Source organism: Podarcis erhardii (assembly GCF_964252035.2).
Source record: "Podarcis erhardii genome assembly, chromosome: 16".
NCBI lineage: Eukaryota > Metazoa > Chordata > Lepidosauria > Squamata > Lacertidae > Podarcis > Podarcis erhardii.
The window spans coordinates 23,848,595-24,108,321 of NC_138514.1; the positions used below are offsets into that span (position 1 = coordinate 23,848,595).

At 44.4% G+C, this 259,727-nt stretch overlaps 4 protein-coding genes and 3 long non-coding RNA genes across 21 annotated transcripts; 3 read left to right on the plus strand and 4 right to left on the minus strand.

Annotated features, from left to right (window-relative positions):
• Positions 1-3,427: 3,427 nt before the first annotated feature.
• ZBTB44 (zinc finger and BTB domain containing 44) lies at positions 3,428-37,143 on the plus strand. Of its 5 annotated transcripts, none has more exons than XM_081843118.1 (6): positions 3,428-3,643; positions 20,102-21,168; positions 26,680-26,764; positions 28,113-28,276; positions 29,239-29,539; positions 31,694-37,143. In XM_081843118.1, exons 2-6 carry the CDS (start codon positions 20,151-20,153, stop codon positions 31,974-31,976), a joined length of 1,851 nt encoding a protein of 616 aa, XP_081699244.1. In that variant the 5' UTR covers positions 3,428-3,643; positions 20,102-20,150; the 3' UTR covers positions 31,977-37,143. The 5 variants fall into 5 exon arrangements, with proteins under 5 accessions (XP_081699244.1, XP_081699247.1, XP_081699243.1 ...); XM_081843121.1 differs by lacking the exon at positions 3,428-3,643 and adding an exon at positions 5,940-6,449 and having other exon boundaries at positions 29,239-29,322; positions 31,694-31,837; XM_081843117.1 differs by lacking the exon at positions 3,428-3,643 and adding an exon at positions 5,941-6,449.
• Positions 37,144-79,297: 42,154 nt separating this feature from the next.
• Positions 79,298-115,115, minus strand: ST14 (ST14 transmembrane serine protease matriptase). 2 transcript variants are annotated; one of them, XM_081843092.1, is made up of 19 exons: positions 114,586-115,115; positions 99,914-100,073; positions 97,972-98,099; positions 96,498-96,568; positions 95,715-95,875; positions 94,118-94,153; positions 93,326-93,563; positions 92,048-92,187; positions 90,816-90,913; positions 89,335-89,444; positions 87,864-87,994; positions 87,359-87,463; positions 86,025-86,132; positions 85,747-85,860; positions 84,326-84,448; positions 83,282-83,465; positions 81,503-81,777; positions 80,383-80,522; positions 79,298-79,607 (listed from the first exon to the last, which is right to left on the minus strand). In XM_081843092.1, the coding sequence occupies exons 1-19, from the start codon at positions 114,694-114,696 to the stop codon at positions 79,446-79,448; spliced, it is 2,595 nt and encodes an 864-aa protein (XP_081699218.1). In that variant the 5' UTR covers positions 114,697-115,115; the 3' UTR covers positions 79,298-79,445. The 2 variants fall into 2 exon arrangements, with proteins under 2 accessions (XP_081699218.1, XP_081699219.1); XM_081843093.1 differs by lacking the exon at positions 114,586-115,115 and adding an exon at positions 102,844-102,982.
• Positions 115,116-115,329: 214 nt separating this feature from the next.
• LOC309331827 lies at positions 115,330-117,792 on the plus strand. Its single transcript, XR_014151993.1, has 2 exons — positions 115,330-115,502; positions 116,162-117,792. It is a non-coding gene; the product is annotated as an uncharacterized lncRNA (long non-coding RNA).
• A 3,644-nt stretch (positions 117,793-121,436) lies between these two features.
• NFRKB (nuclear factor related to kappaB binding protein) lies at positions 121,437-147,614 on the minus strand. Of its 4 annotated transcripts, none has more exons than XM_081843064.1 (28): positions 147,460-147,583; positions 145,133-145,276; positions 144,432-144,532; positions 143,589-143,744; positions 142,335-142,536; positions 141,629-141,756; positions 140,639-140,813; positions 139,567-139,668; positions 138,689-138,762; positions 137,426-137,510; positions 136,346-136,547; positions 135,336-135,444; positions 134,771-134,897; positions 133,694-133,759; positions 132,820-132,899; positions 132,692-132,735; positions 131,732-131,789; positions 130,497-130,671; positions 128,718-128,824; positions 128,087-128,210; positions 127,286-127,365; positions 126,589-126,809; positions 125,908-126,196; positions 125,231-125,500; positions 124,048-124,836; positions 123,610-123,716; positions 122,722-122,857; positions 121,437-122,379 (listed from the first exon to the last, which is right to left on the minus strand). In XM_081843064.1, the coding sequence occupies exons 4-28, from the start codon at positions 143,721-143,723 to the stop codon at positions 122,257-122,259; spliced, it is 4,008 nt and encodes a 1,335-aa protein (XP_081699190.1). In that variant the 5' UTR covers positions 143,724-143,744; positions 144,432-144,532; positions 145,133-145,276; positions 147,460-147,583; the 3' UTR covers positions 121,437-122,256. The 4 variants fall into 4 exon arrangements, with proteins under 4 accessions (XP_081699190.1, XP_081699187.1, XP_081699188.1 ...); XM_081843061.1 differs by having other exon boundaries at positions 131,732-131,792; XM_081843062.1 differs by lacking the exon at positions 145,133-145,276 and having other exon boundaries at positions 131,732-131,792; positions 147,460-147,614.
• An 86-nt stretch (positions 147,615-147,700) lies between these two features.
• Positions 147,701-153,576, plus strand: LOC309331160. The gene is made up of 3 exons (XR_014151737.1): positions 147,701-147,830; positions 152,155-152,341; positions 153,474-153,576. It is a non-coding gene; the product is annotated as an uncharacterized lncRNA (long non-coding RNA).
• Positions 153,432-229,864, minus strand: PRDM10 (PR/SET domain 10). 5 transcript variants are annotated; one of them, XM_081843069.1, is made up of 23 exons: positions 229,446-229,583; positions 206,936-207,118; positions 205,308-205,472; positions 203,041-203,100; positions 197,153-197,305; positions 193,650-193,887; positions 192,041-192,282; positions 190,820-191,023; positions 188,203-188,275; positions 186,858-186,975; positions 185,522-185,651; positions 184,321-184,545; positions 173,044-173,391; positions 168,760-168,915; positions 167,201-167,380; positions 163,862-163,972; positions 162,399-162,599; positions 161,475-161,621; positions 159,974-160,123; positions 157,640-157,780; positions 156,500-156,668; positions 155,568-155,680; positions 153,432-154,535 (listed from the first exon to the last, which is right to left on the minus strand). In XM_081843069.1, the coding sequence occupies exons 2-23, from the start codon at positions 207,026-207,028 to the stop codon at positions 154,323-154,325; spliced, it is 3,630 nt and encodes a 1,209-aa protein (XP_081699195.1). In that variant the 5' UTR covers positions 207,029-207,118; positions 229,446-229,583; the 3' UTR covers positions 153,432-154,322. The 5 variants fall into 5 exon arrangements, with proteins under 5 accessions (XP_081699195.1, XP_081699196.1, XP_081699197.1 ...); XM_081843070.1 differs by lacking the exon at positions 229,446-229,583 and adding an exon at positions 209,202-209,569; XM_081843071.1 differs by lacking the exon at positions 197,153-197,305 and having other exon boundaries at positions 229,582-229,864.
• A 15,086-nt stretch (positions 229,865-244,950) lies between these two features.
• Positions 244,951-250,552, minus strand: LOC309331662. 3 transcript variants are annotated; one of them, XR_014151934.1, is made up of 4 exons: positions 250,473-250,552; positions 249,103-249,213; positions 248,559-248,683; positions 247,198-247,630 (listed from the first exon to the last, which is right to left on the minus strand). It is a non-coding gene; the product is annotated as an uncharacterized lncRNA (long non-coding RNA). The 3 variants fall into 3 exon arrangements; XR_014151933.1 differs by lacking the exons at positions 247,198-247,630; positions 250,473-250,552 and adding an exon at positions 244,951-245,572 and having other exon boundaries at positions 249,103-249,360; XR_014151935.1 differs by lacking the exon at positions 250,473-250,552 and having other exon boundaries at positions 249,103-249,360.
• Positions 250,553-259,727: the final 9,175 nt, after the last annotated feature.

Here is a 259,727-nt window from a genome sequence, read left to right on the forward strand (position 1 = left end):
AATTAACAGGCTTCGGCAACGGTTCGACCCAGGCAGCTGGGTTCCAAGACTTGGGAAGGAGAGAACTTGCTGTCAATCCAAGTGGGCCAGTAAAAGATACATAGTCAAAAACAGGTAAGGGTTGAGTTCCATGGCAACAACGGAGCATCACAAAGATCAGGAGTATCATCCCACTCAGAAAGGAGTGGTCAAGATCCAAGGCAGCAACCAGGGAAAGAGAGCAGGAGCTTAAGCAGTGTCTTCATACCAAGAGGGCTAGGGAGCAAGCTCTAAAGCTAGAGCCACACAAAATTTGGTAGATATGGAACTCAGTCTTCCAAACTTATGGTGGAAAGAGAGCAACAGCTGTGCAGGAAACAAGTATCAGAGCCTGAGCACTAGAAGCCCCATCTCAATATAACCCCCACCCTGTTATCTACATGAATTCATATTGCAAAAGAGGATCATGCAGCTGACACAGAACCTGTTGTGGCTGCTTTTAAAATCTTGCATCTGTTTTTACCCTCACTTGACAATAAGAATTATCTTACGTTCCAGCTGAAGTGGTTGCTTGATTATTCTGCTACGCTGTTCTCCAATCTACCCAGTGATTTTTTTCTAAGTCAAAGCAACCATGGATCCCTGTTGCAAAGTGGATGTTCTCATACACTAGTCATGTGAATTGGCTCTCACTATAGGAGCTTTAGGTACATCTGTCTACGAGGAAACGGGACACATAAATGACTACATAGAACAAACACTGCAATGTCAACTGCCTCTTTCTGCCGAATCTGTGCAGAATGGAATCCACATACATAGTCAACTATTGACTTCACTCCGAAGCAGCTGCCAAAATCTCAGCAAATGAAACAGTACTGGATGAGAAAACAGAACTGGGAATGCAAGTTGAGAAATGTAACAGAAATGAGTGGGGCAGTTCACAGAACTGGCAGATCCTTCTCAACGGCACTGAATCAATGGGCTAGTGAAATCGACTTGGCATCATTCAAAGAGCTGTCACCATGGGCTGAGTTAATCCAGCTGCCGGCCCAACACACATGTGCATACAGAAACAAAATCAGCTTCCTAGAGGAGTGGAACATGTCCCTTGAAACTAAAACATCTCCCTTCTAGGAGAGGCAGATTTGAAATGGGGAAGATGCTGGCTTTGACCTTTATGGCCTACCTTTATGGCCTAGGACCAACATACCTTGGAGACCACCTGTTCCCATATGAACTCACTCCCTCAAAAACCTATTATAATTCTGCTATATATTCCTTCATTATGGGAAGCTGGAAGGTGCAGTAAACAGCAGCACCTTCACAGCTTTGGCACCATAATTAGGGAGCTTATATTTGATCTTAGCACTATGGTGCTTAGCGTGTATAGATAAAAATATACTTATCTTAGTGCTTAGATTGAAAATAACTAACCTTGATCTAATTCCATATGATGTTAGATGTTAGACAGGTGGGTGTTGTTGGTCCAGAATGGCCTTGCAGGCCAAATTCCGAGATCTGCTAGGAGGTTCTCCACTACTGGACCATAGGGCTATCTTAAAGAGATGATTTTGGGGTTGCTAACTTGGCTTTTGACTGTTTGACTTCAGCTTTTAGTATTTTTGCTGCAGTAATTTAATCTGCTGTAAAATTAGTATTAGTTTTATTATTTTTATTGATTACATAAGCTGTCATGAACACATAGCTTTAAAGAATAAATTGAGCTTTAAAGAATAAATTAAGGCTACAGTCTCTGACCATAAAATACTAGGCATAAATCCTACTGAACTCAGTGGAATTTTTTATGGGTAAACATCCTTAGGCAGGCTAGCACATGAATTCTCCACATTTTTACTCCTATGCCTCTTTTACTTGGTTAAGATTTTTACAGAAATTGAATTTTTGAAGTTGGCTCTTTAATAAATCTCTCTTGGCATTCCTAGCAAAAAATGAACTAGAGACCAGTACTTTCTAAGTGATGATCTGGCTTGGTAGCAGAGGCATAACATGTGGCTCATCAAGCCAGCCGTGACATCATCTTCTCAGTAGACTGGACATGAGGAAGCTAAGCAAAATTTTTGAATTTTAAAGACCAGCTTGTAGCTATCTTAGGGTGCAATCCAAAACCAAGAACCACCAGGATGAGAGGAGGTTGGAACAAGCTGAGCCTGAGTTCAGGTGGGACTGCACTAGCTTAAGTGCCACATCCTAGCTCAGCCAAAGGCAACCTAGGTTGAGGTAAGTCTCAAAAAGGGGAAATGGGAAGGGAAGTCGTACTCCTATTCCAAACTGTCTTTTACATTGTAAATCTGCACGTAAAGACTGTCTTGCTTTAACTGATTATACAAAACCATTCTGTAAGCCTTTGGTATTGAACTGTGGGGTACAAATGCCCTAAATAAATAGACAGGGCTTTCTTCCAGTCGGAACTCAGTTCCGGCACCTCTCAGGTGGGCGCCATTGCCTTTATAAAAGAACAAGGGAGGCATTCATGGTGAGTTCCGGCCCCTTTTTCTAGAAAAATAACATTGAATAAAGACATGAACTTCTTTCAACATAAAGGAAAGCACACAAGGTAATCACATTGACCTAAATCCCAGTGACTTAAATTTCAATGGGATTTACTGCTCTATATTTACACTTTTCTTAGGGACGCATGTGGCACTGTGGGTTAAACCACAGAGCCTAGGACTTGCCAATGAGAAGGCTGGCGGTTCGAATCCCCGCGATGGGGTGAGCTCCCATTGCTCGGCCCCTGCTCCTGCCAACCTAGCAGTTCGAAAGCACGTCAAAGTGCAAGTAGATAAATAGGTACTGCTCCGGTGGGAAGGTAAACAGTGTTTCCATGTGCTGCTCTGGTTCACCAGAAGCGGCTTAGTCATGCATTTGGAACTGGTACAAATTGGACACAAGAGCAGATTTATCAGTAAAGTTGGGACTTACACAAATGAAGCTATAAAAATTTCCTATGAGGGAAATTAGAAATAGATTTTGCTTGCCAGAATTTAACTAAATATCAATATGTAAATCAATAGCCACAGACACTCGTGTATATTACTAAATCTGTTCCATGTTCGACAAGTACACTTTTATATACACCTTGTACTTTCTCTATCATGGAAGATTTTAGTTTCTCCTGGTCTTTGCTTCTGTTACTTTAACCACAATCACTTATAGTCTAGACTACCATGTTGTGGTGGTGAGAAGGAAGATTGGTCAAGGGAGATCATTTTTCATAGAAGAGCCTTTGAACAACATTACCTGACAACCGCTCTATAATCAGATTTTATTTGGATTGTGAATAAAAAAATTGTGTTCATAAGGAATGTGGCGAAGCACATGCGTCCGCAACTGGAATGTTCTACTTTGACAACTGTGGACAGAATGGACATGTCCAATGGTTCTGAGGCAGTTGGTCATAATGGGGAGCTGGTTTATGATGGGATCTAACAAAGAGCAGTCGACCACTAGCAGGACAAGGAACTTCTGGAAGTGTGTGACTGCCTCTTCTGAATGTTAGAAAACACTGGCCAGGCAAGTTAGGAATTGTGGCAAGTGAACTTTATAAGGCTTAATACTTACAGAAAGAGGTAACAAAATCAAGAGAATTAAAAGGCCAGGAGCCCTCTCAAAGAAAAACAAATAAGTCAGAAAAAAAATATTGGTAAGTCATTTATTTACTTTCCTCTCCCTTCAAAACAGACCTGTAATGTTTGCATAATGCACAGCTAAAAGTTGTGGTGCCCAAATTATGGTGATGGCAACCAGTTTAGATGGCTTTAAACACTTGGACATCTTGAAATGGGCAGAAGCTGTGCCGTTCTGTTTCCTAAAGAGTTAATAACTCTTGTTACTTTATTTAAATTAATTGCTATCACTGAACTGAATTGCTATTTAACTGATTTATTGTAAGTTTTTTATAAGTATATACTGTAGTATTGCTTTGAGGTTTTAGTCTACATTGGTGTTGTACAATTATGTTACTGGCATGCGTTATATATTTTTTCTCCAGAGGCATGGCCAGATTAGCCTTTACAACAAAAACAGCAAAAAGTCTTGCCAAATCTTGGAAACCAATGTATTTATTATGGCATAAGCATTTGTGGATCAGGGGCTATGTCAGCAGATACATGTGTGAAGAGATAAATAAATGTATATAAAAACCTTTAGAATTCATAAAGAAAAAGGAGCTGAACATAATTCATCTCTCCATCACAAACTGACACAAATTCTTTCTTCTTTTAAATCACAATTCATTTCCAAAAACTCCTGAAATTGCACCCAATATTATGTGGTTGGACAAGCTCCTGACCCTTTCAAAACTTGAATGCATTATGAAGTATGTTACGTTTCAATAAACCCATTATCTGTCTGCTTACATTCTTCAACTCTTCACACTGTTGTTAATCATATCTACCCAACTGATCTCAGATTTTTAGCAGTCCATCTAACATCAAAATGAAGCATTATTTCTTCGTTGTGCTTTGGTTTTACATGCATCTGTTGCCGTCGTGGTGGGTTTTGATCTTATGTATTTATTCTTGTACTGTGGTTAGAAAATCCTCTCCCCGCCCCCATGTTTCCAAACATAATTCCTCTTCTGAGTTGACATGCTCAGGATTGCAGTTAAACAGATATTTATTATTTATATGTTGTTTATGTTTAGGGTGAAGGGTGGTTAACAAAAAATAATAATAAAGAATAAATAATGTGAGTTTTAATTTGTTTTCTATTATTATTTTATCTTTTTAACTTTCAAGTTATTTTTGTTAATTGTTCAGTGACAAATTTATTGTTATATCTTTTCTTTAAACTCCTTTGACAGTGTTTACAATCAGCCAGTGGGACCAGTTTACCTGCAAGATCACCTTGCCCTACATGTGCCACATAAATACCCGGTCCACATTTGTAACGTCTTACAAATGCAGAACTCAATTGTTTAACGTGGCAGGGCCTACACTTTGGAACTCCCTGCATATTGAGATTAAGCAGGCGCCTTCACTATACTCTTTTTTTGTGTGTGAGCCTGCTAAAAATATTCCTCTTTAGGCAAGCCTACCCAGATGCTTAGGAAGTTGAAGTAATTTTATTCTGTTTTGTATCCTTTAAAACAATGTGGCATTTTTTTCTTGATTTTACCGTTTTGTCTTTCGTAAACAGTTTTGGGGTTTTCTACAATCTAACGGTGTATAAATTTTATGAAGTAATAATAAATCACAAAGCTTATGAAACAAACAAACAAACCATTTGAGGGTTTATAACCACGATCTCCACCCCAAAAACCCTCCTAAAGACTTGCCTACTCTGGGTTACCCAACGTGTATTGGGGGTTCCTTGTTAAATAAATTTTGAATTAGGATTGTCAACCTGCCATCCTCTCTTCCCTCCCCGGGCTTCGCCGTGAAACCCTGAAGTTGGCCCCGCCGTTCCCAATGCAGTTTACCCCCCTCCCTACCGAGATCAAAAGGATTTTAGGCTCGCAGTGATTTGAAATCACCTCAGAGCGAAGCTTTAAGAGAGAGGCAGAAGAGCCTCCTATTACCACAGCCGAGGAGCGCTGTGGTAGAACTTAAAAATAAAATATATATAAATACATAAAATAATTACACCGCAAACATTTCTCAGGGGATACGCCGAAAGATAAGCTTTATAGCGGCTCCCCCTCAGGAGGCCCGGTATTCGCGGCTCGCCCCCGCCGCGCGAAACACGGAGCGCGCGCCCCAGCTCGCTGTGCGCGCCGACGCGACGCCAGACGCTTTTCCCTCCGCCGCCTCCCCCCTCCCCAACCTGCAGTTTTGGCCCCGCCCTCTCCGACCACCGCTCGTGGCCCCGCCCACTGCTCTCCGCCAACCCTCCCTCCCGCTTCACAACAGCCGCCGCCACCGCGTTGCATTGTGGGACACAAACAAAGTGCCCGGCTAGGCTAGGCTGGCTGGCTGGCGTGGAGGGAGGGAGGCAGGAGGGCGGGAGGAGGAGGAGGAGGAGAGCTGTTCGAGCGCCTGGGCCCCGCGCGCGCGCCAGCCGCCCAGCCAGCGCGTGAGTGGCCCCGCGACGCCGCCGCCTCTAAGATTAAACCCCCCTCCCCTCCGCCGCTTCACCCCCGGCCATCTGAGAGCGCCTGCGTAAGGGCGCGCGGGCCTCGCTTGCTCTCCCCCCTCCCCCTCCCGTTTTATTATTTTGACGCCCGCAGCGCGAGCCCAGAAGAACCAACGGCTGAGGGGGCTAGTGGCGGCGACGGTGGCCGCCATGGCCCAGCGCGGGCCTAGACGCGAGCCCAGATAAGGGGGGGGGGCGGAGGAGGCGCCGCCGCCGCCGCCTCTGGGCCCGGGGAGGGGTACGGAAAAGAAAAGCTCGGCCTCTCACACATATATTTATATATACAGAAAGTCGTATATATTTATATATATATATATATCTACATATATACACACACCGACTGGGCCAGGAGGAGAGGGCCTCGCCAATTGCAGGTAATGGGGACTTAAAAGAGGTTGGTGGGGGTCTGTGGGTAGGTTTGGGATTCGGAAGGAGGAGGAGGGGCGGGTGGAGGGAAACACAGAAGCAAGCCTCGCCCCCTCGTTGCACTTGCCCCGCCCCTTCTTTAACCCCCACCCGCGCGCTCTGTGACCCTCCTTGGCTGGTACCCCTCGGCATCCCCCTGTCCCCGCTCGCCTCCTTCCTGCGTGAGATTTTCCCGCCCTGTCGCTTTCCCTCTGCTGTTTGCGATTTATTTACTTGGGTTTTAGGTAAGGGGAAGGCCCCCCCTTCCCCGCCAGAATGTAATGGGAAACAAAAAGAAAGGAGCCACGTGGGGGGGGGTTGGATAAGGGGGATAAGCAAATTTGGATACATTCATGTATTGCATGGTTGCACACAAACACAGCCTATAAGTATGACTGCTTCACCAGCATTTATTCACCTGTTTACTATTATTATTATTATTATTATTATTATTATTATTATTATTATTATTAAAAATGCATACAAGCTTCTTCCATGCCAATCATTCCCAACAATAACAATAAGTCTACTCACCATTTCCTAAAACGAGGCATCTGCTCAATTCATTCCTGATAGTGGCTTTGTCTTTCTCTTGCTCCCCCTTAGTTCCTTACCCATTAACTGTTGAATAGACCAGCCTTGCTCAACCTGGTGCTCTCCAGTTGTAGTTGGATTTCTGATCCCGTCAGCCCTGGCCAGCATCGCCAATGGTCAAGGATGATGGGAATTGGAGTCCAGTAACATCTGGAAGGCAACAGGTTAGGGAAGGCTGTAATAGACTGTCTTGGCATTGCTTTAGGTTTTTATCTATTTTAAATATCATTGTCAATTCCCTGAGGTTTGCCTTGCTGTCTGTCATTTATCCACCCTGCTTTCCTTTCTCAGATTTTACAGTGGTAGCAGTCCATAGATTAGCCATCCTTTCCTTGTGTCACCCCTTAACAGATTTCCCATTGGGCCCTATTGCACTTACGCTTCTATTTTTAAAAGTTGATCTTATGCCTCTTTCTACCTCTCATCTTTTCTTAATGGCTAATTTTATTTACACTGTGATGTAGATCACATTTGCTAATCCACAACATAGGCATCTGTCACCTGTTGACAATGTAAGACTTTTAAAAATACATTTTCTGTTCTTAAAACCTCACTCTTTGTGCAGCAATTCTTACATAATTCCTTCAAACTCCATTTCCTTTACATATTGACTTCTATCACTTTCCTTAAATATGCCACAGTGCCCAGCAGATCTTTAGGCAGACATTTTGGGGTAATGGAAGGTTACAGAATATAAGGGAAAGGCAACATAAGATTTTTTTTAAATTGGGACACTGGAAGCTAATAGAAGATTTTCACTTACTTATTTAGTAGAATAGTGACTGGACAGACATTTGTTTAAAAACAAGCAAGTAAAAGCCCAGAAGATTCTAGGAAATATCTAATCTGTTGCTCCTGTACAATCATTTCCTATGTAACTCTCCACCTCATTCCCTTCAAGTTACTTCTTTCCCTGTCTTTTCTTAACACCATCTCAATTCTCTCCTTCATCAACATTACTCTATTAAGCTATTAAGGTATAGCTTTGTTTCCCTTTTTTCTCTCTTTGTACAAACTGGGACATCTCACTACAGAAAGTTGATTGTTATTATTTTGGTCAGTGACTGTTTGTTGTAAGGTGTTTAATTTTTGCATGTACCTCTAGATAAACTACCATAGGCCTGCTGACAGTATTGAACTTGTGTAGAGATAGCTTGGAATCAAATCCCAACTCTGACTGGGGATGGTCTTGGATGAGATTCTGTTTCTGCTCACCTGTAGTCTGCTTTACAAGATTATTGTGAGAAAGTAAGGATTCTAATCTATGCAGCATTATCCTTTGTGAAGTTAGGCATGTGGATTCTCATTAAAATCAGTAGGTATAAGGTAGGTATAAGGCATTGGATTTTAGCCTTGATTTATCAGAGGAGGGTGACCAACATAATAAAGGAACAGTTGAAGGAGTTGGGTATGTTTAACCTGGAGAAGAGAAGACTGAGGAGATATAGGACAGCCACCTTCAAATATCTAAAGGGCTGTCACATGGAAGATGGAGAAAGCTTGGTGTTTTTTTCCTGTTTCAGATGGTAGGACCTGAACCAATGCATTCAAGTTACAAGAAAAGAGATCCTGACAAAACATCAGGAATAATTTTCTGACAGTAAGAGCTTTTTGACAGTGGAACAGACTGCCTTGGAAGGTAGTGGACACTCCTTCATTGGAGATTTTAAGCAAAGGAGAGATGGCCATCTGTCATGGGTGCTTTAGTTCCTGCATTGCAGGGGGTTAGACTAGTTTGGCTGATTGAAGTAAAATCTGAATTTATTTCACCAGATGCTAACAAGCCCACATTAGAACCATTATTGTGTTTAAATGATCTTTCATCCAAGGAGAAAGCACAGGTGGACTAAGAAATGGTGTACAGTGGTACTTCCAGTTGTGGACAGGATCCGTTCCAGAGGTCCGGCCGTATCCTGAAGTTTCTGCAACCAGAGGCACTGCTTCTGCGCATGTGCATGGCATGTAGAGCACTTCTGTGCATGTGCAAGCGACGAAACCTAGAAGAATACTTCCGGGTTTGCTGCTTTCGCAACCCAAAGTTTACGTAAACCAAGGGTCTACTGTATAGGCTTTTCTTCCTAAAGATGACTGCAAATATGACTGGCCACATTGTGGTAATTGATAAAAAATAGGGGCTTGCTTTCTCCTCTGTAGTTTACACCTTTGCCAGTGAACACATTTTGTTGCCCAGTACCAAATTGGTAATTCACAAGGAAAGAAATGTGCATGTGCGGTTTTTGTTACTTCAGGTAATAAGATAATGGAGCCTACATTCTGGAGAAATCTGCTGGTAAACAGGAAAAAGTTTTGACCATAGTGTTGCAGGTTAAAAGTTCAAATCATGCTTATTCTCAGGGTTTCCCTATGTCTAGGCTTGCCTCCAGGTTGGGAAAGGTATAGAATGCTCAACTTGCTCAAGGTAGCATATGTGTTTACATGTAACATTGTATGGATAAGCCTCTGTGTGCTTGAGTGATTTTGTACCTCCACTCACCCTCTTCATCCTCCCACATGCCTAGGATGGTTTACCACAAACTGCAGTTAGTTAAGCAAGCCAGTTTTATCATTCATTATTTGAAGGAGGTTGTCTAGCAACTAACCAGTGCTTGTTGTAAACCACAGTTCCCAATTTGTGTGCAGTGCTAAGCCAAATTAACTTGGTAGAAGCCCTCCTCCCAGCCACGTGTGAGGAGAAGGGCTCAAGCTCAAGCTTGGCTCAAATTTGTAAAGGCTTGTCCTCATAGCACTCAACTATGGTTTAGCATTATGTGCATATTGGGCCAGCTGTGAGCATTTGATATGACTGCTTAACATTCTGGGGCACATTTGCATCAGGAAATGTCCTAATGAGAGATAAATTTCAAGGTTGGAGCTAAAGTGGGAAAAGGTTACCGTAATCCACACCTGACTTTGTTTCACAAACCAAATATTTCTCTTCCTATATGCCTGTTCATTTGTGTTCTTCCTCCAAGAAGGAAGCAGGGGTGATATTCTTGGTCTCACAACAAACCTGTGCAGTAAGTTGGACTGAGAGATGGAAATTAGATACTGGCAGCTCAATGAGTTTCACAGTTAACAAGTATTTAATTCAAGATAAGAAACTCAGATGCCATTGTTTATTTTCAAACCACTACATCACACTGGCTTAAAATTATCATGGAAGCAAGGGAAATAGTGTACAGTGGTGCCCTGCAAGATAAATGCCTCGCAAGACGGAAAACCCGCTAGACGAAAGGGTTTTCCGTTTTGGAATTTCCAAAACGTTTTCGAATTTCCCTATGGGCTTGCTTCGCAAGACGAAAATGTCTTGCGAGTTCCTGCGGGGGTTTTTCCCTTTCCCCCCCCTTTTCCTAAGCCCTAAGCCGCTGATCCGCTGATAAGCCGCTTATCAGGTGATCCGCTAAAAGCCGCTAAACCGCTAATAGCGCTAATCCGCTAAGCTGTCAATGGGCTTGCTTCGCAAGACGAAAAAAACGCTATAAGAAGAGCCTCATGGAACGGATTAATTTCGTCTTGCGAAGCACCACTGTACATAGTGTAGTGGCTATAGAGATGAGTTACAAATCAGGAGGTCCCTGGTTCATTTATACCCTCTGCCATGAAATGGTTAGGTGGCATAAATGCATAGATTCAGTCCTCCCATCTGTAATATCGAGAGGGAGAATATATTGATCTACCTTGCAGGGTTGTTGTAAAAACTAGATAATGCATGTGAAGCATTTTGAACAATTAAAAGGGCTATACAAATCTACTGGTGGCATAACTCTGAAGCTTATCGTGGTAGAAACAATTCAGGTAGTAGTAGTATTTTGGGATGCATGCCTTGTTAGTTGGTAGTCTTGTGCATTCGTATTCAAAATTATTCTAGAAGTTCTTAGATTGAAAGAAAAGTAAGTAAATAGTGCTCTTTGTTCATAATGGTTCTAATTAATAGTTCCATAGATCAACTTTGTGATCAATGCAGTTAACCCACTGATTAGCAGCTAATAACTTATTTCTGGTGAAACTCTAAGGCACTTAGTTCTCTAAGATTTGGGATAAAATATGATGGCATTACTGTTTGCTTTTATGTAGATAGTGCAGGTTATATAAAAGTAAGCTTCTGTCCCTTTTCTATACAGTAGCCCATCCATATAGTACTGCTACAAAAAGTAGAAAGGCACCTGTACCAAACTGAAGTGGACAGCTCTCTTCTGCTTATCTTGCTGTGGCTTTGTGCGGCAGGCCTGTTGTCTGTGCCAAACAGTTCCCAAAGCAGACAGGTGTGTAAAACTGCAAACCTCAGAATGTTTACCAGGAGTCCCACTGGCCTTGGTAAGAATAACCTTTTCCTAAACGCATTTACCTGAAAGTAGGTTTCCATGTGATGAAATTAGAGCAGGTACTGCTTGAGCAGAAATAGGCAGCTTGCTCAGCTATTTAAAGTGGACCCAATCTGCTTATTTCAGGTATTAATCTAATTTGAATATGAAAGCTATTATTCTCAGCAACAAGCTACAGTTGGTAGAGGTGTTTCTTTTAATCATTCAGTTGTTCCCATTAAATAGCAGCATCCCAGTTGGTTTTTGCAAAACCTCAACATAGTGCACTAAAATCAGTTCAGTGTCTAGCAGCCAGCAATTATAGCACAGGTTTTCAGACTGTTCTGCAGCTACAGAAGGAAGAAGAGCAAGTGAAAGGGATTTGGGAGCTCATGCCAAGTTGATTGTCCTCGTTTGAAGTATCATATCACATTTGAAGGCTTTTATAATTTGACATTCAAGAAACTTTTGTTTGAGATGGTAACATGAAGTAAAGGTAAAGGTAAAGGTACCCCTGCCCGTACGGGCCAGTCTTGACAGACTCTAGGGTTGTGCGCTCATCTCACTCTATAGGCCAGCGAGCCAGCACAGCACATGGAACGCAGTTTACCTTCCCGCTGGTAAGCGGTCCCTATTTATCTACTTGCACCCGGGGGTGCTTTCGAACTGCTAGGTTGGCAGGCGCTGGGACCGAACAACGGGAGCGCACCCCGCCGTAGGGATTCGAACCGCCAACCATGCAATCGGCAAGTCCTAGGCGCTGAGGTTTTACCCATGAAGTAGCTGCCATATTAATGATCAAATGAAATTTACCAGCCTGTTGTCCTTCAAAACAAGTTACCCAATTTTGGATCTTATAAGATGCTTCTCCCTATACTACCCTCCACCCCTAGGTTAGAGTTAGACAAAAGCTGGATCTAGTTTTTGGAAAGTTAAATATCTAGCCTGCTTTAGTCATTCTGTTTGGGTGAAATAACAAAGGTTTTATGTTCAGTCGTGTATATTATGAGCCTTGCAAATAACTTCACAAAAGTTACTAGCCTACAAAAAGCCACGCTATTGATGTACTGTACCTTAATATGAGCCACATTTTTTGAAGGAATCTAATCTTAAACTTTATAATACATAGGTTTATTCTGGGTTTGCAAAGTTAAGAGAAAAGTTCCATAGTGGGAGGAGGGCATGTGGGGCCTTTTCACCATAATAAACTTCAAATAAACTTACTTTGCATAGGAGGCCACAGTTACCTGGATGCCTTCTGCAGATTCTAATTGACAAAAAACAAAACAGTAATTATTTTTGTGCAAACTGGCAGTTATATGCAGTAAAATGTATGACTTCACAGATGAACATCTTACCTTCTCTTCCCTTGTTCCATTTAATTTGAACCAGGGTTTTCTACCATTGAGACCAGAAGTTATTTGCAGTGCTAGAGCTTAGCCCATGTACATTGAAGTAATACGTTGATGTCTCTGAGCATTAGTAAACTGTCTTTTTCTTCTATGGTTCTTCTTCCCCCACTGCCATTCTGTGCTTTACCATAAGCAGTCTTGCACAGTCCTCAGATAAGTTACATGCAAAAGCAGTTTCCAGGCTATTTCTTTTAAGGCGTCTGCAACAAATGCAAATAGCTAATTAAAACTTACTTGTCACCTTTCCCTATGGCTCAGGGCAACAAAAGGTAAATAGATGGAAGAGCTCCTTCCAGAGACAAATACACACCCAAAACTGCAGCCAAATCTGCCAACTCAGTCATTATCTTCATTTGCCAGGTCTTGATTCACACATAAAAAACAAACACAGCAGAGCAACACATCTGAACTCAGCAGTTTTTCTAAGACAGTCTAGTTATGTTGCTGTGTCCATCAGTTCTGCAGTAGTAGGGGGACAAAACTTGGGGGGGGGGTCCTGTAAAGATACTGTTTTGTTCAGACAATTGACTAAAAATTGACTTGATTTAGAAAGGGTGAGGACAATGCCAGGTACTTGTCTTGTTTAAACTTGAGCAAGATTCCTGAACGTCATTTCCTTTCACAGAAGTGGCTTACATAAGTTGAATGGATGGGTTAACTAATGCATACACACCTTGAACATCTGAGCACAGAAGCACAAAAACAGGTAACAGTGGGAAGCTGCAAGGGAGAAAAACCACTTTTGGGAAGGTAACTTTTCAGAGGCACAAATAAGAAAAGTGAAAAGTTTTGGGGGAAAATTAAAAGCTTCATAAGAAAAATTGAGTCAAACAACTGCTGCAGTTTACAGGTCAATAGATAATTTTAGAGGCTGGACTTAATGGTCTCACTAGGGGAGATGGAGATCCTTATATGTTGCTCCACTTGTGAAGAAGACAAGTGATATATTCATTCTCTCCTATTGTAAATCCATGCTTTACAACTATTTCTTGATTTCTGATATGTTAGCTCAAAAACAAAACTCATACTTGCCAAGCTTGTGTGTTTGTTTTTATTTTTTTAAAAAAATTCTATAGAGCATGAGTTTTCATTTTAAACTCGCTTAAATCGTAACACCATCTAGAGTAGACCAATAGTCGCAAACTTTTTCAGACTCAAGAGCTGCCTTTAACCCAAATGTGCATTTGGGGATCCATTTCTTAGTCTTCTACCAGCAGTACTGGTAGAATAAAATGAGCATCTGTAACCTTCCCATGCTTGGCTGGCTACCTCCTGAGTATAAACATATTATAGAAATAATATGATAGGAAGTTTGGCAACCAGCATCAGTCCTGGTGGGGCACAGGTTCTAACATGGGGGTCGTCCCCCAAAATTTTTCTGGTCGTTTTCCTTCTTCCCCCCTCCCCCCAGCTGTTGCACCCTAGACTTTGACCTCGGGTTCCAGCCATAGCTGCATGATAACAGAGCTACTGCGAAATTACTACCCAAGTAATCCACTTGAAATGAAAATGCATGCTGTCTTTATGTATTTCATACAGGAGTGAATCTGGGCGTCTGCCACACATATTGTTTCTGCAATATAGTAGCAAGGTTACACTGATAACAGCCTCTTACTCTTCTCACTTGCATTAAATTTCTGCATTAAGTAAAAAATGAATGTTTGAAAATACAGTTGTGGAACATACTTTTAAAAAGTTGGAGCTTGTCTCAGTTGAAGCAACCCTTCAGTTTTCTAACGTCTGTGAAGCTTAAAGTGAAAGCTCACAGTTGAAAGGTGCAGATCTTTCAGTCACAGGTTTTCAAATAAATCAAATAAATGGAATCAAATAAATGCAAATGAAGGATAGCTAACTTTACCATTACTACCAGACTTGCTACTGAATAAGTATGCTCATATTCTATTGAGCTCAATTGGGGCTTACTTCCAGGTAAGCAAGCATAGGATTGCCGCTTCTCATGATACTGTTGAAGAGTTAAGTGTTTTTATAAGGTTTAATTGAATATCCTAATGTATTGGTGCTGTTTAACCTACTTACATTTAGGGGTATTTATTTTGGAACTTGTCTTTGAAAATGAACTGGTTCTATTTGCAGCCTGAAGAGGTAAACAGGATTCTTGGAGAGGTACAGCCATCGACTTACATGCTTGAGCCTTGCCCTTCTTGCATAATAGCAGCTAGCAATAGGGGATAGACTGCCTGGGTTCAGGAAAACGTTGTCGTAAGAGGAAGTGCTTATGCCTGCTTTGAAGGAGGCAGTTGGGACAACTGCTCCTCTAAGAATTATAACAGCTCTGGACCCCAAGGGGTATAACACTGTCAGCCCATCACAAATAATCCCCTTTGGGGGTAAAGTGCTTGAGTGAGTGAAGACTGTCTCTTGGATGAAACTGATCTTCTGGTCCAGGAGTGTGGAACCTAATTCAGCTTTATGACCATAGTCCCTTGTGATGCAACTTTCTGAAGTGTAGCAAAGGTGGATGCAGTCAGACACCACTCTCAATCTGACAACCAAGAGTTATTGCCACAAATCAAGGACATATTCTAGCCAGGCAAAAGCACTAGAGGAGGACCAGTGAATGAGTGGGAGAGTGTGGCTTGGGCAGAGTTCTGAGCACTGGGTAGACAGGGCTGAGGTTCCACACCCCTGTTCTAGGCCCATTTCAGTATGATTTCAGGCCTGGTTTTGATATGGAAACTGCTTTTGTCACTTAATGGATGACTTAAACTGCAAGATAGGGAGAGTGTGACCATATTGATTCTTCTCAACGTCTTAGCAGCTTTTTATACCATCAACCATGGTATCTTCCTGGACTGACTAGGCAGGGCAGGAGCATAGTGATGTAGTATTCCAATCCAATCTGCATGGCTTGTACCAAAGGTCTTGCAAGTTGCCACTTATCCACCATGTTATTTAACACCTTTTTGAAACCAGTGTGAGAGGGGTTTGCAGTTAGGTGTCTTCAGTATGCTGATGTCTGTGTTTCCTAAGTTGGTCTAAATCAGGTGGGGCAGTAGAAAGAAGAGAGCTGATTCATCTGGTTATAGTAATCAACTAGGCGAGAGCAAATAAAGGCAATAACTTCCTTGCTGTATCAGATCAAAGGCACATCTTGTCCAGTATTTTCCCAGTGGCCAATCAGCCCCCTCAGAGAAGCACAAAATTGGGACATGAATGAGCACCCTAGCTTTCACTTGTTGTTCCCCAGCACCTGGTATTTAGAGGAATATTGCCTCTCTGTTGTAGAGGTAAAACATAATAGCCATGGCTAGTCATGAGTTTATCTAACCCTCTTTTAAAGCCATCCAAGTTTGTGAGTATCACCACATCTTGTAGGAGCAAATTCCCAAGTTAAACTGTACAGTGTGTGAAAATGGGATGGCCTCAGGTTCTAGTACTGTATGAGAGAGAGAACCTTCTTGCTATTTACTTTTTCTACATCATGCATAATTTTATACCCTGCTATCATGTGTCCCCACAACCACCAACTCAATTTCCCCCCCCCCAAGCTTTAAAGCTTCAGACATTCTGACAGTTCCTCATAAGAGAGTAGCATATTTTGTTTTCCCTGCTCTGCATCTTTTCCAACTCTGTAATTTTTTTTTAGGTGTGGAGGCCAGAAGTGTACACAGTATTCCAAATGGGGGTGCATAGATTTGTATAAAGGCATTTTTAAAATTCCTTTCTTAATGATCCCCTTTTTGAAATTCACCCTTTTCACATCAACCACATGTAAGACAACTGATAGTAATAGTAGTAGTAGTAATGATAATGATAATAAATTACAATAAGACAAAGGCTCTGGGGCTGGGCAGCTCCCTTATTTGAGAAAGAACTCTGAAAATCAGATTCACAGCTTAGAAGTACTCCTTGATCAAGCCTTTTCAGGTTTGCTTTAGGGTCCTTGTGGTGGCACAGTGCTTTCTAGCAGCTGAGGCTGGTACTTCAGCTGTGACCTCTCCTGGACAGGGATTTTGGGGAGATGCTGATCCACACTAGTGACATCAATTTAAGCCACTATAATGTGTTAGGCAGAACTGCCCTTTGAGACTCTTAATAAGATACAGTTATTTCAGAATAGAGGAGCAGAATTTAGCTGAGACGATCCATTGGGAACATATTACTAGTTCTGAGAAACGTATGCTACTTGTTTGTTCTCATGTTCAATTCAGGATGCTAGTGTTAATCCTTTAAAGCACTTCATGGCATGAAACCCAGGTACCATACAGACCAGTATTGAAAGAAGGTTCTACTTTACTGGATATTGAAGTTTATTGCTATGTTGTTTTAATTGTGTTATTTGTTACATTGGTTTTAATTGTTTTGTTTTGTTTCCATTGTAAACTGTCTTGGGATAATTATTTGAAGAGCAATATCCACATGCCTTAAATAAAGTAAATCCTTCTAACTTCTGTAGGACATTGTGCAGGGTTGCATATAAGCTACCAGGAGCTATTGAGCTTTATTTTGGATAGCACAGTGTTGGAAAGTTCATACTTATAAGTTATCTTTCAGATAAGACTGTCTTAAGAAGTTGACCTGAGATGCCCATTCCAGTATAAGGAGCCTGTTGTGCTATATTTAGAATTCCATGAGTATTATTGAAAGCAGCAAGATTTGAAAAACGGTTGTAGCCTCATCTCTTGTGATTTGTTCACTTGGTCTAGAAATACTACTGGAGTGATAGCCATCTTGTCGTGCTAAAGTTTCTGAAGAGTAGTTAGATGCAACTATCATAATCATCCTGCCAAGTTGCAGTGAGTGGGCAGGATTATTCTTTTCTGCTAGGTTAGAGTCTAAAAGCTGTGGTTAATTAAAGAGCCAAGGATGTGGACCTCCAGTTGGATTTGCAAGTTTCTGACATGGGATTAAGGCAGAAAGTCAAAGGTTGAATATACTTCAGTAGGGTTAAAGGCTCTGCTTACTAGCGCGTTCAAGTGCTGTGCACCTCAGCATTTATATATTAAAACCACTAGCCTCACAGGAGTGTACCAATATCCCACAAAATCATTACCAGTCTATAGTAATTAGATGCCTTAAACTTAACACGACTTAATAGATTACGGCAAGAAAGTTGGGAAGGGAAGATTGGGTTACTATTTAGGCTAAGAATGATGAGAAGACCCATCATGTTGGAAGAATAAAGAAAAGCCATTGGCCACATGCAGCCACTCAGGTGTACTAGGGCTAGTTTGATTAAATTGCTGTTGAGGTTTAAAGCCACTGCAGCATCATTCCCATGACTACAGGTGCATTTCAGACCCTGATTTGTGCCAGGGTATGTGTGTGTTGGACTGGGCAGAGATTTCCCTTGGGCCAGTCCTGCTAGACACTGCAGAGTGCTATCAGTGTCACTCCGCCAGTGTGGAGCTCCCGGTACACCTGTCAAATGGGCAGATTGGTAGAAGTGCTTCCAGTGGGTTCCCAGGTAGCAGAAACCCCTAAAATGAGGAATTCAGAGGAGTCCAGGACCCATTGTATCCCCATCCGGCATTGGGCCTAATAGGGAAATTAGAAGGAAGGATTTTTTAAAGATCAGTTTGATGGGAAGTTTTGCTTTTGCACATGACTCTGGCAAACCGCTCTAAGCTGAAGCGTTCCTTCCTCACCCACCCTAGAATGTTTAGTTCACATTGAGTTCATGAAACATCGTACCCTGACCTGTTCTCAGTGCATGGTTAACCACATCTACAGAATGTGATAGTTATGTTATTTTAAGTCTTGCTATATCAATCACTAGTAATAGTTTAATAAGGAGGTTTTCATACCTGTCCAATTCTGTGTTCCCTTTCCCAACCTTTAATCTATTGATGATTAATGCCTATATGCAACCCTTGCATTATATTTGTGTTAACCAATAAGCAACAAGCACATATGTGGCAATGCTGTAATATTCAATAAAAGGGACTCCCCGAGACATGCTCGAGAGATGCCTCCCATATGACACTTGTCATTCGTCTGTCGTTTATTTCAACCCAACATCAGTTTATAATCAGTAATATTTTGGACTTATTGAAGTCGATTTTATGTTGGCTAATAGATATTCAGAACCTTTGTCTTCTTGCAGACTGTTTCATTCAAAAGATGTGTTGTGCTCAATTCTTTTTTTCTAAATGGGGCACAATTTCATTCTAAATCCATGTATAGCCAATCTAGTAGGTATTTGCCTTGTTATATTGTTAGCGTTTCCTTCATAATTTTCAGCTATTGAAGTAGATGAACCATGTGATCTCCATAATGCTAGTCAGTTGATTTTGTGCTCCAGAAGACAAATTATTTTCTCTTGAAGTAATTTGCAATATGATGAGTGAGAAAGCAGGAACAAGACAGGAAAATGAGGTCAAAATTGGCTGTTTTTCAACAGAGTGATGAGTAATTTACCAGGACAACTAAACTGCTACTAAAATGAAGTTTTAGTTGTTATCCTGTAAAATGCATGGTAGATGCCAGCCTTCCTTAAACATGCATGATCTTTTATTTCCTTCCATAACTTTATACTTTTAGCCACACTGGTGCTAGTCTTGCATTTAGATGCAGATTTTTGCTTTGTTGATACAGTAATTAATCTTTTTTTAAAAAAAACCTGCAATGATAATGCAATTCTATGCTTTACTTAGAAGTAAACCCTTTTGTGTTCAGGTGGGTTTAAGCCCAGGAAAATGTACATTTTATTGCAACCTGAGTCACCAAACAAATCCTTGTCTGTCACACTCTTATGAGCTAAACTATCATAGATCCTGATACCTTGGTGCTCCTTTTGCCCTGTCCAGCTCCTATTCCAACCCTAACCCAATTATAAGTGAATGACCAAAATGAAACTTCTCAGTTTTTCAGAACTTGCTGTTAAGAACAATCCTTACTCTGTACTGCCAAAGTTAATGGCCCAGCTGGATGTACAACTAAACCATAGGCTTCTTTTCAATAAACTTCAGTAACCTCAGCCTATGGATTCCAGTTGCCTTCTTGCAACCACACCCAAGAAAAGAATGGGGAGCACTTGAACCTGAAGCTCAGGCAGGCTTGTTTCCATAACATATTAAACTATGGTCAGTAATTTATCCTCTCTCAACCAACAGTAATGTAGAATTTCAGCCTCATACTGTCATTTGGGGTGGGCAGCAAACTAGAAGAATAGTTTCTCCTTTGTAGCAGCATAGAAATAAATTACTGACTGGGGCATTCTTACGGAGTTGGACTTGAATACATACCGGTAGTGATGGCAGATTTTCTGATGAATTCCCAAGCACTGAACTTTTTTCATAGTAACTGTGAGACAGTATTAATTTCACAGTTGACTTTTTATTTATTTTCTAGGCACATTTTGATCTCTTGCATTGTGGATCCTAGCAAACATCGGAGGAAAATGGGCGTCAAAACATTTACCCACAATTCCCCTGCACACAGCCAGGAGATGCTTGGGAAGCTTAACATGCTGCGTAATGACGGACACTTCTGTGACATCACCATTCGTGTCCAAGACAAAATCTTCAGAGCACACAAGGTGGTACTGGCTGCCTGCAGTGACTTCTTCCGTTCCAAGTTGGTTGGCCAAGCAGAGGATGACGGCAAAAGTGTACTTGACCTGCATCACGTGACAGTGACTGGGTTCATGCCTCTTCTGGAATATGCATACACAGCAACATTGTCTATTAACACAGAAAATATTATTGATGTCTTGGCTGCGGCCAGCTATATGCAAATGTTCAGTGTTGCTAGCACGTGTTCCGAGTTCATGAAGTCGAGCATTTTGTGGAACACTCCTAGTAGCCAGCAAGAAAAGGTGCTAGATACAGGACAGGAAAACAGTGCAAATTGCAACTTTACCTCTCGAGATGGCAGCCTTTCTCCAGTTTCCTCTGAATGCAGTGTGGTGGAAAGAACCATTCCTGTTTGCAGAGAGTCACGACGGAAACGTAAAAGCTACATAGTCATGTCACCAGAAAGTCCACTTAAATGTAGCACTCAGACAAACTCACCACAGGTTCTGAATCCTTCAGCTTCCTATGCAGAGTCTAGAAGTCACCCTGTAGACTCTTCTTTAGCTTTTCCTTGGACTTTCCCTTTTGGAATCGACCGAAGACTTCAGTCAGAGAAGGTGAAGCAAGTAGAAAATTCTCGGACTCTAGAAGTGCCTGGTCCATCTGAAGCAGCTAGAAGAATTGCTGATTATGTGACTTGTGAGAGCACAAAGGCCAGCTCACCTCTGGTCATTGAAGAAGATGTGCGTGTTAAAGTGGAAAGGTTAAGCGACGAGGAAGTCCATGAGGAAGTATCGCAGCCTGTCAGTGCATCCCAAAGTTCTCTGAGTGATCAACAGACAGTTCCAGGAAGCGAACAAGTTCAGGAGGACCTCTTGATCAGCCCACAGTCATCATCTATAGGTACAATCACTCTACATGTTTTGTTGTGGTTTTATTGGATATTGTTGGATACTGTGTATAAAGGCTTCACCTTGTTATGTAAATATTTCAAATAATAGAGTGACACTTTTTTTCAAACAAGCTCTATAGGCTTTTCTATAAATGCTATCTAATAGCGCTGATTGCTTTTCATTGCTCCTCAACCATTTTGTTTGGTCTAAATAGTGTGAAGTGCCTTTGATGGGCTTTGCAACTCAATGTTGAATCTTCTGTCTTGCAACCTAAACATCTCATTTATAGTTTGATTCTAAGCACATTTACCCTGAAGTAAATCCTTTTTGTGGGAATTTTTTATCCTCTAGAAAAGTGGGATAAAAATAAACCAGAGTGGACTCAACTAGAAGTAAATCCCATTGAGTTCTATGGGTCTTACACCCTAGGAAGTGTGCTTATGATTATGGCCTGAGGGGTGGGGGGTGACTAGTCTCTCTGACTTGATCCTTTCAGGGAGGAAATGTGTGAGCCGTCCAGTCATGCTACCTCAGCTGCATTGTTGCTTTAAGGAAGCAGGAACAGTTTTCCAGTGGCACATGCCTCAACATATTTCTGTTGCTATTTTTGCATCATGCTTTGAATAGCTCTTATGTTGACATTCTATATTGGTAGCATTTCTGCTCAAATTAAATTGCTTCACCTACTAGAGCTTTTGCAGACTTTAGCAGTTGTGAATCTTCTTTGAATTGAAGGCACACAAATGTGAATGTGTTATTCATTATCTTGCTAGACGCTTTATAACTAATCTGCCAGAAATGTGAGAATGTGGTTTATAAATTAATGGGGGAGACAGTGTTCTTTCTCCCTTGGCAGCTTTCCTTTAGCAAGAAGTTGGTTCACTTGACTGATGTAATCTGACCCATGCCCTTAAACACATGGAAGTGGGAGTTCAGGGAAGAAGTTGCCAGTGACATGCGATCAGTTATGAAAAATCATTACATGGAAAGCGTGGAATATAGTTTATGGCATCATTTAAAGGAAAACAGAAGCTTCAGCAGACAAAAAAAACCCCCACCTGAAATCAGCATCAAGGGGAAACAGCAACTTGCCAGCCTAAAAGATCTGTGATCTGATCTAAAACTCTGCAGGTGCTCTGGATACATATAAGCCCACAAGGGTACCAGCATCTAAAGGGTTTCTCCTGTCTGGTGTCACAGGCAGTTCTTCATGTCCCCAGAATCTGTCCCACATTGAAATGAATGGGGAAGTCCTTGTTGATGCTGGAACTCCATTGGCACAGCAAGTAGCTGCTATAGCAGATGATCAAACTTTATTCAGTTTTCTTGGGAATTTGTAGGCATAATTCCATACATTTGGGTGGGGGGAGGCAATACTAGCCATGGCCACTTCAAAAATCAACATGTATCTAACTTAAGGTATGGCATGAGGCATACTTGTTTGCCTCATCTGTTTCAGTGATGGACTGTATATCAGGTGCGTACTTGAGTTTTGTTTGTTATAGTTTATTCCTGCATTGGGGGCCCCCCGCGGTAATGTCTGCTTTGTGACTTCTCTTCTTCAATTGCTCCTTTTTTCTTACCAGTCCTGTAAAATGGGATTTCAAGAAGATGCTGGTTGTCTGGGGCACTGTTCAAGGTTCAGGCCCTCAGGATTTTCTTCTGACGTTCTTCAGAACAGGCTCCTTGCTGGCTGCCGTTAGTAACTACACAAGGCACCAGCAAACAGAGTGTTCTGTGCAGGGTGGCTATCTTTGGAGTCCTTGAAGATGAGGGGTGCAGTCCACTAGGAGGTTCACTATCTCCTATGAAATAAATACTGTTTAAGCATCTTGCATAACTTCATTTCGGTGGGTTTCTTGCTCAAGAAGTAGATTGCATTTTGATGATTCTTGCTTGACTGCACTGCTCTCTGTTCCTTACTTGAGCTTCCCCACTTCTAAAATAAAGATCATCAAAGAGAGGCAGGCAGCAGTCCTAAGAGAGCACATGTCTCTGAAGCTTCTCTGGTTAATCTATTTACTCATCCATAATCCACATCATGCATTGTGGTTTACTGGGGGTAAAGGGCATACAGAAATTATATTTGTCAAATATTTTCAGTAAAATATCATTTAAAAACACAATTTTAGAGTAGCACTGTGTCACTAAACTAAAAGTTTAAGCGTACGATCATTTCCTTTTTTGGCTGGGATATTATTGCATGCTTGGCACAGAAGTAACTAGATGCCTTCTGTGACGGTGCAACGGTACTTTTTCCCCTGGCGCCGTTGGGCCCGCCCTCACTTAAATATAGTGCACCCACCTGACAGAACACCCAGTTCCACAAATTAATACAAACTACCCCAGATTATCTTGTGGACTTGTGTGAGGGAAAACTTAATAATTTGGAGTCTCAGGCATGATTTGACCAAAGAAACAAGAAAGATTTTATTTAACAAAGGAAGTTTATGACACAAAGTGGGTAAAACATAAGAAACTTCAGATTGTAATGTTATTTCACTTCAGTTCTTTCTCAGTTGTTGCACAGCTGTTGCCGCTTAATACTTTGGTTCTTAAACAAGGTGGTACTTCCTGTCAGTTACACACCCCTTTGACAACCCTACTCCAAGGTACTCCAAGTAATAGACCCAAGGCATCACCACACCCCTCTTAACTGGTTTGGGAGTCTTCTCTTTTTGTAGAAGAATCTCTCCCCTCCTAACCTAAGTGAGACCTAAGAAGACTGTATCTTTCCAGCTTCTACTTCTCCTGGCTCAGTCTCAGCCTCCCAGTTAATTCCTGGCTTATTACTCTTACAGGACACCACACACTGTCCTTCACACTAAGTGCAGATACTCTTTCCTCTAGCCTTTGATATATTCCTCAGAGTGGATGTTTCTACCCAGAACCAACTCACTCTCCTCTCCTCTCCCTCCCTATCTCCCAACCTCTATCCCAGCCTCCAAACTGTCTCTCCAAAACCTCTGCTTTTCAGCTCCCTCTCCTGGAACCCCGGCCAATCGGAAGCTGCCATTCATTAACCATTTGGTGGCAGGGAAAAAAGAAAAAGAAAACACTTGGTGAACCAACCTGCCCAGCAAAATCAAACTTTTCCGTCACACCTTCCTGACCAGCATTTGCAGGCACATTCATATAAATCCATATCTTACATCTTTTCTGGTCACTACTGCACGCCACAGTTGTTCTGTAAAAACCAATAGATGCCAATATTATTTTGCCTGCCTTGGGGAAAGAGCAAGAAGCACTCAATTTATTATGATTAGAATATTTATACAAAATAACTGGTAGTGAGTAAAATGGCCTTGAAGCTTTAAACACAGCTGATACAGTGTTACAGAATGGGAAAGATAATTGGTTTAATGCAAAACAAAACATAAGCCACCCCAGCCCACTTTGCCTTGGCCATAAGCTTAATTAATAGTATTGAGATAGCAGAGGAAGGCCAAAGGTTGAGGAATTACCTTTATATTGAGGTTTGAGGCAGACATTTAGAGACCCAGCTGAACAGTTAGTATTTTTCATAGCTGGTTTATAGGAAGGAAGACAATATGAGGAAAGATTTTGCAGAGTTCAGAGAAAAGGAGAAGGAAACAATATTGGGGACCTAATTTCCTGATCCATTTAAGTAGATCTGGGTGCATAATCAGACTTAACACAGACATATCCCTCACTAGATTGAGAATAGTAGACATAATTCTGCTATGTATCAAAGTGAAGATACAGTCTTATCTGCCCTGTATCGTTTTGGACGACATGAACATTTTATTCTGTATTTGAATGTTAATCCCCATCCACATTATTGTGCAACTTACTGCATATGTATATTTTATTTGCATGTGATTAGAGCTGGAAGGGGGCCATTGGCAGCATCTGCCAGATTTTTCACTTATAATTGTGAAGATGACTACAGAGATAATCTGTGTTGCCTAATAGTTTCAATTTTGTTTAATAAATGGATTTAAAAATCAAGCAAATGTCTACATACACGCAGACATTTTCAATATATAAAGTACATACTGTACAGTGGACCCTCCGGATATGAACTTAATTCGTCCCGGGGGTCTGTACTTACCCCGAAAAGTCTGCATCCGGAGGCACCACTTCTGCACATGCGCTCGGCACAATAGAGCGCTACTGCACATGCGCACATGACAAAACCCAAAAGTATAAACTTCTGGGTTTGCCGAGTTCGTAACTCGAAATAACGTTACCCGAAGGTGACGTGACCTGAGGTACCACTGTGTAATTAACATTTATGTTGTTTTTATTTGTTTATGCCTGCAGCCTGGAGCTTACTCTATGAATCTGCTGTTTTATATAATCACAATCTGAATAAGTTGTTAAAACTATGCTAACTATATGAGTGTACAAAGCCATTGTTTTTATTTTCTTAACAAGTTACAATTCTTAACATAATTAAACAATAGATCTTCACTTAGGGATCTTGTACAATTTAAATGGCTTTGTAGACTTAAGTGCTGACTAAGAAATAAGCCCCACAGAGTTTGATGGGCCTTCCTGGTATTTTTAGGATCACAGCCTCAGATTAATAATGAGCCAGCCAGGAGCTGACGCTTTAAGAATGGTGAACAAGGTCTGGCCAAGAAAAGTAGGCATACACAATTTATCAACCTCAGTAATCAATGTCTAAGCATCGTCTTTCCAAAGCCACACTTGCTGTCAACAGTGATGTTCTCCAAGAAGTGTTTTCCGTAAAAGAACATTAAATTACATAATTTCTAATACGATTTAATAAAATTGCTGTTCCTTTTTTCTGTTTTGAATATTTATGATATGCTACAATTATGATTTGGGAGATACAAAGAATTAAATGTAGACTGAGTAAAAAAAGTATTTGCCTCTGTGCATAGTAGTGTTCTAAACTTACTGCATAGAAAACAGGTCATTGTGTTTAGGTTGCTTGGGAGCGTATTGTGCACACAACAAATCATGTTTGGGGGGCCACAGAAGAGGGAGCTTGTGAGAAAAATATGTGGACTTCAGAGACTACTTTTTAGTTGGGCACTTGGTCTTTGCATCTTTCTGCATGCATTGCACCATTTAACATGTCAGTTTGATATCCCTCTCAAGGTATTTTCTACTTAAATATGAGTTGATAGATTAATTTACAGCTAAATAAAAAGTATAATTTTTTTATTTTTCAGAAAAATACTTTTAACTTGCTTTCATTTTGGACCTACTTATAGAAAGAGAGTAAGATAGAAAGCTTAATACAAGTCCAACCATATCAGTACCTAGGGCAAATAAAAATAACAGAACATGGATAGGTAGTTCCCAGACCCATGGGCCCTAAATCAAACAGATTGTGATTTTAGTCGGTTATTTTGAGACACACATTCTTATTATTGAACTATTTATTAAGCCATCCTTGCAATCATTGGCTTTTGAAATGTGTAATCAAAGTAGTAAAGTTCTTACGGAGCTGATTATATATCTTGGTACATACATGCTTCTATTAAACTGAAGATTAATGTGTGTTGTTTCTTTAACTGCCTAGGTTCAATAGATGAAGGGGTCACTGAGGGATTGCCAACACTCCAGAGTACCTCTGGTGGTAACGTTCATGCAGATGATGATGACCGGTACGTACACACACAGAGTGAGAAGTGTTCTGCAGGGCCTAGGATGCTGTGAGACTGCACACATGTAGGCAATTTCTGTGCAGAGTAAGATACAGTTCATATCTAATGGATCACATGATTTAGAAAGGCTGTAAATGTTAGTGCTTGATTATGTGCTGAAATGGTTCTGAGGTTGAGATTTTAACTAAAGAATAGAGGAGGGGCATTGTTATTATTTATTGTATTAGTAGTAGTAGTAGTAGTAGTAGTAGTAGTAGTAGTATCCTGCCTCTTCTCCAGACTGGGACATAAGGCAGCTTACAGAATTTAAAACAACACAGATAAAATACAAAAAGCTAAAAACATATAAAAGATAATTGTTAAAAAGTTATTAAACTATAATAGAATTAAAGCCATGTTAAAAAAAAAAACAAATTTATTAAAATACAGATAATAAAAACAGCACGGCACTGTTAAAAGCCTTTCCTTTAAGAAGTTTCCAAAAGGCTTCCAGAATAAAACAGCCAGTGTGGTCGTAGTTTTGGACCCAGAAGGTCAAATTTCTTTTAGTCAGAAAGCTTGCTGGGTACCCTTGGATCAGTCACCAATTTTCAGCCTAACCTTGTTACACCACGGAGGAAAGGTGATTGAATACCAAAGTCATAACCAATTGCATGTACTAAATACCATTATCATTGTATCAACAGTTCTTATGCCAGTCTTCAACCTTGGTTGAGGCTGGCAGGAAAACCTTGAGCTGGGGTATGGGGAAGGAGTGTGCAGTCTCAGAACTATCAGTCTCTTATTGTATAATCGTCTGCTTTTGGTTTTATTTGGTAGTTTATTTTATTTTGTACTGCATTGATTCTATATAAAATCAGTGGCTACAAATTCATAAATAATTTTAACAGCATGGTGAGGTAAGTCACTGCTGTTGTGACTTGTACAAGGCCACCCGAGCAATTCAGATGAGAGGTGGGATTTAAGCCTGGTTCTCGGTCCAGACACTGCAGCTGCACTCTTGATTTTACTAGCCCATCACAAATGTAACCAGTTTTCTGAAAGGCTTACTTTAGCAATGATTCAGTTGCAAATTCACTGTGACAGTATTTTAATGCAAATTATTCATTTTCATGCATTGACTACCAGCATGCTGTTCATCAGTTTCCATAAGAATTCCACTGCAGCCAAAACAGTCTTTTAGGAAATTGAGGGATTTAATACAGTTTAGCAGAATGAACTTCAGTTTTGCTTCTGAATTTGTTGTTGAGGTTTCGTTGTTGTTATTATAGACATTCATTTTGCGTTTAGGTATTTCACATTTTTCTCCTTGATCTCCCTCTAAAAGAGTGATTGCTTGCCTCTTCAGATTGGAGAATGTCCAGTATCCTTACCAGCTCTATATTGCTCCTTCAACCAGTAGCACAGAGAGACCCAGCCCAAATGGCCCTGATAGACCTTTTCAGTGTCCCACCTGTGGTGTTCGATTCACCCGTATTCAGAACTTAAAACAGCACATGCTCATCCACTCAGGTAAGGACCTTCCACATTGTGCTTCTGAAATGCATTGTTTGATCACAACCCGCATGTGACTTGAAGAGCATGCAACATCTTTTTTCACTCAGCAGCCATATCCTTGCTGGTGCTGGCCCTTGAAAATATTATTAATATTAATAATAATAAATAATAACAATAGCTAGGCTAACATTCTTCCACATTGGAGCCTTATCGCTAGGAGTTCAAAGCCTTCCTAGGAAAAATAAATTAAAATGATGCACAGAGATGCTTTCATAAGGGTTTGGAGCTGTGTAAAACAATAAAACTGAACAACACAATCCTCTGCATGTCTACTCAGAAGTTCCATTGCGTGGGGTTCAATTAAGTTGTTGAGTGCGCAGAACAAGGTCTGCTTATGCAACAGGACTTCTCCCATGTCCTCCCGTGCCCCTTAAATCTACTCTAGGGTTCATGGAACAGGTTTAGGAGCTATGCAGAGGGGAGAAGTGATCGGAACTTGTCCCCTCTGCACATACCACACATGGAGTTCAGTAGGACTAGCTCCTAGCTGGTGTGCATAGGATTGCAACTTCAGAGTGCATTTTCAGTCAACCTGTATAATCAAGAGCAGAGAGGAAAGACTGCTTAGTCTTAACATCTGTCTACCATGAGGAGAAGAGTGCAAAGAATGTTGCACTGTGGCCGACCGAAAGCATTCTTGCAAGCATAACAAAATTACCAAGCATGTGATGCAGGCATTATTGCTCCAACACTGTACATCAGATTTAAGTTATATATCCTGCAGCTGATTGATATCTAATTGAAAAATTCATATTCCCAGCTTTTTGAAAAACCACTGCTATTACTTCCAGCCTTTGAAGCTTCAGAAAGCAGTTTCCGTGTTAATAGGTAGAGCTTCTGCCCTTACAGAATGGAATTTGCCCCTCATTGGCTTAAGTTGGGGAGAATCAATTTCCTTCTTCTCTATCTTCCCACAGGCATTAAACCATTTCAGTGTGACCGTTGTGGGAAAAAGTTCACCCGGGCTTATTCGCTAAAGATGCATCGCCTGAAGCACGAAGGTAAACGCTGTTTCCGGTGCCAGATATGTAGTGCCACTTTCACTTCCTTCGGGGAATATAAACACCACATGCGGGTTTCCCGGCACATTATCCGCAAGCCTCGGATTTACGAGTGCAAAACATGTGGCGCCATGTTCACCAACTCTGGAAATTTAATCGTTCATCTGAGGAGTCTGAACCATGAAGCGTCAGAGCTAGCAAACTACTTCCAGAGCAGGTGAGGTGCACCGCAAAAAACCTATCAGGGAAACATGCCTTTTTTTTATTCCTGAACCATCTCTTCCTGTGTTTGGGGCAGCCTGTAGTATCTTTTTCCACCGGGTTGCCAGTTTATTGCAATCCGGTGGGCTACTGCATCCTTGTCACCAATAATCTCTATTCTGCTTTTGGGGTTGTAAAAAACTGTATATATTCTATATATCACATAATCAGGGCAGGATGTTGCCTTTAGACTGCCTCACATTAATATTCCCTTCTGTTTACTGACCAGGAGTATCCATAAGGAGGTTAGCAGTGTTGAATAGGGTATTCCCATCTTCTTGCCTTTGTTTTCATAACTGCTTTAACAGCTGCATCCAAATGTGGCTGATCTGGTTTGCAATGTCTAGTTATGTTTCAATACTACTTTTTGACGGGGAATTAATTTCAGCTGACATGAAATGGATAGCCGCCCCAGTTTCAGAAAGGAAGGGCACCAACCAAAGTTGATTACGCCGGACATTCAGCAAATACTTAAATAAATCTCCTATTGAAAATAATTGAATTGATATGGCTTTATATTGACTGGCTTGTACTTGGTAGGGCACCCTTTAAAACCTACCACACAGAAATGTTTATTACAACCCTTTATTCTTTACTACTAATATCAGTTTTCTCTAATATGTAATTGACCACAAAACAGTAAACTTAAGGAACCTTTTGTTTCAAAACTTTTTTTTTTATGTAAGTCATTTTGGTTTTTGATTTTGTCACAGATCAAAATGCTGGTATGTATTTTTGTTTAACTTTTGTTTTCTCAGAGCCTTTTTATGATTAATTTTCTTGGGTAGCAGATACATTTCAGTGTCTCTTTAAGTTTCCCACTCCCACTTCAAAAAAATTGAATTGTCCAAACCTCTGAATATTATTTTTAAATTTTGAAATCCTAGTCCAACAAAAATATTTTTCATTGGGTTTCACCCATTAAGGTTTATCCACACTTACCTTTTGCCCTGCTCTTTTCAGGCAGAAGCCTGTGCTATAATGTTTTGTTTTGTTTTGTTTTGTTTGCCCTGAGCTTTCCCCATGAAAACCTGCTCTTTAAAGCTGAATCGGAGCAAATGTCAATTCAGGTTTTCTGCAGATTTTCAGGGCTTTGAAAAGCGAGTTTTCATGGGAACAACTCCAGAGTAAAAATAGGGTGCTCAGACATGGAACAGAGGAAAATTAAGTGTGGATAGGTCCTGACTTTGCAATACAAGACCACCCAGTGTCATGGGAGAGTAAAACAATCAGGTTGAGAACTGAGGGTTTCATGCCCACCATGGTTTTTTCCCTGGCAAAATTCTCCACAACCACCATTTCCCCACGCTGCAGGTTCCCCCAGAGTAGAGGCAGCTAGTGTGGTGCCCTCCAGATGTTATGGTTTACAACTCCCATCATCCTCAACTCATGGCCATTGGCCCCAGAGCAGCTAGCTTAGTATGGGGCTATCTCTGCCAGGGGCAAGGGTGGGGTGAATACGATTCATAGGCCTGATACTTGTTTTGTTTTCTATATTATTTTATTTAGGTCTGCTTCCTTACTGGTTCCTCTTTTTTCAAAGCAGACAAACACTAAATCTTTTCCCATCTTTTTCGGGCATGATTGCACTTTGATTGTACTGTGTGTTTTTCATATGTCTTGATGGGTGGCCAGGTTTGAACCTATGCCCAGATAACAAAATTACCACCGGGGAGTGGGGCGTGGAATACACAATAGACCTTCTGCTGTAGTTTTGCATGATATCACTGCAATTTGGGGGCAGTTCACAAGTTTCAGCTTAAATGCAGAAAGCTTGTGGGACTGCTGCATGTTGGAATTCTCCATGCTAGCACAGACATTTGAAAAGAAAGCTTTGTGGTAGCATGAAGACAATAACCATGCTAGAGTCACGGGACAAGCTGCTCTAAAGGAGTGACATAGCATGTTATATAACACAGGTGTCACACAGCACCTTTGAAAGGCATGAGAGCCATAAAATAGAGATTTAGTTCTTAATGGCAGCTTTTCCTGAGGCCATGCTGTGAAGTTAGCTTAATCGTTGCCTTACGACATGCTGTAGCTAGCACAAGCATGTTGAATGTTTCACTAACAAGTAACTGTCTCTCTTAACCTTTGACCTCCCTTCTAGTGATTTCCTAGTACCGGACTACTTAAACCAAGAACAGGAAGAGACCCTTGGCCAGTATGAGCTAGGAGAGCATGGATTTGAAAGCAGCTCCTCTGTCCAAATGCCTGTCATTTCACAGGTTTCATCAACTCAGAATTGTGAAAGCACTTTCCCCTTGGGGCCTCTGGGTGGGTTGGCAGAAAAGGAAGAAGACATGCCAGAGCAGCCAAAGACGACTGCAAGTGCCGACGTGAGCCGGGATGACCCCCCGAAACCAGGGCTCTCGTCTATCACTATTGAATAAGTCCGCAGTTTGGTTTCATTTTTGTCTTTTTGGAAAGTGCCTGTGTTTGGTCTTGTACATTTTAATTTAATTTTCAGAAAAGGGGGGGCAAGAATGTACCCCTTTTTAATTTTGTAAGCTATGCTGTTAAAACCATAAACTGCAAAAGATATTACACTATTCTTCACAGCCAAACGCGCACTTCTGTGGAAACATTTTAAGACTGAAATGCACAGTAAGGTTCTATCAGAACATCACATGCACTTCTAAAGGAAAGCTAAGCACACTCAAACTACATTTGTGGTTTCTCATTCTGCAGTTTAGACCTAATTGTTAATGGATTGCTTCGCTCACCCCATTTTTGCAGGATTTCTGGTGCAGGAAGAAAAATTAATAGTGCTTAAAATGATGAGTTTTGAGTACACACGCGCACACATACACACAAAAAACAAGTATGGAAGAGAAAAATTTGCCTGCATTGGTAGACCTTCATGTATTGTTTAGAAAGAATAATTTCGGTCTGTGCTTTTCTTTAAGGCATGCTTACTATACTGTTTCTAAAGCTTACAAGACCTCTGTTTTTAGAAGCGGATGATTGATTGGCTTTGGCAAAGCAAAGGGGAACATGCCTAGGTATGCTCACCTCTGACATGCCACTCCTTTTTAGAAACTGTTCATGCAGATGGCCTTATCTGGATTTCATTCTCCGAAGTGGTACATAAAAAAACTCTGTAGTCAAGAAGTCCTAGTATTAAACACCATGGAGTAGTATGAATATATGACAAGGAGAGAGTTTACAAAAGGCAAAAGAGCTTTTGTGCATTAATGTACTCTTTTGCAGTTACACATCTATGTATGCACTTCGGTTTTATTATACTGTTTTTAGATAATGCAAGCAATTTATTTTCTTTTAGAGGCCAAGTTTCTAACCCAACAGGGGTTGTTTACAGAAGGCCTATTAGCAATGATAAAATCTTCCTGTTTTAAAACATTTTTATACCCTTGCCAAGCTGGTTTCATAAAAGCCATTACTCTGGCTACATACACAGAGCCAGCAAGCAATAATCAGAAAGACTTGCCATTTCATTTCTCCCTGCAAAGTTTATAAAAGGTTGTAAACACATGATAGGGCATTTTCAGGCCGGCAGTTTTTGGGGTTTTTGCCAACATCTTCTGTTGTTGGTAAGGCTTGGAAATTTAATTTGGACTACATTTTTTAATCTGTCTTTCTCATTTGTTTGGTTTTGAGCATCCTGACACATCGAAGCTTCACAATTCACCAAATGTTTTTTTAAAGTGAATTTATCTGAGGGAGGTACCAATGAAATGAATTTCACATTATCATCAAACTAAGAATATTTTTTTTTAAGTGGGGGGCTGATAGGGAAAAAAATAATTGAGTCACTGCAGAGGTTAATTAGCAGGGCTGATACTTTATGCAGCAATAGTTGGAAATCATAGTTTTGAAGAAATTTGATGTTCTACTAATACAAAAAACTAAGGAGGCATCTCTTTGTACAAGTGTTCTGTTAATTAGATTTAGGTTTTTCTTCCCATGATTTTCAAATAGAATAAAAAATCACACTTCCACTATTTTCAGCAAAAGACGCCCCCTCTGAGGCTCTGTCCCTCTTCTCAGGTTGAACCTGTATGAAGTTTGACGGTTCCATCATATAACAAAAATCAACAAAAGAGAATTGTTTGTACCGCAGTTTTAATTAGTCCTCTGGATGCATTGGACTGTCCATTTATTTTATCCCATAAATGCAGGATGAAACTGACTTGAAGTAGCAAATTCCAATAGGGAAATGTTTTGTTTTGTCTTATCACAAATCATATTAAGGCAACGAGTCTAAATGATGCAGGAAGCACATCGGTTGCATGCAAATTCATTACCTGGCAGACCATCCATCAGGTGTGCTTTGCAGTTGTTTAACCTCTTTTCCAGAGGATGGAGGGGTGTCTGCCTACACAGTACATCTTATCTCTATAAGGTCAGTTATGAGTCATAATTCGCAAGTGCAAATTGCACATTTGATATGTGCAAATGTAGAGCAGGTGATCTACATTTAGGAGGTGTGAAACTTCATATCAGAAGTAATACTAAGGAAAACACTAAATGAAGAAATTCATAAAAAGTGTGTTCAACCTCAAGTTTATTCTTTCATAAGTAAAATTGAGCATAGTTACTGTTTATGTGAATTACGGGCTACTGTGTTGTGTCACAGTACAAAAAACCCATACCTTGTTGTATTTATTCAGTATTTTTAAATCCCAGCCCAGTAAAGGATCAGTTGAAAGTTCTGTCTTCCACAGAAAGAAACATTTTTGTAATACATAAATGTTTCCTGGTGAAGGAATACCCCCCTCTCCACTGAGCTACCTATCTGTGAAAAAAAGTCCTTGTTTTTGTACCTTGACATTTGGAAATCTTAACTTGCTGAGTCAGATGTCTGTTAGAAGCATTTAAAATGAAATCGCGTAGGTGAATTTGGGGTCTTAACCATGTTGAACTTGAAAACATAACCCCACTTATTTAAATTAAACTTTACTTCCAATTAAAGTGTGCCTAGTTTAAATAAGCTATATGCATAGCATATTTTATTCGGGGGTTGCAAACAGTCAGCCCCATGGGGTATTTATAGGCTTCTTGAAAGTTTGGCCAGTGCTGTGGAGAAATAATTTCCTCCTGCAGCACCAGTCTCTTTACCCAAGAGTGACTGGTCTTCATCTATCCATCCCAACCTGGGCTCTCAAAGAGAATGACTCCAGGTTGCTGCCACAGTCTTCTATTTCAAAGAGCTTCAGTGAACTAATCTAAAAGCCACCAGCTGGATGTACAACCCTTCTTAAGGCTTAATAACCTTTGCCCATCCCTGTTTTAAATCCCACTGAGCTTGTGTCTTTTCCATCTTTTCCAAGGCATCATCATAAGAATTGCACTGGGGGAGCTCAATGATGTTTCCAACCCAAGATAATAAAATTGAGTTTCTTTGGTGATGCTTTTGTAGTGTTGGGATTTACAGTTAACCATCCCAAGTTATTCCAGCAGTCGTTCAGTGAGACCTACACATTTGATGTAGCACTCAAAGAATCTGGATATACTGTACAGCCTTTCCATGATTTGTGTGTGAGAGAGATTGTTATCCAGAGGAAAAGTGTCTGTTATCACACACAGAATTTGGAAAGGGCGCAGGTGGGAGTTAGGATCTACACCTGACAATTTCCTCATCTCTCAGAAGTTGCACACTAGTGAGGCTGGTTTCAATGTGCCAACAGGTGAAACCCACAAACACCTATGAAGAGGGTATGTGTACGTGGGAAATGAGACCATGTTCCCCCAAAGTGCAACATGGAACGTCAGTTTCATATAGCAAACCTCTTGTCACCAGCTTAGGGCTAATTTTGCCTTTTATGCATCTTTTGGAAGACCGTTCAGCCTCTTCTCAGACTGACCAATTTTTTTGCTCCCCATTCTAACACAGAACATGGTATCTGTGTCCTTAGTTCTAGTTTTGGCACTTATCCTTAGTCTGAAAAGTGTAAATGTGAAAAAGTGTTGTTTTTAAGCAACCAGTGCCAGTGTAGCAAAATATATGAATATATATATATATTATATTTTATAAAATGAAAGTCCCTAGGCCCCAGTTCCCAAAAGAGATTAAAACTGTATTTTTTTAACAGTGCATTTGCAAATTTTAAAATAGTGGCTTTGGTCAGATTTTTTGGGGGGAGGGATTGTTACTAATTTTTCTTCACCAGCCTTAAGGTAGAAGATGGCAGAGGGTTAGATCCTGTTCCTCTGCCTTTTTCTTAAAAGTCTGCAGAACGTAGTGCACCAGGAATGGTTTGGATGAGGATCACTATAACAGAGGCAATTTTTGCTCCTAAGTTGCCTTTCTGCAGAAAATAAAGGCTTGCTTTTCTTATCCCAGAAACAAACAGAACAAACAAACAGTCCTTGCCCTATGTTTCTTTAGGAACAAGTGTTTCCTGCTTGGATTCAGGGGTATACTCTGCCATTCAAGGCTTTTGGGGGTCACATTTGGCTGGGAAGCGGAGTAATATTAGAAATAAATAAATACTAGAGCTCATCATAGAATAAAAGCTGGTAATTTTAAAAGAAATGATGCAAATATTTTTAAATGCAAGATAACTGGTTTTAAAGCTCTGTGGTGTGTTGTTGTTTTTATTTTAATTTCTCTGTGTGGTATCAAGAGTACTTCAGCGGGTCTCGTGAATCTCTCCCAGGGGCCTGGCCACCTCGATGATGCTCTCCAGCAGCACTCTTGTGACCTCCTTTCAGGACGGGGTTAGAGAGACCTCAGAAGGGTGGTGCGGTTTGGTTTGGTTTGGTTTCGGCTGCCCGCATGCTGACAGCTTTATTCTGACTTCCACCCCACCCCCCAATGGAAGCTGGAGAGTGCTTCCAGGCCCCACCTTTGCAGTGCTGTCTTGTCTCTGGGCCTTTGTAGAATCCTTAAAGGGAAGGGAGTAAAGATGGATCTGGGAATGTGAACTGAACTCTCAAGGGGCTCCCCAGCCACTGTGTGTGTGACTCCCTCCCCTTTCTAACTGTGCCAGTCTTCAGTCACCAGCTGCCCATCTCATACAGCTTTTCTCATCCGTGCCGACCACAGCTAGGCTACTTGGCATGTTTATTGAACTTAATGGAGGAAAAAAAATGTTTTTTGGGTTTGGTTTTATTTTTAATGTTGAAATACACTTTGCATTTTATATACTATATCTGGCTATTAGTATTTTTCAGGAACCCATAGTTCTTGGTGGCTATATATATATTTTTGTGACTTTTTGTAAACTAAAGTGCCGTTTCACTGTTACAATCATTTTTAGAGTTCTTGTAATCAATGTGAATATCATGGTTTTTTCAAAATCTGTTCTGAGCCTGTAGTGTTCGCTTTTGTGATTCTCTGTGTGATGTATATATTCTGTATAGTTACCTTGTACTGAAATATTAGCTTGTTTGATATAAGAAGAATATGTATTGGGTACCTTTTTTGCTAGCCTGGTTGTTTAATCTTTAAAAAAAAGTTCAAAAACAAAAAAAAACTCCAGACTGGTCCCATTAATAAGTCAAAATTGAGAGGGAAGAAAAACTAGTTTTGAGTGTCTTTGGATAGAAACATGATAAGATTTTTCATTAAAATATTAATGTTTTATGGAGTAAGCACCTACTTTTGTGTTGTTATTTCTCCATGTCTGTGTGCATGTGATTTTCAGACACCAGGCGGGATCCAAAGGGCACATTGGCCTTATCGTTTATAAGGGAAATGCTTCCCATGCTCATGAGGAACTTTCTGCGCACATGGATGAAGGCCAACTTGCAGTCCCGTAGACTAAGTGCTGTAATAGAGAGACTGTCTGGAATGTAAACTACCATCCTAGCTGTGCAAGCTTTCAGGGTGAACAGGAGGTGAAATCATATAGCTAAGGCCTATTTTAAGAACCAAAGTGAGTCATTCTGCTGTACTGGGTTTCATGCATCCTACGCTATCTATGACCTGATACCCTTGCAAACGGGTTTGCAGCCAATAGAACACAATATGTTGTGCTCAGTTCCTGGACTAGATGGGCCCCTGGCCTGATCCAGCAGGACTCTTAAGTTCTTAAATCAACTTGTTGGAGCAAACATATAGCCCTCTGCAAGGTTTCTGTCCTTTGGGCTGAAATCTTGCATTCTCACCAGGGTTGAAAGGCTCCACGCAGTCAGGTGTCATTGGCATTTAAGAGACTGCGCCTAGTGACTAGCTTCTGGTTTGCTAAAGAAGGCTGGCAAACAACCTTTAATTGTTGAAGGACCCTCTTCTGTATGATCCAGTGCAGTTAGGTGTGAAAACCATTAGTTTCACTACGTATGCAAGAAAGTGCTACAGATGAGTTGTCAGGCACTTATTTTAAACTTAGTGCAACTTGACTTATCATTTTCTCAAGTGATGGTTTGCTAACCAGGAGAGAGAGGGACTAGTTCCCGTCCCTTTCTCAGTTCTTATCCCAGCTGGCTCCCATCAAAGGGAGCTGCTGGAGAGTTTACCAGAAGTGTGTTGGACTGTAGTTTTTGGGGTTTTTTAATAGCTTGAGATTTAGTTATGCATTTGGCAAGTCTCAAAGTGGAAGTTGCTCAACATATTAGAAATCTGGACGGGAGCTGAGCATGTGTGAGAGCTCTTTGTAAGATCCTGTGGGTTACCCCATGAGACTGGTAAAAGCTGGGGGAACTTTTTCAGCCCAAGGGTTACGTTCCTATCTGGGGGGAGGGGGTCACATGCCAGTGGTGGGTGGGGCCAGAGGAAAAGTGGGAGGGGCAAAGAGATTAACTTTGTACAGTGGACTAGTTTGTACACACTACTTAATTCCATCCAGACATGCAAGAGGCATTGGAGTTCAAGGGCACATCTCAGCAAGGCAAAAACACTCAAGGAAGGTGCAATGGCAGACCAATGGGGGTGTGGCAGAGGGAGGATGCTGAGGGCCAGATAGGGGAACCTGGAGAGCTACATTTGCCTTTCCTTGGCTAGGGAAACATCTGTAGGTAATGGAATTGTGAGTGCTCCTAGGGGATAAGATGCTGTGGAAGATACATGCATCACCTTTTTCACTAGGATGAGCACACACTTCAGCCAATAGGCTTTCAAATGACAGATCTGGTTCCCCCCTACTTTGGGAAAGAAATTTGGTTTTTCGGTTCAGGTTCAGTTGGGAGTCAAAACAGCTTTAAAATAAAAGCAGACCTTCCTACTCAAGAGCCGTCCATACTGGTTTAACTTGGCAGCGGACAGCCTTACATGTTACTGCTTCTGCATCTGAGAAATAGTGTTGTGTTCTACAACCATGTAGGGTGTTTTCCCCCTCGTAGGACATATTGGAAAGCCAAAATCCACAGCAAGAAAACAAACCCTAAAGTCCAAGCTGGATTTTTGAGTTCTGCTTCTCCTAACCTTCCATTTTTTGAAGGATCCATTTAAAGCTATGCTTACAACAGTGTAAACAAGCTCATGTGTTATGTAAGAAAATCTAGGCGTGGGGGAGTCGCCATTGCATAATGGGCAACAGAGTATTTTTAAAAGAGCGTCTTCCAAGCATAGACCCCCATCTCCTTCCCCAATTCTGGGGACTTTCCCCCCCTTTACGTAACGTTGGCAAGCTACAGATTTATTTCAGGGCTGACGTGACAGAAATTATAAACAACTTACATAAACACCAGTTGATTGATTTGAAATTAGTACAGTTAAAAGAGCACATGGGGGGGTTATGAAGAACCAGTTAACTTTTAAAAGAGTGCTTTAAGGTTGACATTTTCCTCCACAAATTCACAAAAGGCTGAAGGGTTGTGTCAAATAAATGTTCTAAAGGGGAGGGGGGTTAAATCCCTATGGGGACGTTCAGAAGCAAATTCATGTTTATGCTATACTTCGGAAAAGCCCAGTGGCGTGATTTAAGAGTTTAAACTTATTTTGGATCTGGTTTCCTTTGAAAACACTAGGAGAATCTTAAATGTTCTTCAGGAGAGGGGAGTGTTTGTCAGAGATGATACTCTTCTTCCCATGAGACAGCCATTTGTGGGACTGAGCACTAGGACTGCGTACATTTGGGGTGGTTTCAAGGGACGCGGGTGGCGCTGTGGGTTAAACCACAGAGCCAAGGACTTGCCGATCAAAAGGTTGGCGGTTCGAATCCCCGCAATGGGGTGAGCTCCCGTTGCTCGGTCCCAGCTCCTGCCAACCTAGCAGTTCAAAAGCACATCAAAGTGCAAGTAGATAAATAGGTACCGCTCCGGCGGGAAGGTAAACAGCGTTTCCGTCCGCTGCTCTGGTTCGCCAGAAGTGGCTTAGTCATGCTGGCCACATGACCCAGAAGCTGTACGCTGGCTCCCTCGGCCAGGGGTACCTTTACCTTTACCTTTACAAGGGTTAGCATTGTTGCAGTTTGTTATTTATTGATTTACTCATTACATTTATATACCACCTTTTCTTCCAAGGAGCTCAAGATGGTGTTCCCCTTCTCCCCAGCCGATCATCACAACAACCCTGTGAGGTAGGTTAGGGTGCCCCAAGGATCACCCACCAAGTGGGTATCTGCACCCTGGTCTCTTCCAGGTCAAAGTCCAACACTCTCTTAACCACTACACCATTCTGGCTGGAATCGGAGAATTGTAGAGTTGGAAGGGACCTTGAAGCAACCCCTGATATTTCCCAACAAATGCATTACAAAACAGTAATGAAGCGCCTTCAGATACATGTATTGCCACCTCTCCCTTTCCCTGCCCATGGGTGCCTTGTATTGATGTGATGACCTGTGGCTTTTAGCAAATAAATTTGACAGACGGACAGGTGTTGCTACAGAAAAGCCCACATATGGGAAGTGGGCCGAGTTGTCTGCCTGCCTTAGTCTTTGAGTTGGGGCCTGGATTTCATCTTTTGAGCCAGTTTTGCTGCTACTGCAATTTGCTGGAACGCTGCTTCCTAAACTACAGGCACTCGGGTTGCCAAATGGCTAGATAAAGCAGCCCATCTTACATGCAGAGCTGTTGTGTGTGCAGAAATTGGCAGGTGGGTCTATCCCCCGGCGTGAACATGAGCACCATCAGCTGCTAAAATTGCCACTGTCTGTTAAAAGATAGCCATGGGGGCCAGGTTAAAATTTGGCCGCTCCAGCTGATACCTACAGCTCCAGTTAATTTTTCATTGTCTCCACAGTATTTTGCATGTTAAGTTCTGCCAGTGAGTCAACTGCCCCACTTTGCATACTCCTCCCCCTGCCCTCTTTGCTTGGCCTATGAGAAACTAACGTTGCCATACGTCCGGGAAAACCCGGACATGTCCTCTTGGGGGGACAACATGCCCATCCAGGCAGATATTTGCATTTTAAAAGACTTGGGTGGCTCGGGCTGCTCTGCACGCTGTGTCTGGTTGCGGCGCTCATCTCGCTTTATTGGCCGAGGGAGCCGGTGTACAGCTTCTGGGTCATGTGGCCAGCATGACTAAGCCACTTCTGGCGAACCAGAGCAGCACACGGAAACGCCATTTACCTTCCTGCCGGAGCAGTACCTATTTATCTACTTGCACTTTGACGTGCTTTCGAACTGCTGGGTTGGCAGGAGCCAGGACCGAGCAAAGGGAGCTCGCACCGTCATGGGGATTTGAACCGCCGACTTTCTGATCAGCAAGCCCTAGGCTCTGTGGTTTAACCCACAGCGCCACCCGCGTCCCTTATATCACACATACAACACATATAAATCGCTTTTGCTTTACCAATCTAGCTGAGTCCCTGTTAAGTTACCCTTGACATGTGTGTATCTCGTGAAATCAAGGCTCAAGATTTAGTAGCTGGCTTCTTTCGTCTATAACCAAGCTTCAGGATATTGTCAGTCATCCCAATTCATTTGTTAGAAACCATTGGTTGGTGCAAAAGTGCAAACACTATAGATGTACATTTTTGCATAGGTAGTCCCCAGTACACAGCACCCATGACATTTTGTAGGAACCATTGGGCTGCTAAGGAAAGCATAGAGACCTTACATTTAGTGTGTGTATCCCCATCCGCTAGAAAATTAACATTCCCCCCCCCTTTACTATTCAAGAAGGAAACTCTGAAAAGCTCCTTTGAGAATTCTATCCCTGGGATAGTTACACAGGGAGCAATGTAATACATAAAGAACAATGTTTTCCACCTCTCCCTGACCATGCATACTTGTATAATAATTTCCATCTAAATGTGGGCACAGTTTGGAATCTCAAGAGCTGTAAGTGCCTTCCTTAACACATCAACTGGCAATTATAATAATAAAAGTAAAAAGAACTTAAGAAGAGACTGCTGGATCAAGCCAGTAGCTCAGCTAATGCAGCTTCCTTTTCTCACAATGACCAGCCAACCAGATCCCTGTGGGAAACTTGAGTTCAGCAGCCCTCTGGCCACCTGCAACTCCCATCAACTTGTAGTCAGAGGCATACTGCCTCCACCAGTGTAGGTGGAAAACCATCACAGAACTTCACAAAATAATAAAACTGAAAATTGCAAAATATGGAGAGGACATCTAGCTAAGGAAAAGTCCCACAATTTAATACATTGCTTTGCGACTCTACTGGCTCATGTTTTAAAGGTGCAATTAAAGAGGCATTTTACAATCAAAATGGGGGGGGGGGAGATTATATCAGAATACATAGTTTTCCAGTCCTTTCCCAATCAATCCTAGCCCCCTCCTTACTTCAAAAAAGAATCATAATAACAAGGAAGATTTTTTACATTTGTTGTAATGTGTTTTTGTATATTATTTTCAATTTTTATAACATATGCATTTAGACGCGCTCTGTACTCTGATAGATGTACTTTGGTACGCATTACTTGGCTGGAGAACTGCGCTGCAAAATTCAGAGAGGTGCAAATTTCGAAAGGAGGAGGCCTGGCTTTCCCTTTGCATATTCTTTCTGAAAGTGCAAAGTAGGTACCTTTGTTTTTAAATGCGAACTGGGTCAAAAGTCTGCCCCATCCCTAATCTAGATTTTCAGAAGCAAAACCAAAAAAAGAAAACAGGTTTGCTTAAAATATATGTATCTCTCTCACACAAACTCCTGGCTCTTAATCTGCAGCTAGCTCTGTCGTCTTCTTCCTCAGCCTGCCCTGGGCATGGATGAGTTTGTTCTGTTCTGAGACAGCAAAGCAGGCAAAGCCACACGTAAATCATAATGGGGTTATCTCCCCCCCCCCCACCTTCCCTGGACGGCTTTCTCCCTCCGCCACAATTTTTAATAACAGTTTACTATTCTGTGAGTGCATATAAAGCACATGCCCTGTTCATCTAGCCAAGGAGTTTGAAAGCCTGTCAGCAAGAGCAACCATCAGACCCGAGTGGCTGATTTATGCAAGCAGAGATACTTGTGCCAAGTCCTAGCCACATAATGGTTTCGATTCTGCACACACACACACACCCTTCCAATAACTTGGCAAACCTTCCGCAATCACCTTCGTCCAAACTTTTGCCTTTTATAGCCTTTGAACAACACTTCTTAATTCTCTCCCTGTCTCACTCTCTCTCAAAATGCATAAGGTAATAACAATATTACCCAACTATTTCCTGCTTCTTATCTCAGCTGTTTGCAGTTGGGATTTAGTTTGAGAAACATACAGCCTGGAACACACACGTTTGCAAGACCCATGTTCCCAATTCATGCTTAAACATGGGAAGTGTGCTGGGCCTGGGGGTAACCTGTGCAATGCAGTCCAGGATCGGTCCAGAATTCGAAGGTTCCACTAGGAGTCAGTCCAACCGGGCCAAGGCAGGACACGAGGCAGGAAACCAGGCAAGGCAAGGACAGGTACAGGCTCTCAGGCAGGATCTAGCATACAGCAATGTTGCTCCTGCAACCTGGGGTGGGGTCCGACAGCCTTTTATCTTTGTCGGGGTAGCAGCCGGTCCTCATCCCCCGGCGAGTCACCTCCCTGTTTCGCCCAAAGGTGAACACTCCTCCTGTGAGTACTCAGGTCTCTCCTTCTCTCAGACCTTAGTCTCTGCAGCTCGGGAGACGTCGGTGGGTTACTAGACCCAGGGGCCGCCTCAGCCTCCCCTGACCCAACCAGTAGTGGAGCAGCTGTAAGTGATGGTCCAGCTGAAGGCAACGAGGTAAACCCCGCATCTGGAGCTAGGGCAAGCTCAGGCCCCTGACTCGGCCCAGCTGCTGTTTGTTGCAGGGGAACCTGTGCAGACTGGTACTCTTCAGGATCAGGCCCCAGACTTGGTTCAGGTGATGCCTGAGGCAAAGGATCTGGTGCAGACTGAGTCTCCTCTGGTTCCGAGTCTGAGCTCAAGTCCCAGGCCATCACAGGAAGCCAGTTTTGCATCACAAATCCATTGCAGGGGGTTGGACTAGATGACATATTGGGACACACACACACAGAGAGAGAGAGAGAGAGAGACAGACAGACAGACAGACAGACAGACATTTACTATAGGTAATGCACAGGAACAGAGACAGATGTGACAGTGTCAGATCAACTCCCAAAGCTTTGCATTTACAGCTCCTGCCTTTGTTGTGGCTTTACTTAAGTCTGTTGGCTTGTTTTGCATTTCTATCCCGTCTTTTCCTCCAAGGAGCTCGAGGTGGTATACATTGTTCTCTCCCTACCTATTTCATCATCACAGTGAGGTAGGTTAGGCTGAGAGGCATTGGCTGGTCTAGGGTCACCCAGGCTGGATGGGGGTTCAAACCCTTGTCTTTCAGGTCCTATTAACCATGTGCATTGTCTGACGTACTTTAAGGCAGCAATTTGCTTGTGTGATCTAATTATTACAGCCTTTGGAAAGAGCTCCTCCTCCAGGCTTTGCAACTGGGAGCCAGGATAGACCCCTGCCCCTGCCTGAGTTCCTTGCTCTTCAGAGTATTCAGGCTACAGTGGTGGCTGGTGCTGATCGAGGGGCAGGATGCAAGGCAGGGAGCCCGACAGTAGGGGGCGCCAGAGTCAATGATCAGGCAGAGCCAACTATCTTTGTCCCCCATCCCACTGAGTTCTAAAAAGGACAACAAGGAAACAGGCAGTGTCCTCATCCTGGAACAGTTAAATGTGGAGAGGTAGGCAGATGGGGGCTGGACAACGGGCAGGTTGAGCTTGGTGGGAGAGTGACCCATTTGCCTTAAAAGATAAGCTTCCACTAGGACTAGGGATTGAAAACCTCATTCCTGGGGGCCCAAAGAAAGGAATGCATCCCTCTGGCTGAAAAGGGTTCCTCATCCCTAGACTAGATGGTCCTCCCAACTCTATGATAGTTTCTGCCAACTCTATTGTGATTCTGTGACTTAGGACCAAAGGACAAAGGCATCATTAGGGACCAATTCATAGTCCCCTCCCCAACTGCTAGCAGTTGCAGGGGTGTCATTTTCACTGGGAACCCAGAAAGAGAGCAGGGCATTTTAACCCTTTCCTTGGCACCAACAGGAGCTTTCCCCCACATGTCATATGAGTGGAGGAGGAAGGAAGAAACTCTTGATATTGGCAAGGCTGAATTTTCACCACCACACACACAATGCAACACAACACACACAGTCACCCAGTCTCTCAGACTTGCACACATTCTCAGACACAGACACTCTCTCACACACAAGCTCCTAGATTTATGCTTGTTGTCCAAGTGGAAAAACAGCTGGGGCGGGTTAATCAAATACAGCAGAAGATTTAAAGCAAAATCCTGGAAGGCAGCGTCTGGTGGTGGTGGTAGCAAGCGAAAACTCTTCCAAACATGAGGGCCTCCGTGGCTCTGCTCCAGAGCAAGAAGATTTGCACCTGGCCATGATAAACATCAGCCAGAGATGCAGACTGGGCAATCCTGAGAGCCATTCCAGGCAGAAACTAAACCAAAAAACCCAAAACAAAACTGCGGGGCAGGATGCACAGGGTTTGAAAAACGTCAACATCTCAAAGCGATACGCACTGACCCCACATATCTGTGGCCAAATGCTAGAAAGGGCTTTGAGGCATTTCTGGATATTGCTGGCCAAAAGAGTCAATTAACCTCCACATGGCCTCCGTCAGATTTAGGGCTACTGCACTCAGTCAGCCAGGGGTGGCCCAATATATTTTGCTGCCTGAGGCAAAGGGTAAAACGCTCCCTCCCACATTCCACCAGCCAGAATGACAACACATAGGCTACACACATAGTATTCTCTTAAAGCACCTTGGAAGTGTGTGCGCGTGCCTCCAAAGAATTCTGGGCAGTGTAGTTTGCTCAGGGTTGTTGAGAATTGTAAGTATCTGATGGCTAGACTCGAGTTCCCAGAATTCTTTGAGGAAAAGAACATGCTCTGAAGGTGCTTTGAAAGTATCCTTCCTTCAGCACTGGGAGCCAGTGTGGTGTAGTGGTTAAGAGTGGTAGTCTTGTAATCTGGGAAACTGGGTTTGATTCCCCGCTCCTCCACATGCAGCTGCTGGGTGACCTTGGGCCAGTCACACTTCTTTGAAGTCTCTCAGCCCCACTCACCTCACAGAGTGTTTGTTGTGGGGGAGGAAGGAAAAGGAGAATGTTAGCCGCTTTAAGACTCCTTAAAGGGAGTGAAAGGCGGGATATCAAATCCAAACTCTTCTTCTTCTCTTCTTCTTCAGCACAACATCCACCACACCTGAGGGCAGTGAACTAACTTGCTCTGTCCCCCAACACCTCGCCACCACCCAGCCTCTGCCACCTGAGGCATCCACCTCACTCTGTCTAATGTGTAGGGCCAACTCTGCTGCCACCGTTTGTTCTTGTTGATCACTCCTCTACCAAGTTCTCTTGTAGGGAAGCTCACGCCCCAAAGAAGCACCTTCAAAGAACCAATGAGCAAGTAGACAGTGCAGTCTACTGCTCCTCCTTCCTCTCCACCACTGATGCCTGGGCCAGAGCGAGGGGCAAGTGAGCAAGCACAAAGAGCAGGTGAGAGAGCTCTTGCTGGTGGCTCCCCTGCTGGGGTGTAGGCCATCAGCAGATGCCCACCATTCCAAACCTTGATGGTACCCTTAGTTGGGAGCTGGAGGCCAGCCATTATCTGGAAACCTCCAGGTTCCCCAGCCTTGGCTTCAACACCAGCAGGCAGCCAAAGCCCATTGTTCCAACCTCAGGTCTCCAGACAGACAGTCCTCTAAGATGTTTAACAGAACTCTTTGCTCTAGTCTCGTCTTGACTATTTTGCAGGAGTTTATCCAAGTGCATACTGGAAATTTAGGTTTGCGCAATTAAAATTTATCAGTGCACTCTGGTAAAATAAATTTGCTAGATTGGGTCTCCTTTCTCTCTTTCTATACACACATGTGCACGGGGGGGGGGGGCAGATCTGTTAAGGCTGGTGGGGCACAGGCCCACTAGTCTCATTCTGCCCTCAGCTGGCCCCCACCTGCCTGCCTTCTTAATTACAGTGGTACCTCGGGTTAAAACACCTCGGATTACAAACACTTCAGGTTACAAACTCCGCTAACCCGGAAGTAGTACCTCGGGTTAAGAACTTTACCTCAGGATGAGAACAGAAATCATGCAGCGGTGGCACGGCGGCAGCAGGAGGCCCATTAGCTAAAGTGGTACCTCAGATTAAGAATGGTTTCAGGTTAAGAACGGAATTAAGTTCGTAACCAGAGGTACCCAAAGGGTCGTTGAGTCCAACTGCCTGTGATGCAGGAAACACAACTCAACTTATCAAAGAGCATTGGTCCACCTGCACCTTTCTTACGATGTCCTCCCACCAACCCCACCTCTGGAGGGCGAAGGGGTGCTGCTTTAGTCTGGGAGTTTTTGTTCCGCCTCTTTGTCAGGAGATGAGCACTGGCAGGCATGTGCTGAAATGTACTCTCCATGGCTATTAAAACCATCTGCTCCTTCCAGATGTTTGGTCCTCTGTTTGTTCAAAATCCCTGGACAGCAGCCTCTGCTTTGGATAAATTGGACACTAGATGGTCTGGGGAAGACAGGAGGAGAGGGAAGCGAAGTGGAAGGGGGGCAACTTCATCTGCTACAACCCCAGTCAGCAGCTATTTTTTCTTTAAATATATAGGGCCCATGTTTTTCAACATAGCAAGACTTGGAGGGTCCTCAGGAGAGCCAAAGGACGCTCTCGCTTTCCTGCAACATGAACAGCACCAGACAGTTTGGCAGAGCCTTTCCTTGAAGGCACCTCAGCCTCTTGCCACCATTGGCTTCTGCCTCTTGGATGGTGTGCAAGAGTGAGCAGCTGGTGTTCCCAAGGGGAGAGACGCATGAGAGAGAGAGAGAGAGAGAGAGAGAGAGAGAGAGAGAGAGAGAGAGAGAGAGATATGTCAGTGAGCATATTGTTGATAAACAGACTTATTCCTCTCCAGGATCCAGTGGCGATTGGCGCCCATTGGGAGTAGAGGGGCGGAAGGCTGGGAGGCCAACAGTAGGTGGCGCCAGAGCCAAAGACAGACAGAGCCAGCTAATTCTAGTTTCGTCCCCCACCCTCCTCCCTGCTCAGTGGTCCAAGGGCAAGTGTCTGAGACCATGGAGGAGGCAGCTGACAGGGAAGGCCACTTCCTGGACTGGTTGTGAATAAGAAGGCAGGCAGGCAGGCAGGCAGGCTTTTCCTTAGGATGTCCCTACTTTCATCCAATAAATGTTGGAAGGTATGGAGTTACGCGACACCCGAGCCAAGGTGATAAGTAACTATACAGCTTTTAGAAGACATCTGGAGGCAGCCCTGTATAGGGAAATTTTAAAAAATGTTTTATTTTGTTTCTATATCTGTTGAAAGCTGCCTAGAGTGGCTGGAGCAACCCAGTCAGATGGGTGAGGTATAATAATAATTATTATTATTATTACAGAATAGGACTGTATTTTTATCAGAGAAATATTGGATTTTATCAGAGAAATATTGGAGGGTATATGAGCAACTGGTTAGACTAGGTGACCTGCTGGTTCAGGTGTCTAAGTAGTAGATCCAGCCCCAAGCCGGTGGGCTGCAAGCAGCGGGGGGGGGGGGATGCAATAATCCCGGAATAACTGGGCTGCCATCCTTTTTCCCTCCCACATTCCCAGTGTGAGAACAGCCTGCCTCTGCCAAAGCCACTCGCCCACCCAACAGAGCTTGATTGGGAAGAGGCGTTTCTGTTGTCAGTGTTTAAACACTATGTTCCTTCAGCCGGCAATTCTGTTTTCCAGGCCTTCTTCCCCCACAATAAACAATGGGTAGACGGAGTGTGGTCCAGAGGAAAATGTGACTCGGGATCCTGGCCATGTGCTTCCCCCAATACCCAATGATAACCATATGCAGGTTGTCTTGGACCTCCAATTCCCAGGCGGGAGAAGGATTTGCAAAGGGGCAGGAAGGGGCAGAGCAGGGTAGACATTGTCTGAAACCGACTCTATGTGCACATGTGTGTTGGAACACACGTCTGTGCATGCACCAAAAATGCCACCCTGATCTCAAGTCAACACAACCACAATGTTATTGAATCACACCAAGCTAAACAGGATTGAAGAAGCCTGACTCACTCTTTCTTTCTTTCTTTCTTTCTTTCTTTCTTTCTTTCTTTCTTTCATATCAAGCTGCAATCCATCAGCTCACTGCTGTTTACTCTGTATCCCACACTGCCACAATTACATCATGCCAGCAGGGAGTTTGGTTCCAAGCACACAATTCTAGCATCGTGTGAATCTCGGGGTTTCAATGCAACCATTAGTTTAAAAGGCAAGTTTCTAGACCTTATGGAGGGGCTTTCCTTGAAGGAATGTCAGAAGTCAGGAGAGGTTTGAACAGAACAGAGGCAGGGATTTCCTCTAAGGAGCTCTGGCCAGAGCCTATGATCTCACTCTTGCCACAATATCTCCTAGGACATAGATTAGACTGAGTGGCAATGGTCCCACCAGGCCACCCTGAGGAAGGATCTGAATCCAGAACTCTCCAGTCTAAAGGCTAAACTAGACAGCATCATGGATGCTTTCTGGCTGGTGTTGTGCTGTAGAGCAAGACTGACCCTCCAGACAGTGATATTGTGGAAAAACTGGTGAGACATAACAGAACAATGTGTGGGTTGTCTAGCAGAAATTTACAACCAATGCACCATTATTGCATCAATGGCATGTTGAAGGATAAGTCACCAAAACAACCAGTCTGGAGGGGTCCTTATGTCCTCTTCCACCAACCTGCTGGTAGGGAAGGCAGTAGCAGCAGCAGACTGAGTTTCTGTGATTATGGAGGAGGCAGATTCTCTTTCCCACCACCACAGCCAGCACAGACACCCAGGCTACTAGACTCTTAGTAGGCTGGTAATTTATATTTGTATATTTTTTTGCAGGTCAGCAACCTTTGTTGCTCCAGCCATTGCACGCTGTCCACTCGTCCTTCCAACATGTATCACCAAACTGATCGTGAAACCCCAGATGGATCTAGACACATCAAAAAAGGGTTCCAGGAAAACTTCAAAGTGGGGAATCACATTGGTGAAAGACAGCGCTATCTGGTGTCACAGTGTCATAACGCATATAAAACACTTTTTTATTATTAATGTAGCTGAGTCCCCTGAACAGTCCCCAACTTTATTGCACGCCTTTTAATCCTTTCAAAGGCGATTGGAGGTCTGGCCTTTCTAGAACTTGCAATTTGAATGGCTGGTCGCACATGCCTTCATTTCAAAGTTCACAAAAGGCAACAAAGAGGAAAGGTCACTCTACCCCCAAGCCCTCTTCCTAGTTTTATAAGCGTTAAAATGTACAAGCTGGCAAAAGTTGATTTTAAAAGGCACAAAACCCAACAGCTGAACACCAGCTTACTCAGGCACCAGGCCATAAGGACTTGGCAAAGGCCCATCTGTGTTTGAGAAACCAACGTCCTCTGCGTAGATGAAAGGCCCCGAGGAAGGATTTTTCTCTTCTTTTTTTCAGGCCAAACGCAAGCCAACTTGGTGATTTCATCGCCAGGGCAGGCTGTGTCAAGCTGGCGGGAGTCAAAGACGCAGGAAATCAGCCTTGGACCCCGTTCAGAAGAGGAAGGAAGCGTGGCAGCACATACCCAGAATGCAAAGCAAAACAGGAAAGGGTGCCTTCTGGCAGAGCAAAGCTTGGACACCTTTCCTTTCAAGAGATTAAGCTGTCTTGAGTCTCAGATAACACACCTTAATCCCCCCTTAATCTGAAAAAGCAATTTTATCCCTGTGTTTCTAAATGCAGCCAAGGGACAACTGCGTCCTAGGACACATGACTCACCCCAAACATGGCGGCTGTTTTGTTTTCTCACAGGCAAGACGGCGGCTCCCTGCTCACAGCCAAGATGCTTGCACCACACCTGCCACCCATCAACCCACACTGAGGTCATTGGTGCAGGTGTGCAAATGGAGAGGTTCTGTCAGTGGCAAAATAGTGTGAGGAGGGACAGGCCAGCTGTCACTGTACTGATCCCTTGGGGATTTCTTGGCCGAATATACTGTACATAGACTGGGCTCTCTGCTGTGGTCACCAACAAAGACAAAGATGTGCATAAAACGTTCATACATTTTATGTCCCATGCACATTGGTATCCTATTTGGCAGGTAATAAAATGTCTGACAGACGCAATATCAACAAGTGAAGCTTTTCCTCACAGTTATAGTTTCATGCTACAAATTACTTACTCTGTTTTAATATCTCCCTGCCACATCACTGTTAAGGGCACAAGAGCCCTGCTCTTCTCCAACGTCAACCCCAAACCATGCAAAGAACTCAAGTTTCATGAGTTGTGCCAATGTAGATCTTTCACCTGGTGGTCTTAGGCTAGCAGTACTACAGTCAGTGCAAGACCAGTCTTCGTATTTCAGATGAAGGGGTGTCAAAATGGAGTTAAGAGTTACAGCCGTTCTGTTCAAGTGCTCATGTTTGGATGACATGGCTTACTTTAAAACAAAAACTGAAAGCTAAGAGTCTGAGGCCCCTGCTGGCCTAGTACAAATGGGGCCACTGGACCTGCCCCCAAAGCAACCCTGTTGCCCCTTTGAGCAAATTCATCCCCATCCCAGCTTCTTCTATGTCATAAGGGAGGGAGGAGGGAGGAGGCGCTGAGTTTCTTGAGCTCCCCCTGATTGTTGCCCATATTCGCACATTGTACCAAACACTGGTACAAGCTGTGTCTCCACACGTGCAGGAATTCTCTTGGGCCGTCCTCAGAGAGGAGTGTTTTTCATGGGACAGTGTTGATAGCTTCAGGATTTGGAGCACCTAACCTTTTCCTCGTAGAGCAAAACAGTTGGCTAGTTCAGCCGGGTCATACTTAAACAAAACCTCCTGCTCCTTTACTTCCTGGAAAAGAGTGTGGGATTCCCCTCACAAAACACGTGGGAAGGTTGGGAAATGAATGCCAAAGGTGAGTAATCCTACCAGGAGCAATTAAAGCAGGAAGACAAAAGGAGGAAGAATTTGGGGTGAAGAGAGCTGGAGTTTGAAGAAATGGCATGCTTTGCCTTCCCAAGCAAAAAGTTCCAGGCTACAACTTTATTTAAAATACATTGGGGAAACCGTCCATTAAATGATCGGCACGCAGATGATCAACCCGGGTCCATGAAGAGAAAACTTTGTCTTCTAACATCAGTGGTGAGAAATCTTTTGCAACCTATAGGCCACAGACCTTTCCTGCTTTGCATACAGAAGGTCCTGGGTTCAATATTCGACATCTCCAGGAAGCCCTAGAAGAGACTCTAGCTGAAAGCCTGGAGACTTGCTACCAGTCAGTGTCGACAATACTGAGCTAGACGGCCCAGTGGTTTGGCACTCTGTTTAAGGTAGGTTCCTATGTTCCTGAGAAGCACCCTTTGCTTTTGGAGAACATAGGACAATCCTCAAGAAGCATCCTTCCTCCGAGATGAAGCCTGCCACCTGCAGGTCTTATAAGGACTTAAAATAATAAGAGCAAAGCCCATCCGAAAGGGGCCCAAAATGCACGGTGAGGCCCAGCCTGCTGCTTGAGAAACATAGTGCCACTCGACACTGGGGTATACTTCCAGTTCAGGTCAATACCAGATTCTGCCATTGGAGGGTGTCCTAGGAGGGGAATAAAGGAAATCTCTCCTACCTCACTGAATTTTTGCCATCAATTTCAGGGGAAAGCTGAAACTCTTATTTCCTAAACCACCTTCTGCAAGATCTGCTTTCCATTCACTAAGAAGCCCCGTGGAAGGGAAGACTTGTCCGGCAAAATGGAGTTCAACTGCAATCCGTGGGGAAGAGGTTCTGTTCCTCCGTGGAATCCAAGTCCTCCTACCCAGGTTGCTCTGGGGATGGAACAACTCAGCCACTTCCTTTAACCTTTGTTTTCCTTGGCGTTTCAGTCGGCCCCGTGTGGGACATCTGGCGCGGAGTTTATATGACAGTTTGCTTTGGCCTTGGACTGAGTTTGGCTCACTCCGTGTTTAAATAGGATTACATGAACTGAACAGTCACCTTCCTTCTATTTTTATTTTCGGGGGTAACGCTTCAAATTAAGGCCTCCACATATGCATTTAATAGATTCACCAACACATTCATTACATGTTAAATAAATATCAGCTGAAGAAATGAAAACCCCTTCGCCGAGGATTAACCAACATATAATCCAGGGGATCCAAAGGCAGCTGCTAAACCTCAATAAAACCTTAATGCCGTAATCGTGCATTTTATTAAGGTAATAACTGCCCTATTTTGTGATGATAACTTGACTCAAGACTGGTTCACACAAGAGAACAACCCCTGCACAATCTTTCCTTCCCCTGATACAGGAATTGTGTGGGTCGTAGAAATGTGCCTTATAAGATGTCAGACTTTCTGACTCTTTGGCCTATTATTGTCCACTCTGGCAGGCAGGGAGACTTCCAGATTGCCACCCTTCCCTGGTAGGATTTGGTCTCATACCTGCAAATGCTTTTATTTATATATGTTTACAGCCCACCCTTCACTCTAAGGTCCCAGAACAGCTTACAACAATTACAGTGGTACCTCTGGATGAGAACGGGATCTGTTCCGGAGCCCTGTTCACATCCAGAAGCGAACGCAACCCGCGTCTGCATGTGCGCGGGTCGCGATTTGGCACTTCCACACATGCGCGTGATGTCATTTTGACCGTCTGTGCATGCGCGAGCAGCGAAACCCGGAGGTAACACGCTCCGTTACTTCCGGGTCGCCGCAGCACACAACCCGAAAATACTTATCCCGAAGCTACTTCAACCCGAGGTATGGCTGTAAATGCAATGTGAAAAACAGTTTTAAACAACTTACAATCACGAAAACAAAGCGGATACTTTAAAATACACACCTCAATTGCCACCAAAAGCCAGGGCAAAGAGGTGTGTCTTCAGCATCCTCCGGAACACTTAAAGGTGCTCAAGTAAAACACAGAGCTGTTTCCTCCCTCCTCCATGTGACAGCCTTTGAGATATCAGTCTCCTCTTTTCCAGGCTAAACATACTCAGCTCCTTCAACTGTTCCTCATAAGGCCTGGTTTCCAGAACCTTAATCGTTTTAGTTGCCCTCCTCTGCACATGTTCCAGCTTGCCAAAATCCTTCTTGAATTGTGGTGCCCAGGATTGGATACTGGACTCCAGGTGTGGTCTGGTCACGTGAAGTGAGCATCACCACAGGTAACAGGCTGGGGGGAGAGAACTTGCAATGGAAACAGGAACTGAGGGTACTGCCTTATACCAAGTCAGGCCATTGGTCCATTGAGTGCAGTATTGCCCACACTGACTGGCAGCAGCTCTACGAGGCTTCGGGCAGGGGATTGAACCCAGGATGTTCCTCACGCAAAGCAGATGCTCTGCCCTTTAGCTGCAGCCCTTCGTGTTTCCTGCAGCATCTCTGTGTGATGGGTAATTCTGCCCGAGATGGGCCACGTCTCACAGAAATGTTTGAACAGGCAGGCCACACCAGAGATAACAAAGGAAGCGGTGAGGCCAGCCAACAGCCTTTCCCTCCCTCAGGCTAGGCACTGGTCCTGCCAAGGACAGGCATGTGCCAGCTAAGGATCTTCTGGTGAGGCAAGAGGCCTCTTCAGCCTTCCTTGCCCTGCAGGCACAGTCAGGGGAAGAGAGGAACAAGGGTTTACAGAGGGCAGAGCGGGACCGGCCTCCATATGCTCCCTCACAAAGAGGGCGAAGCGTGAACTAGGATAGCCAGAATGACCAAGGGGTTGAAGAAAGTCCTGCAAGCACTGGGGGATTTTCAGTTTAGAGGAAAGGTGAGCAATGGGAGACATGATTAGAAGTGCACAGAATTATGCCTGGTGCAGAGAGAGTGGCCCAGGAGAATCGTCTCTCTCTGTCTCTCGCCACTAGAATTGGGCAACTTCTAATGGTGTGTGGTTTGGGAGCTGCACGGCCAGGGGGAAAACAATGCTGTCCAGGGTTGTAAAGACTGCGGAGAGAATAATTGGGTGCACTCTTCCCACCTTAGATCAAATCTATGCTGTCAGGTGCCATAAGAAAGCTGCAGAGATAGCGCAGGATAGTACACACCCCAGAAATGATCTCTTTCAGCTTCTGCCTTCTGGGAGAAGGTACAGGGTTATAAAGACCAGGACTCGCTGCCTGAGAAACAGTTTTCTACCCAAATGCAATTCTGGTTTTAAACACAGTATAAGGAGTCTCTGTATTATATTGTATTTTAAAATGGGGTTTCAGAGTTTTTAGGGGTTTTTGAATGTCTTATGTAGATTTTTCAATTTCATTGTTCTATATGGGACAATGACAATAATCAATCAATCAATCAATCTTTATTACAGTCCAGAGACCCAGCAAATCATTACAAATCAATACACAATTCATACAGCCTACCTCCAGGTTAATCAAGCATTTTGTTTAGATTATAGGGCTCATTTGTTCTTGCAACCACCGATAAAAACTTTGCCACTGCTAACGTTCTAGCATTTGTCCGGTCTTCCAGTAGGAACCTGACATAGTGAGCCTCTGATTTTCCCGGGAAAGATACCAGCAAGGGTAGTATCAGTTCAGCCCTGGCCTGCTCATATTTTGCACAATGCAACAAAATATGCTTTATGCAATCAATGTCTTGAGCACACGAGCAAAGTCTGTCCTGGTAGGGAACTCCTCTCAACCTGCCATCCAACATTGCAGAGGGAAAGACATTTAGTCTGGCTTTGGTGAAAAGCCTTCGGTAGTTTGGTACTGTCAGGTTTTTGATGTAAGATGTTAACTTAAAGACATACCTATATTGAACTCCTACTGCCAGCGGACTACAGACTGCATGTGATCGAGATTGCAAGTCACTGTGTGCATTATTCCATAATCTTTGCTTTAAAATATTTTGGGCACCTTCATAACCCAGGTAATACAGTTGGGGGGGAGACAGACCAATAGAGGTGGCTTTTTTAGCCATGGTTTTCTGCCATTTGCTGACAAATTCCTCATTGGTCAGGTGTTGGTACAAGCCCTTCCCTAAATTAAACACTGAAATCCTGAGCCAATGTTTTAGGGCAGCCCACCACGCTTTAGTTGAAATTGGGCATTCACCAGCTTCTAACAGAAATACGGAGTTGGGGACGCAGTTAGGTACCTCTAGCAGCGATCGTAGAAATTTTGCCTGGAAGCCATCTAGCTTTGGCAGGTCCCCATTATGCCAGACATTTGCTGCATACAGAAGTTGGGAAATGGGCTTTGCGTTGAAAGCCCTTAAGGCTGCTGGAACGTATTTGCCGCCCTTTGTGAAGAAGAATCTAAGTATGGCTAGCTTTGTAATCTCCGCCTTTTGAAGGGAGGTTTGCCAATGGTGCTTCCAAGATCAATGACAATGACAATAAAGATATTGTATCGTAATGAAGCTGGATGTCCAGGACAGGCAAAGGAGAGTCCTCCTTCACACAGCGCAGATTTAAACTATGGCACTCGCTTGGACAAGAGGCAGCAATGGCCACCACCTTGGATGCCTTTAAAGGAGGATTAGACAAATTCATGGGGGGAAACAAGGCCGTCAGTGGCTACTGAGCCTTATGGCTCAGCCCCCTTTGCTGGAAATCACAGGTGGGGAGAGCTCTGTTGCACCCAGGTGCTGCTTTGGGGCTTCTCATTGGGGCACCTGACTGAGGACAGGATAGGTGAAAGTTAAGGCATGTTATCTGATACACCAACCACCTTAATCCTTGAAAAGACAGGTGTCCAACCTCCAGAGTTTTTGATAGCCTTTTAAGACATATATTTTCACTCAGGCATTTGGGAGAGAGCAATGGGTTTAGTTCAGACATACTGCTTCTCCCTTTTCTTGTACTTTGAATACAGTGGTACCTTGGGTTACAGACGCTTCAGGTTACAGACACTTCAGGTTACAGACTCCGCTAACCCAGAAATAGTAACTCAGGTTGAGAACTTTACCTCAGGATGAGAACGGAAATTGTGCGGCGGCAGCAGGAGGCCCCATTAGCTAAAGGAGTACCTCAGGTTAAGAACAGTTTCAGGTTAAGAACAGACCTCCAGAATGAATTAACTTCTTAACCCGAGGTACCACTGTATGGCTAAAAATAATGGTTGAGGTTTCAAGTGGGGTTTCTTTTTTAGCCAAACGTACCGTTTTCACAGAATTTTGCTTTATAAACTGCCCTGAAATCACAGTTTTAAAAAACAAAACAAGCAAGCATCCAAGCAAAGAAAGAAAGAAACGGTGTGAATTCAAGTGGCGAGTTCAAGCCAGGTTCAATCCACAAGTGACAGCGTTGAGCCCTGATGAGTTGTAACTCACCACCATCAGCAGGGATGGCTATTCTGACCGGAGGTCACCAAGGACAACGGGGCTGATTTCCATAGAAATGGTTTCTGCAACAAACGACCTCACCTTGCCTCTTCCCTCTTCCATTGCACCGTTGTTTCCTATGTTCCCCGTTGCTTTCCTGAGTTTAATTTTAGATGCGCCGATGGGTGAACTTCTCCTCACATCCCTTGGGGAGATTATGCCACACTTTAATCAATCTTCCCATTAAGGGTTCTCCTCTCCACCCTCTCCCCTTTGATTCAGCCTCAATTTTTCCGTTGAGGGTTTGTTTTTTTTTATCTTCCACCTCATGCTAGCCTAGATAAAGGCCACTTTTCTTAGTAACATTGCACTTCGTCTATTTGCTCATTTCTGCAGCCTTTTGGGCCTAAACTAATCTCTCTGCTGCTTCCATTCTATGTAGAGCAGGTTTTTGTTCTGGTGCAAGAGATCATTCATAAATAAGAGCCCCCCAATTGCAATCTGAAGATGTACAGCCCAAGAAGTCTACCATCTCAGAAAGAACTGGGCAATTATTTTCTGCTAGGGTAAGGTAAAGGTAAAGGGACCCCTGACCATTAGGTCCAGATGTGACCGTCTCTGGGGTTGCGGCGCTCATCTCGCTTTATTGGCCGAGGGAGCCGGTGTATAGCTTCCTGGTCATGTGGCCAGCATGACTAAGCCGCTTCTGGCGAACCAGAGCAGCGCACAGAAATGCTGTTTACCTTCCCGCCAGAGCGGTATCTATTTATCTACTTGCACTGTGACATGCTTTCGAACTGCTAGGTTGGCAGGAGCAGGGACCGAGCAACGGGAGCTCACCCCGTTGCGGGGATTTGAACCGCCGACCTTCTGATCAGCAAGTCCTAGGCTCTGTGGTTTAACCCACAGCGCCACCCGCGTCCCTTCTCTGCTAGGGTATGTACCTGTTAAAACATGTATATCCCACCTCATAAACCAAGGCAGCTAAATGCTCCTATAAAAACATTAACTAAAAAAAAAAGCATAAAACAGCTGATCAGCAACAGTATTATAATCCAACACTATTAAATTCCTGCTATAATAAAAGAATGCATAGCCACTAACAGAGGATGTGGTGATGTTGGGTGAGGCCTGACTTTACCACAGTATATCCATATTTGCAGACATTGCTCACACACATTGCAAAACAATTTCCCCTAATTAAGTAATATTTTTACATTGTTTATGCTAATATATGCATCTTTATGCCCACTTTGCCCCGTTATTCTGCATTTTTGTACACATTACTTGGCTGGAGAACTGTTCTGCAAAATTCCAAGAAATGCAAATTTCATTGGCTGGCTTTGTTTCAGTTTGAATATTGTTTCAGAAAGTGCAAATCAGGTGCATTTGCCTTTCAACACAAAATGAATTGCATTTCTCTTCCCCCACCACCAAATTCTCCTCCACACAAAATAACAACAAGAAGTATCTTATTTCCCACAGAAAAGCAGGTGCCAGGAAGGAGGGTTCCAGCCTAGCAACACATCTCCCCTGTTTTCTGTCTGCAGAGATTTTTTTAGCTTTAATATGAGGAAAAAGCAAATTATGTGATTCTTCCCACCCCCAAACACACACACCTGCTGCCTGGTATTGCCCAGAGGCAGGCTAGCCTGCAGCTGTCAGGTGAAATGAGGGCTCCAAATTGCATTCTCCATTGTTGCCCTATAGCAACAGGGCAGAAATTCAATTCAGCTTGCTCTCAGAAGTGAACCTACCTAACGAACAGCGCTATTTTACTAGCAAAAAAAGAGGTGCCAGAACTCACCATGAACACCTCCCTTGTTCTCTGATAATGACAATGGCTCCCACCTGAGAGGTGCTGGAACTGAGTTCCGGAGATTTCCGGCTGTAAAAAAAGCCCTGCTAATGACCACTTTGTGTAGTGATGTAGAAGAACCGAAACAGAGCCATTCTTTGAAATTCACACTTCTCTGAATTTTGCAAAGCAGTTCTCCAGCCAAGTGATGAAAATATTATTTTAAGGGGGGGGGGCCATTGCAGAAAGAAAGAAAGAAAGAAAGAAAGAAAGAAAGAAAGAAAGAAAGAAAGAAAGTGTATGTGAGGCAAAATTGCATACAAAAATCTGTATATTAGGAAAATAATCTGGTGAATTTTCATGAGAACTTTAAAAAAAAACTGATAAGGAAATGAGAAGTGAACAGAAAAGATAAGAAAGTGAGAGAAACTTAAATGGACAGATTTCCCCATTCCTCCAGCACGTTGGAGACACCTTTGTACAGAGAACAGCCAGCGATGCAGCACCCTCTAGACTAGAGCCACACAGTGAAGTGAAACATTTCTGTTTCCAGGGATGGCTTCCATGCTGGGAGACACTTGAGAAATCTCGTTGTTTTTCTCAATGAAATAAGGGGTGAGCAGGGAGGCATGTGAGGAATTTAACAGGCTTCTGCCGAAAACATGCAACCCAGGCCAAGAGAGATGTCACGGCAGAAGCATCCGTCTGCTTTAACGGCAATTGCGGTCTCCCTTGGGGGGTTGCAAAAGTTTGGCCGGAGCTTCCAGCCAGCCAAAGGCCTCTGTTTTATCTGTCCGGTCCCCTCCGTTATTGCTATAGAGAATTAGATAAATGTGTCTGCAGCAGCTGAGAAGAATTTTTTTTTGTTTCGAAAACAGACGCTTCCACACGCCAGGGTACAATTGTTCAATTAGTGTGCTTTAATTTATTTTTTAGCAGTGGCTCAACTATATGGGCGAAGGGGAAATGATTTTTAGAGGGGGGGAGAAAGAGAGAGAGAGAAAAAAATGGGACGGATTCACAGTTCTGCCATTTGTGATCGTTCATTTGATGGTACAACAGTGAGCCAAAACAATATTTCATATTTATTTAGCAACTCCTTCTAGAGGTAACTTTGATGAAACGATGATTGCAATGTTGAGCGGAGATTCTCTGAAACACAATGCTATTCAGGTTCACAGAATCATAGTATTGTAGAGTTGGAAGTGACCCCACAGTCATCTAGTCTGACCCCCTGCAATGCAGGAATCGCAGTCAAAGAATCCCTGACAGATGGCCATCCAATCTCTGTTTAAAACCTTCCAGCGAAGGACTACCACCTTCCACAGTAGTCTGTTTCTACTGTCAGTTTACACATTTAGTTGCCAGTCAGGGCTTCCCTCAGGGAAGTGTAGTTTGACAAGGGTGCCGAGAGGGGGCTCCCATTTACCTCAGAAAACTACAATTCCACGAGTGGCTTCACAATCGACCCTCCTTCCCAGGAACTCTGGGAATTGTAGCTCTCTGAGGGGAATAAGAGGCCCTTCTCTCAGCCTTGCCACCCTCACAGGCACGCCTGGTGGGGACACGGGAGAGGGCCTTCTCGGTGGCTGCTCCCAGACTTTGCAACTCCCTCCCTAGAGATGTCCGACTGGCTCCCTCCTTATTGTCCTTCAAATGGCAGGTGAATACCTTCTCATTCCAAAAGGCTTTAGAGAACTGAATGTTTTTAATGAAAGGGCTAGTGCCGTGATGTTTTTATTGTAATTATTTGTATGTTTTTAAGAGCTCTGACAGATGGAGTTTTAATTCCCTTGTTTAATTATTTAATGTTTAATTATTATTTTCCCTGTGCTTTTTAGCTGTTCTTATTTTATCTGTAAGCTGCCGAAAGTTCCTGTCAGCGAAAAAGGCAGGGAATAAATTAGTAGTAGTAGTAGTAGTAGTAGTAGTAGTAGTAGTAGTATTACAGTGGTACCTCGGGTTAAGAACTTAATTCGTTCTGGAGGTCCGTTCTTAACCTGAAACTGTTCTTAACCTGAAGCACCACTTTAGCTAATTGGGCCTCCCGCTGCCACCGGAGCACGATTTCTGTTCTCATCCTGAAGCAAAGTTCTTAACCCGAGGTAATATTTCCGGGTTAGTGGAGTCTGTAACCTGAAGTGTATGTAACCTGAAGCATATGTAACCCAAGGTACCACTGTATTATTATTATTATTATTATTATTATTATTATTATTATTATTATTATCAACTCTCAGCACCCTTGACAAATTACACTTCCCAGGAGGGGGAATCCAGACTATTTAAAGTGGTAGGATACTGTGCAGATAGGACCCAAACGTCACCTTGTCCTGTAACGCTACCAACTCTGGCCTGGATCCTCATTCAGCTGGTTGTGGCACAGTCCTAGCTGCTCCTCAGCTGCCTATCCCAGCCAGCTTGCAGATCGAACGGCAGCCAATGGGCAGATCTGCTGGAACCTCATGGAACTCCCTAGGGAGACCATTCCCACACTCTGAGCATTTGGCCTAGTTTGAAGGATGCAGCCCAACCCTCCTTTCAAATGTGTCAAAAAGCAGACAGGACCCACTTGGTTAACACACCATTTGCACACACAGGGCAACAGGCCAGCTGTTCTCATCTGTTCTCCACCGTCTGGCAAGAGCCAGAGATTTTTTTAGTGTTTCTTTCTTCACCAGCCCTTCCCCATTGTTATTCTCAGACATCACCGCCTTACTGAAATATTTTGGTTTCTCATTTTTCCAGTCTTCAGGGGAGTTCAGTTCAGTTCCCCACATGTCTGCATCAGTTTAATAATAATAATAATAATAATAATAATAATAATAATAATGCTATCGTTTGTACTCCGTCCATCTGTCCGAGTTGCCCCAGCCGCTCTGGGTAGCTTCCAGCATATACAAAAACATAATAAAACAATAAACTTTAAAAGCTTCCTTACTATACAGGGCTGCCTTCAGATGTCTTCTGGAGGTTGCATAGTTACTTATCTCCTTGACATCTGATGGGCAATGGCTTCTCCAAACAATAAAGTATTCAAGGGGTGCCTGAATGAGAGGGGGAGGGCTCCTGCCGCACCCCTGCAGGTAGGAAGTTCCGCTGGGCAGAAATTACCAGCCCTATCAGCTCCGGCCAAGAGTCTAGAACAGAGGTCAGCAACCTAAGGCCCATGGGCCAAACGTGCCCCATGGGGGTTGTTTAACCAGCCCATGGACCCCCGCCGCCCGCTCAGAGACCCCCGCTGCCCGCTCGGTCGGCTCCCGTGCACCGCACTAAACTGGCACGGAGCAGAGTGGTGACCGCCTTCCTCGACGCTGGCTGGCTTCCCATTGGCTGCAGGAAACTTCTTTCATGCCATGCATAATTTTCTAAGCTTCCGTCACGCTGCCTCTTACTCAGAAGTCCCAAACGCTGCAACCTTTGCTTGTAGGATAATCTCTCCACCCACCCCCTGACATGCATCCTGACCCCGATTTCAAAACTGCTCTCACAACTCTCCGCATTGTGGTCCTTTGAATCTTGCAGCTGCCTCTGATCAGGCCAAGGCATCTGCTATTTACCACTCACACTCCCTTAAAGTCATCCATCTTTCTGGCCTGCATGCAGACCATCCTATTAGAACTGGAAAAGACAATCAGGACGGAAAACGCTTGGGTCATTTGGCCCAACACCCCTACTCTTCCACTGCCATTGATTTGTTCCTTGATTCTGGATTTTCCTGTGCTCTGTCCAGTTTTAAGTTACTTAAACTATGAGGTTTCTGTCCTTCCTTTCTGAAGGACAGTTCTGTTCCCTGACAGAGTTTATGCTCCAATGGCCAACTCATTGCTCCCGAGTTGTTTTAGAAAGTTGGTAGATTCGGGATTCGTTTATCTAGAAATGAGACCATTACAAAACAAAGGTTTGAGAGAATGAAGTTAACTAATGTGCCCACTCACTTACTTAAGTCTGTAAAACTGGCATTTTTTATTTTTTATTTTATTTTATTTTATTTTTACAAATACCACATGTTTGTTTCACACTTACAAGAAATTGATCCATTAGTGTGGCAGCACCTACACATCGAGTACTTTAAAAGAAAAGAAAAAGTACCCCTCTTAGAGTGATTTTGCACGGGTGGGGGCAGAGCCTGCTTCACAAAATCTAGCGATTGGAGGAAGCGTTTGATTTTTGCCTCGATCCATTATGCAATGCAAAACACAGCTGCCCTTTGAAAGCTGCGCCTCTCTGATTTTTGCAAGTGAGTTTTCCAACCAAACTCCATGTACACAAACTAGTCTATTGGGGGAAATGAGCAAAGAACAACAGCACCCTGCATATGCCAGCGAATATAAGGTATGAAAATTTGCTTGCAAAAAAAAAAAAGTGCATTGGTCAAAATTACATACACAAATGTGCTTCTTAGGAGAAATTTGCCCTTAAAATGCTGACAATTTTTCATGAGCATTTAAAAAAACAAAAATGACCGCTCACCCCCTCCCAAGAGGTGGATGGAGTTTGCCTTACCTGGCTAGGTGCCACTCACCTTGCTGCAGGGTGGCCGTCGCCCCGTCCCCATCTTTGCAGGACAATGGGCTGCCGGTTGGGGGTGGGGTGAGGGCCAGGTAAAGAGCTGGTGCTCTTCTGCCCATTCTCACTTTGTTGGTTTGGGGGCCTTGGTCAGTATTCTATAGTCTATTTTTGAGATGGGGGGGTAACATCCTTGTGCACCCCCACACAGCGGCATTTGCAGGGCCCATTAAAGGGTTGATTGTGGGAGTCATTGGCACTAGAGTGACGGCAAGTAGGTCAAACTCCAAGTTTTGGTGAGGTGGGAGGGCACGCTGTATAAGTGCACGCTTTACAGTCCCCTCCCACTGCACCTGACTGCCCTGTGCATCCTCAGTCCCTGTTGGATGGAGAGGGAAACCTTCCAAGGCCTAATCCTACACCTGAAATTCAATAAAGTTGTGGCCTAATTTAAACCTATACATTGTTGTCATGTCTCATTTCGGGGGGGGGGTAAGTTATGGAGACAGGCTTTAGCACGTGGGCTCGCAAACCTAACTTGCAGATTGATGCAGAGATGTAGAGAACTGAATGTAAGATTGCAAAAATTAGACGTTGACATAGTCAGTCGTCCCTACTTTATACAGAGTGGTGCCACTGCACATAAAACGTGGTGTGCATCTCGGGTGATCCCACCCCTCCACGATGCAAAATCCTCAGCCAGCTCGTGCCATTGCCACTGCGTCACCAACTAGGACCCTTCGCCATCTCCACTCTGACCCTGTGCACCCTTTCCTGTGCTGCTTTACCTTACCCAAAGAGGATCCTCTCCAGGGCAAAAGTGGGTGGAGGAATTGATGCAAATTTTACCTGTTACATTAGCCTAGCTTCTATACACATCTCTCTATCCTCTGTCCAAGCGAGCAAGAAATCCAAGAGGTGTGCATATATAAATGAGACACAAGGGAAAGGATTCCTCTGAAAGCCAGGGCTTGTTCAATCTAGAGCATCAGGTCCTCCGATTGCCCTTCTGCTCCTGTGTGGCATTATACACACACTCCAAAAACGCCACTGAGACAGGAGGGAGAGAGACTGCTCTGGCCGCCCAAGAGATCCTGAAAAAGACCACTGACCTTTTGCACCACTGTGAGTTTATAGAGAGATACCAGCCTCTCAACAGCATCAGTATAAATAGGCTGCCTTCTAAATCGGACTCTATCAACTGTTTCTACCTTGGCACATGCTTAATCCCACTGTACATACTGTCAACAGCACCCCCCGCCTTCCCGTAATCAACATATCGCTCCTGCCACTACCAGGGACGTCAATAGCGGTATAGTTCAAGCCTGGGTTGTGAATTCAAGCCCATTTATTCCCTCCAAGATTCGAAAACAATCTGAGCCACTGGGACGACAGCCTCGGGCCTCGATTGTTCCCACCTGTCAGCAGGAAGAGGAGGAGAAGAGCAGTGCGGGAATGGGAGGGAGAAGGAAGGTGGAAAGACAGCCAGACAGGAATGTGAAGGAGGGGAGTCTCCATCCTTGACAGAAGTAGCTCGTAACCTCATCTCGCGTGATCGAGGAATGTTGGGCTTGCAGAGTTCATGCTTGGGCAAGAGGCCAGGAGTAGACGGTTGCACAAGAGATATGCAATGGAAAGAAAGAAAGAAAGAAAGAAAGAAAGAAAGAAAGAAAGAAAGAAAGAAAGAAAGAATCTTTAATCACCTCCAGAGTCTAGACTGTCAATATTTGTGGGAGGGAGTGCAAAATTAAAGAGCAGTGTCACCCTAACACAACAAATCCACTCCCCCCCCCATTTGCAGTTAGGAAAGCGATGGGGAAATACACCGAAAAATGTGGGGTGAAGAAATTATTAATCGGAATACATATAAACAGAGCACAAGGAAATCAGGATGGATGTAGGATGTGGGATGAATGCTCATTAACACACAACCACCCCGCAAACAAATCTGAACAAATGCGGAAAAAAGACCTGGACGTAGTTTGACTTCTGGATAAGCTTTGTGCAACTGAATCATGGTGAATACTCAATAAACAGGTTGTCTGGAGGAGCCCAAGCTGAAGTCATTTGGAAGTTCGGGCTATCATCTCCTCAGGAGAGGAGCAAATTCATATACTGTATGCATATATATATTCCTATAGACATAGAAGTGTAAGGCTGTCATCACACTGCAATTTATGTGGTTGCCCACAGGTCCACATGCCAACTGCAGAATGGCGAACAGCAGGCAGGCGATCTGAGGGCAAACAGGCGAGGGGGTGGGCGAAGTATAAAGGAAGAGGAGTTGGTCAGGTTTGGGGAAAGGGTAGAAGCAGCTGGCGAGCAATGAGCAGTAATGGCAGATAGACAGATAGATGATAGATAGATGATAGATAGATAGATAGATAGATAGATAGATAGATAGATAGATGATAGATAGATGATAGATAGATAGATAGATAGATAGATAGATAGATAGATAGATATAGATAGATAGAGATAGATAGATAGATATAGATAGATAGATAGATGATAGATAGATAGATAGATAGATAGATAGATAGATAGATGATAGATAGATGATAGATAGATAGATATAGATAGATAGATAGATAGATAGATAGATAGATAGATAGATAATTGATAGATAGATAGATAGATGATAGATAGATAGATAGATAGATAGATAGATAGATAGATGATAGATAGATAGATAGATAGATAGATAGATAGATAGATAGATAGATAGATATAGATAGATGATAGATAGATAGATAGATAGATAGATAGATAGATGATAGATAGATAGATGATAGATGATAGATAGATAGATAGATAGATAGATAGATAGATAGATAGATAGATAGATAGATAGATATAGATAGATGATAGATAGATAGATAGATGATAGAGATAGATGATAGATGATAGACAGATTGCTAAGCCAGTAACCATGCACACAAGCACCTTCAGCAGCCACCCTCTCTGTCTTCAGCGAATCTTGCAAGCTTGAAACGCTGCCCTATTTTGGAATTTTGGAAGTCAAAGGGAGCTGCTGAAACTGGCAGCTGCAGCTTTGCCTGACCATTCTGCTCTGAGGGGCGGAATGGGATTTATTTCAGATATTATTTATTTCAGGTATTCTATTATCTGTTCCCTGTGCAGCTGCCCAGCGATCTCTTGATTGTGCCGTGGCTCACATGCCCATGTAAGGGAGCGAGAAGGAGAGGAGGCTGGAGACTCCTTGCGCATTCCACCTCCACAGGCTCCCCAGACCTCAGGTCGGAGTGCACCCAAGGGAGCCTTTCTCTCTCCTGGAATACATCTTCCCAGAAGGCAGCAGTGGGGGGGGGGAGGGCTGGGAGGGACCTGGGCCCTGTTCCCCTGCTTGTGAACTTTCACAAGATAAACAAGCCCGGAGGTGGGCAGGTCTTGAGTAGGGCTGGGGGAGAGATTCAATTCCATTTGCATTTAAAAGGTGAGCCTATCCAATTTGCACTTTCTGGAATAATACAACGACTGAAGCACAGCCAGCCTTTGAAATTCACACCCCTCCGAATTTCGCAAAGCAGGTTCTCCAACCACTGTTTACAAAAGCAGATAGATGGAGGAAAGCATGAAAGAAAGTGAAAATGTGAGTGTAAAATAACATACGAAACAGCATTATATCAGAGTTCTTTGCATGTAAAAATGTGTACATTGTTAGAATTCAGATGACCGCCCACTTTTTAAAACTGTTTTTAAAATAAATGAAGGTTGTGGATATGTTTAGCTTGGAAGTAAGGAGTTGGAAAGGTGACATGAGAATTGTCTTCAGATATCTCAAGGGCTGTCATGTGAAAGATGGAAGAAGGTTGTTTTCTCCTGCTCCGGACGGTTGGATCCAAACCAACAAATACAAATTACAACAAAGGAGATTCCGACTAAACATTAGGAATAACTTTTTGACAGTAAGAGCTGTTCAACAGTGGAACTGACTGCCTCGGAAGATGGTGGACTCTCCTCCTTTGGAGGTTTTTAAGCAGAGGTTTTGAATGGCCGTTTGTCGGGAATTCTTTAGCTGTATTTCAGGGGGGTTGGACTAGATGGCCCTTGGGGAGCCCTTTCCAATTCTACGATTCTAACACATGAAGGTAAAGAGGATTCATTGGGCCATGTAAATTAGTCTTTTCCCAGAGCCACCAACACTCTCTGTGCCTCTATATACATCTATTGTCCTGTTATGAATCTTTCTGATTTACAGGAAGCCTTGGAACAGACTAGAAGAAACACTTCCCCCAAAGCGATCCAAATGACCTTGTTATTGTTGTTGTTCTTTAAAAAAACACTATTTCTCAAAATAGCTCATTTCAAAAGAAGAATGTTTAGGGGATTCTTCTGGTGAAAATATTTCAGACTTCCTAGTGCAGAGTTCCAGAACTTTTCGTTATGCCGTGTTTTTGACTAGGAGAGGAACGGAGTACATGGACCCCTGCCATCCCAACCCCAAATCAACCCCAAATGGATTGCAGGAGATGGCAAGAAACACACACACACACACACACATACACACACACACACACACACACACACAGGGCCTCTGGCGCAATGACACACAATGACTCAAATAGCGTCGAGTACCCAACATGTGACTTTGCATTTGGAAGCAATTTGCAGTGACCTGGGAAATGGAGACAGGAGTCTGGAATCCTGGAATGGGATTGTCCTTTCCTGGATAAACTGAGAAATCAGTTCTCTAGAATCCCTCCCACTCCTGCATCAAAATATGGAAATGTGCATTTGTTGCCACAGTGAAGGTGTCAGTCTTTTGGCACTAATGTGTGTGTGTGCGTGCGCGTCGCAAGGCTCATTAGGTTGCACCCAGTCCTAGCCCTACTCAGAGTAGACCCCCTCACTTAGATCCATTGATTTCAGTGGGTCTGCTCTATGCAGAAGTTATCTGGCCATGACCCCTCTGTGGTTTTGGAATGTAGATTCACTCCCCCCAGGAAGCAGAGATGACCACCAACTTGGATGGCTTTTTGAAAAGGACTAGATGAATTTTTGGAGGAGAGGGCTATTCAGGAGCGGATTTGGGGCTATCAAATTTCAGCAGCGCCCAGTGTGAGGCCAAAATTCACCCAACCCCTGCCTCTTGCTTTCTGTTCTTCTCAATTCACTACGTCATAGTTGCAATGCCCTGCAGCACCCGCTAAGGCTCAGTGCCCAGTGTGGGGGAATGTTCACACTGCCCTAAATCCACCTCAGGGGCTAGCAATGGCTACTAGCCAGTCAGAGGCAGCAATGCTCTTGAATACCAGTTGCTGGAAACCGCAAAAGAGGAGAGGGCTCTCGCCACTGCCTCGCCTCCTACTTTGCAGGGAAATCCCTCCAGCCACCACATGTTCTGAACTGTGCCAGGGGTCCAGCATGCTCCTGGGAGGCCCCTAATTTAATTTGTTGAAGTTTGACCCTACAGGCCACTAATAAGCCTGCTTGGTTTGGGGGAATGGAAGCATGAGCAGTAATAGGCAGGCTAACCCTTTTTGCTCCAGATGTTCTGCAGCTGGAAGACAGGAGACCATCATCACCTATCAAAGGGTGACATCTAGTGGTGCCCGGAGGGTGCTGGACCATTTTATACGTGCCACTGGTTGCACTAAACAGAGGCGTCTGCTTCTTGCAATATTCATTAGCTTTTGCAAAAAGTGAGTTGCAAAACTTGGGTCTACAAGTGAGTAGCAATTATCAGCCTGCTAAGTATTTAGCAATATGGTTGCACCTTGGTTTTCGAACAGCTTAGTTCTCAAACGTTTTGGCTCCTGAACGCCGCAAACTATTCCAGTTTGCAAACTATTTTTGGAAGCCAAACGTCCCACGGCTACCAATTGGCTGAAGGAGATTCCTGCAGCCAATCAGAAGCCACGCTTTGGTTTCCGAACGTTTTGGAAGTCAAACGGACTTCCAGAATGGATTCCATTCAACTTCCAAAGTACGACTGTATTACATATTCCTAGATACAGGAGAGGATTTGTAATAGCTAGGCCCAATGCTATGCCATCAGTACTTGAGAGTTTATGCTTTTGAAAGGGAATCAGCCAAACCATTAGCTCATGTTCTTTTATACTGTAGGTTTTATATGGTTATAAGATCCCATTTATCTGCCCAGTGCTCTCTCTACACTTGGAGAACTCAGATGAACTCTGCAGTATGTCTCAATTTTAATGGCAGACTCTAACTTTAAGATTACTGAAAATAGTGCTGAGCCCTTCACTGTAGCCACCAAAACAAGGCCACAATTTTAAATGGAAAATGAGTTCCAGGTAGTGGTGGGGAATAAATTCAATTCAGTTTGCATCTAAAGGCAGATTCACACTTCTGGAAACAATGCACACAGCCATCCTTTGAAATTCACACTTCTCTGAATTTTGCAATGCAGCCCTCCAGCCAAGGAATGGTGCAAACATGCATATCCTAGCATGCTTTTTTAAAATGTACACGTAAGCTAAAATAAGGTACAGAAATGCATTTTATAGTTGGGGAAACCACTGTGCAAAAACATGCACGTTGAGCAAAATTGCGGGGAAAAGGTGTACAGTGGTACCTCGGGTTAAGTACTTAATTCGTTCCGGAGGTCCGTTCTTAACCTGAAACTGTTCTTAACCTGAAGCACCACTTTAACTAATGGGGCCTCCTGCTGCTGCTGCACCACTGGAGCACAATTTCTGTTCTCATCCTGAAGCAAATTTCTTAACCCGAGGTACTATTTCTGGGTTAGCGGTGTCTGTAACCTGAAGCGTATGTAACCCGAGGTACCACTGTACCTATAATGGAGAAATTCAGCGAAAATCCTGATGAGGACTTCTTTAAAAAACAAAAACCATTTGTTAACTGATGTGGAGATGCAGAGAACTGAACTTAAGGTTGGAAAAAAGAGAAACAGAGAAATTGGGAGAGTCCCCCATCCCTAGTTCCAAGTCAAAAGTGTCTATTAACATTTGTTTATTATTATTGCCAATGGATTTCGTTATACTCTTATTTTAAAACAGGGCTATTCTGTAAGAGAGGGAATTGATACATCTACTTGGGGCAATGTGTGTGTGTGTGTGTGATTTGTGATATTAGAAGCAGCTTATGATAATACACAGACCCTGCTTGTTTGACACAAGTACCAGCACAGACCCCCACCTGTAATCTCCTGGCTCTCCAGAGGCAGAGACTAATCTTTAGATTTAATGTTTGTCTGTTGCTGAAATCCCACTCTTGGCATAGCAAACCCCTTCGCCAACACGCTGCACACAGGCTGATTCGCAGACCAAGGGCTATATGGCCAAGGGGGTGCGGGGGGAGACATTCTTTTCTCCTCAACGGAGCTGCAGGACGAAGAGTCTGCAGGATATGTGGGATAAACAACAATTCCCAGGCCTGGATTTCAGCTCTGTCCCAAGAGAACCTGGGTATATTTCATTGCCTTGAGCCAGACCAGGGCTTCTGGGGTCCTCTCTGCATTCATTAGCTTGCCTTGACTATGGAGCGCTTGCATGTTTGCAGAGCATTCTGGGACATTTCCCAGAATGCATTTGGCATTCATGGGGGGCACTGCCCTGTTGTGTTCCTGCACCTATCTGAACTTGGAACTGGATTTGCAAGTTATCATTTTCTCCAATAATAACACAAAATACAAAGACTATGTCTGGGCCCACATATCCCAGTGTCCAGCATGAAGCAACAGGTCGCTGGTGTGCTGGTTTTGAAAATCTGTTTGAGGAACACTAAATGGGTGACGAATCTACTCCTGGTGACCAGTCTTAGTGGTGGTGAGCTGTGGTTCCTTCAGGGAAGATTTGTGTGGAATGGAAGGGAGTCTGGAGTCTCATTTATCAGAGCGAATGAACTGGGAGTTTGAGCTTTAAAAGAATCTGAAGGGGAGGCAAGCATATTTTTGTTTCCCAAGGACCTACAAAAACCTGGTGCCAGCTCTGCACATTTCTGTATGTAAATATATAGATTTAATTTCATTTAAACCCCACTTTTTTCTCCTCTAAGGACCAACAACAACCCTGCAAGGTAGTTGAGACTGAGAGGCAGTGATGGGCCCAAAGTCACACCCAGTGAGAGATTCGTGGTCAAGTGAGTGTTTCAACTTTGGTCTCTCTAGTCTGCCACTAACCACTGACCCACACAAGGAAAGGGCCTTGTTAAGCCATTAAGTTCTGTCCAAACATACCTTACTGCACCACAGTTGAGTGGTGTTCCCCCCTCCCAAATAGCCCTAGAGGCCCTCCAGAATCTTTTTTTCTTGCACATTCATTATTATTAGTACTTATGATATTATCTGGGCAGAGACTATCCCGATTTCAACACTGTCTGCATCTGCAAAGCTTTCAGGGCTGATACGTAGCTCCATTTCCAATCTGTGCAGGTCTTGTAATTTCCTGTGGAAAGCTGTGTTTTTCTTACTACAAAGTTTCCAGGGTATTTTTGTGTGTGCCCCTCCAGACACCAATAAAACGGTAACACCAGAGAAGCATCACACAGCAACGGAAAAAGGAAATTATATGTGGACGTCCCAGTACAAAACCATCACTAATGTGCTATTATTGCATCCACGACCCGTTGCAGAATAATACGTACACCTGCCCCCTGCAAAAATAAAATACAAAGCCCCAGTCTGGAAGGGCCTGTCTCAAGCACAGTCTCGCATAAACAACTTGGGGGTTTCTGAGCATCCAACCTGCTCTCTCACCCGCGTGACCCCACTGTCAGGACTGTTTCTTGGTCACACTAGAATGTGATGGAATGCAGGGACTGGCTTTCATGTATGTGACTCATGATTCAAGACCTGAATTTCCCTTCTGGACTGTCAGTTATGCTTAAGGTCTGTTTTCCTGGCAGCATCTGCTACCCTTTGCTAATTCTCAACCCCTTCCAAGCATCTAGAGCTTGCTTTAAGTGAGAAGGGGATGTTTCAGGTGGTGAAAAAGCAAGCTTGGCAGTGAAAGGAATAAATCTCCAGTTGCCTTTAAGGGCTTCTCCGTGTTTACAGCTTCCTCTCAGGGACAGCAAGGTACTCACTGAAACCTTAATGGCCTTCGCCGTGACGCTCCAGAGGCCAGCGGCTCTGAAGATTGCGCGGTTAACCTTGCAAAATCCCAGAAAGCGATGCAATTTAAGACCCGGCGTAACATAGGAAAATGGATAGAGTAAATCAGAGCAGCTCACTCTATCAAAGATGTGTCAATGTGTGATTATCTACGGGGGCAGCACATTCATACCCACATCGTAGAACCTCCAGCATAGGGCTTTTTTATTTATTTATTTTTTTGGCAATAGAAGTTGCAGGTTCCTGCAATGCTTCTGGGAACATCCAGTTTCAAAGTTGAAAGATACAGCTTCTAGGAAACAGAACTGCACGCATGGAGGCCAAATGCAGCCCTCCAGTCCTCTCTCTGTGGCCCTCAGAATGCTGCCCAGGCCACACCCCACAAGGGCTCCTCTTTGCGCCCCAAGAATTTGTGCCTGGCTGGATTGCGTGCCTGAACACTGAGAATGCCTCCTGCTTATTTGAATGGACACTAAAGAGCAGCATGTGAGCGCATGTGGAAACTACTATTAATTATTACTAATTAAATTTATAAGTAGCTTATTTGCAACTCAGGCAACTTGCAAGTAAAAGCAAACACATACCGTATTTTTCACTCTATAAGACGCACCAGACCATAAGACGCACCTAGTTTTTGCAGGAGGAAAACACGAAAAAGAAAATATTCTGAATCCCAGAAGCCAGAACAGCAAGAGGAATCGCTGCGCAGCGATCTCTCTTGCTGTTCTGGCTTCACCGAAAGCAAGGCAAAGCCTCTTCAGGGCAGCAGGAGGAAGGCTCCCCCTACCCTGAAGAGGCTTCGTGCAGCTATCCTAGAAGCCAGAACAGCAAGAGGGATCGCTGCGCAGCGACCCCTCTTGCTGTTCTGACTTCTGGGATAGCTGTGCGAAGCCTGCATTCGCTCCAGAAGATGCACACACATTTCCCCTTACTTTTTAGGAGGGAAAAGTGTGTCTTATAGAGCGAAAAATACGGTACATAAATTAAAATGGCATAAGAGAGAACCAGTATGTTATGCAAAGGTAGAATTTACATGTGTTACTCTGCGTGTTTTTACCTCTGCCCTCGCCTGCCACTGGGCACATGTTCTCTGGAATGTTGCCCAGAAGGGAATTTGGCCCCCTAGGCTGCAAAAAACCTTCCCCACACCTGCTTTATGGTCAGGATAGCTCCAGCTTTCAGCCTGGGTGCAAGGCACACCAGCACTTGGCTGTCTTAAGCAAAATTGCCTCCAAGGGCTAAGCAGCTCCAATAATCCTTCCTAGCAGTGGCAGGAACTCCATTACTCCAAGCCAATTAAAGGGGATGGATTGCATTTGGATTTGTCTACATTTAATTGCTGCTGCATCAGATTTGTGGGACCTTGGCGGGTGGACCGCGGGGGGAGAGGGGGTGTTGTTAAAACTTTACCTAAGATTAGCTTGATTCTCTTGTGCCAATCATAAGATCCGCTGCTTTCTTTTCGGGGACCGAGGGGATGGGGGAAAGACCCGAGGAGGGGAAGCCTGCAAGTCACGAAGGGAGAGATTAAGGCAGCAGCTCTCGCGGCCTCGTTCCAAGCAGGTTAAGGAGGAAGAAATTAGGGAGAATTTCCACCAGGGGTGGGGGAACCACTGCTGCTTATATTAGAGTAACATTGGCTACCAGCCATTCCATCAATGGGACAAATAGGAATCAGGTGCAGTCCATCAGCTTTGCTGGATTTCCAGTCCCATCAGGCACTCCTGCCCCTGAATTGTGCCAGCTGGTCATTATAAAAAAACAACTGCTTAGAAATTGGTGCCTGAGTTTTGGTTTTTCCTCTTCCCTCCCTATCCCCCTTTCCCTTTGTGTCTCTTTTTAAAGACTGTAATCCAGCGCACACAGGGGCTGCCTTGTTTTAAACTGATTATACGCAAGCCACTCCTGGAGCCTTTTTGCCTGGAGAGCAGGGTACAAAAAAATGCTCTGTTTTTGGTCATCCACCCCCATTAATTTCAGTCCGTTTTGTTCCCGACTTGTCTCTCTGGGGTAATTTGAAGGGTGCCTTTTAAGATTACAAAGTACCGTATTTTTCGCTCTGTAAGACGCACCAGACCACAAGATGCACCTAGTTTTTGGAGGAGGAAAACAAGAAAAAAAATATTCTGAATCTCAGAAGCCAGAACAGCAAGAGGGATCGTTGTGCAGTGAAAGCAGCAATCCCTCTTGCTGTTCTGGCTTCTGGGATAGCTGCGCAGCCTGCATTCGCTCCATAAGACGCACACACATTTCCCCTTACTTTTTAGGAGGGAAAAAGTGAGTCTTATAGGGCAAAAGAAAAATGGTAGCTTGGTGTCCTTTTCGAGCTTCCTGCCTCTGGTCCTCTTAAAATGTGTACCTGTGTGCGGGGAGGGTCATGCATGCATCTTTTGAGAACATGGCTCTAAACTGATGCACCTGAACCTTAAAGCACAACACAATCCACAGCCTTCCATTTCAAACACAACCCACAGCCCTCCATTTCACCTGCTGCAGCAACCATGGCTCGTTTTGTACTCTGCATAATCAGAACACAACACAACAATGATTTTCTAGCATTTTCCAATTCTCTCGTACACAGGACCTGGTTTTTAAACCACTGGGAACTGTAGCTCTGGGAGAGGAATAGGGGCCTCCTAATTACTCTATGCACCTTTACCTGCACTAAAATTCCCAGGAGTCTTCTGTTTAAAGTGGCAGACTACTGCTTTATATCTGCCTCTATTCTTCCCTCCCCACCCCTTAAATGTTTTTCACATCTAGCCAGCTAAAGAGCTTTGAGGGTCTTAAAAAGCTCATTCATTTGCTTGTGACATTTTACTTGGGCCCTAATAAAGTTTTTAGTGTATTTCCCCTTTGGAGCATCGCTCTAGTGAAGACTGAACACAGGTACCTGATATTTTTCTCCATTTGCAGCGGCAGTGAGCGTGTCATCTTCCAGGCGCTGCTGAACTACACCTCCCTGGCCATTGGTCCATGCTGGCTGGGTCTGCTGGGACTACCACAGCAGCATCTGGAAAGTTGTAGGTTCTCCACCTGTCAGGGACCAGGCCTGACACCACCACCTGCTAATTCACAGGGCAGCTCAGCTAACTCCATGATGGGTCTCTCATGCAGAAACAGTTTGCTTGAATCCTTATTATATCCTTATTATAACAAGCTGTGGTGGTTTTCTAGATTTGTGCAAGACCACAGCGCCATCTGCTGGAGGGGGAAGCACCAGCAGCATATATTATTGCTTTTCCCCCTTAACATTTAATCACTACTCTTGTACAGTGGTACCTTGGGTTACATACGCTTCAGGTTACAGACTTCGCTAACCCAGAAATAGTACCTCAGGTTAAGAACTTTGCTTCAGGATGAGAACAGAAATCGTGCTCCGGCGGTGCGGTAGTAGCGGGAGGCCCCATTAGCTAAAGTGGTGCTTCAAGTTAAGAACAGTTTAAGGTTAAGAACGGACCTCCGGAACAAATTAAGTACTTAACCTGAGGTACTACTGTATGATCATAAAAATAGCCTGCTGGATCAGGCCAAATCCCCACCTGGTCCAGCACTCCGTCCTCACAGTGACAACCAGCATGGTCAACAAATATAGGTCCCTAAATTATATCATGGGGCTGATGTAAATGACCTTTGAGTTTTCTCTCCCACCTCTCTGATTCCCATTCTCACACCAATGAAGTTCTGCTTTTAAAAAAAGGAAAGGAAAGGACAACGTATTGAGATCATTTTTGTTACAAACAGTTCAGGACGTTTCGATGTTATCAAACGAGACTAACATTCTGTACAAAAAAATCGGTTTTAATGCAGATTAAAAATCACCAGACGTAACAATCTCAATTCAGACCTTCAACAGCAAAAATGGGTGTCACGGTTTCCATTTAGATTTATTTACAGTGTTATTTTCTTTTTAAAAGGTACAATATATACATAAACAACAGAAAGTTGAAAGTCAACTCATTTAAAAATAATTTTGCAACATTTTCTTTTAAAAAAATAAAAAAGATAAATTACTCGGGGGGGGGGGGTCCCCTTATCTGTCCCTTCTTGTGGCTTCATTTTGCAAAAATGGAAATCACCGGCACATTTCCTAGATTATTAAATACCCTTTTGAAAATGCAAATAGACACTTTTCCTGTTTTAGAAAACTACTTCTTTTTTGTTCCCTGCTTATTTTTTTCACATCTATAAACTAGACCAACAACAGGGGAAATAGAAGATATCTGGAGCAAGTGTAGCAGAGCTTCATAAAGAAAACATTTTATCGTTATAAAAACAAAACGAAAACGCAATTAGGCACAAAAAACAGGAAATCTGCCTAGGGAGTCTAGAGAAAGAGGGTCTCTCCCTTTAGTGTCCTCCATATTCCCCTCCCTGTATCCATCTCTACTTTGGTGTGCTTATTACCCAAGGCCCCACCTGCCCCATACATTCAAGGAACTATGTACCACTTTAAACAGCCATGGCTTCTTCCCCATAAAAACTGGGAACTGCCATTTATTCAGGGGGCGGAGCTGTTATTCCCCAAGGGATGTCGTTCTGGAGGGAGAACAGGGGGTCTCCAAACAGCTTGCTGCCCCCTTAACAAACTACAGCTCCCAGGATTCTTTGCGGGGAGCCAGCATCCTTTGCTCCATGCTGCCGCTACATAATCAGGGGTTCCACCATGTTAAAAGGTGTCCTCTGCATTCCTATACAGCACCCACAGACAGAAAAAGGGACCCCCTATAGTCACCCACCACTGACACCGAAAACAGAAACAAAACTTCAGCATCACATGCCGAGACCCATACATTAAACAAGGATATACAATTAAGGCACATATTGGCAATGCCAATCTGACCCGTAACGGGCCAGAAAAATCTCATTCATGCACACATACAAATGGGTTCTCTCTCTCACTTTTGCACACACGCTATGGCTCTACCGACATCTACCCTATTTTAAAAGGAAAACAGAGCAGGAGGGTGAACTAAAAAGTGGAGCCAGTATCTCCCCCCCCCCCCTTTACAAAACCCAGACCCAGAATGTTCTCCTAAGGCAGAGGTGGAGAAGGGATGTCTCTCTGGGGTGCTGATGGATCAACTCCCATCATCCCTGACCACTGGCCCTGCTGGGGCTGAGTTGGAGTCCTTCAACAACATCTGGGAGGCCACAGCTTCTGCACAAAACTATAGTATCTGAGTGTATTACACCAGCTGGATCCTTGAGAATAACCCAGTGGAGGGAGACAACAAGTCCCAGAAGGCCATTCTTGGGATCCAGCAGTGCAGGATCAGGACACCTGGAAGTTCCTGCATGTTGTTTTGTTCTTCCCGCCTAGTTTAGAATCCTCCTTGCTCAAGGGGAGATACAGGATTCTGAGACACAGCTACAATGCCCCTCGGTTCTTAAAAAAGCCTGTATCTTCAATATTGAGGTCTGAGAATCCTTTCTATTCGCTCTCAACACCTGTACCCTCAGCTGGAACACAGATGTCTTTAACCTTTGCAAAAGCAACTACTTTGCAAGAGAGGATTCCCCTTATGATATTTTCAGAGCTATCGCTGCCCAAGAGAGTGAAATACTGAAGCCGCTTAGGTATGCACAGGCCGCAGGTGTTCCAACTGGTCTTCTGTAGGAGCCCAACAGCCTCATCTTTCCTTTTAGGCTTTCCACGTCAAAGTCATCAGTACAGGTTTAGACAAGGTAGAAGTCAAGGCGGTGTCAGCTACATAAACTTGCAAGGAGAAGCAACAGTATTGCAGGATGTTGGGAAAATATAGTACTGACCCGAAGATATACACCTTTTAACTAGCCCATGGGCAGAGACATCTGCAGCCAGAGCCATTATCCCAGGTGAGGAAAGAGGCACAATGAGCTCAAGGAAGGGAGGCAGGGAATGAAGTCTAAGGTGTGCCCCAGGTACGCAAAGTTTAATGGGGCGGATGCTGGATAACCTAACCCTAATCCTAACCCCCTAAACACATTTTATGGGACCTGTGATGGAGCTTCAGGGGCTGAAGGCAGCCTGCCTGGATAGACAACCTGCTGCAACAAGGGAATTAAAACTTGGCAGATTGGAAAGGGCTGGGTGGAGGCAAGAGCACCCGTTTATAACCCAGTTACCTTTATAACTGCAGAACTTTGCAGTTAACTCTGCATTTAATGATGTAATATCAAGCACACCTTTTCGGGGGAGGTGACACAATACCAAGATGAAATAGCAGATTTGATCCTATTATCCAAGGCATTTCCATCAATATTAATATCTCTGTGTGTTTGCAGTCTGGGAAAAGAACACAGAAGACAGGCAACTTCTCCGATCTATGAGCTGCTTTGAAAAACAAACAACGTTCTGGGAACTATCCTATTCACATGGGGAATCCTGGGGGGGTTTTGGGAAGGGAGGGGGAGAAGAGAAAATAGAAGACGTCACACATGCTACAGCAGACCAGATGAGTCCTAAAAACACAGAACGATGCGTCATTTCATCCTCTCTCTCTCACTCTCTCTCTCTCTCTCTCTCTCACACACACACACACACAAACACACAAAAGTGGCCACTTGGTGTTCACTTAAGGTTACTTGGCCCTCATGCTGCCAACTAGTGGTCATTTAGGGGTACTGCACCTACCGGGCCCCTGCCTCAGGCAGCCTGCGCAGGAGGTACCAGCTCCCTTGCAGATTTAAAGCAGGTTCACATTGAACATATTTCAGAAAGTCTCTGGAGACAGAGAGCATGAGCAGCAGAGGGGCGCTCTCAAAGGGGCAACTGTCCATCCAATCGGCCACATACAATGAATCCAGGAGTGTCGCTGGTTTCATTTTTGGAGGGGGAAAAACCGAGAAGGAATTAGAGGAGCGAACAAGATTTGCAGAACCCCCTTCCTATCACAGGGGAATGTCTTCAGCTGCAAGCTTGATAGACCCAGAGACAGAAGAAGGGAGAGTCGTATGAACCGTCCCAGTCGCCGCAGCCACCTACACGCCGGTTTGCTCTTTGATCCAGGCCCGCAGCGCCGAAACACGAGTGTACATTCCCGGCTTGTTCCTCTGGGCACAGCCTTCCCCCCAGCTGACCACGCCAGCCAGGAACAATGTGTTGTTGGCCTCCAAGCTGACCAGTGGCCCACCGGAATCTCCCTGCAAAGAGACAAGAGCACACATGCTCAGAAAGAGGATCTGTTTTCGTGACTCTTTGTCCACCAGCCCAAGGAGCCGTTTCATTCTCAGGAGAGACCAGCATTTGCACCAAATGGCCTCCCTGGTGCACTGTGGTTCTGGTGGGGTTCCTGTGCCCTTCAGCTGGGTTTGGGCACCTCTAAGGGAAGAAGCTGGGATTGCAAGGCGAGGCAATGATGCCGGAGCGTCACCGCGAACAGCAGAGCCTGTGGGCTGCAGACAACCAAGTTCTACTCAAGAGTAGATGCACTGATATCACAGTGCAGTTCTTCTTATTAAGAAGAGTTCGGATTTGGATTTGATATCACTACCCTAAGGAGTCTCAAAGCAGCTAACATTCTCCTTTGCCTTTCTCCCCCACAACAAACACTCTGTGAGGTGAGTGGGGCTGAGAGACTTCAGCGAAGTGTGACTAGCCCAAGGTCACCCAGTAGCTGCATGTGGAGGAGCGGAGACGCGAACCCCGTTCACCAGATTACGAGTCTATCGCTCTTAACCACTATACCACACTGGCTAGCTAATATGTTGCCAGTGCAGCACACTGCATGTTTTGTGTTGCCTGTTTTTAAGCTTTTCTGGTTTTATACGATGCTGCATTTTGTTTCGTCGAGTCGCCTTGAGACTTTTCACTGCAACCCCCCTCAATTAGTTAATGAAGTAAGTAAGAAGTCGGCAGGGCTGTATTCTGAGCTCTCCACAGCCATGGCCCACCTTTCTCCCTGCGGACAATTCCTACCTGACAGGCATCTTTCCCGCCTGTGAGGACCCCGACACACATCATGCGGTCCGTCACGTCATTGGGCACCATCAGGGACCTGCACACGGTCTGGTTGATCACACGGATTTCGAGCTTCTGCAAGATGCTGGCACCGTTGCCTGCAGAGGACCACAGAGGAGTTGCATGGGAGTAGGGATACAGTTTATTCAGGATGCTCTTTTAAGCATTTAAAAAATAAAACCAGCCCTGCTAAGCGTGCAATGGATTCTCCGATTACAAGTCACCCAGATGCACAACCCCCACAAAAACTCTTAAACGCCTTAAGAGATGCCATTGGTTCCTGCCCTCTAGTTGCATCAGGGTAGAAGCTGCTGCTTCCTTTTAATGTAAAATGTTGCCTACGATAACTTTTACATCCTCTGGAGAAACTTTATAAGATTATACAAACAATGAGGCATACGGCGGAATGGTGCCTATGGTCTCCAGCAGGGTCTCCCAAACGTGGGTCTCCAGCTGTTTTTGGACTACAACTCCCATCATCCCTAGCTAGCAAAGACCAGTGGTCAGAGATGATGGGAACTGTAGTCCGAAAACAGCTGCAAACCCAAGTTTGGGGGGGGAACTCTGGTCCACAGCATAGTTTGGCGTGCATGAAACACATATTTTAATTAGCATTTGGTTCTTCTTTCCTCCTGTCTTTACATAAACCCTGCAAGACCAGTACTGCTGCTGACACAATATATATTTTCATTAGTGGACAACAGTCCAAGCGACGGAGGTTATTGTTTTGTGCTTGTTAAGATTGTCCTTTTTATATATATATATAACATTTTATTGCAAGACAACTTACATAAGAAATAAAAAAGAAAAAGAACAATTAGGACAGACAGACAACAGATTGTCATGATTTTAGCATATGCACTCTTGATAAAGTCCTGTGGTGGATTAAGAGAAGACTCTCTCGTTTTATCTTTGTGATATATATTTTAAATGTTGCCTCCTTCCACCAAACTGCAGATCTGCCCTTGTTTTACTCCCCTCGTCACTGCCTCTGAGTCGGAATCACAGAACTGTGGGCACCAAAAGTCGTCCAGACCAAAGGCCTACAACGCCCCCTTCACATCCCCACCCAACTCACCTGATTCTTGAGTGGCTCCCCATCCCGTCACCCACAGGGATTTGCCAACGGGGAAGTCATGGGTGACATCAGGCAGGCAGATAGGCTGGATGTATTTGTTGAATTCGACCGGGCTGGACAGCTCTGCCACAGCAATGTCGTTGTCGTAGCTGGCGTCATTGAAGTACGGGTGGCGGATGACCCTCTTCAGGCCCCGCTGCTGAACGTTGCTGTTGCCCCTGTCCCCCTGGTCAAGAAGCCCCATGTAGGCTGTTATCGTCCTGTGGTCCAAATGCCTGCGGAGGAATTGGCAGGTAAGAAGATCAGGGGATGCTCTGTTCTTTTAGAGGGGGTAACCATTGCACCATGCACCCTGCGGCACTCACGTTTGTGTTACACCCTCGACTCCCAAGGAAAGTCGTTTTGGGACAGCTGCCCATGCCTCCCCCAAATGTGCCCACTGGCCCAAAAAGGCAAGCAGTGCTAAAACTCATCTAAAGAATCCCTAGCACAGGGGTCAGCAAACTTTTTCAGCAGGGGGCCAGTCCACTGTCCCACAAACCTTGTGGGGGGTCGGATTATATTTTGAAGTGTGTGTGGGGGGGGGGGAATCAACAAATTCCTATGGCCCACAAATAACCTAGAGATGCATTTTAAATAAAAGGGCACTCATGTAAAAACACGCTGATTCCCGGACTGTCCACGGGCTGGATTTTGAAGGCGATTGGGCCGGATCCGGCCCCTGGGTCTTAGTTTGCCTACCTATGCCCTAGCATCTCATCTATGTATGGCCTTTTGGTAATTACTACAATGCCAATGGTAAAAAGTATAGTCAGTCTGGTAAAGCACAATCTCATCTACCACGCCATTAAGTTGTGCGACTTCAACTATACACGGCTGGTTGAAGTCGCAGAAATTTGACCCAAGGAAGGCGGAGAGCTTAGAACCTCTATCTATGCTGGGTCTGCTTGGGTTGCCAAGTGCGAAAAGAGCTTAGAAGCTCTTCGCCTTGCTTGCTGGACGAGGTCCCCTCGGAACAGGGATTCTTGGTGTGCTGAGAATTCTCTCTCCCCCTCTATCCATTGCAGGGGAGGGGTGTGTGGCTCCAATTATTTGGGTATACATGATTTCGTATCTATGCTGAACCCTTCGAACCGAAGCCCTGCATGAGATGCATCCATGATGCATTGCAGAAGAAGCTTTGTCTTAAGAGAATGGTAGCTTTCCAAAATTATTTGCGAAGCCCACGATGGAGGGGAAACTGGAACCAGACAATCTCTTGGGTCACAGTTTGTTCTGGTTCAGGCGTGCCAGCTCCTAGGGTGCAGGTGTCTTCAGCCTCCTCAGTATGCGCTAGCAGGAGGCTGGGCCCCCTTGATGTGGAAGGGGCAGAGGATGTGGGGCAGTATGCTTCAGTGGCTGGCTCCTCCTGAGCGCGAGAGAGGAAGTTGCACTGAGCTCCACGTTCCGCCTCCTCCCAGCATCAGGAGAGCAACATGTGCATGACGTCACACATGCGCAACATGCACCAGGTGCATGACGTCATGTGATTGCGACATGTGTCACACTCATAATGGCACATGTGCCTCAATGCACGCTGGCCCCCCCTCGATCTTGGGCGCAAGACAGCTCCTGTTCTGGTTTATGCGAAATTAAAACAGCAGCATCCCCATGCGCCACTGGACTCAATGCACTCCCAGCACGCTGCGAGATGGACCCAGAAGCCTCACCCTCAGGTTCAAGCATATATGCAGAACATAAGCCAGTCCATTACTGGAGAAATCCTAGATTTCTACCCACCTCCTCCAGTCATCCTGGAAGCAATGCGCTGCAGAGACCACCCAATTCTGAGATATCAAGGAGGCTCCGCAGAAGTGACCGGTGTCCTTGGTGTGGAAGCTGACCTGCCACGGCCACTCACCCTCATCGGAGTCCTCCCCACCGATAATCCGGGACTGCTTGCTGTAGAAGCGCTTGCCGCAGTCTGGAAGGAGCAAGAGTCAGAACACCAACGCATGAGTAAATTTGCCCTCCTGCGATCCCCAAGCAACATCACACATCACTCCTGCTTCTAGACCCTTACAGACGGCTTCTAAACCCCCTTCCAAGTGCTGCTGAACTAAAACTCCCAGCATCCCTGCTCACTGGCCACACTGGCTGGAAGTTGTAACCCAGCAATATCCAGAAGGCCACAGGTTTCCCAGCCCTGCCTCCAAATGCTTCTGCAAAATTAACTGGCAGCTAGAGAGGGGTGTCATTGCAGGCATTTGCAAAACAGGCGAAATAGGCTTGTAGTAGGAACGCTTAGCCTTTATATACTGCCTGAACCCTTGAAAGGGTTTCACATGCATTATCATACTGTTACAACAACCCTAGAAGCAGCCTATTGTTGCTCCTGAAGGAGCATCTTCACCCCCAACATTTAGCCCGGACACTGAGGTCCAACTCCAAGGGCCTTCTGGCAGTTCCCTCATTGCAAGAAGTGAGGTTACAGAGAACCAGACAGAGGGCTTTCTCGGTAGTGGAATGCCTTCCCATCTGAAGTCAAGGAAATAAACAACTACCTGACTTTTAGAAGACATCTGAAGGCAGCCCTGTTTAGGGAAGTTTTTAATGTTTGAATGTTTTTAATATTCTGTTGGGAGTTGCCCAGAGTTGCTGGGAAAACCCAACCAGATGGGCAGGGTATAAATAGTAAATTATTGTTCTTGTTCTCTTTTACGTTTGTGACGTGAGTGACATTTCGGTCAAGTGCTCTTGGGCTGCTGACCCTCTGCTAGCCGTGCAAGAGTGCATCTCAGGTCATCGGCTTCCCAAAAGGTGACAGCTAGAACCATAACTCACTGCAATTGTCCTCGTCCGAGTTATCACTGCAGTCCTTATTCCCATCGCATTCCGGGTTCTTCTTGCTCAAGCACTGGTTATTGCGGCACTTGTAGGTGTACGTTTTGCAGGAGACGGTGTCCACTGCAAGCAAACCACAGGCAAGGAGGCTCAGCGCCAGGAAACATTTAGCACAGCAGCATTCCCTATGCTAAGCACACAGAAATCCATGTCCATAGAGGATCTTGCTTGCGCTCAGTAAGAATCTCCCTGCTGGGGAAATTCAGAGCAGAGCAGAGAGGGACTCCAGGACCGCTGCAGATCCTGTCCCTGGAAACCATCATCCTCGTGGGGAAAGGCTGTCTGCTGCTATGCATGTCTCTATTGCTATTCGTTTCACAAAATTTATGCAACGCTCGACTGTTTTGTTTTTAAACACCCTCAAAGCGATTTACAAAACAAAAACAAAAAAAGGACAGAAAAACTTACAGCCCTAGTTTGCAACATACAAACATTGAAATGCTAAAACAGATTATGCCAACTTTATAAGCATATCTGGGTAGACTTGTTTAAACAAGAATGTTTTTAGCAAGCACCGGAAAGAGCACAGTGAAGGAACCCGCTTGATATCAATAGGCAGGGAGTTCCAAGGGTAAGTGCTGCCCCCTACACAGCTAAGGCACTGAGATTTCAGGAAACCAGAACAAATACTGGGACATTGGTGTGTGGGGGGGTTGTCTATCTGTCTCCCCTGCTGCCAATGAAACCTCCTTCTCAAATTGCAGGAAGGCTGTGCTCTGCTTCTGGATTCTAAAACCAGACCTGAACTATTCAAGTGCACAAAGTGAGTTCCCCCCAGTTTTCTGGTTATTTCCTTTCATTTATTTACTAACTTTTCCTCTGAGGGATTCAAGGTGGCATACACAGTTCTTTCCCCCTCCGTGTTGTATTCCCACAACAACGCTGGGAGGTAGGTTAGGCTGAGAGATGCTGAATGGCCCACGGTCACACTCAGGGAGTTTCATGGCCAAGTGGGGGAGATTTGAAGCCTGCTCCCTCCCAGGCCGTAGCCTGACACTCCAACCATTACCCCACGGCGGTGCCATCCCTAGCAACTGACTGCAAGTCCCGTTCTGAGGGCCTTGGCGTAGCAGGGGTTGCCGGTGCCCCCTGAGACTGGCAGGGTGCAAGGCAAAGAAGCCAACAGTAGGGGAGGCAGCAGAGCTGATGGTGGGCAGAGCCAACTAATTTGGGTTTTGTCTCCCTCCTTCTCCTCCTTGCCAAGTTCTACAAGAGCAAGAGTGAAGCTGACAGGCAGGGACTCGCACCCTGGACTGGCTGGGAGAAGGCAGGCATCTGGGAGCTGGCAGAGGGCAGACAGGGCAACAGACCCACCCAACCCAATGATTTCTTATGGGTCCCCATTGTGCTAAGAATCGTACCACGGCCACAGCTCCCCTCGTCACTGCCGTCGCCGCAGTCATCCTTGCCGTCGCATTTCTTGCTCTCTGGGATGCAGTTGCCATTGCTGCACCGGATGTTATTTGCCGGACATTCTGCCCAACGGAAAGAGAAGCCACAGGTCAAAATTGCAAAAAAGAAGAAGCAAAAAGGCACCCACACAGAGCCCTGGCACAGCAGAGGCAGCGGGAGGGGACAGCCCGCCCCCCCCAGCCCCACATCGCTTTGACCAAGACCCCCTTTCCCAGTCCACACTCACTGCACTCGGCCTCATCGCTGCCGTCCCCGCAGTCGTCCATGCCGTCGCAGAACCACAATTTCGGCTTGCAATAACCGTTCCGGCATCTGAACTGCTTCTCGGTGCAAGCTGGGAGGAAGGAGGCAGAGAAGCAGTTAAGAGAGGCAGCGCAACCTGGTGACTTACAGAGCAACAGGGCCCCACAGAGCGTCAGATACGGGATGGCTGAAGTAGAGTTTGGGAGAACCCAACGCTTGCACAAAGAGGCACAAAGATTCTGACCTGGAATCTGCGAGTCATGAAGGGAAGCGTGCAAAAAGCAGGAAAAATACACTGGTGCTGGTCCAGTGCTTGTCCTACTCAGAGTAGTCCCATTGAAATCAATGAGCATGAGTAGTTATTTTATGTCTGGTTTTTTGTTTTGTTTTTACAATAATCTATAATTGCATATGGACTATGTAGATTGTCCTCACATCCTGTTTTGCAGAATTTTGTATAGCTTGCTTTTAAAAAGAAAACTTTCTTTTAATCCATTGACTTCAGTGGGTCTACTCTGAGCAGGACCAGCATTGGAGACAACCCTCTTGGGGTTTTTTCCTCAACAGGCACACGTTTCTGGAGCCTTTTAATTTATTTATCACATATTTATCCCACCTTTTCCTCCAAGGAGATCGAGGTGGTGTACATGGTTCCTCCCCACATTTAATTCCCCACAAATGAACTTGTGAGGATGGTTAGGCTGAGAGGCAGTGACAGGCACAGCAAGATCACACTCAGTGAGCTTCATGGCTGAGTGAAGATTCAAACCCTGGTCTCCCAGGTCCCAGATGAAAGGCAGTGCCCTCTCTATGCTCTTTCTATGGCAGATCAGGACTTGCCCTTCAGCGAAGCTATGCCATTCATCTTTTGTGCCAAAAGGTCTGGAAACTACCCTTCGCCACAGCAGCTGCGTTTGGTGCTGGCCACAGAATTCACCACCCAGAGAATCATGGCTTTAATTTGTGTTTTTTTAAAAGCAAGTTTCTAGACCATATGATGGCAAACATATGCATCAAAGGATGTAGAAGACATTGCCTGCCAAAACCTCCTAGACCGGAGGGTAGGTTGGGGTGTGGAAATTGGGATTTCCAGGAGTTTTATACAGGAACATATAGTTTTTTTGGCACTCCCAACAGCTCATCTTTGGAACGGTTTTGCAAACCGTATGAGGCATAGTCAAATTTGCACACTTTCACTTGGTGGCAGAAACCAGATCTGCTATAATGCAAGATCAAGGCACAAAACATACGTAGCCCCGTTCCATATCCACATTTCCAAATTCTCTCAAGGGAGCTGAGCAGAGGAGAAGGACTCACTGCAGTTTTTCTCGTCGCTGGCATCCGTGCAATCGTTGTAGCCATCGCAGCGCAGGGTCTTGGCAATACAGCGGCCGGTGTTGCAGGCGAATTTGCCTGGACAGGCTGCAAGTCAGAAATTGGGGTGAGGGGAGAGAGGAGAGGTACGTTAAGTCTTGCAAACAGTGCAGAGTACCGATTCCCTGCCTCCTTTTTCAATGGGGTGTTTTCAGTCTGCCCCACTGTAAGTCTTTTTCCCCTGGGAAAAGTCTCTTCCCCTTGCAACTGCTAAGGCCGCCCTTGGATGCAAGAGGCCAGAAAAGGAGTATCAGAAATTACTTCTGAAGGTGCAAAGGGAATGCGGTCAAAAACATTTCTTTTCTCCTTCCTCCAAGCTGTGCACCAGGCGATGAACCTCTTCCATGCCCTCCTTCATCGTTTAAAAGGTCCAAATGCTTTAAGTCTCTCCGACCCATCCGACCCACTCCCAGCACCTCACCCCCAACCTCACAGCATTCCCACTTACGGTCGTTGGATTGGTAGGACATGAACTCTGCCGAAAAGCCGCTGTCTACCAATGAAAGATCCGAATGGAAACGGACGGAAATCTTGTTGGTTTTGCTCAATATTACAAATTGCTTCTTCTCACCGCAGTACCTGAAGGGATCACACAGAGGCAGGGAGCCAATGAGAGGAGAGACAGTCCTTTTTTTAAGACAACATCATTCCAAACACAGACACTGAGGTGGACAGGGGTTTCCCCATTCCTCCCCACCGTAAGAGAGCAAGCCCATTGCACAATGCAGTATATACAAAACTACTCCTGCCCAGTGACTGAATTGCTGCACTAAGGAGCTCGTTTCCCTGAACAGTGTGGGAACCTAAGGCTCTCTCCAGAACCTCCTTGTCCCATCTGAGCCTGCCTGTGCATTGAGCTCAGCCTCAGATGCTCTGCTCTCCACCCTGTCACCATTAGAGGTTCAATGGAGAGCATAGCAAACGGGAGCTTTTTAGTGGTAGCACCACAGTCAGGTTTTCTGAAAACCTATTTGTATATATGCGTTTGCCAACTCTCACTATGACTCCCATAATCTCTGACAGCTATGCTGTCTGGGGCTTTTAAAATGAAAACAGTGCTCTTTATGTTAAACAATTTGCCGTTTTAAGCTGTTTTAATACAGTGCTTGCCATTCCTCTTTAAAACTGTACATTTTGTTTTGTTTTGTTTTTCTAATTATTTTTATTAAACACTTTCTTGGGTTACAAAAGCACACACAGCGTCTCTGCTTTCAGTTCTTAAGAGTCCGTTTTGGAACTGGTGTCTTTAATGCCCATTTATTTCAGAGCTGCAGTACTCTGCAGGTATTTTCCAATTTAAGGCTGCAAACCCGGTCCAGCCCCACTGCCAGCAGCAGCAGCAGCTGGCGAGAGATGTGCCACTACAGCATCCCCGGGGATGCCAAGGCCATGTGGAGGAGCGGTGCCCCTGAGCTACGCTGACTTTGACCCTGCCCTGGCCCAGGATGGGACCCTGATGCCTTTGGGCAGGGAGCCAGGTCTCTTTCCTGCCAACATTCACATTCCAGCTCCTTCTAAGAAATCACAGCCTCAGTGGGTTGGGGGTCCCCAGATCCAATAGTTAGCTCTAACTTTAAAAAAACCAAAAACACTTGAGCTTATTTATAACATAACCAAGTAGAACAACAGGTGCCAAATAAAACAAAAGCAGAAACCAGACCTAAGCACATCAGAACAAATTTCCATACCAAAACCCAATGTGATAAATTAATACAATAAACTGCAAATTGGGTTTACATTATCCTTTTTTTCCCACCCCAAAATATTATATAAAGGCTCCGTTTCTCCATAAAGCCATCGCCTTGTTGTCTGCCCTCTCTATTTCTCACCATCTGTGTAAACCTAGCCAGGCAGACCACATCCCAGATTTTAGTTTCACCCCTTCTTTCACACCCAGTTTTGGCACTTAGCTCTCTTACTTGACGTTGTTGACTTCCACATAGTCTTTGGGGCAGGAATTGAGTGGGATGCCAGGCTCCGCAAGAAAGAAGTTGTTGAAGCGTACTTTCGCTCTCTTCTCCGTGGGGACCTGAGGACAAGATGTGGGTGGTGGGAAAAGAGATGAGGGACTCAGCTACACCCAGTCAACTATGTCATTGTAACTGCATTACAAACATGTGACACCAGAGGGCGCTGTAGAGCAGCCCACATCAACTATGGGATTTTTCATTGAGTTTTAGAACGCATTTTTTTCTTTCTATTTTAACTTTACAAAGTTGTTGTTGTACTTCACCAGATCTTAACCTATTACAGTATTTGTAAGAACGGATTCTAAATATCGTTGAATTTGTCCATGGCAAGTCTGCGTTATTATGCAAGTTCTTGATATGTTGCGAGTTTATATAAGTCTTTGATCCAATTGTAGAAGGGAGCCTCAACCTCGCCCCTCCAGATGTTTTTGGCCTACAACTCCCATGATCCCTAGCTAGCAGGACCAGTGGTGAGCGATGATGGGAATTATAGTCTCAAAACATCTGGAGGGCCTGGTTTAGGGCTTTAAAGTCAGCACCAACACTTTGAATTGTGCTGGGAAACATACCTCCAAGCTACAGTGGTGCCCCGCAAGACGAATGCCTCGCAAGACGGAAAACCCGCTAGACGAAAGGGTTTTCCGTTTTGGAGGTGCTTCGCAAAACGAATTTCCTATGGGCTTGCTTCGCAAGACGCAAATGTCTTGCAAGTTCCTGCGAGTTTTTTTCCCCTCCCCCCCCTTTTTCTAAGCCGCTAAGCCGCTTATCTGCTTATCCGCTAAGCCGATAAGCCGCTAATAGCGCTAATAGCGCTAATCCGATAAGCCGTCAATGGGCTTGCTTCGCAAGACGAAAAAACCGCTAGATTAAGAGACTCGCGGAACGGATTCTTTTCGTCTTGCGAGGCACCACTGTACTTTGGTAACAGAGCATCAGATTAAAAAGAACAACCACCACCATGTATCTTTCTTGGGAGCAACCAAAGCCTAAGAGCAGCCTGACAGACCAGGACAATGGTGCACAAACTCCTCTTGTTTCCCCACAGCAGCCAACCTGAGCACATGCTTTGAAAACTGGAAGCCAGTAATACAGAAACAAGTGCTAACATGGCGTGGAATTCCACTGTATTTCCGAAAGTGGCTTTTACGTCGTATGGGAGCTCAAATATAACACGGAAATCAACAGTAAGTGAAACGTTGGGGTAATAGAATGGGCTGCCCATGGGAATGCAGCCGTCTTCTGTTTGTTAAATTGTTTTGGGTGGTTTTCAAAATTTATTGATACGGCGTGCAAACTGCTTTCTTCCCCCAACACACGCACACACACATGCACACACAGCGGCGTGTTGCAATATGCTTTGGCCCCAGCTCACTGTGCAAAGGCAGCAGTTAAACTAAGTCAGGTCCAAGTAAGAAAGGAGCCGCTCTTACCACTATATTCCAGACACAATCCATACCAGGAGGATAGTGGGCTGGGTAATAAGGAGAGGAGAAGGTTCCGGATATTGCCGTCAAATCTGCGCCACAATCTAGAATAAGCGGGATGGAAGCAAACAAAGGAAGTGAGCCCTACTTCTGAAGCTGCAAGGACAAGCCGACAGGAAGAGAGACGTGGGCAGAATGTCCTTAATGAGGGTAAGCCGGTCTCCGGAGGTACCAGACGGACTCTGAGGCCTGGATAGGACTCAGGAGACCAATTACGCCTCACCTGTTCACATCTGTCCTCTGACTCAGCCCCATGTGCATCTCTTGTTAGAAGGCATCGTTAGAGCAGCAGCAAGAGGGATGCTATTTATTGCCCAAGACAAAAAAAGGGGAAATTATGCCCCAGCTTCCCTCTTACGAAAGGATGGATTACCCACAAGATGATTTTCGGCCGTAGATGCTTTTTAACCCAACCTTCTCCTCTATAACTCAATCTTCCATAATCAGGCATGGGGAGCCTCAGGCCGCAGGGGCAGAATGTGGCCCCTTCAGGCTTCTGCATCCGGCCCCCTGAAGTTTCCCCAGGTCAAACCCCTCACTGCCCCTGCACACACCAGGAGTTTTCACCTGGCAGGACTGTGCCCTCAGAGCGTGACTCTTGCGCAAGGGCAGAGAGATGTGGGAGCACAGAAACTAGCCTACTGTACAAAGGTAAAATTCGCATTCATTGCTCTGCCTGCTTTTGCCTCTAGACCCTCCCACCAACAGCATGCGGCGCTTGGTAAGTTTCCCAGAAGGGAATGTGGCCCTTGGGTTAGAAATAGACTATATATGTTCGTGAATGTAAGTGGCCTTTGCTTTTTAGCAGGGATTCCTGCATTGCAGGGGGTTGGACAAGTTTGTTGTTGTTTAGTCGTTGTGTCTGACTCTTCATGACCCCATGGCCAGAGCACGCCAGGCACTTCTGTCTTCCACTGCCTCCTGCAGTGGACTAGTTCAGTGTTTCCCAAACTTAGGTCTCCGGCTGTTTTGGGACTACAGTTCCCATCATCCCTGACTACTAGTCTTGCTAGCTAGGGATGATGGAAGTTGTAGTCCCAAAACAGCTGGAGACCCAAGTTTGGGAAACACTGAACTAGAGGATCCTTAAGGTTCCTTCCAACTCTACAATGTTATGAATGAATGGACAGACAGACAGACAGACAGACAGACAAGAAGTGGCTGCCAAGGGCTCTTACTTTTTTTCTTTGGCATCTGGAAGAACTCTGCCTTGAACCCGGGATACCGCTCTGTGGCATCTGTGATCAGCATGACCAGGAGAACATTTGTAGAGGAGACAAAGGTCAGGTTGTAGGATGGTCCATAGCTGCCACACAGCCTGGGAGGGAGGAAAACACCAGGTGGTGGGTGAGGGGAAGAGAAAAGAGAGTCTACCACCCAACAGCCACTCTTTGCAGCTGCTCCTCTTCCTCCATATTGGAAGTGGGCTTAAGAACCACAAAGTTCATTCGGGAGATGGGCAACGAGAGCTACGGCTGCTCCCAATGAATCCAAAGCCCACCACAATACCATATCCTTGTGACTGGCCCCTCCACCTCTTGACACTGGATCTGGGGGGCACCAGGAAAAAGCTGCTCTTTAGCATTGCAACCATTTGCATTTTAACTATTAGAAGGATGCCGCGTAAAAAACCCCAAAGATGTTAATGTTAGCTGATTTTAATCGAGCCATTGGCACATTGCATTGTAATTTGTTTGCAAGGAGAAAGGAAAACTCTGATCCTAAACCTCCACTGCCTTGCGGGACATCTTCAGAATAATAGTAATAAATAGTAATAAATAATAATAATAATACCCTTGCTGGTACCTTTCCTGGGAAAATCAGAGGCTCACTATGTCAGGTTCCTACTGGAAGACTGGACAAACACTAGAACATTAGCAGTGGCGAAGTTTTTATCGGTGGTTGCAAGAACCAATGATCCCTATCTTTAAGTCTGAACAAAATGCTTGTTTAACCTGGAGGTAGGCTGTCTGAATTGTGCATTGCTTTGTAACGATTTGTTGGGTCTCTGGACCGTAATAAAGATTTATTGATTTATACCCTGCCCACCTGGCCGGGCCTCCCCAACCACTGGGCGGCTTCCAACATGATATTAAAAACACAATAAAAGATCAAACATTAAAACTTCCCTAAGCAGGGCTGCCTTCAGAGGATAAGGCCCAAGAGTGAACCCTATACAACTCCAGAGTGGAGTCGCTAAGATGGTTGTACCCTTCCTTCAGGCATTTCCTGCAGCCAAGCTGGTGCCAGGCTGGTACTGCTCTGCTTTTGAACCTTGTACCTTCTCTGCACCTGAGCTATGGCCCTTCTCTCTGTACCGCAAAGAGCCTTTCAAACTTAAAAGCGGCCAGCAAGAGCAGAAGCTGAGCCCACCGTCTCCTTCCAGGCATGCCACGAATGCTTGCTGCCCCTGCACTTCAGAGGATTCATTCAACGGGGAAGGGCAGCCGACTTACTTTACCAGCGCGTGGGCTTCGACGGGGCTCAGCGTGTCGTACACCTTGACAAAGTCGTTCCCCACGTTGCAGGGCTCCAAGTCAAACGTCGTGAAGGTCAGGCTGATGACGGAATCGGCGTCGGCTCTCAGGACCCAGAGGCATCGCGCATTGGACGGGTAGGCGCTGTTTGGGAACCCGGGCGTGGTGAAGCTGGTGACCACGCCCTCTTTCGCATGCAAGGCATAGCTGCAGCTGTCTGAGAAGGTGGGGAGAGAGGGAGGTAGGAGGAGGAGGAGGAGGGGGTCTCAATAGGGAGAATGCAAAAGCAATGAAGGACCAGGCGGTCCATTTCAAACAAAGTCCCAAGAAAGAGTCCAACAGGGCTGGATACTAAATTGAGGCCAAATGCTTTTGGTGTCCCCCCCTTCCCAATTTTTGCTTGCTAAATAAACCAGGTTGGGTGGGCAAGGAAGAATAGGTAAGAGTTGGTCGTGCAAGGCTGAAGTCTGTCCAGCTCTGTTGCACCTCTAAAACCCCCAAATGTCAAAAACAAGGCATTAAGAAGCAGCTTCTCTGTCTCCAAAGCAAATTCATCTTAGGAAGCTTCGCTTGAGGAAACCAACCCAGCCACAAAACTGATTTGGACTCTGCAGGGGCTGTTCTGAGTGGGTTGCCCTTCATAACTTAGCAGAGCCTTGTTCCCCAGACTCGGACGCTCCTGTCTCTCCCAGACGGAGAGGAGGAACAGGCCCCCTTGTACAGACGACCCAATGAGTCTTGTATGGCTACAAAACCAATCACAGTACTTACTGTCCCGTTTTGCCTTAATGATATCTGGATCAGAAGCTAGGAGTTAAAGAGAGAGAGAGAGAATACATTAATTGTGCAGGCCCCGTTGTAGGGGGAACCCAGCCAGTCTGCATTCCCTGGAGACACAAAGGTTGGCTCATCTCTCCCCCTACTTTGATGGACTCCAATGCAAGGATCCTTTGTGAGAATGTAGAAGTGGATGAGTCACCATGACTCAGCCAAAAAGATGTATTTCATTTCATTGTCGTGGATTTCCCTCCCCAAAAATCCACCCAACACCGCAGTCTGTACTGCACACCCATAAATAAACTTCTGAAGTACGAATGAAGTAACATTCTTATAGTTCCTCGGTTAGCAAGTTTTGCTGCAGGAACATTTTTAATTAGGATGGTTTTGGCAGGGGGCAGGGAGATATTACCATCAGAATCGGAGCACAGGGTGGGGGGGCAGTGGGGGTAGGGGAGGCAATCATTACATTCCTTATTCTGAAGAGAAAATTCAAATGCCTTCTGGACCTTTAATATGCCAGCCCCAGGCCTCTCTCCCCCACCGGAACCCCTCATTATAAGGGTGCAATATTTAAATTTACTCATTTCATAAAATGTATACGCTGCTTGATTGTTAAAAAACAACAACTCCTCCTTGAAGGGGTTTACAGCAAAAGATAAAACAATAACATTATCAATAAGAAAAGTGAGTTAAAATAAAAATTAAAACTAAAAACAGATTAAAACTCATATCAACTTTCTTAACATGTGGGTAGGCTTGTCTAAAGAAGAACGTTTTTAGCAGACGCCAGAAAGAGGACTGCAAAGGCACCTGCCTGGATCAACAGGCAGGGAGTTCCAAAGTGCGAGTGCCACCACACAGAAAGAATGAGTTCTTACAAACATGGAACAGGTATTATGGGGCACCTATAATAGTGTAGCCTTTAAACAAAACAACATTTTTGAAACAAAAGAAAAGCCTTTGTGTCTTACCCTAAATAAAAGAAACCTCTTAAAGTTCCCTGATAAAGCTCTGAAATGCACAAGCACCTCGGCCGTTTTGTACCTGACCATTGACCAAATCTGTCAGAAGCCCCAATAAACCCTTGCCCTGAGTCCTAACTTTTTGCAGATGTTGAGCAGTTAGGAAAAGTTTGGAGAACCGATCTTTTAAAAGGGAAAGTTCTCCAAACTGTTCCTAACCATTCAGCAACTGCAGAATGTTAGGACTTAGGGCATGGGTGAATTGGGCCTTCCGAATGGCTGAGTCCCCAACCCATAACAGCCCAAGGACTCAGCTACATTAGTCAAAATACAGCGTTATAAATGCGTTATAACACTGTGACACCAGATGGCGGTGTAGAGCTGAAATGACCTTTTCAATTGTGAGCTTTACAGTGGTTTTTAGCAGATCATTTTCAGAGCGTTTGTTTGATAGCCGTGCAGATCTAGCCCTAGTCAGCCACTATGTCTTCCCCACACATATTTGGCTCTCATTTTCCAAAGCCAAATAGGCAGCTGAAATTTCCTATGGAATGAAACACTCAGGTTCTCACAACCAAGGCTGATGTGACTGAACAGGAGGTGGGGAGAAGAGAAGAGAGACTTACGGAAAGCGACGACCGTCTCAACTCGCATTTCATAGCTCCCCCTCTGTTTCATCCCCGCCTCATTTGAAGCCTGGATGTTGGCCATGGCCCTGTCAAGCGCTTCCACATTGTGTTTAGGGACACTGAACTCTGACCAGTAGTAGGCTATAATGCTGCCCTCGCTGCTCGGAGAGGAGGAAAAAGAGGCAGATTAGGAATCTGGACCAAACCATCAGGGTTGCAAAGAAAATCACAGAATTGTAGAGTTGGAAGGGACCCAAAGGGTTGCAGAAAGCCTTGGCCAACCCTGACTGCCCCAATCACTATAATCCAGAGCTTTCCAAACTGTGCGTCACGACACGTCAGTGTGTCTGCTGCAGTGTGTAAGTGTGTCACGCAAACGCTCCCCACGCTCCTCCCAGGGCTGGAAAGGGGTTAGTTTGACCTCCGGTTTGCTAGGAAAACTGAATCACTATGTCACGAAATGATGCATGTCCGAAAGGTTTGGAAAGCTCTGCTATAATCTATTGTGAATATTGGTTTCCCTAAGGCCTGGATCTCTCAAACAAACTAGCAGGACAACAGAGGCCATGTTGCAAAGGAGTCTCATTTAAGGGGTTTTTGCCCCATTACTGTGGCAAACCCATGTTCGGAAGAGCAAGTATGAGTTTGCGTATCTCGTTGTTTGCAGACACTGTGTTTTCCACACAGCTGGGGTTTTTTCCTGCCTTATTAGAAATTATTTTAAATGACATTTTAAACAACAATTCTGAGCCGTTTTTCTTAAACTTGGTCATTACCCACCTGAACGCGACGATCTGAGTTTCCTTGTGAAAAGGACTGACATCCTGATTATTTTTATAGATGTTTATAAGCTAAAGATGAGAAAAAAAGGTTATAGTTTAGTGTAAATAAAGGAATAGGTAGATGACTAGCAAATTCAGAGGTCAGTAGGGAACCACACTTTCTGGCTATAACCGTTTTGTCACCGTGGTCAGATTCTATAGGCCAACCAAATACAGGTTATAGCTCAGAACAAACAAAAACGGACAGGTCTCAAAAACGTATCATAGCACGTATGATTAAAACATTATAAAACACTTCACAGATATACATAAATGGAGGGAAATGGCGGGAAACTCCAGATGCAAGACTCTAGGGTTTTCCTGAGTTGCGAGGTTTTTAGCGCAAACTTCGCTGTGTCAAACGTAACTGGTTTGTTTGAGCTAGATAGCAGGTAATTGATTCTATTGATGTCACTAAAGCTGGCAATCAACTTAAGGGGTTTCTTTAAGTATTTAGCCCTCGGAATTTCATATACAGTACAACATATAATGAATAGTGTCCTCAACTGACAGACATACACAGCTGCAGAGGCGCTGTTCTCGGGGTGTTTTTATATTGTCCTTCCAGGAAGTTGCTTTGGGCTGCAAGTTGAGCTTGTCTCTAGGAATCCAAGGGTCATCATCTCAGCGGATTCCAAAACGTGGAATCCACTGATTGGAAAAGCATATGGGGGGGGGAGTGGCTTTATTACATTTAAGTAATAAGAGCATTTAAGTCAATTGAGCTTCTCTTGGGTAAGTCTCACAGTAAAACAGTTCAAGTGAGAAAGCATCAAACCAGAACCATCTTTGGGTTTGAAAGGATGTATACAGAAGTAAGATTTAAGGTTGAAAAGAGGGAGGGTGGGGTTCACCTTGCTTGAGCCCAGAAGCATGCAAACCCTGCAGCCCTCCAAACATTGTAAAACTACAACTCCTCGGCCCCTGGCCATGCTGGGTGGGGCTGATGGGAGCTGGCGTCATTTAGTTCAGTCCTGTGTCTCCAGCCCAACACACCAGAGACGCCCATGCAGATGGGCGGGGTATAAATAATAAATATTATTACAGTGTGCCTCGCAAGACGAAAAGAATCCCTTCCGCAAGTCTCTTCGTCTAGCGGTTTTTTCGTCTTGCGAAGCAAGCCCATTGACGGCTTAGCGGATTAGCGCTATTAGCGGTTTAGCGGCTTTTAGCGGCTTATCAGCTTAGCGGATAAGCGGCTTAGAAAAAGGGGGAGGAGGGGGGAAAACCCGCAGGAACTCGCAAGACATTTTCGTCTTGCGAAGCAAGCCCATAGGAAATTCGTTTTGCGAAGCACCTCCAAAACGGAAAACTCTTTCGTCTAGCGAGTTTTCCGTCTTGCGAGGCATTCGTCTTGCGGGGCACCACTGTATTATGCTACACAATCAATGACACTTCACCAAGTTCGCCCTATGAGTTCAGGAGCTGCTTACCATTTTCTTCACCTCCCTGGCCAAGTCAGCGAATTCAGGGGAGTTGGAATTCTCGTAAGCATCGATGAAGTTGCGCCCCACGAGTCTCAGGTGGCCATTGTAGACTTTCTGCACAGGGGCATTCCTGTCTAAGAGAAGCCATATTGCGGGTGAAAGATAAGAACAGTGTTTAATGGAGCCTGCTCTACACCTATAGGTCTAGAGGTGCCTGGAACAAATGGGCTCCAGTTATTATTATTTTTATTTGGACAGTTCTGCCCCAGTCCAATTGCTCCAAATCCAGAGAAGCCTTTATTTCCTGGGTGCCCATTAACAGAACCAAGCAACCTTCCATCAAGCTTTAGAAAATAAGCAACACACTCCTTTGACTTCCGTTCTTGCAGCTCTGCAATCTGGTTTTCAAGGAGGCATTTTCAACACATACTATCCGGCAGGTTTTGTGAGTGGTTCCCAATATATAGAGATCTGCACTCAGGGTTCTACGTTTTTATTATCATTCTTCCCCAAAGATCCCACTGGATCAAGTTCACCCCTTTTGGTGAATTGATTAAACCATGGGATTTCAAATAAATGTGCAATTAATTGGTACTGTTTTTAATTTCAATGCGCTATTCTCCTTTTTAGTGGGTCATGCAAACCACTACAGTCGTACCTTGGATCCTGAACGCCTTGTGAGTCAAACGTTTTGGCTCCCGAACGCCGCAAACCAGGAAGTGACTGTTCCAGTTTGTGAACGTTTTTTGGAACCCAAATGTCCGACGCAGCTTCCGATTGGCTAAAGGAGCTTCCTGCAGCCAATCGGAAGCCGTGCCTTGGTTTCCAAACATTTTGGAAGTCGAGCGGTCTTCCGGAACGGATTCTGTTCGACTTCCAAGGTATCACTGTATTCTGAATCATGCTTTTGATAGGGTAGAGTAGAGGGCATTGGGGATGAATTTCTGAAACCCAGGGGGCAGGGCCCTGGAAAAGGTTGGGAAACACTAATCTAAAGTGTAAGCTCCTTGGGGCGAAGACCACTATTAGCTTATGCACATTGCTGGTGCTTATGAATAATAAAATCAATAGTCTTCTTCAAGTTGTGGTGTGTTTAGCATCTTGGTTATACAACTTCTGCCACATGCAGCCAACAGTTATTTAATTTTGTGCAACACACACACACGCCTGGTGATTGAATCTACATTCTTCTGTTTTGGCTGGTATGGTTTTACTTGTTTTTACAACTGTAATTGTTTTTAGAACTAACTATATATCAGATAGACAATGGACGTATAAACCTGAATCCCACTCTGAAGGGTTGGGGAAAACTCCATAGCAGGCTTGGGGGTCTGGGGGGCACACAAGGGGGTGGAAGTTCCACAGCATGAGCAGTTGTCATTCCGCTCACGCAGTGATTCGGCTGGATTTTAAGTTTAAATTGGCTTAGTCAGCAGCTCAATAAACTAAAGCTTTGGCCAACTGATCCACCAAGGGAAATGTTTTAATTGGTGGGGTTGCCTATTGAGGACAGATGATATTCCCAGCCTGCTCCAATGTGTCCTTGTAACAGAGAATAAAAATTTTAAAGGTGGCAAAAAACTTTATTTATTGAACTGCGGTTTCTCCCCTGCTTCTTCCAATATCTTTAAAAGGCAGGAGGTTTTCATAACTGATGGTTTTTACAAGGAAAGGGCTTTTAATAGCACTGCACTGGTTTGTTTTTTTATTATGACCTGTATTTCAGTAGATTAGTTTTTTATATTGTTTTGATTCTATCAGCGTCAAATTTTTTTTTTTCCTTAATGATGATCTTTTATATGTTTTTAGCTTTCTGCATTTTAGCTGTCTTGCTTAATTTGTGTAAGCCTGCCTTGAATCCCAGTCTGGGCAGAAAGGCGAGATCTAAATAATCATAATCATAATACCATGCGGCAACCCCACAATTTGCAAACTGGGGCTCACTTACATCTAAAGTGCCAAACCAGGAACCCAGCAAGCAGGGAGAGGAGGAGGCAGACCAGGACGATGGTTATTGCCGCTATGCAGCGCTTGGGACCCCTCTTCTCCACCTTCTTGGCGTTCATGGTGGGGAGGAACTCCAACCCTTCTTCCAGGCCATTCATATCCTAGGGCAAAGCAAACACAGAATCAGGCTGCCATCCCAACAAGGCGCCCATGTACTCCTCCCTCCTGCAGATCCCCAACCCCAATGACAGGGCCGACCCAAGATATTTTGCTGCTGAAACAGGGGAGCTCAGCCAATGACAGTCATACCTCGGGTTAAATATGCTTCAGGTTGAGCGTTTTCAGGTTACACTCTGCGGCGACCAGGAAGTAACAGAATACTTCTGGGTTTTGCTGCTTGCGCATGCACAGACGCTCAAAATGATGTCACATGCATGCACAGAAGCGGCAAATTGTGACCCGCAGACGCGGGTTGCGTTCGCTTCAGGATGCGAACGGGGCTCTGGAATGGATCCCGTTCGCATCCAGAGGTACCACTGTATTACTGTTTATTGAATTTATGAATCACTCTACATGCAAGGAATACCCAAGGGAATCTGTTTCCGCAGCTGAGGAAAGAAAGCCCACAAGCACCTCTTTAAAAAACAGAAATTGAACAGCCAATGCAGCTCTCTTTTCACAGCGCCCCCAAATTAGCCGTGTTGGAGTCAGCTGCCTCACCATGCCCAATGGGAGGATTGGCCCTCTCCCAGAGTGTGGATTCTGTTCCGTGGATCAGCGTGACAATATTGGAGCGCTCTGCTCTACACTGTCTTGTGGCATCAGGCTAAAAGGTCTCTCCCCAAATCCAGAGCCATCCAGTTGTTTTGAACCGCAGCTCCCAGGAGATCCAGACAAAACATCTGGAGGTTGAGGAGAGGGCCGGGGACTAGTCGAAATTCCTTTTCCTAGCATGAGTCTTGAGGCTCCCAAGCAAGACAAGAAGGCAACAAAAGTGCCTTGAAGTGGGGCAGGGAGGAAACCATAAGGTATACAGCCCTTGCCCAGGGGAGTTCCATTTTTTTTAATTGAATTTGATTCGATTCATGAATCGTTGTCCACAGAATTCCTAGGAGACATGTCAGAGTAAAGAACTGTAAAAGAACAATTACATCTAGCTACCATACAAACAGTGACAAATCTATTTTCCTTTCATTCCCCTCCCCCCCAATAATTAAAACAAGAAATAGAAAACGATGTAAGACAGCACCCGTCACATCAAATGGCAGGGTGTTCCGCAGGTTATTCATGCACTGCTTGAAAAATGACTTCCTCCCTTTTGTCTGCCCTAAAGCTAAAGCCAGCCCTCAAACCGGCTGAAGTTCTAGCTTTACAACAGAGGGAAGGCAGATAAAGAGGGAGTAATGCCACCTCTGTATAGTGAATAGGAAGCTGAAAAACAGTCCAATTTTTTGATATGCATTAGAAATAACCGAGGTTGTTCCATTAGAGTGCTCAGTCTGCTATCAGCCAAGCTTTACCTGCCTGCCTTTTTTACAACCAGCCCGAGGGAGGGGACACTTTTCAGGGATCACTATTAGAAAACTAGAAACCGCTAGCCCCTATTCCTTTCACAGACCTAAGTCCCCGGAAAGAGGGATTGATTGTTCAACCACACTGGCTGGAATGTGTCCCTAAACTTCTGGCTTGTGCCAGAAAAAAATGCGTGTGATAGAGAAGTCGTCAGCCCACAGCACAAAAGGCAAAATGCACACCAATTGCTTCACCCATTTTTGCCTCTGGCCCTGCCATGTGGCCCCCAAGAGGTTCCCAGAAGGGAATGTGGCCCTCAAGCTTCAAAGACCATCCCACCCCATGCCTGTTGCAAAGGGGAGGAGGACAGAGAGAGACCCCACATCCATTTGTCCAAGGCCACATTAAACTCGAGAGAAATAAGCAAAAACTGAACTGGGGGCTTGCCAATTCTTCATTCCTCCCTTAGGCTATACAGTGGTACCTCGGGTTACAGACGCTTCAGGTTACAGACTCTGCTATCCCAGAAATATTACCTCGGGTTAAGAACTTTACCTCAGGATGAGAACAGAAATCGTGCTCCGGCAGCGCAGCGGCAGCAGGAGGCCCCATTAGCTAAAGTGGTGCTTCAGGTTAAGAACAGTTTCAGGTTGAGAACGGACCTCCAGAACGAATTAAGTTCTTAACCTGAGGTACCACTGTACCAGCTTAAAAAGCAGCAACTCTACAGGAAAACAGCCGTCAAATGAGGAGAGGGGGGAAGCCACTTCCCTTTCACCTCTACAACCCTGAAACTGTGAACGAAGGATCTGCTCCCAGAAGGCACAAACAGACACACTCATCCCCAGAAAGTGCGGCGGAACAAAACGTGTTGCTCACACACTTTCTGCAAGAGTTTCGGGGACTTCCGTGTTCCTTTCTGGGCTGCCCATCCCTGCTCAGGCAGCACCTGCGGAGCAGAACCAAGCCAGGCCGGCTCAGCCAGGCCACGCCTCACTCGTGGTTTGCGCTTTTGGCGTCCACAGCTCCAAGGTGACAGACTTCCGCCTGTGAAGTCAGCAACTTTCAGCTGACTGGAAAAGATCAGAGTGTCTCTCTCCCCCCCCCCCCTTTTGCCCGGTACACTTTCTTAGAAGTAAGACACAACCCTACATTCTCATTTCTAAGAACATCCAAAGAGCCTGCTGGAACAAGTCCATGGCCCATCTAGTCCAGCACCCCTGCTCTCACAGAGGCCAAACCAGATGCCTCCAGGGGAAACGCACAAGCAGAATTCGAACCCAAGAGCCTTCTCCCCTCCTCTGCCTGTGGTTCCAGCATTCAGAGTTATTTACTGCCTCTGGCCTTGGAGGCACAGCATAGCTCTCATGGCAGGTTCCCATTTCTCTCTATCCTTTTAAATCCATTCTCAAATCCCACCTTTTTCCTCTGAGGACTCGGATTCGAACGTCTTAATCCTCACTCGGAGCTGTGTGACTGAGCCGAAGGACTAGAAACGTGGCTCACATCCGCCTCTCGGCACCCTGGTCTCTCCCCACCACCGCCTGTTCTTTCAGAACGTAGTGCCTTAGTGAACCGAGACCTCTGCTGCTCACGCAAAACCAAAACATTCAGCGCCGGATGAGCAAGAATGGCAGCCAGGCCTTGCACAATGACTTTATTTTCGGCTGCTCTGTTTGTCCGCAGCTTGTGACCGACGGACTTGAATACAAGGCAAGACGCCAGAGTTCTGCAGCCGTGGCCTACAGGAAATGGTTGATTTTCAAGTCAATCTGCGGCCCACCAGATGCTTCACCGTACTGTTTTTATTGTAATCATCTGTACGCTTTTAATCAATCATTTATAGTTAGATATCATTCTAGTTCTATAAAGGTATTGTTGTTGTTCTCCTATGTTTTTAACTGTTTCTATTTGATCCGTAAGCCGCCTCAAGTCCCTGAAAAAGACAGGCTATAAATAATAATAATGTGGTTGGACTCCCCCAGCAGCCCAAGGCAGCATGATCAGTCGCTGGGGGTGGTGTGGGTTGTGGTTCAAAAGCATACGGAGGGCCGTGTGTTTCTTCCACCGCCAAGAAACCAGAGGAGGAAGCATGCAGGAATCAAGGAGGAACTGGGCATCCAAACCACAGCTGAGTAACTGTCCTTTGTGGCAAAGCCATTCCGAGCACAGAACCGCTCTTGGGACCCACTGAAAGGGGAGAGCAGCCTTCCCCTCTCCACACACACCTGGTGCCCTCCAGATGTTTTGTAGTGCATCGCCCATCATCCCAGCTGTGCTGCCTGAAGCTGATGGGAAATGCGGTCCACAACAGCTGGAAGGAACCAGGTTGGGGAAAGTTGCAGGAGAGCATACTAGAACTCTCGGTTTGCTTTGTTGTTTATATACTTGAGCCTAATTTTTTTTACTTATCTTGCAATATTGAATTTATTCAGTTTCTGCCAAATGGTTGACTTTTGAATTTACCAACATCGTTTGTTTCGCCTTCACTACATTGTACAAAAAATCCTGGAAGCACAGCCAATTATTATTTTTAATTATTTATTGAAAGCACTACCGGTTGGTTTTGGCTTAGAGAGAATATAACCCACCTGGGAACCATCACAACTTATATGTGGGGGAAGACAATACTGTACTTGGCTAGGTGCATCAATGGACTCATTCGGTGTAAGGCATCTTCCTGTCGGAAGGAAAGCAGAAGGGAAACAGGCCCTGGCCTCTGCTCTGAGTCCACTGGGAGACTATATCCCCTGCCTAAATCAAAGTGTCAGGGAAGAGCTTTGCATGAAGTAAAGTCCCAGGTTCAATCCCTGACAACTGCAGGTGGTGCTGGGATAAAAAGCCTGCCTGAAATCCCGGCTGGCTGCTGCCAATCAGAGCAGACAACACTAAGCTAGATGGGGACAGAGGGTTTAATTTGGCATAAGGCAGCTGCCTCTTCTCCTCTTTCACTGCCTCTAATCATTAACTCAGGGCACACTTCCTTCTCCAAGAGAGAGAGAGAGTCCTCTCACGTCGCTGTTGCGTAAGTCTGGTTTCATTCAACCCTGTTTGTTACTTATCCCTTTGATGACTCAGACCTCTAATGAAACACAGAGGAAATATGTCCAAGTTAGGCCATATGTGAAGTAGTTGGTCAGCGAGAGCCATTCCAGACAAGCTTAGAGGCTTAGCCAGAAGAGAGAGACTGCCCTTTCCTTCTTCCAAGCTGCTCCCAGGATCTGATTCAGTGACACCAAAGGCCAACTGAAGGTCTCCAGCCATAGAGAGTCATCCAGCCGATATTGCTTGAATTAGAACAGGGTCTCCCAAACCTTCCCCGCCCCCCCATGGACCACTTGAAAATGACTGGAGGTCTACACACACACACACACGTAAAACAAATGTAAATGTAAATGTATGTGTTTTATATGTTAATAAATAAATAAATGAAAATCATTAATAATAATGAAAACAACTGGAGGTCTTGACAGACCACTAAATTGGTTTCCTGCCAGCTGTAGTGATTGCAACGTGCTGCGCTAGGTGCAGCAAGATTTTAAATTGTGTAGCCGCGTCTTTTGTTCTTTATGCTGCACGACAATTTGCATTCCGAAGAATTCAAACTGTAATACAATGAAATGCAATGTAAGAAATAAAAGATGCAATGAGAAGACCGTTAAAAATCATTAGGAACATTGAATAAGACGGGCGAGCTGTCTCCCGTACTCAGCCACAAATGCACAGACAGGGATAGCTCGCTCGGCAGAGCATGAGGCTCTTAATCTCAGGGTTTTGAGTTTGAGCCCCACGTTGGGCAAATAAGATTCCTGCGATGCAGGGGGTTGGACTAGATGATCCCAACAATTCTAGGATTTTATGTCAAGGGCTAAGTGAATGAAGCTCACAGGCCACTCGTGGTCCACAGACAACAGTTTCGGATCCTCTAGCTTAGAAAAAAGCATGAGAGTAGCTCAGTGGTGTAACACCTGTTGTCAGAGCCCGAGGCCACAACCCCCCTGGTACCCCGCCATGCTACGCCCCTTAGGTGGCCGCCCACGCTAGCCAGAATGGCAACTCAGTACCTAGAGGGGTGAGAGTCAAAATAATCAACATGGTGCCTTGGCAGATGTTGATGAACTACAACTCCCATCAGCCCCAGCCAATGGTCAGGGACGATGGGAGATGCAGGCCAACCATACCTGGAGGGAACCATTTTGGCTATCCCTGCTCTCATTTCTCTAGGTCCTGGGATAGAGCAAAGGCTCTTTAATTCTGACTTTTCAGATCGTTTGAATGTTGCAAAAGGGGTGGAAGACCCTGCTTTGCAACTTGCCTTGTCACTGTGGCTAGTATTATCCCCTCTCGCATCCTCCTGCTCAGCTAGGTGCTGATGGGGAGCCAATAAGCAGGACTCTGAGAGCAACAGCCCTCTCTCACTCAGCAACTGGTATTCAGAAGCAACCTGCCTCCAATTCTGGATACTATGTTCAACCAGCATGACTAAGCAGCCACTGGTCGCCTTATTCGTCTTAAGCCCTTTTCAAAGCTGCCTGAGTTGGTGACCATCGCCACATTGTGCAGTACAGTGGTACCTCGGATTACATACGCTTCAGGTTAGAGACTCCGCTAACCCAGAAATAGTGCTTCAGGTTAAGAACTTTGCTTCAGGATGAGAACAGAAATTGTGCTCCAGTGGCGTGGCAGCAGCAGGAGGCCCCTTTAGCTAAAGTGGTGCTTCAAGTTAAGAACCGTTTCAGGTTAAGTACAGACCTCCGGAATGAATTAAGTACTTAACCCGAGGTACCACTGTAGCTAATTTGATAATTTGACTATGTGCTGAATAAGTATTTTCTCTTGCCTGTTCTGAATATCTCACCATTCAGCTTCAATGAATGACCATGAGTAGAAAGGGAGAAAAACTTTCTATTTGCTTTTTTTTTTTCCTGGGGAGGAAGAGGCCAGAGGAGGAAGGAGCCAAAGAATTTAGGAGATTCCAACTACAGTCAGAGAGGGGTGAAGGGGACAGATCATCTGCATAACATGTTCGGGCTAGACTAGTCCTTCTCAAGCAAACTGAGGAGTAAAGTTTGCTCAACTCCTTCCTAAAGGGGAAAAGGGAAACGGCACAAGCAGAAGTCAGTTTCTGATCTATCCAGCGTGTGACTGTGCCAGCCTCTTTGCAGGCATCACAAACCAAGGGGCAGGGGGTGTCGCAATCGATATACACACCATGAGGAATGCTGACATCACTGTTTCTATATGCAGTCAGCAAGTTTATTTCGAGTATTATGACAATCATAAAGGAGTCCCTGCCCTTGGGATGACAATCTAAAAAGGCATGACACAAAAGGAAAAGGAGTTAGGAGGAACAGAGCAAGTTCAGAGAAACGAAAGTCTGTCCATCACCTTTTCATAGAAATCCCCATGGCAGCATTGGGTTATCATGCCAGGAATTTGGAGTTTGGGGCAGGGGCGGCGGGGGGAGGAGAACAGGGGACAGAAAGAGAGTCAAAAATGCCAGCTGTCCAGTTCAAATCTCACTGCAGGTTTATGACCTGCCATGTTGTTTTTATTCTGGTTTTGCATTGCTCTGTTTTTATTCCATGCTAAAATGGACAGCTTAGTCAGCAGATAATGAGGCTCTTAATCTCAGGGTTGTGAGTTCAAGCTCCACATTGGGCAAAAGATTCCTGCATTGCAGGGGGTTGGACTAGATGGACTAGATGACCTACGTGGTCCCTTCCATCTCTTACGATTCTAATATTTTTAACCTTTACTGGAATCTGTCAACAGAGATTCGGTTATTATTGGGCAGTAAAGAAGTGAAGTTCTGGAAATTGAATAAATAAATTGATTACTGTCAGACTCTGCACCACCCAACCTGCAATACAAAGAGTGCAATCTTGATCGATCATAAACCTGGTTTGTTGTAAAGATTAACCAAAATAATCCTACTTCAGGGACTGTGCCAGCAGCAAAAGGCTTGTTGTACTCTGGACCAGGAAGTCCTCACCTCCAAGACGAGCTCATCAGGCCTGCAGCCCGCAGCTCCCTATGTACACTTACCTGGGAGTAAGCCCCACTGAGCGTAGCGAGGCTTACTTTCTAAGTAAACATGTATAGAACTGCATTGTCAGAGAAGCTGTGTTAGTCTCAGAGCCCTCTCCCTGTAGCCATAAAACACTGATCTGCCTGGTTTATTCCAAGGATTGTTGAAATTGATTTTGGTTTTAAAAAATGAATGCATTTGTACTGTTCAGCCAAAAGGGTTCCCAGATTGGATAACAAATATAAAGACAGAGAGGAAAAGCAAACAGGCAGGTTCTGAGTCAGAATTCCTACAAACTAGGCTTTTTTTCTGAAAAAAAATGTTTAGGGGTACTCTCATTTTCCTACTCATATTGAAATACTGCCCCTCAATGAGGCCGAACTTATATTCACAAAATGTTTAGGCGCAGGCATGGCCAAACTCGGCCCTCCAGCTGCTTTGGGACTACAACTCCCATCATCCCTAGCTAACAGGACCAGTGGTCAGGGGTGATGGGAAGTGTAGTCCCAAAACAGCTGGAGGGCCAAGTTTGGCCATCCCTGATAGGGGGTATGTATACCCCTGCGTCCCCCCAGAAAAAAAGCACTGCCTACAACCAACCAGCTAGGGTGGTAGTAGTTCAAGCGGAGGAGAAGCCATAAAGGAGCTAATATTTCTATAGGACCAATGTAGTGGCCCTGCTCCCTTTCTCTCCCTCTGCTCTGTAGCCTGATGGGAAGGATGGGAGCAGCCTGGTGGAGCTGTTATCTCATGGGAGCATGCACATTCGTTCTAGATAAGGGCAATCAGACCTTAGAGACAGGTGCCTATGAATAAAGTCCTTCCTCCAATTCTTTGCTGCACTTAGCGTGTGGGTTTGCCCACTCTCGACACCCAGCTAGATGAGCAGAGTATAAATAATAAAATTATTATTACTATTATTTTTCATTTTCATTTTTTTTTTCCTTAAAAAAAATATCCTCTATTTTCTTTAAAGGAACAAGACTAAACCAAACACAGAATTAGTTTTATAGCAGCTTTCCAACCACTGCACCCAAAGCAAGTTGGGGGGGGGGGGAACAATCCCTTGTTCCACCAAATGCTCCTTAAATCTTCCGACTATGTCACAAGCGATGTCTGCTAGTGACAGGTTACGAAGGGCTATGGTCCAATTTTGAAACAGGAAGCACCCAAAGATTTATGGTCAGTGGATCAGGGCCATTTCACACTTTACATAGCAAATAACCCAGGTTTACCACTGCAAGTACACTCAATAGGAAGTCAGGGGCCAGTCCTGGCTCTCTGGAAAGCATGCAAATCAACTCATGGCTTTTTAAACACCCATTTGTCACATTCACACATTATATTTGATGGTGTACACTTTAACGCAACAACACATTAAAAGATGTCCAGGCACCAACAGGAGATTTTTATCCTAACCAGTATTTAATGCATATTATTATTATTACTCAACCCAAACCCAGTGAGATTATATATATACTGTATATTTGTAAATAAAGGGTTAAAGAGCCCCAAACAAACCTGATGGCAATCCATATCCATCTTCTGCAAACAAACAATCCTCCCCGCCCCCCTACTTTGCAGCAGAGTCTGTTTACATTCTGGGTGTGCAAGTTACAATGCGGAACTAAGCAAAGGCCAGCCTCCCTTCCCCATGGCAGACAAGATGAGGCAGGTCAGGGAGGAACAAAAAGAACACCATCAATGCTCTCCATCTATGCATCTGAAAGCTCTTCCCTTCCAGGGAAGCGCTGTGTTTTTGGAAAGTGTGTAGGAGGTCAAAGGACTCTGCAGAATGTGCTGTAAGAGTGTGCGGGGAGATCTGGAGGGCTGTGTGCTGCACGCAGAGCGATCTTAAACCCAGCCAGATGGGTGGGGTATAAATAAGAAGTTGTTGTTGTTGTTGTTGTTGCTGCTGCTGCTGCTGCTGCTGCTGCTGCTGCTGTTGTTGTTGTTGTTGTTGTTCTTCTTCTTCTTCTTCTTCTTCTTCTTCTTCTCCTCCTCCTCCTCCTCCTCCTCCTCCTCCTCTCCGGAAATCCCACTTAGTCCAATGAGGTTTACTTCCAGGTAGCCGGGCATGGGGCTACAGCTGTAAATAATGTGTTTCCACTGGCCACAAAGTGCCTGGTTAGACTGCTGCCTAAGGTCTCCATTGATTAGGTGATCACCAACATGCTGCTGGTTTGCAGACACAGCTCTGCATTTGCAACACAAGCCCAGTAATAATACTGGCCTTCCTTACATGGTGGCTGTACGAATTTCTGAGAAGACAAGACGCTCCGTAGTATTGTAAAGGTATTTTGCATTTAACTAACAACCACAGCCATGACGCCACTTTGGCCAGCCGACTGCCTGTTCTTTCAGCTTTGAAAAAGGAAGAGTTTGTGCAGCTGGGTCACAGCCCTGCCCAGGATGAGAACCAGAATCTCTGGCCTGAGCATGATATTCACTGGGTAGCCTCATCTAAGCCTAGGCTACCTCCCATGATTGTTGAGAAGACGAGGAGGGCAATCTGTATTTATTTAATTATTGCATTTATATCTCACCTTTCCTCCAAGGAGCTCAAGGTGGCATACATATATCTCTTCCTCTCAATTTTATCCTCACCACGCCCCCTGGTGAGATAGGTCAGGCTAAGAGTGGGTGGGTGGCCCAAGTTCATCCAGTGAGCTTTTTGGTTGAGTGGGGATTCGAACCCTGCACTCAGAGGTCCTAGTCCAGATCTCTAACCACTACACCACACTGGCTCCTATGTATATAGGTTGTGTATCTTGGAAGAAGGGAAGGATATAAAGGTGAATAATTAACAACACAGGGCAATGTAAAAAAAAAACACAGAAGGAAAGTGCTTCAAGTTATTTGCCACTGGGTGTGTTTTTTTTTGGGGGGGGAGAGATGTTCACTCAGGCAAGTGGCAAAGCACTGTGTGGCTATTTTAAAAGACTTCTTCTTTGTTACTGCTCATTTGCAATAACTAAGCAATTTTGAAATGTAAAGGCAGAGTAAAAAAAAAGAAAAAATCTTTTAAAACATTAAAATAAGGGTGGTAAACATGGGAAGAGGTGAAATCTGTCCTTTTCTGTTCCATGACACATTTCTTCCTCCCAAAGACTTCTGGGAACTGTAGCTTGTTAAAAGTGCTGGGAACTGTAGCTCTGCAGGGGGCAAATCACAGTCCCCAGGATTCTTGAAGTGGGCATATTTTAAATGTATGATGCATATGCAACCTTGGCCTGTTTTTAACCCCATAATTCTGTTCTGTTTTCACCATGATCTACCAATCTAAAATGCCCCTCAAAATATGTGTTTTGATACTTTAGGATGGATAGCCAATCCCAATCCTTACCCCATTCAGAAGTGAGCGAATCAGGTAATTTCTGCACACGTATTTGCAAAGATCAAATCCCTTGAGCATCACTAGGTCAAGTAAAGCTGAGATCTTACTGAGATGCTGTTGAAAACTAAAATTCCCTGCCGGCTTTCATAAGGGAAGGGGAATTTTGTATGAACCCAGTTTGTAAAAAAGAAAGTGTCAACATCCCTAGTCATTAAGCTGAAGGATCTACATCACTGCTTCTTCAGTGACTCACCATCACAGAGCACAAACTGGAGAGTGGGTGAAAGAGAGGCAGAGAGATCTCTCTCAATATTCTGAAGCCTGAAGAATATTTTTACCAAGTTTTTCTTTTTCCTTTTTAAAAATCGACTGGCCACAACACCAGGAAATTCATCAGGTGACTTCAGCAAAATCTCAAGCTGAATTTATTCATCATGTTATAATATAAATTGTGCTGTAGAGATGAGACCCTTCCTGGTTTTATGCTGGAATGCAGAACAACATTTTGAGTTGCATTTAATGTTACATTTTTTTAAAAAAAGAACAGAACCTAATTCCAAGTTTATAATGAAAGCGGAGTCAGGAATGAGACAGGAAATAAGATCAAAGCAAAGGAACAGCTTCTAGCCTCTTCCTAAAGTATGGGGGGAAGTAGCATGGGAAATAAGTTTGTATTCCTATTGGACGAAGGGCTACAGCTAAGGGGGAGGGGAAGTGTAGCTCAGTGGTAGAGGATCTGCCCTGCATGCAGAAGCCCCCCCCCCCCAGTTCAATCCCCAGCATCTACAGTTAAGGCTGGGAAAAGACTCCCTTGCCTGAAACCCTGGTGGGCTACTGCCAGTCAGTGCAGACACTACTGAGCTAGATTAACCACTGGTCTGACTCAGTATAAAGCCACTTCATACATTTCATATGCAATCCTAAACCTGCTTGCCTGGCAGTAAGCTTCATTGAGCTCAGCAAGGCTTACATCTGAGTAAAACACAGTTAGGATTGTGCAATAAGGCTGCACACTTATCTAGGAGCAAGCCCCCTAGAATGCTGTAGGGTTTACTACTGCGTGAATATGACGCGGGTGGCGCTGTGGTCTAAACCACTGAGCCTAGGGCTTGCTAATCGGAAGGTCGGTGGTTCGAATCCCTGCGACGGGGTGAGCTCCTGATGCTTGGTCCCAGCTTCTGCCAACCTAGCAGTTCGAAAGCACGTCAAAGTGCAAGTAGATAAATAGGTACTGCTCCGGCGGGAAGGTAAACAGCGTTTCCGTGCACTGCTCTGGTTCACCAGAAGCGGCTTGGTCATGCTGGCCACATGACACGGAAAAACTGTCTGCTGACAAATGTCGGCTCCCTCGGCCAGTAAAGCGAGATGAGCGCCTCAACCCCAGAGTCGTTCGCGACTGGACTTAACTGTCAGGGGTCCTTTACCTTTAAATATGCATAGCATTTGATTGTAGGTTATGCCAAAACAGCAAGCCATTGACACAAGTTTGCTTCAGGTACACAATTCATTCAGGCCACAGGGATTGACTTTATTTGGAGAGGTGTGTCGCTTGCTTTTAAGAAAGAAGAAACAGAGATTATGTACCCTCAGCTGCTGCAGTCCTCTGGGATGCTTTTATGCAGTGCAGTGGAGGGGAGGTTTGCCAACAGCAATAGGAGTTTTGAGGAAGGGAGAGGAGAAAGGAAACCAGAGGCATCCAGTGAGGCTTCTGCAAAGATGATCTGTTCCCCCCCACTGTTCGGGGGGGGGGGATCCAGTGTAAAGGGATATTGATCGTGGTGATGCCAAGATGGCAGCTCCCCATTTTTGAAAGGTATCTTCCATGCTGCTGTTGCTGCTGCCACCACCTCCCACCATTAGGTTGGGCAGCTGCCATTTTGAGTTCACCCAGCAGCCCCTCACAGGTGTTAAGATCAGCAGATGGCAGTTTCTGCTCGGTATTTTCTCAGGCATCAGAAATTGGGGGGGGGGCATTATTTATAGTTGCCCCTGCACTTTGCAATCTCCTCCCTAAAGATACAACCCTTTCTTCTGGCCTTGACACGGTGTATATATAAGGACCTACCCATGTATATTGACTGCAATTTGTTTTAATCACTTTTAAGACTGTATGTTTAAATAGTTGAAACCGGGCCTGGGACTGTGCAATGAAGAGAAGGAAGAATATAATCTATGATGATGATGATGATGATGATAGAATTGCAAGGTTGTAAGGGATTTCCAAAGGTCATGTATTCCGACTCCTTGCAATGCAGGAACCACAGCTAAATAATAATATGTATGTGGATTTTCTCCAATGTAGCTTCTCTCCATGGCACTGTGGGAAATTTTAAATGGTGGTTTATCAACCCAGTCGTTGTCCCCAGGAAAGCCTGAAAGGTGGGGGACCTTACGTAAGATGGCATCCAGAAGTGGGCGCTTTTACTGAGCTCCACCCCCTGAAAGAAAAAACCCACCTGGAACTGGCCCTGCATGCTTGTCTTGCAGTTCTAAGCTAGGAGAGATATGAGCTTCCACATTTATCATCCACAATAATCTTTAAAAGGGATCAAACGGAAAGAGTACATTTCATCTCCTCCAGATCATCGCAGCACATTTTAAGAGCAAGGTTGAATGGAGCCAAGTTCAAGTTTTAATTTTAAAAAATTACACATTTAAAAACAGGATTGGCTTTAATTAAGGAAAGCCCACACTCTTCCCACATAATAGAGAGGCCTCCACAGACCTCACCCACGGAGAGGCAGCAGCTACCCAGCCGGTGTCCTCAGTTCACTGGCTCAACTGGAAAGTCTACTTGAGTAAGAACAGCCAGGCCTCTGACCTTAACAAGAGACGGTGAATTAACCCTTTTCGGCACTACACAAAAGAGCATAACAGGAAAGAAATCCGCGGCAGAGACCTTGACTTTTAATCTACAGCACCTACACTTTAAAGCCGCCGTGAAACACTGACCAAGAAAGGAGGACAATCTGCTTTTGACACTCCACTAAAATGGAATCCAAGGCTGAGCACACAGCCTCTGACGTCAAGTTTTGCCTTTCAAAATCTCCAGCACAAAAACAAAACACCTCTTTGCATTTGGGGAAATTTGGCCACTCAACATGGGGAAACCCAAGATGGTCCACTGCCAAACTGCTTATTTCAAAACAAGATGTCAGGTACCAGGATGAGCTCAAAGTGTGGCACCTCAGCATCTTTTGCAAGGCCATAGAATGGCTTTCTTTCTTCATCATAAAAGTTGTTCTGCCCTTTCCCTGGCCACCAAAAGCCAGCTGGGATGAACACAATTGCCTTACTCTAATCCAGAACATGAGGCTTTAACAGTTCTTGGAGAGAGATGATTTCAAGGCTGAGGGACAGACACAGAAATGGCCGGTCCCTTCCAGCTGACTCCTGGAGCCATGCAGGCTCAAGGCAGTTCATCCTCCGAACTTGATACAAGCCTAGCCCTCAAGGAGGAATCTTTCTTTTCTTCCCTTCTAGTGAAACGCTGCCATCCTAACACACACGCGCGCACACACCTCCTCGCAAGTAAGCCCCACTGAAACACGCGCGCCTTAAACCCGAGTTTAAGGGCCCCGATCCTGACCCGGTCATTAACTTTTAAACGTCCTCATTTTTCATGATACAGCTTGGGGGAAAGGTAAGAACAGCAGCAAAGAGACTGCCTACCAAAGACTCCCGTCCCGGACAATTTTCTGGGAATGATCCACAAGATCTGGAAAGGGAGCACAGACGATCCACTCCAATCTCTCGCCCGCCCCCTCCCGAAAACTCCCAAACAAGCACTTACCTCCAATTTATTGCTGTACTTTAGGCCTGAAACATACGCCTTCGATGTAGCCCCGGAAGGTGGGTGATAAATGTTCATTTTTCCTTCGCTGGGAAGCCGGTAATCCTTCATATTTAATTTTCCCCCGCTTTATTCTCTCTTTTTTACAGAAAGTTTATGATGAAGTGCGATGGAGGGGGGGGGCGGGGAGGGAGAAGAGAGCGAGAGGAAAGCAAGGCAGGAAAAGTTTCCAGAGAATCCCCACTTTGGAGATGTCCAAAGCAATTCCTGGCTAGATCAGGGAAACAGAAAAGAAGAATCACGGCGGGAAGGGGGGGGGGGGCTTTAGCCAGAAGCCATGGCCGGAGCAATCCTCGTCAGCGAGTCGAAAGCAGCGAGCAACTTTCTTGGAAACGAGAAGGCGTCGTGTTCTTCTTCCTCCCTTGCAGCCTCGAGGGCGACTCCTTCTCCCCTGAGAGCTGGGCTTTCCTCCCGGGCGCTGGGCGACTCGCTTCCCCTCCTCCTCCTCCTCCTCCTCCTGTGCCGCTCTGCAACTTCCTTGTGGGGCGCCCCTTCCGCCCCAGGTAGCCAGTTTCAAGGGTGGGGCCGCAGGGAGAGCGCGCACTCGCTCGCACGCGCGCTCCAGGTTTACCTGGGCCTCTTGGCCCCGCCTTCCCAGCAGGTGAACCGAGCAGGAAGTCAGTGTCTCTCTCTCTCTCTCTCTCTCTCTCTCCCCCGCCCCCCGTTTCTCTCAGCATCCTGGCGGGGCAGGCGATTGGTTGGCGACGTGAGGAAGAGCACCTGTTTGGCATGCAGAAGGCTCCGGGTTCAAGCCCCCAAGCAGCATCTCCATTCCCCGCCTGGAACTGTGGAGAGGCGCTGCCAGCCAGTGTAGGCAACCGAGATGGACCAGTGGGGTCTGGCGCAGGGTAAAGCAGGTATGCTCGGAAGAGAGCCCGTTTTACAACTTGGGGCTAACAGTGGCAGGCCTGCTGCCTGATCCTGCGCAGGAGAGCCAATGCCGGATTTAAGTATAAGCTAAACAAGCTATAGCTTAGGGCCCCAGTCTCTTGGGGGCCCCCAAAAAATTTAAGGGTGGGGGAAACTGGATGTACATTTCCAAAATATAAGATAAAAAACAAATAAAATAAAATAAACCTACATACAGCAACCATGTTTTGTGTTGTGTAGGCTCCTAAGATGTAAGTAATGGGCCCCACATATAGCATATATTCAACACAAAAACAGTGACAATTTGTTGTTGACAAAGGACATCTGGACATATAAAGGGCCCCATTACATTCAGTACCTTAGGGCCTCATCAAACCTAAATACGGCCCTGAGGGGAGCTTTTCTGGATCAGAGCAAAGGTCCTACTGCTGCAGTTCAGTAACTCTGCGAGGAGACAAGGGAGCTTCCTAACAGCTCTCAGTTCCCAGGATGCTTTGGGGGAAGCCATGACTGTTTAAAGCGCTTTAAATATATAGTGCAGATGGGGACAGTTTCTTCCGGCTGTGCTCACACCAGCAGCTAAATAGGTTTTGTTCCTGAACTTGGCTGTGATAAAGGCTGACCAATGTATCTTGCTGCCTTTCAGGGCTTTTGCAAACTACAGTTTCCCAGGATTCTTTGGGGGAAGCCATGACTGTTCAAAGTGGTATGAAACTGCTTTAGATGTATATAGTGCAGATGTGGCTTATGTGGCACGCACTTCAGAATAAAGGCCCCGCGTTCTCAGTGCAGATCTCACTGTTGATGGGACCAACCCCACAGCCCACCTACGACCGTGTGCCTCTTGCAAAGAGTAATTCTCCAACAGTGTCAAAATCCCAGTGGGATCTTAGCAAGGCAGTGTGCTAGCCAGCAAGCTGGCTTCAGGTTCAAAGAGCACACGAAAGAGTGAATCATTGGGAGCGGCAGCCCCAAACAACAACAATCAAGAATTACCTACCCTGCACAGTGAGAATGCGCAACAAAGAAATGTGTTACAGAGCAAAAGAGCATGGTCCCAAAAAAGCCAAAGCTGTTGAAGAGCTGGCACTCCGGAAAAGGTAGCAGTTGCTACAGGAGACAGGTGTTTGTCCCATTTCCTTTTAGGTGTTCAGTATTTATGCATTAATATATTCAGGAGGTCTCTGGTACACTGCTAGGCCCAGTTCATTCCTTCTCCAACCTCCATAACAGCTAGGAGACGCAGGAAAATTTGCACAAAGTGCTGTCAAAGGCATCCAGTTCCTGCTCCCTGCTATATATAATGGTTTTGCTTATGTGCACAGCAGAGTGGGATGACTGAGAGTGGCCATTTTCACCTGTAGAGCCTGTTAACCTCCACTGTGTTTTATAAATATTAAGTGGAAATGCTGTTTTGGGGTGGCACAAATGGAAGTGTCGCTCACTAGCAGTGAAAGTCAATCACAAGCCAAATTAGTGAGTCAGATTTTTTTAAATTGTCTGAAGTCAACAGCCATCACAAGGGCCAAGTTATCTTAGTTCACCCACGTATCGTTCTCGTTAACCATATCTGAATTAATAAAGTCCCACCCCCACAGCAAACAGTGATATATAAACAGCTGAAGCTAAGACAAAGTGGCCAGTTCTGATCTCTGCCATGCAAACACACAGCAGATAAATTTAGATAAGCCTCTATAGATTCTCTCAGCCTCCCTTCTGCAATACTGAAGAAAAAATAAAATCTGGCCTGGCTTCCAGAATGGTTGTGCAGATCACTGAAACCATGGGAAGTTCTTTGAACACTTGAAATATTCTCTATCAGATGCTGGATACTATTAACAGCATGTGATTGCGGCTGCATTTCAGGTTTACAAGGTCTTCCTTGCGTTTTGGTTCCTTTTCACTAGGAAACCGAGGTCACTGGACCATCTTGGCTGAGAGTCCTGGAAGAGCTGCTCTCTGCATTGCAAACATTTCCCACCTGGCCTGGGAGGGCAGGGCCCTGACTCCAGCTACAAAAGCTGAGGCTGCTGAACAGAATCCTGGGATGGGGTATTGTTTAGGGGCGGGCAGGTTGTTGCTATTAATTTCTTGGATCTTTATTTGGCACTTACGATTTATGTAGAAAATTTTCAATTTGGTTGCATACTTTTTGATGTTTATTTTCTATGACTGCTTTATGTTTGTAGTTATGTAATTTTTTATGCTGTAAAGCCATCTTGTACATGGTTTTAAGTTTGGAAAGGCAGCATACAAATAAAATTGATGATGATGGATGATGATGATGATGGATAATAATACCAGAGCCAGGTAGCAAATAATGACTAGATGTTAAAGTCGAATGCGTGACGATGGCTCAGGGATGGAGTCAATTACCAGTTGCATGCCTGAGCCATGCACTGGAGCGACCTGCATGTATGCGAGTACAGATGTACCCAATACAAAAGCACCTGGGGCAGAGCAATTCAAACCCCCAATCCACCATGCTGGGTAGGGCTTAAATAGAGCCAAGGCACCCAGCTCTGCCAGCTTCCGCCATCAAAGTCTCACTAGGCTTGTCCATACTGCAGAAGGGCAGGCAGAAGCTTCCACAGGCATCAGTCCAATTGGCAGTAGCCAGCAGAATCAGGTCAGCACAGAATCCACTGGATTCTGTGAATGTCCCACTGCAATAAGGTGACAGCAACCATCCTGACTCAGGCCTCTTCACTGTGACAGCCTAGAAGCTGGCAATGCTCAGGGGCAGTTATCCTGCTCCGTCTACTGGCATGTGCCTGGGTATGCCTAGCTACTGCTGGCCAGGGGTTGGAGTTATACCCCAGAACAGGCTACACAAAGACTTGGCTAACGGTAACCGAACAATATTCCTCTCAATGGTGAGGAACACCAAGACTAAGAAACAAGCAATTAGCAGAGGAATTAAAGGAGAGGAGGGAGTTTAACAGAGGTGTTGGGGACAGCTTGTATTTCAAGCTTTAACCCTTAGAAGTTTAAGGAAATGATGGCGGGATGCCTAATAGAAGGCTGCACTCGCCCGCTATGCAGCTGCGTGAGGTTTAAAATCAGCTTTAGGGGCCTGTGTCCTGTTTCTGTACGAAATCAAAGGAGCAGAGAAAGAGGAAAAGAAAGCCTGCTTTGGAGATGGGCAATGGGAATTAAATGAAGGAAAAGGGCAGTAAAAAAAAAACTAGCAAGTCAGAAGCTGCAAGACTACACAAGCCACAAACTGTGGGAGGAGACAGGAAGGAGCGAGACATCTAACCATAAGCAAGTGTGCAAGGTGGTTCCTAGAAGCTAAACCATTGAAAACCTCTGCAGATGGGGCTGCAAAACTCTCCCCCCACACATCCCATTCCACAATCAGGTAGGTAGCCGTGTTGGTCTGACGCAGTCGAAATATGTTAAAAAATAAAAAAAATTGTCCAGTAGCACCTTAGAGACCAACTAAGCTTTTGTGTGCATGCACACTTCTTCATGCACACAAAAACTTATACCAAGAATAAACTTAGTTGGTCTCTAAGGTGCTACTGGACAATTTTTTTTATTTTTTAATATATTTCAATCCCATTCCACAAGGCCACTTACTTGCAATATTTTCACCCCACTTTTCCACTTCAGCCTCAATGCAGCTTAAATATTAAGGGCTGTATCCAACTAAGTCCCATCTAGAGTAGACACATGGGAATTAATATATTAGTCATGTCAAGGGTCTACCCTGAGTAGGATTAGCACTGGATGCAACCCCCATTGTAATATGTGTGTCCTTGCAAGTAACCAGCTAGGCAGTATACAGGGTTCAATCGGGGGCCTGGTCCAGTCAAGTATTGTAGCCTGAAATACATCATGGAAAGAAGCGATTCCAGTCTCATTCTGCACCTCAACCACCAGATTTCTCTTCCAAGCAACTGGACAGAAGTGCTTTCTGATATTATGCATACACCGTGTGGCAAAGAAAGTTGCAGCCTTCAACAGATCTCACATGACTGACTTACGTATGGGACATTTATGAGGAAATGCTTATATGCACTGCTTTGGCAAGAGAGGAGAAATACATACACACTTGGAAGCCACGGGTGAGGTGGGTGGGTGAAAGCATAGAAAAAACTGAGGCGGGGGAATTTACATGGAAGGGTACCAGGAAACGGGAAAGATTTTGTATTTCCCCATAATATAAAAAGGAACATCAATGTTGTAGAGAGGTGATCATATTATCAAGAGAAGCAATTGTGAAGGCTCCAAAGCAGGCATACACAGAGGAAGTTAATTTTGGTTTCAAACAAGAAAGCAATTCAGTTTTCATCAATGTAATCTAGAAATAAAGGCCTCTTCCCACACTATTATTTATTCAGCATATATAAAGTAAGAAGTTTGTAGTACCGCACTGAAAGTGGGGAAAACTCAAAAATTCTCTCCGTCAGTGCCCTCCAAACAATAGTTACCTTTTATTCACGAAAGCAGTTTTCCAGTAATCAATGTTCTGGACTAGACTACCAAGTTCTCTGCACGGGACCGCCTTCAAAGAGTCTCTAGGAACATTCTATTGGTCCAGACTGCAGCAGCTGGGCTTTGGGCAGGTGCTTATCCTTGGTAGCAGAGCTCCCTTTCTACATCCACTGCATGGACTTCCAGTCCATTTCCATCAAGGTGCTAGTGATTTACCTTTGCAGCCCTACAGGACTTAGGTCCAGGATATATGGAGGACTATCCCCTGCCCACCTCCTCAGATTTGCAAGAGAGGCTCTTCTCCAAATCCTGAAGGTGAGCAGCTGGAAAGTGGAGAAGGCCTGCTCCTTGGCAACTCCTAGAACCCTGCCTCTTGGGAGGTACAGAGTTGACACTTTCTCTTTTAGTTTTCTGCCACCTGCTGGAAGACAGTTTTCATCCCAAGAAGCATTTACCTTATTGGGCTGATGGAAGTTTTACTGCACTGATCCACTTCTAATTTTACCTGCCAACTGTTCTCTGTTTGATTTATTTTTTTTAAGTTACCCACAGCACTTAAGAACAGTGGAAAGGTAGGGGTATAAATGCACCTGACAAATAAATGTGGGTTTAAAAAGACAGCAAAAAACCACAGAGGAAAGGACTAAGTTTGTCCACTTTTGCTTTAGGCAGTTGGACTGGAAGAGATAGGCCAAGTTAAATGCCCAGTCAGGTTCCAGTGAAAAATATCCTTTAGTTAACCAGGAAATCAGGGTCAATTCAAACACACACAATTTCAGCCTCTACTGGCCAAAACTTCCCTCTGTCAAGTCCCAAAGTAGCTGTGCCATGTCACTTCAAGACAGAACACTCCTGAACTAGACAACAATCAGTACTTTGCAATCCTGGAAACTGAGTAAAGTAACTTACAGCATTCTATCGTTACACTGCTTTTTCGTAAAACAGGAGGAGGAAATAGTAAGTCACATGTGAGCAGCAGTCGGCACAGTCTCTTCTTTGATTCTGAATGTAGCAGATGCTGTTAATCAAGAGGGCTATAAACTTAGCTGGCCTTAAAAACAATAAATGGCAGGTGTTTGTCAAATTTATCGGGGGGGGGCGGACACCCAAGAGTAGCTACCTCAACAACTGAAAGGCCTTACCAAATAACGGGTTTAATCTCCTTTAATATTATTCTGTATTTTGCCCCCGTTGTCTCAAAATGATCGTTTTGTGCATGAATAGCAGCCCTGGAATCTTGCCTCTACTTTGTTCTAATAAGAACAATTTGCTCACTTTTAAAAAGGGAAAAACTGAAACTGACAATCTGTTTATTATTCCAATGCTGTAGAGATAGCATATAAAAAGTATGTGCATATGTGTGGGTGTGTTGAGCAATAATTTTCCCCCCGTTAGTGTGTAAATGTTCCTAATTGGATAAAATGCATTTTGATAAGAGATTCAGTTAACAATAGACAAGACAATAGTAATAATCTACATCAGTAAAATGAATTTATATGAACAGAGCTTGGTACACGGTGTCAAGCTTTCTTTAGCTTTTCATTCCAAAAGGTGACTACCCCATCCCATAAAGTCCAAGGTGTTAAGCTTCTCCAGGGGAGGGGTTTGCTTTTGGCTCTTTTTCACAACCAGTTTAGAATACCCTCTTCTCTTTCTCTCTAGGCCTTCTTCCGAGTATCTCACATAATGTTGAGCATTTCACATAAGGTCAATTTTATAACACCTTATATAAATGCTTAGTTTGATGAGGATAAAACAGTATAGGTGAAGTTTATGCACAGAGAGGGAAGGAAAGTTGCCAAGAAACTCTTCGTTTTTTTAAAAAACTGAATGAGATTATCAAATAAACAGGTGAAAGCTTAGGCACCAAATATTAAAAATCCAGCATCAGAACGTCCATAAGAACCACCCTGGAAATGATAAAACTGAGGTCCGGCGCAATATAACTTGTCCATTTCTTCTAAGACCTTCTTGCCTTAATTTAGCAGGTTTCTTTGAAACTTACATTCTGTTAGGTTGAAAATTAAAAGAGACCAGCCTTTCTGAGAGGATGGCTGGGTCCAGCAACTTAACATGAAGGTGTTAAGGTTATTAAAATGCAGCACTCCAGGAGGCTTGTGTTAGGGGTTCAGCTTATTCTAACAGAAACCAAACGACGGGCATTTCCCACAAATGCTTCCAAAATATCAGGAACCAACTTGTGGGTAAGTAGAGTCTGACTCTAGCAAGCCCTAGTTGGATGGAAAAAGAATAAGAGGGCTGGAGTAACTCTTGCAAAATTACAGCTTGCTGTTGAATTTACTGATCTGGTGGCTGTTTTGGAGACGGCGCTGCTGTCACGACAACAGTGGAGACTGCTTTTGTAGAGCCAGACACTGTTCCCTGCTGGAGATGGGAGGCTGGGAGTGTCTGAATTCGCACCTGTGCAAAACGGCATGCAGAAGGAAAGAAAATACATTTAATCATTCAGTTCAGCCTCTGCCACGTTGCAGAAACATAAATACTACTGGGAACTGAACTGTAATCAAGCAAAGCCCTCCACTCCCATCTTGCCCTTGTCTTCAAGTTACCAGTTCCAATGTTTCAGCAAGTGTATTCGCAGGACCCACACACACCCCACACCAAATTTCAGCTGCTTACTGGAATTTCAAAAATGAAAAATAATCAGAACATTTGTGTGGTACAATGATGTTGGGACGGTGCCATGTCAAGGCAAAGTCCTGATGCAACAGAGATAAGGGGGAAATGAGATACGGGCCTTACCTGTGTGGCCTGGCCTTGTTGCTGCAGCTGTTGTAGCTGCTGTGCGGTCAGGAAGCTCACTGGCTTGTTCCCAGCAATCAGTTTCGTCCCAGCTGGCATGGTGGTGAGAATGATGTTTCTACCCAGTCCGCTGATACTATTGGAAGAAACCCATTAAGAAGTTAGTGGTGACACAGTGTGCTGAGTGCTGAGGCGCCTCTTGCATAATAGCAGAACTTAGAAAGTGTGTTTATACCACATTGGCCTTTCAGTACTGGTCAGAACCACCCTCAGGCTCTGAATATGCTACAAGAATGTGTCTAAACGCAATCCTGAGCTCAGGATTAACCACCAGCTGCACTTTTTACCCTTCCCCTTCCATGGGGTGGCTGCAGAATATCTGCACAATTCCATGCTGCTTTAGAGGGGAACTGCCTAATGAGTAGGAAAAGCAACCAAGCCTTTTTTTGAGCTTTTAAAAGGGCAGCTTGAATTTGTGTAAAAAACCAGCAGGGGCAGATTTTCCATGCTTAGAAACGAAATGCTCCCACCTGCCAACATCTGTAAACCAAGCAACTGTAAAAGCCACAGCTAAAAGGGCAGGCTGAAAAGTTGGCAACCCCAGAAGATGGGTATGTGAAGTATCCAAATTGAAACACCACCAACACTGGTAAAGTCATCTGACACTAGTTGGATTTGTGAAGCAAGACTCAGTAGTGTCCATTAGCACTTCCTACAGGCAGAATTTGTTTGACTCATTTTCTGTGACTAAGAGGAAATTTGCAAATTTGAGTGCTTTCAAGTCCTTTTGGCTAGGCCTTCCATTAATCTAATTGTGATCTGCAATAGTGGCTCATCATACACAAATGCAGTCCTGAAGATTGAACAGAATCCTCCTATGTTACTCACTTGGCCCCAAGGTTGCCTTTGATAATGGGGGTCGTCATTACACTCTTGCCTTTCACAGGCTGGCTTATGACGGAGAGGGGCACTGTGATACGGGCAGGCAGCTTCCCCTGGGAAAAAAAGCATCAGACACAGAAATTATAGAGGTTTAGCAACCATCTCTCTGCCACACAGTTACCAAGAAAGGGGGGGAAAGGCCCTCCCCCAAATTAAAGTTTTCAGGATGCTGAGGGATTCCCAGAACACATACACAGTTGTTGCTAATGGCATTCAATGCTCTTCCATAAGTCAAAGCCGACTTAAGACAGACAAGGTGGCATCCCCACTTAGAAACGGATGCTTGTCAATCAAGCTTATCCTACCAAAAAACAACATGGATCAAAGAATTGTAGTGTTGGAAGGGACCCAAAGGGTTATATATCCCCTCCAGGGATGACTTACTGCCTGGGAGGTGGAGACGACTGTGGTGCTCACTGGAACCTGTCGCATAGTTGTGGTCCCTGTTCCTATTGTTATGGGCGTCCCTGCCCCCCCTGACACAACAGCAACCGCCTTGGACACAGAAGCAGTCATGGTTGGCAGAGAAACAGCAGAGGTGTGGACTGTGCCAGGGACGCTCACAGACGAGGCAGCAGTCATTTGCTTGGCATGAGTGGCCACTGTAATGGTCTGCCCAGCTTTTGGTGGCATCACCCCCATCCCCTGCACAATCCTTATCGTGGCAGCTGGCTTGGCTTCAGTGGATGCCACCGTAGTGATGGCCTTGCCCTTCTGATCTGCCACAGTCATGCCCAGAGCAGGCATCAGCCGGAACGCAGAGCCAGTGGACTCCACAGTCTTCAAGTCAGGAGTAACTTTGACCACTGTGGGCCCAGCTGGGCCCGGTGAGGCAGAGGTGGGCGTGCTGGTCTTGGCGGGAGAGTCAGAAGACTGGATGGGGCTGGAAGTCACACGCAGAGTGGCCGAGATGCCCTTGCCGGCAGAAGTGTTGCCAGTGGCTGCAGCAGTGAAGAGGTCTTGCGTCAGTTTGACAGTGGTGACTTGGGACTTGGCCAAGGTGGCCATCATGTCAGGAGTAATGCGGAGAACTGTCTGTCCCTTTGCATCAGTGGTGATCGAGGAGGGAGGCAGGCGCAGAACGTCCTTGCCTTGGATGCGGAAGTTGGAGGCGGTAAGCGGGATGCTGCTCCCAGGCTGGCTTTTCATCCCTAGCTGTCCGGTAATAGCCACCTGTAAGGAAAAATGTATTGTGCTGAATATCTCTCTTGCAGACAGACACATACCATTTCTGCGGCAGAATGCTATACAGCACTGGGTGCATGGATGAATGCCAAGCTCCATTAAAGAGAAACAAGGCACGCCAAACTAAGCTTACTAGGAAAGGGCAAGATTTTCAGCAGGTGCTCACATGCCCATGTATATTTTGCCAGCCACAGCATTTTGGGAAGGGACCCGTTGGTATTTTATAAGCACAAAGTCATTGTGCTCAGCTTGTCAGCTTCTCAAGGGCATCTGGCTGGCCACAGCTGGAGTCAGAACACTGAACTCACTGGACTCAAATCCGATCAGCATAGGCTGGCTTTTATACTCCAAAACCATTTCTCAGTATGGTACAGCTCCTCACCTGTTTGATGATATTTTGGCCAGCTACGTTCTGGAGGACTGTGGTGGATGAAGAGGAGGAAGTCGAGGAGGAGGAGGATGACGACGACAGAGACACAGAGGAGGAGTTGGGGGCAGAGCTGCCTGGAGAACTGGTCACTGGCTTTGGGGCAGGGCTGAGGGCTGCCGAGATCCCTGTCCCAGCAACACTGACTGGTCCTGTGACAGAAACTGCTGGCCTTTGCACCTGGACTGGGCTGGTCTGAGCTTTCACCGTGACAGCGTTGACAGCCTAGGAACAAGAAAAAGTAGATGTCGTCAAGGTGGTTGTCTTTTTGCCTATTCAGTGCAACACCCTTCTATTCAGTTTCATGATGCCCTAACATTATTAGAAATCCCGAAGCAACAGTCCTCACCCTTGAAGAATTAACTACTGGGGATACTCTTTCCAAACGCTTCTCTTCCAAATGCCCTTTAAAACCTATTTTATTCAGGAATGCTCTCTCTTCCAATCACGCTCTCTCTGTACACTTGCATGGCTTTCCTTCAGTTCTAAACCACCCCTGGGATTTACTTGCTTGCAAAAAGTATGTGTCTTAAGAGATGACCATAGGCCATAATTCACATAATTCAGATGACAATTGGGGAAGAAGACTGCTAATCCTTACTTCTGGCTAACTCCACAGAGATATCCCTCACCTGAGGCAGTGCTTTGGTTTGTGCAGAAGTGGAAGGGGCATGGACCTGAGGAACAGGTGCTGGTGGGGGCTGTTGCTGCTGCTGGATCACTGGTGGGGCTGGCTGAGACACAGGTGGGTGGCTGGACTGTGTTGTAACCACTCGAACCTGTGGGAGTCCTGAGGAAGATGTATGGCTGGCCACACGAGGAGGGGGGGTTTGCTGAGGCCCAGTTTGTGCTTGGGTACTCTGTGCCGTGGAGAGCAAAGTCCCCAGCTGCGGCATGGTGGGAGAAGACACCAGAAGGATGCTGTGAATAAGTTGAAAAGAGTAAGTTGATTAACTTAAAAGCACAAGTTTGTTCTAGAACAGGCCAGCAATCAGCAAAGTTTTCACTATTTTGCTTTAAGCTGCCAAAATCAATCAAGGATTTAAAACGTGTATTGACAGGTAATAATTTTAGCTGCAACCAAACAATAAATAGCTCACTGAACAGATAATTCATTGCAAGACTACATAAACAGATTTTTACAACTGATTAGCAATATCTATGTGATTTTCACCTTCCCTGCCCCACTCAGGCAAGTAATCCAAGTTGAATGGTTTTACTAATATAGTCTTCCTTTTTTGTACCACTTGGGGAAGGTTCACTTGCGGAAGATTCTGCTTAGGGTTTTTTGCAAAGACAGGGAAAGGATTTACCTTTGGTTGGGTTTAGCTTGCTCTGATGCAACGTTTGGCAGACTCTTGTTAACCACGGAGACTGGCGGTGGTGAGATGGGCATTGCTGGCAGCGGAGGGGCAGTGGGTGTCACTGGAGTCACAGGGGTTGGTGGCATGCTGGAATCACTAAGGCTCAGCTGGCTAGGCTCAGAGGTGCCACTAGCAGCCACTTTCACTGAACTCTCCTTGCTACTGGACTTCTGCAAAGGCAACAAAATAGTGGGCATCAACGGGGGTAGGATGGGGTGGAAATGCACTAAGCCCAGACAACCCTGTGCAAGTGGGAAGAGGGCTGTTTAGGGATAGACCAGAGCTTTCCTAGAGTCTATTGGTGATATTACCGTATTTTTCACTCTATAGGATGCACCTTGTTTTAGAGGGGGAGAACAAGAAAAAAAAAATCTCCCCCTCTCTGCTCAGTGCCCCTTCAGCGAAGCAGCAGGAGAAACAGAGCCCCTTCCATTTCTCCTCCTGCTTTGCTGAAGGGGCACTGCGAAGTTCTCCCTCTCTGCTGAAGCCAGGAGAGTCTTGCTCTCCCGGCTTCAGCAAAAGGAACCCGAAGCCTTTGGAGCGCAGCGCGAGGTCCCGCTGCACTCCAAAGGCTTCAGGGATAACCACCTGAAACAGTTGACAGTCTAAAAATCTGTGCCCCATGTATTTACATTGAGCAACTTACTATCTTTGCAGGAGGTTTAGACTTCTGCTGAAGGGCTTTTCTAGCTTTAGCTGCAGCCGCCTGAGCCTGATGAATCAGCTCTGCAAGGAAGAATAAGGAAGGGTTCTCAAACAGATGCTAAGAGTGAGACTGCCCACCTACGTAGCCAGCTTCTCTTTTTCCTTGAAGTACACTTCTTCTTCTTCCAAGAATTCCTACTCTGTGATCAATAGAAAACATACCAAACTAGATAATTTGACAGACAGGAAGAAGCAGGTCTTACATGAAATGCATGTTTATGACATTTTCTGTAAATGTGTCCCCTGAAGGAGGCTTTTATGCCTTTCAATTTGAATGATGAATAGGAGAAAGTGATTGCTGTTTGGTCAGGAACAAGAGGCAAATTACATGTTCCACCTCCATAATGGCAAAATTTACAGTAAACAGGACAGAACTTGTTTATATCTCATTTTTACTAGTTGGCAAGGATTTTACTTAAATACACCTTTAGGGGGAAAATACGTACTAAAATTGGATATGTATCTCTCTGTGTGTATATGTGGGTACCCTAAAGCATGAACAACACCCTATATCCTTGAACAATCAGGTTAGCCCAAGCAACAAATGTGGGGATATAGGATCCTTCTCCAGGACTGGGAGTTGGAGCTACACCTCACCCCCACCCTGTTCCTGAATTTGTAGAATGCTGTGAGTTTTTGAAATGGGATTTTAAAAATTCAGCACCAGTTTTCTTCTGGCAAGGCCACCTCTATCCAGTATATTGCAATCTGGTTGCTGTAAGGCCCTCCAGCGAACACCCACCAAACTCCTCTTCGCTCCTGTCTCGATGTAGGTATATCCATAGCTTACGTCCAATATCATATTTCACACAGGGATCCTTCTCATAATGCAATCGATCCAGTGCACCACTCACCACAGTGTTAACCTGAGAACAGAATTCACAATTAAAAGGAGGATGCAAAACTGATCAGCTCAGAATCATCATAGCAAATATGTTTTGCACATGCAGGAAGGAAGAAAGGGGGCATGACAATTAGAAGCAAAATGGATGTCTAAAATAGCCCCATACTGAGATGGTAAATCGTCTGAGAAACATACATCAAGCCCTCAGTCTATCTAGATCAAAACAGGCCTCCACTCGTTACCATGTATAGCTTACTTGAGTGTTGTAGTTCTACAACAAAGATGACAGCACCTGCAAGGTGGAGTGTATTATACACATCACTACCCAAAACTGTTGTTTCAGTGTTTAGATTTCATTACAAAACTGCACTGCCAACTCCATAAGTTGGTCTACAGCTTTATCACTCTCGTAAGCTATGGAATTGTAGACCTTAAAAATCAATCACAAGGTGCTTCTCCATTCAATAGGAGCAATTCTCATCAGAGAGGAACGCTGAAAAGAAAATGCCTCTGTGCTCTCCCAATTTACCTGAGCACTGGTGACATCAGGAGCGAGGAATTGAGAGTCTTTAAGCAGCTCACAAATCTCAGCACGAGTTCCCTCTCCATTAGGAAGACGGGCAGCAGCATCCCTAACTGAGACAGCAAAAAAGATCAAAGCATTGTGAAGACCTCAACTGACACAAAGACTGAAGTAACACTTGAACCATTCACGTTCCACTCACTGTGTGGGTTCCTAACTTTAACTTAAGGCTTTATACCAATTGGACACTTGCTCTGGATAGCAGTCCCACACCCTGAAGAAATAATCAAGGTCATTGGCTACTTATCACATAGAAAAGCAGATGGATTTAAGAATAAATCTGGGCTTCCTTGCTGCTCATCTTCTGCCAGTGTTCTTATTTCATCTTGGGCTACAGCCCCAAACCCTGCAATATAGCTCTCTACCAGAACAATAAGAATGTCTCCTGTTTCTGTTTCTCTTCCCCTCTCTTTCTTCCACATATTATTTATTATTATTATTATTATTATTATTATTATTATTATTATTATTATTAACCCACCCATCTGGCTGGTTTTCCCCAACCACTCTGTGCGGCTTACAGTACATATAAAAACATAGTAAAACATCAGACATTAAAAACTTCCTGATATAGGGCTGCCTTCAGAGGTATTCTAAAAGTTGTGTAGTTCTTTATCTCCTTGACATCTGATGGGAGGGCACACACACTGTGTGTAATCGTTCCCTCAAACAGACTGAAAGGTTTCTGCCTATTTTAAGCAAGTTTAACAAACTTTTCTTACTTGCAGGCTTTCCAAGGACATGCTTACTCCACACCACAGGTTGTTCCTCCCTCTGTTCCCTTCTTGTGTTATGCTGTAACTTGGTCCCTTGTTAATCCTGGCTACAGAAATTCCTCATGGACTGTGCTTCCTACATGGAACAACCAGGCTGAATCCCTGGCATCTCCCATTCCAAAAAGGCAGCAGGAGAGGGGACAGGCCTCCAAGAAGCCACTGGCATTCAAAGTAGGCAATACCAGGTTACAGGGACAAATGTTCTGACCTGGTATAAGGGAGCTTCGTATCTTCAGCTTTTTCACTGCAATCTTTTTCTCTAAACCGTGAAGCGGCATGCAGTGGCAGAACATAAGAGCCCTGCTGGATCAGACCAAAGACCTATCTAGCATTCTGTTCTCAGTGTCCAGATGCCTATGAGAAGCACAGAGCAACACATGAGTGCAACAATATCCTTCTGCAAGCACCTGGCAGTCAGAGGCATCTCGCCCAATACTAGGGATATATATATAGTCATCGTGATTAGCACCCACTGAACATGGTGGCTATGTCTTAATTACCTCCAGTATCAAAGGCAACAGGCCTTTGTATACCAGTTGCCAGGGATCAGAGTGCTATTACCTGTCTTGATCACTATTGCCAGCAGCGGCCACAAAGGTCTTGGGTGGAAGTCTTCCTAGTCCTACTTCCAAGGGTCTTTTAAATGGAAACACCATTAATTGAACCTGGGACCTTCCTTTATTTAGGATAGTTTTTTCCCCTCGTCAGTGTCTAATTCTCAAGGTGACTAACATAACAGTTTATCATTGTGAACAATTAAAGCATGACCCCGCTGCACTGCTGTTTCCTCTCTTCTTACAATCTATTGTCACTGCGAACCTAAAAGAGACTGTAATGTGTTGAAATCTCTCTCTCTCTCTCTCTCTCTCTCACACACACACACACACACACACACACACAGAGAGAGAGAGAGAGAGAGAGAGAGAGGAATGAATGAATGTCAACTTACCAAGAGACAAGATGGTGACATATGCAGGCCTGTCTGATCGCAACAGAGAATGTTCTCGGGCTTTGTTCAGAGAAGTTTCCTTGTCAAACACACCCTTCACAGGGCCGACCACCGACTCAAAGCCATGCATGCGGAAGGTGAAGGCCTTGTGGGGCTGGCTGTACCTGTAACGTTCCTGCACATGTCAGAGAAAGAGAAGTGCTCAGATGAGCAAGAGATTGAAAGGGCAAAAGAACAGAGCAGGTTTCTAGATAAGCATCTATGGCTAACACGTAATGTGAACTGAGTTAATAACGAATGCTTAGGGGAAGGCAAAGATTAGGAAGGGCAACTGCTTATATTTCAGTCATGTATACTGAGGAGCATATAGGCAGCAAACCTCTTTATACTAAGCATTAATCCCTTAGTCTCGAGTATCTCTCAGTTTTGCATTTTCAAAGATTAATGCTGGTGAGATATAATACTGATAATATTGGTAAAGACAAATGGAGGAGAAATGTGTATATCTTTCAGCCCAATTATTATTATCCCCCCTCCCAAGCCTCCACATCTCTAGTTACAGGCCAGTATTATCTAATGTCTACATAAGAGGTTATAAAGCCCAACAGCTCATGTGGAATCTCTTATTGCTGCAAAGATCAGGGCTTAGCCTACAGTAAAGAACAAGACTCAGCTAGGTGATATAACGTAGCCAGCACATACAATGCAACTACTGGGACATTAGTATTTGACACCTTAATGCTACGAAGCAAAGCAATGTACATAAGAACATAAAAACAATCTGTGTGTGTTTTTAGGGTTCTCTAAATGTTTATATGCTTTTCTGCTAGCTAATTTTTAAGCACCCTCTTGTCAAATGGTGTGCTGGTTCCTTTTTTTTGAACATTTAAGAAGACACGTTGAAAAAAGGAGAGAAAGTGAAATGAAATAAAGTTATTTGTCATTAGGAATTTCTGTTTCTTCTGACTGTTACTGATGCAGGTGAATATTTTAGTCAAAAAATGGACTACTTAAGCTGAAAAGCAAAATATGTATAAATTGGAAGGCAGGCATTTTAAATGATTTTATAGGTTTAAATGTTTTCCACCCACCCCGTTGTATCTTTGTAAACTACTTAGAGACTGTTGCAGTTAAGCAGTGTATCAATTGTTTAGATAAATAATAAAATAAAACATCCCCATCCGATCCTGGCAAAGCATAGGCAATGCATAGGACAAAATGTGCGTCATCCTCACCTGTTCCTGGAAAACACGTTTCTCTTCCCCAGTGCTAGGCCGGACTACATAGTCAGTCCTTCTGAAACAAACAACAGCATGAGGTTGGAGTGCATACATCCACCTTCCCCAACATGGTTCACTCCAAACCTGATCAGAACCCTTCAGAGTCAGATCCCCAAACCAACTAAAAAGACGGTTGTGAGGGAGAAAGGGGAAGGAAGGAAAATTGTATCCAGAAGGTATATACTTTTGAGTGTTGGCACTGTCCAAGTAACAGAAGAAGAAAAAGAGAATCTAGCAACCTGGATTACCTCACAAGTTCTGCTAGAGAATTTTTGCGGCACTTCTTTTAAAAATTACCATTCTAGGATTTACTTTTTGTCATTATAAGACAAAAAGTCATGATGCAAGGAGCAGCATGTTATTCAAACCTGAGCAAGATAAAATGTAATGTAGAAAGGAGATTAATACCTCTTGGCAAGTATGCATTCATTTGCTGCTAAATGCTGAAATTCTTTTGGTGAAAGCTTTTAAAAGCAAAGTACAGCTAGCTACTCTATGCAGCAGTTAATATTTGGAAGTAAAAGGCAGCCCAACACTGAAATTATAGGGAGAATATATGGGAAGAGTGTAATTTGTCCAATGCACACTCAGTATTCCTGCCAACTTCCTCCTGCTTCTGGCATTATCAGTGCAAGCCAAGATTTTACAGTCAGAAATAAACTAAGACAGATGCAAGAGAAAGGAGCAGAATCCAGCTCATTTCTCAATATTTATTGACTGGAAAAATGAACCACACTTCAGAACAATGTAATTCACACATTTGAGTAACAGTTAATGTTGAGCTTTCTTTTTAGACAACTTGTTTGTTTCACATTAACTGATGTAATAATCTTTGCAATAAAATTCAAAATAGGAAAAAATAAGTGTAACCCTAACTAACACTTGAGCAGATTTCTGAACTGAATATATACTTACACTCGGGGATTAGGTGTGGTGGCATCTGAGCTGTCTTCATTGTCCTACCAATGAAAGAAAGATTTTTGTCAGCACATTGGACAAGCCAGCTGGGATGCTGCCACATTCCTACAAATATCCTCTCTCACCTTGAAGAAGATTTGGTCTTTTGTCTCCAGCCAGAGCTGGAAGAGCGCTGCCAGCTCCTTCTCATGGTCTTGTGAAGAGCCTAAGGTGAGAACCGAAAAAGAGGAAAGGAGAGTTGTTACTAACTGCTGATATCTGTGCTACAGTAGTGGTACTAAAGATGACGTAGGGTGCACCCACCTTAGCCAGGGCCTTTATGCAAAAGGACATGAAGCAAAGGCCTTTCAATGCATTCCCTCTTGCAATGTTCCAATTGTGACAGGGGGGCATAGTGTGACTCACATGCTGTGCTGCATCCCGGTTACCTTCCACTTATTGGAGGGCTGAATGTCTGAAGCACAGAGCTTGCTTGACTCCTGGAAGCCCCCTGTACTGCACAGTCCTATACTGTACAGGGAGCCTCCACCAGCAGAACTGATATCCCAGCATAGACATAACTCCAGTGCACTGAGGCAGCCAGGAGCACAGTGGAGTGGTCAGCAAGTGTGTCTTCGCTCTCCCTTGTCATACAATTGGAATTGGGATTGCACTGATACATCTCAAAGAAGTCTCTCAGTCCTTGAAGCTGATTTAAAGCCTCGGCTGTGACCGAAAAGGAGGTGTAAAAATAGGGAAAGCAACATTTATTTGCCTCTTAGTAGACAACTGGGATGATAACATAATGCAAGATCCATGCAAGAGAAGTTTTTTAAACACACACACACACTATGATTTTACATAGTCAAAAGTCTACTATACACATAGGACTATACAGCTATAAAGGTAGTAATAGAGGATGAAGCAGAAAATGTTCAGCCAAATGGAAGCTAAATGCCTCAAAAGAACAGCATGCAACACTTATTAACAGGAGGGGACAGAGAAGCAAAGTTACTTTACCTATCAGTTTCCACTGCTGAGTTTTCTCTTTGAATTCAACAAATGGAGAAAAACTGGAAGGAGCATCTGTAATAAAAGATACCGTAATATTTCATATGCTTAGACATTACTGGGATACCCTTTGTCTCTAATTGTCTCCTGTAGGATGGGATAGTCAACTGTTGGCTATTGGTACACCTTATTCTAAAGTATGAGACAGTTTCAGTGGAATCAGTTTGTTCATTAGTGCTGGTGATAAACACCACCAGAAGGCTCTGGGCAGCTAGGTACCTAGAACTCTGTCACATCCATCCATGAGGTGTCTGCATTCCCCTCTGCAGAAGCAGTCAGGGCGTGGGAGAGCAAATGCTCTTGTGCAAAGCTTTGTACAAGGGTTTGAATGAAATCATCACCTCTGGATTTCAGTTCACTTTACTTATGCAGTGCTCTTTTGCTAAGATGGAAATAGCCCTTCCATGTACAGAAGTGGCTGGGCATATCTGAACCCAAGCTATCGTCTCCAAGAGCCACCTTGCCATGACAGTACAAAGGATGTGGGGCTGCAATCAATGTAGTCACTGTGCAAGTGGAACAACTTTCACTTGTGCAATGGAACTTGCCCCTCTCCTTCGCCCATGCACCCACACAATCTGTTCTGAGGGCTCCCCATACCATTTGGAGCTGGTGGTGGGAAGGAATTCTGTTGTGCAAGCAGAACTCATTCCGTTCAAGCAATTACTTCACTGGATTCAACTCAAAGATACAACAGGTTGCTGGCTATCTTTGCTTACTAAGCAGTTTTGAATTAAGTTTTTCAGGAACAGAATCAGATGTTGCCTCAAGGTTAAAGGGAACAAATTTGGAAGATAACAATTTGGATATCAAGAAATGTATCCCTTCTGCAAAAAATTATCATTTCACATCAAGTGGCTACCATCATAAATAAGGAGAACAGGAAGAAAGGGCTGGATCTAAGCCATCTATGACACAATGCAATTTTATAAGCAATAGCTGTTCACAGGCCATGACAGATAGCCAACTTACTTCATTCTTGGCACAGCTCAAGAAGAAAAAACCCTGGAAAAAAGTGGGACTTACCTCTGCTGTCACCTGTGAGATACTGCAGTGCAGGCAAAACGAGTTCTGACCAGTTGGGGGCGAAGGAGAACCAACTATTTAATGTGCTGGCAGGGGAAGACTGCCAATCCATGACTTTATCCTCAAGCTGAGCAAAAGAAGGGAGGGATGGTGATAATGAGAAATACTAGTGAAATCCCAAACCATCTTGGAAATCACAACTGAGACAGAAATACTTTAATCAATAAATATAAATAAAGCACTTTCAAATCAAAGCACAGCAGATGGAATCAAAAAGACTGCAAATCCACAGAAATGAACTATCTAATGATGGTTGAAAACCATAGTTTTGGAAGGATCTCTTGGTGGGGACAAAAGGAAGGACAACAAATACAAAAAAGAAACAACAGATTGTTTTAACAAATGAATAGGCACCAGTCTAAACACTCTTAGGTTAAACGTGTCAACTTAGAAGTAAGGCCCACTGAATTTGATGGCACTTACTCCCACTTAAGTGTATAAATAGGGTTACATCCTAATCCACCCAACTCCCAACTCAAGAAAGATGTCCAGGAAAAACTCTTACCACTGAGAGACTAGCAGGGCCTTCTAGAAGCAGAATCTCCAGAAGCAGAGAAAAGAAGCTGAAGGATATTTCATTTACTCCAAGACACGGCTTGATATCTTCAAGAGGCCTTTGAGAGAAGATGAATTGGCTTTAACTGAATTGGCTTAACTGAATTTTGAGAATGAGGAGGCTTAGCATATCTACCTGTTTCTTTCTTTGTATTCAAAGTACTTTCATGTACAATATTTCAGCAATCTTACAAACAAACCAGTAAGACAAGAGTGGGGAACCTGTGGCCTGCCTCCAGATGTTGCTGAACTCCCATCATCCCGGACCACTGGCCATGGTGTCTGGAGCTGATGGGAGTTGGAGTCCAACAACATTTGGAGGGCCACAGGTTCTCCACGCCTGCTGTAAGAGATAGTAATACTGACCTATTTTCATGAAACAATTTTTTAAAGGGGAGGTTTAAAGCCAATATGATATGAAGTTGAAAAGCTTAAGGTTATCTAATGTATTTACAGCTTAGGCAAATTATGACTGTCTCATGCATGCACAGTCAAAATGATGTCACACGCATGCGCGGAAGCAGCGAATCACGACCCGCGCACGCGCAGATTGCATTCGCTTCTGGATTCGAACAGGGCTCTGGAACGGATCCCGTTCATATCCAGAGGTACCACTGTATTTTCAAATTACACTCTCTCTCCTACCATCTTTCATGTGCCAGTGTGCCCTGCAGGCTGACTTTAAATTACATTGCTGCATTACTGCACACCATGCATTTTATTTTCAACCACTATGCAACACAGAATGTAGACAGACACCTTATTCATACTTGCAGTTTATATGGGCTGTATTAACTATGCTGCATCACTTCTACAAGGACAAAAAAAGCTTCTTTGTGCTGAACTTTTCTATTTTGATTCATTCCAGTGTGACTAGAACTGGCTTCGTTGTAAATATGCCTCATTATGCAATTCATGGACCACATCCATTGTGTGCATTCTCTTCTGGAAGGAACTTACTCTTCTTTAACAGATGAGAGAGATGGGGGATCCCAGATAGGTGGGATGGGGGATGGATTCTGAGACATTGAAGGCATCCCTTCAGTGTTGCCAAGGGACTCAGAGAAATCCTCTGCTTCTGATTTAATCACTTTTAGCTTCTTCTTCTTCTTCTCTTCCTTTTCCTTCACTTTCTTTTTAAGGACAGCAAGGTCAAACAAAGCTTCAGTTTAAAAAGAGAGGAAGGATTTGTAAGTTGCACATTACAAATTAAGCAGGGTGTCAAATATCAGCCAAGAGGTACAGTTGCCCAGACTTTAGCTTATGGAAGAATGCAGAAGTGCAAGTGTGACCGCCTCTTCCGCCATGTCAGAGTAACAAAAAACTCTCAGTGCAAAAGATGTAATACCCCATTTTACAAGTTACAGCTGCTGACACTGTTTCAAGAGCTGCTGCTAAAGGAATTCAGAAATGGTTTGGTCACATTACAGGAAATAGCTAAAAAGCAAACTAGGCACACGGTTTTAAAAACATATACCTCTGTGAATCACAGCCAATATCATTTATAATCAGAGCATTTCTTGCATGAATTGAAATGAAATAGAACCCAGTTGTAGGATGTGGCAGGCAATTAACCAAAAGAGTAAATACGATCAAGCCAACCCAATATTCTTCGCATTTACATAAATACAAACATAGTATTTTGATTCCTAGACACATTTTCAAGAGATGTACAAGCAAGCCTCCTTTTGAAACAAAAATGAGATATGCAGAGCTCAAAAAAGGGACCCCAAGGGTCATCTAATTCAATCCCCTGCAATGCAGGAATAATATTTCAACCAAATTTATTTTGTCTGAGAAATGGTTGCTTAAAAGCAAAGGGCACCCCCAACATGGAAAGCATCATGTTATTGTGGACCCTTCCTGATTATCACCAAGTGACACTGCAAATCTTGCCACATTTTATTTGCTTATAGTTTTAGCTCCCATTGGTAGTAAAACCTGAACGATACAGTAACAGATGTTCATCTGCTAACAACTCCAGCTAAAGAAAATAGTAAAAATGCAGTCATGTAGCAGCCTTGAACTTGATTCACATACCTGCCAAGGATCCCTTCCTACCAGCATTCACACGTGTCATGATATCATTCAGAGTCAGATCCCCAGTCATGAGGTCAGGATGGCTCTAAACAAGACAAAGAGACATTCAACAAGGAGAACGGCAACCATAAAGCAAAACTGGAGAATGAAAGACACCTGTTGAGACTGAACTATCATACATTGCTTTTTCTGTTGTTTGCCAATAAAAAATATTATTTATAACAGATATACCTAGAGAAAATCTCCACTTAAAACTACAGTTCAAGCAAAATTGAACACAAGCACCTCCCCACTCGTGTGCGACCACTGAAACGTGCATTGTTTTTGGTGTCGAAAGGGGGCAGGGTGGGCCAGAACAGACCTGCACACATCCCACTGATGTGCACAGCGATCCAGAATGGAACCCAAACATAAGCAGAGATTCCCCTGTACTCAGAAATCACAACACCAAGTGTTTTGGGCTATAATCCCGAACTCTCTTCAGTGGGAGTAAGCCTCATTTAATGAAACTTACTTCTAAGTAAACATGCTTAGGCTTGTGCGACATCATATTTAAACCAGGGATGGGGAAGCTTTGGCCCCCCCAGATGTTGTTGAATTACAACTCCTTAATCTTCCTTGACCACTGGCCATATTGGTTGGGGCTGATGGGAACTGGATTCCAACAACAACTGGTGTGCCACAGGTTCCCCACCCCTTGCTTAAACTTTCAGTCTTGCTTTCTGTATGGCAGAATAAAAACCAAATTACACCGTCATGCAGCTAAGGTACATCATTCCAGCAGGTTCCAAATTGTCTCAAGTATCCCAAGCCCTGTCCAGGATATAGGCTGGATTCCCAACTTGCCACTACAACCTCTTCCACCTGAGCGCCCCAAACTTAACCTACAAATGAAAAGCAGCTGAAATCTCAACAGAATCCTTTTGCTCCCATACTGTACTGAGTCTGCAGTGTAAGATCAGCTTGCAAATATTACTGTGGCTGCAGGGGAAAGAGGATCAAATTTTCTCTCAAGCTCCCTGGACTTTGTTTTATAAAACTGAAAATCTGTTTCTCATGACGTATTCATGCTGTGATCCAATGCACACTTACCTGGGAGTAAGCCCCACTACACACAGTGGAATGTACTTCCAAGTAAACATGTTTTAGGATAGGACTGCTAGCAAGGAAGGAGGAAGGCCTTATTCTCTAGGGCCCTTGCTGCAGAAAGAGGCATTAGCAAAAGAGTACTAAGAAGTAGTGGCCTCCTTATGGTTTGCTTACAGGTTGGCGCTTGCGTTTTTCATGATGTTTTTTCAGTATCATCTTCAGGTCATTCTCACCAAACTCCAGTTTATCTAGGGGAAAACGAAGTCAATACTATCAAAAGTCTGCTGTAAATCTATTTACATGACACATTTAACTGAAATGCTTCCATCTTCAACAAGCTTTAGGTGCTTACAACCAATTTTTCTTAATTGACTATAAATTCCTACTAGTTACAACCTATGGCTTGCGAAATCTACTACTATAAGATCGAGGGGAAAAACAGGGTCTTATACTTTTTCTTTCAAAGCAAAAAGCCTTTATAAATCAGCATCTCACATTAGACCGCCATAAATCTAATTTAAAACACATTTTATTTTGTAAAACAAAGTCATTTTCACTTGGTGGCATAATGCAGATAAATGGTTAATTAAGAAGATATAAAACGAGCCTTGACACTTCAAAAAAAAAACATGTCAGTGTGCATTAATATAGTGGCAGCTACTACATGAAAAATGCTAACACATTTGTGTATTGTTGGCAATATATGTTAATACATGTCAATCAGTTATAACAGTACAATTTTAATTGTATTTTAGTATTGTTTAATGTATTTTATATGTACCTCTTTTGTTGCTCTCTTTATTGTTTGTGTATGTGAATGGCCTGACTGGCTAACAAGCAATAAACCTGGCTGGAAAACTAGGTTGGATCATGGATTGAGAGCAATAATGCCCAACACAGGAGGAAAAGAAAATGGCCTTTAACAGTCTTTAAAAATTGGAAGGAGGTGGTCTCTAAATTCTAAAACAAAGGAGGAAAATCCTGTGAGAAAACATCTTTTTAATGTATAAAGTTTTCAAAATGAGTCAGACTGAGATACCACTTGAGCTTACCTGCTGTTTTCATGTCTTGGGTTGATAATGTGGGGATTACTCTGAGAGGAACAGTGGGGCTTGGGCAATGGGCTGGAGAATTTGGAATCCAGGAGCTCAGATCTGAAATGCAACACAATAGTGAGGTTTCTACAGGGATAGTAGCAGAACAGAAGCAACAAACCTGAGCACAAGGCTCATTTCTCTAGGCAGCAGATGCACTCATACATCCAAGTTATTTAGTAATTTTGCTTTTTCAATCAACTGAGTTGGAAAAGTATGGCTCTATTTGAAAGGCTATAGAAAGGGGAAGTACTGTTAATCAGGATATTTTCCTAATTGTAGCTCTAAAACTTATAAAGCCAGCCATGATGTTTTAGTATTTTAGTATGTTAATCTGACTTAGAAAAATATTTAGGTTTATTAGAAAGCACCCAAAATAAAGAGCTCTGTGAGCACAATTTTAGTTAAGGGATAGTAAAAATGTTGAGAAAGGCAAACTGGAAATAAGATCTGCTCACTTCTCAAGCAGAACAGGGTTTAAGAAGAGGGCACCAGAGGAGAATCAAGAGGAGGACTACATTGATAGAAAAGATCACCCAGAAGATACACACATACTTAGAAGGACATTAGTCCTACAGATGTTAAAAAGTACTATTAGCCTAATCTTAAACATAAATATGCTTAGAGCATGAAGTTTTCCCTGTATCAGCAAATGCACATTCAGCCTAGCATTTATAAACCATCTTCCATTAAAGTCATGCTACAGTATTATATGGTACAAATAAAAATATCCATGACATTGCACCATTTTTATAGGGACACATGTCCTTATAAACCCACTGTTAAGGGCATAGTAACAGTCTCTTGGATCAAGCCAATGGCCCATCTAGTCCGGCATCCTGTTCTCACAGTGGCCAACAAGATTCCTGTGGGAAACCAGCGAGCAGAACATAAGCACTCTCCCCTCCCATGGTTCCCATCATCACTGATTTCCATGTTCAGGTTTTCAGATGATACAGCATTAAGGACTTCTCCATCCACACTTCACTTAAGAAGCTTTTGTTTATTCTAAAGAATACCCTGCCATTACCTTCTTCATCTGAGGATAAGGTGGTGTCTCCACATTCCTCTTTCACTTCCCTGAGGATTTTCAGGAACCGTCGATGTGTTCGCCGGTCCCGTTCCTCAGCAGCATAAGCAGCTGCTGAGTATTTCCTCTTCAGGGCTAGATCTGGACCACCTTTCCTAGCAAGCTCCAACAGATGCTGAAACAGACATATGCATAGCAACATACTGAATTCCATCTAAGCTCCTGTGACTTACAAGAAACATATACATTAATTTTGTAACATTTAAACAAAAGCCCATCATGTAAGTCACCATGACAGCCAAGTGGATGGGGAAAGATACACATCTTCTTAATGAGTAATATGCAATGACGGAGGAGTTCTAATACTCAGGGACCAAAATCAAAGCCTTAGGAACCAACATGACTTCATTTAGGCACTGGTCCCTGCACAATATATGCCACTACAAAGGCTGGGATCCAAAAAGCTAATAATTGTATGCAGAAAGGAGTGAACATTCCCAAAAGGTTTAAGCAAATCAAAACTTTTAAAAGGAGACTCCCATGCTGCATCATAAACGGCTTTCAGAAGTCCCTTTATTTTCTAATATTATTTACTTTGGTATGTGACATAGGGGAGGGGTCACTGCTCAGACTTAGAACACATGGTTTGCATGCACATGCTTTAACTCCTGGCAGCACCTCCAATGAAATGGTCTCAGAGTGCTCTGTACCCCAGACAGCTGCCACCAAAGGAAACCACGCCAAGCTAGATGGCAGAATGACCGTATGCATTAAATGCAGCTTCTATGTTCATAGCTACAATAGCGCTCTTTAAGAAACCCTCAAGCATACAGACCCCTTAAGCGCCAAGAGCTAGTTTCATAGTTCTTCAAATCCCAGCCTTGTGTGAAGACGCCTGGGCAACCAAATGAGAGATTTCTCCAGTCTTAGCGACAAATACTGCACTAAATCTTATATTCTACGGAACATTTAGTTTATTCAAATGCTTACATTCCGGGAGGAAAGGATCTGTTTCAGCAACCGGTAGAAGTACTGCTGTTGGGAACTGAGGTAGCGCTTGTACTGAGACTTGAAGCAAAGCTGTCGATACTTCACCACTTCAGGATTGAAGTGTCCATCTGTAACAAGAACATGTACCATGGTTACTGCTGTTTTGGTGTCCTGCTGCCTGAAAGTTTTTTTCATTTTTTACCCAAAAGCTGCCACTTGTCAGATCTCAAGAGAAGGAAGGCACTTACCCCACCAAAAAACCCCGGTTATGCAATAATCATGTGTATTGGGGTAGAGTAGAAGGCACTTTACTAAGGATCAAGAAGAAATTGAATATCTAACTTTTACCCTGTCAATGGGACCCTGACCACATAGAAAGGGGAACTGGGATAATGCAAATTGCTGATGCTGGACTTACAAATGACTAATTTCAACACACACAAGGAAAGAAGGAAATGGGATAGACTTCCCCTTCCTTTCCCTTCTCCTCGCCCCCTCAAACTGCAGGACAGGACAGAGATTGGATGAGACACAGAGTGCAAATGTATTGCATATGGGAGCACTTACAAATGTGCAGCACTACAACACATACAGCAGCACATAATTAGGGGGGAAAAGTGACTTCCACTTTCAGGACCTACAACTTGTCACCTTACATGGCAAAGTCAAGAAGCCAGGTTAAAATACAGACAATTCTGCCACTGACCGCGGAAGAGTTTCTGGGCAATGTGCAGGGGGTTTCCAAACCGAAAATTCTCTCCACTGAACAGGGACAGGATAAGATTATTCTGATGTTCAGTGTTGCTTTCTGGGAAGTGAGGCAAAAACTTTTTCAGGTGTTCTCGTTGCGAATCCGTCAGCACTTCCTGCCATGTTGAAAGACTGACAACTTCAAAAAAGATTTCAGGCTACAGAAGGGTGGGGGGAGAGGGAGAGAAATATGAATGAAATAAAATCCTTCAAATGTGATCCAAAAATTCCACTTTTGAGAAATGCAACAGTATCATATAAAGCTCCTCAATTTTGTATTTATACAAAAAAAAAGAACAAAATGAAAATTGTTGTGGACTAATAAGATAAACTAAGAAAACCTGTTCTTTAGCAGGAAAAGCTGTTAAGTTACAGTATGTTCCATTAAACTCTGTTGAAAGACTCTGAGGAGTTTATAGACCCAATGGCGTAGTTTGCACATCAAGGTTAGCTGTGTATAATGACTTACTGTGAACAGGCAGCATCTTATGCATGCTGCACAATTCACTCATGCTTCATTGAAGCTTGGCTTGTCATTAGATCTGAACCTAAGATCTATGATTCTCCTGAACAAACTATGATGAACAAGCATTGTTTGCTTGGGAGAAAATACCATGATCCCAGGTATAGATATAATGATAATCCATGTTTCATAACTTGTTGCTCCTCCTTGCTGCAAGGAAGGAACTAAGCAGGCAGCGATAAGGTAGCATGCCTGGACACTAACATGTCACTCAATCACTGTTATGTCCAGGGTCAGGAACCTTGGCCCTCTAAATGTTGTTGCACGCCAACCACCATCAGCCCCAGCCAACACAACCAATGGTCAAGGATGATGAGAACTGAGATGCGCAATTAACTTTGGCTTATCAGGACATGCAAATTGGGTTACTTAATGGTTTTTTTACAGACAATGAAAGCAAAGAAACATTATTTGGGTTTCCTTTACTAAGTCTTCACAATTGCTATATACACAAGGACTGGATGCTGCCCAAGTAACAAAACCCTGCTGCCTCTCTCATGCCCTACTTGCGAGCTTTTCAGAGGTATCTGTTTCTGAAGCTGTTCCTGTCTAATTTAGTTATCAAATGTTTGCTGAGATGCCACCACTTTTGAATTATTCCTCCAAAAGATAGTAATGGTTCCTTCTCAGATCACACTGTTGTTTTACACTATATGGAAGAAAAAAGGTTACTCCAGTTCTACTTACATCTTCCAAGAGATCTTCTGGCAAGCTAATTCGAATGGATCCCAGCATGCAATCCTCCATAATCTGTGTGCCATTTCCTTCTCCAGATGGCCCCAACTCTAATGGGTCGGTGAGCATGTGATCCAAAGAATCCATTGTTCATGCCCTAATGAAACTCTAGAACAAAAAGAAACTTACTGTAACCAAGAAGCTATTTTCACAATTCCACTATAAGCAGATTTAATATTAAACAAAGTATATTTAATTATTATTACAGACCAAATCAGTTGACACTTATTTTAAAATCATGTTTGTGTGTGTAGCTCTTACTGCTCTTAGAAAATAAAAGCCCAGTTTAACACTTCACACTTTAAAACATACTGTTCTACTACAGTATAGTATAGTTTGTTCTCTGTCCCTCTCTACAAAAGCTCTTGCAAAAAAAGCTCATATGTGCTTACCAGGAAGCAGAAAAAGAAGCCTTGCTGAATTCCTCAGGATTTGTGTGTGGTGGAAGGAAAGTAAAAACATAATAGACAAAGTGTGAACTGCTGCCAGAGAATGCCTGGTCAACAGGAGGTCTTTCTTAGTTACAGGTAACCATGGGAGATGTGTTTTTTGCAAGCCTGTTCTATGATTGAGTAAATAAAAGGTGTAACTATTTGTTATAGAACAGCTTCTAAAGAATTACGTCTATGCATACAGAACAATTTCAGTGTCACAACAACAACATTTAACCGAAATAATAAAAATACATTACTATTTGGCAAAAGAATGTAATTCATGTTCGAAAATAATTATAGTGCCATGTCTTGAGGAATTACTAAAAAGGAAAGTTCATTACTTGCAACTGGTGATATTTACCTTTTATTTGAAGAACACACAGCTTCTCCAGCTAGGGACTTGGAACATCAGTTACAGAGGATGGAAGCAGACATATAGCTGCCATCTGAAATATATTGGTCCTGAGAAAAAGATTTATTCTCAAATGAACAAGAGTCACATTTAAAACAGTGTATTTTATTAATTGAATACTGCCAAACCAAACAAATTTCCACTGAGTGGTGGGGTTTTTTAGTGCTCCGTTACACAAACAATTTATCAAAATGAGTACACCTCACTTATCTTTTGATAGAAATTCAAACAATAAAAAATGAAGTCTCTCTCTTCACCAATGTTTTGAAGAAAAAAGGGAGGGGGAACCAGAAGTTTATCTGCTATGCCAGCAATAAAAATTGCAACACACTTCTAGTCAAACAGAGAATTTGCACTTGAGCCCCAGAAGAACATTTGGTTGCCCACATTGCTGGGGTTCTTGTTGCCATTTGGCTAGTCTTGGGTTAACATTGGTCAGTCTAGGTTAACGTTCATTAACTTGGGAACCCAATGAGAACAACAAGGCATTCAGTTTCTGTGTTTCAGTGGTCATGCATCTTTCTACTTTTATTAGGAAGAGTCACTGGCTCTATCTAAACCATGGTTCACTCAACAAATCAAGAATTATCTCATAGTCAAGCACATAACCTACAGCTCATTTCACTAGCTTGTTTTCCAGCTGTTCTTACCTCTTGCAGCTTGGTAAGCATTGCAGTGGCAAAACAAACCAAGATTCAATAAAGCTGTTTGCTTCACACATGACACCAAATGATGGTTAAAACAAGCCACAGTTCATAAAGCACCAACAAATCTTGGTTTCAAATTGTGGTTTGCTGCGAAAAGCAAAGCATGGCTAGTTTGACCAGTCTGCATATTTTGGGAATGATTTCATCAGGAAAGCGGCACACAAATAAACAGAGGATTACGATGAGCAACATACAATATAATCAAATTAGGTAAAGGTAAAGGAACCCCTGACCATAAGGTCCAGTCGTGGCCAACTCTGGGGTTGCGGCGCTCATCTCGCTTTATTGGCCGAGGGAGCCGGCATACAGCTCTGGCGAACCAGAGCAGGGCACTGAAACACCGTTTACCTTCCTGCCACAACAGTAGCTATTTATCTACTTGCACTTTGAGGTGCTTTCGAACTGCTAGGTTGGCAGGAGATAATCAAATTAAACAAGTGATAATTCATAAGGCCCCACAATAAAATACAAAAATAAAATACAGAAAAGCAAAAATAATGCATCTCCAAAATCCAATTTTAAGCATTGCAATCTTCTAATATAATATGCTGCCAAGTTACTAAGGAACAGATTTTAAGAGTTATGTTTAGCACAAATACTTATAAGAACTGTACATGGTAAATTTCTGGTAATTTATTTATTACATTTATGTACCACCTTCTCCTTCAATGAGCTCGAGATTGTGTGCATGGTTCTCCCCCTTCCCATTTTATGCTCACAAAATCCCTGTGTGCTACATTAGGCTGAGAGACAGTAACAGGACCAAGGTCACTCAATGAACTGCATGGCCAAGTGGAGATTCAAACCCTAGGCTCCCATGTCCTAGTCCAACACTCTAAACGTCATACAATCTGGGGTGGAAATTTTTTCAGAGTTGTATTTCTCCAAATAATGCTTTCCACTTCTTAAGTTCATTAGTAACAATGAATGGAGCTTTGTTTATTTAATACAAATAAAACAGACATGCTAAATTAGATCACTCTTCAAAACATTCCAAAATGTTCTGATGAAAAAATTACCCCAATTTTGCCACAATTTTTGTCTGGAAAACAGTCGCCACTGCAAATTTCATCTTAGAAGAGGCATTCCCTCCTTCATGGGAGAGAGAACTGGGGATTGCCACTTCTAAGATGATGCTAGGAAGATCTACGTGCATGCATCGTACAAGGCACCCCACTTCCACTGATTCTACGGTAACCCTTCCACCAGCAGTTGAAGACTGCTTTATTCTGGCAGGCTCTTGGGAACAGACTGTTTTTAAAGGAAAGGGCTTTTAGTAGTACTGTTTTGACAATCTGCATTTTAATATATAAAAAAATAAAAAATTGTCCAGTAGCACCTTAGAGACCAACTTTCACGTGCATTTTAACAGACTTTGTTTTATATTGTTTTAATTCTCCTATAGTTTAACCACTTTTGAACCGTTACCTTTAATGCATTTTTAGCTTTCCGTATTTCACCTGCCCTGCTTTAATTTGTGTAAACCAACTTGAGCCCTGGTCTAGGAAAAAGACAGGCTATAAATAATAACAATAATCCTTCATCTATGTTATAACCCTATCCTGTTTTGGAAGGTCATCTGACTCTCATAGGAGCAGCTTTTGGGAGCTGCATGGCTGGACAGTGAGATGCGTACACCCCAATTTTGCACGAATAGATGTGTCTTCAGCCAGCGCAAAAATAATAATAAAACCCCCATATATAATAATAATAATAATAATAATAATAATAATAATAATAAACCCCCTAAAACACATGCTTCTTCACCCATCCACCCACCCACCTTTGGGAGAATTTCCCTCATGATACAAGATTAGCCTGTCAACTACACTGTTAATCCATTCCCACTGCCAACAATTTGATGAAGCAACAGCCTTTATTGTCTGCAAAGCCAGGTTAGGCTGTGCACCTTAGCAGAGGAAGCCCCCTGCCCCCGAGGAACTTACACTCTTAAAAAAGGCGAGGAGGGGAGGCGAGGGGAGGGCCCACGAGCAAAGACAGTTCCCCCCCCCCATGCACCTCATTCTTGCCCCCCACAAACCCGCCTCCCTATCCTGCCCCTACTTTCCCCACATCCCCCCCAGGTATATCTATTCGCGCCCCCTCCCCAAAGTTCTCAATGCCCCCCTCAAACTTTGACCCACAGGAGACCTTCAGCACCACACGCGCCTGCCCCGTTTTGTTACCTCAGAGGCCTCTCAGGTGAGTAAGAGGATCCGGCCCCTCCGCGTTCCAAACAGACGCGCCCCCCCCCCCGAACCCCCGCTCACCTGCACCCGGCTCAGGCATTCCGTTTCCAGGTCGAGGTGGTGGTAGTGGTGGTTGAGAGCGCATGCGCCGACGCACGCGAGGCCTCCCTTTCCAGGCGCGCGCGCCGTGGGCGCGCCCAAGCTTGATCCTTCCCTGCCTCCCGCGGAAGGAAGGAAAGGAACGTCGCGCATGCGCGCCTCCTCCTCCTCCTCTTCCTCCTCCTCCTCTAGACAGGCGAAAGCGCGCAGCCGCACTCGTCGTCGTATTCTTCGCATGCGCGGCGGCTGTACGGTGCGCCTCGTGTTCCCCGTTTGTGTCTCCAGCGGCTGGAATGATTGAGAGCCCACTGATTGATTGGCAGCAGGGGGCTATTTCTGGGTCAGCGTGTCAGGTTGCAGCATATATGATCTATTTGGCTATTTTATTTCGAGCATTTCTTTTAGAGCATGTCGAATTCTTAGTGCATTTATGATTTTAATTTTTGTTTTAAACAGTTGTTTTTAGTGTTTTAACTGATAAATTTATTATTTTATTGTAAACCAGTTTGAGGTTTCTGTTTTTACAGTCAATTTTATACGCTTATGAAAATATTTACACACACAGTGCTTTTTTTCTGAGGTACGCATACCCCTAAACATTTTGTGAATCTTTATACTTTTGTTCATTTACTATATTTATCCTGATTTGAACTATAAAATGGTGATTTTCTTGAGTCAAAATGAGAGTACCCCTAAACATTTTTTTTTGGTGGGGAGCACACTGCTCTTCAGCCTAAAAGGCTCCCAGAGTGGCTGACATCAATTAGAACAAAATGGTCCTGGGGGGTGGAATCAAACTCAGATGCTAGTTCTTCAGCAGTTCTAAAAATGACTAGTTTGCATAGTTCAGAGGCAGAAGGTGTCTGTTGGAATGAGCCTTGCTTCCCATCTCCCCCACTGCGGCAGGCTGGTGGGATGGCTGCTGCCAGGTGACAGTTGAAGGAAAGGAGGCCTGATGGAGCTGGCCAGCCAGTCCTATGATGGGAAGTCTGATGAGCACCTTGCAGAGGGGTTTAGTCAAGTGCTGCTGGTCTTAACAGCAAAAGCAGCTTGTAGCACCTTGAAGTCGGGCTCCAGTCTGAAAGCTGATGGCTGTTCTATGTAATGAATTTGTTAACATGCTACAAGGCTCTTTGGAGCTTGATGAGGCTTCCTTCTGAGTAAGGGCATACAACAGCAGCCTCAACCCAAGATGCGCACATATTTAGAAGTAAGGCTTTTTTCTCCATCTGGGTAGCTGGTACAGTGGTACCTCGGGTTACATACGCTTCAGGTTACAGACTCCGCTAACCCAGAAATAGTACCTCGGGTTAAGAACTTTGCTTCAGGATGAGAACAGAAATCGTGCTCCGACGGCAGCGGGAGGCCCCATTAGCTAAAGTGGTGCTTCAGGTTAAGAACAGTTTCAGGTTATGGTGGGCCAATTGGTATCAAAGAAGGATAGGACTTTTTTTTTTATGTACGCCACTACAGCAGCAAGAATACTACTAGCAAAGTATTGGAAGTTGCAAGAACTACCCACTCTGGAAGAATGGCAAACGAAGGTGATTGAATATATGGGACTGGCAGAGATGACCGGCAGAATCCGTGACCAGAGGAAGGAGGCGGTGGAGGAGGACTGGAAGAAATTTAAAGTGTATCTTGAGAATTGTTGTCAAATTAAGGACTGAAAAGATGTCGAGGGGTAAGAAATAAAGATTTACAGCTGTAAACTATAAACCATAGGGAAGAAGTTTTAAGGAGGTGATATGTAAAAATTGACTGAAGGGTTGCTAGAGAGAATTGTGAAATAAGGGTGCAGAACAGGAGAGGTATGGGGAAGTCTTCAAGTTTGTATGATTTGTGTTTTTTCTTTTTTTATGTTGTATTGTTATTTTTTCTTGTTATGTTTATGTTGTTATGTTTATGTTGTGAAAACTTAATAAAAATTATTATAAAAAAAAAAAAGAACAGTTTCAGGTTAAGAACGGACCTCCGGAACAAATTAAGTACTTAACCCGAGGTACCACTGTATTCAGCAGTAGAATGGTTCTGAAAATGGAGGTTCCAAACAGGTGTAACTCTGAAGATACATTTAGTCAAGTTTGCATTTGTTATGTTTTGCTTTCCAGGGGGTGGAATGAGGGAACAGAAGTTGTAGTTTTATTTTTATGTGTATTCTAGCCTTGTAAGCTGCATTGTGTCATTAGAATATGTGGTATAGTGGTTAGAGTGCTGGACTAGGACCTGAAGGAAAGGTTGGATAGGAATGTAATAAAATTAAGTCCCATAGAGTTCAGTGGGGATTACTTTTGAATGAACATCAAATGTGTCATGGGATGAGATTGAATACCTTCCTGTTGTACTAGGATGTATTTTATTTGATGCCTAGCTTATCCTTATCTGCTCTTGGAAGAAGTGTTTTATGTTTCTAGGCAAGAATGTAGCAGTGGAATGAAGCCTTTTCGTTTTGCAAAAGAGGCAGAAATTCAAAAGATGTAGGTTTCTCCAGTATGGAGATCCAGTGGGCAAAGCTTGCCTTGCTGAATTTCTGCCTGTCACAAAGGTACAGGAGGAGCTCATGAGCTGTGGCCAATGTTAGCCCTACACAGAGTAGACCCATTGAAATTAATGAAACTAACTAAGCCCATTAACTTCAGTTAAAAAATAAAATAAAATGGTAAAGGACCCCTGAACGGTTAAGTCCAGTCAAAGGCGACTATGGGGTTGTGGCACTCATCTCGCTTTCAGGCTGAGGGAGCTGGTGTTTGTCCACAGACAGCTTTCCGGGTCATGTAGCCAGCAATGGCTAAACCATTTCTGGAGCAACGGAACACTGTGACGGAAACCAGAACACACGGAAACGCCACTTACCTTCCCGCTGCAGCGGTACCTATTTATCTACTTGCACTGGTGTGCTTTCAAACTGCTAGGTTGGCAGAAGCTGGGACAGAGCAACGGGAGCTCACCGCATCACGAGGATTTGAACCAATGACCTTCTGATCGGCGAGCCCAAGTGGCTCAGTGGTTTAGACCACAGCGCCACCCGCGTCCCTAGAAAACTTTTGCCGTGACTCGGATTCGAACTGAGGTGGAGGGCCGTGATTGTATAGTGGTTAGTACTCTGTGTTGTAACTTCAGTAGATCAACTCTGAGTGGAACAAACAACTCTATATATTTTTTCATCAAGTAAAATGGTGGAGGGGCTCCTGACTGTTTCCTCCCCAACACACAATTTATTATTTGTATAGCCCTATCTGGAAATTACAATGCATACAAATAAACAGGAGCCAAGGCTGATTTTTCTTTTCTGGCACTGTTCGTGTTCTTTTTGACAACTGCAGAGCACCGAGAAAAGCAGCAGTTAAGGCTTGTTACATCGCTGAATGTTTATACTGAAACATGTTTTGCCTGCTGATTCTGCCAATTTATGCAGCTGTGCCAATAAAGGCACAGGGATCCTCCTACTGAATTCTACTCTGAAATACACAGGTTCAAACACAGCTCTGAAACTACTAAACTGCTTTAACACATTTCCCATGCATAAAATGGTAGCTGTTCTAATTCCTGTCATGAGGGAATGTATGCATGAACAAAATAAGCGAAAAGACGGTGCGGACGGATCCTCTGTTTACTTAGAAGTAAGTCCTACTGAGTTCAGCTGGGGCTTACTTCCAAGAAATCAGGTGCAGCACTGCAGTCTCATGAAGAGAGAGCATCGATGTCTGCAGTGCATGGGGCAGCCCCAAACTATAACCCCCAGATTCCCAGGTATATCAAAAAGAGGTGAAGGTTTAAAAAATCACACTGTTAACCCAGGGCAGATAAAGTTCGTTATTACAACCATATTGCAGCAGGCATGACTGGTGAGAGTGTGGGTTATGCTAGCCCTGCAAAGTAACACTAGCAACGAATCAATATAGTTTATATGTAAAGGGGCGGGGATTTCTTTTTATACCTGGGAAGGTAGTGCAATAATATTAGCATGCTACATCAGTCACTGAGTGTACAATGGACATAACACTACTAAACAAGACTAGACCAGCACATTGTAGTAACTTGTGCTAGCTTCTTCTTTCATTAAATGATGTGATTTTAGCAGTTTTAAAAAAAGAAAAGGACTTTGGGTTGTATCTAACGAAGTTGGTCCCTGTTTGTACAAGAATTTCCACTCGTGTAATGGATCCTCCACCTCTCCCTCTGTTTGCCCCTTGCACATCCGATTCACATATCTGTTCATATAATAACATATCTGTTACATTGGTCACCACCATCCTTCTTGCTTGGTGGCCTAGTGGTGTAGGTGAGAAGACAAAGAACAAGAAGCTTCTGCCCTGCGGTAATGTAACATTGTTCTGCTTTTAGCAACAACTTTGAAGAGCCTTGCGTTCCCTTTCTGTTTAGGATTTATAATTTTGTATGTTTGCGAGGTCTAGTGAACACATTCTGCTTTGCTAAATCACAGAGCACCTACTTGACCAATGTGGTGATTGCTGTACATCTTTCCAGGGTGGCTTACCTCGAACTAATAAAGGTAGCCATGTGGATTTTTTAAAGACGATATTGTATTATCACGGAATCAAGCTGTGGAGCATTTGCCATTTATTGAGGAAGGCATCTCCCTCCTTCCCTGCTCCTGTCTGCATTATATGTATGTCCATTTCACTGGAATTAATTGGATTTTCTTCCAAGTAATAGGTTTATGACTGAGGTGCCAGGCTGATTTTGTGATGGCTGAGATAGCCCGAACAACTTCTGTTCCTATTTAAACGACTTAACACTTCAAAACCAAAGGATGAAGGTGCTCCATATACAATTCATCACAGCACCAGAGGGTTGAAGAGGCCTGGAATAAAAGCAGTGTATTACACAGCGGCACTCCAGGGTAGTATATATCGCCCAACAGTAGTAAAAAGAAATCTGTAGCTTCTGTTTGCCCTAATATTGCTGTTGAAATTATGCCTCCCAACTGGTTTCAAAAGCAGACAGATTCCTGAATGGGGCCAGCACACAAATATAGTGCCTTAAAGAAACAGCTTCTCCTTTATCTGGTCCCAAACTTTATCCTTGTCTCACCTGGAATGCCTCTTGTAGCACAAGCAGCAGTGAAATGAAAGTGGAGGGGGACCCACAAGATCAGAACAGCTCTCTTGCACAACCCCATGAATCTCAATAATATGCCTTTCATGAGGGATGTTCCCATTGGATCTCCCAGGCGTATTCAGTTCAGGCAGTTGTTGTTTTTAATGTCTTTTGTTGCTGCCCTGAAATAGCAGTTTGCTGTCTTTGTGTCCATTTTCCTGAGTGCAAGGCTGGTCATTTTATGAAACAGCCCAGTTATTTGCAGTTTTTATACAGCGCCTAGCAAGGGTGGGAGAGGAATGAATGAAATATTTCAGGCAGCAGAAATACAAGATCTCCAGCTACGCTGAACTGAAGGTTGGGGATTTATCATCCAATACTGTGAAGAAAGAGAAGCTGCTGAATTACAACTTATCACCAAACTTAAAACCATGGAGAAACCTGGTCTGAACAAAGACCTTGGATTCTTATCTCATTATACATGACAAAGCCATTTTTCACCTTTTCACCCCTTGCTTTTTCCTGTAAGACCTATTGCAGTCGTAAGAGTCGTCAACAGGCTCATCACAGCTATCTGCCAATCACCCATTCCCACCACCCTTCTGAGTAATACCCCTCCCCACCTTCTCACTATATAGAAGGGTCTGGAAACTTCTGTTTCAGTGTATCTGAAGAAGTGTGCATGCACACGAAAGCTCATACCAAGAACTGACTTAGTTGGTCTTTAAGGTGCTACTGGAAGGAATTTGTTTTGTTGTGAAGTAAAGGGGTCCCTCCAACAGCAACTGTATAAAAGGAACAAAGTTCAAAGCAGTTCTTTTAATAAAATGCACTTAGGTTTCAAACCCCAGCCCTGATACAAGTTAGTAACGTATACAATGAAAGCTGCTGGACACATTAAAACATAACTGAGCCTTTTTATTCTTGTTTACTAGGGGAAAGGAATCTTCCCCCTTGTACAGAAGGAACACAGTCAACAAGGTGAAGGTTGAAACTCGGTGTTACCTTAAATGCTCCTGTGATTTGAATAGGTTTGAGACTTGGGAGGGCTCCAAGATAGCTTCCTTCATACTCTCCAGAACTGAGTACCAGGACAGTGCAGACGGCATGTAAACAGTTCACAAGGTTCCAAAAATAAAATTTTAAAAAAGAAAAGAAAAATAACTTAACTGCTTCTGCACAGCTTCACAGTTTCACTGTCCCAACTGTCCCAAACGCTGTGGGAAACAATGGTCAGTAATTGCTCCTTTACTTTCAGGCAATTTTCCTATTTATTTCTCTCCCCCCCCCCCTTTTCCTATGCTGGTATATTCCTTTCGTCCATGGCTACTTAAGAATTTAAGCCAAAAGAAATGTAATTAGCTACTGAGACAGACTGCTTTTTAAAACTGCAGGTATGGTTTCATACATGAGACATATTCTGCCAGCAGTTACGTGTTCAGCAAACCTTTCATTGTTGTGAAGGCTTCAACAAATGAAAAATAAGGGTTCCCCTGGAATAAATTAAAAAAGGGGGGGTCCAGAAGAATCTTAGTTTCCATTTTGTTTTACACCATTCTTTGTTCAAGAGCTCCGGGAATTGCTGGCATCCTAACAGGGCTGTGAGCAGCTTTAGGTATCATTTAAACCTGAAATTCTGCGAATTCACCATGAGACGAGGAACTTCAAGTTATACAAACAAACTTGTTAAAACATCTCTTAGTGCCTCAAATATTCAGGATTATGAATCTAAAAAGTCAGCAGATTCCGCTGGATCTCCTCCTTTCTCTGCCACAAAGGAGAATTCACGGCTTTTCCGTGTGCACATCACTGCTTCCATTGCCATTGGTTGTGGTGGTTATGATGTATTGCGTCGTTTGCTGCTGATTCGCCGCTTGTGATTCCAAGGAGTCAGAATGTGTTGATGGCTGAGACAGACCCACTTCTATGCTACTGGAAAGTGAGAGGTTTGGCTTTACATCCAAGTCAGATTGACCTTCAGCTAATACGTAATGTGTCTACAGGAAAAGAAACCAACATAGGTTATCCTGTTTTTAATATTTTTCTCTCATATTCTCAACAACTTATTTTTGCCTCAACTTTGGTTGTTGTATGTTATGAATACACAAAAAATATAGGTTAAGTCAATAAAAGTAGGAACTGTAAAATAACCTGGTGTTTGCTGCACCCTGTGGCACACAGGTGATTTATTATTTAGAGCAGGTCTTCGAGCTGGGTTAGTTATTCCTTAAATGTTCCTTGATACAGTAATCCCTCATCTTACATGCATCCGACTTGCCTGATTTCAACCATAAGTAGCTGAAGGTGGGCTGGCTGAAACTGCACAAGTCCCAGGCAAGGCGGAGAGCCGAAAAGCTCGTTTCACACCAGGTCCACTAGGGGCTACCTGGTGTGAAAATGGTTTTTAAGTGCTCCACCTTGCTTGCTGGGCAAGGCCCACTCAGCACACTGACTGCGAAGGCTCTGGGATGCTCTCACAAGTTAATGTGAGCATCCCTAGACTTCCAGGGCCAGTGTGCTAAGAGGGCCTTGCCCGCAAACAAACCCAAGAGCTAAAAAGCACACCTGGTGCTAAAAGAACTGTTAGGTTCTTGACCTTGCTTGCTGGGCAAGGTCTGCTTGGTGCGCCAGCTCTGGGAGTGCCGGGGATGTTTTAACTATACGCCATTTTCACAAACACATAAACCTTTGAACCAAGATGAGGGATTAGCATATATAAAAGGGACGAATTAAGATTTCTAAAATAACAGATTTCTAAAATAACTGACTCATTCTGCTAAGCATATATGTGATCTGACTTTGACAGAATAAGATGCAATTTTACTCTTAGGCACTCTCAGTCCCCACATCCATAATATGGGATTAATCCTGGAACATTTAGAAAAAGCCCTGTGCAATAGCTTCCAGTTGTTATTATTACCAAGAATTTTGAATGTTTCTTTGACCACCCATAATAATGCTGCTTAGGATGTATGCAACATATTTCAAATGTTCAAAGTGCTTTCCTTATATTTCCTCAGTCATCTTACCTGGGCGACTGTTTTCACTTGCCCTGTGTTCACTGTAGTGACAGGAGTTCCTACGGCTGCCTCCGCAATCACATACTGGCCCTGTGGGAGGGTCATCATCTGAATATCAGAGGCTAGAGGGGAAAATTTGGAAGATAAAGAAATAGAGTTAAGATGTAGTCCTAACCCCACTGAATTTAACCCCAGGCCTGCTCCCATATAAGGAGGGCAGGACCCTCACTTAAACACCATCAATACAAAAAAAAACATTCAGAAGGTCAAAGTAAGCCTTGTGAGTTTTCCTGAAGCTTGCTGAAGTCTACATTTCAGCCTGTGGCTTTTAAATATAAATATATTGAGAATATCAAGTCTGAAAACACATGGCCCTAGCATCTGTATGCTACAAGTACATTTAAAAAACAAAAGGTGCCTTCTGAGATCTCTGTAAACTCTTTTTGTGACTTGTCAGAGCTAAACCTGGGACCTCCTAGCATAACCCCTCCAGCCCTAATTGTGATTTTTTTACAATTTATGGATGAAATTGAAGTATCATTGGCCTTCTAATAAAGGAAGCAAGGAAAATGTGCCTCCCTACCCTCTCTTGTAGTGGTGTATTAACATAAGCATCTTGTGATGCTTACAAAATTTTATCAGCTGCGTGATGCTATGAACATTGTTTTCAGTTTACACAACACCCTACTCAAAGCAATGCAATTAGAACAAGAAGTTGGCCTGCTTGTATAAGACGTCAGAAAATGTATGGCTTGTAGCTCAACCTGGAAAATAAAAGACTTGGATATGTAATACAAAGAAGCCTTACAACTGTTGTTCTTCTTTAAGGGGCTTCTCAACCATTATTTATTAAATCACAGCTTGGAAACTGCGAATGAGGTGCAGGCGCTTTTCTAACACTTCTGAGAGCAAGCGGTAGCAGAGCCTTTTTGCATACTTACGATAGCTGCGGAATGAGTTCCATGAACTGGGAAGATATGCTTGCTGGACTGAAGAACCTTGCTGTGATTGGAGAGTTTGGCTTTGTGACGAGCTGGTTGCCTGCATCTGGGAAGGGCTGAGCTCCTGCTGAGATGGTTGGGATGAAGGACTCAAGGGCTGACTTCCCACCTGGAATAACAGAAGTGTCAGTTGCAGCATAGATATTCAGGATCTCAATACTGTATTACTTACACTTGAAAGGTCCTGTCACTAAGTTATGAATATCACACTTTTCACCTACAGCAAGTTACAGCAACAACTTTCCCATAAGCCGTGACTAAATCTACTTTCACAACTGAGCTATGAACACCACCTGTTGTTTCAGAGCTTTTGCCTTGGAACTAATAAACACAATTTAGGCCAATACATGCATACCTCATATTGTGCTTTGCTTTACCACACTTCACAGGTGCTGTCCCTTACAAGGGCGCAGGCGTAGCTGTAGGCAGCCTGGCCCCCTGCTACCACCACTGCCCCTCTTCTGGCCATAAAAATAGAGCTTGCTAGGGCTGGAGATGGGTTTTTCCACTCCCACCTCTGCAGCCAGGGGGTGCTGGCTTAATAGACTACAGTATAGTGTGCCTTTTATATGAACTGGGAAGCAAAAATTTAAAAAGTGTGGCTTGCTTTATTGCGATACTTGCTTTATTGCAGTGGTCTGGAATTGAACCTGCAATATCTTCGAGGTATGCCTCTACACAGGTCTAATTTATAAACACTGGTTTGGGGTGTAAAGCGGGGGGGGGGGGGGCAACCTCAGCGAAAGCAGCATTTAAAGGCTTTTCATTATTTTTCTCACAAAATAAAAAGCAACTACAGCCTGTCCTACTTATCAATAATTGCAGCAGATTTAGCAAAAAGGGAGAGTGTCTGTATGTACACACTGAACGCATTAACACAGCATGGCTTCACCCTGGAGGATAGGACCAGCGCTGCTTTGCTTCAGTGAATGGAGCCCTTCTGAGCATTATTACATCCTCAAACCTCTATAACAGCTGCATCCCCCCCCCCCATTTTCATCAGACAGACCGAGGAAGGCAGAAGCTAAAATAAAGAATTTAACGTAAGAAATAACTAAATAATGTATATATATGGCTGACCTGTGAAGATGATGGGGCTGTTGGGCTTGATTCTGTGACCTGGATGTGCTGCACTTGGATGGCATGCTGGGCGAATGTCTGAGTGTCCTGCAACTGCCCGACGTCCACTGTGGAATGTTGAGACTGGTGGGGTGAGGTAGCCTGGGAGGAAAGAAACATAAAAGCACAACTCCGTCCTGTAAATGTTTGGTGTCCTATTGTGTTCTAATTTGTTGGAAGCCGCCCAGAGTGGCTGGGGTAACCCAGCCAGATGAGTGGCATCATCGTCGTCATCATCATCATATATGATGGGGCTGTGGCTGCATTTAGTTCAGAATTGCTACTCCTTTTACTCTAGGGTCCGGATTCACATGTTATTGGGGCTGGGGCACAACTATAGCTTCCCTGTAGCTTTATCCCACACTGGTCTGGTAATGTAAGAACACAGAAACTATCTGAAAGATGCAGGAGTGAACAATACAGTGGTACCTCAGGTTAAGAACTTAATTTGTTCTGGAGGTCCGTTCTTAACCTGAAACTGTTCTTAACCTGAGGTACCACTTTAGCTAATGGGGCCTCCTGCTGCTGCCGCACGATTTCTGTTCTCATATTGAAGCAAAGTTCTTAACCCAAGGTACTACTTCTGGGTTAGCAGAGTCTGTAACCTGAAGCGTCTGTAACCAGAGGTATCACTGTACATTGAGGATTAGGGTTCCTTCTGCATAAGTCTATTGGCCCACCATGGCAGGTAGCCAAAAAGAATGAAATAAAAGCCTCCCAGATGGTAATATTTAGTCTTGTTTCCCAAAAGTAGTCAGCAAGATGGGAAGGAACTACAGCGTAATGGCAGAGCACACCCTTTGCCTGCAGATGGGCTGAGGTCTAATCCCTGGCATCTCTGGTTAGAAGGGTGTAATACTGCATAGCAGGACTGGGAAACTTCTGCTCGAGACATTGGAGGGATGTTACCAAGCAGAGCGGACAGCGCTGGGATACATGGCTTGCTTCAGTATAACCCAGGTTGACAAGCCACTGAGTATCTCACAAACGGCCCCCAAAATTGTAGTGCCTGGGGCTGAAAATCCAAATGATGGCAAAATTAAACTAAATAACAATTTGCTGACCTTGAGAGTACTTCCTAAACCAGCCACCTAAGCAGGCCACATTGCCCTGCCTAATGCTAGGGCTGCCCTTACTGTCCTCTTGTGATTCTCATGTGCTTTCTCAGTCATCTGTTATGGGAACAGTGTGCAATCTTGTCTTGAGGCAGCAGCAACCACACTGCTACCATAATGTAACTAATGTCAGGCCTAATGCCTTGGACATAGTGCCTCTAGAGGCTAACATGATACGAATATATCAAGTAATAATGAGCCATCACTGGTCTAGCAGGGCAGGGTTGCTGATTAATAAACAATTTTTTTAAAAAAATCAAACTCTCCACTTAAAGCTAAACAAGAAATTTACCACCAACAGGAGGTAATTATCTTGATTTGTTCATGTATCTGAAAATGCTTTTAACATTTTGATTAGGTGTAGAATCTTACACCAGGGAAACAGAAAACATTTCTAGAATATTACTTGCTAAACAAAGCCTAATTAATTTTAGCCATTTAATGAGAAATAACCACAAAGGAAATGCAAGACTGCAATAAGATGGACTCAATCAATGTTCAGATTGATTCAACAACAGCACTGTTTAGCCAGTTATCAGCGGCAACTAAAATTATACTGCTGAAAAGACTGTTTGCTCTGCATTTTCAAATCTATACATCTCATGCCTTTTGCAGCCTACCTGAAAGGCTGACAAGTAATTATAATTTATTTCATAGTTCACTCTCCCATTAACCATGCAAGGTGATTTCTCCCCTGCCTAATAGTCACTGAGTATTTTGTTTTTACATTGTCAATTCCATCCCTCCAAAGCAGAGGCCAAACTTTACCTCCTAACGTGCACTATGCCCAGTGCTCACTGCCACCATTAATCTAATCTGATCTGTCTCCCACCCTTTTGCCAAGGAGCTTGTGCATGGCATTTTCCTTGCATTTAAAAAAAATATTCACTAGAAGCCTGTTAGGCCGAGAGAGAGAGCGATAGGTTCAAGTACACTTGGGGAGTTTCATGACTGAGCAAATATTTGAATCCAGATCTCCCTGGCCCAAGTCCAATACGGTATCCATTACACCCAACTGGTGGGCAATTCATGCATCTTCCCCAACCCTCTGGTGGACCTTTCTTCCCTAGTTCATCTTCAGGTGATGGTCAGTTTTCTCAAGAGTGCCTCTGAGACAGAGGCACAGTAGAGACGTCCATGACACTGAGAAAGACAAAAGCAAACCAGACAGAACACTCACCGGAGCCACTTGCACAACCTGTAGTATGTGTTGAGGCTGCTGCAAGCCGGGGATGTACTGGATTCGCTGGAAATCGCCCTGCGGAGTTCTGTAGTCGGTGGTCAGTGTCTGCGACAGTTCTGTCATGGCTTGGGTCAGTAAATCTGTTGTCTGAAGAAGGGGAAGATAGGCAGAGGGATAGACAGGTGAACACTTGGCAACCTGGTAATTATTTCATTGCACAGGACATAACTAACAGAAACCTATAACTGAATAGTTATAGGCAACCTGGTAATTATTTCATTGCACAGGACATAACTAACAGAAACCTATAACTGAATAGTTAAAAGAAAACCTTACACACAGCTTCCCTCTACCCCAGTGGTGAGGCCTAGGCTATGCGGATGACAGTGTGCCACAATCAAAAGAGGTATGCTAGAAAAATTGGCCAATTCAGCAAACATCTCCAGGTGTCTTCTGCAAAAGACCCTAAGCCACATTCTGTAGGGCATGGGTGAGGAACCTCGGGCCTGTGGGTCAAATGTGGCCCTCCAGGACTTTGTCTAAATCAGTGGTTCCCAGCCTTTTTTGGCCATGCCCCACCTAAGCATCTCTAAAATCCTGATGTTCTCTCCCCCCCCCCCATGACATATAATTCTTATTCAAAAAGTGAATTCCTATTCATGTGGAGGAAGCCTAAAAGGCTATTAACTGTTAATAACTCATTCTCGAATTGAACCCCTTAAAAATCAAATTGCCCCCCTGTGGGGGGATGCCCCACATTGGGAACCACAGATCTAAATCCTTTACACTCTCCACAGGCCACCCCCTTACAGTCCCAGCTTCTCGCACTCTTAAGACATTTGCTTGTCTGGATGGAAAACAGAGAGAGGGGTGTGTGGGTAGAAACAAGCTTACTGTACAAAGGTTAATTTTACATCTGTTGCTCTGCCTGCTTTCGCACCTGGTCCTGCCCTCCACTAGCATGTGGCACTCAGAAGGCTGCCCAGAAGGGAATGCGAGTAAAGTTCCATCTGCAGGGCAATGGTTTCCAAATTTCCTGCTCTCAAGGAACCACTTTTCACATTCATCAGTCTGCTAAGAAACATCTGATGTGGGAGAGCCTAATTCATACTTTGTGGGAGACTGGATTACTGTATCACACTCCACTTCAGGCAGCCTTTAGAGTTCTCAGAAAACCCAACATGGGACTTGTGCACTCCCCTGCTCCCCCTTCTTCATGCATGAGAGGAGGCTGAAAGCTTCAACTTTCATTTTTGAAGTAACTATGGTTTCCCATTATGTCAGACTCAGGGAACTGTGGTTTGTTCTGACTGTGCTTAATTAAAGCAAACCAGGATGTCACACTGTGATATGATACCTTGGTTTGTTTTAACTAGTCACAAGGAACCAAGGTTTGTCATTTGGTCGGAACTGGGCCATAATCTTCTGGAATTTCCCAATGGTTCTATGATAGCTCTACTTCTTTACATAATTTTGTTATGTACCTTCAAATACTTACCACAACGGTCTCCCCAGCAGTGCTGTCAGAAGTTAATACTGCAGGGGTAGCACTGATTACAGCTGTTGTCAACGGCACATGTATTGTGTTAGTTGGAATCTGAGCAAACTCAGGGTGTTTCTTGCGAATGTGTTGAACCATCTTGGTCTGTGGAGAGGTGGAAAGTAGATAGGGACAGGATAGTTTGATGGTGATGATAATGAATTAAATTCCTATACCACCTTCAAATCAGTACTGACCACCAAGTGGTCATTTTGCACAAGTGGCTTGGCTAGTACCACAAAACCACAGCCTTTCATTGTTTTTTATTTATGGGATTTATGGGATTTATAAACCCGCTCTTCACCAGATGGTACCTGGGTGGCATACAACTGAAAATGATTAGCTATTCAGCACTGTGAATAAAAAGCTATGGCACCTCGGTACAAGGCCAGTCTCTATAATCTAGCCATTAAACCATTCCTGAAAAGGAACAATACGGCTGCAGCGCAACCTACTAATTGCAGGTGCATCATTGCATAGAACAGCTATGTGTGTGACAACTCTTCCTTAGTGCCTGGATGCGTGACTTGCTCTGGAAGGATGCAAATGGGATGCTCTTAAGAGGTGCCTATCTAAGGAGGGCACTTGTTTAGGCACTCAGCTAATGCCTAAACAGGATGCTTAGTAGTAAAAGCACTAGTTAGTGAGGTGAGCATCACAATCGCGATGCAAAACCAAGGAAGTATCTGATCTGAGAGTCATGACTACCAATCCCCTACTCTAGTCCACCGTTTAATGAATGAGGTACATTTAGGCATCTCTAGTGCTTGATAACATGTGATACGAGAATAGACATACTGCATCTATACATTAAAACCTGTTATTGCTGAAAACACCCACGAGCAGGACACACATTTGGATGGAGTGATAGTCCCACAGTACCTTGCTGCTGTACTGCTTGGAACAGTGAGGACAGCAAACTGGCGGCGTTGCTATTGTGCCCGTCAGCTGGGTGTGTGTGCTTAGCATGGGATCTGGCTCTCCTGGGCCTGCTGGACGTAGCTTTCGGATGCTCGGAGGGAGCTCAGCACCTGGGTGGTTTTTCAGGATGTGGGCTTTGCGTTTGCTGGCGCTCTTGTAAACCTGTGAGATGAAGACTTGGACCATGAATAAATAACGCTCTGCTGAAAGCAGGCATCTATCTCCAACCACACAATATGCAATCCTCTGTAATAAACATTCTCAGCAGCTGAGTGCTGTAGATGCATGGTTTTCTTATATGCATACAACTCACATATGGAGGTTTTGATTGTTAACTGTGTTACAGAGCTATAAAGCCCAGGGATGGGAAACCTGTGGAGGCTCTCCAGATGTTGCTGGACTACAACTCCCACCATTCCTGACCATTGGCCGTGCTGGCTAGGGCTGATGGGAGCTGAAGTCCAGCAACATCCAAGGGCCACAGGTGTCCCATCACTGAGCCTTTCGTCTGGCGTTCTGCATCACTATGCAAGATCGCACATTTCTATGCCATATTAATGAATATAGAACAACTACCACATCAGCATGAAAAAGTCAGTTAGCAAGCACTTGAAATCTAGTGTTCAAGCCCTGCTCAGGGAAGTTTTTAATATTGTGTTTTGATTTGGCTGGGGTAACCCAGTCAGATGGGCAGCATATAGATTACCATAATCATCAATCTACCCATTTACTATTCTTTCACCATCCAGATTCTAAATACAACAGTTAAATGACATATTTGATAAATCTCTAGTATGCACTGATGCAGACTTTAGTCTTTAGGATCCTACACAATATTTACTGATACAAACTTTATGGAGTACCTTACAGAACAGAGCTTAGGTCCGTGACTGGTATTCTGAGCTTATTTGAATCCAATTCAGTTTTAGGAAATACTATGCTAGGTAAATACTTTCTCCTTAGTTCTCTCAGTTTTCCTGATTGTGCTCCCCTGCCCAACACTAGTTCAATCTTTCTGATTAACATGGATCGACTTTGACAAACATAGGCATTCAGTGTGAAACTATAGCTCATTCAAATCCTACAAATTTCAAGTGGGAAAATGACTTGTTGCTTGTTAAGAGTGAGACCCTTCTACACCACCTAACAGCACAATACAATAAACCTCCCGATTTGTAAAGAACCTCTTCTATGGAAATGTTCTATTTAGATCCCTGGAAGTAGTCTGTGAGCTCAGACCCAAACTTCTCTTCTTCAAGTGCTTTCCATTTAATTTATTAGAGTGGCAGAAATATTTTTTGGTCCTCTCCTCAACAGGAAAAGAAATGAATCAGAAAAGGGGGAAATTGCAAGATCTGTTACAGTTTTATACATGGAGTATGATTCCATGCACGCACCAAGGGATAGGTGGGTTCATTTCATACCTTATCACAGTACTGACAGAAATAATCTCTGTTGGGCTTGATGATGGGCAATGTTAGCTCTGGCACCTCCTCTATTTTCATGTCTGGATGTCTCTTTGATAAATGATTCACCTAAGATGAAAAAGCAGCGGAATAAAAAATACGTTACAGCAAACAGCTAAACAGCTGGCTCATGTGGCCGTGAGGAACAGGAACAGGAAGGCCTGTGCTTCAAGCCACTGAAATGTTGAGAACAAGTGTGGCCAGAGGATCAGACTAGACCAAGGAGTCCCAGGTTCAAAACCCCACTCGGGTCATGAAGCTCACTGTGTGACTTGGGCCAAGCACCTCCCAGCTTAATCTACTGTTATAAAGATAAAATGTGTGTGTGTAGAACAATGCACATCACTGTTAAGCTTTCTGGAGGGAAGGCAGAGCAACAATGACATGAATAAAGTGCTAGATCAGTGTTTCCCAAACTTGGGTCTCCAGCTGTTTTCACCACTGGTCTTGCTAGCTAGGGATGATGGGAGTTGTAGTCCAAAAACAGCTGAAGACCCAAGTTTGGGAAATACTGTGCCAGATCTATCTGTTGTTTAAGATGGTTAGCATTCATTTGCAGATAATATCAGCAATGAAACCAAGCTATCAAGCAGCCATTTAATAGACCTATTTTTATATCACCAGGTTATGGAAAGGCAAACAAAATGGCACTAGAAGATATGTGCCATGGTGAATGATCATGTTTTATATTTGCAGTCTTAAATTGCAAAACTGGAAGTCCCTGGTTTAAATCTCACCTCCCTCGCGAGAAAGCCTGAAGCCAAGCAGCCCTCTCTCATCTTCAGTCTCCCTCCTGACCTGATTTCCAAGGCTCTTGTAAAGATCATTGTGATTATGCATGTGAATCACTGTTAACTCCTTGGAAGGATCTGTATAAAAGCTAAGTGTTATTATCGCTAGTATGGGGACTGGAAAATGCTGAAAGCCTAGTCTGATTTACTTAAGTGCCTAAGAAAGATGTCATGTGCCGCAGGGCCAACTCACACCACCAAACAGGAGCATTGTGAATAGAACTTGAGTGAATCAGTATGCTTAGCACATGCCCAAGCATGTGCTCAGCTTGTAACTCATCCTGCACTGTGCCACTGCAAAGCGTCTGAAAGCAAGTGGGTGCTGGCACAGTAAGTTGTACGAGCTGAGCTGTCAGGTGGGCGCTTGCTGATGCAGCCATAGGTCTGCTTCAGGCACCTACCAAAGCCACACAAGCCAGATTCACACTGCTCCAGCTTATCCACCCAGGTGTGATGTAATGTCTACACGCTGCTCTGCCATATTAAATCAACTGAGTTAGGGAAACACAAGTTCCCTGGCAGCATTTCCAAATAATTCCAAACCGGCTAATAAGCTAAGCATGTGCTGGCAAAATTTACAGGGCCATAGAATGGTATCGGCCTGTCCAGAGAGGGCAAACACTTTTCCTGGACTTGTGGCAGCTGCTATATCTTTCTCTGCAAACTGTGGGGGCTCATATCACTCACTTGCTGCTACTACTAATAGTAGCTTTACAGACCACTGCATGCTGAATTTGCTGCCTAGTATTCATGCAAAGAGGCCCAAGACTGGACAACCACTCTGACGAATGGGGAGAGTGTAGCACCTGAATCTGGGAGACCAGATCCTATTCAGCTGAATGAATAAGTCTTTGAGCAGCCACCCACCGTTTCACAGGATAACATAGCATAGAATCACACATGCTAAACTGAGAGTACTTCCAGACGGTTGCTATTTTCAGCAAATTTAGGTTGCTCAATGAAAGGTGATCTGGTGCTATAGCGCAACAAAGCCATTTCCCCAAAAGATCAGACTTTTTGTGATAAGGGAAGTGGCAGGAAAATGCATTGGAAAGCATGGAATAAAAGCACTTGCTTGGGCACATCTTCTAAGCGCCACACAGACAAATCAGAATGAATGCTTGTTAAATAGCTGGTGTTGCCTAAGGTCCCTGAAAACAAATCAAGATGGTTGCTCAATAAAAAGGTTATTTGGAAGTGCCCTGAGTTCCTTGGAGGATAGGAATGTGATAAATGATATGGGCAAGACTGAAGAACTGAAAGAAGAAAAGAACTTTCTCTGACGGTACAACGGTGAGGAGTTGTCTCTGCACCAGTGTGTTCCCTGCTCTAAATTTGCATATGTATCTTAAGAAATAACACAAGCTCACAGAGAAGGTTTCTTGCCTAGTGAAACCAATTCCCAATAGGCAGAGATTGACTGGCTAAGATAGGCTTCCTCAAACTTGGCCCTCCAAATGTTTTGAGACTACAATTCTCATCATCCCTGACCACTGGTCCTGCTAGCTAGGGATCATGGGAGTTGTAGGCCAAAAACATCTGGAGGGCCAAGTTTGAGGAAGCCTGGGCTAAAATCTCAAGGGAAGCTGGGGCGTAGTATTATAGAACTGTAGTGTTGGAAGGGACCCTAACCATCATCTAGTCCAGGCTTCCTCAAACTCGGCCCTCCATATGTTTTTGGCCTACAACTCCCATGATCCCTAGCTAGAAGGACCAGTGGTCAGGGATGATGGGAATTGTAGTCTCAAAACATCTGGAAGGCCAAGTTTGAGGAAGCCTGATCTAGTCCATTCCCCTACAATGTAAGAACATGCAGCTGTCCCATACAAGGTTCAAACCTGCAACCATGCTCTAACCCAGTAGTTTTCAACCAGTGTGCCATGGCACCTAGGGGTGCCTTGAATGCTGGTCAGGGGTGCCGTGGGCAACACTGGCCTCTGTCTCTCTTTCCTTCTCTCCCTCCTCTGATGCCCTTTCACACCTCTGCCTTCCAAAGCCTTGTGCAGCTGTTTGTTGCAGCAGCCCTGGCTACAAGCTCCCCAGGCGAATGGTGCCTCTGGGGCTGGCCAGGGGGTGCTGGTTACCAGGAGCCGAGGCTGCCTCGGAGTAAGCAAGCAAGTGGGCAAGGAAGCCCAGCCAGCCAGTCCACCAGCCCTTGCTGTTGGGAATGGACATACAAGTCCCAGGCCCCCGTGGGGCAGTGTGGGGAGGCACCTCTCTTTGACGCAGGGGGTGCAGCTCAAGAGACCAGGGGTGGAAGCAGCAGCTGCCCAGAGGACTCCCAAGGAGAGGGGAGAGGAGAGGAGGCTGAGGGAACACTCCCCAAGGTGTGAGAGGCTGCCAGCTCTGCAGGGAAGGGGTGACATAACTGGGCTCCTGAGCCCCACAGGGGTGGTTGCAGAAAGAATGTAGTTGGCCCAGGGAACTGTGGACTCAAAAAGGTTGAAAACCTCTGCTGTAACCAACTGAGCTATCCATGCAGCCCTTCCAGCATCCTCACACTAACCAGCATGCCTCGCCTCCGGAACCCCATCATGCACAGGCGGCACTTGAACATGAAGCTCTCGTAGTCTGTGGAGGCTATCCGGGGCTTGAATGTTTTGGAGCGGCTAATTCGGTCGGCTTTCTTTGCTTCTCTTTCCGGATTGTGCATTCTCTGCATGTGCTCCCGAAGTTTGTCCTTTCTCTGAAAGGTGAGGGATGGAAAAGGAAAATCACAATAATCAGATGGGGGAAATACTTACGCTTCCGAGTTACCTACACGTTACTGTAAGATGACAGAATGCTGGGCAAATCACAGGGTCAAAAAATAAGGTCAGCAAAGCAGAGAAAGCACTTTGGCACTTGAGGGAAGGTTTTCTAATGCAGAAAATGGAAAACCTTTCCGGGAGTCACTGAAGTTGCTTGTTAACAGCACTGCTCACAACGAAAGAGAAGGAATTTTTCACCACTGTGGTCCTACCAGCATTTAGGCCCATTACAATAGGTCAACCTGATGCATCATGTACATTAAATTAATATTTTTCTTGTGTGGCTGAGCACTAGTAAGTGCAAACTGAGATTCTTACTGTTATTACACAGCTCTATCAAGGTATCCCCTTCATGGATCACTGCCTTGTCGTGGCGAAGGGGCTTGAATAACTCCAAGAAGCTATGAGTTATACCGTGCAGGGCCACCCAAGACGGACAGGTCATAGCCAAGAGTTTAGACTAAATGTGATCCACCTGGAGAAGGAACTGGCAATCCACTCCAGTATTTTGCCAAGAAAACTCCATGGACATAAAAAAGGAGAAGCTTTGAGAAGTGAGAGTTTCCAAGGCATGCTCTGGTTCATGGGGTCACAGAGAGTTGAACACAACTAAGCTGACTAAACAAATCAAGGTATAGGATGCTCTGCAGAGTGCCACAAGCTGAAAAGACACATTCCAGGCCCAAGGAATTTACAATTTAATGTTGATAACAAATGGACATATTCCAGATTTCAGTTCACTGCCAGCAGGCCTAATTTCACACCAGAAAATCTCATCCTGGGTTGTAAACAGCCACTTACCCAGTCACTTGTGGCATTTAAGAAAAACCTCCAAGTTACTGGGCAGAAAAGATTTACAAAACTTGGTTCTTTTTCTTTCCTAGCATAGGCACGCGATGGCACGAGAGCATACAAAAAATTGTGTGGTATAGTGATTGCTACAGATTTGTTTGGAAGGCTGGTCTGATCTCATAAGCAGAAATTGTAACAGAAATATTACGTGGACTTGTGTACTACGCTGGAATAAAAAGGAAGGCATTTGTGACTCATTAGTTTGCAATATATTTCTAAGGTGACTTTTCATGAGCCACTTGCTCACAAGTTGCTGAGGTAAAGCACTACCCACATGCTTTCATATGTGCACATTGCAAAAAAATGTTCACAGTGTGGGTTGGTGTGTGCCAAATTCAGCATGACTCTGTGTGCTGGCAGATTATGTCCGTTTGTGAAAAATCAGTTCTGGCGAGGAGAGAGAGAAAGCTGTCGCTCTGTCCCTGCCTGTAACAGCACATGCCAAACCTGTTGACCACATTACCTTGAACTGCTTGCCACACGTAGAGCACAGGAAGTCTTTGCGGTCCGAGTGCCGCAGCATGTGGAGTCGCAACTTGTCAGGGCGGCAGAAAGCCTTGTCGCATTCGGTGCACTGGTAAATCTTTTCTGAATGGAAGCTGCGTACATGTTTCTTCACCTGCGAGAGATTATCAATGGGGAAAACCAAAACGTTATCCCTCAAACATAACAGCAAATGGACCAACAGGCAATTCCACTTAGTGGCACTAGTGGGAGACTCTACTGCTGTTATTGCTCAAGTTTCTTCCTTTGCTAAGTATCCATCTGCACATAGTACTGTAAAAGAAACCTTGAACCATTCAAGGAAACACAACGCTAATTGATTTCTTTGCAATCCAGTTCTAAAGAATTCTAAGCATCCAAGAGACAAAGAAGGACAACTGTGAAGAGCTCTTTGGCCTTTTCCGGCAAAACACTGTATCTTTAAGTGACAGGGTAGGGGTTGCTCACAGCACCCACAGGGAAGGGAAAGGAGCAATGTGAATGAATATTCACCTGTTTATTTGGGAAACAATGTGACCTTGCTCAGAATAGTTTTTGACAGCATCCAAAGTGTTGTGTCTGCTACTGTAAGCAGAACAGCATCCAATAAAAGGAAAGAATTTTACCAAACCAGCATCTTGGAATTATCATAATTAATAGAACAGGAATAGCCAAATATGGTCCCCAGATGAACTTTATCTAGCTGTCAGTAACCCCACCACATTTTAATCCAGATGTGTAAAAAAAGTGCTCAAACTTTCATTTATTATGAAAACAAATGAGACACTGTGTACTTCATGCAACTACTAGGCTGCAACATATTCTTTGCACATTGTTAGAAAGGCACAGAGCAAATCAAATCCCCGAGGGGCTCTTTTCAGAAGCATATTTGCTCCTCAATCCCATCCCACTGATGACCTCATACCATCTCAATGCACAAGTTCTCTTCCTATTAAGTCCTGTCTGCTAGGTAATGCCATTTTTAAAAACAGTAAGTCTGCAGGCATGACCTGTTTTATTTTAAATTTAGTACTGTGGTTAGTGATTTTAGGTGGTTTATGATTATTATAAGTAGTAGTAATAGTATATAATTTGTTCATCTGTTAGTGGCATGGATTATTCTGGCCTACAGAGTAGTGGATAATACTGTGGCCTTAGGAAGAGAGGAACTGGCAATTGGCAAATGCTGCTATCTAGGATATATCCAGTTTATCTGGGCCAATGATGAGCATGAAAAATGCTGGCTGTGGATAGCTGCATTGCTGGCCAAAAGACCGAGTTTTGAAGCTTTGGGGAAATGATCCTCCATCGCACTTTCATCAGTAATTATTGGGATTGATGACACTGCATGACTGAGTTGTCTTTTTAAAAAGATACAATGATTAGGGAACTATAATCGGATCCAGAGATCTATCAAGAGTTTATGATTCAGAGAATGGACAAAACGAGTGATGAGCTATTTGAGAGAAATGGGAAGTAGAAAGAATATTTATTTTGTACGATGACAAAAGTAATTGTGTCTGTGATCTTTGGTCACTGAAATAAAATAATTTGAATGTGTTCATTTGTTCCCCTTCCTGTCACTTGCAAGAGGTCTTGATCTGAACGGCTGGCCATGATGGTTGATGTCATGGACTGGCTGGATGCAGAGGAGTGGGGGGGGGAGGCACCAGTTGGAACCCCCTGGGGAAGCAGCCTCAGAGCCTGGTGGTAGGGTGACAATGAGTAGTGAGAGGGAGAAGAGGGAGCAGACTGGGAGGAGGTGTCGGAAGCTGAAGAGGCAACAGGGTTTAGTGAGCAGGAAGAGGTTTTGGCAGAGAGGAGTCCAGAATCAGAGGCAGGAGCAGAGGCTGGAGAGGAAGGGGGCCAAGAGGCAGAGAAGAGGCAGGCTGGTGAGGAAGCCAGGCTGTCTCCCCCTCCTGCTGCAACCAGCTCCTCTCCCCCCTGGTCTCCCAGAACTCAGAGAAATGAAGCGGATGGAGCAATGAGAGGCAAGACAGTGAAGCCTTAGACTGCTGGGGAAGGAACTGGGGAGCAGTGGGAAGGTGGGAACCTTCAGTCCTTGCAGCTCTTTCATTGGGGCAAGACCTACTGGGAAAAGTTGCTGTGACCACTAGGACTGAGCTGTTTTGTCAAGTGCTTTATTGTCTTATTGCTGCCCCATGCCTGATTCCCATTCCTCACTGATAGCTGTGCTCTGCCTCCACAATTGGGAGGAAGCAATGCTTTGGAATACCAGTTTGCTGGAAACCACAGGAGGAGAGAGTGCTCTTGTGCTCAAATCCTGCTTGCGAATTTCCCACAGGCATCTGGGCCAGACTAGAGGAGCCATTGGTCTGATCCAGGAGAGCTCTTCTTATGTACTTAACTACGCAAATCAAGAGTGGCATTCATTCATTTTGAGTACTTTCCAGAATCAAGAAATCAGCTTACCTGTGTACTTTCTTCCTACTTTGTTTGCCAGACAATGGCCCAGACATTGGAAATATGCCTGAGATACCATATATACTCCGGAGCCCTGGGCTGTGGGGAACAGAGGCTGACCTTGCCTTTGCCAGTGCACATTCTGCCCCAGGGAACTTCCCTGCCCCTCCCCCTGGACCCTCAGGTGCAAGATTATCACATTCATCCAGGGTCCTCTCAAGTGAATGCAATAAGCAAACAACTACATAACAGAGCTGTGATTGAGAATTGTATCCGGCTCTGTTCAGCGTTTGGGGGGTAGAGAAGTCTCCCCCACACCTCTCCCCCACAAAAAAAGTACTAAGTGGTACCAAGAAAGAATCCTGCCTTTGTTTCATCCGAGTTGCAGCAGGATCTCTGATAAAACATCCAGTGAAACCTCAACATCTGAGCACTAAAGATAAAACAGATCCTACTTTTTTTTCCAGCGCTAATGACACCGCAGAGGGATTTTGTTACTTTATCTTTTCAAAGCAAGCACTTAGGGAGTTGAAAAGTAATAGCCACTTCACAGATAAAACATATTTAATTATGCACACAAAACTGCATGGAATGGGGTAGTAAAAAATTCCAAAACAGAAACAAAAATTGTAGCGGCTTGGATCATATATGTACAGCGCTGTAGCACCATAAAAGTTCCCACAGCAAACCAGCAGCATGTGGAGGATGTGTAGGCATGTCTTGAAAATTAGCTGATGGTTAACCAGTTTCTTGGGCCAAAAGAGTCTGAAGATGCTGGCTATTTTGAATCCAAGGCTCTCTCTAGCTTCAGTGCCAAAGAAGCGGTTGCCTCGTTGTGGGGGAGGCTGGCTTAGACTAACCACCAGTTGGGTGGGGAGCAGATTCCTGGTCCTTGGATCCATGGGCCTCCAAAGAGGAATCTCTTCCTTCAATGATGGCACAACAACAGGAGCTGAAGGCTCAGCCTTCAACACAGCTGAAGCCAGACCTGTATTGGAACACGTCTTAAACCTTTTTGAGATCTTAGACTGGACCCTGTCAGAAGGGCCTTCTCCAACAATGAGGCTCAGTTTCTTCTGTGCCCTCCTTGTAAACATCTGGCAGCGATGGCAAGTGTCTACTTGTGACAACCAGCATGGTGTAATGGTTAGAGTGTCAGACTATGGACCTGGAAGACCAGGGTTTGAAACCCCCCTTGGCCACGAAACTCACTGCATGACCTTAGGCCAGTCACTCTCTCCAGGATCAAATTTTAATTTGCAAGGTGGAGTGAAGGGCACAGTTTGTCTGTTTTTGAAGCTATTTTGTTTCTAAAGTGCTACTGTAATGAAGAATAAAATAAAAGTATCAGAATCAGAGAACTGCAGAGGTGGAAGGGAGCCCAAAGGCCACCCAGTCCAACCCCTTCAGTGCAGGAATTAAAGACTTCCTTTCCAGTAACAATGAATAGCTTCTGTCTGTTAAATTGTGTTTTCGCATTTTTGTAAATATCCCTAAATGCATTCAATTTGTTATTCAATTAATTGCTATGAAGGCAAATGATTAATCAGTTAAAATGTTGTAACTGGTTTCGAGCCATTGTTTTAATTAGTAAGTCAAGCTGTCAAACCCTAGCACCGAAAGCAGAGTAAACTCTCAAAATGCATTTCATAAATGACTGTGTGCACATTTTTTCCTACGCAGAAATTACTGTGCAAAGCAAAGAACTCAATTAATCTTGTAGCTTGGGACTCCTTACAAACTCTCAGTTGTGAGAAAACAAAACAACAAAGAGGCTCAGCTAAGAACAAAGCTGTCAAAAGCTTTAGAAGTCAGTGCTTTTGATTCACCTACTACTCACCTGGATAAAATCTGGAAAGCGCTTTTTACAGGTAGGGCAGGTGAAACAACCATCGTTAATGTGGATCGCCACGTGATCTTTCAACAGATCCAAGCGGTCAAAGGACTCGGGGCAGAAAATGCAAGAATAGGTCTTCTGGTCCAAGTGGAACTTCATGTGACTCTCCAGGGCACTGGTATTAATGAAGCCTTTGTTGCAGATGTCACAGGTCAGAGGACAATTTCCTTCCCGCCCGTGGAACCGTAAGTGCTGATCTAACTTTTCCTTATCACGGAACGCCTTCCCACAGTGCAAGCATTTGAAGGGACGGAATGACTTTCGGATGAACAAGTGCTGGAGAGCTGCGTTCTGAAAAGATACATTAAAAAAAAAACAAGCCATGTCAACTAGCTAAGATTTTAGCTAGCTGTGTTTCCATAAAAAGCACCTAGGACCTATCTGCAGTCTGCACACGGAGAAACAGAAAGAGAGGTAAATGGATTTGCCTAAGGACACAACGGTGAGTCGGCAGCAGAGCCTAGGAAGACACAGGGCTTTAGTGCTTGAATTATGACTTCCCATCATTTGCACCAAGACACATTTTGACAGATTCTTGCCCTGATCTAGCAGTTTGTGGCACCACACATAGATCACTGGGTTGCTGCCCAAAGCGACTCTCCTGTGTCAGGTCCCCCCCTCCTATTTCTGTTAAGGAAACACATGACAGGGCACCGTCATGTTAAGCGTTTCCTCCTCACCTAGCAAACCCCCTGCTTGCAAGCAATAATGTGAAACTGGGTAAGGGAAACCCCAGATGTGTGAAGACATCACATCAGAGGAACACTTTATGCCAGGTCAGATTAATTTGTCCATCTAGCCCAATAGCTTCTGCTCTGACTGGCAGTGACACTCGAGGATCTCAATCAAAAGAAAGAAAGAGAACCCCCAGGTGTTTGAAATGCAATTTATTCCAGGCCCATTGCATTATGGAAGAAAGCCTTCCATGGCAGAAAAACAAATGGCAGTAATTCTCAGCAAACGCATGGTGACTCCTGTTCCATGCGAGCTGCCAGGGACTGAATCTGTGACCTTCTATGAGCATTGCTACCACTTGAGCTATAGTCTCCTTAACTACAGATTAACAGGAGGGGAGAAGAGGCTCTCCAACCAGCACAAGCTGTCCTAGCATGGGGGGGGGGGAGAGACTGTGGCTCTTCCCATCAGCCCTAGTCCACATGGTTAATAGTAAAGTAATAATATTTTTTTATTTATACCCCACCCTTCCCGGTTTAAAAACCAGGCTCAGGGCGGCTAACAGCAAATATAAAGCATTGATTAAAATGCGACTTAAAAACAGCATAAAACAGCATAAAATACAACATAAAATGCAGCATCAATATCAATAAAATTCAAAAATCCGGGGGTCATTTTTTGGGGGTGGGGGGGAAACCCCAGTCAGTAGACATCCCCACCCCCGTGCTAGGACAGCTTGTGCTGGTTGGAGAGCCTGAAGGAGCGTCTCCACCCCCAGCGTTCTGCCCGGACGCTGAGGTCCAGCGCCGAGGGCCTTCTGGCGGTTCCCTCATTGCGAGAAGCAAAGCTACAGGGAACCAGGCAGAGGGCCTTCTCGGTAGTGGCGCCCGCCCTGTGGAACGCCCTTCCAGCAGATGTCAAAGCGATAAACAACTACCTGACATTCAGAAGACATCTTAAGGCAGCCCTGTTCAGGGAAGTTTTTAACGTGTGATATTTTACTGTATTTTTGGTTTTCATGGAAGCTGCCCAGAGTGGCTGGGGAGGCCCAGCCAGATGGGCGGGATATAAATAATAAATTATTATTATTATTATTATTATTATTATTATTATTATTATTATTATCACCAGGGGTAACTGGTCCTACTAGGGCCAGCAAGGAAACCAGGGAAGAATTTAAATGTGGGGTCTCAGAAAGGGTTTCTTCATAGAAGAGGAAAAGGAAAAGGGAATAGAGAATCAGGATATTTCAAATTGAAGGCCAAGCGGAAATAGCTCTGTCTTACAGGCCCTGCGGAAGGAGATTAAGTCCTGCAGGGCCCTAGTCTCGTGGGACAGAGCATTCCACCAGGTCGGAGCCGTCACTGAAAAAGCCCTGGCCCTGGTGGAGGATAGTCTGGCTTCCTTAGGGTCCGGGACCTTTCAGCTATTATTATTCATGGACCTTAGGGTCCTCTGCGGGACATACCAGGAGAGGCAGTCCCGTTAAGTGCAAAGGTCCTAGTGATCACAGCTGGTAGGAGTTGTAGGACAACAATATCTGGACACCCACAGCCACCCCACCCCAAGCTTGACAGCTTCTGGTCCAAGAATTGCAAGAGGCAAGCAAGTTACTCATCCTTTTTGCCAGACAACGAAAGCAATGCTTCAGCTGTTACGAATGTTTCACAAGACTCCAGCTGAATCTAACAAAGGATCATGTTGAGAATTAAATGCTTGCCTCCCCCACAGTGCTTTTTCCCCCAGGGGGTACTCAAGGATATGCAGTACCAGAACCTCTTTTTTGTTGTTAAAAAGTGTGGCACTTATTGTAACAACTTAATGGTGAGTACTGGTACCTATTTTTCTACGGGGGGGGGGGAGCACTCGTCTCCCAGATTATTCAAAATCTGAGGCATCCAATAGATTAGGCACTAGAGCTGCAGCTCCTTAGATGCTAACTTGAATGCTCTGGGACTGCTTCTTTCCTTCTCAATATTTTGTATAGCTGAGCAAAAAGAAAAATTCAGTTTTCATTCTGTTAATTAGACGTACATTAGAAAACCCATCATTTTCTTTTAAGTATGACTCATGATCTCTGGAAACCAAATGAATCTTAACAATGATAGTGTGAGGCAAAATATTAACCACAAACAAAACATTACTTATTCAGACTTGGGAAAACACAGGCTAATCAAACTTAGTCACAGAGAACAAAATGTGTTTAGTAGTAGAGAAACTAACGATAATTGGCTGTCATTAATACACGTGACAAAAACTCATTTAAGTAATTATGGAGTTTTTTGTCTGTAGCTTTCTCCTTTCTTGGAGCCATTTTGTCCCTTTTCTTTCTCTTTAAATACAATTACAAATACATGCTATACTTAATCTGTATGCAGGTTGTAACATCTACTCTTCATTATAGCAATAAAGGGAGATTTTACTGTACCAAGCCTTGAATCACAATTAAAAAAGGGCAACAGGTAAAAATTAATGCCTCCAGTATAATATTCAGGGTTGATTTAGAGTCACTAAACGCAAGGGGAATTTTTGCATGAACTTAATGGGATATAGATTGAACTGAGCCACAATAGTCTTCTTCCCACTCTGTGAAGAAATTTTTAGGGTACATGCATGATTTCACATCACAAATGAGTTAATCTAGAACAACTAACCTCTACTTTATCTATGCTCACAAACAACACTGCAGATTTGGACTTAACCATTTATCCACACTGGGGAGAAATGCATCTTGTTTTCTGCTAGTGCAAGATCTTAATTATGCATGCTTCAGAAAAGATAGATGTAACATTAGGATAGCCAATGTTAATTCTTCTAAAGTCTTTCAGTTACCATGGCTCCTATTCAGTCTCAAAACTGAAACAGCCAACCAAAAGGTAAATTGGAACCTTGCTGCTAAGGTGTTAGCTTTGTTGCTGCAATAAAAGCCTCAGTGCTCTTTTAATAAAATAATATTCAGATGTTTGCTACATGGTGGAAAACAGAAATGCACTCCATCCACTGCAAAAGGTTGGTGGGGGTTTTTTTTAGATGGAAGAAGAAAACAAGTCACTTTCTATATCACAGGGCAATTCTGTGTGGGCAAGCACACAACCTTGCAAGTTTTTTGTTTGTTTAATTGAGAGGCACATGTGTCTGTCTTTTGCATTCCAAAGATTATCAGAATAATTTCAAGAATGGCTGACTTTTCTGAGATGCAGGAAGGGAAAGGGAGAGAAGCGTATTTGTGATGTCATGGGTGCAAACCAATAGGCACCCACCACAATTAGCATTTGTTTCCCTAAAACAAAGGAAATGACTTTCACTTGATTCAACCTTTCCTATACCCAAAACGTGAACCATTTCATTATTTCTTCACAGCTCAGTCTAGGACAAATAATAATAATAAAGCATGTGTTTGAAGGGCAGTGAAGATGCTATTACACCACCCCTGTTGCTCTTCAAATGCTATGTGTACCTTCACCTTAGTATCCACTTACATTCATGTTAAATAGCACTAAAAAAAAAAAATCCAACACACACACACTTATGTCCTTCCAGATTAACCCATTGCAACAGAGTCATCTCTCTTAATCTCTGCTTTGGCTTCAGTGGGAACAGTTCACAGCTGGTTTTGCAGCCTTGCTTCCAAGTGTCCTGCGTGCTTCAGTAATTAAAGAGGAATTTTGATGCTGGCAGGTAGCTGGCGTGGGAGCCATTTCTATGTTTTTGTACATGCGATCTCCAATTACAAGACACCAGCCCAGCAAAAGATTGAAAAGGCAGCAGGACTCCATATACCCCCACCGAGTGGGAGAAAACAGCCAAGAAAATTTGCACTCTCGGGCTGCAATTTCTCTTCTATTATTAACCATTGTCTGTTTTCCACTCTACTTCTCAGACATTAAATATTAATTCTGATCCATACCAACAAGGAGGGGGGTGGGGAATCGCAGGGCGAGACAGAGGAAGCAACTGTATTTAACCATGTAAGTTATTAGCATGCACCGCACATCCCCACACATCAGGCTTGTGGAAACACTTTCACATTCCCAAGTTAGCAGTGCAACTGAACTGTGGCGAAGGAAAGTTTAATGCCACATGGACAGAAGCTCTGCTTGGAATTGGAAAGTGCCTGTCAGGTGCGTAGAGCTGGGGCTTGAGAAACACCTGCCAGGGTCTCTCCTTCAGGTGTCCTACTCAGCCTCTTAAAGAAGGTGCAGGGCAGCGCAGGGCACTGCAACATTCCCCATGGTCATAAATGTTTGTTGAAATCTGTTTAGGCTCCTTCAGTTCTGGCTATAAAAGAGAGAAAGTATTTACCTCTGCTGCTATACAGTGGTACCTCGAGTTACATACGCTTCAGGTTACATTCGCTTCAGATTACAGACTCCGCTAACCCAGAAATAGTGCTTCAGGTTAAGAACTTTGCTTCAGGATGAGAACAGAAAAATGGCAGATGAAGATGACAGAATATATGGGACTGGCAGAGATGACGGGCAGAATCCGAGACCAGGAGAAAGAGACAGTGGAAGAAGATTGGAAGAAATTTAAGGACTATTTTAATAAATATTACAAGATTAAAGAATGTTAGATTGACATGGATTTAAAAATATTGGTTTTCAGAGATATTAGAGTAAGAAAAGAAATGGAATTAGTAAAAAAATTTTGGGAAATAAGGGAATGGACTTGCTGATGGAATAATGAAATTAGAATACAAAATGGTGAGGTATGAGGAAGTCGGGGAAATAAGGTTGAGAAAATAAGTTTTGAAATTATACTTGTTATTTTTTGTTTGTGTTTGTTTTCATTGTAGTTGTTTTGTATTTGTATGTTTTTATTGGAAAACCTAATAAATATTATTTATAAAATAAAAAAAAAGGATGAGAACAGAAATTGTGCTCTGGCAGCACGGCAGCAGAAGGAGGCCCCATTAGCTAAAGTGGTGCTTTAGGTTAAGAACAGTTTCAGGTTAAGTACGGGCCTCCGGAATGAATTAAGTACTTAACCCGAGGTACCACTGTATGAGGGACAGCTGTTGCACAGCATTCTATAGCTGCAATCCAAAGGGCTACATGGAAACTGGTTTCCCCCCTCTCATTCTTACACATCTATCTCCTCGCACTGCTCTCAATGGTTAGAGCACCGTCCGGAGTAGCCCAAGGGGATACTTGATGATGCCCAAGGGGATATGGTCAGAAGGAGAATTTAGACTCCCTTTGGGTTACCAATAGAAGCACCCAAGCCATACACAAGGGAGTCTATGAGCTCATGGTCCCATCTGCACTATGTATTTAAGCCCCGTGATGCTGCTTTCAGCAGCTGTGTCTTTTCCCAAAGAATCCTGGGAACCGTAGTTTTTCAAGTGTATTGAGAGTCGTTAGGAGACCCCTGCTTCCCTCCCAAGGCTACAATTTCCAGACTGGTTAAACCAGTGATGGCCAAACTTGGCCCTCCAGCTGTTTTGGGACTCCAACTCCCATGATCCCTAGCTAGCAGGACCAGTGGGTCAGGGATGATGGGAATTGTAGTCCCAAAACAGCTGGAGGGCCAAATTTGGCCATCACTGGGTTAAATGAACAATTCCTCTTCCAAGGGAACTCTGGGAACGATAGTTCCATGAGGGAAATAGGTGGCTCCCAACAACTCTCAACACCCTTAACAAACAACCATTCCCAGGATTCCTTGGGGGAAACCATTAGTTTAAAGTGGTTCAAAAGTGCTTTAAATGTGTAGTGTGTAGTGCAGATGGTGCCCGAGTCAAATATGGCTTTTTCCGCCTAATTACAAATAATCCTAATGTTCCACAGCCACTTGCTTGCATGGAAAAATGTTGAATACAGCAATAACAACTATATCTGGCAGGTTCTTGGAATCCCAGCAGCATTTTTTTCTGCCACTGCAATCGCAGGAATTGCTGCCAGCTGTATCTGTGATTGCTCAGTTTGCTTGCTAAAAACCTCCCCCATGGAAATGCATATCCAGAATAGTAAGGAAGCTCATTCGTAGACATAACTTGTGTAAACCAGTCCTGTGTGTCTTTAAGCCAGTCACTACCCCCCTCAGCTTTTATCTCCTGAATGGAAAGTGGAATGGAAAGGCAACCTACCTCAAAGGGTTGTTGAGCAGGTGGATATGAGAAAGGGTATAAAGCTATACAGTGGTACCTCAGGTTAAGTACTTAATTCATTCTGGAGGTCCATTCTTAACCTGAAACTGTTCATAACCTGAAGCACCACTTTAGCCAATGGGGCCTCCCACTGCTGCCATGCCACCGGAGCACAATTTCTGTTCTCATCCTGAAGCAAACTTCTTAACCTGAGGTACTATTTCTGGGTTAGCGGAGTCTGTAAACTGAAGCGTATGTGACCTGAAGCGTATGTAACCCAAGGTACCACTGTACTGCTATAAATAGCTGTTCTGGGAAAGAATCTGGCAGCTCATTATTTGCCTCAGAAGCCTAATAATTGGAGGAAAAGTTCTTACACACTTGGAAACATAAGGTGATACAGCCTACTCTCCCCAAGGACTATTACTATTTAAGGTCATATGTGGGGAAGCACATATTTGAATGCTTCCGTGTGTGAAAAAATAACAACATACCTTCCCTGCAAACAGAAAGCCATAATGTCAGGGAGAAGGGCTCTAGCCCAACATCCTAGTTTTCTATGATACAAGCCACAAAATGACTGATGAAATCTGTTACCTAATAGCAGGAGGGAAAATGGGACTAGCAAATCCATTGGAAGCTAACAGGAAGTAACATGGTAGGCAGTTTTATGAAGTTATGCAGAGCAGAGGGAGTAAAAACACACACCAAGCAAACAGGCCTGCACTTCCAACTGAGCAGAAAGCACGGGGGGCGGGGTGAGATTGGAGAAATATCCGTTACACATCAGACTGTAAAACAGAAGCTTCTGCAGGAAACCATTACAAAAGGGCTTTTGTAGCCTGATATTCTAGAATTAAGACACTAAGTGTTGTATTCAACAAACTTTTACTCAGAGCAGACGCACTAAAGTTAGTCATGGTCATTCATTTCAGTGGGTCTACTCAGGGCCATCTTTACCCGGGGTGTGGGGCACCTGGGTGCCAAATTCTGGGGGGCGCCAAGCACCCACCGCTGTTTTGATCAAGCTACAAAAACAAAATACATACATACCTAGGTATACTGAAATGTATACCTACTGTTTCACTAAAGGACTTTCAACTTTGTGCGCTCATTTACCAAAGACACGCTGCGCTAGCCATTCACAATGGCGGCGCTTGACTTGTAAACAAGAGATAAGGTGTAAGTGTGGTGTCTGACATAAGCATAATAAAAGTTAATTTGGGGGCAAAACTAAATTTGGGGGCGCTGGGCGGATCTTTGCACCCCGGCGGCGCATATGCTAAAGACTGCGCTGGGTCTACTCTAGGTAAAGGTTAGCCGAATGCAACCCCATAGGGCCCCAAGAGAAGTGTTTTCCTAGAATGGGGCCTTTCAGAACTAAGGAGCAGGTGGCTGCTGTTGTTTTTCTGTGCCTCTGCTGTGTCCCATAGGTATATCTGTAATTTCATCCTGAAGAGCCTTGGCAGGGTACAGCAGCACTCTCCCCTCCGAAGTTTCCAGCAAAAGGTATTCAGAAGCATACATACAATGGAGGAAGAATTTGTCCATCAGGGTTGGTGGACCTTGCTAGCCTTCTCCTCCATTAATTTGTCTAATCCTCTTATAACACCACCCAGGTTGGTACCCATCACAACATCTTGTGGGAGCAAATTCCATAGTTTAGACTATGCACTGTGTGGATAATGCTTTCTTTTGTCTGCCCTGAATCTTCTAACATGAATGACGAGGAAGCATGGCCAGGATTCAGCAAGAAGACAGCGAGTTGTGGCATGCCAAAACTGCCAAGGAAAAAACTCAACTAACACAGCAGAAGATGGAAACTGCAGACAGCAAAGTGTAATCATGCTGCAATGCGAAATACACAAGCAGACTACAGATGCCTATATAATGTAGTCCTCCAAAATGTTTTCACATAAATGATGCATTTAAAAATGACACCCGGCCTTAAATACTCAGATACTTCTCACAACATTCCATTAGAGATTCTAACCCAATGCATTTGAAGGGGAAGTCAAAAGATTTTCAGGGAATGTTGATAAACAGTTGATAAACTTGCTATGCAAAAAAAGCAAGTGATTTTTAAAAATACACTTTAGTATGCGATAAAGCTTCAGAGCCAGTGTGGTGTAGTGGTTAGGAGCGGTAGTCTTGTAATCTGGGGAACCGGGTTCGCATCTCCGCTCCTCCACATGCAGCTGCTGGGTGACCTTGGGCCAGTCACACTTCTCTGAAGTCTCTCAGCCCCACTCACCTCACAGAGTGTTTGTTGTGGGGGAGGAAGGGAAAGGAGAATGTTAGCTGCTTTGAGACTCCTGAAGGGGAGTGAAAGGCGGGATATCAAATCCAAACTCTTCTTCTTCTTCTTCTTCTTCTTGTAAAACAAATTATATTTAAAAAACCTATTTGATATGCATTGCTATTTCTGTATTGGGGGAGGTGAATGTTCTTCGGCCAATAAGGAAGCATTGCCAAGGTGTACTCTTAACATGCCAACTTGCATGTGGAGCAAGTTCTTTGATGGTGTTGAATTCACCCCAGTGCAATTAACTTAGATCTTGCTCAATCTCTTTCTTTAAGGCATCCACACACTTTTTGAAAAAGAAAGAAAAGCCAGCCCTCTGAAGCTACAAGCAAATGAAAGCTCAACCTGTTTTCAGCTGTTTCTTTTTGCAACCAAAATCTTACGCACAGAAAGAAGGATGGGGAAAGAAGTATTTAAGCTACACAAACTGATCTTCCAACTGAACAGTTTGGAGGTTTACTTGTCTGAATAATTTCCCTCTTAAACTTGACAGAAGAGTAGCACGCAGCTGCCAGAAAGCGTGGGCTCAGGGTATTTGTTTTTGGTATACAGAGTTCTCAATGCAGGCTTTAATATCGCAAAGGTCTGCAGCCCCCTGCAAAAGAACTTTATCATTAAACAAAATCTTTGCCTTCGAAGGAAAAATGGATATGGGCCAAGGTCATGGTGCCTCTTTGCCAATGTCTTCCAACAGCAAGAGCACAGCGACATACACACAGATAGTGCTGCGAGCAGCCCGCTAGTCCACCCCACTTCATGCGGCAGATTGGAATACGCCTGCCTGCCAGACTGGATGCACTAGATTCCCAGGAAGGACTAGCTGAGCATCATGAATCTAATCAACTTCAATTGCTGCCCAGTTCCTCCTAGCATCAGGAGAGGCACCGAGCAATTTGTGTGAAGTTTGTCTTTGCAGCGGCAGTGGGATGTGCTCAGCCTGAAATGTCACGCAAGAAGTTTAGAGATTGACACCAATTTAAGGTAAAAAGGTCAGCAGTAACCAGCAGGCAAATCAAGCATCCGCAAAGAGGCAACCATCTCTTAGCGCGAAGTCTGTCTTCTTTTTATGAGCGATGAGATGTTCTCTGCCTGAAATGTCGGGTGTAGGAAGTTTAGAAGCTGACACCAATTTCGGGTAAAAGGTCAGCAGTAACTAAGAGGCAAATCAAACTTTGAGTGGAAAATAGCAAATGAGGGGCTGTGCATACTTTACAGCAAACCACCCTTCCCCAATTTTGAACAAAGGACACTAATTCTATACCCCATATAAATTAAGTATGAATATTAAATATGTATGTCTTATCCAGCAAAAGTTACTGTTTAGAAGACACAGATTTTCATACAATTTCTTTTTGGAGTAGGAGAGCAAGAGAAGGCAAATAATGAAAGGAATAGTGAGGAAAGGTATGGTAAATAAACCAACATAGATGGCTATGGAAGTTATTTGGGGCACTGAAATTCCAGCCACTGACTGCTAGGTCTATCAACCTCTACCTTCTGGTGTCTGAGTCTGTGCCCCAAAATGGCTAAAGCTCTTTGTTTTACAACATGAAATCTGAGGTTCTCGGGGCATCAGTTTTTCCACAAAATGCCGGACTCCACACTTACAAATAAGGCTACCAATTATTTTGACTAGCCCTGCTTCTGAGCCTTAGAGCAGGGGTAGTCAATATGGTGCCCTACAGATGTTGTTGGACTACAACTCCCATCAGCCCCAGCCAGAATGGTCATGGTGTTTATTAGATTGCAAGCCTGCAGGAAGGGACTGTCTGGTTTTAACAGACTGTATGTATGCCGTTCTGGGAAACTTTTTTGGCTGAACAGTGGTGTACAAATGATCTAAATAAATAAATCATCAGCACAGATGATGAGAGCTGAAGTCCAGCAACATCTGGAGCACAGCACATTGGCAACCCTTTCTTTAAGAGATTAGCCTGACATGCATTAATTAAGGAGACAAAACCTTTTAAGCCTGGAAATATAATTATGGGGTGGGGTGTGGGGGACACTGCCGGCTTAACTTCTGCATATCAGTCTGCTGTCTAAAGGGGTTCGAACAGAGCCAGTAAAAATGGTGATGACCTTAACAGTAAACCCACAGACACGCAGGGAGCACACACAGCCCCAGCCAGCTGCTGAGTTCTTCGCTTACCCGGATACGCTTAGCTCTCCGCATGTCGTCTGCTGTCATTGTGCTCTGGGTAGCCACCACAGTTTGTTCATGCGGCTGGAGCTGTAAAGGGTGGCTCTCAGGCTGCTGATCCAAGGATGATGGCGTCTCTTGTGGCACCGGTGTTTGTTCCTGTTGGTCCAATCCGTTCAGCGTGGCTTGCCCAGCCTCATCAAACTGCCCCTTGCTGGAGAAATGCAGCAAGTCCTGAAATTGCAAATCAAATGGATGGTGGTCATATCGCTGCCCGCCATATTATGGTAGTAGTAATAGTAGTAATAATAATAATAATAATAATAATAATAATAATAATAATAATAATTTATTTGTACCGCGCCCATCTGGCTGGGTTTCCCCAGCCACTCTGGGTGGCTTCCACAAAGACCAAGAATACACTAAGATGTCACACATTAAAAACTTCCCTGAACAGGGCTGCCTTAAGATGTCTTCTGAATGTCAGGTAGTTGTTTATCTCTTTGACATCCGATGGGAGGGTGTTCCACGGGGCGGGCGCCACTACTGAGAAGGCCCTCTGTCTGGTTCCCTGTAGCTTTGCTTCTCGCAGTGAGGGAACCGCCAGAAGGCCCTCGGCGCTGGACCTCAGCATCCGGGCAGAACGTTGCGGGTGGAGACGCTCCTTCAGGTATACTGGGCCGAGGCCGTTTAGGGCTTTAAAGGTCAACACCAACACTTTGAATTGTGCTCCGAAACATACTGGGAGCCAATGTAGGTCTTTCAAGACCGGTGTTATGTGGTCTCGGCGGCCGCCCAGTCACCAGTCTAGCTGCTGGTGGTACAGCAATGATGGTTAGGCTACGCTGGTTTTGCAGAACAAGGTCCATTTCATATCAGAAAAAGAAGGGGCATGGTTTTTTATTTTATTTATTAAATTTGTATACTGCGTGACAATTTAAGATAGTTCTCCTTGTTTTGCTAATTTTTTGCAGCACAGAATTGCCGATGGGCAAATGCTGCTGAGGATATTTCTGATGCAACTTCAACATCCCTTGTATGTATTCAGCACTGGAAATTCATTGATGACAGAGGCTACTGAGATACCCCTTCCCAGGCTAGTTCTGAGTCAACTTTATATGGCCTGGGGGAATGATCAGGAAAGCAGTTAAGCAAACTCATGCTCCCAATTTCATTGGAAACTCCTTTGCCTGCTGCTACCAAACAATACCTGTGTCCCTTCCGCACATTTTCCTCCATTTTCACTTGTTACTTCTAAGCGCATAAATTTAGGAGGGCGACCCGGTCGCCTGCCTGGTCCAAATCTTCGTTTTCCTCTTCCACGACCTCTGCCTCTTGCTCTGCAAAATATATAGGAAACTGAGTTAGAGAGGGGAGCGATCTGTATTCCTAAGTCTCATGGGTCCAGTCAATTTAGCAAAAGTCTTTCAGACTTCTATCAGTTGCCAAAGACACATATTCCTGTGGTGAAACATGGGAACAGGCTGTACAATGGGGCTTTCAGAAATGAACAGCCAGAGGCTTCCAGGTAGCATGCCACAAAGACAATAACCCTCCCTTCTTGTTTGCCCTCAGCATCTGGTATCCAGGGATATGCCCTGGAACATAGTCCAGATCACTGCTGTAAACATGAAAATGTCAGTTTAGTCCCCCCAGGGTCACATCCTCATTTAATGTGGCCCCAAATATCTCCTGAAATTGCCCCATTCTTTCATTCCATCAAAGGGTTGTATCCAATTTGGCTTTACTCAGAGTAGTCCCACTGGAATGAATGTGTCTAACTTAACCATGTTCATTTATTTCAAGGGGGCTACTCTGAATATGACCAGCACTGGAGGCAACTGGAGGCTATACAGTCGTACCTCAAAAGTCGAACAGAATCCGTTCTGGAAGTCTATTCGACTTCCAAAATGTTCGAAAACCAAAGTGGAGCTTCCTGCAGCCAATAAGAAGTCGTGGAAGCCCCGTTGAACATTCGGCTTCCAAAAGAACGTTTGAAAGCTGGAACACTCACTTCTGGGTTTCGATCGTTCGGGACATGGGTTGACTTATGAAACCCTAGAATGATCCCTGAGCACATCCTCTATCTCCCGCTATGCAGCATGGGAGATTCCAGAGGTGAGCAGCAACATACTAGCCTCCCAGTCCCAAATGGACCTTGGGCAAAGGGGAGAGGCCTGAAAGAAGGAAACAAATACAATAGCACTCCTGCAGTCAAGGAGGGCACACACTCCATGTGGACATTAAAGGCCATTCTGCTGTTTAGTTAACTGGTTGGGGTCCTGACCTTTTGAACTTCTGCAATACATAAATGTGCCCCACTCGCTTCAACGTGGCACAAGAGCAATCCAGCCCATTACTGGAGAAAGGGGCTCTCACCTTTGAGCTCAGGAGATTGTGGCACACAACCTTCAGGAGAAAATAGTCTCTGTACATTCTTCTTAGGAAATCAAACTCTCTCTCTCTCTCTCTATGTGCTTTCAAACAAGAACCTGCAGGGAACAACTCAGCTTTGAAAAGCTGAGCTTCTGCACACTTATAAATACCTGCTGAAGAAATCCAGCTTTTCATCATGGGAGTTCAGGTGCTGCTGGAGCTGCTCTGAGCTCATGAACCGTCGGTTGCACTCATAACATGGCCAGTTTTTTTCTTGTTCTCGGAGAACTGCATTTTCAAGTTAGACCAATCAATAAGGAAAACTTCAGACGCCACCAAGCTTTTCAGATTTCTACTAAAGACTCCCCCCCTCCATCCTCTGTACTTTCAGGGGGCCACAGAGATCAGACTGACTAAGGAATATGCTCTACACACCTTTTGCTCATAGTCTGTATTTTATTCCCCTCTAAACATGGGTTAGGCACACAGAAGGACAGAGAAGATTATAAGAAGACAGGGAATACTACATCCCCATTCCCTCTTGTTCTTACACCTTACAGAAGTGCTCAGCTGCTCTGTAGTTTACCTACTAGAAAAAGCCTTTCTGGCTGTTGCTATAACTTAAATTCTGCACTCCAAATAAATTATTCACTCCTACAACATTTATTTTGCATAAACTCAGTTTGAATATTTTACTCTGAATTCAATGGTGGTTTGGGGTTTTTTTTGGATAACATGGGATTTTTGGCCAGGAGAAGACATGAATTAAATGTATAAGACTACCAAGGACAGGAGGAATGGGAATGGATGGGAGGACATGCCTGGAATGAAAGAAGGAAAGTTAGGAAATCAAGCAGGGTCTTTGCTCCTGTCTATTGCAGCTTTGGAAAATACTAGCAGCCAATTGAATATGGTTACTGCACATATTGCTTGAAATATACATGAACTGCATAGACTGAACCCAGGATCAGCAGATTTTCAAACCTATCTCAATCATGAGAACTAGATGCTTGAATTTTTGTTTTAAAGTAAGTGCAAATTCTGCACCACAGTGAATCACAGACAGTGAAGAGCTCAGTCCGTAGATCAGATTAGATTTCTGAGGTTTCGTTTCTATCAATCTTTCCATGAAGCAACTAGAACTTATATTTGTTTTCAAGCTCCGTTTTTGCATAAGCACTCGATCTGATAGTGTCTGTGCACCATCCATCATAGTGATGGGAACGAAAAGGGGGATTTTGGGGGGTACTTCAATTGCAGGCCATGTTTGCCAACAGCAGCTATTACCATGTGCATCAATAAAAGGCAGCCTCTTTTAATGTGTACCACTAATTATGCAGAAGCATATTTAACAACAAACAAAACTTGGCAATGAAGCCTTAACCTAGATCCAATTATTATTTGAGTCTAGCTGGAGCTAGGCATGCAAAATTTCACCTGCTAGTGCTAATTCAGTGCTGCAATATACTCTATGATTTAAACAATCAACTGGAAACGTAAAAAGGAGATAGATACCTTTCCTTTCCTCTTCAGATACATCATGGATTTTCTGATTGACAAATTCAGCATACGAAGCGGCATACCACACCTGCAGCAAATTCACATGGGATTAATTAGAATCTTCACTGGAGAATCTAAAAAATTAACTGCTTGTCTATCTCAGCTATATCCTGCTCTTCCGCCAAGGAACTGAGGGCAGCATACGCAGAGGCCATCCTGTCCGGGAGATAGTGAACTCCCAGCATTGCTAAGAAAGCTTCTTAGGTGAGCAGTGACTCCAAGCCTTGTCACCCTGGTCCAAGTCTGACACTCAGTTCACTAAGGTAAAGGACCCCTGGACAGTTAAGTCCAGTCAAAGGTGATTATGGGGTGTGGCACTCATCTCGCTTTACAGGCCGAGGGAGCTGGTGTCTGTCCACAGACAGCTTTCCGGGTCCTGTGGCCAGCATGACTAAACCGCTTCTGGCACATGAAACACTGTGACGAGTGCCAGAAGGCACGGAAATGCCATTTACCTTCCCGCCACAGCGGTACCTATTTATCTACTTGCGCTGGCATGCTTTCGAACTGCTAGGTTGGCAGGAGGTGGGACACAGCAACGGGAGCTCCCCACCTCAATTCACTACAACACATCTGGGCAGACGGTGGAATAGGATCTACTGGTAGATCTGCAAAGATTTCAGACTCCCAATTGTTTAACAATGACAACAACAAAATGATTCCACCCACCCCTGCTGCCCAAACTATACAGCTGAAATAAAATGAAAAGCTGGGATGAGGGTAAGCAAGAGTAATTTTTTTGTGCAGAAGGACTGCGAGTTCAATTGTAGTACTCAAAGGAAATCCACAGGCTCAAGATTATATAATTCCAAATATGCTGTTTGCACTAGGCTCCAGTGAGTGGATCTTGGGGAGTTCTAGTAACAAACAAAGTCTACCCACTACACCACACTGGCTCTCACTTGAATCAGCTAGCATTTTATCATTCATTTTATACATGGGTGACACTGACATGAAAAAGAAAGAGATAAATTCAAGTACACATGTCTTTAGTAGCTCCAAAGTGATTTTTTTTTTTTTTTGTACTGTACAAGTGTCAAGAGGCCTTTTAAGTGTGCCGAGCCATGAATATTCTGAAGAGGCTGTTACTATAGCAATTTATTTCATCTTATTGCACAGACAGTGTGGCTGAGTGGTTCGACTCAATCACAAATCCTTATTCACTGATTGTCACAATAGTGAAAGTATGGCAGGAGGTGCAAGCACTTTCCAAAATGCCGTAAGTTATACTGTGGGGAGGAAGGGGGAATAATACATGACTCTCTTTTGTGTCTTGGATTACATCTTTCATGTGTTCTCCAGTAAAACCATTAAAAACAGTTGGAAACAATAAAACACTACTAACTGTAATTCTAGTGGCTGCACTTGCGTAATGCATTATAGGGTTCAAAACGAGATAAAGGCATGTCCAGAACATGTCCAGAAGGACAATTCACATTGGGGGGGTGTAGTCCACAGCATCATCTCCAGCATCCTGTGGACCAGGGGTGCCAACCTGAATAAAATATTGGGGCAGGGGAGGCAGATAAACCCTGCCCCATATAATAGGTCACATGACATGACACATGCACACTATTTGAATGGCAATGCCAATTAACTTTTTTTGGGGGGGGTACAGGGCCCTCAAATATTTCATTTGGAGGCAAAGGGACCTCAGCCCCTAGGAGTTGGCTCGTATTCTGTGGACAGAGGGAGGGGGTGGGCAAGTCAAGAGCCGATGCTGGATCACACACTACAGATTCCTTCTCGGTCCTGTCAAGATCTTGCACATTTCAAGGACTTGCAGGATTAAGGCACAAGGCAGAAAAGGAAGTGGAGAAGGCAAGAAACAGGAAAAGCCCAGATGGTGGCACTCATCTTTTGACTGCCCTCCAGATCTCAAGCTGTAAGCTTAATATAAAAAGCTATTCTCCCAACTGTTCCAAGTTCCACTTGATTTGTTTTAAGCATGGGATAAAAATAACTTCGTGGTGATTGGAATCACAAGCAGAAAAGTCAGATTATCACACGCACAGGCCAAACTGCAAACCTCGGAGGTACGCTGATTGAAGTAAATGGTGCCTCATTAGTTGAGAAAAGCCAATCCCATTTATGGGCAGGCAGGGGAAAGTGCCACAAAGGGGGAAAGGGAGAGACAATTAAAAGTAAACCAAGATGCTTCAGTGCATACAGGAGGTGCATGATATCAGACTCATCTCAACCTCCAATTTGCTTACACGTTCAAGGTGAATCAGTGGTTGGAGTGAACCAACAGTCAACAGACCCAAGAAAGAACAAGAATTCTTGACCCACATTTCCAGCATAAGTGATCAAATGGGCTGTTATTTCTGGTAGGTTCATTATCCTATAGTGATTCAATACAGACAACTAAACATGTCGCCCATACCCCCTGGAATGCCATGGTTGTACAGTTAGGGTAGACCTCTCAGAACAAGAACCATGGGAATTATGAATGAATAAAGCCCTAAGGCTTTATCTCTCTGCTGAGTAGTAGGGAACCCTTCTAGCAGGTTGGGAAGCTGTGCCGTTTGACTCAGCAAAAAGAAGCTATATAATGCAGGTTGCCCCATACCTTGAGTTCCTGTTTGGGCTCCACGTTCTTAATCGTTGTGTAATAAATATGGTGGCCATACTGGTAGGCGACCAGATTCTGCTCCAGGTGATTCTGGGCTGGCCGCACAAACATCATCCAGTTGCAAAGAGCCTCGCTAGACAGTTCAAACCAGAGATCCTCCTGCAGACCCCGGTCTTTTCTGTCACCTTTGTCAAGGGACACCTAAGGCAAGATAAAATATATTATCTATAAACGTACACACACAAACAGAGGATGTCGGTGAGATGTGGCTGCTGTGTCCACAATGGAAGAAACAGTTTGCATCATGAATCCAGGTAATTAGAAGAAGAAAAAAAGTTTACAGGGCAGACAGAGCATGAAGCTGCTGAAGACTGGCAGATCTGTCAGCAGCTTTTGTTAGCTTGCATCATAGTCTAGGTTGGTGAAGTCATTACAAAGAGTTATTATCTCACAGGTGAAGTTGTGTTAACCTGCAGGACTGAGTATACCTGAACCCATTTACATCTGTGGGCTTAGCTGTGGTGAGGAGGCAAAAATGAATGCGAGTTGAGGTGGCCCCTAATTCTGGAAGGGGCTGGCCCTGACCTGACATAAGCTTTGCAAGGGAGGTGTTTTTGAACAGCAGGAATTTGAAGCCCCTTGATTTGAAGTTCAGTCCCATCACTAACATTTGCTGTTAAATGAAACTTGACTTCCGTCTGCAGGGATCTATGCTTCCTGCTGTCACTGCGAGTCGTCCCCCCCCCCAAAAAAAATTGAAACCCAAAGAGGCTATAGAACTCTCACTTCCAAGTACCAGAGCGATTTCAATACCTCTGTGAGTCAGTGACCCATGCATCTACATATAGACAGAAATTTATGCCCATTGTTTTCACTTTGTGTATCTCATGAAGTAGGTTCTTGTCTTCTAAAGCTCATGCCACAACAATCAGTCTTTTATTTAGCACAAGACTTATTGTTGCTCCTGATCGTTATGAGCTAGTTCTCCATAAGGAAGTGGGATTCCTGCATAATGAACGCCAAGATGCTTCTGGAACTACATGAAATGTATTGCCTCTCCTCTATTTGCACTGCGTACTGGATGTGTATGATCACATAGTCATGTTGATCCCATTTCTTGTGAGTCCCTGGAGTTCCTTCCAGGGAAATTACTATACTGCACAAAATGTGTGTCTCGAAACGCGTCGGTCGCACAGCAAATGTGTGGTGCCTCTTTACCTTTAGATGGATATAGCAGTCTTTAAGCTCTGACTGCCTGACCAGGGGTCCTTCCACAGGGCCAAACTGTGTGCGCTTGGGAATGCGCCGCTTGGAAAACACTCCTCCCAGGAATCGGTCTATGTGAAGCACTAAGGGAAGGCTGGCTCTTGCTCTGGTCAGTACAGGCCGGTTTGGGATTGGGTGCAAGGGTCCATGCTTTGGGCAAACTGAGGGGTGTGCATTATTGCACTCTTCACACCCTGAAAGACATAATTGGACAGGAGAAGAATACATGACACAGTCCCACATCCCATTTATATTAAGGTTACCAGATTTATTTTTTTCAATGAATCCAGAGACACTTTTCAACTTCAATGGGTTCTGTATGGGGACTGATCTGTAAATCTGGGGACTGTCAATGGGAAACGGGGACGTCTGGTAACCTTAATTTATATACTAGAAGCCGGAGGCACAGAACCTGAAAACTCTCAACCAAATTCTAGCAACGAAGGCCTCCACATTCAGAGTAGCTAAAGGACACCTATTGTTTGAAAGGGTTGTCCCTACTGCACAAATCCTCAACCTCATGGGCTTAGTTGGAATCATTCCATGTCCAGATCAGTTGGATCTATGGGATAGTGGAGGAAAGATTCTCTTCTTCTCCTGAGAAGCAGCAGCACCTGGTTGTTGACTTTTAATGCTGAGAGCTTTGCCCTAAAGATTCCAACAGGGAAAGGTTGTAGAAAAGCTCAGAAGAAAGTACCCCAGTCCACTTGGCTTGTTCAACTGCCTTCCACTCCCCTCTGCCCTCCACAACCCCCCTGCACGATTCAGATGAATAAACGGTTCTTGGCTCACCCACCCACTGGTACTGAGGAGGCAACTTGTGCCAGCACTAGTAGCATTGCACTAGATCCTGACTTAGGCCACTGCGAGCAGCTGACTAAGTAGACAGGATCTATTTGTAGATCTCTGGGTAATTTGTAGTAGATTGCCACGGTTTTCTTGATTCCCAATAGTTTAACAACAGTAGCAACTAAACAACCATCCCCGTCTTTATTGGGCTGCTAAAATGCAGAAAGCTAACCAGGAGTAAGTGGACTGGACTGTGAGCTCGGTTCCAGTACCGAAAATCTATTTCTAGAGTCAGAAGGTGCTCAGAAACAACTTGCCATGGGAACATAAGATGTCTCACACCAAATCAGATCGTTAGTCCACCAAGCTCAGTATTGTCTGCACTGATTGGTAGTTTCTCTCGGAGGGTCTCTGACATGGATCTGTGTCCAGTCCTACCTGGAGATGTCAGAGACCGAACCTGGGACTTCTGCAAATGCCCTGCCATGCAGCCATGGCCCTTCCCATATTCTCTAATTCCAAATGTTTGTCTTTGGTGCCCAGCACTGGTTGATAAGATTTCAGGGTTCAACTAAAAACAAAGTAAATCCAACAAGAGTGACCCTACTTTTCTGGCTCAGTGATGCTAGTTTCACACTCCCCTTGCTTCCAAGTACCAATTCCTGGAGTGCAATTCAAATGAAATGGCTTTGGGTTCATTCCCATATTGCAGTGGTAAGCCAATGAAAGGGAGAAGAGGCGTAGCAAAAACAAGACACCCTCGAATGCTTACACAGGTCATTTGGGTCAAAGGGATGAGGTGGATCTGGATCCCATTCATCCATGTCGGTATCTTCTCCCTCTTCTTCCTCATCTTCCTCATCCTCGTCGTCGTCATCATCCTCATCATCCTCATCGTTTTCCTCTTTCGCTTCCGTATCACTTATTGGGTTGTGCAAAGGTTCTAGAGGACCAGACTCATCCACGGCCTCCATAGGAGGCAAAACTTGGCTGTGCACTGGTATTGATACCTAGGGAGGGGAAATCAGCAAAAATGTGCTGTGATCCAGAACAGCAAACCAGAAAATAATAGTGATCATATCTCAGCTAATACCAGTGGCATCTGGGGTTGTACCCCTTGATAGCCCTGCTCAGAATAGACCCAGGGAAGTCAAACTGCTTTGAGTTTTGCTTTGTTTTTGTTTTTACAATCAAGCGGTGTGCTAAATTTATGAAACAAATAAACAACAAGCATGACTAACTCAGGTTCATTCATTTAAATGGGTCTGTTCTCAGGAGAAGTTAGTTGGAGATGAACCAAATTTGGAGAAGACGAGGTATACCTAAGCAGGGCTTTAATTTTTGCCTATAGCAAGTAGGACAACTGGGTGGTGTGAGAGATGGGTGGCAGGCAGCAGGGCAGCTGAATCCTCTACTGCCACACTGAATGTTGAAAGGGATGCACGCTGGGCCGGCCCTACCATCAGGGCGATGGAGGCAGCTGCCTTGGGGAGTGGACACTAGGGGAAGAAAAGAAGTGTTGGAGGATAGCACAGGGTGGATCACACAGGCTTTAGTTTGCTCTTTAAGCTGCCCTGCTGCCATTGGACACTGCCACATTTCTGACTACAGGTGGGCTCAGATCTCATGTAGTTCACTCTCCACATTGTTCAGGCATAGGAGACGATTGCCAGGTGGGGAACTTTACTAAGTGTGTGAAAATATATCTCAGAACTATTAAGGGTCTGGTGGACAGTGTTACACTTGATTCTAGAACAGCTGGCTTCAAATGCTTTTGCAACCGTGAACACAGTAGGCATCTTGAGCCAAGTCACCGTCTCAGGTCTATTTGCTGTAAAGTGAGAGAACAGCAAGAAGCTGCTTTCACGAGACCAACGTCTTATTAAGCCTTGCAAAAAAGTATTCAGCGCACTAATAATGATGGAAACTGGCAAGAAGGCGGCATTAAATCAGAAAAACCTTTGGCTCCCCAGAAAGGCTTTTTGCAACTCAGCTTACGCCTTTCCTTATTCCATCTCCAAGTGAAGCCACCCAGGGTCTCCATTTTCTGCTTTAATCAGTTTGACATTAAAATATGCCCTCAAAATGGTCCGGGCTATGATTTTCTCACTCCATGAAAGCAAGAGAAAACAACACCAATGCACTCAAAACACAGGGTTCGGTTAAGAGACTAGCTAATTAAAATCTAAAACCTTTGTAACAAAAAGCAACCTCCTAACTGCTTAAGGGCAATGGGTGCTCTAATTTTAAAGAGTGTTATATTTTATTTTCTATGAAGAGAAGAGTTAAATGCCCATAGTGCACTGCAGATGAGGCAGAAATCGGTATAATAGGTGTGTGTGTAGGGGGAAGGGAATTGCTGTAAGAGAGCTTAAGGATGAGGCAGAAATCGGTATAATAGGTGTGTGTGTAGGGGGAAGGGAATTGCTGTAAGAGAGCTTAAGGAACAGGCTACACACACACACACACACACACACACACACACACACGTCACAAAGCATTACAGTCTTTCAATAAGTTAGAAGTGAAACCTCAGTGCTAGGCATGCTTAGAGATATGTATATTTGACATTTAAATAAAATGAACCCAAATTGTGGGTCAAGGTAGCCAAAATGCTGCTTTTTCAAATAAACAAACAAATAAATTTGTGAGCTGAATAAATTATGCTAAATTCTTCAATCCGAAACATGGTGCGAATAAAAATCTGCCTATGCTGGTTTATTATACTTCTTCTAGGCCTAGCTGGAGAATAAAGTGGAACGCAGATGAATGAAGTCCCCACAGACTAGCTGCAGGAATGCTGGCTTCTAAGATTCCACAAGGCATTGCCAAATGTCTATTTAAGCTTATCTTCACAGTCAACAATAAGGACTAGACTTTTGTAAATCAAGAAAATCTTTAATAAAAATACATTTTAAAAAAACAATAAGGACTAGAAACCTGCAGGGTTTGCTGTTATTGCTTTTTATAACAGCTTATTGGAATGCTGAATTTTGCACTAAATAACAGAACTCCCTGAGGGTGTGGCATAACTGCAAAAGTATAGAATGCACATCAGCATTTTCCAAACCATGTTCTGAGAACACTTATAGTTTCAAAAACGCTTTAATGTTTCAATTTTTCAAATTTTTTTAATATTGTATTTTAATTTTGTTTTTAAGTTGTAATCATTCAACTTGTTTTTATTATTGCTTGTAAGCCGCTCTGAGCCCGGCCTTGGCTGGGGAGGGCGGGGTATAAATAAAAAAATATTATTATTATAATATTATTATTATAGGAATTCCTCAATGGCAGATAGGCAATCTGTAATCCAGCTTGCCTACCACTGTCAATCCTTTCTGTACTGACACAGGTAAATGTTCAAAAGACAGTTGAGCATAATTTACCAGGTGAGAATTTCTGGTTAAATTATCAGTTGTGTGGTGTTTTTTTTTAAAAAATAATCTACCATGACTGGCCATGAATGAATCAGTTATCTCTTATCGTCATTATTATTTAATTGTAAAAAATTAATATTACTTGGTTGCTTTTGACCTGATCTTAGTGTAACTCTGCTGAGCAGTTTTAGAGTTTCTGCTAAATTCCCTGATCCGTAGCCACTCAGAGGTAGATTTTTACTGTATATGCAGCTTATTTTATCTAGTCCTATGAATTACACAAGTTTGATTGTTTTTAAATTATATCCACCTTTACGAACAAGTTCCCCCGAGGGGGCTAACTACAAAAAAGGAAAGAAATAAAACAGTAATACAGCACACAAAAGATGCAGCAGACAGTTTTTTTAAAAAGGAGAGTCAAATTAAAACCAAACCACAAGGACCTTGGGAAATAAAACAGTTTTCAAGTCACATCCAAAAGTTGATTAAAAGGGGACTGGCAGGGGACTGGGAAAGGGATTTTGCAATGCTGGAGCCACCACAGAGGAAGCCACGTTCTAATCCCTGCTAACCTAATCTCTTCCAGTTGTAGGTGAGAGAGCAGAGCCATTGAGGCAGATAGTAACACTCCGGTAGGGTGATGTGGGTTATCCTAATATATGGTTCACTGCTGATGCGATGAAGTGCGTAACTGGTGCTGCCCTTGCAGCCATTATTTTACCTCTGTGCAACCCCCTTCCCCCTGCTATTTTACACCTGGCTCCAGGTGGCTTCTGAATGAACACAACAAAAGCCGACCCTCAAATTTCTATTGGTTTTGTTGGGTCCTGGTTTCTTTTAATGGGGGCATGAAATGGAGAGTTCAAATGTAAAAGCAATGGGGCACCTGGCAACTTACTCTGTCTGCTTGAGGGTCCTGCTCCAGAGCCGCTGAGGGGTCGGCAACGCTGCCAAGCACAGAGAGGTGGGTGGGATTCATGCTCTGAGCAGCAGCAGCAGCATCAGGAGGAGGAGGAGGAGGAGGAGGAGTAGCAGGCAAGAGCACAGTTACCTAAAATCACAGGCACTCGTTTTAGTCCTGTGGCATCTCCATCATTCAGATTTGTCTGGCTGCAGCAAGTCCTGCAAGCCAGGTCTTTTAGGTTGCAAAATACAGTATCCGAAAGGTGTCTGAATGGGTAGAGGCAGGTGTCAGTAATTATTTAAAACTTCGAGAGACAATGCAGATATAACATCCCCCCCCCTCCCTATGCGAGTTTCCTTTCTGCTATAAAAATACAGTGGAGCTGCCTGTGTAACTGCTATAAGTTAGGAACTAGAGGAAGTGGCCTTATCCTGAGTCAGTCCTCTGGTCCATCTAGCTCAGCACTGTTGGCACTGACAGTGGCTCTCCATCGCTACCTGGAAATACCAGGGATCAAACCTGCGACCTTCTGTATGCAGAGCAGATGCTCTACCATTGAGCTACAGCCCTTCCCCAAGTTAATGTGGGCCTTTACAAATGATCCAGTACAGGTCAGAAACAAGTTATATTTATTTATTTTATTAAATGTGCACCCTGCGTTTCTTCCCAAAGCAGCCCAGGGTGGCATGCTTTGTAGGAGATGCCAGTTTGAGAAGGGCGAGGGAGTTGCCCGAGGCGTGCACAATGGCATGTTGCCAAAACTCATATTCCACAAATCCTCCTTTCCCTCTGGGTTGATAACTGGGGAAGGGCGATGGCAACCCCCCGAAAAAAAGAGCCTGATTTCGACTAGAAGAAACCTTGTGCTGCTGTTGAACCCCATTCCAGAAGATGGTACCAGTGTGTCTCCCCTGGAAAATTATTATTACAAGATATATATTTAATCCTTCCAATATGCCAACCCTTAAAGCGTTGAATAGCTGTTCTCCCTTAGCCTTTTCAGCTTTATCTCCAGAATAGCTGGAAATCATGGCCGCAAAAGGCTTTATGGGATAAAGTGACCACAAATAAGGGGGGGGGGGAGAGAGAGAGAGAGAAGTAGAAAGGGGCTGACGTGAACAGAGTGATTTTTCCCTGTTGCCAGGCACACACCCACAAGGCATCATTAGCACACTTCCAGGCGTGCTGGCAGGGAGGAGTCAGCACAAAACCTGCCATTGCAGGGTATCAAAACAGCTTACAAGCAAAAACACCCTTAGTGAACTCTTGTTTCATCCCGGTTACATATGTTGGGAGAAATCAAGAGATGAATACACAAAGGCTTTTGAAGCGCTAAGATTTCAGTAGGTCTTTCCAAAAAAACAGCAGGGACCTCGATTATTATTTTAGCAGCTAGAGTAGTTCAGGGAATTCTCACAGGAAGAGGGTACATGCAACACCTGCAGGCTAGCAGCTGCTCTAATAAAATGATAACCACTCGCAAACAAACTGGAAATCTCCCCATGGGAACACTTGGTTTGCCAAGAGTGCTGCTGTCTAAGCTGCACAGGGGGGAGGATACAGAGATAACGCACTCGTGACACTTGCATGCTTTTCCTATTATCATCAGTCAGCGTAAGGAATGCATGCACCATTGTTAAATATACATGACCTGCATCGCATATGAGGGGATGCATGTGTTTAGGCTGTTGCTACTCTTGACCACTGCAAGCCTGCTGAAATAACACAGGCGCACAGAAAGAGGCAGGGTGCAATTTGTTTCTTCTGGCCTAAAGAAAAGGGACTGAGGGAAAGGCTTGGATGCCATGCTGTTTTTTACCACAGAACAGGAATGTAGCATGTTGCAGCCTTCACTTCATGCTGGTTAATGTCAAATATATGGCATTGGACTCTGTGGACTCCTGTGTCTCGACTTTGAAAGGTTTGAGAGATGTTCATTCCTTTGGCCCACTCATTATGCATCTCGCTTTCCACAGTGAATTTCAGAGTTATTGTATTGTTCCAAGTCCTTTTGGTTATACTGCTCTGTAAAGCACCATATACAATGATGATGATACTAATAATAATAGGTTTAGGGAAAATGTGGAAAAATGGGCCTGTTTGTATATTCTGTCCCTACCATTTGTGTTGATTCCGCCCCATCACTATTTACTACAAATTAAATGCAACATTCTTTTGATCCTGAATATTGTTTTTTATTCTTGTTTATAGTGAACATTCTATGCAATATTTTTTTTTAAAAAAAAAAGCTTCATAGAAGCATAGAGTTGGAAGGGATAATAATAATAATAATAATAATAATAATAATAATAATAATAATAATAATTTAAAATAAATAAATAAATTATTTATAGCCTGCCCATCTGGCTGGGTTTCCCCAGCCACTCTCAAGGGTCATCTAGTCCAACCCCCTGCCTGCAATGCAGGACTCCTGCTCACAGCTATCCCTGCATGAGCTCAAACCACCAACCTTCTGGTTAACAGAAGAAAGAGCTATCGATCTGTCAATCCTTTCCATGTCCAGGCCAGGTGTTTATTACTTGCCCCCTTTCTCTTTTTCCATAAATTAATTATTCTATTTTTGACACACACAAAAAAACATTCAAAACTTACATTAACATTTTTAAGAAATGCAAGCTTTATCAAACATTGATACAGCAGGTGTATGTTGCCAGTAATTCACATGTATTCCTTCCCACTATCTTTTTTTCCCTTTAAAACATCATTCATAGTTTTCAGCTTATTGTTCAGTCCTTCCACTGCTTCCATTTGCCTTTTTAGTGTTTGATGCAAAAAGGATTCAAATTCAAAATGATTCTTCATGACACTTGCCTTAATAAACCCTGTCATGCTGCAATTCTCTGAATTTGTCTTTCTTATTTCTGCTCAATGAACACGCATCTGTTAAGCGTCTTTTTCTTTGTTGTTCTTTTTCCAAAATAAACCTGTATTTTTTGTTTGTTTGTTTTACTATGCTCCTAAACAGTTTGCTAATGTACATCCTCTCTTCTTCACTGCTGGGGTTTTCCTATTGTTTTTATAGCTAACCTTGCATTATATGTTTCTTTGGATGCAATCCTGTACAGTACTTGAGATCTGCTTGCTGATGGGCTCTGGCAGAAGCCACACAGCACCAGTAGAACTTAAGATGCTTTTTAGGGTATACTTGAAGCTTTTGCTAGAAACTACTTTGGAAACCAAAAGAGCCACCTGGGACTAGCAGGGAGATGGAACAGGGTGACAGGAACGAACAAACACACACAAACCCTCTCTGGGATCCTAATCCTGGAGCCCCCCCCCCAACCCAGGCAAGGACCTTCCCAGCCCACTAGATCTCTCCCAGAATCATTGGCTAACCACTCCCTTCCTCCACCCTGACTTGGCCAGGGCACTCCCTGCAGGGCCCATGAAAATGAACCTGATCTGAAACAGAGATTGGGTCCATTCAATTTACCAAAGGTCTTGTTCACTGCCCACAAGTGAGCTCTGGGCTTTACTGGATATGAGGTAGAGATACAATATTCCATTAAAAATAAAAAATGCCTGTGCTTCTCATATTTTTGTCTTTGGACCAACAGCCTGGCTACACATTACACTCACCAAATAGAAAACTGCCAGGCTATAGAGAGCTCTGGAGGCTTCCTCCCAACAGCTGGCAGTCAAGGAAAGCTGAAGGCACCTCACTTGAAGTCATACTAAAAAGGAAAGAGACATTCTAGTTATCTCATTCAGCTAATCACCCCAGCTGGTTGGGGAGCAGGGGAGATTAGATGAGAGAGATGAGAAAGAACCACAAAAGCCCACCAGGTAGCTACCTCTCTTTCTCTCTCAGTATGAATACAGTACGTATAAGCTAAAAACCCTCCCTTAACTGTCAGGAGGGAGGCTGGAAAATTCAGAGCCACCAGAATCCGGCTGCTTTTTGCTTGGTGAGGGTAGCATGAGGCCAAGCACTAAAGCATCAAACCATTTATTTGGGGAAATCCCTTCCAAAAAAACACCCCAGTATCTTCTAATCAGTGGTGGGTTCACACCTAGAGTACCAGAGGTTTCCAGAATATTAACTGAAATGTATCGCCTCACTTTATAAGACACTAACACAGCTATCAAATCATTTCGAGTGGCTATTCCACAAACCTGTGTTGTACACAGTGGTTTAGGACTGAAAGGATCTCAACTCTTGGACCTTAACCATCCCATTTTCTGTGCCACGGGAGATTAAATGAGAAGCTAGTCCTTTTCAAATACAGGGTCCCCCCCTCCCTTTTGCATCCTCGAATCCTCACATCCCCAGTCCTCAATTTCATGCTACTCCTAGTCAATTTCACACTAGTGAACACATCAAGCACAAAACTAGGACTATATACATCAGACACAGCAGCAAGTAATTGGAATTTTTAGCTTTTACAGTTATATCCCAAATAAAAACTCGAAAAAGCTTCTGCCTGTATAAACGAGGAAATGCTGTTATCTCCCAATTATGTGGGTGTACAAACAAAACAATAAAACAGGTTGGGGGTTTGTTTGTTTTTTGATAACTTAAATGAAAGATATAGTAGAATGTTTTCAGAACAGGAAATCTTAGTTAAGCAGTCCTCTTAACATTCTTAAAACCGACCTTACAGGACATCCTTTAGACCAGGGGTTGTCAAACCTGGTCCCTACCACCCACTAGTGGGTGTTTGAGGATTCTAGGTGGGCGGTAGGGGGTTCTAGGACACGAGCTGAATCCTCCTTCTATTGAGCACTGGTGGGCGGTAAGGAAATTTTACCATCCAGAAAGATGCATTAGTGGGCGGTAGGCATAAAAAGCATGACTACCCCTGTTTTAGACACTAGGTGGCCTTTTGTCATGTTAGCTGGCTCAAGAGCACCTTAACAATTTAAGAAGACACCTGCTGGATTAAGCCAAAGGCCCACCTATTAACCCAGCATCCTATTCTCACAGTAGCCAACCCAATGCCTGTGGGAAGTCCCTGAGCAGGACCTGAGTGCGGCAGCAACTCTTCCCACTTAGGATTGCCAGTAACTGGCATTCAGGGGCATATGGCAGCCATTGATAGCCTTATCCTCTATGAATTGGTCCAACCTTTTAAAGCCATCCAAGTTGGTGGTCATCTCTAATCTTGCGGGAGGGAGTGAAATTCGTAGTTTAGCTGTGCCCTATGTGAAGAAGTATAGTGGTACCTCGGATTGCAAATGCTTCAGGTTACAATCGCTCCGCTAACCAAGAAGTACTTCCTCGGGTTGCAAACTTTGCCCCAGGATGAGAATGGAAATTGCGCGCTGGCGGCACAGTGGCAGCAGGAGGCCCCATTAGCGAAAGCGCACCTCAGGTTAAGAACGGTTTTGGGTTAAGAACGGACCACCAGAACAAATTATGTTCGTAACCCAAGGTACCACTGTACTTTTATTTTGTCTGTTCTGAATCTTCCAACATTCAGCTCCACTAGCTTTCTCCACACCTTCTATACAGAGCTATCATAGAACTGCAGAGTTGGAAGGGACCCTGAGGATCATCTAAGTCCACACACACACACACACACACCCCGTGCAGTGCAGGAATATGCAGTTGTCCCAGAAGGGGATCAAACCTGCAACCTTGGCATTATCAGCACCATGCTCTAACCACCTGAGGTATCCACTCACTTACCATTTTTCTAAACTGAAAATTTAGGTTTTTCTGTGATTGCCACCATGCTAGAACTGCATGACTATGGCAGCAAACAAATGAGTCCCTTCAGAAAGGTGAATGTACCATCACGCCAATCCCACTATAATCTCTCGTTGAACAGGTTTTGCAGAGACAAGAACAGGACAAAATAAATGCATAGCCCATCAACAGACACATGTAAAGCTCAACCGAAAAGCCTGAACCTTACCTGCTGTGTCGCTGCATCCTGCTGGACGTACGCCACTTGGGACGGGTCTGTAAACAAAGTCTGAACAAAATAATAAAGAATGATTAAGAGGGTCTTGGTAACGCTTGGTTATGCGAAGCTCACAGTGACAGAATAAACTTGCTGAAAGGAAAGTGGCATTGGACAAATGGCTGATTCCATTCAATTTCCATAAGGCCAGTTACCTTGGCCACTACAGTGTATTTATGAAATGCACTCTTAGTGCCAACAGTCCACCTATAAAGTGTGAGGTGGACTTCTGAAGGTTGTAAGCAAAGCACGAAGCACTTGCAATTGAAGCTGCAACACGCTAGGGAATGTGTTCAGAAAGGACTCGTAACGGTGTCCTACATGTCAGGTAATGAAATTCCTGCTGATTTATTGTCCAAGGTTGTTCCAAGGGATCAACGCTGTACCTATAGACAGAAGTTGGGTTTGTACTGAGATTGTACTAACACGCTGCCCAGGGGTGTTCACAAAAAGGAGGAGGATGTTAGTTTCTGTTTCCTCACTGTGCAGCTGCTTGCAGTCACAGGACTCTGTTTACATTCCACAGAGTCCAGATACTGTTGGATTCTCACGGGAAAGGGAGACAGGATGTGATGTTACTAGTTTCCTCTGTTTCCTTTGTTCCTTTGCTTTCTTTGTTCAGTTGCTCTCTGCTTCTCACAGATAGGAGATGTATATTTCTTTGCTCTCTGTATAGCTTAGTAATGAAGTATGGCAATGTAGCCCATACTATCTCATCCTTCCGTTGTGGACTTTGTTGTTTTAATGCTCTGCTGGGAGGGCTCGGAGGAAGATGAGCCTTATCAGCTCGGACGACTGAAGCTAAAATCCCAATAGTGGTGGTGTTACACTGACAGAGCAGCTTCCATCTCGAAAGCACTTAACACAAATTCCAAATTGTAGCAGGTCGTTTGCACGTGCTTTCTCTCTCTCTCTCTCTACATCAAGACTCAAGAGCGCTCACATTAAAGCTTAAAAGGAAAATCCTGCTTGACAATTTAAGCCAAGGGGTAAAGAAGTAGAAGGACCTGATTAAAACAGGAACAGTAAAGCACCCAAATGGAGTGCAATTAAGATGGGGGGGGGCAGGAAGGATATAGAGGATGGACTGGGATTTGGGAATTTAGTAGGCTACCGTTACCAGCAGCTATATGGTTTGTCTAAATTAGAACAGTGGTTTTCAAACCATGTTCCTGGGGTTCGTTAACAGCTTTTTAGAGGTCTCCCAATGAGAAGATCAGTAACAAGAGATACGCTCTCCTGAAAGACAGCTTTCCAACCACTACTGATCTTCCTCAACAATATGCAAACGCAGAAGGGTTGAGTGTGGTGTTGCATTTCCATCTAGAAAGTACTAACACAAATTCCAAAGTGTACCAAGTTGTTTGCGGTTTCTCGCTCACATGAGCCACTGGAGAATCCAAACAAGTCTGATCAGTAAAGATGCAAAGTGCTGTTGCTCAGCAGCACTGCAATGCCTTGCATGCAAAAGGTCCAAGGTTCGATTGGTGGCATCTCTAGGCAAGACCGCCATCTGAAACCCTGCAGAGCTGCTGCCAGTCAGTGTAGGCAGTACTGAATTAGCTAACCAGTGGTCTGACTTGTTGTCAAGGCAGTTAGCTCCCTGTGTCTCCCCCCCCCCATAAATGCACACCCTAGAACAGGGTCCAAGGTCCTCCGCAATGCACAAGTAATGCATACAGCATGCAAACAAATCATTGTTTCAAATATTTCCTAAAGGCACCAAGTTGGAAAACCTATCAATAGATTTGTCCAGTTCAAGTCTACAGACTAGTACAATTGTTAGAAAAATACAAGTTCCAATGCCCGAATTATTAGTAGTTTCCTAAACTTGGCTATGCAAATAAGGAATCTGAAAAGAATGGATTAGGAACCCCCTTGTTTTACAGAACACTGTGATGGCTGATATTGTTGCGCTGATTACTCATGTCATCTTTTGAAGGGGAAAAAAGGCTAAATTATTCCAGTTTTAGAGAAGCAAAATGGACAGGGCTTCATACTCAATAGCCTCCCAGCATTTTTTGATTACAACATCTGCACTCCCATTTAGCATGAAAAGTCCAAACTCCCCCTTCGCCAATGGCTAGATGATTATGCACAGCTGAGGACTATTAGGCATTCACACAGCTTTGCAGGCAGCTGGCCCAAGTTCTGAATGAAATTATTGCTCTTTGCAGCCACGAGTAGACAAGAGACAGGGGATGTGAGATGTCACATGCCTGAGTGGCTTCCACGGGGTGGATGTACACCAGTGTATGCTCCGAGGTGTCCACAGAGGTGTAAGATGTGCCGTCGGCAGTGTAGACCACCTGCTGCGAAGGACGGTCCTGATCATCGCTGTACACAATCTGAGCCACAGTTCCACCTTCAGGGACAAAGTGGACCTGGAGAAAGGGAAGGGAAACAGGGGCAGAGAAGAATTGTCAGGAACTGTCCAAACACAAAGCTGTGCATAAGAATGTACAGTAACACTTACATACGTACAGGCTACTCCCAGTTCACGTAGGGTTTACATTTCAAGGTACTGTGTGTGTCAGTGAAACCATGTATATCTGAAACACCATTGAAAAAGCCTGCAAACACACACTAAACCTCTGAAAACCCCTGGGAAAACAACCTTAAAAACCAGTAGCACTTACCAGACTGGTCAAACTCCACAATCACTCCTTCCAAACCTCCCTGTTCAAACAGCAACTCTCCACAGGCCTCAACAGTCAGTGCAAGGGCTCCTGGTTTTGCTAGGCACTATTTGCGTGCCTTTTTTGCCCCTTCTGGGCTCTTCTAGTGCCGTTTTTGCACTTTTATATTCACTTCTCCGTTCAGCACAATGCACACTTGTGTGGTTCCGTGTCAGCTGCATGCACATAAATGGGGAGTTGCCTGTGTATCCCTAGTAATATTCCAGACTACATTGGCAACTCATACAGAATCAGCTCAGGAAAAAAACCCAAAACTAGGTGAATAAGAAAGCCTAACCTAAAAGGCCACTTTTGTTGTAAATTTGGTCCCAAAATCACTAACAGTTCAATCCAAGACCCAGTTCAACCGGGATATTTTGAATGAAATCAGCTTAGTACCACTGAGGTCAATTACAGCTGTCTTGTTTCCTAAAAGGCTGTGCACCTCTATCAGCTTCATAGTACATAAAAATCCAATACATATAATACTTGCAGGCATGTAGGTGAAGGGAAAGAAGCTCGGCCTGTTGGATATCTACCTGTTATGCAGCTGTTAAAAGCACAAATCCTGTATCAAGGGAAAAGGGGACAACCCTAAGGATATCTGGACCAAATGAAATTTGAGCCTAATTGTTAATCTTCAATGGCCAATACAAAACAGTTGTCAACAACTATTTTGTGAAGTACAGCTATCAAGTTATAAATGACAGAATGTGCTATCCTCAAACCCTCCGGTTCCTCTCTTATCTAAGTATGTACAGTTTTACATTATATATGTATAAGAAATACAACGTAACTCTTTTAAAGTAATGTGGACTGATAAGATTTATGGGAAAGGTGATATTTCTAATAAGATGGAACACAAATGATAATGTCTCTTTTCTTTCTTGTGTTATAGCCACTTTAAAAAAAAAACATTTTTTTTTAAAAAAAACCCCAACATATTTTATTTGGTATATCTGAAACCTTAGGAGAACAAAATCTATAGCCAGGGAAATTTCTGTATCATGCAAAAATCGAACCCTCAAGACAGCTTCACATATATCCAATAACAATCTACACACACAAATGCCTTTAATAAGCAGGCTGAGCTACTGCAAGGATGCCCTATTCATATACACAGACTGCGTGAACATCAGCAGTTAGAAAATGCAATAAGCACTAGTCACCTGAGCAGTATTCTGTTCCTGCTCAGCTGATTCAGACCACACCTGTGCGGTTTCCTCTTTCAAGTCGATGTCGTCCCTGCTGTCGGGCTCCATAGTGTGATAACTAATTATCGAAACTGAGCTTGGCTGAAAAGATTCATCTGGCTGTTTTGTCTCGAGACAAGGTAACCTTCTGTACCATAGCTATACAGAAAGAGAGGGGAAGAGAATATATATATATATATATATATCAAAGAACTGCATACTTTACAGTAATACAAAGGGAACCATGAAACTTGACCACCCACTATACAAATAAAAAATCCAGCTCCCTAGGCTTCATTGGGCTATACAGAAAGGGAATAGCTCAGTTGTCCATGGTTCCCATTTATTTCTATGGGACAAAATGAGAGAGAGAGAGAGAGAGAGAGAGAGAGAGAGAGAGAGAGAGAGAGCGCAAAAGTAGATGCTGCAATCAGTCACCATGAGCAGATGGGCAGGTTTAGCTGCCACTGCAGTAGTGTCTCCAAGTTCACCCTGAGAATTTCTGAAATATACAGGCACTTTTCCACACACACAACCTTTGGCGGGCACAGTGATGGGCATCTTGCTTCTACCATAACAATACAAATCCTTATTTATGTACCGGTAAATATAATCAGAGCTTTGGCACCTTTCCCAAGAGATGCTCATACCAGTGTCAGTTTCCTATATCAGTAGTGGGCAGGGATCAGGATAGATCCATAGTACATCTCTGGGTGATTTGATCAGCAAGGGTTTTGACTTTCAAACACTCAATAATAGCAGCAACAAAATAACTTGACACCACCAAATATTGCTGAAAGAAATAAATACTGGGGTAACTTGGGAGCGGGGTTTTGCATGTAAGGACTGTGAGCTCCACTCAGTTCTGGTACTCAGAAAAAATGCCTGGGTTTAGGATTCTTTAATTTTCAGTGTAGTGTATGTATTTTGCACCTGGCACTAGGTAATGGACTCAGAGTGTGTGTGTTTGTGTAATGAATGAGAGAAAACTAAAGCAGATCCTTCAAGCCTGATGTCTGCCCACCCCTGTCCTAGATCTCGAATACGGTGTCACGCAAACCCAAGCTGAACATGTTCTAATGTTCATGTTTTTGTGTTCTTAGAAATACATACCCTCCAACATTTCTCTGATGAAAATAGGGACCTCCCATCCCATAATGATAATTTTACTATTTATACCCCCCCCCCACACACATATCTTACTGGATTGCCCCAGCCACTCTGGGTGGCTTCCAGCATATATAAAACCATAATAAAACATTTTTAAAAACCCTTCCCTATACTGTACAGGATTGCCTTCAGACGGCTCGGGGGTCAGATAACTACATACCCTCCAACATTTCTCCAATGAAAATAGGGGCATCCTAAGGAAAAGGGGGACATTCAAGGATCAAATCAGAAACCGGGACAGCTTGTCTAAATCAGGGATGTCCCTGGAAACACTTGAAGGGTCTGGAAATATCAACCACCTTCCGGTATGTGCAGTGGCGTAGCATGGGGGGTGCAGGGGGGGCCGGCCGCACCGGGCGCAACATCTGGGGGTTAGGGTTAGGGGGCGCAAATCCACGGGTTAGGGGGCGCAAATTACTTGTGCTGACAACCCACGCTACGCCACTGGGTATGTGAAAGCCACAGTGCTGTTTTCCTGTGGCCAGTTATGATGATTGGCAATTGACAGCAAGCATCCAACGCTGGCTAGTCCCAAGAACAGAAACAAAAATACATCCCTGGTGTCACTTGCGAAAGTATACTCCGTTATTCAATCCTGAAGCATTTAGAATGCAGCATACATTTAAGAGGAGCACAAACTGTTGTATTGAACAGTGATGTTAGGCCTGGCAGAGACAGACACCCGATTCAATTATTTGCCCTGATCGATGCTGCACTCCCCTAACAGGAAGGCAACAGAGTTTGCAAACAAGTTGTTCCTACCGATTTGCATTCCCCAAATCAAAGCGAATCTCCAGCAGAAAGCCAGATTTGCATGGAAAGTCAAGACGCAGTACTGTACAGTACTTGCTTTCATGCTGTCCAGGAGGGGGTGCTCCATAGCAACAAAGTTTGCAGCTTATTTGCAGGGAGGAAACAACCAGTGGACTTGTTCACACGGTGCTATTTCACTGAGCAAATTATCTGATTATAACTAGCGTTATCCTGTTTCAAATGAGCTCATTCGATGCAACATTTCACATTCATGAATGACATTTGGAAGTTATGCAGATTACCGTTCCAAAATAACTACCTCTCGTATGTGCTCATTAGATGATGTTGAAGAGTCATCATGTAAGCATGAAATGTTACATTGAAACTGGCCTGTTGTTGTTGTTTGTTTGTTGTTGTTGTTTAAAAAAAACCTTCAGTCCCTAATTGACTTGTTTTTATTTTTCTAGTTCAGTGTTTAACCAGCCCCTCCGCTCAGGGGCTGCTCTTCCTCCTGATCCCAATTGTGCAGTCCCTCTTGGCAGCTGAAATGCTGAGAAAGAGAGAGAATTAAAAATGAAGCTTAAATTCCAATTTACGTAAGCTCGGGAATCTTGACAAATTGCTTCCATGTACGGCTTTATCCACCCCTTGCGATTTCAACCGCACGTCTCAATCTGCCACTGGGAATCTCAGAAGTGTAATTTACAGCTCTGCTGATTGGTTTAGACAGTCATTCAGCACCTTTCCAGTCCTTCGTCTCCAGTGTCATTATTAAATCACAGACTTAGGAATTAGTGCAAGGCTGAGGCCATTTGATTTTCGGCAAGTCCAATTAACTTTATTTTATACTAACTGGCTGGCTGAGCTGATCTAATAGTTAGCAACCCTTGCCAATGCACAAGAAAGAAAGCAAAAGGCTCCTGGGTGACTGCTCCACCCATTTCAATTTTAAATGCAAATCATTTTTAGACATAATTTATGCCCATATAATGGCATTTGGCTTGTAAATGAAGCACGGGGGGGGGGGGGAATACCACCCCTTCCATTCATCTTGCTTGCTAGCATTTTAGAACTCTTGCAGGCTCTGAGTCGATATATCCCCCCCCCCCCCGCGTGACTTTTTACAGAAGACTCAAATCAATAATACAGGAAAGGCGAACAATAATGTCCCTCAGTGGAACAGTAGAAAAATCAACACGGTCTCAGCATCTGAACGCAACACGACACTGCCTTCTCTACATTTATCGGACTGCGTATAACGCTCTAGATGCCAAACAGTGCCTCCCTCTCAGGCTTAGCGCAAGATCCCAGCCTGCCAAATCTCGCCCCTACCACCACACCATGACAATAAAGAGACACTGCAAAAATAGGGCACTCTGTACTATGAAGTTCAGGAGAGCTGCAGCAGTGGTAAATAAGAAACATCCATTGTAATTTATTGCAGTTGGAACACCCCCTTGAAACAAGGAACATCTGGCAAGTTTACATGCATCAGAAGCAAACCCCAGGATAACCGATCTTAATATGCCAATACATTATTATTACATGGGGAGGAGGAAACATCTGCAAGTGTTCCTATGGCTAGGATCCAAAGAACTACTTTACGTGTGCCTAAGGAAATCCACATACCCTCGAGAATGTTTACTTTAATCCTCTGACCAAAAGCCCCCTGTGTTGTATCACAAAAGACATGAGAAATGCTCTTGAGTTTCCAAACCATTTTTTTTTATACAGCAGCTGAGAAACAGTCTCCATGGGCATATATTGATAAGTGAATGATGAAACAGAGATAGATTTAACACTCTTTAGCAAGTTAAATGTTTCGACTCCTGCCTTCATCAGTAACGCAGCTGGGATTTCAACTGAGCAATGTATGCCAAGAACCCAATTCAGTCATCCCCCCCACCTGCCCCATGGCAAAAAAATAGCATGAAGGTAAGGATAGGGTCCCATCCCACACCACTGTCAGCTTCACCCAGCCATCTACAGCCCGTCTGATGTAATGGTTACAGTGTCTAGCTAGGAGCTGAGAGACCAGGGTTCAAATCCCTACTCAGCCATGAAACTCACTGGGTGGGTGGCCTTGGGACAGTCAATGCTTCTCAGCCTAACCTGCCTCACAGGGTTGTTGTGGGGGTTAAATGAGGATGGGGAAGAACCCTGTATGCTTCCTTGAGCTCCTTGGAGAAAGCGGTGGGATAGAAATGCAATAAACGGATAAGTCTGCAAGCCTGTTCTCTGTATGTAGGCTCCAGCAGCATGTTGCAGAGCTTATCTGTGTAGAGCAGGTGCCCTCTATGCATCCCGCTTCCTGCGCATGGACACCTGACAGGTGTGCAGTCAGAAATATCAGGCACAACCCTGCTTTTCCAACCATGCAATTGTGTGAGGGGGAATGAAGAGGAGTAATGGGATAGTTTTAAGATCCCTCAGGATAGAATTGTTTCTAAGGCATGTGGCTTGTCCAAGTAAGGTAGGTGTGTGTGTGTGTGTGTGTGTGTGTGTGTGTGTTAAAAAAGAATAGCTCAGCCAGTAGAGCATGAGGCTCTTAATTGCAGGGTCATGGGTTCAAGGCCCACATTGGGCAAAAGATTCCTGCAGTTCAGGGGGGTTGGACTAGATGGCGCTCATGGTCCCTTCCAATTCTACAAGTCTATGATTCTATAAAGGTAGGGAAGAAGATCAAAGGCTAAGTCAGGAAGTGTTGTCTTCCCAATTGAGTCTTTGGAGTGTTACAGTATTCAATTTATACATCCAGAAAACAGTCCAACAGACAAATGCACAACCAAACATTGAGAGGAGAAAACGACAAAAAACTATGTTGGATGCATAAAGGTAAAGGTAAAGGGACCCCTGACCATTAGGTCCAGTCATAACCGACTCTGGGGTTGCAGCGCTCATCTCGCTTTATTGGCCAAGGGAGCCGGCTTTTTTACAGCTTCCGGGTCATGTGGCCAGCATGACTAAGCCGCTTCTGGCGAACCAGAGCAGCGTACAGAAACGCCGTTTACCTTCCCGCCGGAGCGGTACCTATTTATCTACTTGCACTTCGTGCTTTCAAACTGCTAGATTGGCAGGAGCAGGGACCGAGCAATGGGAGCTCACCCCCGTCACGGGGATTCAAACCGCGGATTCCCTCTAATCTAGAGGGAGAAAGCCCCGCAGAAATCGGGTCCTACCGCTGCAGCGAAGCGGGGACCCTCTCGAAAACCACAGGCGGGTGAAGCCTGCGACCGTGGGACTCGGCGGGCACCTTTTGCGCCCCCCCCCCCCCGATCGGCAAAGGAACCCTGCAAAGGGCTCCGGAGCGAGACGGGGTGCTGGCGCGGTGCTGAGAGTCAATCGCTACTTCTGCGGAGCGAAGCTGCACAGCTGATGTCGGAGAGCGCTGTCCTCTTTCCTGTGACAATTCGGCTCTTAAACAACAACCCGTGAGTAGGACAATTGAAAGATCAGTATTTTTATAATGGACAAGTGGCATAAACTTATAAGCACTAACTAAATATGCATACTCTGTTCAAGTTGAAAAATCCAGGGTTGTATCCAACTAAGTTCTACTCAGAGTAGACTCATCCAAATAAATGAACCTAAGTTAGTTGTGTCCATCTACAGTGGTAACTCAGGTTACATAAGCTTCAGGTTACAGACTTCGCTAACCCAGAAATAGTACCTCGGGTTAAGAACTTTGCTTCAGGATGAGAACAGAAATTGTGCTCCGGCGGCGCGGCAGCAGCAGGAGGCCCCATTAGCTAAAGTGGTGCTTCAGGTTTAGAACAGTTTCAGGTTAAGAACGGACCTCCAGAACGAATTAAGTACTTAACCCGAGGTACCACTGTATTTCAATGGACCTACTTTGTATAAGTTTAGCACAAGATACAGCCTCTAGAACAGGCTTCCTCAACCTTGGCCCTCCAGATGTTTTGGGACTACAATTCCCATCATCCCTAACCACTGGTCCTGCTAGCTAGGGAAGATGGGAGTTGTAGGCCTAAAACATCTGGAGGGCCAAGGTTGAGGAAGCCTGCTCTAGAATATGGATAATTTTTGTGCACACAATTCTGGTGTTCTTTTTTCTTTTTTAAATAACTGGTGTGCCAGTTCTACTCATCTCATACGTAGCTACCAGAGTGTGGCTCTTCCCCCCACTGCCACCTACCCATTGTAGGTTTCCAGGGAGATGACAGCACACAGAAACAAAATTTATTTCACAGAGTGATAGTGTTAAGAAAGGACATTGATCTCAGCCTTGTTTTCATTCTGTGGCATGATGCTATAGAGTTGAAGGGAAGTCCACGCAAACAACAATTATTAGAAGAAATTAACAATTACATTATTTCTTCATAAGCTGAAACACCTTACTATTATTATTATTATCATTATGCAAAAAAAAAAAATCATTTCCTTGGGCTTCTAAAATCGTTAGAATTTGTCTCTTCCTCCCCACAGCGGGCACAGTGGAAGAACTCCCCCTCCCCATCACCACACTGCCCCTGTATAAAACATTTGTGTTTCTTTCCCTTGTTATTTTCACATAGCACACAGACACTTGACAGCTACCACTGCAAAACAAGGAATGCCAACAGCATGTCTGTGGCAGCCTGTGTTGGAGGGGTGGAGGGAGTGAATGCAGTCTGCTGCATTGCGAGGCTGATGCAAGGACATGAGCCAATCCCTTGCATGTCTGCAGCATCCCCCAGGCTAGCATCTTACGGCAAGGTAGCAGTGTGGGTGTGACGAGAGCAAGCAGCTATGCCGGAATGAAAGGAGGCTATGCCACTAAGAGCAGCTGCAAAGAAAGCCAGGCGAGTGGCAGGAGGATATAAATGCATTGTGTCATCATCCTAGAGTGGGAAAGCAATGCAACGCTGACAGAAGGCAGTGCAAACAGTACATCAGGGCACCAGAGGAAGCCCACACAGTTCCCTTGCGTCAAGAAAAATCTTTGTTTTAAATTCAACGCAATGCCATATCGGGAGCATTCCCTAACATCCCTTTCAGTGATTAATGACATTTGTATCTGGCCCTTCTTCCAAAGAATTCAGAGTAGTATTTTTGGCCTCGCAGTGCGATGTAGGTAGTAACTTTCCCAAACCCACAGAATGAGCTTCATAGCCAAGGGAAAGAGAAGGAAGGGGGGAACTAAATATGTGTTTTCCCCATCCAAATCTAAAACTCTTGTCGTTGCACTATATTGTGTGTAATGTAATATGCAAGCAGAGTTTGGATTTGATATCCCGCTTTATCACTACCCGAAGGAGTTTCAAAGCGGCTGACAATCTCCTTTTCCCTTCCTCCCCCACAACAAACACTCTGTGAGGTGAGTGGGGCTGAGAGACTTCAGAGAAGTGTGACTAGCCCAAGGTCACCCAGCAGCTGCATGTGGAGGAGCGGAGACGCGAACCCGGTTCACCAGATTACAAGACTACCACTCTTAACCACTACACCACACTGGCTCTCAGAGAGGGAGGTGAAGTTCCAATTTGCTACTAGAAGATTGTTATGTTACGGCTTCAATATTAAGCCTAATGATCTCTCACACGAGTAAGCTTCACTAAATGAAATATGGTGGGATGTAGGGTTAAGAGCAGGAACACTTCAAATCTCACCTCAGTCATTAACTCACTAGGTCGTCTTAGAGAGCCCCAAGTCTGAATACTGGTCTGCCTTACAGGGCTATATTGTTAATAGCTACTAAGGTAGTATATATATGAATTTTTTTGGAGCACTTACGAGGGGGAAACCCCTTTGAAACAGGTATCATCATCAACATTCAATACTGTACATGATGTTGTGATACGAGAACATGTAATCACTGGCTCTCTGTTGTGTCAGAATATAGAGCAAACTATGCTTCTTTCTTAAACCAACCCAAGGATTAAAATAATTATTATTCTCACACTCTAACCTCCCACCCACTTTTTTTTAAAATGTTGGCAGAATGTTCTCCCCTATAAAGCTCTCTTTAATCTGTCCTCCCTTCTCCTTCCAAATTATGCGAGAAGGTCATCTTTTCTCTTTTGATGTTTCCCCATCTTCTATTTTCACACACACTCTCTGTGCTGTGATTCTACTTTTAACCAGATCCCATATTACCAGCTCCAAGGGCTTGCTTAAGGAAAAACCATGTTACTAAATTCTTCAAATTCGGTTAAAAGGAAGAAGCATGTGTAATAATACCAAGATTCCGAACTTGAAAAATTGAAGTGCAAAATACAGAACCTACTACTACTACCACTCTGCCTTCAGATAGTTGCTCAGAAGGAAATGTGGCCCTCAGGCTGAAAAAGGTTTTCTGCCCCCGTATTACAGTATCACAATGCAAAAATGGACCAAGATGTCAAGCACAGTGGAGATACAGCTACCCGTTTCCAGAAACAACACGGGCATCTCCATGTTCATTGCCAATGATCCTACATTGTTTACACTGCTATCTCTGGGCCACCTCACATATAACAAAATTCCAACAAGAGCATTAATTTCCATAATAGAAACAACATATGTCCTGATCAACTAACACACGCAAGTGTTTCATCACAGCTTCACACCATAGGAGACCTCCACCAGTCAGGGCTTCCTGCTGCAAAATGACACATGTATCTCACAGTATACATGTGAGATGCAGTTTCTACTCTGGAAATGACACATGTGCAAGATACTGGACATATGTGATATGGCCCTCATTAAGATTCTACACCCAATAGAAGCATCCAAAACCACCCTTCCAGACAAACTCTAGCACTAGGTACAAACATCTCAACGTAATATACTGCCCCAAACTGGTTGCATCCAAAGACACAAAAAGTGAATAGATACTCATCGCTAAGAACTGGAAAACTCAAGATCTACCCACACTGGAAGAGTGGCAGATGCAGCTGATGGACTACATGCAATTAGCCGAGATGACTGGCAGAATCCGAGACCTGGGAGAAGAGAGGATTGAGGAAGACTGGAAGAAATTTAAGATGTATTTACAAAAACATAATTTGGTTGAATGTTAAGAAGGATGCTAGATTATAAAAAATTGGCCACCACTAAATTAGATTTTGAATTTGATGATAAATGAGATTAAAGAAAACATAAATTTTATGGAGAATTGTTAGATTATACTTGATTGAGTGGATATAAGATCGTAAACAAGTTGATAATTTGCTTGGAAAAATCTTTTAACGATGTAAATGGGAGCGGGAGACGTGAGGGAGTCCAAAGAAGTGATGAAACTACGTTGTGATAGAAGTAAGATTGTTTATTATTGGTGCATTTGTATTTAAAAACTCTAATAAATATTTATATATATATATAAAAAAAGAAATTTCTCCTTGTCTTTCCCAAAAGAGCATCTCAAAGTTGAGAAGTACCGGTGAGGCAGTGCTTGAACTGATCTGGGGCTTGGACCTAGCTTCGTGAGCCATCTCAGACTGTGTGTGCTCTGCCCTCGGGCCCTTCTTTAGAAACAGAAGGTGTGTGTCATCTTGATTTGGCCAGGTTTGATAGAGTAATAGGAGTTTGCCTTTGCCTTGTGGAACAGCTTCTGCCTATTGAACTGCAGGTGTAAGCTTGGGACCCTAGAGTAAGACACAGCCACCCACAGCCCTAGTCTAGCTCTGGCAGAAAATCTCTGTAGAGTTCTAGGCCTTATACTGTAAAATTACCAGCAGTTATCTGTTTTGTGTCGTGCTAATCCAAAGCTTTAATTATCACTGGATACCTACCCAGCAAATGGGATGTGGATGCTGGGACTGAAAGAGTGCGGAATAAGCGTTAAGACTTAATTTTGATACGGGACTTTGAATTTCGTTTTTCTCTTTCTTTCTTTATTGTCTTCCTTTCTTCATCTTTTTTCTATTTTTCTTTTTTAGATTAGTGTGATTTTTATTGTATCTTATGTGGAAAACTTTTAATAAAAATTGATTATACACGTGGGGGGTGGAAAGCTGCATTAGAGCGGTAGGAAAAAGTTAATACAGTAGTACAGTAGTGTGAGGGTGGTAAAAGCAGCAATATCTCCCTTCCTTGGGTTTAACCACTTCTCCTGGCATTTCCAGTGGTATAGAACGCCTTCTACAAATGGCCAGGTAGGCTGCCATGTTCTCCTAAAATACCTGTCCCAAAGGTACTATTGGGAGGCAAAAGATGTTGCCCCTCCCTTTTCAAGATGACTTCTTTCAGTGTCAACTTACATTGTGAATGGCAAGACAGGTTGGCTTTTGAAGTTGGTCTATTACAGAACATTGAAATTAAGGAACAGCAGAAGCTTTGCTACATCGCAGTGGATGACAATGAAGTCCTACAGTTCTCTTTTGATGTAGTAAACAAAGATCCGTCTATGTCTTCAAAAACTGAAGTGTACTATCTGTTTCAGTGATAAATAAACTAGGACCACTGAAAGAAAAGACCTCTCTCTCCAGTGCAGATACTGGTGAACAGATAAATGCATTAGGCAGCTCCTTTTCAAAAGCACCTACTAGGCAATAAACTGCTTTTATAGTGATTCAGGTGCAGGCTTAACCAATCTTCTATTTTTGTGAAATTTTGTTGGAAAATAAATCTGCTCAGACATATATTGAACTGATGAGAGTCTGAATTGGAGAATGAAAAATGAACCTTTTGCCACACCAAATAGCAATTATACAGAAACACCATTTCTCTTTCAAAGAGTCACGGCTCAGAAGTGATAAATAAAGAAACCTTCACTGTGAGCTTAGATCTCTAAACCTAATCTCAGTGGGAACTAGAAAACCAGTACTATGGTGAGTCTATTTGATTCATGTTAAAATATTCTTGAGTGGATAATTCTGCTTTTAAAAAATAAATAAATCTGTAATTGAAAGGATGTAATGCTTTGCACAGGGATAAGGATGATGCAGTAAAAAATAAATTAAAAATCCCGCTATCCTTAATAGAAAACTGTGTCTTCTATTACAACTTAGGGATAATTCAGAATTCTGTATGCAGCAGTATGGTATGATATTGCATGCTAGTACATGCAGTGGGCATGTTCATGGGGCCACAGCCAATGGACTCCCCAGTATACATATATCCACTTAATTTCCCTACCTGGAAATTACTTTTATAGGGTTGTTGGTGACTTTGTTCTGATGCCATACAAGTATCAAAGAAGGAACCTTTCAGAAGCTGGGCCAACAACCAAGAACTCCCCAAACATTCAGCAGTTGGCAGTTGGGGTGGTCTCGGTAGGATCCACACAATGATGATGAGGCAGTCCAGTGGTATGGTGAAGAATAAACAAGGGAGGATAGGGCTAGTGTTATGTAGTGAAGTTTCACCCTGGGCCAGCAGGGGGATACTGTAGATAGTTTTCACTCAGGTCCACGTCAGTTATTTTAGGTGGGAAACTCTGGGTTGTTGTTGCTACAATGTTGACTGCCGGCTGCCTATAAAAGCAGGCCGGCTGAGCTGTTTGCTGTTCAGTTCTGTCCAGCTTGCAAGTAAAGAGCTGCTCTGGAGAAATCGCTGTGTCGTCTGCTATGTTCACCCACAACTTAACAGCTAGAGAGGGCAATCAAATTGTCGCAGGATTTATTTTCCTGCGTGCTAGCTAGTTCTGCTCACAGAGAGAATGCTATTAGGGGCTCTCAGTCATTAAGGGCCATGAAGATTCCATAACCATCATAAGAATCTGGGCACTGATCCCTTATCATGCCTTCCAAGTTGGCCACGAGGTGGAGGCTTCTGCCTCTAGTCTAGGCCTTGATCCAGTCCCACAGTGGGTAGCCCTTGGCAAAACCACTTTTGGTAGCTAGGTGTAATATATGAAGACCTGCTTCACAATTTGTCTGGAAATGTTTTTGGAATATTTTCCTAGGCAATTCCCTAAGAAAATATAATTTCCTTTGCATTAATCATAGAAAAGACAAGACATGTAACCACGTAGCCCTAAACTGGGTATTCCCAGGACACAGAGAGTCTCAGTAAAGAACATTAACAAGAAAGCATATGGAATATTAAAGGCATGGGCTATCTGTATGAGGGAAAGCAATGTGCACCTCTGCACATCACCATATATGAAAATCATGTTGGTACATCTGGTGCATGCAGATACGTTTGGAAAATCACTTTACAGTGCAGATCATCAAGTCTTCTGCCCAGTGTCATAAAGCCACTGTTTTATGTCAAAGCCTGTTCACAATATCCGCACAGTGAAGGATTTACCGTACTTGATTTAGCCCCGGGATACAGAGGAGCAGGCACCCAGGTTGGAGCTCCCTGAAGCAACTTCAGCAATTGCTATTCGTTTTATGTCCCTGCTGCCAAGCCCTGAACGCTCTTTCACCACAAGCCATATGCAAAGGCTGCAAGATTACCGCAAGAAGCAAGTTTTGTATAGAATTATGCTCCAGGTCGTTGTGCAGACTTTCAGATCAAAGTGGTTCATTGTTCTTAGAAGCAGCACCACGAACGCCTGCAAAAAGCTACATCCCACACTTAGCTTAATTATCACAGTATGTACAGGAGGGGAAGTCAGTGTACTTCCTGAGAGCCTTTGACAAGGATATGGCAGTAAAGAGCTATAGGTTTATAGCCTCATTGACTAGTGGGTCATGACTGCTGTCTCCTTTCTGTATTGTCATTCATCAAGCACACCTATTATTTCAAGAAACTGGCGGTGGTGGTTTTTGGCTGGATAGCTGAAATCAGGCATTTACGACCACAGAAATTATATATCATTAGTGGGGCAGAAAGAGAATTTGGACACAAGATTGAAACGGGAGGCTGGCTGTAGCAGGAAATGGCTTCAGGTAGTTAAGCCAATTGTTATCCATATGTGTTTAGCAGATTAGTGGGACAAAACCCTCCTTTGTCATGCAGAGATTATTTTTGAACTATTAACCATTAGCAAAATTCTTTTTCCATCCCACCCCTCAAATACTAACAGTTACTAGCAAAATTATGCCAGGTAAGGTACAGATAAGAGTCGTTGGTGGCACCAGAGGGGGGCAAACACTTCCCCAAACAAGGAGCTCACACTCACCCTGCCCACCCATTGCTGGACTCATTACTGATAGATTCTTTTCTTTCCGAGATCTTAACATGTGGGACACAACTTGTGCATCTAGAAATGTACTTTGCCCCTTCTGTGCCTCCCATTATTTTTTTTCTGGTGCTGTCACAGGATGGGTGTTCATAGTGTACATACTTGCAGAGAGCACTATATAGTACATATATTTATAGTGTATAGTGTATGTATTTGAAGGAGCAATATGTGAACTGTGTACCAATTTGCACTGAAACTTCCCAGGCAACTTCCTTGCTTAAGTGTCCAGGCCATTCAGTATCAGGTGTGGTGGGCAGGTTTCAGACCCATTGCTATTGTCACCCAATGCAGAACTTTGCATTTCTGTGTAAGAACAATTGGCAGCTATTAATTTATATGTCATAAATAAAGTATGCATTTGAATCATCAGGAGATGGTCCGCTGTCCTAAAAGATATTCCACGCCAATCAGATCAGATCTGCATAGTCCGACTTGCATTCTGTTGGGATGGAATGCTAGGGAACTGGCAATTATAGATGCAGAGCACTACTATGATGTTGAAGCATACTGCTCATATCAGTATTATAAAAGTGCCTAAATTATTATTCTACAGGAGGGGAGAGAAGCATCTACACTAATAGCAAACTCAGGTGCTATGACTTCTATGTAATCAAAATGGGGCTCCTGAAGAAAAAAAGAGAGGAATGTATCAGTGTGCCCAGGGGAAAGCCAAAGTTTGCAGAAGAAGAAGAAAATATTTAAGAATGAAAATCTAAGTGGGGGTGGAAATCATCCCCAAATAGTACAGTCATGACTGAGCATGCTCAGTGGCTACAGAATGTTGAGTATCTTTGGTGAGATGGAATGAAGTATTTTGAAAGAAGGAATTATAGGCTGGCTAACACCACACTGGTGTTATCATTACATAAGATGGACCAAATGACTAAGATTTTCCAAGCTCTGTACAGACTGCACCACAAAATTTCTTTTATTGTTGTAGGTCTCACTTGTTTTCTCTAATTCACTTCAAGATGACAAGGAAAAGGTACCAACTTCTGTTGAGCTTCCCTTAAAATCAATGAAGAAAGAGGGAAGTCCATTTTTCTATCCGAGCAAACTTTAGGACTGCTGCTAGAGTTATATAACAATATATTATACAATAAAAGCCTTCAAATCCAATAATGCAATGCATGATTAGGACATTCATACTTCTGCTCTGCTCAGTTCCATTGAAAAGCAAATTGCTAGTCACTTCTTCCCACCTCTCCAATCCCCTCATTACTTTCACACAATTTCATGATTGCAAGAGATTCAGCTCATGTCATTTGAACATCTAGAACAGGCATTGATGGGAACAATTTCCCTTCAAGAAGCAGACACACTCAATGATTCCAAAATAATTACATCTGCTAAACTATCTCATTTGCACAGGATTTGCCAAAGAAGAAAGGTAACTATTTAGTACAGAAAGCTACATTTTTAATTTACTCTCCAACAATTTCTTTCTTCTTTTATTACTTATTCAGCACACAAAATTGGTAAGCAGATCTATTAACATTCTCCACAGATAAAAATAAATAAACCCCTGGTCTTAAAAGTGCCTTGCACTGCAGCTGCCTTTGCAAGTTCGTTACAATTTGGTTTGCACAGCTGGCAATGACTGCAGGTGGCCAGAAACACATTAGAAATGTGCTTGACTACTACCGGGTAAGTTAATGTGAAGGAAATCATAATGGGTTTATTTTGCACGGATCCAAACAACAGCCAGCAGGTTTACACAATTTAATATAAAGCATATACCTGGGGAAATACAGACATGTCACCACCCACCTGCGTTATGTAAATGACATATATTTTTGCCCTAGTCATTCTGTTTTCAAACGTGCTACAACAGCAAATCAGTGCTTAACGGTGCAATCTATAGCTGTCAATTCAGAGGTTATCCCCATGGAGTTCAGTATGTTTGCAACCAGGTATGAGTTTTGAAGCATGTGTGTATAGGACTGCAGCCCAACTCAGGGTAAAACTACATAGCAACAACACAATAGCAAAAAAAGTGTGTGTGTGTGTGTGTGTGTGTGTGTGTAATAGCAGCAACATAAAAGCCCCTGACCAAAATATTTTCATTTATAAGTGTTGGCCATTCAATGGCTTTCCCATAGGATCCTATACACTTGCTAAGCGCCCCATTTTATCCAGGTTTTTGTAAATTCCATTCATATGTATAACTGCATCACAGTATATGGCATGTGGACAGTTATGTCTGCTGTCCTTTTCTTTTTAGTACACTTCTACACATTATGGCTGCAGAAATCCAAATCAAGCAGCAGGTGACTAGTAAAATCCAAGAAACTCAAAGAAGGGCTAAGGGGGACTTCCAGTGGTGAGAAATTAGTTCCTCGGTGTCTTGAACAGATCATTGGCCTTCATCTGTACCTACCCTTTCTTAGATACTATCCAGAGATAAACTATTGAAGGAAATGAAGGCCTCCGGTTAAGCTACAATTTCGGGGCCCACGTCTCTGCTATGTTATTGCCACTCTCTTGACAATAAGTACTGTTCTGTTTGCTTATATATAACTTTTTTTAAAACTGTGTGTGCTCAATGAGTATATATTAGCCTGAACACAGCCCATAAGGCGAAGAAGAAGAAGAAGAAGAAGAAGAAGAAGAAGAAGAAGAAGAAGAAGAAGAAGAAGAAGAAGAAGAAGAATCTATGTGGTACTAGACTGGGTGTAGTTCTTTAGGGTCTTAGGTAGACGTCTCTCCCTGTTCTGCTGAAGTCTTTCAGCCAGAGGTGCCAAATCGCTCCTGAACACAGATACTGTACTCAGTGCCTCAAATACTATATAGCTGTTTCTCTGGTCGTCTGCGACTGAACCCAACGGTCAGGGTTACCTTTACCTTGAGAGCCAGTGTGGTGTAGTGGTTAAGAGTGGTAGTCACGTAATCTGGGGAACCGGATTCGCATCTCCGCTCCTCCACATGCAGCTGCTGGGTGACCTTGGGCTAGTCAGACTGCTCTGAAGTCCCTCAGCCCCACTCACCTCACAGAGTGTTTGTTGTGGGGGAGGAAGGGAAAGGAGAATGTTAGCCGCTTTGAGACTCCTGAAGGGGGGGCACAAGATGTGGGACACAACATTATGCTGGCTGACAGGGAACAGTTATGGACCACAGATATGAAGTTTACGGCATGTAATGCCTTAAGAGAGAATATTATGAAAATGATATACAGGTGGTACATGACACCAGTCAAGCTTGAAAAATATATCATTTGCCTGATAATAAATGCTGGAAATGTAAAGAGACTGAAGGTACATTCTTTCACCTTTGGTGGATGTGCCCAAGGATTAAGGCTTTCTGAGACTCCTGAAGGGGAGTGAAAGGCGGGATATAAAATCCAAACTCCTCCTCCTCCTCCTCTTCTTCTTCTTCTTCTACCTTTTTACATTGACTTCTCTTCCTACAGCTCTCCTATTGCATTCCCCCATTGTACTTCCTATAGTACTAATCACTATTCCAAATTCTTGAAAAATCTAGAATCTTGATAGCAAAATAAATGCTGCAGTATTTGTAGCTATTTGCATGTTTGCTTAATTTGTATAATATTGTTGCACACCACCAGAATCTCTGCACAGTGTGATATTCCAGGGATTCCAGGTGCTTAACAGGCTTCATTTTTCCTTTAGGAATGAGGCACAGCGGAGGCTGTGGGGTATCTTTATGACATGATTTATTTACAAAGATATACAATCTGTGCCTGTGATGGAGGGGTTAACACTCCAAAAGGGTCTTGTTTCTCCCACAGCTGCAGACTTGGGTTAAAACCAAAATCAAACATTGCTCTCAAATGTTGCTTTCTCTCTAGCTTGCTACTTTCCTTCTGCGTCACATCACTGCAACTCAACTCTAAACTCAAGAAGTGTGCATGCACACGAAAGCTCATACCTAGAACTAACTTAGTTGGTCTTTAAGGTGCTACTGGAAGGAATTTTTTGTCTAAACTCAAGCTTTGTCCTATCTTCCACCCCACACCCCACTCATAACAATATACTCTAGATCAGTGTTTCCCAACCTTTTTCCAACCCTGGCCCCCTTCCGACCTTGTTTCCTTCCTGTGGCTGCCCACTCCGTCATACCGGTAGAAATGAAACTATTTAAATGTTTTGTTTGTAAACGGAACATGTTTTATTCTTAATTTTTATCATTTATACAAAATACAATTACATAAAATGATAGGAACATAATGAAATATTGTTAAAGCAGAAAAACATAGAATCACAGAGCTGGAAGGGTCATCTTTCTAGTGCACCCCCCCCCCCTGCAATGTAGGAAACTCTTCTAAAGCATCCATGACAGATGGCCATCCAACATCTGTTTAGAAACCTCCAAGGAAGGAGTATCCAGAACTTCCTAAGGGAGATCTATCTTCCATGTATTATAAAAAGTAAACACCACTTAATTGACCCCATTTATTTTACACAGAGGGGGAAACCTACAGATACAGTCCAAAAGGCTCACAAGGAGTTCTCCATATATGGGAGAATTTTAAAAAGCAAGTTGTCCTCACTGACCTGGTACTAAAAGATCTTGTCATCCAAAGGAGCCCTGGCTGCCTAGATAAAACACTATAGTCCCACACCTAGGAGGAAGACCCACAGAACTCAGTGCAGCTTTCTTCTGAATGGTTAGCTATTAGATGCAAGTCAGCAGCACCCGACAACCCCACTCGGCTAGACGCTGGGGTGGATTTCACCCCGCGACTTGCAGAGCCGAGCTGACGCTACTGATGGACCCTGTGCCCCCTGGCAACATCAAAGGGGCCTGATCCACTGGGCGCTGGGGTGGATTGCAGTGCCTAGTGAATCAGATCCAGGCTGCCACCAGGCCCAGCTCTTGTGGCAGCAACAAGCAGCTCTGGCTCACCCAGCCCTACCCCTTTTGCCACACCATCACTACACTTACTTGACTTAGGGGTTCTGGATCGTGGGCTCTACTGGTCAAAATGGGAGTCTCAGCAATCGCCCACTCCCTCCGGAAACAAACCAGGAACTCAAATAAAATGCACGTGGCAAAAAGGAGCGGTAGGCCCTGGACGGCCACCCCCTTACCCACTTGTGATTGGCCAAGCGGATAACCAGTCAGTCAGGATATCTTTTAATTAAAAAAACGATTCCCCTCCCCGGTCACTTCCCTCTGTGGCCCCCTAGCCTTGTGCTGTGGCCTCCCATTTACATGATTTTCACCTTTGGCCCCCTTGGAATATCCTGGGGGTCCCCAGGGACCATAGATGTGACACATGGGTTTGCTTGACTCAATTTCTGTTACATTGATGCATAATTTAGTACACAGAGTCTTGCTTCTTGCAGTGTATTGGTACAAATTCATGTAATCCTACATAAGAGGGGATTAGAATGAGCAAGAACCTTGATCACTGCCATTTGTAGCAAACAGATACTGTTTTTTGTAACTAAAAGAAACCGACTGTAGTGAACATGTACTTTTTTATACAGTATTAATCGTGATGCATCTTCCGCATTCAGCACCCAGGGAGAAATGTCCTATCTATATGTTTCAATTGTGGCAATTTATGGTTCACTTTCCCCCTCTCAAGATAATTCTATGAAAAGCATTCAACCTATCCCAAAAGACAGCAGATCCAATAATGGCTTTATTTCCCCCAAATGAACAAAAATATCCAAAAAGTAAAATGACACAGAACAATTCTGAATATATCCACTATGTGCAGGTTAATACGTGGTGGCAGCTAGTGATTGAAACTGAGATGCTGAAATCAATGTAATTTCTCTTTCCATTAAAGAGACTTGGAACTAAGAACATAATGGGGTACTTAACATGGATAGATGGCATAGGCCATCACTCACTTTCTGAATGCACTTATAAAATTCTTTAATAGCCAGGTGTTTAGAAAGCATCATATCACTTTAAAATAAAGGAAACTAGAATGAGAAAGTTACAGGTAGGTAGCCGTGCTGGTCTGCTGTAGTCGAAACAAAATAAAAAAAATCCTTCCTGTAGCACCTTAGAGATCTACTAAGTTTGTTATTGGTATGAAGAAGCGTGCATGCACACGAAAGCTCATACCAATAACAAACTTAGTTGGTCTCTAAAGTGCTACTGGAAGGAATTTTTTTATTTTGTTTGGAATAAGAAAGATAAGCCCACTGGGGCAATGGCAGGGGTAGGACATGAACAAATCAGGGGTGGTGGAGGAACTTATGGTAAAAACATACCAAGTATCACTACAGCCCAACACAAACTGGTAAATCATGTGACTAACACCACTCCAGTGACACATAACCTGGGCTTCAGGTACTGAACAGAAAGCAATCATTGGCTATGATGATCTATGGATGAAGCTATAACTCACCACTGTACAGTTCTTTGGCACCAGCCATACACAGCTAGTATTGGAATCAAAGTAGAAAACAAATTCAGTGTCAATCACAATGACATTCAGAATGGACCCTATGGGTAAAACTGCATCTTGCATTGCAAACATGGTTTATGTTTTAAAAAACTGGCCTGTTGTATCTGCCATCTTAGCTCTGCCTTTTTATCATAAGCTCTTCCCCAACTCCCCAAATTGCATTGTGCAACTGAATCACACACTTGGATGGAAGAGCCACAACTCATGCCACCCTGCTGCAGCTTCTAAGGACCACCTGCTCTCCCACTTCCCAAGATGACTTGTATCCGTTTGTGGGTGGTGACACACCCAGTTTATGTCAATACTACAGGGCCTGCAGTAAAATGTGCAAGTACTAACGAGCCGATATTGAATTACGGCATTGGAATATTTGAACAAAATAGCTCATGTTAGCAATTCCATACTGCCATTGACTTGAATGCCCCCATTTCTGCTGTGGAAGTTGTCAGGTGGTTGCCATGGGGTAGCACAGTTGCTGTAGCAACCATACATCACAGAAGCTGACATCATCTGGTCAAAAAATCAACCTGTTCATTATCAACAGGTTATATTTATACACAGTGAGTGACTAAGCTCTGCATGCCAATGTTTTGTTTTATACTCCCTGCTTCCTGTGTCAAAGAGAGGATTACTATGTTGCCTGCCAACTACCATCTAGGTAAGATGGCTTTCAGCACAGGTGGAGTGAGATCCAGATATGTACAGTACTCAGGCCCAATCAGTTTTGGTGGTAGCTGCTTCCTGGCATGAACAAGGATGAAAACAATAAATGCTGAGTGAATTATCCTGGTTCTATATGAATTGGACACCATGTCAATTCTGTTCCTGTGCTAGATTTGAGTGAGATTTTGGGAAAGTTTTGGGTGCTGCTTTGAGCAGTTTCTTCTTCACGCAGCACACAATTAAAACTACAGAATTTGCTCCCACAAGTAGTGATGGCTATCAAACTGGGTGGTTTTAAAATATTGGACAAATTCATGGAGGAGAAGGCCACCAGTGGCTACTAACCATGATGGCTATGTTCTACCTCCACAGTCAGAAGACAAGATGGCGACCACTACCTTTTAGTTAAGTTTTATGGTTTTAGCTCCATTTTTAAAAATGCTTTTAAATGTTTAAGGCTTAGGCTTATTGTTGCACCGCCCTTCCCACCTGATTTTACTTTTTTAAAATCTCCACAGTTGGAGGAAGTACAGCTCCATTAGTTGCTGGAATTGTGGGTTCAAGAGCACTGGTTTCACTCAGGTTCTGCTTGTGGGTTTCCAATAGGCATCTGTGTCTGGCCCCTGTGAGAACAAGATGCTGAACCAGACAGGAATTTGAATTGAACCAACAGGCTTTTATGTTCTTTTATGTGCATCTTGGGGCTATAGGGCAGAATTTAAGTATTCTAAAGGAACAAGTATGACTTAATGTATTTACAGACATGCGTCCCCCATTCAGATTTTACAGCATTCATCACACAGCACTACTGGAAGCAGGTATTCTGCAGAAACACTAAGAGACCCATTGGCAATGAGAAATGGAAACAAGCAGCTCAAGCAGCAGGGAACTCATAATAGGCAATGTGGGGTAAAGTGTAGTAAAATACTGAGGAAAGTTTCACCACCTGCATTAGCCCTAACAGAATGGTAAGGAAATTTTTTCCAACTATCCAAATAAAATGCCTTTATGCAATTCAAAGGTTTGGTCATCTGCACCATCCTTTTAAAACACATACCAACTGCCACATCAGATGAAAGCCAAAGGAGTTGTTGAAGAACAGCTAATTTATACTATGGACCAACAAGCATGGCATATTCCTGATCACTTGTGTGAGCTACCCTAAGAGACTTGTATTGTGTAAACACTTTAAAATAAACAAATAAAAGAATGGGAGCAAGTCAGACGTCCAATTCATCCTTAACAAATGGGAAGAAAATTTGTTGCCACGTGCAGTGGAAATGTGTGGTAAAATGGTTGCCTCATTCAAATTTGGGAGGGAAGCTTTTACCACGTGCCAACTGCCAACGTGTGAAAGCAATGGAACACTAAAATGGGATTTCTATCAATTCTGTCAGATGGTATGACCACAGCCAATGTGTGTGAAGAGATGTGTGGTAAAACAGTCATCACTTTCAACCCTATCGGATAGCAAGAAAAGGTTTTAATGGGCAGATTTACCAACCACACAGGTGGCAGGGAAACTTTTTACCACAACCCGGCCTCCAACAATTGCTTAGAACTGTGGTAAAATGGGTGCCATATAGCTGACCACTTTTTAACACCAATACCACCCCTGTCATATAGAGACAAAATGGACGTCGTCATTCAACCAGTATTAAACGTGAGGGGCATTTTTTTTAACCACACATCAACAGCCAATGAGTGGCAAAAAAAAAAAAAAGCGGGAAGAGGACATTGAGCGAGAGGCCTTTTTGCCCATCCCCCCCTCTTGCCCAGCGCAGCCCGAGGCGCGAGAGGCGCGCAAAAGTCTGCAGCCAATCAAAGGGAAGAATCAGTTCCGCTCCTCGGGCGCCTCCGGCTGCCCCCAGAGCGAGGGCGTCAGTAAGGCCCATCCGCTCGCGCCCAACGGCCACCCGCGGCCGTCCCAACCACTCTGGGCGATAGGAGGGGAGAGAGATAGAGAGGAGATCGAGCCTGCACCGGGCGGAGGTGTTTAAGTGGGGGACGAGTTGCACAAGCCGCCGAGAAGAATGATCCAACCACAGGGGAGGGGAAGAGAGCTGCCTCGGGTGGGGTGGGTGGAAGTGTTGGGGAGGGAAGGGGGCATTAAAATGGCTTCGACACCCCCCCTGCTCCAGTGAGGTGCTGGGGCCCGGACTATACCAAGCGGGGAGGGGGGATAGGCGCAGACGGGGGCAGCCCTTCCTCCCCTCGTCCGGGGCGGATGGGGTATCCCGATCAGGGCGGGGAGGGGGGAGCGGACTGTACCTCTCCGGCAGGGAGGGGGGAATGGCAGCGCCCTAACCCTTATCCCCCACCCGCGGGAGCGAACGGTTTGTCCCGGTCCCGGCGCCATCTTGGGTGCGACTAAAACAACAACCCCCAAAACCCTTGTCGGAGCCCTGCGGGAGCCCCGGCACGCGCTCCCTACTCGGGCCGACCCATCGCATTACCTGAGGGGGTTCAGTGGCGGTGTCGTGTCCGGACCGTCTCCCAGGGCCCGCCGCAAACCAAACCCGCCCACCTGTCCTCACCTCACAATGGTAGCTGCAGAGCGGGAGGGGGGGAGAGGTTGCCCAGACTTATTACCATAATCTGCCTAGCAACCGCAGCCTGGGCCGCGAGCTGATTGGTACGCCGCCACGCTTATTTTAAGGGATGACGCCGAAAACATCTCCGGGATGACTACGCAGGCTACATAATAAAACGGAAAATTCAGGGAGGGGGCTTCAGATCTGTGGGGAGAGAGACCCCACGCACTATATGCCTTTGGGCCATCAGAACTCGGGGACCTCGGTCTGCCAATCACGACAAAGCTCTCATCCTGCCGCATCGTTGCAAGGGGGCCGCCCACCAATCGCGAACGTCGTCTTAATTCGAGCGTTTCTAGCTGGGCGGAAAACGTGACACGGGCCAGCGCCCCCTGTAGGAAAAAGGGAGCGACGGGAGCGCGTTTAGCAGCGCCCCCTGCAGGTGGGGTGGCGAAAAGAGGGTTGTGACTGCTTGCAGGGGGTGGGAAGCGACACCTGCTGGAGAGGAATAAGAAAACCCTCATTGCTTCCCGAATGACGATTCCCATTGGGATCTAACCTAGAAGACATTAAAAGAGGATTAGGCGCATTAAGGGAGGAGAGGGCTATCGGCGGGTACTAGCCATGATGGCAGGGTTTTACAGAGGCATCTCGTTGGCCAATGTGAAAACAAGATGCTGGTCTAGGTGGGCCATAGGCCTGATCCAGCAGGCTGTTGCTATGGTCTTACCTCTTCTATTTGAAAGGCTCCCACACCTAAGTCCTATCCAAACCTATAAAACCTTAAGAAGGGAGAGCAGCAGGGGCTCTAAAGGTGCACATCTGGGCAGCAGACTGAGCAGATACACAGGTCACTTGTTCAGAGTCTTGTTCCACACAGAGATGTACTAAATTTGCATGTTTTAGCTCATGGAGATCAATTTCCCCTTTTGGTTGTGCCTTTTTTTGGCAATGCCTGTGGCCACCCTAATAAGGAGCTGTAGTCTCATCCCCCTCCCCATGTGATATTTAGGAGCACCTGTACCGGTCGGCAGCACACTAGTCCTGCACACTGACTAATGTTCTAAGTAACTGAATGAGCTCACGTACTCAGTACGCTTGTCAGAGGCACATAGCCTAGGACTGCAACTCCCCAGCCAGCATGTCCAGTTGTCAGGGATTATATCTGAAGGGTGCCACACTGGCAATCCCAAAGAGAACCTGCAACCATGTGCTAAAAAAGGGAAAGGAAATTTCTTCCTTTGCAAGTAACAATTGAAGAGCAGGCCTTTAAATGTTGGGACTCTAGTTGTGAGGGGAACAGTGCTGTGTGCACGTGCGTGCGCCAAAACAGCACTTTACACATCTCTGGTTTTCCTCAGAACTGGAAGCAGAGGCTGCTCCTTTGCCCATCCTCTGCTGCAAACAGTATCATCAGGATTCAGGAAAGCTACACCCCAGGCCACCACATTCATGTGAACAGTTATCTTTGGTTTAGCAAACACAGCTATGAGTTACGTAGGCTGTCACAGATGTTGCTGTTATCGTGCAGAAAAACTTGAGGGTTGCGTTAATCAATCTGGCATAACTGCTTCCCTTTGGTCCAGTCCATCTTCAAGGGTAACTCCATATAATGTGCATTACAGTAAACTGGGAGGTTGGCAGGGCATGGATTACTGTGGCTGGGCTATCCTGGTCCAGGAGTAGCTAGTGAACCAGCTAGAGCTCCTAGCCACTTGAACTTCTAATGACAACACTGGATTCAGGATTACCACCAAGCTACGCACATCCTGCTTCAAGGCCATTGCAACCCTATCACAAAGAGGTTGCCCACTCCCAATTCCCAAACAGAAGACACACTCACCCTTCCACCTTGTCAGCATTCAGTTTCTGTTGGTCCTGCTAAAAATCAACCACCTTTGGCATGTCTGCCGAAGCCCAGCTGAAATGGGTCAAGCTAATGTTTCCTCCATGCACATCTCCAGTTGGACAACCACCACCCATTCAAGAGCATTGCACCTGAAAGGAATATTTGTGAAATGGGTGGTAGCTGTCACACTCTGGATCTGGGAAGGGCTTCTTAAGAAGCAGCTGCATCACCTCATCCATGACAACCTGTACCACATATTTCTCCCCCAAAGCAGCATAAACCATTCCCCACAACCACTCAGGCAGCTTCTTCCCGCTAACGTAGAAGTCAGTGCTCCAATGCAGAATAAATGAAGTCGCATATGGAGAGGGATTTGGGCTGTTGGGAGTTCCATTATCCCTCTCCTGTTTCCACTGGGAACCCTTGTATTTCTGACAGCAGAAACATCCATCTATGCTTTCAAAATGTAAGCTGAATTTACCAGCACTTAATAACGTATTTCTGTCTTGGTATCAGATGATATGTGTGTCAGTGATTTCTTGGGTCTACCATCTGCTCACATGCTTTTATCAATTAGAGAGCACTAAGCAGAAAACAAACACCTTGGCAAGGATACGGATTTGATATTAAAAACCGCTTCTTTTTCTGTACTGGGAATTGTATATAATGAAACCCCAGCATGAGTTCTAGAAGAATCCTGGCCTTGAATTTGTAAGTGGAGTGGGTGGGTGGGGTAAATATTTCCTGAAAGAAATGGTATGTCTGATCCTGCAGGTCCTTAAATGAATAATTGCACAATGAAAAATTTAACTTTACTGGGACTATTCATGTACGTAATGGCTATTTGTATGAAGGAAGTTCTGGAGTTTGAGCATTAAAATTGTATAATCCATCATCAGTTTGTCATTTTCCTTCGGTGACATTCAGTCTTGTTTCCTAACATTTGAAACAAAAAACATATTTAACTCTGCCAGAACCATCTTGCTTGCTACGCTTGCCCTCTGGGTTCAGTTAAACACACTGCATCTCTGTTACAACCAAAGTGGAGATGGGGCACTCTAAGGTCACATGATGCACACCAGATGAAACGCTTGTCTGTTTAGCCCAATATTGTCTACCCTTGACTAGCCAAGGCTTTCTGGTGTCTTAAGCAAACGACTTTCTATTTGATCATCTTATAGACAACAGGGAACAAACTAAATCAGACCCAAGTTCCATTTATCCCAGTATTCTGTTTCCTGCAGTGTCTGACAGATGTTTTGAGGAAGCTGGACTTAAGGCAGTTGCCTTTTCTTGCTGTTGCTGCCAAGTGACTGATGTTCACTGGCATAAGGTAAAGGTAAAGGGACCCCTGGCCATTAGGTCCAGTCGTGACCGACTCTGGGGTTACGGCGCTCATCTCGCTTTATTGGCTGAGGGAGCCGGCGTACAGCTTCCGGGTCATGTGGCCAGCATGACTAAGTCACTTCTGGAAAACCAGAGCAGTGCACGGAAATGCCGTTTACCTTTCCGCAGCAGTGGTACCTATTTATCTACTTGCACTCTGACGTGCTTTTGAACTGCTAGGTTGGCAGGAGCTGGGACCGAGCAATGGGAGCTCACCCCATCGCAGGGATTCGAACCAATGACCTTCTGATCAGCAAGCCCTAGGCTCTGTGGTTTAACCCACAGCGCCACCCACACCCCCTGTTCACTGGCATACTGACTCCAAAACTTGTTTCCATTAAGACCATGAGTTTTGATCAGACCTGTATCTGGCCAGCGGCCCATTCAACCAGAATGCTGTTCCTACAGTGCCCAACCAGCTGCCTATGCGCAGCAAGCAATCGGAACATGTTTCACTTGTGTTCCACAGCAACCAATGTTTGGAGACATGCCACCTTTGATGCTGGAGCTGGTGCACAGCCATCATGGCCAGTAGCCACCAATAGCCCTATACCTCCATGAATTTGTATAATCCCCTTTGAAAGCCAACCCAATTGTTGGCCAACACTAAAACTTGTGGTAGCAAATTCTGTAGTGTAATTCTGTACTGCTTGGGAAAAAAAGTGTTTCCTTTTGTCTGTCTTGGGTCACCCCCAGCTTCTAGTATTTTATTTATTTTTATTTAGATTTATGTACGGCCCTTCATCACAAGACCTCAGTGTGGTTCACAAGTTGAAAATACAAGGTTGAAACACCAGTAAATAGTTCAAAACAACAAAACAACAACCTCCCCCCCAAAAAACCTATTTAAAAGGCTGTAGAATATTAAATCAGCCTTACAAAACAAGACAAAAATTGAAATACAAATTCAAAATACAAATTAGCATAACAGTTAAGAACAATTTAAAACAACCCTGCCCCAAATAGGCAACCCCCCCCAATTTTTTTTTAATAATGTGGGAATGTGTAGGCAGGTAGGAGAGGATATATTGATTAAATATGATCCCTTCTCACTCAGCTTGTGAGCAAACAGGAGCTGTAGAGTTCAAGTCCAAAAAGAGAAAATTGAGGAAAAGGGATAGATAGTATGAGATCTATCCACTTTCTCTGAACCATGCGTAATTTGATACTCCTCTGTCATGCCCCCCCTTTGTTTGCCTTTTTTCTAAATTAAAAAAACACCCGTGTTGTAGCCTTTCCTCCCTTACTAATTACCGTATCTTTTGCACCATAACACTCACTTTTTTCCTCCTAGAAAGTAAGGGGAAATGTCTGTGTGTGTTATGCGGCGCATGCCTACGGATGACGGGGGGATCTGGTGCAGTCGTGAGCAGAGGATCCATGGTTACAGCCTGCACCAAAAAAATCACGCACCCACTGTTGCCTGGGGCCACAATGGTGCAAAAACATGGTTACAAAGCATGGATCCACATGGATCCTCAGGATTTTTGCATTGGGCTACCCCAAACTCACCGTCAGATCACATGTCTGTGGCCGCAGCATGAACCACAAAAATCATACATCCACTTTTTCGTTTAGAATATTTTTTTTCTTGTTTTCCTCCTCTAAAAACTATGTGCCTGTTATGGTCGGGTGCGTGTTATAGAGCGAAAAATACGGTAAAATGTTATAGCTTCATCTCCTTCATGCCATCTCAGCTGTAGTCATCACTGCACCAGTTATCATTTAGAGTTTAGACAGCAACACAAGAGGGTGCCTTATACCATGAAACATGGCACAATATCCAACCAAGCAGCTCCATTAGCACAAGGGCTTGCACAATGGAACTTCTTTTCCTTCTCGTCTCCCCACACACCCGCCCCATAGTTGGTGTAAGAGAAAAATAATGTGCATATTAATTCAGGTCAGTGTATCTCAAGCTTGAATCTCCAGCTGTTTTTGGACTACAATTCCCATCATCCCTGACCACTGGTCTGGCTAACTAGGAATGATGGGAGTTGTAGTCCAAAAACAGCTGGAGACTCAAGGCAGCTGGAGACTCAAGTTTGGGAAACACTGATATAGGTGATGGATAATTTTATGATTAAGGGAAAATCGAGAGAGTTCAAGATTATGGGGACATGGAATCATGAAATTAGCATCAAGTTTCAGCTAAAAGCAAATAGGAATTTAGGACAAAAGCAGAAGTATACCAAGGAACATGCAAAACATTTTTCTAACATTCCAGTTGTATAAACTGATGAACACAGGATTTCAATAGCTAATATGCTTACATTACAGGTTTCAGCAATAAACTGCTTAGCTAAGGCGTTCTAGCGTGATGACTATCTCAGAGAGAATAGTGGAACGAGGCCAGATCATGTGTATTGCAAGACAGGATGAAGTCATGTTCTTGCCCAGGACTGTAATAAGCAATGAACTGTGTTCAGGAGATGAATGTCAGGTTTGGGAACCAATCAGAAAGAGACACCCTGAGTTGGATGGAAATAGGGCAAGGCTATGGTCAGATAGATGCAAGTAATATCTGAAATGGAGGAACTAAGTAAGCAAGAAGGACTTCGCCTCAGACATGCGAGAACATTTGTATGAATTGTACATTACAGTTTTAGCTTAACAAATCTTTAAAATCATTTGAGCTTGTCCGAACCATCACTGCTTAGTTCAGAAGTTTGTATCATCAAGGAGGGTAGCAGGATCCCTGTGGGAGTATGTTGGGGGTCACATTCTAAAATATCTAATAAAGAAAAATTCCTATAAGGGTTGGGGAAACCCAGAATAGATGTAGGGTATGTGCGGAGGAATCATAGAAATTATAAAAGCGTTGAGTTGGAAGGGAGAAGAAGAGTTTGGATTTGATATCCCACCTTTCACTCCCTTTAAGGAGTCTCAAAGCAGCTAACATTCTCCTTTTCCTTCCTCCCCCACAACAAACACTCTGTGAGGTGAGTGGGGCTGAGAGACTTCAAAGAAGTGTGACTAGCCCAAGGTCACCCAGCAGCTGCATATGGAGGAGCGGAGACGCGAACCCGGTTCACCAGATTACGAGACTACCGCTCTTAACCACTACACCACACTGGCTCTCAGAGAGGGAGGTGAAGTTCCATTTTGCTACTAGAAGATGGAGATGCCATTAGGGACTGAACCTGGGACCTTCTGCATGCAAAGCAGCTGCTCTGTCTCTCAGCTGCAGCCTTCCCCTAAAGTGCTTTTGTTATGTACTGAGTTTAATAGGATCCAAAATGCAGCAGTGTGACTGGTCCTAGAACAATAGGATTCAGAATGCAGCAGTTTGATTGCTCCTAGAACAATAGGATTCAGAATGCAGCAGTCTGATTGGTCCACAGGAGCCACCCAATCCAGCTTCAGGTGGAAGTGAATCCGCAACCTGATTGGCCTACAGGTGAATCCCGGAATTAGCCAATCACGTGGGGTCCATTGTGTAAATAATGTATATAAAGCAGACATTCTCGGGGAACCTCCATTCCTCCTCACCACTCTGAGCTGAATAAAGAGCATGAAATCCACTCTCGACTCCGAGTATATTTCAGCTTTATAAATGATAAATATTATCAAGATATTAGAGGAATGAATTGGAAACAAGCTGTTGCAGCGAAAGGCTTGCTTGCACCTCCCCACTCTTTTTGTTGCAGTGCCAGGAACTTCAGCTGGAGAGAGAGGTTCATCATACTTTTCAAATAAAAAGAACATTATGACAAAAGACTATAAAAACAAATGAAGCCTTTCTCCTAGATCGGTTCTCAAATTTTCTCTAAAGTACTTATCTTTCCTCTTGGCAAGGAATATTAATTATATTAGTGTTATCAATCAGAAAACATCATTAAAGGAGTTACGGCTGAATGTGCAGTTTAATAGTCCCCAGCTAATTCCCTCAAAACTCTTACCTTGCTTAAACAAAAGTCCCTCTAGGTTTACATACGAAAAGTCAGTTTGGGGAAATAACTGCGTTCCGATCAGTTCATTTTTCTTTGCCATAAACCCTTAGATGGCACAACATTTATTTATAACAAACTTTGTTTTTAAAAGCTGACAAAATTATGTGCAGAGGTGGGAGCCATAAGAAAGTCGCCCACATCAGACTACTGCCCCAAATAAGGCTTGTCACTTGCTACATAACTACACGTAGGGGTCAGATTCTGGATGCACAGGGTCAGATTCAGCTACAGCGCAAGGACTCCCACCAGCCCAGTGGGGCTTTCCTGCCTCTCCTCCCCACACAGGCCCCCCAAAATCTGCTCTGGAGAGGACACAGAGAAGGAAGGTTGTTCAGTTGCAAGCACCAATTCTTGTGCTGATGAAACAATCTCTTTAGTGCTACACTGAATTTCACTCATAGCTCGTGAACAAGGCTGCAACGTTTAGCTGATGAATTGGTTCCATTAATCAGTTAAAGCCCTATTAATCATTTTTAAAAGATGCTCTCAACTCAGGTTTCTTTTTTTCAAAGTATTGTTAGAGATTCGGGGCAAACCCTTGAAATGAACAAATCCCAGGGTTTTGATTCATTGGGGAATGGATTAAAACATGAACTGCAGGGCTGTGCCAGGCAGGGAACTCCTGGGCTGCCTTATGCAAACCAGCCTGGCTGGCTTAGGGAAGAGCGGACCTGTTAGCATTACAGTAGAAAACCATTCAGTGTAGTCAACAAGACAAGGGTAACTTCTTGCCCAGGTGTGACCAGAGACTGGAGATTTGGAAGGCTGCCAAGCTAACTGCCCTGGGGGAGGTCAAGGGTCTTCTGGTGTTATAAGAATGTTAAGGTCTCAAATATAGAATAAATCTTCATAAATGTACACATATCTAAATATATGAACCATGTGTCTGAAATAGTATGGGAGAGCAATCCTGAAGCCATTTTGACTCTCCCAATGACCTCAGATATTCCTCTGCAGTAAGGGAGGCAAATGGAGAAAGCTTTGCCATTGTCTGTTTGCTTGCAAATCCTGTTTTAAGGGCCTATTTGTGTATGAATAGGGTGAGCCTGTGATCTGGATTCAGGAACTAACGTATTAACCATCACAAAAGAATGGTCAGGCTGCCCAGGTAATGCAATCAGTGACCATTTTTAGGTATCCTGGCAGAAAGGCTTTCTGCTGCAGACCGCCACCTTCTGTGATGTATGTATCATTTTTTTGGGGGGGGGGTCTTCGGCTACAGGGTGGGCAATTTCAAGAGTCAGTATATGGGCTTGTGCGCCATTGTTCAGGGCGCTCCTCCCTCCTGCATGTGGTGAGTGGGGACCCTGTTGCAACAGTTTATTTTCCTTTAATAAAGATCAGGCTTACTAGCTGCTTTGCTTCTCAAATATACTCTGGTTGGCCCTTGTTATTTCCTCCAACCAATAGGGAACCGTCAAAGCCTCTATACGGGCTCCGGAATACCCCATAAGGGAAAGGGAGCAGTTTTTTCTAATAACACTGGGAAGAAGAAAGGAGGGAGATTTTTCTTGGCAAGGGAGCAGGAAGGGCTGCCTGCAATGCTTTGGGCCATGCTGTAAGATCTGGACTCACTCCATGCAGACTGAGGGTGTAAATAGGTGAATAAACCCTATTTCTTAAAGCTATGACTGTCTCTACTGCTCCTTCTATTCTCCAAAGGGATACAGACCCTGTGTGGGCGCCTGAGACTCCATGCACTCTTGCCACTGCTTGGCAGAGAGAGGGGGCAGGCAACGGGCTTTTGTAACCATATTTTCAATATCAGCACTCACAACAAACACGGCAGGCAGGAGCCATCTTAGGAGAGGCATTCCCATACCTTCCAACATTTCTCCAACAAAAATAAGGACGTCCAATCCCATAACAACAAGAAGAACAACATTTATACCCCACCCATAGGAGTGGGTTGCCCCAGCCACTTTGGGCAGCTTCCAACATATATAAAAACATAATAAAACATTAAACATTTTTTTAGAAAACCCACTTCCCTATACATGGCTGCTTTCAGATGGCTCGGCTGTTGCATAACTCCATACCCTCTAATATTTGTCTGATGAAAATAGGGATGTCCTAAAGTGGGACATTCCAGGATCAAATCAGAAACCGGAATGGCTTGTGTAAATCTGGGACTGTCCCTGGAAAATAGGGATGCTTAGGAGTGTCTGCATTCCTGCTTTTTACACAGAAAGGGATGCTTCTTCTAAGATGATGTCTTGACTGACTGAATGATTTGATGCTATTTAGTAGACACTTTAAACACATTTTACTTACCAAGCAAAACTAAATTATATTTATTTAACCAAAATACCTTTTTGAATTCTCAAGTCGTGTTACAACTTTTTAGCACCTCTCATTTTTGGAATTTGGAAAAAATTTCGACACGCCCTACTAGAGCAGAACAGGAAAACTAAAGGAAACAGAAAAGGAAGTAACTTGAAAAGGGCACACTGCAGCGTTTTGTGGCAAGAAGGCCTGTTCGTTCTATTAATATGCAAATGTATGCAGATATAATCAATTAAAACTCCAGCAACACAGATTTTTGAGATCAGACAACAACCCTATTTATAAATACAGTCGCATTTGGTTGGAAGAGGGCTGCACTCAGACTGACTGAAGCAAACAAAATGTACACTTGCACATTCAGGCCTCCCCTGTTTGACATGTACGTGCCGTGCAAAGTAAATGGGATTTGTGCTTCTGAGTGGCTTAGGTGCTTTAAAAAATCCCAGCTTTAGCTCTCACTAGAAGGTTTTCATTTTCTATTATATTCAGATTACTTCTCTTCTTTGTTAAGTCAGTTAGTTATGGTCTTTAGAAGGCTGCTGTCGGCAGAGGTGGCTCTTCTAGGGACATGCAGATGTATGCAGACTCTTAGGTCTCATTCACACCATACACGCAAAGTACCTTTATACCACTTTAACAGACATGGGGACTCGCTTAACAAACAACAGTTCCCAGGGTTTTGGGACAGGACAGCCATAACTTTAATAAGGTAAAGGGACCCTTGACCATTAGGTCCAGTCGTGACCGACTCTGGAGTTGCGGTGCTCATCTCGCTTTATTGGCCGAGGGAGCTGGCATACAGCTTTCGGGTCATGTGGCCAGTATGACTTAAGCCGCTTCTGGCGAACCAGAGCAGCACATGGAAACGCCGTTTACCTTCCCGCCGGAGCGGTTCCTATTTATCTACTTGCACTTTGACGTGCTTTCAAACTGCTAGGTTGGCAGGAGCAGGGACCGAGCAACGGGAGCTCACCCCGTGGTGGGGATTCGAACCGCCGACCTTCTGATCGGCTCTGTGGTTTAACCCACAGTGCCACCCATATCCCTGACTGTTAATAGTGGTATATAAAAGTGCTGTGAATGCATGGGGTGGCATGCAACTAAGTTTGATTCCAAGTAGACCCACCCACACTTGATGCTAGTACACACTACTTGGCTGGAGTACTGCACTGAAAAATTGGCTGTGTTTTGCTTCAGGGATTGTTTCACAAAGTTTATTTTCCTTAAGTTTGTAGATGCTTTTGAATTATGGTGCTGGAGGAGACTCTTGAGAGTCCCATGGACTGCAAGAAGATCAAACCAATCCATTCTTCAGGAAATCAGCCCTGAGTGCTCACTGGAAGGACAGATCGTGAAGCTGAGGCTCCAATACTTTGGCCACCTCGTGAGAAGAGAAGACTCCCTGGAAAAGACCCTGATGTTGGGAAAGATGGAGGCACAAGGAGAAGGGGACGACAGAGGACGAGATGGCTGGACAGTGTTCTCGAAGCTACCAGCATGAGTTTGACCAAACTGCAGGAGGCAGTGGAAGACAGGAGTGTCTGGTGTGCTCTGGTCCATGGGGTGACGAAGAGTCGGACATGACTAAATGACTAAACAACAACAAGTTTGTAGAGGTTAGCGTGTCAGATTAGGAGCTAGGAAGCAGAATTCAAATGCTCACTCAGCCATGAACTTCACTGGGTGTCATTGGGGACCACTCACTGCCTCTCAGCCTAGCCTACCTTACAGAGTTGCTGTGGGGATTAAATGAGGCGGGGGAGAACCATGGATGCCCCCTTGAGCTCCTTAGAGGAAAAGAGTGAGATGGATGAAGTAAGTAAGTAAGTAAGTAAGTAAGTAAGTAAGTAAATAAGTAAGTAAACTGCCCTATACCCATAGGTCTCAGGATGGTTCACATCGTAAAATCACAGCATAAAAACCACAATACATAATAGAAGTAAGAACAACAACAAACCAATAACCGCCTCCCACAACACATTTAAAAGGGCATCAGATGTCAATCAGCCAAAGTCCTGGTCAAAGAGGAACGTTTTTGCCTGGCGTCTAAAGGTGTACAATGAAGCCGCCAGTCGAACCTCCCTGGAGAGGGCAGTCCACAAATGGGGAGTCACTGCAGAAAAGGCTGTTTTCATGTTGCCACCCTCCAGACCTCTCATGGATGAGGCACACGAAGAAATTATGTAATAAATACAGTCAACTCACTGAAGTGTCCATTAATTTCAATAGGTCTCCTAGGGAGTAGGACAAGCATTGGAGCCAACACTTTGTCTCCATTGTCAGTGCATGTGCAGGAGCACTAAGGTAGCATCCAGCACATGGGCATTAAGGCAGGATCACACACTGCAGCTGGGCAGGTATCTCTGATAACCAGCTTCAGAGCAACTGTGTTTTCCTAGCACATGTCTGATGATCAGAGCAAGGGGAAGGTGGAGAAGAGCTATCAGCGATGTGTAAAAGCGATGCTGGGGTGTAATTTGAAGTGCAAGCAATTAGTCAAGATATTTTCTTATCAGCAATAATGCATGAGAGTCTTGAATGCAAGTGATTCCTTGCAAGAAAAGGCAGACCAGTGCAAGGAAAACTCCATCAGGTTCAGAGCTGCCAAATCCTATGTATAAATTCATTTGAAACATATTCTTCCTCCTCCTCCATTATCATGGGCAGTTATTTCCTTGCATATCATTTCCCAGACTAAATACTGATGTTGTAATGCAGCACCCCTGGTGGGAGCAAAACATAACCTCCACCTGCAACTTGGTCCAGAATTCTCCTTTCAGGATGTGAGGTGAGGTGATGCAACACTCAAGATGGGTCCAAAGCAAAGTTCAGGCATGGTATAGATCAGACTGAAGCAAGACGAGGGCCACATTCACACCATGAATACAAAGTGCTATGATACTGCTTTAAACAGTCATTGCTTCCCCCAAAGAATTCTGGGAGGTGTGGTTGTTTTTTTAAGGGTTCTGAGAGTTTTCACTCTGTTCTCCTTCCAAAGTGGTTTAGCCATGAATCCGTCTCAATGGTTCACACCACATATTTAAATCACACACCCCCAATAACCCTGGGGACTGTACTTTGCTAAGTGCCGTGGGAATAATAGTTCTGGAGGGATAAACTACAATTCCCAGGATTTTTTGGGTGTTTGTGTGTGTGTGTGTGTGTTCCAGAGCTTTCCATACAGCCCTGGACTTTTTCTGTGTGTCTCTCAGCAAGAACCATGGGTTCATCTGGGGTTGTGGTGCCTGATGCCCTCTTCATATCTTTTGTCTCATCTGTCAGATAGAAATAATCTTTCCATAAATGACGCCCAAAGAACACACCGTAAATAGTCACGAAGTATCTGACATTCGCCAGCTAAAAGGGCCTGGGTGAATCATTCACTTGCACAGCAGGTGTGGAATTCATTACTTCTTTTTTTAAAAAAAGCTTTTTAATGGGTTTGTTATGAAACGCAAGCCTGGCGACGAGAGCGACCCGCAGCCGGGAGGAGCCAGTAGCCTCTTAGCTGCCTAAGCCGAACCAGCGACTCGGCAGTTCAGGACACAAACAGTTACCATCTTCTCCTTTTCTTCAGTTGCTATTAAAAGGTCAGGAGAACAGGACAGACTTAGCTCGGTGCCTCTAAGATGGCAATAATGGCTCCAGGCAAATCTTCTCAGGGAAGGAATTCCAGTGTTTGAGCAAAATGAGAGCTCAAATGTTTGGGGTAAGGAACCCTTCATGGCACTGGAAGTAAAGTAACAATACTTGTAATAAGTTACCTGTACCAGTGGGGGCGACAGAGAGAAAGGCAGCCTATTCTTCTCTCACTGGTTCATTTTTAGGAACAACCTGTAGGCTGTTTTTCTCTCAGCCTTTATTTCCTTCCGACTTACTTTTCAATTAGTGTTAGATCTTCCTTTCAGTAACTGCAGGTGGAAAAAATTCTGCACACACCCTTCTTGAAAGAAGAGTAGATGTGGTTCTGTGAGAATTAGCAAGCTGAAATCCCGTTTGTTCTTTTCTTTTCCTCCACAACAAAGATGTCTTGACCTGACAGCGTTTGTGGGGTCTTTTGACCAATTGAAGCTACAGAGAAGTTGTGAAAGCGGTTAAAATCCCTGCCCTCTCCATCTCTCCAGGGATCACGTTGCAAGTGACTTGCCTTCGCCTCTTTGCCTCCAGGAACTCTCTGTCTCCAGTGGGAGAGCCCGTTTGTGTTCTGAGGAGACAGTTCGGCGCGGCAATAAAAGCAGACAAAACAATTTCCTTTTCCTTGCCGTCCAGCAATTTTTCAAGCTCTCCCCATGTGAGAACAATATGAATTTTTCATCCGTTTATAATAGGGGTTTTTTTTTTTAAATGGTGGATGAACACCTTAGGCCAAAAAGCACCCCTGGGCCTTTCTAGAAGTGACTGTGCCATATTTGAATGTTGTCACGTTAATAAAGTGTGTGAGAGAGACCACAGCAGAAGTGTAAGTGGGCTCTGGAGGCCTTGCATTTGTGTTCCAAAATTGTTTTTAATCTTCCCATCTAGGCCACAGAATACTTGAGTATCCTATGGGGACTTTATTGCATTTCTAGCCCACCTTCCTTCCTCCAAGGAGCTTGAGGTAGTGTACATGGTTCTCTTCGTCCCCATTTTATCCTCACAACAACCCTGTGAGGTTTCCTTAAATGAATTACATAGGTTTTTAATCAACTGATTAAATCAACCTCTTGCTGGCCTTGCCCCCATCCCCACCTCAGGTACTTTTGCCTGGCTGGAATATGCCGTTGAGCTGCATCAAATGCCTCTCGCAAGCCTGGCAGGAGGGTGTGTGTGTGTGTGTGTGTGTGTGCAGAAAGCAGAGGCGGTTTTAGGGTGGCGTAGTTACAGGGGACAGCAAAAGCATGCTGTAGAACGGAGCGAGAGATGCGGTGGGTACACAAATTTAGTGTTGCACAGGCCGCTGCTGAAATTTGAGAGTCCAAGGTCCGCCACTGCAGAAACCTCTGACTACATGTGAAAGCTGCTGTGCAGAGGGAAAGAGCTGTGCTCCTTGCTCCACCCACATTTGCCTCTGGCCCCTCCCACCACTGGCATGACACCCCCGTCCCCTACTGTTATGTACTGTGGTCCTAGAACAATGCAGCAGTATGATTGGTTGGCAGGAACCACCTAATCATGCTCCAGATTGAAGTGAATCCACAACACCTACAAAGGCCCCCCATGAAAGAATCCAACCCTCAGGCTGAAAAATGTCGCCCAGCACTGATCTAACCGATGTGTAGTGCAGCGCATGTTTACTTTGAAGGAAATCCCGCTCTGCTCAGTAGGACTCACCTCTGTCCACCCGTTGTATGCACAGAAAATTGTAGGTCTTCTTGCCAAGTAAATATGCGCTCCTGTCAAGATTGGAGCGTTGCTCAGGATAATGTACAATCGGTGTGCCCTCACCCTGAACCATGCTAGCTGGGGCTTGTGGGAACTGTATTTCCCCAAAAGACCTAGAGAGCAGTAGGTTGGTATGTACAGCAGAGTCTTTCCCCTTATCTTCCCAATAACCCTGTAAGGTAGCTCAATGCTGAGAGACAAATAAGCGGCCCAAGATCACCCAGGAAATGATGTGGCTGAGAAAGGATTTAGACCTCTCCAGTCTTCAGCCCAGACATCATCCACCACACCACAGCCAAAGTTTCCACTGTCTCTAATCTTGCATGGTGGTGAATCAATAGGTGGAGCTGCTGCCGCCCCCTTCATATTATGTTTAGAACGCTGCAACTGGTTTCCCTTTGCCCAGAATATTTTAACTGCTGTAGAATGTTTTTGCTTTGTTTTTAAAGTGTGCATCAGTTTGCAACTCTGGGCTCCTTTGGGAGAAAGGGAGGGATATAGATAGTGATGCTGGTGATGACGACGACAACAACAACAACAGTTAGTTGCAGCCAGAACTGGTGTGCCAGTCACGGGTAAAGTACCTTGACGCTTCCTGAATCAAAAGTCAGTGTTTTGTCCCCGCACATGGTTTATTCTTTTGCAGAACTCTCTCCTCCCTTCAAACTCCAATGAAGAATTAACCACCAGCAATTTGCATTCTAAAGGAAACTTGAACATCTCCACAGGCCTCTATATATACCCAGCAGCTATCTCCATCTCTGCTTGTAAACCTTTGGGGTGCTGACAAATGACTGAGACAAGCCTGTGAAATTTAGAATCAGCTGCCTTGCCATTCATGCCTTAAAAAGAGAGTCATCTCACTGACGCCACATGGGCCTCTTTGAGCTGTGGCTTCTCCTTCCTGGCTTGTTTCTGTGTCCTGCTATATCCCCTGCTGCTGTTGCTGCTGCTCTGACTGGTGTTCTTGACTTGGAACCCAGATATCTCGTAGTGAATTGTTCCTGAAGACCCCGAGGCAGAAGCTTCTTTCATAATTGGAAGTGCTCAGCTGCAAAGCACTCAGCCTGCACACAACACACACACACACGGCTTATATTTTTTAACGCAAGCGGTTTCAAAGCAGATGTTGCAGCAGCGGGAAGCGGATACTAGAGAGGGTGTTGTGCACTCTGGCGGAGCTCAGGTGCTGTCTTTTGAGGAACTTTGCATTGCTGGAGAACAGGAATAATAATAATAATAATAATAATAATAATAATAATAATAATAATAAGGCCTTGTTTTCCCTTGGAGAAAAGCTCCTTTGTGGAAGGTGAAATAAAAAATTTAAGGTCTTATAAATATAATAAATGTTCATAATTGTACCAACCAAGCGCAGACATAGATGTGTGGACCACATGTCTGGAGCAGCACATGAGGACCGCCCTGAAACCATTTTCAAATGTTTCCTCTGCAAGGAGGGAGGAGGTGGGGGAGCCTCCCCATTGTCTTTTTGTTCACAAATCCTGTCTTAAGGGTATGTCTGTGTATGAATAGGGTGAGCCTGTGACCTGGCTCAGAAGCTAAGTATTTGTCATTAATAAAGACTGGCCAGCCTCCCCAGGGTATCCAATCAAGTCAGCATTAACAGGTAACCTGCCAGACAGGAGGTAAACAACTCACTCAGATTTCTGTTGTAGACCGCCTTTTCTGTGATGTAGGTATGATGTATCGGGGGGGTCTTGAGCTACACCCCTTCTGTGATGTAGGTATGATGTTTCTGGGGGTGGTCTTGGACTCCAAGGCGGGCAATTTAAAATGTCCATATAAGGGCAGACACACCTTTGTTCTGGGTCCTCCTCCTTTCCTGCGTGTGAGGGGAGCACCCTGTTGAAACAGTTCAATAAAGATCAGGCTTACTAGCTGCTTTGCTTCTCAATATTCTCTGGTTAGCCTCTGTTATTTTCTCCGACCAATGGAGAACCTGCAAAGGACTCTATAAGGGCTCTTGTGTCCCCCATAAGGGAATAAGGGCAGATTTAACATTTATTACAAAGGAGTTCCACCCCGCCACCGACAACCTTCAGCCTGGAGACATGAAAAACGTCCTCCTTGCCAGATCCTCAGTCTCTCTTTCTGTATAGCTGTATAGCTCAGCGGCAGAACATCTGCTGCACATGCATAAAGTCCTAGGTCCAATCACTGGCAACATCTCCAGGTAGGGCTAGGATGGTCCCTTGCCTGAACTACTGGAGAGGTGCGGCAGTTCCTGTAGGCAACCCTGAGTCAAATCAACCAACCTGTGACTCAGGATAAGGCAGATTCTTGTGGCCCCAAAAAACCACAGGAATGGGGTCTATATAACTGGTGGATTTGTGGCCTGAACTACAGAGGGGGTTGGCGTCTGGCCACAAATCCTCAGGTAGTCATTCTTCTCGGCATCTGTCCCAGGAATGGGTTGGCCCTGTTGTGACACTGTTGTTCCCTGATGGACTTAGATAATCTCTGGGGGGAATTTTTACTCATAGCACTCTATACCTTACAAAGCCCACTTGCTGCTGAGCCAGGTTCAAGCTTCTTGAATTAATTCACAACGTGGTTCCGCGGTACTTCACGGATCGCTTGAACCCTTCTATCGTTGCTCGAGCACTGAGATAATCTGCAAGAGTGTCGCTGGGCGTCCTCTGAGTTAGCAAGGCTCATTTGACAACAAAAAGGAACCAAGCCTTTGGTGTCATTGGCCCAGCCCTGTGGAACTCTCTGCCACTAGAGATTCAGCAAGAACCCGCATTTAAACACCCGCTGAAAACTTTGCTGTTCTGCCAGGCAATTAAGAACACATCGCCCACAGTGGTTAACTGATGTCTGCTTTTAGCCTTTTAATATGAATTTGTATTGTACAGTTTTAAGTTTTTATTGCTGTAAACCAGTTTGATATATATTTTTAATGATGCAACAGTATACAGATATTTTTATAAACATCAGGGTGGTGCCCTGAAAATGGATGTTTTCTGCTGTTGCCTGGGTGGCATTCTAGGATGCTGTTCCTCTGCCTTCTATGAAAATCATCCATCAGTTGTTTCAGAGGTCTTGTAAAGACATTCCTTTTTGTGCAGGCTCCATGACCCATAAGATCAGACCTCGCTACTACCGAATCTCTGTGTTTATAATAACGTTTTGTTGCTTTTTTTGTCTGCATCCCTGTTTTTATGGCCCTCTGCCTCTTCTTGTAACAGTAATTTGTTTTAAACTGTTTTTAATACTGTGTTCTTAAATTGCCCCAGGACCTCATGCTGGAAATCAAAACAAACAAACAAACAAACAGCAACAATATGTTGCATCCCACTGAAATTAATGGATGTAAGCTAGCCATGTCTATTAATTTCAATGGGTCAACTGCAAATAGGGCTATTAATGGATGATGGTGACTTGGAGGTATTAAAATATTAGGTGGTTTTAAAAATACTTATAAATGGAACGGTTTGGGGAACAGTAGCAGGGGAAGATCAGGGAAAGCAAGGAAGAAAAAATGCTTTTGATGATATGGCCTACATATAGAGATGAATCCCTTGTATCTACGATAAAAACTGCCTTACAAATGCTGCCTACTGGATGGGTGGCAACGATTAAGTTTCTTCGGGAGGCAATGTTTGTGCGTCATACATTCTCAGTTATCACAGCCTTGCCGCTCATGAAATGAGTAACCACAACAAACAAGCGATGAGGAACAATAAAAAGGTGACTTCAGGATGCCTTAAGAAAAAGGCCTGTCGGCACAGGTTCATTTCATAGTGTCTGGATGAACAGCCGGTGAATCAGGCCCCAAAGGACTTGGTTTTCCGGAAAGAGGGTAGAAAGAGAACAAAACAAACTCCCCCCAAACCTGGGCTTGTACGACTGCGCCTCCAAGTTCTGTGGCCTATGGGGTAACTTTCTGGTTGCAGGAACCTTGCGTTTTATTGATTTATCACGATGCATGGCTCAAGACCCCAGCAAGCGATGGCCCAGGGATTCCAGTGCTGTATTACCAGGGTTCAGTTTCTTGCAGAATGCACTCACTGCAGACTGGCTAATCTCTGCCAATATTTGCATTTATTTACAAGTATGCTTTATGAGCATGGGTGGAGGCTCACAGCTTAAACCAGACACCCCAGACATCTTGCATAGCTCGATTGAGCTCTCTGCCCCTCACCCTGATCTTGAGAAGTTTGCAGTGCTTACCACGTTCCTTAGAGGAGAGGACTGCCCTAATATATTTTGCAGCTTGAGGAAGGGTGGCCATCTTTGCAGAGGACCTCTGTTTGTAGGGCTGCCTGGTCCCACGTCCTGTTTCAACAAAAATAACCCTGAGAAAAGAGAGTAAGGGCTGGCAAACAGCTAAGTGGGTCGCAGGCACCCCCACTTTGGTGAGATGCAGTGTATTTTTGTTTGTTTGTTTGTTTATAGGCTAGATTCAACTAATCCCGTGCACTAGCAGAAGCCAGAGCAAGGATGCTGCTAAAGCAACAGGGATTTCCTCTGCTCCCCTCATGCACAACCCCCCCCAAACTGCTCTGGAGTGCCAGGAGAACCCCCAGAACAGCACACAAGGGAGATCATTCTGTTTGGCAAGCAGAAATTGATGGAATGATTCCATGATGCCATATTGAATTTCACTCAAGCTTTCTAAACATGCACCTATGCATATACATCAGCACAGGGAAATGTTATATAAATCTGTGCCCTCTTTCGGAGGGCTGCAAAAACCAAGAATGGCGTCCCTCACCTTCCCATGTTCAGAAGCTGACTAGACTGGCTGTTGAATCACTGCTGGAGATGGTGACAGGACATCATCTTGCCACCCTGGACTCCTTTTGGAGGGAGGGAGGCACATAAACTGGATAAAGAAATAAATAAATCTTCCATTGCACCTGAGAGCAGCAGGCTAGTTCAGGAGGCGAAGGTTCAGTCCTTGTGTGGCACAGACACCTCTGGTCTCCAACACCTCACAGCCGCTTCCTAGACTCTACCACCCGAGGCAGCCAGCTCACTCTACCCAATAGTAGGGCCCTGCCCTGCCCCAGCCCCTGAGCAAAGCCTCTCACTTTATTTGGATAGAGCCGCCAATTCACATTGTTCTCTGCAGGATGACACAAACAGGAAGGCAAGGCTTTGCCTGCAGGAGCTTACAGTTAAAAATGTGTTGACAATGCAGGAAGGCAAAATTATGCACGACGTGGAGAAAGTTGACAGAGGAATGTTTTTTCTCCCTGTCTCGGAACACTCATGGACGTCCAATGAAGCTGAATGTTGGAAGATTCGGGGCAGATAAATGCAAGGACTTCTTTGTGCAGCGCCTAGTTGAACTATGGAACTCCTTCCTACAGGAGGCAGTGATGGCCACCAAACCTAGATGACTTTAAAAGGCCACTGGACAAATTCTGGCAGGAGAGAGCTATCGAGGGCAACTAGCCACAATGGCTACGCCCTGCTTCCACGGGAGGGGAGAGGGCTCTTGTGCTCGAATTCTGCTTGCGGGTTTGCCACAGGCATCTGGTTGGACAGTGTCAGAACAGGTTGCTAGACCAGAGGGGCCATTGGCCTGATCCAGCGAGCATTATGTTCTGGTGTGTGCGTGTGTCAGCAGGGTAGGGAAGAGATAAGAGGATAGAGGGAAGGGTGGGGAAAGGCAGAGGCTGCGAGGGTGAGCTCTTTCCACAGATGTGTCCGTTGCTGTTCCATGTACAGTGGTACCTCGGGTTATATATGCTTCAGGTTACATCCGCTTCAGGTTACAGACTCCGCTAACCCAGAAATAATACCTCAGGTTAAGAACTTTGCTTCAGGATGAGAACAGAAATTGCGCGGCGGCAGCGGGAGGCCCCATTAGCTAAAGTGGTGCTTCAGGTTAAGAACAGTTTCAGGTTAAGAACGGACCTCCAGAACGAATTAAGTACGTAACCAGAGGTACCACTGTACTATTACTCCTTTGGTTACTTCCATGCATTGTATTCCTCGTGAGCAGGGCTGAACTGTCAGGCAGCGAGAAGAGTGGCCTCACGGAGAAAACCAGGCCGAACAAAGAGAATTCCTCCCGTCTCATTAAGAAGCGAGTCATGATTTTGCTGGCTAAGTGCTATTTTTCATGTGGCATACATTATGGCCCACTTTGAAGGCCAGACCACGGTCGCTTCTGCTAGGGAGCTGGCCCAGACTCAATTTCCCTTCTCCCCCTCGTCGTTGGTGAGCTCTTTGTGCTTCTGCAAAAGTATCACAGATTCCACTCAGGAAGTGATACGTAGAAAATAAGGAGGCAGCACTTGTCGGCTTTAAGGAGCCTGCTCCCCGCGACAGGATCATCGTAATCCATCAGCATAATAGATAACATAAGCCACTATTAGCCTTTAAAAAAATATTTTAATTAAAATACCTGCCTGGCGTTAGCCAGTTTGAAAGCCAGATTAATGGTGCGCTTTAGAGTGAGAATGCAAAATAGAAGGAAAGAGGTCTTCAGGTGTCAGGGGGCCCAGAGGATTCTCAGCACCGCGCCCCGTTCTCCACTTACAGACCTGCCCTACAGGGCAAATGGGGAGCTGCCCCACCAACCCCAAAATTCCAGGCACATCTGCCTTCTTATTTGCAACCTGGCCAGGGGGTCTCACTCCTGCCTGCAAGCTTCCTCTTCGGTCTCAATGATGCTTTTGCAAAACCCATCAGGCCAGAGAACAGGGACAAAACTAGACTCAGTTGACTCTGGCGCCCCCTACAGTTGGGCTCCCTGCCGTCCATCCTACCAGTTGCAACGGGCACAAGACACCACTGCCGAGGGCAGTGCTACATGGAGAATGGATTTCAGTTGAGACAGTATGCATTTAAATCCCGCCTTTTTATCCAAGGAGCCCAAGGTGTTGTACACAGTTCTTCCCCTGCTCATTTAATCCCCACAACAACCCTGTGAGGTAGGTGAAAGTGAGAGGAAGCGACTGGCCCAAAGTCATGCAGTGAGCTTCATGGCTGAGTAGGGATTTGAACTCTGGCCTTCTGGGTTCTAGTCTGACGCTGTTGGGCTACAACTCCCATCATTCCTAGCCAGCATGGGCAGTGGTCAGGGATGATGGGAGTTGTAGTTTAAGAACATATGGGGGGGGGCCTAAGGTTGAGATATAGACTGCTCTACCTACTATGCCACATTGGCTATAAAGTGAAACAGTGGTGATGTGGAGAGGGAATGTAGGAAGGAACAGCTACAGAACTATTTTTTGGAGCAAAAGCAAATGCTATCATCTGCTGTAGCACCAGGGAAATTGATGATCCTTCCTTGCTCTGGCAAGTGAATGAGGCGATAAAGCCACTTCCGGGCCTGCCCCAGGAGGTGGGGTTGCGGGCTTCACGCCCACCCCACGTGAGCGGGGGCTGGCTCCAGCCCCCGCGAGACTAGGGGATTCCCCATCGGGCCTGCCCCCCCTAGCCAGCCAATCAGCTGGATGGCTGGGGGGCGTGGCTTGCCCTATTTAGGGCCAGCGCGGAGGGGGCTCGCCCTCTTTTCACCGGCTCGCCCCCACGAGAGAGAGGGCCCCCCGGATGCTTTGCTCATACAATTGGGTGAAAATGACATAGCCTATAGAAAGGCGGTCGATTTGCAGTGGCACATAGTTAGAGACTTGGAGGAGCTTAAGGCCGCTTACCCAAACCTCACAATCATTTGGGCCTCCTTGATGGAGAGGCGGGTTTGGAGAGATGGCAGGTGCCCGATTGCCATAAATGGGGCGAGGAAAGCCGTGGATCGGGCGGTGGTGCGTAGAGTGGCAGCCCTGGGGGGAAAGGTCATACGACACCCGGGCATTCATTTCAACTGTGAGGCCCTCTACCGGCTTGATGGCGTGCATCTGTTGGATGCTGGAAATGATATATGGCTGAAGGACATAGCTATGGGGATAAGGGATTGGTTTCAGGCATGAGAGTATTGGTGGCGAGCGTTGCTCGTGTGGCGGTAGGCATTGGTAAGAAGGGGTTAAGACGATGTGTGGGGGGGGAGGAACGCCATCACCTCCCCCCAGCGAGCGAAGGGTGGTCCGTTAAAGGACCCCGGGGGGCGGGGCCCTGTCCGAAGCCTATGGAGGTGTGGGCCAAAGGCACGCCCCAGAGCGGTGACCCGGGGGAGCTCCTAGCAGACGTGCCTCGCGGGAGTCTCCCCCGATATAAGGTTAACCCTTCCCCGTGTCTCCAGCAAATGGGCTGGAGCCGGATAGCCGTTAGGACCAATGCCTATGCCAATGCCTCTCATTCCTGAATTCAATAAAGTTGTGGCCTAATTCGCCCAATTAACCTTACATACGTTGTCTTGTGTCTTTATTTATCCTGGTGGGGGCGGGAACTTGCCACGCAAAGCCACTTCCGGGCCTGCCCCAGGAGGTGGGGTTGCGGGCTTCACGCCCACCCCACGTGAGCGGGGGCTGGCTCCAGCCCCCGCGAGACTAGGGGATTCCCCGTCGGGCCTGCCCCCCCTAGCCAGCCAATCAGCTGGATGGCTGGGGGGCGTGGCTTGCCCTATTTAGGGCCAGCGGGAGGGGGCTCGCCCTCTTTTCACCGGCTCGCCCCCACGTTTTCCCACCCTCCCTCCCTTTAAGTAGGATAGGCTTAGGCAGGCCTTTGACATTGCTATGGACTTCGGTCTGTCGCCGCAAGGGGCATGGTAGGAATTTTTCCCAATTGGCAACTTCGGGCCTTTTGGGTTTTCGCCTACCTCGTAGCAACTCGTCACAACTTCTCGGCATTGGCGGTAGGCATTGGTAAGAAGGGGTTAAGACGATGTGTGGGGGGGGAGGAACGCCATCACCTCCCCCCAGCGAGCGAAGGGTGGTCCGTTAAAGGACCCCGGGGGGCGGGGCCCTGTCCGAAGCCTATGGAGGTGTGGGCCAAAGGCACGCCCCAGAGCGGTGACCCGGGGGAGCTCCTAGCAGACGTGCCTCGCGGGAGTCTCCCCCGATATAAGGTTAACCCTTCCCCGTGTCTCCAGCAAATGGGCTGGAGCCGGATAGCCGTTAGGACCAATGCCTATGCCAATGCCTCTCATTCCTGAATTCAATAAAGTTGTGGCCTAATTCGCCCAATTAACCTTACATACGTTGTCTTGTGTCTTTATTTATCCTGGTGGGGGCGGGAACTTGCCACGCAATGAGTCTTTCAAATTTTACTATCATTTGCGACAGATTAGCATACAGGAAGTCAGAGAATGGGAGAAAGAATCCAAGAGAGGCCGAATACTTCTCCTTTCCTTTGATGGGTTTTCAAGCAGCTTAAATGGTAACACTTCTGTGCAAGATGCCTTGCAGGTCTAATTAAATACTCAAGATTGCATTAAAGCTGGCTGAAGACCTTTTGTTAAAGGTCCATAGGCTTTATTACAACATGGACAAAGGAAGCTGCCTTGTGCAGAGTCAGACCACTCACCCACCCAGCTTAGTCTTGTCCACACTGACCGACCGTGGATCCTTCCTAGTCCTACCTGAAGATGCTGAGATTCGAACCCGGGTCCTGTGCAGCCAGACGTCAGCTCTGCTGAGTTATATGGAGCATAGCCCCAGGAAGGTACGCCCTGGATCACAGTTACCCTGATCCTCAGAAATCTGTTATTACCCTGTGTGGTGCTATTTGATGTGTGCATGTAAATAATAATAATGGCTCAACACGGCCGCCTGCATTTCTGACTCTCCCTGGGGACGCGGCGGTGTGGGTTGTCATGGTGAGAGCCTGCTCTTCAAAATTTAACTGCACCCAGAAAATATATATATATACCCAGGGTTCCCAGTGCTGCATGTCCCTCCTAAGGAAAACACGAGAGGAGGTTTGACAGAGGAAAATTGGGAACTGGGCAGGGCTTGACTTTTCCTTACCAGCTTGTGGTCCTCTGTAAATATCCCTGGAGCTGCTTTAAAGCTGCCTCTTACCTACCCATCTCAGGCTGGATTTTGTAATCCTGAAGACATTGGATGCAGGTGGGGCTGTGGGTTAAACCACAGAGCCTAGGACTTGCTGATCAGAAGGTCGGCGGTTCGAATACCCGTGAAGGGCTGAGCTCCCGTTGCTTGGTCCCTGCGCCTGCCAACCTAGCAGTTCGAAAGCACGTCAAAGTGCAAGCAGATAAATAGGTACCACTCCGGCGTGAAGGTATACGGCGTTTCCGTGCGCTGCTCTGCTTCGCCAGAAGCAGCTTAGTCATGCTGGCCACATGACCCAGAAGCTGTATGCCGGCTCCCTCGCCCAATAAAGCGAGATGAGCGGCACAACCCCAGAGTCGTCCACGACTGGACCTAATGGTCAGGGGTCCCATTACATTTACCTTTACCCACCCACCCATCTCAGGCTGGATCCTGTAATCCACAGTGGATGGCAGGCAGGGAGTCTGTTATGTACTGCAGCTCTCCATATGTGGCCAGGTCCCAGGCAGCATGGCCAGTGGGTCAGGGATGATGGGACTTGGAAGTTTTTGTAAACAAAAATTGCCCTTTTCTCTTATGGGGTATCCAAGAGCCCATATAGAGTCCTTACATAGGTTCCCTATTGGTAGGAGAAAATAACGGAGGCCAACCAGAGAATATTGAGAAGCAAAGCAGCTAGTAAGCTTGATCTTTATTGATCTGTTGCAACAGGGTGCTCCCCTCACCCGCAGGAGAGGAGGAGGAACCCAGAACAATGACGCACAAGGCCTTATAAAGACTTTTGAAATTGCCACCCTGTAGATCAAGACCACCCCCAGAAACATCATACATACATCACAGAAGGGGTGTAACCTAAGACCACCCCTCAGATACATCATACCTACATCACAGAAAAGGCGGTCTAAAACAGAAATTTTAATGTTGTCATTGTTTATCTCCTGTCTGGCAGGTTACTTGATTGGATTGCCTGGGGAGCCTGGCCAGTCTTTTGTAATGATAAATACTTAGTTCCTGGGCCAGGTCACAGGCTCACACCCTATTCATATCTTAAATGTGCACTTAAGACAGGATTTGTGAGGAAAGAGACAATGGGGAATAGAATAGAATAGAATAGAATAGAATAGAATAGAATAGAATAGAATAGAATAGAATCATAGAGTTGGAAGAGACCACAAGGGCCATCGAGTCCAACCCCCTGCCAAGCAGGAAACACCATCAGAGCACTCCTGACATATGGTTGTCAAGCCTCTGCTTAAAGACCTCCAAAGAAGGAGACTCCACCACACTCCTTGGCAGCAAATTCCACTGTCAAACAGCTCTTACTGTCAGGAAGTTCTTCCTAATGTTTAGGTGGAATCTTCTTTCTTGTAGTTTGGAACCATTGCTCCGTGTCCGCTTCTCTGGAGCAGCAGAAAACAACCTTTCTCCCTCCTCTATGTGACATCCTTTTATATATTTGAACATGGCTATCATATCACCCCTTAACCTCCTCTTCTCCAGGCTAAACATGCCCAGCTCCCTTAGCCGTTCCTCATAAGGCATCGTTTCCAGGCCTTTGACCATTTTGGTTGCCCTCCTCTGGACACGTTCCAGTTTGTCAGTGTCCTTCTTGAACTGTGGTGCCCAGAACTGGACACAGTACTCCAGGTGAGGTCTGACCAGAGCAGAATACAGTGGCACTATTACTTCCCTTGATCTAGATGCTATACTCCTATTGATGCAGCCCAGAATTGCATTGGCTTTTTTAGCTGCCGCGTCACACTGTTGGCTCATGTCAAGTTTGTGGTCAACCAAGACTCCTAGATCCTTTTCACATGTACTGCTCTCAAGCCAGGTGTCACCCATCTTGTATTTGTGCCTCTCATTTTTTTTGCCCAAGTGCAATACTTTACATTTCTCCCTGTTAAAATTCATCTTGTTTGTTTTGGCCCAGTTCTCTAATCTGTCAAGGTCGTTTTGAAGTGTGATCCTGTCCTCTGGGGTGTTAGCCACCCCTCCCAGTTTGGTGTCATCTGGAAATTTGATCAGGATGCCCTTGAGTCCATCATTCAAGTCATTGATAAAGATGTTGAATAAGACCTGGCCCAAGACAGAACCCTGTGGCACCCCACTAGTCACTCTTCTCCAGGATGAAGAGGAACCATTGATGAGCACCCTTTGGGTTTGGTCAGTCAGCCAGTTACAAATCCACTGAGTGGTAGCATAGTCTAGACCGCATTTTACCAGCTTCTTTACAAGAATATCATGGGGCACCTTGTCAAATGCCTTGCTGAAATCAAGGTAGACTACATCCACTGCGTTCCCTTCATCTACCAGGCTTGTAATTCTGTCAAAAAACGAGATCAGGTTAGTCTGACATGACTTATTTTTCAGAAATCCATGCTGACTATTGGTGATCACAGCATTCCTTTCTAGGTGCTCACAGACTGTTTGCTTAATGATCTGCTCCAGAATCTTCCCTGGCATTGATGTCAGACTGACTGGGCGGTAATTATTTGGGTCCTCTCTTTTACCCTTTTTGAAAATAGGGACAACATTTGCCCTCCTCCAGTCTGCCGGGACTTCGCCTGTTCTCCAAAGTGGGAGGTTTCCCACTTTGACCTTGCAGAGAAAACATTTGCTCAGTTTAGGAATCAAAATGGTTCCAGGTTGGTCTTCCTGTGCTGATCTATGTATGTGCTTGGTTGGTACACTTATGAACATTTAACATATATTTAAGACCTCAAAATTCCTATCACAACGTTCAGCAACATCTGGAAGAGATGAGAGGTGGTGTGGTGCAGTGGTTAGAGTGCTGGACTAGGGATCTTGGAGAACAGGGTTCAAACCTCTTGCACTCAGCCTCAGAGCTTTGGGCGCTTCACCGAACCTACCTCACATGGTTGTTGTGAGGATAAAATGGGGAGGAACGGAACAAAGTATGCCACCTTGTGCATCCTGGAGGAAAGGTGGGATATAAATGCAAGCAATAGATAAATAATACAGGGGGGCACAGGTTCCCCGCCCCCCCAGTCCCTGGATCCCTCCATCAGTTCGCCCTTTACAAATATCTTATCATCAAATGTGGGTAGGGGTCCACACACATTTCCTATGGTGAGGCTTACTTTGACCCTACTTAGAACTGCCCTACTGGGCTCCATCGGGCTTGTTCTCTAGCAAGCAGAACTACTTAAAAAGCAAAGTCTACTTGTCGCAATGACCGTGGGTTAATCTGCCAGATCCTGAGGTATCATGCGTTTTCAGTTGCAGTGGGAGAGGGTCTCTCACTGCCCCGACATCCTGCTTGCAGACGTCCCAGGGGCATCTGTTTGGCCACTGTAGGAAGATGGCAGCTGGACTAGAGAGGGCTCTGGTCTGAATTTTCTTAGGTTTTTGTTCCCAGTTGGACTGAGGCCAGCCTGGGTGGAGGGGAGCTGGCTGGCCATAGCTCAGTGGCAGAGGATCTTCTCCACATGCAGAAGGTCTCAGGTTCAGTCCCCCATGGCATCTGCAGGTAGGGTTGGGAAAGACCCCCGTCTGAAACCCTGGAGAGCCACAGCATCTTAGATAATACTAAGCAAGATGGACCAATGGTCCCTCGGAGGAAGGCAGCTTCCAAAAATAGCTTCCCCCCCAGTGGAACAGATTCCCTCAGAAGGTGGTGGGTTCTCCTACACTGGAGGTTTTTCAGCAGAGGTTGGGGTTGGACTAGATGACCATTGGGGACCCATCCAACTCTACGATTCTGTGATGGAAAGGTTCTGCTGCCTCACCTCTCCCTCTGATGAAACTGGGTTGCATGACTGCTGTGAGGAACAGTTCTGGTGTGGAAACTTTCCGCTCAACGTCTTACACTTTTATTACAACCTTGCATATAGTTGGATTCCTTTTATTATCTTGCCTTGCCATTGAATCATCACTTTTAATTGGAATTATCCCTCTGACCTCGCAGTCAGTGGCCTGTCTCCTATGAACCAAGTGTCCTTATCTCCAAATTATCCCCCAGAACCAGAGCTGAAATTAAGCTTTCAAGGGTAATTCATGTGGTCAGGATCCTGTCCAAACATCTGCTCCAGGGGGGCACCTTTCCCAAGCACAGATCTCACAGGTAGTTCTCACTGGAAGTGACCAATGATATAACATGGCAATTCTTCATGGCTGCATCATTGGTAAATATATTGCAGTTGGGTATGGAAAGAAAAGAGTCTGGTAGGAAGGAAAACTTCAGATTTACGTATTAGCCGTGGCAAGCAAAGCCATTCTGCATACAGACTTCTTTTTGTTTTTTTGTCTATATCCAAATGGAAGATTCAGCAACCATCTCCCTGCTTAGGTCATATCCTCCCATTGTCAGCAAAGTCAACTTTGTTCTCAAGCCTCGCAGATAAACCTCCCGTTACTCCTGCGCCCCCCCCCCCAGGTTGCTTTCAAACTCCTGGAGTCAATTTTGGCTCCATCTCTGAACTGTCTCGCCTGCACGGATTATTACAAATGATCTCACCTTCCGTTTCAATATTCAATCAGGGGCCTAATTAAAGTACTCCTACTTTAAAAAAAAATGTACTGAAGGCTGACCTGATTACATCCTTTCAACTGAAGTGCTTAGAAAGAGAATGGAGGGATTTTTTTATTATTATTATTTCACACTCACAGACCTCCCTACAAGCAGCAGCCTGAGTATGAAAAGAACATAAGAAGAACCTGCTGGATCAGGTGAGTGGTCCAGCATCCTGTTCTGAACAACTGCCTGTGGGAAACTAGCAAGTAGGATTGGTAGTTTGTGGTTTCCAGCAACTGGTATTCAGAAGCATCGCTGGCGCTGGCTGGGAAGAAAAATTCACAATTAAGGAGCCACCACTGAGAAAACTCCATCCCTGGTCATCTTCACCAATGGTGGGCCAAAGATTAGGACCTCTGAGGCAGATCTTAACACTCAGGGAGATGCACATGGGTTCTGGTATTCCTTCAGAGAATCTGGTCCTACCCAGTTTAAGGCAGAGGCGGGGAACTTGTGGACCTCCAGATGTTGCTGGACTCCAACTCCCACCAGCCCCAGCCAGCATGGCCTATGGTCAAGGATGATGGGAGTTGTAGTTCAGCAACCAGCCCTGCCCTATGGCTTTAAAGATCAGCACTCCTTCTGCTTTGGAAGATGTTGGGAACAGATGCTGCACAGCACAACAACCCCATGCTGCCTTATTAGCAAAAACTTGATTCACTGTCAGATGCGGGCTCTCAAACAAGTCGCGCCTGAGCTACTTACACACGACACCCTTTGGAAACACCCCAAGCTTCGCAGTTCCAACTCTGTTCCAGCTCCACCTTTGCAGTCTTGACTCTGAGTTCAAACAATTGTGGCTATAGGTGTTTCCTGTCTGCATCATACCAAGGGCTCCTCCTTGAACTTTGGCTGCCATGATCATAAAGGGAGCCATTCTGAGTTTTAAGTAACCAGCACCATCAGTTAGTTATTGATTAACTCGGCAAAGATCAT

Excerpts from the sequence above, each read along its gene's own strand:
- ZBTB44 (XM_081843118.1), top strand. The coding sequence starts at position 20,151 with ATGGGCGTCAAAACATTTACCCACAATTCCCCTGCACACAGCCAGGAG. Across the intron at positions 28,277-29,238 it reads GCACATGCTCATCCACTCAG|GCATTAAACCATTTCAGTGT; the intron begins GTAAGGACCTTC and ends ATCTTCCCACAG. Across the intron at positions 29,540-31,693 it reads GCAAACTACTTCCAGAGCAG|TGATTTCCTAGTACCGGACT; the intron begins GTGAGGTGCACC and ends CCTCCCTTCTAG.
- PRDM10 (XM_081843069.1), bottom strand. The coding sequence starts at position 207,028 with ATGGAGCCCGACAGCAGGGACGACATCGACTTGAAAGAGGAAACCGCA. Across the intron at positions 161,622-162,398 it reads CCAAGCAGTACAGCAGCAAG|ACCAAGATGGTTCAACACAT; the intron begins GTACTGTGGGAC and ends ACCTCTCCACAG. Across the intron at positions 156,669-157,639 it reads CAGCCCCATCATCTTCACAG|GTGGGAAGTCAGCCCTTGAG; the intron begins GTCAGCCATATA and ends CTGTTATTCCAG.
- ST14 (XM_081843092.1), bottom strand. The coding sequence starts at position 114,696 with ATGAAGGATTACCGGCTTCCCAGCGAAGGAAAAATGAACATTTATCAC. Across the intron at positions 83,466-84,325 it reads CTCGGACGAGGACAATTGCA|ACTGCGGCAAGCGCTTCTAC; the intron begins GTGAGTTATGGT and ends TGCTCCTTCCAG. Across the intron at positions 79,608-80,382 it reads GCGGGAAAGATGCCTGTCAG|GGAGATTCCGGTGGGCCACT; the intron begins GTAGGAATTGTC and ends GTCTCTTTGCAG.
- NFRKB (XM_081843062.1), bottom strand. The coding sequence starts at position 143,723 with ATGGATTCTTTGGATCACATGCTCACCGACCCATTAGAGTTGGGGCCA. Across the intron at positions 126,197-126,588 it reads CAAGCTAAACCCAACCAAAG|CATCCTTCTGGTGTCTTCTC; the intron begins GTAAATCCTTTC and ends ACTTATTCACAG. Across the intron at positions 124,837-125,230 it reads GCCAAAATATCATCAAACAG|GTGGCTATTACCGGACAGCT; the intron begins GTGAGGAGCTGT and ends TTTTCCTTACAG.